At 44.0% G+C, this 288,358-nt stretch overlaps 5 protein-coding genes and 2 pseudogenes across 15 annotated transcripts; 6 read left to right on the top strand and 1 right to left on the bottom strand.

The window, feature by feature from the left end:
• The first annotated feature begins 36,441 nt into the window (after positions 1–36,441).
• LOC114218131 (U4 spliceosomal RNA) lies at positions 36,442–36,524 on the top strand (annotated as a pseudogene).
• A 43,925-nt stretch (positions 36,525–80,449) lies between these two features.
• Positions 80,450–81,421, top strand: LOC114218050 (aldo-keto reductase family 1 member B10 pseudogene; annotated as a pseudogene).
• A 16,839-nt stretch (positions 81,422–98,260) lies between these two features.
• On the top strand, positions 98,261–157,190 carry EGFL6 (EGF like domain multiple 6). Its single transcript, XM_028115106.2, has 12 exons — positions 98,261–98,334; positions 119,303–119,415; positions 123,635–123,727; positions 127,759–127,878; positions 130,509–130,628; positions 132,975–133,109; positions 135,103–135,225; positions 144,011–144,334; positions 145,388–145,468; positions 147,097–147,201; positions 149,813–150,078; positions 157,080–157,190. Exons 1-12 carry the CDS (start codon positions 98,261–98,263, stop codon positions 157,188–157,190), a joined length of 1,665 nt encoding a protein of 554 aa, XP_027970907.1.
• An 8,522-nt stretch (positions 157,191–165,712) lies between these two features.
• Positions 165,713–172,015, top strand: TCEANC (transcription elongation factor A N-terminal and central domain containing). 2 transcript variants are annotated; one of them, XM_088028869.1, is made up of 3 exons: positions 165,719–165,797; positions 167,542–167,661; positions 170,938–172,015. In XM_088028869.1, the coding sequence occupies exons 1-3, from the start codon at positions 165,740–165,742 to the stop codon at positions 171,984–171,986; spliced, it is 1,227 nt and encodes a 408-aa protein (XP_087884995.1). In that variant the 5' UTR covers positions 165,719–165,739; the 3' UTR covers positions 171,987–172,015. The 2 variants fall into 2 exon arrangements, with proteins under 2 accessions (XP_087884996.1, XP_087884995.1); XM_088028870.1 differs by lacking the exon at positions 167,542–167,661 and having other exon boundaries at positions 165,713–165,797.
• Positions 165,715–211,067, top strand: RAB9A (RAB9A, member RAS oncogene family). 7 transcript variants are annotated; one of them, XM_088028874.1, is made up of 5 exons: positions 165,715–165,797; positions 188,670–189,010; positions 202,284–202,386; positions 206,331–206,361; positions 209,952–211,067. In XM_088028874.1, exon 5 carries the CDS (start codon positions 209,982–209,984, stop codon positions 210,585–210,587), a length of 606 nt encoding a protein of 201 aa, XP_087885000.1. In that variant the 5' UTR covers positions 165,715–165,797; positions 188,670–189,010; positions 202,284–202,386; positions 206,331–206,361; positions 209,952–209,981; the 3' UTR covers positions 210,588–211,067. The 7 variants fall into 7 exon arrangements, with proteins under 7 accessions (XP_087885000.1, XP_087884999.1, XP_027970780.1 ...); XM_088028873.1 differs by having other exon boundaries at positions 209,431–211,067; XM_028114979.1 differs by lacking the exon at positions 202,284–202,386.
• A 3,426-nt stretch (positions 211,068–214,493) lies between these two features.
• TRAPPC2 (trafficking protein particle complex subunit 2) lies at positions 214,494–226,277 on the bottom strand. The gene is made up of 5 exons (XM_028114981.2): positions 226,198–226,277; positions 220,030–220,141; positions 217,340–217,484; positions 216,800–216,885; positions 214,494–215,582 (listed from the first exon to the last, which is right to left on the bottom strand). The coding sequence occupies exons 2-5, from the start codon at positions 220,120–220,122 to the stop codon at positions 215,484–215,486; spliced, it is 423 nt and encodes a 140-aa protein (XP_027970782.1). The 5' UTR covers positions 220,123–220,141; positions 226,198–226,277; the 3' UTR covers positions 214,494–215,483.
• A 293-nt stretch (positions 226,278–226,570) lies between these two features.
• OFD1 (OFD1 centriole and centriolar satellite protein) lies at positions 226,571–271,571 on the top strand. Of its 4 annotated transcripts, none has more exons than XM_088028866.1 (23): positions 226,571–226,765; positions 226,943–227,041; positions 230,758–230,958; positions 233,585–233,653; positions 233,740–233,767; positions 244,275–244,382; positions 246,147–246,280; positions 246,605–246,778; positions 249,066–249,172; positions 250,719–250,838; positions 252,528–252,601; positions 253,748–253,839; positions 254,901–255,090; positions 256,081–256,211; positions 256,742–256,853; positions 258,522–259,097; positions 259,576–259,699; positions 263,500–263,600; positions 264,826–264,936; positions 267,715–267,872; positions 270,390–270,542; positions 271,087–271,151; positions 271,433–271,571. In XM_088028866.1, exons 1-23 carry the CDS (start codon positions 226,757–226,759, stop codon positions 271,473–271,475), a joined length of 2,979 nt encoding a protein of 992 aa, XP_087884992.1. In that variant the 5' UTR covers positions 226,571–226,756; the 3' UTR covers positions 271,476–271,571. The 4 variants fall into 4 exon arrangements, with proteins under 4 accessions (XP_087884992.1, XP_087884991.1, XP_087884993.1 ...); XM_088028865.1 differs by having other exon boundaries at positions 246,144–246,280; XM_088028867.1 differs by lacking the exon at positions 230,758–230,958 and having other exon boundaries at positions 246,144–246,280.
• Positions 271,572–288,358: the final 16,787 nt, after the last annotated feature.

Raw genomic sequence — 288,358 nt, 5'->3', positions numbered from 1 at the left:
GCAAGAGAGATCACAGAGGGAGAAGGAGAGCAGACTCGCTGCTAAGTGGAGAGCCCGATGCGGGGCTCGATCCCAGGACCTGAGATCATGACCTGAGCCGAAGGCAGACGCTTAACTGACTGAGCCACCCAGGCACCCCAACAGCAGCATCTTTTAAATGCCAGAAATATTTTCCTCCTTTCCCTTTTTAAATAATGGAATTGTTCGTGCCTTTTTTTCCCCACTTTCTTTTGGACATTCGCAGGGTAAAAGGGAGGAATAATGTTTCTCCTGGACACTTTTTATCTCTCCTTCTCATTTGAATGACATCCTAGCTGGAATAAAGTATTCTTGGCTGCATATTTTTCTCACTTAGCACCCTGAATATATCATGCCAGTCCTTTCTGGCCTGCCAGGTCTCTGGGTATATTTTGGTTTGTTAGAAGAAACTGCATCCTAAAATTGTAAAGAAAGAAAAACTTTACACAAAAATAAAATTAAATACAATGAAAGGACAGACTGTTACTGTAAAAATGAAAATTAAAAAAGATTAAAAAAAAGAGTTGATAAGAGATTGGTTGAAAAAGGGAAGAGAAAAAAATTAAAATTGAAAGACTAAAGAAACATGGGAAAAAAGCCATGGATTCTATCTGCTGTATTCCCCTAGTGCTGGAGTTTGGTTATTTCTCAGTGACTGGTAAACTTGGTCTTGGCTGGGTGTTCTTGCTGATCTTCTGGGGGAGGGGCCTGTTGCATTGATTCTCAAGTGTATTTGCCCCAGGTGGAATTGCACCGCTCTTGCCAGGAGGCCAGGCTAAGTAAGAGCTCTGGATTGTTCTATGTGGCTTTTGTTTCCTGAAGGCACAGCTTTAGAGGATGAGAAAGAACATGGCAGCCTCCCAATCTCCCGCCCTGGAGCTGAAGGCTTGGGGCCTCACTCCTCAGTGCGGCCTCAGAGAAAAGCAGTCAAACACTCCTGTCTCCCTGGTCTCCATCTGCACTCCGTGCTCACCCGGCCTGTGACCCAGCATTTGTATCTCAGGTAGGAGACCCGTTTCGAGGCTCCAAACCCTGCAGACTCCTGTGGTGCACACTCATGATGCTCATCCAGGGGGAGGAAGTGGGGTCTCCCTGATTCTGCCGCTTGCTGGGCCCCTGCTCAGAGCACAGTCACCTGACTGAGCCGTGGTTTGCAGTTTATGGCCACCCCGAGCTGAGAGCCCACGCCTGGGCTTGCTGATTACAGCCGGCTTCCCCGTTCCAATGCGTGGGAACTCAGCCACCCTCAGGCAGCCCTGGTCTTTCTGTGACCCCAAGGATCCTGGGACCACACTGCCCCACCTAGGATTCCACCGTGCTTGGCCACCTGAGCGCCTTTCAGGCAGGGACGTCCCTCACCAGAGCTGACTTCTAAAAGTTCTGATTTTGTGCTCGGCTGCTCTATCACTTTCCGGTGCCGGCTGACGGGGGCTCCCTCCCCCCATGGTGTATCTTCCCATATATCATCTGGGATTCACTTCTCTGCACCTCCTACCTTGCAGAAAGTGGTCGCTTTTCTCTTTGTAGGGTTGCAGCTCTTCTTTTCTTAGATCTCCTGTTGAGTTCACAGGTGTTCAGAATGATTTGATAGCTATGTAGCTGAATTCCTGGGACCAGACGAAACTAAGGTCTCCTACTCCACCATCTTAGACTATTGAGCCAGTTAGGGAGGTTTAATGCCACTTTTTGCTTTCAGACAGAATACTGTCTGTCTGTCTATCCATGTTTCAGATGAGGAAACCATATTGTTCTTCAACAAGAAGTCCAGTTTCCTCCCATGGTCCTTGCTCAGGTGTTAGGGGTTTGGTAGCTGCCACCGTGATGAATATTTGTATGCGCCTCCCCCTTTCCCACGTCCCCTCCCTCTGGTGGAAAGCACCCCAACTCCTGTGTCCATCCACATCACAGCCATTTTCCCACCCCACTCCTAGCTCTGCCATCACTTAGTTTTACCACCAAGAATCAAAGAGCATTTTCTGTCATTACAAGGGCATCAGGGAAAGAGCCAAGCTCTCCCGCCCTGCACTATCCATAGTCTCTCACAACATTAACACAAGGCTGTGTGTGTACTGTCAGCCCTCACTGGACACTAGAAAAATGACAATGTAGAAATAGCTTAAGCTGGGAGTCTATATCACACGGTTCCCAGAGTTTAATAATGCTATAAGGAATACAGTCACACTTTTACCCCACATACCCCTGAGTATGCGAGAGGCAAGCAGCATAGCAGTTATATGTGTGTGTTCTGGTACCGCTGGAATGGCCTAATCCGAATCAAGGCTCTCCCATTCCTATATGACCTTGGGCAAATCACTTACACTCTCAGTGCCTCAGTTTCCCCATCTGTAAATCCAGGGTAATAATAGTACCTTCCCCATAGTAGTGGCAGACAGAAATAAGTATAGAGTACTTAACACAGAGCTTGGCACAGGGTAAGCCCTTAATAAAGGTTAGGGGTTGTTGTTACCACAAGCCAACATTTCAACCTCGCTTCTTTCTCTTCAAGACAGAGCCCATTCTTAACCTTTCCATTCTGTTTAGGGAATGCTCTTTCCTACTGACAATAGTTATGCTCACCCAGGTCCTTTCTCCATCATGGCAACCCTCAGGACATAGTAATTTCCAGAAAAATTCAGAATGGAGAAGCCACAGTCTGGACCACTCTGAAAACTCTTTGAGGTCCCTGCCACTGAGTAAAGAGACTCCCTCATTTTTCCTGCAGACTTCTAGTTTCTTCTGAGTAGCCTCCCCTTGGTAGACATGCATGCGTACACACCCTTCCAAAGGATAAGCAGTAATATCAGGGACTGGAGAGTCTTAATCCACTAAGGGACAGTGAATCTGCCTTGCTTCTCCCATCCACAATAAAAATGGCAACTTATATTATTTTTGTACAGAAGGCCACTTCTCTTTTCTCATCTTCCTGCTTCTAGACCATTACTAAGGACATCTTAGTACCTAGGAAACAGAATCTATAATAGTACCACTTCAAACAGCAGAGCCATTTACCCTTAATTTTCATGTTTAGCTATAAATAGATTTGACTCAAGACTTGAACTGGATGTTCTTCCTTTTTCTTAAAAAAATTTTTTAATTGAGGGGCGCTTGGGTGGCTCAGTTGGTTAAGCAACTGCCTTTGGCTCAGGTCATGGTCCCAGGGTCCTGGGATCGAGCCCCACATCAGGCTCCCTGCTCGGTGGGAAGCCTGCTTCTCCCTCCCCCACGGCCCCTCCTTGTGTTCCCTCTCTCGCTGTCTCTCTCTCTCTCTGTCAATTAAATAAATAAATAAAAATTAAAACAAAATTTTTTTAACTGAAGTATAGTTGACATATAATTGGATAGTTTCGTTTATCTTGGACGAGAACAAATCATTAGGCTGGGGTCCCACCCCTTCTCATTTCCGTAAAGAAAAGGAAAAAGTAGAGATTTATTTTCCCTTTACCCAAAGAGTGAGGGGTAGTTCTTCTAATTATATTCTTTCAGCTCTTGTTAATTGGGCACCTATCATCTGTAGGTGCTGGACATTGAATAAAAATCAGAGAAATATAAATCTGGTCTTTCCTTGAAACAGATTATGATCTAGCCAGAAGCAAAAATGCCGGAGAGGCTCAGAGGAAGAAAAAGTGGTGCCTTGGTCACCACTTTGTATCACCTAATGAGTAATTGGTCCTTGGTAGCAAAGTTTAAAATATGGTTTTAGAAGGAGTTGAAGAAGTTTGGTGCAAGCCTAGCACGCATTAACAATCTGACCAGAGCCCAGAATTCCTTTTGTCTCTGGTTTCCGAAAAAGACCTACTATGTTACAAGATTGTCCTTTGCATAGCACTTCTGTCTGCTTGTACTTTATAGGCTCTACAGTACACACGTGCCTTCTAGATAGTCTGTGCTGCCCCACAATTCCTACCAAGACCCCAATCGACTTGTCAATTGCCATCCAACATCTGAACAAGTTTAGGGCAAGAGTTTTTAGGAAGGCCTAGTGTTTTTAGGAAGGACTAGCATTTTTAGGCAAATATTTTTAAGTGAGAGATTGAATGGATGATGACCCCCACTTAGGACATCACCACCATTCTGGGGCGTGCATCTTTGGTTAGCAGATAATGTCACTGTAAGAAAGAGAACAGCAGGCAGGAAAGAATGCTGACAGAAGATACTCCTCACGTGTTATCTCTTCAAATGAAAGAAAGTGTTCTAAGTGAATGGTGGTAAGTACACACCCTGCTCTGATTGCCAACTTTCACCATAAAACCTCTAAGTTGAAAGGCATGCAAACCAAAATTCACGCACCCCTCAACCTTGAGGGTATGAGTCACTAAAGCAATTCTCACATTTCACCATGCAAAAAGGCAGGAGACTTTCCAAAAAAGGTTGTGGTTTTTCTGTTTCCTTGATTCCCTGACACATAGCCCAGCCATGATCACATGTGGCAACAGGCAGGAAACTGTTGCCTTATTTGGGAATCCTGTCACCCTTTTGGTAGGGGGAGTGACACAGACGGAGAAGTCCAGATCAAAATGGCAGTAGCTCCCCAAAATAAAGAGAATCAGATAAAGGAAGTGAGCATTTCCCCTAGAATAAATATAGAAAACTGTTTGATCCAAAGAATAAATATTTCCAAACCCATTTCTTTGTAAAGGTCTCCTAGGAAAATACTTCGAATCTTCCATTTTCCATAATGATTCCTCCCATTTTCCTTCTAGCCAGATGCTGACTCTCTGCATTTCCCAGCTGTTGCAGGGACAGCTATTCTCTTGGGGGACACGATATGAGTGACATTCACCCGCAGTTCTCCAAACAGATGCTTCTCAAGTATCCCTCATTCTGACCCCAACGCCTGCTGTGCGACATTCATGGTGGCACGCAGACAGAAAGAATGGTGTCCGCCTCCCACAAGGAGATTAGAGAACGAGGGGTGGAGGCCAAGGGGACAAAGGCTCTGGATGTTAGAGCTTTCGGTCTGCTTTCCTGTAGGGTGATATAACTGGGGGGGGGGGGGGGAGGAGTCCCAACACAGATCTCAACGGGACACATAGGCCTCCGTAGCGAAGCGGGACCGCCAGCTCACTCTGGAGCCCTAGAAGCTGTATAGAAAGCAGGTATTGCTCTGTTCAGGTATTTCTGGATCAAGGCTGCTGCCAGCGACCACTCCTTCTTTATTCGGTGTTCCTCCAAGTGTGAGATCACCCGGCTGAGAGAAAAAAAGGACAGTGGGGAAAGAGGGGGGAGGCAGTGAAACAGCAATGGGTGTGTCAACTCCGACTGGAATGTGTGCCCACTGTCAACCCCGAGTAACCCGAGAAGAACAAACACGAGTCCAGAATGTGTTCTCCCGCTCTGTGTCAGTCGCATAGCAGAGCAAGGGCGCCCTCTGCTGTTACCTGCGATTTGTTGTTCATGTCCAATTTCAAGCTCCATGTAAAACACATTTAAGAAACATCCTACGTATGAAATAGGGAAACCAACTTGGGATCTCAGCTGTTGGGACCACGCTGTGTTCTGTGTCGGGGGAGAGAGACTTGAAGCGCTTGAGGCTGCACAGACAGCCGGGAAAATTCCATCCTGGCTTGTGGAGCACGGGGCGGGGAGGGTGGAGGCCCGGGGGCTTTACAGATCCAGGACATTTTGCCCACAAATGAAAGCATTTCTCGGGAGCAGGGCCCTTCTTGGGTGGCAGCACACTCTGAACCATTTGTTTTCCTGTCCTTTCCCAGAAAAACCAGTTTGGGCTTTTTTTTTTTTTTTTTTTTAGTTTCGCCCATTTATTTCTCTACAAAAGAAAAAAAATAACATCCAGTTCTCTCACAAGGAGATGAAACTCAATGGCTTTGCCCACAAATATTACATGAAAGTAAGAATCTAAAATACCCAACTCTGATGAAAGATCCATTGTATAACTCAATGTGTTTTCCTAGGAATATTAACTGAAATATAAAATGGTTGCCTCAGACATTCACCTTAGAGTTAATCCAAATGCAATCTCCCAGAGAAACTTCATCATGGTTATGATTAATATTTTGCATTTGGAAATGACTGCAAATCAAAGGCCATAAACACCGTTAATGGTAATGCTTTGATATTTGCTCTTTTCCTGGTTTTTACTTTCAAAGTTTGGGGTGGGGACGGTGGTGTGTCTTTATTTTAGAAGGCTTCAAAAAATTGTATATCACTGTACACATTTCTTTTACTTGTTAGAGAAAATACAATTACTTGAGGTTCCATAGATGGTCTTCTAATAGGAGGGAGAAAGGGGGGAAAGGAGTGGCAGGGGGGAGGGTGGAGACCAGTGTTTCACCACCATCTTCCATAGCATCTTCACAAATGTCACACTGCGTACTTTATAAGGTGCCTTGCTACATAGCCTCTTTGTTAGCTGCGTTTATCCCCCTACCAAAGGGTCACAGTTGGAGTGTCTACATAGCTAGAGATTTCTGAATGTCTCTGATTTCAAACATATGTATCACTTGAACACTTTGGGACCCAAGAAATGGAATCCAGCTGGCAAAAGGAGACTTTATTGGCTCATGAAAATTAACATTAAGGCCAGAGGTGGGGCTAGATCTCAGAGAGGGCAGGAACCAAGAATCTGAATTGCATCAAAGTTTTCTCCACCTTTCACCAATATTAAGTTCATTCTCTTTTTACTTGAGATTGACTTTTTCCATGAGACAGAAAGCGTTGTTACTGGCCATTCTCTGGTTCACATTTCCCCAGCTCCACACTCCAAGGAAAAGAGGATGCCTTCTATTAAGCCCTATTTGGAAAATCCCAAGGAAAATTTCGGATTGCCCTTCCCTGGGTCATGAGTTCATATATGTGGCTCGGGTGGGTGGGGTTTTAAGACGGACAATAGGAAGGGAGTGAGACTGGGTAGACAAGGTGGTAGATGTAATAGATGTCTGCTACAATCTTCTGAAGAAGGTGGGGGTGGTGGAGCTTTCTTTAATTGAGCTTTTCTTGTGTATCAGGCACTGTGCCAAGCGTTTTCATTTTTCACACATAATTTTCTTTAATTGCCACAAAAACCCTATGACGCAGGTGTTATTATTAGATTCCGGAATTGAGATTTGGCCAGATTTAGCGACTTGTCCAAATTTGCACAGCTAGTAAGTTGTAGAACTAAACCCAGAGCATTTTGATCCCAGAGCCCAAAGTAGTAACCACTATTCTATATTTCTTCTGTTTGTCAGATGATATGTGTTGGTTTCTGTTTCAGAAAAATTAGCCCCTGGAGTTCTGGTCAAGATGACATGCAATCTATTTACACTCAAATTATGAATAGAAAAATTCTTTTTTTGAATCAAGGACAAGTAAACTATGATCCATTCTTTCTTGAATTTTGTTCAGCTTTGTTTTCTTTTTAACATCTTGTCTAATTCCTTGGTCATAGTAGGTGCCAAGTAAAAATGATTTAGAGAATGTAATTAAAGGCTTTCTAACCACGACTCAAAATGTAGATGCAGTAAGAGAAAAGATTGATAAATTTGAGGACATAAAAACAATTTTTTCTTCACAGCAAAAGAAGGTAAGCGAAGTCAAAGGACAAATGGCAAGCTGGGAAAAACTATTTGCAACATATTTCACAGATAAGGAGCTAACATCCCTAATTTGCAAAGAACTTTTTGGTAATTGAGTTTAGAGAGGGCAATAATCCTATTGGGAAAAAAATGTGCAAAAGACATGAACAGACAATTCACAAAAAGAAATGTAAAAGTGGCTCTTAAACTTATGAAAAGATGCTCAGCTTCACTCATAATTTAAAAATGCACGCTGAAACTACACAGAGATACCATTCTCACTCATCAGAGTGGCAACAATTCAAAAAGCTTGACAACACATTCTGTTAGTAAATTGTGGGGCACTCTCATTGCTGGAGGCAATGCAAAATTGTACGACCTCTATGAAGGGGAATTTGGCAATACCTAACAAAACTACATATGCACTTAGCCTTTAACCCACCAATGCTACTTGAAGGAATTTACCCTGAAATACACCTCCAGCAATGTGAAAATACATATGCAAAAGGTTATGCATTGCAACCTTATCTGTCTGAGCAGAGGAGACTGGCTGAATAATCTATGGTACATCCACACAATGGAATACTATGCAGATAAATTAAAATCACCAGTAAAGAACAGATGGACATCATATGCCTCCAGATGTTTTACTCTGAGAAGGACACAGCATCGGCTACATAATATTCTGGCCCAAAACACATAACATCTTCAGATTTGCATACTTAAGAGTACAAGACCTTCTCTTCCCTGTGGATCCCAAAGCAGTTCCTGGAGGGCTTGAGAAGGGGCGTCTTGTTCGTACTCATGTATAAAAGACAACCTATTTTTTCTGGTCTTCCCCCACTTCGGTAAAAGGCAACTCCAAACTTCTACTTTTTCAGACCAAAAGCTTTTATTCCTCAAGAGTCAGTATCCCCTTCTTGATAAACTATAAGAAAAAGATGGAGTTACTTTTTTTTTTCCATCAGCATTTGGTTCAGAGGCCCTCTGCTCAGACCTCAGGTTTGGGAAAAAGAGGAAGAAGATCTGAAGATGGGTAGATGACACCTATCCCAACCCAAATGTTGGGACTTTCTGCATAGTATAGCTGGTACCCCATACCCCATTGTGATATTTTAATAAATTGAGTATTAGTTTAAGGAAATCCCTCATTCATTTCTGGGTCATTGCGATAGAGCCAGAAGCTCATTAGGTGAGGTACAGAACTTCAAAGAGGAGGTAGCACAGTGATAGAGACCACACTTCTCATTTCCATTGGTCAGCACTCAGTCACATGGCCAAACCTAACTGCAAAGGAAGCTGGGAGATGTAGTCTAGCTGTGTGCCCAGGAGGGCAAAGGAAATGGTTTGGTGGACAACTAGCCAGTCTCTGTCACCTTGGTGATAGATTATGAATAATGTCTTCCCTTTCACATTTTAATCCACTAATATGAACCTATCATTTTTAAATATTAAAATATTTATACTTTTTAAATTATGATGATGTGATTTCTTTTTATTAAGTGGATGACCTACATGAAACTCCTGATTGTATAGAAGACCCATTAAGTACATGATGGATGCCAAACCTCACATAACCTTGCCCTCAAGTCATATCAAATCATTTCTCAGAAATGGTCCCTGGTGATGGCAATTGAGAGACTCAAGAATGAAGGCTGGTGCCTCCACAAGAAATAAAATTAAGTGTTGCTTAAGCAATTCTCAAGAGCTAGCTGTTAACCATGGCACACCAGCTGTTCCCATTTCTTCATACTTTTCCATAAAGCCCCAGATTTCAGCTTTTATTTTTTTACCTTTTCCCCTCTATGATGTAATTTGTATATTTAACTTATATGGTGGCTCAGAGTGAGCATAGTAAGAAGAAGGGACACTGAGGTTGGAAAACATAAATGTTAAAAAAAAAATAAGAAAATAGGGGCGCCTGGGTGGCTCAGTCAGTTAAGCGTCTGCCTTCAGCTCAGGTTGTGATCCCGGGGTCCTGGGATTGAGCCCCACATTGGGCTCCCTGCTCAGCGGGAAGCCTGCTTCTCCCTCTCCCTCTGCCTGTTTCTCCCTCTGTTTGTGCTCTCTCTCTCTCTCTGTCAAATAAATAAATAAAATCTTTAAAAAAAAAAAGAAAAAGAAAATAAAAAAATCAAAGGACTTCAGAAGTAACGTGGATTGGAGCTGGGGGTGGGAGTGATAGAACACAGCCTGAGGGTCACATGATTTTGCCATTGCCATTTTCTCTCTCTGATCTTCCACTATGGTCTTTTTCAAATTGCATTCATTTACTCAGCAGGTTCTTGACCCTGCTGGGAAGATTTAAATCAGAGATCCTGATTTAATTGGTCCAGTGGCTGGGGTCTTAGGCTTTGGAACTGTTCAAAAGCTCCCAGGGTGATTCTCATGTACAGGAGAGCTGAGAACCATTGATTTCTTTCTACATTGCTTTTAATTGACTAATTTTGGAGACTTGACCATACTTCTGATGAAATTGACTCATATGAAATTGAAAGTCAGTTCATTTAAAATGTGTGAAGAGGGGCACCTGGGTGGCTCAGTCACTTAAGCCTCCAACTCTTGATTTTGGCTCAGGTCATGATCTCAGGGTCATGAGATTGAGTCCCGCGTTGGGCTCCACGCTCAGTGTGGAGTCTGCTTGAGATTCTCTCTCCCTCTCCTTCTGCCTCTCCCCCTGCTTGCGCTCACATGCTCTCTCTCTCTAAAATAAATAAAGAAAATCTTAAAATGGGTGAAGAAAAATACACCTACGCAGGCATAGTTAAAATTGTGAGCTGGGCTGCAAATGACCTCTGGGCAGCCAAAATAGTGATCACAGGGTTCCTGCACTAGAGTTCATCTCACAGGGAGGGCCAAAGGCCAAGATATTTCTGAATCATGCTCTTTCCTCAGTTATGCCCTTGAACAACTTTGTAGAAAGTTGGGATGCAGCTTATCACCAATTTAAAGACTTGAATATCTGATCAAGTAGGTAATTTGGAGCCCCTCCTGGCCCTGTCAGTGCCAAGTTAGCTGGTTCTTTGCAAATATAAGCAGAATGGGCAGTCACCCCAAGTTGGAATGAGTATTCCACCACCATTCGTGAAGACTGTTTTGTAACTGGAGCCCAGACATGGTGGGTTACACCAAAACTTTCTATCAAGTCCAGTGGAACAGTATTCATGTAGACCAAGTTTTCTTCATGTTGACACTATGACATTTGGAGGTGGATCAGTCTTTGTGGTGGAGCTATTCTGTGCACTGTAGGATGGTCAGCAGCATCCCTAGCCTCTGCCACTACATGCCAGTGGCACCCCCATGCACTGGTTGTGACAATCAAAAATGTCTCCAGAAATTGCCAAATATAACCTGTCAGGTCAAAATTGCTCCTGGTTGAGAACCACTGGTATAAACTCACTCTTAATTTGCCAACTAAAAAAACAAAACACAAATAGCCCTGTTGTTTTGAAATTACTCAGTTTGAGTAATAATTTGAGAAAGGCTTCCTTCCAAAAGTCTTCAACTGTCTCCCTCTAGTCTTTTATGTTCCCACCAGGCCCATGCACACCAGCAGTAAAAAAAATGAGCATTGCTCTGGGACAGTGATTCTCAGTCAAGGGCAATATTGCTCCCTAGGGGACATTTGGCACCGTTTGGAGACATTTTTGTTTGTCAGTACTGGGGAAGAGTGGGGTGCAACTGGTATCTGGTGGCTGAGGCCAGGAATGCTGCCAAACATCCTACAATGCACAGAACGGTTCCCACAATAATTATTGGGACCAAAATAGCAATAGTGCTGAGGCTGAGAAACCTTGATTAACAGCAACCATATCCACAAAGTCCAAAGAAAAGACCCGTTTTGGGGGGCCTTTAATAATATAGATCAGTGGTTCTCAACTGGGGGAAGGGTGACTTTGCCCTCAAGGGACATTTGGCAATGTCTGGTGGAGGCCAGGGATGCTGCCAAACATCCTATAATGCACCACACAGCTCCCAACAACAAAGAATGATCCAGCCCCAAATGCCTATAGTGTCAAAGTAGAGAGATCCTGCCCTAGGATTACCTCTCTTATGGCCGTTAGGCCCAGTGGATTTTTTTTACCCCCTTTTGGTTTTGTGTTTTTGCTCCCCCACTTTGCATCTGCCCTTATATTGTCAATCCAGTTTGGAATGTCTAGACCCAATTCAACTTTGGCATAGCAATAGGGCGGCTAAGAAGGAGGGAGGCTTGGCACAGAACCCAGCTCCTAGAACAGATCCACGCTGGGGAGCAAGCCAGTTAACATCAAAGGTTCAGCCAGGGTTGGGGGAGGCAAGCCACAGTCACAATTCAAGTTGACAGTCGGTACTAATGGCCCTGCAAAAGACACTTTGTCCTGCCAGGTGCGGGGACAGAGTGGCTGGGAATCTGGGGCAGTGGAGACTCTTACTGTAAGATTAGGCTGTTTCCGGGAAGTCAGGCACTAGGTAAGGCAGTCCCAGCCAGCAAGCCGAGGTTTGGGGTCAGGGCTAGATCCTGGAGAGGGGCACCTTGCGAGCGTGAGTCAGGACCCCAGGGAGAGGAGGGAACCTGGATGATTTGCAAGCCAGCTGAAGGAGGATTTGAGAAAAGGACTAATGTACAAATGAAGCAGGGCAGATGGGAGCCTTGGGCTCGGTTTAGAAAATGAGTGATGGATCGTCATTAGCAGAGTGGAAATGCCATGTGGGGGAGGTGGTGACAGGGAGAGCGTTGATTAGCCCAGATGAGCAGTGTGACAGGGCACCTTGGGTCTGAGAAATAGGAAGACTGACTCCATAACAAAAAGCAACTGCCCCTTCTCCCCCAACACCCTCCCCCCCAGGCACCTGTACACACGCACATGCGCATAGGCACCTGCGCACATAGGTGGGCCTTCACCTCTAACACCACCGTAGGGGTCACTGAGACAGTTCCTGCCTGCACATAAGATTGGTCTGGAGAACTGGGAGTCATGTTGGAGCAAAAGTTGCTCAGTGAACAGAGCAGAAGCAAGCAGTTTGAGACCAAAAATGTCATCAAATTTGTTTTTGTTTTTTAGATAACATTGGCTTTATTTTAAAATCATGGATATGAATAACATTTGTGACATTTCTTGGTTTTGTCTGATTATGTCCATGCTTGCTGTAGAAAATTTGAAAAATACAGAAAAGTATAAAATATTTAATCTATAATTCCATAACCCAATGATCATCACTCTCAAGATGTTGGTGTGCTTTTCCTGATCCTCTTTTGTTTTAATGGCACCTTTTATCCTAATGTCATTAACTGATATTCACCTTTATAACTTGTTTGACATGTAATGATAATCTAGTCAAATAGCATCCTTCCAGAATTTTTTTGTGGCTAGGTCCTTGTCTCATTTGAATCCATAAGAAAATGTGATTTTTTTTTTTTTTCTTCAGGTGGACTCTGGATTTATTGAGATTAGATTCCTCCAGCTGATAAAGCACCTACCCCAGAAGTGGTGAATGGGGAAACCTGCCTTTTCCTGGTCATCACTACTTTCGTAGGTCATACTTTTCCTTCTTCTTCTTAATAGAAATGTTCTGCAATATATTAAGTTTGGTGATATGGATAAAACAATTGAAAATACCTATGAATCTGGAGCTAGAATCTCAGGAGAGATTTTGGTGATCATGGTTTTGCATAATACAAACCTTACCTTGTACATGCAAATGGAACACTTTCTTCTTATTATTCATGAATTAGGACAGTGAATCTCCTAAGGCTTATTATTCTGGCTGTTCTGCCCAGGCTGAAAATTTCAGACATGTCCAAACTCCTCACCTGGTAGTTCTAAGTCTTCAGCTCCTCTCCCTGCACTTGACTCTCTTGGCCTCCAAGAAAGACAGAGTCTGCATGATGTAAGTCAGAGAAGATCATCAGCCTTGCTAAAGCTGAGATCACGGGGGGGGGGGGGGGGGGGGGGGCGGGGATAGGGGAGGGACTGGGCAGGTGGGAACACTGAAAATGGGTATTTTATTTAATTAACTTTTTTTTTAAAGATTTATTTATTTGACAGAGAAACACAGAGAGGGAACACAAGCAGGGGGAGTGGGAGAGGGAGAAGCAGGCCTCCCGCTGAGCAGGGAGCCCGATGCGGGGCTCGATCCCAGGACCCTGGGATCATGACCTGAGCCGAAGGCAGACGCTTAATGACTGAGCCACCCAGGTGCCCCGAAAATGGGTATTTTAAAAGCCTCATCTGAGCAGCCAAGTAGTGGCATCTGATGCCAACAGAATACAATGGCACATAACTACCTTTTCAGTACAACCAATCATTTCTAGCTTCTGAAATGCTTGATGCCACCAGATTTCAGGGGAACAAACGAACATGGTATTTAGAACCAACAGTAAAAGAAGGAAAAAGATGTACCTATTTGTTCAATGCTTGAGTATAGGCAAAGCAAAACACACACATACACACTCGAAGTTGTCAAGAAAGAAGACAACAGCCTATCTTTTTTTTAATAACAAAATTAAAAAGACTCTGTTGTGAAATACAAAATATTTGAATACATTCCACATGTATAGTGTAGACTCCTGGCGATACTACGCGAATAACTGACTTTATTTTGTGGATGGTACCTGAGGCCTTGTCTTCGGAGTCTTTCGTTCATCGTATTGTACATGTTTTTGTTTGTTGATTCTTCTCCTTCGGCATCCTGCTTTTCTTTTTTTCACTAAAATTTCTTCCTTCATTAAGAGAGGTATCTGTTTCCAAGTACTCGGCTGCATATTTGTAACTGAGCTTTGTGTTGCATTGTGAAAGCCTTCTGCACTAGCAACAGCAGATCTTTCTTCAAAATAAACATTGCCAGCAGGTGTAAAACAGACATATGCTTCCTATTCAACATTTGCTGATGAGACTGCCAAGTAAACACACGTGTAAGCGTGTAACTGAGGATGGCAAACAGAAGTGTACATCTGTCGAGAGAAGAGACTTTGCTCCTGTCTTCTCCTTCGGATGGCTGACTTCTGAGGGGGCTCTTCTTCCAGCCACTGATGAGTCAAGGTCTATGTCTCTACAGGGATCTGAGAGCAGCTTGTTTTCCATACATTCCCATCAAGGGGACTGGATGCCCCCCCACTGCTTTTTTTAAGATTTTATTTTTAAGTTATCTCTACACCCAATGTGGGACTCGAACTCACGATCCCGAGATCAGGGGTCGCATGCTCCACACACTGAGCCAGCCAGGCATCCCAGCTGGCTCCATTTTAATGATTAAATTGAATGCATTTAATTATATCAGGCTTATTATCATCCCAAGTGGACATTGTAATTGACTGGGCATTGACAGGTCAGGAGACTGGCTCTTTTCACATCAATTTAAGTCCTAGAGACAAAAGATAGCTTATTTGTCTTGTCATGGTTAGTGTTTCTACTGAATACACTATTATGTCTTTGAAAGCCACCTCTAATTCTTTTTCAAATGAGGCGCAATACCAAAACAAAACAAAAGAAAAAGGATAAGATAGAATACCTACCTTCAGGGGCTCTTAACCTAGTTAAGTGAACTGTAATATTCGGAAATATTCAAACCTCATGAAAGAGGTGCAACACAGTAAGGCCAAAGGAAAGAGGGTGCATATTTAGATAGAAATCAGAAAACAGTTCCTAGATGATACGGTGTTTGAGATGGACTCTCACCAGTGGTGAAAGACATTTCTAGGCCCAAGATGGAGCCACTCCTGCCCGGGATGCCACAGCAGCAAACTGAAATTTAGATGACTTTCATGTCCCTGTAAATGTTCCTTGTCCAGGAATGCATTATGTACAGTCAGCCAATCCCCAAACGTCAAGCCCACTCTGGGCCTTCTCACCCCAAGCAAGGCTGACTACATGGCCCCAGCCACACAGACATTTCCTATTTGTCTCTTCCTTGTTCTTTTATTCTTTATCCTATAAAAGCTTCCTGTCTTCTGCCCCATTTTGCAGTTCTCGGAATGAAGACAGTCCACTTCATGAAGTGTTAAGTCAGGTTTGTTTGTATCACCTAAATTGTCTTCTTTTTTATTTGAGGTGTAATTGACATATAACATTATATTAGTTTTGGGGCGCCTGGGTGGCTCAGTCAGTTGGACGTCTGCCTTCAGCTCGGGGCATGATCTCCAAGTCCTGGGATCGAGTCCCACACTGGGCTCCTTGCTCTGCTTTTCTCTTTCCCTCTGCCTCTCCCCCTGTTTGTGCTCTCTCTCTCAAATGAATAATGAATAATAAAATCTTTAAAAAAATTATATTAGTTTCAAATGTAGAACATAATGATTAGATATTTGTATACACTGACAAATGATCACCACAATAAGTGTAGTTTCCATCTGTCACCACATGGAATTACAAAAAAAAATTTTTTTTAAAGATTTTATTTATTAGAGAGAGTGAGAGAGAGAGAGAGAGCACATGAGAGGGGGGAGGGTCAGAGGGAGAAGCAGACTCCCTGCTGAGCAGGAAGCCCTATGCGGGACTCGATCCTGGGACTCCAGGATCATGACCTGAGCCGAAGGCAGTCACCCAACCAACTGAGCCAAAGAAATCTTTTTTCTTGTGATGAAGACTTTTAAGATTTATTCTCTTGGCAATATTCAAATATGCAATACAATATTATTGACTATATTCCCCACATTGTACACTACATCCCCATGAATTATTTATTTTATAACTGGAAGTTTATACCTCTTGATCCCCTTCACCCATTTTGCCCAACTCCAACCCCTCCCCCCAGCAACCACCAATCTGTTCTCTGTATCTATCAGGTTTTTGTTTTTGTTTTGTTTTTTAAGATTTTTACTTATTTGAGAGAGAGAGAGCACAAGCCAGGAAGAAAGGCACAGGGAGAGGGAGAGGCAGACTCCCTGCTGAGCAGGGAGCCCGATGTGGGGCTCGATCCCAGGACCCTGGGGTCATGATCTGAGTCGAAGGCAGATGCTTGACTGACTGAGCCACCCAGTCACCCCTGTATCTATGAGTTTTGTTTTGTTTGTTCATTTGTTTTGTTTTTTAGGTTCCACATATGAGATCGTATGGTATTTGTCTTTCTGTGTCCCCATTACTTAGCATAATGCCCTCAAGGTCTATCCATGTTTTCACAAATGGCAAGATTTCATTCCTTTTTATGGGGCTGAGTACTATTCCATTGTATATGTATATGTACCACATCTTTATCCATTCATCCATTCATGGATGCTTAGGTTTTCATTTTGTAGCTATTGTAAATAATACTGCAGTGGATATAGGGGTGCATATATCTTTTCAAATTAGTGTTTGCATTTTCTTCAGGTACATATCCAGTGGAATTACTGAATCCTATGGTAATTCTATTTTTTTTAAGATTTTATTTATTTATTTGAGAGAGAGAATGAGCTGGGGAGAGGTGCAGAGGGAGAAGGAGAAGGAGACTCCAGGACCCCAAGATCATGACCTGAGCTGAAGTCAGACACTTAAGCAACTGAGCCACCCAGGCACCCCTCTATTTTTAATTTTTTGAGGAACCTCCATACTGTTTTCCATGGTGGCTGCACCAATTTGCACTCCCACCAGCAGTGCATGAGGGTTCCTTTTGCTTCACATCCTCACCAACACTTGTTATTTCTTGTCCTTTTGGTAATAGCCACTCTAATAGCTGTGAGGTCATATCTCCTTGTACTTTTGATTTGCGTTTCCCTGATGACGAGTGATGTTGAGCATCTTTTCATGTGCCTATTAGCCGTCTGAACATCTTCTTTGGAAAAATGTCTCCTCAGATCATCTGCCCATTTTTTAATCACATTGCTTGTTTGTTTTTGTTGAGTTGTATGAGTTCTTTATATTTTTTGGATTTTAACCCCTTAGTGGGTATATGATTTGCCAATATTTTCTCCATTTCGATAGGTTGCTTTTTCATTTTGTTGACAGTTTCCTTTGCTGTGCAGAAACAAGTCCCACTTGTTTATTTTTGCTGTTGTTGTCTTTAAATTGTCTTCTTTAATCATGTTTTTACCACCAGATTGGTATGATCCAGAGAGGTAGAAGGGAGGCAAGGAGACTCATGAGAAGCAGTGAGAAAATGTGGACCATGTTGGAGGAACAAAGCAGACTCTGATATGGCCCATTGCTAAGTTGTAAGAGAGAATAACAGAAACTGCCTCGGTGTGAAGGACCCTGGGGGGTGAGGCTGAAGCATTTGAAGGAACTTGGGAAGATAGTGCACTGAAGACTTTTGAAGAGAATGGAATGTGGGTTTCTATCTCCTACAGGGCTCTTTTACCCTGTCCCTCTTGATGGATTCTGGTAATGTCAGTGGAAAGGGCTGCTCAGAGTAGACACACAGCACTGTAGAGAGAATAACATAAAAATTCAGAGAATCAGGCCACCACAGATTTGCCAATGACTAATTCCTGAGGACCTATGACCACAGTAGGCTTAAGGAGGTTTACAAAGTAACCTGAAGCCCTATTTACCTCTAACGAACTGGTAGAGGGGCGCCTGGGTGGCTCAGTCAGTTAGGCTTCTGCCTTCGGCTCGGGTCGTGATCCTGGGGTCCTGGGATCGAGCCCCGCATCGGGCTCCCTGCTCAGCAGGGAGCCTGCTTCTCCCTCTCCTGCTCCCCCTGCTTGTGCTCTCTTCTGTCAAATAAATGGATAAAATTGAAAAAAAAAAAAAAAAGAACTGGCAGAGAAACAAGAGACAGGTAAATGTATCATATATAAGTAGATACCATCAAATGGACAAATAGCACATAAGTAGGGAAAATTAACCAGCCATGTGGGAGTCCATAAAATACAGAGGCTAAGTCCTATATAAGTGAAGAAAGCACATCGAAATAGAAGAGTATGAAAACAGAGACGTCATTTGTAAAAGTACTATGGACAAAATTGACCTTTGCTGAATTGCGGAATTCACACAAAATATGTACTTTTCTGTAAACCGTGTATGTAGACTTGCACTGTTCAATAGCTGTGGCTACTTGAATTTAGATTTAAATTAGTTAAATTTGAAGCGTGCTTCCTCAGTCACTATAGCCACATCATAATGTTCAATAGCCACATGTGCCTTGTGGCTACCATATTGGCATAGTGGCAGCACAGACACAGAACATTTGTCATCATCATAGAAAGTTCTATGAGTTTGAGAACTAGAGTTGCAGTTCTTAAGTTTGTGGGCTGGCAGAGAGGGTCATAAACTCTGAGAAACTAACAAAAGTTATGGACCCTGTCTTAATAAAATGTGCAAACACATATACATGTGTTCTTTTGTATATAACTTTGGGTTTTTTATGGCTCCCTGAAGCCTATTTATAGACCATTTAAGGATTTATGGACTCCCAAGTTAAGAAAACCCAGAAGGTTTTAAATATTTTGGTTTCTGGGTCATAATCTTTCTCTTCATGCTGAGTCTTATCATATTCCTGGAAGTCTCTAACATTCAAGTGAATGTTGCCTAGAAAATCTTGCCTCTAATTTCCTTATTCTCTACACCAACAATGACCTTCTCTTCTATTCCATATTGGCTGCATGATCTCTTCCTAGAGCTGGTCTTTGGAAGAGCGCTTGCTGTGACCTCTGAAATCACGAACTCAAATATCTGATACTCTGACTCCAAACTCCTTCCTTCCAACTCTCTCTCACCCACTTAATCCCAATATTGCTTCTTCTGCCTCCTCGAGACTGCAACCTATCAGCCCCTAAATGTTCTCCCTACCAATCACCCCCTTCCTTTATTCGCTCCCTTCCCTATCCCGCTCTGATAACTTGTAGCAACATTTCAACCACTCTCCTGCCAAGGTCTTCATTCCTCTTGCTTGTTAATCAGCTCTCAATTCAGCCTGCCAAAACCCCATCCTCAGTGGGTCCAACCATCTGCCTTTCACCAGCTGTACCTGAACTGCTGGTAACATTAGAGAAAAGCAGAGAATTTCCGAGATTTGCACTGCAATACATTTATGGCATCCAAAATCAATTGGGTCGTCAATGTTGCTGCAACTCTCTTTTTAAAAAGATTTTATTTATGTATTTAAGAGAGAGAGACAGTGAGAGAGGGAACACAAGCAGGGGGGGTGGGAGAGGGAGAAGCGGGCTCCCTGCTGAGCAGGGAGCCCGATGTGGGGCTCGATCCCAGGACCCTGGGATCATGACCTGAGCCGAAGGCAGACGCTTAACGACCAAGCCACCCAGGGGCCCCTGTTGCTGCAATTCTATCATTTTTATCTTGTCAGGTCTTTCTCTCATTTTCCAAATCAGCCACTTAGGACATTCTCTCATCTGCATATTTACATAATGACATATGCATATAACAATAAGAAATTGGAAATAAGCCATGTGTATTGTAAAGGGACTAATTAAATAAACTATGATACACTACAAAACAGAACACTATATACCTAGCAATAAAATGGGGAAAATCTTCAGGATATATTGTTTTAAGTAAAATAAAGTCAAAATTCAGTGTAGTATTTGTCATTTCCTTTGTCCCAATGGGTCCATTATATGCACTAACAAATAAACTATGACACCTCAGTAGCTTAACATAATAACAGAATACATATTTATTTCGTGCTCATGGCACAACTCAATGGGAGTAGGGTGACTCAGGGATCTAGATCTTAAACATGACCATCTTAAACATCTGCATCTTAAACATGCGGCCTGCAAAGCCATAACCCAAAAGAGAGAGTGCATGAGCAAGGCTCAGGAAGTTGCATAGGCAGGCCCAGAGGTGATGTAATCACTCCTCCCCATCTTCTATTGGCCAGAACCTAGTCACATGGCCTCAACCTATCAGCAAGGGAGGCTGGGATATAGTCTTCCCGAGTTCCTCAGAAAAGGAAAGAAAGGGGAATTTGGTGACCACCTGACATTGTCTCTGCCACAGTTACAGTTAAGTAAGAAAGAAGATGGAATAGGATATTTATTAAAATGTGCTTGTATTGGCCTTGAAAATGCTTCATACAGCAAGGTTATAAACATGATTACCTCCGTGGGGCAGGGGAGAAGAGGTCGATGGGGCCAGGAGTAGAAGTAAGACTTCTCAGTGTGCATGTAAATGACTGAGCCAGGTGTCTGTGTTAAATATTCAGCAAGATACAATTTAAAAAAATTAAAACAAACTAGCAGATGAGTAGAACGTTGTCCCCTCTCCTCAAACCTGCCACCCATGATGGCCCCCTGCAGGATGACTCTCCTCCTACTTCTCAGAGAAAACGAAAACCATCAGTAGTCACTCCTTGCTGGCCAAGTTCTGCTCATCCCTCTGACTTTCGATCTGACTTGGGTCCTCCTGTCCACTGAGAAGCCCTGACTCACCCAGTCGTGGGTTACACGGCTCTTCCAGGGGGGCTCTTGGCGTACCCTCAAGTTCCGCCATCACTGCGCTGTGTGCGCGTTGTCATGAGTGTTAGTTTATGTCAGTCTCCCCTGCTCCACTTTAAGCTCCTGGAGAACCACAATCCTGCGTACACTACATCCCTAGATCCAATCAGTGCTGGCCACAAAGTCGGCAGCCAGTAAAATGTGTTCGAATGAATAAGTGAATTGGCCCAGCAAAGGTCAGGACGTGTTAATTTCTATGACCCCTTGCAGTGCTTCACTGCTGAAGAATGAGTCTAGTTTATGGCCAAATGAGATACTGTTCCTATTGATAACTTCTTTCTAAGTAGATGCTGGTGATTTTTAAGAGAGTCACGTCCTGGGCCTTAAAGTGATCCCTCTTACTTTCCATATCATAGATCACAAAATGACATCTATACTCTCTTCTTCAAGAGTTCGTGTGTCCTCAGTGGGGCGCCTGGCTGGCAGTGTCAGTTAATCATCTGACTCTTGGTTTCCTCCGCTCAGATGGTGATCTCAGCATCGTGAGATCTAGCCTGAGCCCCACTTCGGGCTCTGCGCTCAGCGTCGAGTGTGGTTAAGACTCTCTCTTCCTCTCCCACTGTCCCTCTCCCCTACACTCTCTCCCTGTCTTTAAGGTAAATGGATAAGTCTTAAAAAAAAAAAAAAAAAAAGAGTTCATGTGTCCTCAGGAAATAATAACAAACCCTCTGATTTTCAATTTGTTTTTAAAATACGCCTAAACCTTCAGTTCTAATTCACTCTCTTCTGCAATTCTTTAGAAGCTTAGAAACAGAGAGGGGGCAGTTTACCTATAGAAACAAGGCAGACAGAGCCAGGGAGGAAGGCAAATTCAGGGTTAAGTTCTTCCTTCAGCCTACTTTTTCCCAACGGAGCCGGCTTGCCTGGGACCTCGGGTCCTCACAGCCCTTAGAAGCACACATTCCCCGTTCTGGCACATTCTCACCCACCCCCTACTGCCAGACTGCTTCCTGATATCAGCAGAAGCTCCTCATTAGGAGAAGAAAGCTTCCTGTCTGACTCAGTGTACCACTGATACATCAGGTCCCAGCCTTTTGTGAGCAGCAGTGGCTGGCCAGAGCCGAAGGCAGTAGGAAAAGCCCAGGCTTTGGAGTAAGAAGAGCTGGCTTGGAATCCTGCTCCATCTCCTCCTGGCTCAGAAAACTCTGGCAAATGATTACATTCTCTGAGCTTCAGCATCCTCAGCTAGAAAAAGGATAATCAGGGGTGCCTCGCTGGCTTAGTCAGTTGAGCATGCGACTCTCCATCTCCAGGTTGTGAGTTTGAGCCCCACACTGGGTGCAGAGTTTACTTAACTAAAATAAATAAAAAGAGGGTGATCATTTTTATAGGGGTGTTGTAAAATTTAAATACAGTAATAAAAGTAAAATGTCTCATACAGTTTCTGTTTATATATAATAGATGCTCAATAAACAAGAGCTATTATTCCTATCATCATCATTAATGATTCTATCTTACTGCAATCTCTACAAGAAGAAGAATCTTAACTCTCCAGGAATAGGTACCACAGCGACCTGCAAAGCTTAAGTAACCACCACACTGCATCCTCTGGCTACTGCCCATAACACTCGAGTAACGATGGCAGGAGCAACCATTTCCGTCTTCCAAATGAGAAAACACAGCTCAGGGAAATCAGGTCACTTGCCCAAGGTCACACGGCTCATAAATTCAGAGCTGGGACCTAGTTCTCTTCCCGCCTCACCAGAATCAACCGATCAAGCATTACCTTATTTCCAGTTGAGGAGAGCACCAGCAATTTTGTGAGCAGATTTGAAGCATCGAATAAGCAAGTTGGGGTTGGGGGGGGAAGAAGGTGGTTTATCGGGGTGGCACTTGGGGATTACAGAGCCGGAGCAGGAGAGCTCCACCATGACTTAGCCCAGGGGTTCTCACGCTGGTGCTGCTGGTGTTTGGGGCCAGATCGGGCTTTGTTGACGACCGCTGACTGCCCTAGGCTTTCTTTGGACCCACAGGGCAATGGGAACTGATGTGGCTCAGGAGGGGTCCAGTGGGTCACAGCAGACTCAAGATCATTTTCTTCTTTTATGATGCTTCTCCAAGACTCCATAAGACATCTCCAATAAATGTGATGAAAAATGGGCAGGAAATGGTAGCTGGCAGGTTATCGCCACATAAAGGGAGAAAGTAGCTGCACCCAAACCAAGTCACGGTAGTGGATGGCTCTCGGTTTAAAGAAGAAAGAAATAGGAAGGAAGAGAGAGAAGTGGGGGAAAAAAAAAACATGAAAAGACTGCTTTTTATTTCATTTTGTTTTGTAAGTGACTTGAGGATGACCAAGCCTTCTATTCTGCTTCACACCGAACTGGAAGTAATCAAAGCAAAACCTATTTAACCTTATAAAAGCATTTAAAGATAAGAAAGGGACGGATCCTTTAAAATCTGCTCTGGAACGGGTTTATAATATGACTAGAATGCAGGAGCAGGAGACCTGCGTTCTCATCTCTGCCACTGACTCTCTGAATGGCGTGGGATCACTTTATGCAAACCCATCCCTGGTTTCTCATGTGTATAATTGGAGGTCTGAGCGGGATGACCTCTGAGGCTCCCATAGCTGTAGAATTCCGTGCAATCTGAGCTTGCCCTCTGGTGGGTGAAAGAAATAGGGCCTATAGCTAAGTTTCATTGAACATGTGTTGGCAGTTCTAGAATTGTCCTTTCTTGACTCTCCCATGCAGATTTTGCAAAGTATTCCAATTTATCTTTAGTGGCACCCGCTGCCTGAAAGGTTTTGAGAGGTGATTTCCCTGCCACGTGTTCTGAAACTATGCCCTGGTTGTGTGATTGCCGCATTATTGTACAGTTTTGTGTTTCCCACTAAGCTGTACCAAAAAATGGCTCAGCTTTGTGTAGAACTTAGGAATTTAGAGATTTCACATCTGAGGTGAAAGGCTATAGAAACTGCCCAATATGCATGTCCACCTTAACACCTTCTAGAGTAACTCCACGTCTAGCAAAGAACAGTTTACTGCCCAGTGACGGGGTCCTACGACTGGCCCCTCACATCTAGACTTCACCCGCCACGCAGCCTCCATCACAAATACTCAGCTCTGCTGTTGTATCCTGAAAGCAGCCAGAGATGATTCATAAATGAATCGGTGAGGCTGAGCTCCCACAAAACTTCATCTCCAAACTCAGGCAGAGGGCTGGATCTGGCCCACTGGCCATAGGTGAGCCCTGAACTACAGAGCTAACTCCTGGCCCCCGGGGGAACTCCAGGCCCCCCAGTCCAGTGCTGTGGCTTTCATCTATTCTGACGGGCTGGTACCCTGACTGCCAGTTGCCACATATTTTGAAAATCACCCTGGCGAGCTTGGGAGGGGAGAGAAGGACACATCCTTTAATCTTGCTGGTTGATGGCGGCTCAGCCTCTTTGGTTTCGTCTCCCGCATGGCTTGTTGTCTTTCCGCTAAGTGCTCTTTCAGATGTCTTCTCTCATCGTGCCTCTTTCTCAAATGGTGGCTGCGTACCTGGTGGCCTGCTTGCACGACCCGTGGCAATGGGGGAAAGGGGACCTCAGATCCATGGGTGTCCTCTGGATGCTGGTTGCCCTCTGGGCAGGAGCAGTCGGTCAGGCCTGGGTTCTAGTCTGGTGGACAGAATATGGTCACGTCTGTTGTCGTGGTTCTTCTGCAGTGGCTTCACGTCTTCAGAGCTCTCTGCTCCCCTTGACCCTGACTGGCATACTCAGGGACGCAGGCCACCTTAGGCTCAGCCATCTGGGGACTTCCTAGGGCTGGCATACCAGCATCCTGAGACTGGGAGACATGGCCACCTGTGGATCTTCTCTTGACACTCGCATTTCCCTCAGCCTATGCGGGAAGTGATTCCACTGGCCCCACCATTGGGTCCTGGGGTCCCCCGTACTCACACATGCTTCCGCAGGACATGCTCCCCCTCCCCAGGTTCACCCAAGGAGCCATGCAACCTCCCTCTCAGCCATACCTCAGTCTCACCTCCTTCCCCAAATCAACCTTGCGAGAGGGAAGGACTGTCTAGTCCTGTCTCCCTCTCTTAAGGACCCCTCCACTTTGTCACCTCCTCTGCTTTCCTGAGCTAATATTTTCCCTGCCCCCTTCCTAGGGTCACAGTAACAGGTAAGACATTGAGAATAAAACTGGCTTACCAATAAATGAACCTAAACCAAGAGGAAGTTCAAAAACATTACATCTGTCCCGTAGATAAAGGTATGCTAGAGGTTTTCCATCTTGCTGTAGTATGATCGTTCAGGAGGACTTTTTACCATTTATCTTTTCTATTTGCTTGTAGATCTCTACAGATATTATTCTTTTAGTGAGCATTCCGGGAAAGGAAATAACTGGGGGCTGAGGTGGGCTTGGCTGTACCTAGTCCTCAGGATGCACCCAGGAGAGAGTGAGACTCATTGATATTTCAAAAATTTCAAAAATACCCACCCCTGCTGATTATGTAAAACCAATTGTTCTCAACCAGGAGTAGGGTGGGGGAGATTTTGCCCCCCCCAAAACATTTGGTAATGTCTAGATACATTTTGGGCTGTCATACTTGCTGGGGTGGGGAGGGCATGGGCTACAGGCCTCTAGTGTGTAGAGCCCGGGGACGCTGCTAAACATCCTACAATGTACAGGACAGCCCCCACCACAAAGAGCCCTTCAGCCCCAAGTGTCACTAGTGCTAAGGTTGAGAAACCCCACTCAAAACCAGTCATATCCACAAAGGGAAGAAGCATGACAAGACAATGAGGAAAGCAATCACTTCTCCACCTGCGTTTCCCAGTGGGCTGATGCCTTGAATGGCGGCAGATTTCTGCAGTGTTTCAGGACCCCTTGGGCTCTCTTTATTCATGATTATGCTTTGATTAAGGCCTCCCAAGAACTTTATTCTTGCCCAAGAAATTAAGAGAGAATGATACAACTCTACATTTCCCCCCAAAGTCCTTCTGCAAGATTAATGTGCAAGCACCCAGAAGTGGAGCAGTGTAAACAGCCTTGATTTTTCAATTGTTGAATTGCGGAGGACTGATCTGTGACCCCATCCAGGAAAAAGACTTAAAAACTCCTCCCATTGGGAAACTAGAGACATTTTGCTGTAGAATAGTGGTTCTCCAAGTGTGATCTGTAGACCAGCAGCATCAGCATCACCTAGAAGCTTGTCAGAAATGCAAACTCTCACTCCAGACCTCTGGCATCCTCGGGAACTCTGGGGGTGGTTCTCAGCCATCTGTGTTTAAACAAGCCCTCCAAGTGATGCTGATGCATATGAGAGTTTAAGAACCACTGATCTAGAAGTACAGGCCCAAGGCCTGTTTTTTGTCAGTAAAGTTTTATTGGCACACAGCCATACCCATTCCTTTACATATTGCCTATGGCTGCTTCCAAGCCACAGTGGCAGAGCTGAGTAGTTAAGATAGTGACTGAATGGCCTTCAAAGCCTAAAATATTTACTATCTAGTCCCTTATAGAGAGTTTGCTGACCTCTTATCTAGAGTGTTGGGAAAAATAAATTACAAGGCTTTTGATCATTATGGAAAGAAATCCTGAAATGTATTAATTCTCAGTTTTCAAACTCCTCCCCCTCTGCCCCCCCAACACACACACACACACACACACACACACACACACACACACACACACACACACACACGTTAGCTAAGAGTATAGCAGGCAACATGCTCCATACATATGGGGTTACTAGTGTCAGCTCTTGAAGTCCCAACAGCCTGGGTCTTCATTTTGACTCCGTTGTTAACTAGCTTTATGACCTTGGGTGAGTTATTCAAGACCTCTGGCCTTCAGTTTCCTTTGCTGCAGAATGGGTATAACAATAGAACCTACCTCATAGGATTGCTGGCTGAGTTCAGTGAGTTGGTACATGCACTGAGCACCTTGTACTAAGCTCTTAAACCAGTGGCTGGCGCATGGCCCCCAGTCTGTGTTAGCGATGCTGCTTTTGGCTTTATGTGAGGGTAGAATAGCTGTGCAATGAATGTTAGCGGCTATGATTACTTAAGATACTCACATCAAGATACTCCAAGGACATTTCAAAAAGAGAGATGGCTTCTCCTCAGACCTCTGCCTTCTCCTTCATCATTCAACAATTGGGGAAGATCTGAAGGTCCAAGGAGTCTTAAAAATTGCAGAGACATCAGAAATGTGTTGCCCATCCAGCCCCTCTCTTCATGGAGCTAAATATAAAGGAACCAGGTAGCCCCCCCTTTCCTGGACCCCCACCCAACTCCTCTACCTCCCCAAACCTCTGCCAGGGAAGAGGAGGATGGGAATGTGTGGTCTGTGTGAAGTCCAAATGTCTAACCCAGCCCCCTCTGACTTGAATTTAAACTACTTGACCTCTTCAGTGGGGCTGAAACACCGTGTGGGAATCATTCATAGGTTCCAAGGTCATTGGGGTCCCCAAATGCTCTACCTGCTGAAGCCGAGAGCTGGGTTCATTCTCATGGCCCCCTTCACCTAAGACCCACTTCAAGGGCATGTGACCAGTGCAGTCCCACATGGCCCACGTTCAGAGGGGCCCCACGCTCAGCTTCATGCTCAGTGGTTGCCGTCCTGAAGTTCTTAATTTGTGAGCAGAGGGCCCCCCACTTTCATTTTACACCAAACCCCACAAATGATGTAGCCAGTGTGGCCTTCATCCTTTGTAGAAACCTGATTCTAACCTAAGCCCCCTGCCCAAGCCTTACTATCTGTGAAGGACTCTGTATGAGCATGAGAACTGATTTTTTAAAGTAAATAACAAATAACAGCAACAAAGATGACTTGATTTTTAAGAAGGGAGACATCTCTGGCAATTTCCAAAACAAAGATGTCTCAGACTGGCCAGCAGATGTCGCTCTTGGTACATGGCAAAAGGGGATTTTTTTAAACAGGCCGGCTCATGATCAAAGATTTTTGAGCCTTTAGGGAGGCAAGGCCTCAAAGGAGCTTGATCTAAGAACTTTTATTGTTACATCTTGCTCTTTTCTGATGAGGATACCACCACAAAGACAGGAAATGTACCATCCACCAAATCTAAATGGAAGAATTGCAAAGATCATGACAAAGTATTTAACTCAGTTAAATAAAAAATAATGTAACCAAAGGCAACTACTTCAGAGAGGTTGAGGTAGTATTTTCAACACTATCTTGTCCTTTCAAACTGATGGTGAACACGGCATACGTGATACTAGGGTTTACAATAAGATATATTTGCAAACAATGAATCATGGAACACTACATCAAAAACTAATGATGTAATGTATGGTGATTAACATAACATAATAAAAAAAAGAAATATATATTTGGTCTACATCCCCATTTCTAGCATGGAGCCCCTAAAACCCTTGGAATTTCCTAAGTGCCGAGAGTGATAAAGTTGTCTTTTGTTATGTTAATGAGATGGCTTTTGGAAAGCACCTAAAGGTGGGGGCTGGTTGCCAACAGAACCGAACCAACCTTGTGATTAGAGGATTGGAACTTTTGGTCCCACTCCCTCCTTCCCCAAACTCTGTGGGGGGGAGAGGAGCTGGAGTTTGAATCCATCACCCAAGGCCGATGATTTAATCAGTAGTGTCCGTGTAATGAAGCCTCCATAAATATCTGAAAGGTCCTGGCAGGTGAACCTGTGGAGGGGCCGGGAAGACAAGCGCACCGGACACCATGGGGGGGCTCCTTGCCCTTCCCCCATACCGTGCCCTCTGCCTCCCTTCCAGCTGGCTGTTCCTGGGTTATATCCTTTTATAATCAACCAGTGATCTACAGAGTAAAATGTTTCTCTGAGTTTTGTGAGCCGATCTAGCAAATTAATTGAGCCCAAGGAGGGGGGTCTTTGGAACCTCTGATCTGTAGGTGGTTAACTGGTCAGTCCAAAGCTAACAACCTGGACTTTCAGCTGGTGTCTGAAGAATTGCTTGTTGAATGCATGGGGAACCCCCCTCCCCACAATGAAACTGGGTCTCGGAATAACAAAAGAGCATAGTAAAGCCATTTTCCTAATGCGTTCCCCGTCACCTTGAAGGGCTGGATTTGTTGCCGCAAAAAAGTGTCAAAGGCTAAAGTCCAGCAAAGAATCAATGCCTTGCATTCCAAGGCTCACAGCAAAAATGGCAGAACAAATCTTGGATGTGTTTCCTAATTTGCTGGAACGTTCCAGCTAAACATTTATTCCCTGTTCTCGAGGTACGTCATCCCATGTAAATAAAGAGTGATGGAGTGAGTGTAAGGATTCAGTTGCTAGAAAACCTGTCAGTGGTTAAGATCACGCTCCATTCTTAGGTAATGGGATCAGTCTGCCCAATATTAAAATGTCACTAACACTAAGGTAACAATTCATCATAGAAAGACATTCATATAGCTCTCACAGTCTCTCTAATGAGTTATTTTATGTGGTGAAAGATTAGAAAGCATTTTTTCAACTTTCACTGGAATTCATTAGTGTGTGCAACACTGCAAGATCTGCAAAAGTGTGGTACATAAAGCAAATACACCCGCAAATGGTAGCACACAAACAAAATGAAAAGAATCCCTGGGTTTCATTAAAGAAAATGGTCTTGGTTAGTCCATCAGGATCCAACAATCCCTAAGCCAGCAACCTGGGAAGCTCACCCTCCAAGTTTCTGGGCCTGGACCGAGATATGCATGCAATGAATATGTAATTCATCATATGTTGTTTTGGCAAAGTGAAACAAGCTAATGATGAAGCAGGAGAAGGAGATTCTTGTCTCACGGAGTCAAAGAATGAATCTCACGGACAAAGGAGAGTGAACAAAGCGATAGAATTTTATTAAGCAAGGATACAGAAAAAGCTCTCAGGAGTGAGAGGGGTCCCAATAGGGTTGCCAACGAGGGCCTCCACTGACAGTCTTTTATTTAGAGCTGACCAGGGAGCTTGTGGCCTTGATGTTCTTGTGACGTCTTGGTTTGAGTAAGGGCTGGTGATAACATCTTTAATGGCTCACTTCTTTGGGGTTTGGTTATTCTTTGTTAGTCACAATGTGATGGCCATAAAAAGACCCACCTCTGACGCCCAGGGCAGGGTGGTCTGGTTTGTTCCCTTATCTCTGGTTTCATTATGCCTCAGCATTTCTGGGATTTCTGTGAGCCTGATCACCTAACCCCCTACCTATCTCTCCCTACCTAGCCCCGCCTGTCCCTTACTCACTGAGACCCTTCGGATGTACACCAGTGGGATGTATACTTGGGAGCTGATTGCCAACATGTATCTTGGGCGGGGGGGGGGGGAGGGTAGAGATAAAGGACATCTCCAAAGGAATTTTTATATGTTAAAGTAGACTTACAGGGTCCTGGGGGTCGGGCTAACGTTGCCTTTTGCCATTAGCAAAGTATTAACATCAAGGCAGCTGGGTTTCCAGAGGCATGTCACTCTGCCGGTTTCAAGGACTTATCAGTGGACTATAGGTAGTCAGGAAATTTAATTTTTCTTTTGTCTTTGTTTCCCACGTCAATTATGCTTAGAAGGCAATGCTCGATACACAGCTATATTACATCAATAAGAGATAGAGGGCTAATGAAAGGAAGAACAGCCTTTAGTAAAGTGGATTGCAGGCACCAGGTTGTACAATCGCAGAGTGGACTGGTGGAGCTGAGCCTCTCCCAAGAATGCCCGTTGATGACCTTCACCTCTACTCTCCATCAGCAGCCCCGTTCCACAGCCCCACTCCGGATCTTGTGCAACCTGTCATTGCTCCGCCCAGTGCCTTAAATCTCAGTATACCTGCAGCCACAGTCTCCTATCCTTGCCTCATCTCCAGCATCCCTTCTCTTCCTGCTTCTGGCCATCCCATTTTCTCCCAGTCCAGCAGTCCACTCCCGGCCTGATTTCTCTGCCAAAGGTAGAGCCCATAGCTGGGAATGAACGAGCTCTCATCGGCACACCCAGCTTCCTCGTACCCCTGTCCTACCACCCCGGGCAGCGGGCAAAACTCCAAATCGGCATGCTCAATCTGCCTTTGCATTTTACCCCTACTATAGGTGAGTCCACTATCCACAGTGGGACAGGTTGGTGCAGTCACAAAATTCTAGACTCCGGCCACGGCTTATCGCTCAGCGCTGATGGAAACCTTCCTCATGACTACAAGATGTTTAATATGCTTCTCGGTCTCCACACCCTGCCACTTTCAGCAGATGGCTCACTTTTCCTATGTCTTTAGGAACAGGTTGGCAAGCTCCAAACACCACAGGCCAAACCCACTTTACCACGTTTTTTATAAATAAAGTTTTATTGAGACACAGCCACACCCATTTCCTTACATATTGTCTATGGTTGGTTTTGCACTACGGTGGTAAGGCTGAGTAGTTGTGACAGAGATGATGTGGCCTGTAAAGCCTTAAATATTTACTATCTGGTCCTTTACTGGAAAACTTTTTACTGACTCTTGTTCCAGAACAATAAAGGTCATCAGGTATTTCTTATCTGCTCCCGTCCAACCTATGAACTAATTAGCATCGGATACTGTTCTTACCGCTTGCCATCAGTCCCCAAGGACGAGGCATCTCTTCTCAAGGCCAACCCCTCAGTCTCTGATTCTGACTCTAACCTCTTTCTTCTCTGGAAACGTCATCCGTCACCCATTCACTTTTCTCTGTCTTCATCCTCTCCCTCTGCACTGTTTGCTTTAGGCCTATGGATCTCTTCTCTTTTCTCCCTTCACTGCCCCCCCTCCACCTGCTCTTAGGTCACTTTACAAGGGGCATGCCCACCTGCTGTTAACTACCTCCTCATCTCCCCTTCTCCCCACAAGCAGTCTGGATTCTGTCCCAATCACTCCACCAAATCTGGTCTGGGAATGGCCCCAAATCACCAATCACCACCACGCTGTGAGAGCCAGCGAACACTTTTTAGTCCATATCTCATCAGACCTCTCTGCCGTATTAAACAACTGTTGGCCAGTTGCTCCTTCTTGGCACTCTAGACTCACGTCATCCCCATGATATTACTCTCACCTACTTTCCCTTCTATCCAATGCTCTGTTTCCTTTATGGCCTCCTACAATCTACTCTACATCTCGGTGTTCATCAGTGTCATCCGTGGCCCACTGCTCTGCTCACTACATACAGTTGTGGCATATTTTTATCTACTCTTATGACTTTCACTGTAGCCTACAAATGATGTGTCTCCAGCCTTAACTATTCTTTCAGATAAACACATCCCACTGTGTGCTTGGAAAGTTCCATGTGAATTTTCTTTGGCCAGCTCAAGCTTAACATGGCCCAAACCAGTCTCCTCAACTCCCCACTAGAACCACTCTTTCCAGTCTCTGTCATTACATCATCCACCAATCCCTAAGCTGGACATTTGAGAGTCATCCCTGACTTTCTTCTCATTGTCAGGTGACACAACCCGTAGACTTCGTTTCCTTAGTTTCCTGCTTAGTATGTATTATGTGTGCCAGTGGTTTTTATGGGTTGCCCCAGCTAATCCCCAGGACACCCATACACCATACGGCATTCTCCCCATTTAACAGGCAAGGCTCAAAGCAGTGGAATAATTTTCTCAAAGTCACATAGCAAATAGGTGATAAAAGCTAAGCCAGTATTAGATCCCAAGACTGCTGTGACCTCAAACCCCGTCCTCTTGCCCTCCACCACTGGCTGTTCTCTCAATAGGAGTTTTGTGGTGGACACCAGGTTACCTACCCAACACCCAACCCTTCCATTCTGCATTCTGTATCAGCCATGCAGTTGCGGGGCGGGGTTGACTCCTCTCACAATCCCGAGTGTGGCTGTAATTGTTATTTGTTTGTATTGAGGCGAAATTCACATAGCATGCAATTAACTATTTTAAAGTGTACAATTCGGCAGCATTGAGTACCTTCACGATGTTGTGCAATCATCACCTCTATTTAGTTCCAAAACATTTTCATCACCCCCTAAGGAGACCCCATATGCATTAAGCACTTATTCCTCATTGCTCCCAGCCTGAATTGTTTTTTTTTTTTTTAAAGATTTTATTTATTTATTCATGACAGACAGGGAGAGAGAGAGAGAGGCAGAGGCAGAGGGAGAAGCAGGCTCCCCGCTGAGCAGGGAACCCGATGCGGGACTCGATCCCAGGACCTCGGGATCATGACCTGAGCCGAAGGCAGACGCTTAACATCTGAGCCACCCAGGCGCCCTGAATTGTTTTAACCTCATCAGGATCACCTCCCTTGGGATTCAACCTCAGCCAAGTTGAGCATGGATGTCCCATGGCTAAAGAGGTTGGTTCTGGGATGGGCGTGGTGGCAGGCCAGAGCCAGGGCCCTGTGCCAAAAACATGAAGAGAGTGTATAAGTAGCTAAGTTATATTAACGTCCGGCAGCAAAAATTTCTTTTCACAGAAATAGGGGTGCTGCCCTGACCTCCAGCCTCACCTGATATGAGAAGGAGAAAATGTACATTTCTGAGCTCCTCTGCCCTGGTGGTCTCTTGCTGGGACCCCCAACTTCAGGCGCATCCCCGTGAGGCAAGCACTGAGAAGTTGCTTCTGCTCAGCCCCCTGGCCCTGTGAATAAGCCTCATCTTGCTTGTTTGCTGGAACTATGGAAAACTAAGCAAAAGTCAAGGAGTCTGAGCAATCATTCTCTCTAATCTGATGACCTTGTGCTAGCCCTGCTGCTTGGTCAACGTGAGCCTCAAACTGAATTCGGTGCAATGAGGTCTGAAGACAGATCTGCTGGGGGCTTCCAGAAAAGTAGGTTTCTCAAGAAAGTATTTTAATCTGTCCACAGTGCCACGAACTGCCCCATGAACCATGAGATTGCCTTGGTGGCTGAACTTTATTAAGCTCTTCTCCTGCCTGTTGGCATCACCTTCACTCCAACAGATCCTAGACACGTTCCGAACAAGTGAGTCGGTAAATCATCAACTTTTAACAGAGCCTGCATGTAGTCTTAGATGTACAAAAACTCCAATATGAGCCAAGTAAAGCCAAGGATCTGCTAAAATAATTCCTTTTTATATTTGCCTAACACGTTTTTCTGAGTTTTCTAATTTTTCTCCAGCGGGTCTGCATTATTCTTCTAATCAGAAAGAAAGAGACTGTGAGAACTAGGTTCGTGTCCACCCATTAGTCCTTCCGCTTTGTGGGCCTTTGCTCCTCGGGGCTCGAAGGAGAGGTCTGGGCTACACGATGGCTAAATCTATTCCAAACCCTGACAACCCAGAATTTGACGAGTCTAATGAAATCAGAGTCAAGATCGAGGAGGGGACCACTAACAAAAACAGTAATAATGTGGCCATAGAAGTTTGCCTCAGCTTGCAAGCTAGCTATTATTTTCTCTGTTTTTGACAGATCCAAGAAGTTAAACAATTTCCTGGAGTCATTCCGCTTCCGAGGCTTGGGGCCTGGATCTGTGTGAGTCGAGAGAACATGTTTGTATTTCCAGTATGTTGGCGTGCAGGCGGAGGTAGGCCACGGGCTCTAGCTGATCCTTTTCCAGAGCGATGAAGACAGCACCTGCTAGTGAGCGGGCCCGGGGAACAGGCGCGCTCAGCAGGCCTCGCGCCTGGTTTGTGGCTGAGCGGCGCCAGAGGCAGCTGCTGCGCATGCTCTCGGCCCTCCTCTGCGCGCGCCGAAGGCTGTTTCCCGTGAACCCTGCGTTTCTCCGCCCAGCGCTGTTTTCCTGGTGGCAGGAGGATGTTTGCTGTGCAGACAAGCCCGAGTGTTGGAAAGGCAACGTTCTGGAAGCAGCAGGCAGCCAGATGACAAATGGGTGGACAGGAACGGCAGCTCCCTTGCCATCCTGGCGAGGCGAACTTGCCAGAATGCCCCCCTCCGGATGGAGCCCCCGCTGCCCACGGCGGTGGCTGAGCCCACGGCCAGCCTTTATTGTCTCCCTCCCCTCCCAGCGGTTCAAGTCCTCCTCCCCTCCTGCGAGCTCTCCTGGGACCACCTCCCGGGCTTGCCCTCACACCCTTGCCTCTGGAAAACCCACAGTCTGACACCGGGAAAGGCACCGTGAGGAGGGAACTCAGGAGAATCAGACCCGTTGTTTTATATCGAACTGAAAACAGTACATCATCACTCATTCTAGTTCGTGTACTGGTTTGATTTCTTATCCACAGACCAGGGTGCTCCTGGATTCCTGCAGGTCATTTTGAGCGCGTGAGCCCAAGAGGCCTGCACCATCCATCGGAAGGCACAAGGACCAGGGAACAGCGCTTGAGCTTTTCTCCGGACCACATAGGGCCTGGCCGCTGCGAACTGCGCGGAGAGCCTCCGTCTGGGATGATGTGTGGGCCCAAGGGCCGCGGGCTATGCGGGGGGTGGGGGGGGCGCACAGAGAAGAGGGGACCGTGCTAGCCTGCGCCCTTGGCCTTGTCCTTCCGCAAGGCCGCGGAGCTTTCCTGCGCACAGATCGCCCCTCTCCCTCCCTCCTTCCCGACCTCCAAAGCCAGAGACCACTCTTCTGCCCACAGCCTTCCTCCCATTCAGGCTGCCCCCAGACCCATCAGCGCATGCTTCGGGTGCCGCCGGAAACCTTGCGGCCTCTTAACAGATTTGGAGAGGGATTCTTTCTGCTGTTCTGCAACCTGTCACCAAATATGCCTGGGAATTGCGTACTCGAAGAACAGAGCAAGCCAGAAAAAGACAAATGCCCAGCCCTCTTGCTCGACTTGCACGGGCCGCAGGCAGGCGTCGGGACCTGCACGTGTGCACACGTGCAAGCGAAGAGCCACGAGGAGACGAGCGTGAGCAAGGTCAGGGGAGGGTGGGGGCGGCTGCCAATCAAGGCGATTGTTTTCACGTGGATGGTCCAGCGTGTGGCCATAAATACTGCTTCTTTCCCATAGTCCCTTGCTCTAGAATTCGGGTGAAATTCGAGTGTGAAAGTGAGACGGAAGGTGGATTTGACAGCCCTTCCTTTAATCCCACTAGCTGTGCTCTCCTGCACTACTGTAAACTGGAATTTTCTACCAGGGCTGCCCCAGCAGCTCCGGCTCATCTCCGTTCAGAGGAATGGAGTCGTTGATTTTTAAGGAGGGCGCCCTCCACTGACGTCACATTTTGCTTCTAGATAGGCTCTTCGGGTCTCAAAGGCTCCAAGACTTTAGGTATTTTTTTTATCTTTTTGGTCACTGTCTCACTTCACGTATCACATCCGTCATTAACGGGGGCATTTGTCCTTTATAGCACCTTTCTAAATCATATTTCCCCTTCCCTTTTTGTTGCCTCTGCCGGGGGCAGGTCCTTGTTAACATGAAGAAGACCCAGGCTTATTATCTAGATTCTTACTCTAGCATCCTAATGGATTCCCTTAGCGTAGTTTGAGCACTTCCTCAAGGGCAGGGTCATTATTAATCTTCAGAAATGCTGATAACGGGCGCCTGGGTGGCTCAGTCGGTTAAGCGACTGCCTTCGGCTCAGGTCATGATCCTAGAGTCCCGGGATCAAGTCCCGCATCGGGCTCCCTGCTTGGCGGGGAGTCTGCTTCTCCCTCTGACCCTCCCTCCTCTCATGTGCTCTCTCTCTCTCATTCTCTCTCTCAAATAAATAAATAAATAAAATCTTTAAAAAAAAAAGCTGATAATGACAGCACAGCAGCAGGAGCGAGACTCTAAAACCTAAGTCACCTTTGCGCAGTGGCAGAATCGTAGCCAATGAGGTTTATCCAAGGCGCGATTATTGCTAATTAAAACATAGGTCAGTTCCCCTCATTCCTCTGCTCAAAACCTTCCAGTGACTCCCCATTTGATTCACAGTATAAAAGTCTCTTTTATATGCAGTTTTTAATTGAGATGTAATTGACATATAACACTATTACTTTCAGGTGCGCAACATAACGATTCAACATTTGTATATATTGGGAAATGATTAGCACAAGTCTGTTAACATCTGTCAGCACGCAGTTACAGTTTTTTTCTTGTGACAAGAACTTTTAAGATTTATTCTCTTCGCACCTTTCAAATATGCCAAACATTATTATTAACTATAGTCACCATCTGTACATTATATGGAAGTTTGTACCTTTTGACCCCCTTTGCCCATTTGCCCCCCCCCCCCTTGCCTTTGGCAACCAGCAATCTGTTCTCTATATCTGAGTTCAGGTTTTGGTTTTGGGGTTTTTTAAGATTCCACATATAAATGAGATCACACAACATGTGTCTTTCATATAGCCCTCAAGGTCCATCCATGTCACAAACAGCAAGATTTCCTTCTTTTTGTTTTTTAAAGATTTATTTATTTGAGAGAGGGTGCAAGAGACAGCGGAGGGGGGGGCAGAGAGAGAGGGAGAAGCAGACTCCCCGCTGAGCAGGGAGCCCAATGAGACGTGGGGCTCAATCCCAGGACCCTGAGATCATGACCTGAGCTGAAGGCAGACGCTTAACCGACTGAGCCACCCAGGCGCCCCAAGATTTCCTTCTTTATTATGGCTGAATAATATTGCATTGCATCTATACAGCTGACCCTTGAATGATGCCAAGGTTAAGGGTGCTGACCCCCCTGCGCAGGCAAAAATCCACATATAATTTTTTACTTCCCCCAAATTTAACTACTAATAGCCCACTGTTGACTAGAAGCCTTACCAATAACACAATTAACATGCGTTTTGTATATTATATATAATATATACTGTGTTCTTGTAATAAGTAAAAGAAAATGTTGAGAAAATCATAAGGAAGAGAAAATACATTTATAGTACTGTTTATCGAAAAAAATCCACAATAAGTGGACCCACGGAGTTCAAACCCATGTTGTTCAAGGGTCAACTGGAGGGGCACCTGGGTGGCTAAGTCCATTAAGTGTCTGCGTTGAGCTCGGGTCGTGATTCCAGGGTCCTGGCATCAAGCCCCGCATCGGGCTCCCTGTCCATAGGGAGCCTGCTTCTCTCTCTTCCTCTGCTGCTCCCTCTGCTTGTGCTCTCTCTCTTTCTGTCAAAAATAAATAAAATCTTTTTTTTTTTTTTTAAGAGGGTCAGCTGTATATACCACATCTTATTCATCCATTCATCCACCATTGGACGCTTAGGTTGCTGCCATGTCTTGGCTATTGGAAATGATGCTGCGGTGAACATGGGGGTGTGTACATGTTTTCAAGTCAGTGTTTTCATTTCCTTTGGATAAATACACAGAAGTGGGGTTGCTGGGTCATATGGTATTTCTATTTTTAATTTTTTGAGGCACATTCATCCTGTTTTCCTTCTTGGGGGCACCAATTTACATTCCCATTAGGGACTGCACGGGGTTCTCTTTTTCTCCACATTCTTACAAACACCTGTTGTTTTTTTTTTTTTTTTTGGTACTGGCCTTTTGACAGGTGTAAGGTGATATAGCTCAGTGTGGTTTTGATTTGCATTTCCCTGACGATGAGTGATGTTAAGCATCTTTCCATATACCTGTCGGCCATCTGAATGTCTTTTTTGAAAAAATGTCTATTCATTTGCTATTGAGCTGTATGAGGTTTTTTTTTTTTTTTATGTATTTTGGGTATTAACCCCTTATCAGCTAGATGATTTGCAATTATTTTCTCCCATTCAGTAAGTTGCCTTTTCATTTTGTTGAGGGTTTCCTTTTTGCTGTGTGAAAGCTTTTTAGTTTGATGCAGTCCCATTTATTTAGTTTTAGTTTTGTTGCCTTTCCTTTTGGTGTCAGATTAAAAAAAAAAAATGTTGTCAAGGCTGATATCAAGGAGTTTACCACCTAAATTTTTTTCTAAGAGTTCTGTTGTTTCAGGTCTTACGCTCAAGTCTTTAATCCATCTTGAGTTAATTTTTGTGTGTGGTTAAAATAGTGGTCCAGTTTCATTCTCTTGCATGAGGCTGTGCAATTTTTCTAGCAATGTTATAAATTCCCATTATATATTCTTGGCTCCAAACATTTATGTGATTATAAATTAATTGACCACATTTGTATGGGTTTATTTCTGGGCTCTCTTATTCTGCTCTGTTGATCTATGTGTCTGTTTTTATGCCAATACCATACTGTCTTAATTCCTATAGCTTTGTAATATAGTTTAAAATCAGAAAGTATAATGCTGCCAGCTCTGTTCTTCTTTCTCAAGATTGTTTTGGCCATTTGGGATCTTTTGTGGTTCCATACAAATTTTAAGATTGTTGTATTTCTGTAAGAAATGCCATTGGAATTTTGATAGGAATTGCATTGAATCTATACATTGCATTAGGTAGTATGAACATTTTAACTATTAATTCTGATCCACAAGCATGGAATATCTTTCCATTTATTTGTGTCTTCTTCAATTTCTTTGTTCAATGTCGTACAGTTTTCAGTGTACAAGTCTTTCACATCCTTGGTTAAATTTATTACTAGGTATGTTATTCTCTTTGAAGCAATTGTGAATGGGATTGTTTTCTTAATTTCTCTTTCTGGTAGCTTGTTATTAATGTATAGTAATGCAACAGATTTTTGTATGTAGATTTTGTGGCCTTCAGCTTTACCAAATGGGTTTATTAGTTCTAACAGGTTGTGGGGTTTTTTGGTTTTGTTTGGTGGAATCTTTAGGGTTCTCTCTATATAATGTCATCTTCAAATAGTGACAGTTTTATTGCTTCCTTTCCAACTCGAATGTCTTTTATTCTTTTTCTTGCCTAATTGTCCTGGCTGGAACTTCTAAAACAATATTGAATACAAGTGGTGAGAGTGGGCATCTTTGTCTTGTTCCTGATCTTAGAGGAAAAACTTTCAGCTTTTTACCATTGACTATGATGTTAGCTGTGGATTTGTCATATATGACCTTTATTATGTTGAGTTACATTCCCTCTATACCCACTTTGTTGAGAGTTATCATTAATGGATGTTGAATTTTGTCAAATGTTTTTTCTGCCTATATTGAGATGATCATCTGACTTTTATCCTTCATTTTGTTAGTGATTGATTTGCATATGTTGAACCATACTTTCATCCCTGGAATAAATCCCATTTGATCACAGTGTTAATCCTTTTAATGAATTGTTGAATTTGGTTTGCTAATATTTTGTTGAGGATTTTTGCATCTGTGTTCATCAGGGATATTGGCCTGTAATTTTCTTGTGATGTCCTTGTCTGGTTTTGATGTCAGTCTCATAAAATGAGTTTGGTCCTTGTCTGGTTTTGATGTCAGTCTCATAAAATGAGTTTGGAAGTATTCCCTCTTCTTTTTTTTGGAAAAGTTTGAGAAGGATTGATGTTAATTCTTCTTTTAAATGTTTGGTAGAATTCACCAATGAAGCCACCTGTCCTGGACTTTTGTTTATTGGGAGGTTTTGATTATTGATTCAATCCTCTGACTAGTAATTGGTCTGTTCAGATTTTCTATTTCTGCATGATTCAATCTTGGTAGGCTATATGTTTCTAGGAATTTGTTCATTTCTTCTAGGTTGTCCAATTTGTTGGCGTATAATTGTTCATAGTAGTCTCATATGATTATGTATTTCTGTGGTATCAGTTGTAACATCTTGTCTTTCATTTTTTAATTTTATTTATTTGGGTCCTCTTTTTTTCTTTTTTTTCCCCTCTTGCTGAGCCCAGCTAAACATTTATCGGTTTTATCTTTTCAAAAAGCCAGCTCTTAGTTTAAAAAAAGCAGCTTCTTAGTTTGATCTTTTCTGTTGCCTTTTTAGTCTCTATTTCATTTATTTTCACTCTGATCTTTGTCATTTCCTTCCTTTTACTAACTTTGGGTTTCATTTGTTCATTTTCTAGTTCCTTAACACGTAAAGTTAAGTTGTTTAAGATCTTTCTTCTTCTTTTTTTTTAAACAGTTTATTCTTTAAGTAAATTCTGTGCCCAACATGGGGCTCAAACTCACAACCCCAAGATCAAGAGTCGCATGCTTTACCGACTGAACCAGCCAGGCGCCCCTTTCTTATTTCCTGAGGTGGGCATTTATTGCTATGAACTTTCCCCTTAGAACTGCTTTTGCTGCAGCCAATAAGTATTGGTATGCTGCATTTCCATTTTCACTTAAGGTATTTTTTATTTCTCTTTTGATTTCTTCTTTGATCTATTGATTGTTCGAGAATATGTTGTTAAATCTCCACATATCTGTGAATTTTCCAGGCTTCTTTTTGTAATTGATTTTAGACCACTGTGGTCAGAAAAGGTCCTTGGTATGATTTCAGTCTTCCTAAATTGGTACTGGAGAATGATCCATGTGCACTTGAGAAGAATGTGTATTCTGTTACTTTTGGTTGGACTGTTCTAAATATGCCTGTTTCCCCCCACCCAGGGTCTTTTTTTTTTTTTTTTAACAATTTTAAAATTTAAATTGAATTAATTAACATATAACGTATTATTAGTTTCAGAGGTAGGGGTCAGTGATTCATCAGTCTTAGACAATACCCAGTGCTCATTACCTCACGTGCCTTCCTTTATATCCATCACCCAGTTACCTCCTTCCCCATACCACCACCCCCCCCTTTCCAGCAACCCTTAGTTTGTTTCCTATGATTAAGAGTCTCTTATGGCTAAATATGCCTGTTAAGTTCAACTGGTCTAATGTGTCATTTAAGGCCAGTGTTTCCTTAATCGATCTGTCTGGATGATCTCTCCACTGACGTAAGTGGGTATTAAAAAGCCTTATCATTATTGCTGTCTATTTCTCCTCTTCGGTCTATTAAACTTTGCTTTATATATTTAGGTGCTTCTATGCTGAGTGCATAAAGATTTACAAATGTTATATCCTCTTGTATTGACCCCTTTATCATTATGTAATGACCTTCTTTGTCTCTTGTTATAGTCTTAAAGTCTATTTTGTCTGATAGAAATTCAGCCACCCCAGCTTTCTTTTGTTTTTCATTTACATGGAATATTTTCCATCCCTTCACTTTTAGTCAAAGTCTTCACGGCAGCCTACAAAGCTCTACATTACCTCTCTGAGCGCCTCGTCTACAGTGCCGCTCCCCCGGCTCAGTCTTCTCCAGCACACCAACTTTGCTGTTCCACATACATTCCCACCATAGAACCTTTGTTTTAGTTGTTTCCTCTTGTTACTTGGAATACTCCCGTGGTAACCATCGTCCAAGATGGCCCCCAGTGAATGTAACCTTCTGGTATTCATGTCCTCGTGTAGTCCCCTTTCATGCTGAATAGAGCCAACCAGTGTAACCAGTAGGATGCTACAGCAATGGTGGCTTGTGACTTCTGAGGCTAGGTCATAAAAAACATTATGACTTCTGTCTTGCTCTTTCTTGGATCACTGGCTCTGGGGGAAAGCCACCCACCCTGTCATGAGGATACTCACGCAGCCCTGTGGAGAGGCCTGTGTGGTGAGGAATGAAGACCACCCACTAACAGACACATTAGCCAGCCGGCCATGTGGGTGAGCCCCCTCAGAAGTAGACCCTCCTTCTCTAGTCACGTCTTCATATGACTGCAGCCCCAGTCAACATCTTGACTAGAGTCTTGGGAGACATTCTGAGTCAATTAAGTTGCTTCTGAATTCCTGGCCCACAGGAATTATGAGATAATAGATCCTTATTATTGTTTAAAACGTCTAAGTGCTGGGGTGATTTGTTTTCCAGCAGTACATAATACAACCCTTCCCCCCCTCCAGATGCTGACTTGGTTAATGCCTTCACCTCCTTCAAATCCTTTCTCAAATCTCACTTGTCCAATGATGTCTACCCTCAGCATTCTTTTTTTTTTTTTAGATTTTCTTTCTTCCTTCCTTCCTTTCTTCCTTTTTTTCCTCTTTTCTTTCTTTTTCTCTCTCTCTCTCTTTCTTTCTTTCTAGAGCACAAGCAGGTGGAGGGGCAGAGAAAGAAGGAGAGGCAGACCCCACTGCTGAGCCGAGAGTCTGATGTGGGGCTCGATCCCAGGACCCCGGGATCATGACCTGAGCTGAAGGCAGACGCTTAACTGACGGAGCCACCCAGGCGCCCCTACCCTCAGCATTCTATTCAATATTGTAATCTGTCCCCACTCTCTTGCCCTGCCCCCAGAACCATGATTCCTTTTTACCCTGCTCTAGTTTTCTTTTTCCCATAGTACTTACCACCTTCCGAAATGATATGTAATTTACATATGTATTCTTATTTGTCGTTTCCCTCTCCTATAATATAACTCACTTGAAAGCAGGGCTCTTTCTGTGTTCTAACCGCTGATGGACCCAAGTACCTAGAAAAGTGTCCAGCGCGTAGTAAAGTGCTTAGGAAATGTTTAATAATCACTCTGATAAAAAATCTTCCGTGCTTTCCAGGGCTGATAGGATAAAGTCAAGGGCACATAATTCTCAGGATCCTTACCAACAAGCCTTCTCTTTCTTCAAACCTATCTCTTGCCTCTTGTTTCCTTCCTGTACATACGCTCCCTTTCGGCCAAAGTCACCTGCCCTAGTAGCTATCACTCCAAATACTTCCATGGCCGTCTTGGCACAAGAGAGTCTGACCTCCCCATTCTACTCTTGCCTCATCCGTGCGGATTTCCTTATCTCCTTTCAGCAAGAAGAGACTTTGTTCTCCCGTGACCTTGCACAGCACCTGGAGACCCCTAACGTTTACACTTGGCTCATGTTCCCTCTGGGATTAATTGTGTGTATGGACTACGAGTGTGTTGACAACGAAGAATCATTCACCAATCTAATTCACAAACGTTCATGGGGCACTTACTAAGGGGCAGTCACCTTGTTAGGAATTGGAATGCAAAGGGAAAAAAAAAAAAGAATGGGGATACAGAAAGAGTAGGGAAAGGCCCCCTATCCTCGGCGTTTTGGGCAGAAGAGAGATGTAGCCATAATGAAAGCAGCAGAGAAGATGATCCTATGAAGGACATGAGAGCAAGGCGCTGAAGGGCAGATGAGCGGCTGGAGGCAGGTGGGGAGCTCCAGAAAGCAGATGAGTCAAGGAAGCAGTCATCAAGGATGAGCGATGCCGCAGGGAGGCCAGGGCAAAGGAGAGCTTAAAAGTAGCCACTGGGTGGCAGCGAGGAGGTCACCACTGTTGATGTGGAAGGTTCCATCCATCCAGATGCTCAGTGGTCCCATTTCCAGGGCACACAAGGGGTCTGCATTCCCAGACTTCCTCGCAGTTCCCTTGAGGCCATGTGACTGATTGCTGACCGCTGGGATGTGGAGGAAGTGAGGTATGCCTAGTCAGGAAACTTTCTACACGATCCTTTACTACTTCTCAGGTTTTTTGGCAGGCGGAATGCAAAGGATCCAGTGTGCAACTTAAAGAGAGCCCCAAGGGAAAGTGGGGCCACAGGCTAGAAGGAGCCTGAGATTCTGAATCACCACAGAGAGGACAGCTCCCCAAGAGAGCTGTGGGGCCTCCGGATAGGATGGGGGCCAGTGGTGTGGGCAGTGAAAGAATTCATCCGAGGCAGAACAAAAGAGATAGAAGTTTATTGGCTACACCACAAGGGAGCGGCAGGCAGGACCACAGAGGAGAGACTGTCTGCCAGGAGGCGGTGGGGAGGGGCCACAGTTATAGGGCAGAGTGAGGGAGTATGGGAACGTATGGACTTTTCCCCTTTTTTAGTAGTCTTAGGAACTCTTCCTGGTTGTAAGTAGCCCATTCGTCAGTTAGGGCTTATGGCTTAATGAGCCTATTCGCTTCAGCTCAGTGGTCACTGTGGCCCTTTTGCCTTGCTCAGGTTTCTAGGGCTCAAGCCTGTTGCCCGAGAGCAGCCTCTGCAAGAGCCACTCAGCGTGCATTGGACTACGGCAGGGCAAGAAATAAATATTCTGTTAAGGCTCTGAGAACTGGAGGTTCTGCAGGTTACTGCCGCTAATGTTAGTTGCCCTAATATGGTGACATGAGGGGAATTTTAACAGGGCAGCGGGCATAGTGACCAGACTGTGGTGGGCTTAGAAGTAAAGGGAGGGGCAGGGGCAAGGGCGCCTGGGTGACTCACTTGGTTACGTGTCTGACTCTTGATTTCAGCTCAGGTTGCAATCTCAAGGTCGTGAGTTCCAGCCCCATGTTGGGCTCCATGCTGGGTGTGGAGCCTAGTTTAAAAAAAAAAAAAAAAGGAAAGGAAAGGAAGTAAAGGGAGGGGCAAGCAAGTGGAGACAATCTGGACAATCTCCAGAGGGGAACTCAGCTATGAAGTGTCATTTGTCAACATTTCCAGTAGCAGGGGGAATGAATGAGGGCTTTGGTTTTGAGGATGTGAAGTGGGGGTTCTGGCCTCGCGTTCTTACCATATCCATATATAAAGAGCTTCCTCATTCTTGTTCACAGATGCATAGCATTCCATTGTGTGAATATACAATACTTTATGAATCACTAGTTAACTAACCACTAATCAACATTTAGATTGTTTTAAATCTTTTGCTATTAAAGGGGTGCAGGATGAGGCACCCCAAAATGTGCCACTTTGACATAAAGATCTTTTTGAATTAAAAGTAGTAAGCAGAAAAGGTGCTCTGCCTCCCCCATGACTGCCTACATTTACATTGGAAAGGAGAGCCTGCAACAGGAGGGGAAGTATGCAGAGGCCCCTTTTAAGACGGAAGGAACTCATCTGCATTATAGAACAATCTTGTTTTTCCAAACATCTCCTTTCACCTCTTGCTAATGAGTTTTCTCCCCTTTGTGTCAGCAAGCCCCTACTTTTCTTTAGCTCATATAAGCTTCTTGGTGACTCACTGTCTTTGGAATTCCATGTCTGTGTGGATTCCTCGCATGTACATCTATTAAATTTGATTTTCTCCTGTTAATCTGTCTCCTGTCAATTTGATTCTAAGTCCAGCTAGAAGGGCCATAGGGCAGAAGATTTTCCTCCTTGACACTATTCTAAACATGTATTACATTTTATGTATGCTATATATGTCTTAGTAGTCTATAATATATGACTTTCAATTTACCAATTTCACATGACTTTATCAATTTTATGGGCCTCGGATTTTACTGTATGCACGTTGATAAAATATTGATGGATTTTAAGTGAAAGAAGAAATCCCATTTATTTTGTCCAATGAGGTCGCCTAGATTGAAAGCAAAGAACCTGAAGACAAGCCAGTGAGAAAGATGGAGAATGACCACAAAAAGGACAAAAAAGATAAAAATTATATTTATTAAGAAATTTGGCTATGCATCAAAACAGAGAAACAGCCTTCCTCACACAATTCTCAATAATCGAGTCTGGTGGGGGGAACGGGGTAACTGGGTGATAGGCATTGAGGAGGGCATGTGATGTAAGGAGCAGTGGGTGTTCTGTGCAACCGATGAGTCCCTGAACTCTACCTCTGAAACTAATAATACACCCTATGTTAACTGAATTTAAATAAAAAAAAAAGTCTGTGTCCTGAAAGAAAACAGTTTTCCTGACACTGTCTGAGCTTCTAGAATTTAGAGCACAAGCTACCTACTGCAACTTGCCTGGGTGGGCCCTGACAAGAGTAAGAAGCCAGTTGTGTCCTTTCATCATGTGGTTTTCATACCAACACTGGTCTATTACTTAGCAAACATAGGGCCAGTCAACCTCTAGAGCCTCAGCTTATCAAAACCCCATTTCTATGAGTTTAAAGACTCAAAGTCCAGATTTTTCCAAGTTCTAAAAGCATTGCCCCCAAGGAGGGCTGGCAGCAGTCCCATGAGAACGATTTACTTAAGTCACTAGAAGAATGTTTAAATTTCTAAATCCTTGCCAGTGTCTATATTCGATTCATGCGGGGCCTACCTAATATTTGATTGAGGCCTGACGCATATTGCCTGGGGAATGCTTTGATAGGAGTGGGAATTGGGGTGCTACAGTAGGGATGTAGTTCTTCATTTCTTTTACCATTGCATAGTTTCATTTTAGAAAAATAGATTTTTGTAACCCATTGACACATCTGTTGGCCACATGAAGGTCAAATCCAGATCTGTACGAATTAGAATAATTCTGCATCTATCTCAGGAAATTAGGCAATTAAAAGAAAGGCAAACCTCAAGAGAAATTTCTCTCTCTTCTTACAGATATGTATTAATTGTAGTGTCTGATTAATGAGCCTCAGATCTGAGTCTGGGGGCCCTGGTGTGTTCTTGACTCTCACCAGCATGCTGCTTCCTGTGGGAAATGCAGAGAGTTCAAATCCCTCATGGTTCAAAATAATCTCACATGTGTTAAAGAATCAAAGCTTTGATTGCTAGCTGCTCACATGGAGACCAGCACATACATGAGAACCGCTGGGGTCCAGCTTTTCAGATAGAGGATTATAATTCTTCAGAGGATGTTTGCATTCATTTTTTTTTCTTGGTTTTATGAAGTTAACATGATACGTGATCTGAAAATTGTTTCTCTAAGCTGTCAGGAGCAGCCACTGTCCTGGCCTGGTTCAGGTGATGCCATCCTCAGGACAGGTAACCAGTGTCCCCTCTTTCAATCAGGTGGACATTTAGGGAGATGGGCTGATTGAGTTCAACTCAGTTGCTTCTCACCATTATAGGCCCTGGAAACAAAGCACGCATTCCCATGCCTTCCATGTCCTGACCCTGATCCTGGACCCAGGTTCAGGATCACCGCCAGTTTAGGACCCCTGGATGATTTGTTTACTCAGAGAACCTTCCAGATTAGGAAAAGAAACTGATGGCCATACTTGCCCTTCAAAACTTTCACAGCAAGACAGAGTGACTCACTTGAATTTTTTTTGATGATGATGATCTATACTGAATCACATTCATAGAACTACTACTGACTGAGCTCCTGTTCTAGAAGCTGCAAACTTGGGGAGAGAAACTGGAAATATGCTTGCATCATAAGCAAAAGAGACCCCATAAATCTTTATGTCCCGCCCCAGGGCCAGAGACATGAAAGAGGGCCTTCCCAGGTCAATGGTACCACTGATATGCCTAGTCACAACTGTAGCCCAAAAAATGCCATCACAGGGGAGCCTGGGGGGCTTGGTTCATTAAGCATCTGCCTTCAGCTCAGATCATGATCCCCCGGGGGCCTGAGATTGAGCCCCCATCAGGCTCCCTTCTCCGTGGGGAGCCTGCTTCTGCCTCTGCCCCCTGCTCATGCTCTCCCTCTCGCTATCTCTCGCTCTCTCGAATAAATAAAATCTTTTTTTTTTTTAAATGTCATTACATTCTGGCCCAAAAATGCAGTCCCCATCCTCCACCCCCTCCACTGCCAAGTAAATAGTGAATGAGCAAAAACTCAACCTATCACTTCAGAAAATTATTAGTCCGTTTTCAGTGATATTTATCTATTATGCCGTCACCTGCGGCTTCATTTGGGGGCAGAAATGGTGACTCTTATTGGTACTGTCGCAGAATTTGGAATGCTCATTAAATATTGCTAAAATAATATGAGCATGTGATAGTGAATCACAGCTGTTAAACCAGTCCAACTTCCTCCCCATCTCCTGATCATTTTGTGTTCTGTAAGGGCAGCCAGCAAGCTGAAATACATACGTCCTTTGTTGTCTGTCTCAAACCATGATTGGGAACACTTCTAACCATGTAATGGCATGATATGATGAGCCTCTGCTACTTTTTCTGCTTTCTCAGTGGCCCTACCCTTACTCTCCTTGAGGCAGGCAGCCTCGGTTCCCTCAGGGGAACTGATGACATAGGCAAAAGCAACTAACCAAGTAGTTAAAAGTCGTGGCTTCCCAAAGCCAAGGCCTGGGCATGACGCGAAGCTCAGAATGCACGGCAGAGAAGGGCCCCATTGCTCCCTGCTCAAGCCTGGAGAAAATGACCTGGGATGCCAGGCAGGAAGAGAGCCAGAAGGCAATTGAGAATTGTTTTGTTGCCAGTGAGTCACTTAGGAGGTCTGTGCCGTTGAGCAGGCTGAGTCAGGGCAAATAGGAGGGAATCACATAAGACCAGCCTGGTTTGGAGATCAGAGTGCAAAGGGTACCTGTGCCCTGTCCATGGTTAAAAATGCAGTGGGCAGGAAGGCTCCAGGGTTCCCTGTTTCAGCTTGCTGAGGAAGCGGAAGAGACATCCATTTGTGGTGTCTATAGGAAGGGTAAGGCAGCCTCCGAGGGTTTCTCAGAGCCCTGAGATGGCCAAGAATCACAGAATGTTCCCCCATGCCAGGGAGGGATATGGTCATGGTACCATTAGCCAGTGAACCTCAAGAAGTCTTTTTTTTTTTTTTTTAAGATTTTATTTATTTGTTTGAGACAAGGAGTGAGAGCGATCATGCGCAGGGGGGAAGGGTAGAGGGAGAAGCAGACTCTCTGCTGAGCCAGGAGCCCAATGTGGGACTCGATCCCAGGACCCTGGGATCATGACCTGAGCCGAAGGCAGACGCTTAAATGACTGAGCCACCCAGGCACCCTAAACCTCCAGAAGTCTTAAAGTTGGAAACATAGGGAGACAGAATGGTGACAGGAATGCCCAGGGACCAAAGAGCGGAGGAGAGTAAGGCCAATCGGTCGGCAGCAGGAAAAAGGGCCCCAGTGATAGCCCGAGATAGCAGACTGATTTTCCATCCTCTAGGAGAAAGGACCCAAAGGAGGTTAGATTCTATTACTTGACATTTTATTCAGGGGCTAGGATTCCCAGCAGAAATCTAGAAATACAGGCATACCTTATTCTATTGTGCTTTGCTATACTGCGCTTCACAGACACTGAGGTTTTGTTTTGACAAAGTGAAGGTCTGTGGCAACCCGGCATAGAGCAATTCTATCGGCGCCCTTTTCCCAACAGCATCTGCTCGCTTCGTGCCTCTGTCACATTTTGGTGATTCTCACAGTATTTCACACTTTTTCTGTATTATTCTATTTGTTGTGGTGATCTGTGACGTGATTATGACTCACTGGAAGCTCAGATGATGGTTAGCATTTTTTTTAGCCAGAAAGTATTTTTTGATTAAGGTATGTATATTAGCTTTTTAAAAAAAAGATTTTATTTATTTATTTGAGAGAGAGAGAATGAGAGATAGAGAGCACGAGAGGGAAGAGGGTCAGAGGGAGAAGCAGACTCCCCGCCGAGCAGGGAGCCCGATGCGGGACTCGATCCCGGGACTCCAGGATCATGACCTGAGCCGAAGGCAGTCACTTAACCAACTGAGCCACCCAGGCGCCCTAAGGTATGTATATTAGCTTTTTTAAGCATAATGCTATGGCACACTTCATCAACTACAGTATGGTGCAAGCAGAACTTTCTATGCCCTGGGAGACCAAAATACTCACTTGATTGGCTTTATTATGATATTCGCCTTATTGTGGTGGTCTGGAATTGAGCCTGCAATATCTCTGAGGTGTGCCTGTCCCTGATTTCCTGGAGAAGACAAACTGGGGCAGACTGAGAGCAAAGTGGACTGTGTTCTCTCCAGCAAGGCCATGAAGTCAGTTCTGAGGATGAACGAGCCATGGCAAGGAACAGCAGAAGGAGAGGAAAGAATAGGCCGTGCAGAAGGAAGAAAGGGACACTGAGGGTGGTGGGTCCTAGACACGGGAGCAAAAAGGCGGTGGAAGAAGAGGAGAGGGAGGAAGCAGGGTCAAGGGCACATGGACCTGCAGGGCCTGATTATTTTGAACTTACCCTTCATTTCCATCATGGAAGAGCTAGATTATATAGATTTCGACGTGCGAGGGAGTGCTGAGCAGAGGAGATACTAGCACATGTGGTTACGTATGGGCCTCTAAGAGTCAGGGAGGGGCCGGCCATCTCGGGCGTGCCTACGTGAGAGCTCATGTTCAAGTGCATGAGCTGGTGCTTGCACTTAGCTCAGGCCCAGAAATCCGCTTATGCATAGTCAGCTCTCAGTAAACATTGTAAACTCCCCAACCAAGCAATTTACTTCGCTCTGGTCATTCTTGTCTAAATTGAGAATTAATTTACCATAGCTTCCTGAGTTTAAGGAAAGTAATTCTCAAAAGCATCCCTGGGGGAAAAAGAAAGGAGTCATCTTATATTTGAGTTTATATGAAGTCTTTCATATCACAAGGTCCTCCCTGAATTATTTTAACAATGAAGTATTTTGAGTGAAAGGCAAATTAGCCTGATATTGTTGCAGGATCGCAAGGTTCTTGTCTCACAGAGTCCAGGAATGACCTCTCAGACACAAAGGGGTGAAGTGAAAGTTTATTAAGTGAAGATGAGAGCAGAAAGGAAAGAAAAAGCTCTCTAGAATGAGAGGGGTCCTGAATGGATTGCCACTGAGGGGTTTTAGGCCGGTCTTTTATTGAAAACTTGACCCAGGGAGCTTGTGGCCTTGAGATTCTTGGGCCATCTTGGTCTGAGCAGGGACTATTGATAACACCCTTAATGACTGACTTCTTTGAGGTTTGGTCAATTTCTGTGATTACACTGTAGCCGCCAAAGAAAAATACTCTCTCACATCTGGGGCCAGGTGGTCTGGTCTACTCCCTTATCTCTTGTTCACTTTTTCAGAGCCTGGTCAATGGCCCCCTGTCACTCCCTGCCCAAACCTTAACCCTCTCCTTACTCAAAATGAGTTCACTCGGTATTAATCTTGGAGACCTATAAAAGTCACTGAAAGAAGTCCCTAGTGGAAAGGAGTAAAACACCTGTTAATACAGATGGGCCATGATTCCTGTGCATATGATAATATCTAACATGTTTTGACTACCAAGCATTGGCTAGGCCTTTTACTCATATCCGCTCATTAATCCTCCCAAAACACTTCTGAGGTCAGTACTAATACCCCCATTTTGCAGAGGAGAAAACTGAGGCCCAGAAAAGCTAAGGACCTTGCCCTAGGTCATAGACACTGGAGCCGGAGAGCCAGGGAAGGGCCACAGGCGGGCTGGCTGTGAGGCCTGTGCTCCAGCCCCTGCACCAGCAGCCTCTTGCAGCCACGGTCAGCGCATGTGAGTGTGAACGAGCCTTTGCAGCAGCTCTTTAAAAGCGATGGAGGGGTGCCTAGGCGGCTCAGTCGGTTAAGCGTCCGAATCTTGATTTCGGCTCAGGTCGTGATCTCGGGGTCTTGGGATCCAGCCCCATGTCGGGCTCCGCGCTCAGTGGGGAGTCTGCTTCTCCCTCTCCCTCCCCCAGCTTGTGCTCTCTCTCTCAAATCAATAAATAAAATCTTAAAAAAAAAAAAATAAAGGGGCACCTAGGTGGCTCAGTTGGTTAAGCATCTGCCTTTGGCTCAGGTCATGATCCCAGGGTCCTGGAATCAATCCCCACCTCAGGCTCCCTGTTTGGTGGGGAGCCGCCTTCTCCCTCTCCCTCTCCCTCTCCCCCTGCTTGTGCTCTCTCTCAGAGAAAATCTTAAATAAATAAAAAATAAAAGCGATGGAATGTATCATTAGGTTTGAAGATCACAAATACCTACACAATGAATGAAAAAACCAGGGCTGAGAATAAAATGTTCAGTGGCCCCAAGATATAAGTGGCTATATCTCAAAACAAGTAAGGTAGAAAGTGAATAGAAATCTGAAAGATTCCTTTAGCCAACTCAAAAAGCGCCTCCCAGAATGACGAAGACCTCACTGTTGGAAGATGCATGTGGAGAATCTGACGAAAATATCTTCTGTAAAATGTGAACAGGACAACATTCTAAAGTCACGTCTTATGTTACACGTGTATTTAAAAAAAGAGTTAGTGGTTCTCAACTCGAAATGCTTTCACTCCCCACAGGACGTTTGGCCATGTCTGGAAACCTTTTTTGCTGTCAGAAGTTCGGAGGGGGTTGCTACTGAAATCGAGCAGGTAGAGGCCAGGATGCTGCTAAATGAGCTTCTGCTCTAATTCTGCATCCCTAGACCCCATAACACTTGGCCTTGAGAATGAACAGTTTACAGGGCTGTGATGTCACTCAGGATCGGACGTAATCCATGACTAATGTAGGAAAATGTCTTTCAAAGCATGTCCAGAAGATCACTAGTTGTGTGAAACACTCCTAAAGAATGGCTTGCGTGGTCTCATGATTTGGGAAAATGCTACATACCGGCTTCTCCCTTGTAACTGGGCAATAGACGGTAGTATGTTCAAGTCTCTTGAGAAGTCCTGGGAGATGCTATACTTTATTTAATCCAGAACTTTCCAAATTTATTTGATCATGGAGGCTTTTTTACAAGGATTTCTGATGAGGAGAGAGCAGCGATGCTTCCAGCATCGTCGTGCTTGGCTGTTTACATGTTGAAATACATTTCATTATGAATTACTCTCATTGCTTTGTGTGTTACTACTAGAGCAGCATGCCATTTGTTGAAGGGAAGAAAAAGGTTTGGGGAGGCAGATTACATTGTCTATGAGTTTCACTGAAGGATAGGAAAGTGGGGGCTGTAAACCATGTGTCCTAAGAGGCTACGGGTCCAATCAGGGGGCGAGCCACTGTGCAGCAGTGCACCTCAGCATAACCGGAGGGTGATGGCCAGAAGAAAGGAGAGGGGATGTGGGCTGTGGGACCCTGCTGAGGTCGCGGGATTGCAGAGCAGAGCTAGAAGCCACCTTGACTCATTTAACCCCACCTCCCACTGTACCGATGAGGGAACAGAGACTCCGCCAGGGTCCTCGCAGTCACCACAGCGTGCAAAAGGCCTTCTAGTGTGGCCTCCTCAAACTGCACTCCTGGAGGGAGTGAACAGAAAGTTCTGGAAGCAGAAATTGTACCAGAATATTGTTTCCTAAGAAGTTACCCTTTTGGTTCACATTCACCAATCTCTGAAGGGCAATGGAGTGATGATATCAGACGTGTTTCTTGTGAACCCTCCTTGCCCTTGAAGTGCCGGGACACAACCCCACAGCACAAAGTTTAAATGGTCCCCCCGGAGACAATAGGATATTTTGGAAGGAGAATTGGCCAAAGAGGCAGAAAACATCAGGCTTATTCTTAAGGATAAGACCTTTTACATTTCTTGAAACACAAAAAGTTTTACTCATCTTCTTTGCCAGACTTTGTTGAAACAAAACGCGACTCTTTCAAAGAATCAAATCAACCCCAAAACGATCAACATTTGCCACAAAAGAGAGAAGCATTTTCGATAGTGAGAAGTTAAGCGGGCTTGGAGGCATGGCTTTTGCCCTGGCTAGTGAGGCATGCTAGGTGTGCTTGAGACTGTCAACTCACCCTCCTGTTTTCCCCATCTGTAAAAGAGGGATGAAAGTGTGTTTTCAGTTGTTCTCAGGGTTGCTTTGAGGGTAAAATAATGCAAGGTATAGGAAAGCTTTTTTCAAGATGTATGCAAGTTCACAAATATAAGGGAGAGCAGCTGTGAAATGTGCACACATCTTTTCCAACTTGAGGTGAATGTGAATATTTCTGTGTTGGGTTTCAGACTAATTCAGATTCCTCAATTTGGTCATTGCCCACTGGTCTCGGTGACTTGCCGATTACACCAAAACAGGATAGTTCTGGAATTTACATCCAGATGTGTTCATCATGCCTTCCAATTTACACTTCACTACAGTGGTATTTCTCCATTTCCCAAATGAACCAGGAACTAGAAATGTTTCCACGTATAGCACTGTATACTTAGCCACAGCAAACGTGAACCTCAACTTGAAGAGGTTTCTGGATGCTTGGAACATTCTTTTCCAGACAGACCAGGAGTGTTACCTCTGAGCATTTTTTTCCCCCTTTCTTTGTTTCTTTGCCTTGTCCAAAGACTTCCTGGCAAAGACCAGGAGGGACACCTGTGGTTGACGTGAACTTGGTTGGACATGTTGGGGTTATTGCGCTTTACCACAAGAGAGAGTGCACACCCTGGGGAGCCACTGGGCATCTCATGAAGAGGTCTTCAGGAAGGACTTACTTGAGGATTTGGGCTTGTGTTAAGCGACTTGGTGGAGAGTTTCAAAAAGGGGGGTCTTGCTTTAGAATAGATGCTATGAAGAAGTGGGGGCAATTTTATGATTAGGTATCTTAGATCCGATCTTATTTATAAAGCAGGACTAAATTGAAGCCAAAGCTATACTTGGTAGAAGCAGCAGTCACTCATATTTGCTGGGAGAGGGACATGTGTGGTCATTTTGGGGACCTTACAAGGGTCATGTTTTGCCTTTTGTATTCACACATTGACTGTGGGGCGGTCTTATTTTCGTTTGGCTCCATCGTGGTCACAGAGTGGACTCGTGTGACGTTGGTGCTCCGTAACATATTTGTGTTGAACAGGACCGTGTCAAGACCCAGCTGTGAGTACCAGGCTAAGTACTGGCAACATCAAAGCCTCGCTGACAGCGTCAGGCTCTCAGGGGCTACTTTGCTTTTTCCCGATCTTTATCGTGTGTGAAATAGAGGGCAAATACAAATGCCTACACACAACAGAAGCAGGGCTTGATGAGATGGAGCTGTTGACCAGCATGGTGGTTACAAAGGTATTTCCCTCATAAAAATTCATTAAGCCCTGGTCTCAGTCACAGCCCCAAAAGGAGCCACCTGATTTTCACAGCAGTCACCTCCCGGTGTATCTTAATCATTCTGTCATGCAGTGTCTGTCTCTAGGCATTGTAGGTTGGTCTTACTCATTTTAAAAAAAACCTGATATATCTTTTGAATCTTTAAAAAAAATTTTTTTTTTAAAGTAGGCTCCATGCCCAACATGGGGCTTAAACTCATGACCCCAAGATCAAGAGTCACATGCTCTACCAACTGAGCCAGCCGGGGGCCCCAAAAACTTGATATATCTTTTGAATCTTTTTGAATCCATAGGTTTCCTCTCTGTCCCTTTCTTTTCTTATGATTTATCTATTGAAGCATTAAGACCATTCGACCTATAACATTTCCCACTGTCAGGATTCTGCTATTTTCTATTTTGGGGCAGTTTGACCCTGACCTCTCTGTCTTCTTTATTTCCTTCCACTCTCATCTGGATCCAGAGGACTGAATGGACTCAAGTTCAATGTCTTTGGCAAGTCCACAGGCAGTGTTGTATTCTTTCCTCAGGAGGCATGTTTCATCTCATTGTCCCTTGAGTTATTTTTATAAGAAAAATGTATGCTGTCTGTCGTCAGGTGTGAGATACTGACTTAGACAGCCATCCCCCAGCCCCCAAGGAGGCCAGCTGTGCTTCAGTAATCCTGCCCAGAGGAAACCCGGAGAACATTGCCAAGGAAGGCTCTGTGGAGCAGAGGGTCAGAAGCAGGGCCTGGGATTGTACTAAATGTCTCCTTCCCTTACATTTCTGTGAATAATTCCCCTTCTCACCAGTAGTACATGTAATGTGGAAATGCCTGTCATTCAGAAAACCTGAAAATAGAGCGTGGTGACATCTGGCACAGATCACACTTCCTCATGATATGATGACAAATGTCTGGCTATTGTAAGTTGAGACGTAGGCATCGGAACTACTGTAACTAGAACATAGGATTCTGTGCTTCCGTCCCACATCCTGGAGATAGTGCCTGCTGGAAGCAGCGCCTCCCCCAGGGCTTGCTGGGAAGAGATTGAGGTTATCTGAACATGCAAGATTGTAGGAGGGTCCCCGTGGGACTGCCACCCAGCTTGCTAAGTGGGGTGCCGATCCAATCTCAGGGCTCCGATGTGGCTGAGCAGGTTGTGGTAAGGCTGGTCTTCTGATGTAGGGAAAAAGCTGGAACTAGAGCCAGCTGCTAGGCCCAAGGGGAGGGACCGTTCCTGGGGGAGACGCTCACAGAAACCACAGTAAACAAGGAGCACAGCCTTCTCCCTCCTCCGGTGTCCCTCCCGTGTCCCCCTCACGGAAGAGCCCAGCAGGGGGGAACTGGCAAAGCGGAAATGTGGAGGTGTGAGTTTGTGAGTTCGGGGTGTAGAGACAACAGCTTCCTAATCAGCACACTTGCCTTTGTTCTTCTCAGCTAGATGTCTCTGATTGCCCTTGTTCTGGGTGTAGAGTATCAGCTTAGTCTTTTGAAGCTTGTTTATGAATCCGAAGTCTTTTTCACACAGGGGGTTGGGAGCTGTGATGCATATTTCGGCTATGCGCCGCTCTAAAAGACCACTCCTACTTTCCATGTGTCAAGGAACTGGGGCGTGGGATTTCCCAGTCCCTGGCCTGTGAGCATTCTCCTCTTCCTTTGGAAAAAAGTTCTTATAAATGCCATTGTCTTGGTTGAAATTCTTGAGCCTGTGGTCTGTCTGCCATACCACCATGGATTGGTTCCTGAGGCCTTTTGAGCCCAGCCTCAGCTCTCTAATAGCTTACGAGCACTGGCCATACCGTTAGTGAGGCCTTTCCCCAAAGACACAAGTCCTCATCTATCCCTTTCCTTTCTGTGTTGAAGGCTGAAATGAGGCTTCTGCTTTGAATCACGAGCTTGGCTCCTAAACTTGGCCAGATCTTTCAGAGTACGGGGTGATTAAAGAATCCTGGGCACTTTGCAAGGCACCCCATTATTGAGCAGAGTGTCTGGAGTAATTCGTTTGGGAAGAATTAATAAGTACAGGTAAACATAGTGCTCTCATTCAACACAGACCGCCTGGGATACAGGAGATACTCAGTGACTGCCTGTTGATTCATTCACGAATTTAGTTAAGTGTTTCTTGAATAGCCAAGCACTGTGTTCAACCCTGATGGTACAGCACTGACAGACAGATGACATCCTGCCCTCGTGGGGTTTGCCTTCTAGTGGAAGAAACTTACAACAGACAAGTAACTATGGAAAATACCAGACTGTGATGGGCGCTATGCAAAAACGTAAAGCAGATGCAGGGGGAGCAAGTGACATAGGGGGGCTGTTTTAGAGAGGGGACATCTAGGCAGACACCTGCTTGGAGATGGTGCTGTCAAGAGGCAGTTCTCTTGCATTTCTGCCCATCTTTTGAGCAAAGGCATGGACAAAAGCCTTTGTTCTGGATTATCTTTCTTCCCAGGATGTTTGTATAGGACCCAGCCTTGGAATCCAGAGACACTGTCTCCCTCTGAGGCAAAGGGCGGATTTACTTCCTGACCAGGATGATGAAGATAATGGGTCCCTCCAGGGCAAAGGTGGGCAGGTTTGCTTGCTGCCCCCTTGGCCCATTAGGGGGTTCCAAATCTTGGCGCCCGTCAGCTTTGACACAGAGCCTCAGCATGCACAGCGTGCATGCGGGGCCCCCCTGCACATCAGACAAGCCCGACTTGGGGGCTTGTGCTGCCTGCTGTGCTTGGCTCTGTCCTGGGAGTCTCTGTATTCTGTCTGTATTCTGCAGGGAATTGTGGCAGGCCAAGTTGGTGGCTGTTAAATAGGGTACATCTCAGTCCATTCGTCTCAGCCACTTTTGACAATTGGCTGGGTCTTCAAGACAGAAGGAGGAGGCCTTTGGTTATCAGGAGCACCTACAAAACCATAATTGCAGTAAGGGCTCAAGATTGCCCTCTTGATGAGATTAACATCAAGAATGTTTTGAAACAGGAACGGCTAAGTCAAAGAATTCTTCCGGCTATTGCTAAATATTTCAGATCACTAAGGAAGGATAAGCTTTAAGCATCATCTGAACGTCTGCTGGATTGAATTAAGTCCCACAGAAGGCTTAAAACTACTTCTCTTATCTAACACTTTCATTTGCCATGCTGGATTGAATTAAGTCCCACAGAAGGCTTAAAACTACTTATCTTATCTAACACTTTCATTTGCCACGAGAGGGGTTCTGGCAGCATTCTGTACTAGCAGCAAGCCGTGCTAACTTTTTAAGACATCTCTTTATTTTTATGTGCCGTACAATTATACAGAATAATAGGAAATCGGTTTGGCAGCCCAGCCCCTTGATAAATCACATCAAGGTAAAGAAGAACAAAATTGTTTCTATAGATCGGATTTAGTCTCCAAGCAACAGTTTTTAACAACATTGGAACAATATAGCAGGATTTGGCCGTCAGAATTTCCCCCAAGTCTTTCTAAATTTGTAACAAGGGCGGAGGCGGGGAGGGGGGTGGCGTGGGCACCTGGGTGGTTCAGTCGGTTGAGCGTCCGACTCTTGGCTTCGGCTCAGGTCATGATCTCAGTCAGGGTCCTGGGGTCGAGCCCCAGCCCTGCAGTCAGGCTCCGTGCTCAGCCTGCTTGAGGATTCTCTCTCTGTGTCTCTCTCTGTCTCTGTCTCTCGCGCCCTCTGCCCTTCCCCTTGCTCACATGCTCTCTCTCTCAAGTAAATCTTTTAATAGATTATTAATTAATTAACTCCCAGTAGGTTCAGTTGTACCTACCTAGCAAACCTCCAAAAGGGAAAAGGAGGATTAAGACAACTGTGCATATCAGATCCGTCACGGCTCTGTGTAGGTATACCGTGTTATCTCTCCAGGAATGCCCAGCGTTTCCCTGCAGTTTTAAACTCACAAATCCAGCCCCAGTAATGATGGATACACACCATGATACACTTGTCCAAACCCATAGAATGTAGCACACCAAGAGCGAACCCTGCTGTAACCTGTGGACTCTGGTGGTGGTGATGTTACAGTAACAAATGTGCCCTCCGCTGGGGACGTGGCCAGTGGGAGAGGCCGCGTGTGGGGGTGGGGCGGGGGGTCTATGGGAAACCTCTCTACCCTCCTCTCGGTTTTGCTATGAACCTAAAATCTCTCTGAAAAATGTGAAAAAAAAAAAACAAAAAACAACTCTCCAGCCCCACAGGGAGAAGGGTCGAGTAAGTGGGCAGTTATCTGTCCAACTCTTAATGTAAGACTCAAAGAGAACCCAGATCAGCTTGCAACTGCCAGAATGACTTTGATTTTCCAGTCTTCATCTTATTGCTCCAGTAAGCTGATAACAACAATTATGGTAGTACCAAGGTACTGGAGATTCACAAACATTAAAGCGGCATCAGAGACGTGGCTCCCACCCCCACTCGTTCCCCAGAATACCCCGGGTCGCTTTGCATTTACTCTGTCCATTTCACAAACTAAAGGTGGTGATCAAAGAACAAAAGTCACCGTGATGCTGCTGATGGTTGAGTGTGGCAATGTGAACTTTTAGCAGCTTTGTTGACGTACAATTTTGTATCATAAAATGATCCCACTTGAAATGTATAGTGCAATGCTTTTCAGTAACTCTACTGAGTTGTGCCACCATCCCCACAATCCAGTTGAAGAACGTTTCTGTCATTTCCAAAAGATCCCTACTACCCATATTCAGTCACCCCCCAACACCTGCCCCTGGCCCTGGAAACCACTGATCTACTTGCCGTCTCTCTAGATTGGCCTTTTCTGGACAGTTCACATAAATGGAATTGTGCAGTATGTGGTCTTTGTATCTGGCTTCTTTGAGCATAATGATTTTAAGGTTCACCCATGGCAATGCAACATTTTGCTGCAGGGAATTTTATATGTAATCAATAGGGTTCTTTTTTTTTTTTTTTTTAAGGATTTTATTTATTTGACAGAGAGTGAGTGAGCACAAGCCGGAAGGAGGAGCGGCAGGCAGAGGGAGAGGGAGAAGCCTGACTCAGGGCTTGATCCCAGGACTCTGGGATCATGACCTGAGCCAAAGGCAGATGCTTAACCGAGTGAGCCACCCAGGTGCCCCTAGTTTATTTTATTTTTTAAAGAACTTTCCTTTAAGGGGCGCCTGGGTGGCTCAGTCGGTTAAGCATCTGCCTTCGGCTCAGGTCATGATCCCAGGGTCCTGGAATTGAGCCCCGCATCGCGCTCCCCGCTCCGCGGGAGGTCTGCTTCTCCCTCTACCACTCCCCCTGCTTGTGTTCCTGCTCTCGCTGTGTCTCTCTCTGTCAAATAAATAAATAAAATCTTTTAATAAAACTTTCCTTTAAAATTAAAATCCTTCTTAAATAGCTATACATTTTATACACCAGCTAAGTGGCGGATCTGGGTAATTCTTAGTGTATCCAGATCCAGCTTTTTTGCAGCTTCTCACTACTTAAATAAACAGAATGTTGAGAAAGTGTGCATCAGCCTGGCTCTATTGAAGCCCTTGACTGTCTGAGAGGGAAACTACCCAAGAACCTACTTAGAACCTACTTCAGTCTAAGTAGTACCAAGAAAAGGAATTGGTTACCCATGTGTTACCCCGCGGGTAGGGCCACCCGCCAGCCAGTCTATGTAAATCACAATCAGGAAAACAGTAAGTCCTTTTACTGTCTCAGGAATAGTTCTCTGAGCTTCCTGTTGGCGCAGGTTCGCTTAGAGAGGGTAGAGATGGCCAGCTTGCAATGATGACAGGAGGTACGATTTACACCCCAGTGTGGACATGTGTCTGCGAATGAATTCGGGAGCCACCAAGAGGCACAGAGAGGTGACATAACTTGCCCAAGGTCGTACAACTGCTTGGGATTTGAACCCACAGTGGCAGCGACATAGGTCATATGCTCCAAGACTGCTGTGCTGTTTCTGCATAGCTGAAGGGGTGAGGTTAAGGCCAGAGGGACAGAAGCCACCAAGAAGGACCCGCAGAGGGCCAGGGCTCAGAGTGGCAATTTTGAGGATTACTGGGGATGATGTGGAGGGGGTCGGGAAGAGGATAAAGGGCCCCTAGCTAGAGCCAGAAGAAAATGGCACAACGCACAGTGCAGAAACGGGCCGATTTCTGTCTGCGGAGATTTCAAAAGCCAGGGCCTGTGAGCAGCGGGAGGGGAGTGGGGAGGCGGGGCTGAGCTCATGGGCTAGCACTTGGGTTTCTCCCGGGGATCCGGATTGTGTTGACGGGGCTGGAGCTTCTCAAACTGCCCTGTGCCCCTGAGTTGGGTTGGGGTCTTCAGTGCAGATTCTGATCCAGCAGGACCTGAGCTTCTGCATTTCTAACAAGCTCCCAGGCACCCCTCACATTTCTAAAAGCTGTCCCACGCATCCCACTTGGAGTAGCAGGAGACCAGACATAGGAGCACCACAGATTTAAGATGGCATCTTCTGGCTTCCAAGGCAGTGCTCCTAGGGGAAGTCCCTCCGGGGTTCAAATGGGGAATAGCCTTCAACGAGATGAAATTCTTATGTGAGAGGTTCTAAAAACAACCTTCCAGCAAAAGCATGACCCTCGGGGGCCTCAAAGCTCTATGCCCAAGACTGCGTACCAACAAGAAAGCCCTCAAACTTGCCGTCAGAGCTTGCTCTGATGATTTCCAGGTATGGAAATGGAAGGAGACATCGAGAAGGACGTGGACAGATTTATGTCTGGGGGAGAATGAGGGAGCCTGCCTCTGGATCTTGTGCCGTTCACACGTGCACACAGGGTTGGCATTTATTGAACTAACTTTATTGAGTAGTTACTATGTGCAAAGCACTATTTTTCAAAGCTCTGTGTACAGTTGATATAGATACATCACAAAGTTCATGGCAGGGGGTTCATTTGACTTTCTACTTTTGCCAGTTCTGTGTGGTCTGAATCATTATAATATGTATTGTTTACATACTGAGGGGCAGAATATAGCATCTCCCCTCCTCCAAAAACACCAAGCTTCTCCTCCTTCTGGGCCTTGGGACAGATGCCTCTGTCCACAGTGTTCTGGCACACTTGGCAAGTTCCTACTGTGCTTTCAGGTCCGGTTCCCATGCCACCTTCTCCAGGAAGCCCCCTTGGTGAAGTCCTCGGCTGAATCTGGGCTCTTCGATGTACGATCACAGTCTCCCATCCACTCTTTTATGAGAGTCCTTACCACAGCCTATCACAGTGTCTGGGTCTTTCCTGCTATTCCTGCCGCTCGCCGGTGAGCAACTAGAAGGTAGAGAGTTGGTTTCCTTCTCTTCTGTCTTTCCAGCTCCCAGTTTGAGGCCCAGCATTTACTAATCACTAACCCATGTTTTGTTTTGTTTTTTAAGATTTTATTTATTTATGTGACAGAGAGACACAGCGAGAGAGGGAACACAGGCAGAGGGAGTGGGAGAGGGAGAAGCAGGCTCCCCGCTGAGCAGGGAGCCCGGTGTGGGGCTCAATCCCAGGACCAGGCTCCCCGCTGAGCAGGGAGCCCGGTGCGGGGCTCAATCCCAGGACCCTGGGATCATGACCTGAGCCAAAGGCAGACGCTTAACAACTGAGCTACGCAGGCGCCCCACTAACCCATGTTTTTAAAATTAGTTGTTGTACTGATAGATACACTACTGTCTTTCATGTGTTTTGGGGCCAGTTTTTAGTTGCTATCATCAGATTTGGGGATTTGGGGGCTTGGGGGCCCCCGCAGTGATCCCGATGAAGACTGTACAATGTGGTCAGGATGCTTGACTACAGCTTGTATTCTGGGCGACGTTCCTGATTGGGCTTAAGACCCCCGGACTTACCGCTTGTGGGAGATGAGCATGTGACTTGGTGAGCAAACCCCAATTCAGGGCCCTGTATTGATTTTCAGCCCCCAGGCAGCCCCTGCTCAAGTTAAACTAGAAGTAGCTGTTGTCAAGCTCACAGTTTGTTCAGGCTCTTGCCTTGTCCTTGACCTACATTCCTCATCAATTTAAATTCACCTGGCATTTTGTTTAAAGAAGGGAGCGGTGTCATGTCAAGGCAGAAGGCCCCAGCCCTCTGCTGGAGAGATCTGTCTCAGCAAATCCTCCCCGAGGGACTAGCTCTCATCCTCTTGAGTTAAGGCACGGGGTAGAGCGCTGGCAGGCAGCCCTGTCCTCTGGCTCTCTGTGCAAGAAGCAGGTTAGGAAGAAAGAAAGCACATTTATTTGCAAAGGAGGAACCCATTGAAAAGATGACAGAGACGGACAAGCTGGGGCGCAGACATGCTTATTTTGAGTGATGCAAATCCTCAGGGACCACAGCCTTAGAAATGTAGAAGGAAGCTAAGAAATAACTTACGGAGCAGGCCTCGCATTGAGCATGTCTGCAAGCCAAATTATCCTCATGAAATTGTCCAAGGCTTTGCCGGCCAATGCAGTAGCCACTACCCACAGGTAGTGATTTAAGTTTAAAGTAATTACAATGAAATGAAATAAAACACTCCGTTCCCGGGTTGCACTAGCCACACCTCCAGTGCTCAGCAGCTACCCGTGGCTAGTGGCGACCCTGTGGGACAGCACAGATAAAAACCATTTGCATCCTTGCTGAATTCTCTTGTCCAGCGTGCGTCTAAGGGTGCCACAAAGCCGTGTGCTTTTCTCTTCACAAGATGTGCCCTAGAGCCTCCTTTCTTGTCCTTTACCAAAACTTCTGAGGGCACCTTGCCTTTATTAAGGCCAGATCTCTGAATGAGCTGCAGGGGAACCAGGAACCACTAGGCAAGCAAACCCTGCCAAGTACAAGTTCATCACTTTCAAGTTCCATGATTTCCAGCCGACACCCTCTGCCCTTTGGCACCCACTCACAGGGTCTAAGCAGCCCCCAACCAGCTCCGCACATGCTGTTTCCACCAGGACACATTGCACACAAATGAAAGCAGATTTCCAGAGTGAAGGAAAACTGAACACTCTGGGATGGGATTTTAATGGCTTCCTCCACAGATGTGAGGCCTAGACCATTCTGCTGGGACCAGTCTCACATGGTGTGGTTTCCAGCATTTTGAAGGTGCCTTTGAATACCTCTGGAGATTTTATAGGCTGAGGAAATTGGAGCCTCATTTTATAGCATATTATAAAGGATCTCACCAGCATGGGGAAGAAAATAAGTCCAGATTCAAAGCAGATATTCATGGAATGCAATTCTCTTATTTTTAAAGAAAATGCAAACACCGTATAAAGTACATCCCACCATAGTCAGGAAATAGGAGTAAGAAGGAATAGAAGAATTGATAAAGAGGAATGGCTTCTTTTTAAATGTCTTTTTTTCTGAAAATACAGTTTCTACATTGTGCGTGTGTGTGTGTGCGCGCGCGCGCACTCATGTGTATGCCAAAATGGAAAGTTTTTTTTCTGGGTTCCCTGTTAATACCAAGAAGATACTAGGGACACTGATGAATTAGACATCAGCGAGAACAAGAATCTAGGAAGGATCATCAGTTTGGATGCAGGTCATCAGACAGACACGATTTACTCCAGACCTAAAAGTCATTAAGATGCCTCAGCTTCCCCAAGTGATCCTCTTTTGGAAGGCCCTATATGAGAACCATTTAGAAAAGCCACTGACTAAAATGAACACTCACTGGACCCCATCCCCCACAGTAGTCCACTACATTGTTTCTAAATCACCAGGCATTTCATCAGTACCTCTACAAAGCAAGTGTATATCCGTTGTTTTTTATCTGTTTTTTTTTAATACCAGGCTATCTTCCAAGAATGGATTTGACACAAATATAAAATGTTGCATACTTTTTAAACTCATCAGTTGTGCCTGGGTGGCTCAATCGGTTGGGCGTCTGCCTTTGGCTCAGGTCATGATCCCAGAGTCCTGGGATCGAGCCCCACATCGGGCTCCCTGTTCGGTGGGGAGTCTGCTTCTCCTTCTCCCTCCGCCTGCTGCTCCCCCTGCTTGTGCTATCTCTCCCGCTGTGAAATAAATAAATGAAATCTTTAAAAAATAATTAAACTCATCAGTTGTTACAAATTTATCAGTCATTTACAAGTATTTCAACTGCTACATGTATACTTATACATTGTGTCAAATGTACTGATTATATTTCAAATGTATCAACTGGAACACGTTTAAACAGAGATGAGGTTAATTTTAAAAATAAGCGAAGAAATTAGGCAAAAGAAAACAGAGTGAACTGCTCAGCGTCCATGCTGTGGCCACAAATTTGGTTCTGAGCTTTCAAACAGCCAAGCCAAAGAGAGAAACAGACAATTACATGATCCAGCGTCCATACAGCATAAACTAATTCTTAGGAAGAGGTTCCATTCTCCCTCAGTCCTAGCAAAAGGAACAGTATAAAATTGAGCAAGGACCTCATCAGTGACCCTGTGACAAATAGACAAGTTTGATATATATGTTCTTCTAGTAAGGCCAATGGAAATGTGCAACTCTGAGAGTTTCCAAAAGCAATTCTTAAACAAGGGCTTGGGATCAAAATGTATTTGCCCAGTTAAACTGCCTTCAGATATATTGTTTCATCCACGGATAAACTGTAGAGCTGTGATTCTTGGTGTAAGTGGGAAAATGAAGAGTCCTATTTGAATCAACTGGGGAGATTTTTCAAACTGACATCTGACATCTAACGTTCCTCTGTTGCCATCCTCCCTCAGGATTTGATGGGACTTTAGAATGTTTGTCCCCAAATGTATTAAGAGTGAGCCTGCAGGGACTCCCTCATGTGTGTTAGGGTGGGAAGCAGGTGGAGAAAGGAGGCTGTGGTGAGAGGGTAAGCAGGTGTAGGCATAAAGACGACCTAGGGAGCTTTCACCATGATCTGCCTAGACCTCCCTAGACCTAAGAATCAAGGAGTCTTGGCTGGAGCCATGTGTGTGTATTCTTAACTCCCTTACCACATGCTTCTGGTGCAAAACTCCTTTGAGAAGTGCTAACTAGATTGATGGACGGAACACGTACCGTTTGGGTGAGTTTTCCTAAATATTTTTAAAGAAAATTTTTCAAAAGGGGTGAATTCCAAAGTCTATTCCCCAGTGAACACAACTGGAGCACCACTCCTCTGTCGTTCTAGTTGATCAGTCCTATGATGAATTTACCAGTTAATCTCACCCCGCCACGGCACAGGCGACTGCTGATGAGAGCGGGGGAAACTGACAAGGAGACGGTCTCCCTCCTGTGCCTACTTGTATGTCTCTGGACACAGATAGCATACTCTATTGGTCAGAGTCCAAACTTTGTTTCCTTAAATCCTTGGCCTTATGAGGTGCCCTGTGGTTTGAGAATCTGCTTTTGTACATCTAAGCCCTGCTCTAAAGGCCACTGATAGAAAAATATCATATTGGTGTGATATATTTGATGCTTAAAAATTTCTAACACTGCATATTCTCAGTGTTTACCGAATTGATTTGAATTAAGTTCATATATAATAATGATGGTGATATGAATGACACTTCCTCTCATTAAACAATATAGACAGAGAAACTACCCACCTGGCCCAGGTTAATTTGGCATGCCTCAAGATTCCTGAACCAACCTGAAATCATAAAATTTAATTTCTAAAATACAAAAAAAAAGAAAATGAGAAGAGGAAGAAAAGGAAAGGAAAAAAAAAAGGCGGAGCCCTAGGTTGTTGTGAAGGCAATACACAGGCTTGGACTACTCCTGACAGACGCATGTCAGGAAAGAAATTTCCTCTACTTTAAACTCTGGCCTAGCCTCCAAGTATTCCAAAGACACTTTCATTGGGGTTCTTCTTCTCTTGTTGCCTACCTTTGTAAAAGATTATTCCTGGGGCACCTGGGTGGCTCAGTCGGTTAAGTGTCTGACTCTTGATTTTGGCTCAGCTCATGAGCTCAGGGTCATGAGATCGAGCCCTGCACTGGGCTCAATGCTCAGTGCAGAGTCTGCTTGAGAGTCTCTCTCCCTCTCCCTCTGCCCCTCACCGCTCTGCCCACGCTTGCTCTCTCTCAAAATAAATTTAATTTAAAAAGTAAAAGATTGGGGCACCTGGGTGGCTCAGTCGTTAAGCATCTGCCTTCGGCTCGGGTCATGGTCCCAGGGTCCTGGGATTGAGCCTTGCATCGGACTCCCTGCTCCGCTGGAAGTGTGCTTCTCCCTCTCCCGCTCCCCTGGCTTGTGTTCCCTCTCTCGCTGTGTCTCCCTCTCTGTCAAATAAATAAATAAAATCTAAAAAAATAAATAAAAATAAAAAGTAAAAGATTATTCCTGGAAATGAGAGTGAGGCATAACAGAAAAATAAGCACACAAGAGAATTCACCTGAATTTAGGGGATTGGTTGAAGGGAAGATCAGGAACTGGTTTCTCTCCACCAAAAATGAGTGGCCCCCAACTTGTAACAGCTTTTAGAAAATTCAAAGATACCCATGGGACCTATTCACTCAGCCACCTACCAGTAAAAATAACCCTGATTTCTAGTGCAAAACAGTTTTCACTTAAGAAAAAAGATGATTTTTTGATTTGCTTTGCTTTTCTGTTTTAGCTGCATAGCTAAGAAATTGCTTGGGATTAGGGCGGTGTGTTTTCTTTTTTCTTCTAGGGCTTTGTGAGGAAACATGAGAACTATATCTTTTGCTGGGAGGTTATCTCTGTTAATATTTGGGATAACTTAAGCTTATTGACAGAGGAGGTAAGAAGAAGTGGCCTTCATTCTTTCATTCAAAAGGCACTCCTGGGACACTGGTGCTACTTGCAATAAAAATTCCTTTCATGAAAGGTGGGTGGAAGGACATTCCATCACATTCAATTTCCTATTTCCATTCCAAAGACAATAACCTGGACTTGAGGAAAGAGAGAGTATTTGTGTCTCTACAGTGCATGAGACGTCATTTGAAATTCCTTATTTTTACTACCTTGAAGAGGAGTGGGAGAAAAAAACAGTAGGAATGTTGTAAACATGTTGGCATTCTTGCATTTCATTTCATTTTGTACTTTTGAAAAAGGTCTTTAAAAAGACCTATGTTCTGGCCTCCTAATTTATAGTGTTCAAAGGAACTGTGACTTCTGCACAAAAGTCCAACCAATATCCTCAGGAGGATTTAACATTGTACCTCACAGCTAAGATTTCTAATTTTTTCTTAAGTATTTTCATTGTAAAAAGAAATAGATACAGGAAATCTCATAAAGTGAACACATGCCTTAGTGAAGGATTCGAAGTTAAGCACCCTCGTAACCATCACCAGGTCAAGAAAGAATGTTGCTAGCCACCCGAAGCCCCTTCTACGTACCCATTTCCAGTCCCTTCCCTCCCTTTCCCCGTACATAGGTAACCATCCACTTCGGCTTTTCTGGTAATCACTTCCTTGCAGGTTTTAATATTATTACCCAGGCACGGTACCTGGATAGGACATATAGTCTTGCCCATATTTTAAAATTTGATATGTCTTTTAAGTCTCTTTCAAACTGTAGGCTCCTTGCCCATTCCGTTCTTTTGCTTACAATCTATCTAATGAAGAACCTAGACTGGGGCGCCTGGGTGGGTCCGTCGGTTAAGCGTCTGCCTTTGGCTCAGGTCACAATCCCAGGGTCCTGGGATTGATTGAGTCTTGTGTCGGGTTCCCTGCTCATCAGGGAACCTGCTTATCCCTCTCCCTCTGCCCACCCCCAACTTGCACTCTCTCTCTCGCTCTCTCTGAAATAAATAAAATCTTGAAAGAAAAAAAAGAACCTAGACTATTTAAAGAGTCATGTTTTCACAGCGTGGAGTTCACTGCATACTTGTGGCTCCAGCTTTCAGGATGGGTGCCGGTGAGCCTCACTCCACACACTTTAGCTCCCCTCACCTACAACCTGGTATCAGAGTTGGCCTGTGTGACCAACAGAATACAGGCAAAGTGATAGCATGTGCTTTCTGAGGCTTTATCATAAAAGATGTACTGCTTCTGGTTTGCTCTCTTGGATTACTCAGCAGGAAAGCCAGCCACTACCTCACAAGGATATTGAAGCAACCTGAGAGAGGCCCTTGTGAGGGGGAACTGAGGCTTCCCACCGAAGGCCAGCATGCACTTGACAGCCCCGTGGGGAGGCCACCTTGGAAATAGGTGCTCTAGCCCCATTCAAGTCTTCACATAACTTCAGCCCCAGAGAACATCTTGTCTGTGACTTCACGTGTGAGCTGTTGCCAGAACCACCCTGTTAAACCATTCTTGAATTCCAGAGACTATGAGGATGATAAGTGTGAATTATTGCCTAAAGCCGCTAAGTTTTGGGGTAACTTGTTATGCAGCAGTAGATAACTAACACAACACTCTTGACGCAGTTCGCTGTGTTTCTTTGTCCTCCATATTTCCTGCAATTCAGCAATGGGATCCTGAGACTTGTCAGACTCAGGTCAGATCTCTCTGGCAAGACCACAGGATGGTGATGGAAGCTCATAATGTCTGGTTGTCTCTGTTTTGATGATGTTACCACCCACTGATGCTTAATACATATCTATATATCTTTATCAGGGGTTGCAAAAGGGTTCTTTTCTAATTTTACCATTTCTAGGGACTTCCACTCATTTACTACTTGTTGAAGTGTTATAGTTCGTAGAGGAGGGTGGGATAAATCTTTGATTTGCCTCCTTTATTTATTAATTTTCAAGACAGCACATTGGTTTCCTGTCCTATAGAGGTGACATCATCATCACTCTAAATATTATTTTAAATTCATATATTTGAACATTTGAGGATTTCAATCCATTGCAGTTATTAATTATCATGATTAAAGCTCAAGTTGTACCATATTGGGCTAGTGGGAGCCTCATCAAGTTGGTTCCTGAGTCTTTTGACATGATCCTAATTGCCTTTGAAAGTGTCCTTACTATCTGGTGTTATAAGATGTTTCAGGCTCTATTGTGTCTTCTCAGCCTACTGACAGTGGTGCTCTTGGCTAGGGATGCCCAGGGCACTCACCTGGGCCCACATTACCCGTGAGCCACCACGGGCACTTCCATGACCAGAGCCAATGTTGTGGTGGGACGAGTCCGTGTGGTTCTTACTACGATTGCAGGACACAGTTTAGCAAAAACCTCGGGGGACTTTGAAGAACAAGCTACATCACAAGACCTAGAAGGTACACGGCATGCCCAAGGGCCACACAGTGAGGTCGCGGGTAAAGCGAGAGGGAGCGTCACCAGCTGGATCCCGAGACCTGACCTTTAGTGCCTACCTGCTTGTACTCACCCACCTTTGTCTTATATTTTTCTTTAAGCTCTTCTTGCTGGTCTACCTCTGGACTCAGACAGATGAAACCTGAAACCACCCCAGAGGTGATGTCTACCCTGACAAGACCTGCAGCAGGGCCCAGACCCACCCAGACCTTTTCAGCTAAACCGCCGGCTTACACCTGTGCAGATGGACCCTGGAGTGACCTCTGGAATGACCTACAGTCACCTTTACCTCATAATAATACTAAAATCTCCACCCAGGGAGGAGCCTCAGCCTCATTTACATAACATACAAGGTACAGGAAAGCATGTTTCCTTAAGGTGCATGTGTGACATGATGCCCCATCCGGCCGACCCCACGGCTTCCCTGTCTAAATATTCATCCTGGGGCACTGGGTGGCTCAGTTGTTCAGCATCTGCCTTCGGCTCGGGTCCTGATCCCAGGGACCTGGGATCGAGCCCATGTTGAGTCCCTGTCGAGCCCCTGTAAGGCTCCCTCTCCCGCTCCCCCTGCTCGTGTCCCCTCTCTCACTGTCTCTCAAATAAATAAATAAAATCTTAAAAAAAAAAAAATCCTAACCCTAAACAAAAGGAACCATTCCCCTCTCTTGAGAAGTCATGGCTTTGCAAGCCATTCCCCATGATCTCCTTATTTGTTGCAAATAAAAGTTTTCTTGGTGCAACAATTCCACCTGGTGCAGTTTCAGACTCACCAAGGAGTGAACTCATGTTGGTTCAGTTACAAAACCTTGAGGGAAGGGGGCCTTGAAACAATCCGGAGGTAAGCATTCTTCCGGACAATGAGGTGCTATTTGGGGCCTGATCCGGATCAGATACCTCAAGGCAAGTGTTACGGTCAGGTCGTCAGGTCCCGTTAGGTGTCTACATTCAGTGGGGAAAGGAGGAGGAGTCAAAAAGGCAAAGTTCATGACTGGCCAAGCATGAGGTTAAGAGGTGCCTAAAACAAAAACCAAAAACAAAGAAAAAGAGAGGTGCCTAAAACCTAAGTAAGTGGGGAACAAAACAACCCTAATTAAAAAATAGGTCCAGGAACTAAAGTGTCTGGCCTCACTACCACCAATGATAATTGAAATACTTGAAAGATGATAAATGCCTTCCCCGTTCTTTTAATTTCCCCAGTAAAGAATAGTTGAACTACCTACTATATACTCTCCTCCATCCTGTTAGCCCTCATTGGGTCTGCTTTGTTTAATATGGTGATCACTAACTACACATGCCAATTAAACACCAGAAATGTGAGACTAAGGAATGTTATTTTAATTTTAAATAACCATTTGCCTTTGAGCACTTGAAACAGCTAGTGTAACTGAACTGAATTTTTTTATTTTAATTTAAGTTTTAATTGCCATGTGGGGCTAGTAGCTACCATATCGTGCAGCACAGATGGAGAGAGAGACAGATGAACAAATCCACAAGGGTGGCCAAATAAAAATTAAAGACAAATCAGTTCGTCCCAAAGAACTCGCGCAGGTGAGTTCGAGTTGGAGGGTTAGAAGGCTTGAAGACAGTCGTGCTCAACTCTGAAACAGTTGATCACTTGAGGTGGCCTGCCCCCACCACCAGGTATTTTGATTTAATTGGCCCAGTGGGAGCCTCCAAGCACCAGTATTGTTAACGGTCGCCACCCGGTGGTTCCAATATGCATTCCAGCTTAAGCATATAAATGTGTGATCCATTCATTCTTTCAACACATATATACGGAGATCTTAGAAGATGTCAGATGCTCTGCTGGCCACTCCTGACTTTATCCCAGAGATTCTTCTTCCCTAGCTCAGGGCAGTGGGTCCAGGAATCTATTTACAAAAAACTCAACTTGGCAGAAGAGGATGGAAAACCATTTCAAGTTTCCAGGATAGTAGTAACAGGATTTAGGCTGTATTTTCAGAAAAATTCTGCCTGACTGTGATATTGTGATTTATAATAAGAAATATATATTTGGTCTAGGGCCTCATTTCCTGGCACAGAGCTCCTAAGACCCTTGGAATTGGCTGAGGAGAGCAGCAAAGGTGCATTTTGTTACGTTAATGGGGTACTTTTGGAAAGCACCTAAGGATGGGGGCTGGTTGCCAATGATTCACCAATGGCCAATGATTTACTCAATCATGCTTAGGTAATGAAGTCTCCATAAAAACCCAGAAGGATGGGGGTCACCCGGTGGCGAATGCGTGGAGGTGCAGAGGAGCTGGGTGCGTGCCCGGCGAGGACTTGGAAGCAACGCGCCCTAACCCCGTGTGTCTCTCCCATCGGGCCCATTCCTGAGTTATGGAAGGTGAAAGTTTGCCGTTGGAATCTAGAGACGGATCCAAATGCTGGGGAGTTGGTTCACTGGATGCATAAGGAAATACAGGCTACTAAGAAAAAGGCAAATTTTTTGAACCTTGGGTTATTATCTGTAATAGGTAAAATGAAATTAAAAGAGTGTTGGGTCAGGCTTCAATGCTAGACCAAACTTAAATTTCAGTGAGTCTGAGCTTTGGCTACTAGCCTCTAAGCCACCTAGGAAGGGGAAGGATCTGCAGGGACAACACGAAGTCTAAGATCCGTGGTCACCAAGAAGGTAGTCACTGTGATAGAAGGGCAAAGCTAAGAAACTGTTGAAACCAGGGGGTATAGTATGAAGTTGTTCGTAGTTTGTGAACTGGTATCATCGCTTTGTGGATCAGTTTCCTAAGCAGCCTTTGCTGACATGGATTATGAAAGCAACTAATTAGGAGTGTCTTTGGTTTTGCATGCTGCAGAGTGGAAGAGCAGGTTTCGAGTTGGTACAGAACGCACAGCTCCCCATGGAACGATCAGAGATGGCTTTGTGTGACCCAGACACATAGGAGGTCCTTCCTGAAGGAACAGCGAGCCGAGTGGACTGGATAAAAGCCACTAGAAGATCTGTTAACCCTGAGAAGGGGGACTGCTCACCTCGCTTTATGAATACCAAGTGGAATGCTCCAGATAAAGCAGCTCAGAAGTTTCTCTGCTAAGCCATGTGGGACCAGCTTTATGATGACCAAGATAGTCACTCACCAAGTATGCTTGTTACCCAAGTCGTGGTAACTGCTGCGGTTAAGGGGGCTCCCTTCACAGGGGCACCCCATTTAACCTAATAGCAGCAAATTGGCTGTCTCTGCTTCCCCTCCTCTGTCTTACAAATGCTAATAAGAACGTTAGGTTAACTAATGAGAATAGGAACAGGCTGAGGGGAGTCTCGGGACTCTTGCCTATAAGGTAGAAACTTTGAAACTTACTAAGAGATCGGAAGAGAAATATGATAGGGAAACAGAGGAGAGTCTCGGGGTCGCCCCCCCCGCCCCCCCAGCAGGGTGGCAGTCTCAAGGTGGCTATTAAGAAATGGGATGCATTAAATGGACACAGATGGGGTTAAAACGAAAGATTCAGTAGGGTAAAGGAACTCCCTGTTGGTCCCCAACATTAAATGGCCCCTGCTTTATTTGCTCCAGTTTGAGGGTGTTAAAGTCAGAAGTTAAATAAGAACCCTTAAATTATCACTGTTGTGCTCCATTCTACTTTTTCACTTTCAAAGAGGCAGATAATGATAAAACAGGTCATTTGTAACTTCTAATTTCTAAGGTAATTGCTTTGTACCTTGTAATCACCTGGGGAGCTTTAAAAAAATCCCCCCATTCTGATTTCGTTAGGCTGGTGTGGTGCGGGCATCAGAATGCTTGAACTCTTCCCCAGGGGATTCTAATAAGTGGCCTGGGGTGAGCGCCGCTGCTCTCGGGCAGCTTCTCAAACCTGAATGTGCTTGCACATCACCTGGGGCTTCGGTGAAAGACAAGCTGACTTAGTAAATCTGGGTTGGGGTCCAAGATTCTGCATTTTTAAAAAGATCTTTATTTGAGAGAGTGAGCACAAGCACGAGTGGGGGGGAGAGAAGCAGGCTCCCCACTGAGCAGGGAGCCCGATGCCATGCAGGGCTCGGTCCCAGGACCCTGGGTTCACGACCTGAGCCAAAGGCAGATGCTTAACTGACTGAGTCACCCAGATGCTCCCAAGATTCTGCATTTTTTTAAAGAAACATTGGCCAGTGGGAGTGTGAATCGGTACAGCATCTTAGAACAATCCAGCACTATCAACCAAAATGAAAAATACCTGTGTACTGTGACCCAGAATTCCCCAACTAGGTATTCTCTTTAGGGACATGGGCACCTAGGTGCAAGATGACAAACATATGCAAAATTCCTCACATTAGAGTTTGTGCGACAGCCTAAATTTCCATCAATGGGGGACTGTGTAGATAAAAGGGTGTCCACAAAAGGCCTTAGAAGACTCTAGCTGAAGACACAATGAGGCCATCCACGTATGCTAACAGGGAATAATCTGTAACGTACACTGTTCTATGGAAATAAGATGGTAGAAATGATGAGAATGTTTACAAACCTAGTCTGTGTATTCACAGAAATATCTAGGGAAGGATGTGTAAGAAGCCAGGGACAGGGGCTGCCTTCGGGGGAGAAGTGGGGGTTGGAGGTCAAACAAAAAACCCAGATTTGATAAAGACCTTATTAAAAAGGATTCTTGCAAGAAGGGTTTCTCCGGAGGCCAGCCTGTCCCAAGGAGGGCATTCTTCGGGCTCGGGCTCGGGCTCGGGCTGAGGGTGAACCAAAGTTCCAGATCTGGAGGAAGGCAAGGTACTTAGTGAAACTTCTGTTAACCAGCATTTTGTTCCAATGGATTGGTGGGGGCAGAACAATTGAGCTAATCACTTTTAAGGCAAAAAATGGCAGTTAGGAGGGTCTGCGTCTGGCTTTGAGGTAAACACAGGGTTTCTCCACAGCTCTTCTCGAAGTCCTATGGAGAAAGGTGGTTCTTAGCAATAAGCGGCTTCCTGAAACACAAGAGCCTGGGGAGATTTCTTTCTGCTGTCTTCCAGGAGCAGGGGGCTCAGGTAGAGTTCAGTACTGTTGTTGGAGAGAAGGGGCAGGATATATTTTTTCCTGGCAAATCCTTTTGTACTTTTGAATTATACCCCAAAATAAATAGAAAGTTTTTAGGGGCGCCTGGGTGGCTCAGTCGGCTAAGCGTTGGACCCTTGGTTTCTGCTCAGGTCCTGATCTCAGGGTGGTAAGATCTAGCCCCACATCGGGCTCCACGCTCAGCAGGGAGTCTGCTTGAGATTCCCTCTCTCCCTCTCCCCCTCCCATTTGTGTGCCCTCTCTTTCTCTCTCTTTAAAAATCTTCATGTAAAATTTAAAAATCTTCAAATAGAAGACCATGAATTCCGGAAACCCCTTTTCAGAGTTCTTCCGAAATGGTTCTGGATGTAGAAGGAGGTCTTGGGCTGTGTTTGCAGAAGCTTGGGTGGAAGTGCCGTGAGGCCAGCAATGTCGCCAGGGTTTTGATGACTGGGTTCCGAGTTTCGCTCGTGCAGACAGGCAGGGAACCGTGTGGGTCCGGCCAACCACCCTGCAGAACCCGCCTCTACCTCTCTGGCTTTCAGTGCCCAGGCAGACCTTATGTTCCGTTCCCACAGATATGCTGCTCCTGAACCCCCCCCACCCCCCCGCTTCGACAAACTCGAACAGATCATGAAATGGGAGATGGACTGTAGCCCAAGTATATGTGAAAATGGGGCGGGGCGGGGAGTGGCATTCATATTCTCAAGGGATTTTGTGAGGCGCTGTGGCCTCTGTCACACGGAGCCCTTGTGAAGGGCTGACAGGATGAGGTGGCGGAGTTGGGGGATTTTCTCCACCACCGGGGCCTGCTTTTGTCTAGTAGACCTTTTCGGCTTCAGCCAGGACCTTCTGCTCCGTCTTACTCCGGCTGAGGCCTTGGCTGTCCTCGGGCCTCAGGCGGTGGTCCCGCATCCCGAAGTGCAGGCCCGAGCAGGACTCCTGTCGCACGGAGTGCACGTTAGCTTGACCTGCCTCTTCTGAGTGCCAGCAACCTGAGGGCCGTTGCCACGTTCACCCGTTCAATTCTCTTCCTAGCTAACAGGGTTCTTTTATTGAAGAGAAACTGACCACAGAAAAGTTAGGCAACGTGAAATCCTCTCAGGAAATGAACTATATGTAGCCTCCTAAATAGTTCACTGCAGTAAATGGGGGTTGATCAGGACGGGGCTGGAGGGGACTGCTGGTGACCTCCACTCCCGACTCTACCTCAGATGGACATGGTGGATTCTTGAACAGAAAGGCCTGAGAGAAACCCCAGCCTTGGCTTAGGCCAGCCATCTGCATATCCCCTTCAGGCCTTCAGCTGTACGGTGGAGACACCCCCCCCCCCTCACTGCCACCGCCCCGGGGACCTGGGGCCTAGCATGTGTCCTCTGAAATCCATCACTGCGCTGGTGCTGAGGCCATCCCTCCTTTGTGGTAGCACCTGCCAATTACCCAAGTTCAGGGGGGAAACCGAGGCCGCCTGTGGCTGGGAGACACAACTTTCCTCTACTGGTGGACTTAGGCTCCAACACTTCCCAGCACCTTGGCCAAAACTTCTTTAGTCTGCACAGTAGCTAGGATCCTTCTGCCATCATACCTTCCTGCTCTCCTTTGCTGGGGTCAGACATGCAGCAAGGGCTGATGCTACAGCCTTCCCCTAGCATCAACCCTATTTCTCCTGTAGGATTTCCCTTGGTCAGATCCTTGCACATCTGACCTCCTCTTGGTAGATGGCCTGTGGAGGACCTACACTAACCCATGGTTCTCTCCAGATTCCTGCTTCTTCTGTTGGCTAGCTTGATTGTTGACCTTGGGCCTCCTTGTCTCATGGCCCGGGACCCTGCTGGACATTTCCTGCCAGCCTTATTAGGAAGGTTACTTTGTCCTATTCAGGTGATCTCTCGTTCCCGATTATAGTAAGTCTTACTTACTCCTGTGATGTCTGTCTGTGGAGTACACAGCCTTTGATGACTGTGTCAAGATTCAGATTCGGACGTCCCTAATTGTGACAACACACATTTAAGAAATTCCAGCAAATTGCATTTCTCCTTTGCTAGTCTGGAATCCCTGGTGGACCTGGGCATGTCTTTTGTCTCTGAACTGCAGAATTTAGGGACATTCTGGCCTTTGTCCCTCTAAGTTGCACTGAAGTTGAGGGTTAAAGCCCCAGGGCTGTTGGTACAGGAGAGCAACTTCTAGATTAAAAATGACCCAAAAAGTTTCCCCAGGCACAGAAGTCACTGACTCCATGATAATTCAGGTGTCTTTCATTCAAATATACCCACAGACTCTTACTAAATCTCTTAGCACTCCTTGTGGGGCTACACAATCACGGGTCCTATCATTTCAGTTCATGGCAGATTGTTCTGTTGGAATGGAATTTTGCCACATCAAATATTGAATAATATTAGTGGAAAACACTTTGAGCTCAACACTGGTGTTTATTTTGGGAAAATGAATCCTCTCTATCTAGGAAATGGTAACAGTATTATCTCCAGGGAGGGTTTTTGAGGGACTGGAGGCCGGGGGCCACGGGGAGGCTGAGTTCTCACTTAATGTTCATGAATGTTTTCAATTACTTTGTACTGAGGAAGTAATACACTGTTTCTAAGTTTTAAAACAACAAACAATGAACTCCGAGAAACCCACTAAACCACGAAAACGGTACTCCTTGGACTGCATAGATACTTAGCATTTAATCAACGAGGTAACACTCTGGTTGGCCTGCTGCCATCAAAGCCGGATGGCGATGGTCCGGACGGCTCGTCTCCTCCAATGACATTCTTTTTGTAACGTAGAGTCTGATTCTCATTTTGCCTTCACTCGCTCATTTGCTCCTGGGAGGAGGGATTACTTGGACACCCGCCCCCGCTTGGTTACCAATGATGGTCAGCTTTCAGTTTTTTTTTTGTTTTTTTTAAGATCTATTTGAGAGAAACAGCAGGGGCAGTGGGAGAGGGACAAGCGGACTCGGCAGCCCAACGCAGGGCTCGATCCCAGGAACCTGAGACCATGACCTGAGCCAAAATCAGGAGTCGAACTTTTAACACACTGAGCCACGCAGACGCCCCAAAGATAGTCTTTAAAGCGTTCCTATGTATGTATAGGCACAGAAGTACCTCAAAGAGAAAGTAACTCTAACATTACAGTGTTCTTCCTACTTAAAAACATGAGGAATATTTTGCCTTTTTAGAGCTGATGGCTTTTTAAGGCTGGGCGGCGGGGGCGGGGGGGGGGAGCTGCTAACAGAGGTACAACATTTCCAAATCAACATATGGAAAATATTATAGACCAAGAAGTGAAAGAGTCCTGAATTACATCCAGAAGATCTCCCTGGTTGTAATTACAAACACTTAGGAAATCTCTGATGTATAAATGCAGTAAGATGAAGCCCTCAGCTCTTGGCCAGAAGCGAGCAAAGATTTTTTTTAAATTCTGAAGCCAATGATTTATATTTATAACACTTCCAAGCCGAAACTAGCATTCTCATTACATTTATTCATGAAAATGATAAATGGGCCATTTCCTGATGAATGAGCAGATTTCCTACCATTCATTGGAAAAATCAGTACAAAAGGGGGAAAATGTCACTTAGCAAGGCATCTATATTCCTTTTCTTTCTGGACAACTGAAAATGACATGAGAAATGAGTGTCTTGTGACTGTTTAAGTTAGACCTCTCAGGGCCCCCAAAAGGAGGGGCTGAGATAAGGCAAAGCCTAGAAGCACTAAATTACTGTTGAACTTTCTGAACTGAGGCGCAGAGCAAGTCCTGTGAGGTTGGCATGGAGCTGGTCTGGAACACTAACCTAGCCCTTGGAACAATGGAAGCAGGGCCGAGGAGGTTGCCAGTCCATGGTAATGTGATAGGAACTGCTGCTGTCAGACACAAGGCTTCAGCAGAGTTAAAAACAGCAGCTGTCCAAGTTGCAAGCTGAATTACACTCGGTCCTGGTAAAATGAGTCCCCTTTGCAAACCTGCCATTCCTCACTGTTTTACAGTGCTGCTCTTGTATTTCAGCTTTCGCACTGCCCTGTCTCTCAGAACTCATTCTTTCCCACAATTCTCCGTCTCAGATTCTCTTCTCACAATTCATCCTCTCCCACAATGCCTTGCTCTCCCGTGATTCCCAGGCTCTCCTACAGTTTGTTTTCCTTTACAATTCTGTTCTCATTTTCTCCCCCAATTCTCATCAACTACCCCAATTTTTATTCCCCCAGGAATTTTTTCACTAAGTTTCTATTCTCTCAGTTCTTCCCACAGGTCTCCCTGCCACTCCCACAATTTTCAACATTCTAATTTCCATCTGCCTCATTATTATACCTGCTGACAATTTATGCTAAAATAATTTTATATTCTCTTTAGCAATTCTTTCATATTCCACAGCTCCCACAAGCCTCCTGTAACTATATGCATCTCCTATAATTCTCTATTCTCTTCCACAATTTTTGGTATTATAATTGTCATCTCCCTCACAATTCTCCATGGTCTGTCAATTTTCTTTTCTTTCTTTCTTTCTTTTTTTTTTTAAGATTTTATTTATTTGAGACAGAGAGAATGAGAGAGAGAGAGAGAGAGAGCCCATGAGAGGGGGGAGGGTCAGAGGGAGAAGCAGACTCCCTGCCGAGCAGGGAGCCCAACGTGGGACTCGATCCAGGGACTCCAGGATCATGACCTGAGCCGAAGCGAGTTGCTTAACCAACTGAGCCACCCAGGTGCCCAATTTTATTTTCTTTCTGATAATTTACCACTTTTACATTTCTTTTACACACAGCTCCCCTCGCCTCCCATAATGCCCCCCACCAGACACGCTGCTGAGCCTAGAGCCCGACATTGGGTGCCATCCCATGACCCTGAGATCTTGACTTGAGCCAGAATTGGGAGTCAGATGCTTAACTGACTGAGCCACCCAGGCGCTCCTGAAGTTGGAGTATATATCTTACTAAGCTACTTGCCTCTGTATCAGTGCTAGGAACAATGCCGCCTACACACAGTTGCCAGCTCACACTGTTCTGTGATGAGAAAAGGAGCCTGTGCCAAAAGGGAAAGCAATTTTCTTCATCAAGAAAGTTGCTATGAAAAAGAAGTTCATACTAACTAAATACTGCTGAGTAACATCAGATTTACATTCTAGTACAAGCTTCTTAACCCACTTTGGCGTGGCAGTTGAGTGCCTCTGCCCTTCACTTACAATCTAGACCCTGTTGTATAAAGAAGCAGTTGCTGAGTCAGTAAGCAGGTACTGAAGAGTTACAGGAATGAATGAATTTTGGAAAACACCCTTCATTTAACAGTACTGCCAGAGCATCTGTAACATGCCAGGTCCTGTGTTAAGTGTTGGGAATAGAAAAGTGAAAACCCTGGACAAAGTCCCTGCTTGAGGGCCAGTGCCCTTAACCACGGCCCGGTATGTCTACCGGCTTGCTCAGAAATGTTTCCGCAACAGCCACGGCCACCCTGGTGGAGCCCGATACCAAAGCTGAGATGTCTATTGTGGGCCTGGGCACCTGGAAGTCTCCTCCAGGCAAAGTCAAGGAGCCTGTGAAGGTGGCCATTGAGGCAGGATATCATCACATTGTGCCTATGTCTATCAAGGATTAAGAATGAGGTGGGAAAAGCCATCCAAGAGAAGGTCGTGAAGCAGGAGGACCTCTTCATCGTTAGCAAGTTAGGACCCACCTTTGAGAGAATCTTAGTGAAGGAAGCCGATCCGAAGACTGCCAAGAATCTGAAACAGGACTATGTGGACATCTATCTTATTCACTGGTCACAGGGATTACAACCTGCGAAGGAATTTTCCCCCCGAAGATCATAAAGGCAATGACCTCACCAGTAAACTAACATTCTTGGGTGCCTGGGAGGCCACGGAGGAGCTGGTGGGTGAGGGGCTGGTGAGAGCCTTGGCAGTCTTCCACCACTTCCAGATCAAAAAGCTCTTGAACAAACCTAGGTTGAAATGCAAACAAGTGACTGACCAGATCGAGTGTCCGCCTTGCCTCACAGGAAAAAATGGATCCAGGACACCCATTTCAAGGGCATCGCTGTCACAACTTAAAGCCTTCTGGGCTCTGCCCGAAAGACTTTGGACCAAGCCAGAGGATCTTCACCTCTGGAGGATCCCAAAATTCAGGTGATAGGTATGAAGTACAAAAAACCCACAGCCCAGGGTCTGATCCAATTCCATATCCAGAGGACTAGAGTTGCGATCCTCAGGTTTGTCACTGATATGCATTGTTGAGAACTTTGAGGCCTTTGACTTTAAATGGATTAATGATGAGGCGTTGGTGACCATACTTAGTTAGCTTCAACAGGAACTGGAGGGCCTGGACTGTGGATTGTGTGTCTCATTTGGAGGATTATCCCTTTAATGCAGGTTACTGAGGCTGAATCTCCTGACAAGATTACCTGACACATTCTCGCTTCACTTTACTGTGGTGTAACTCTCTACCAGAGTCCTGTTTCAGCCAAGTTAATCTGCAATCAGGGAGCCTGTCCCTGCTGTAGGCCCGAATCTAGGCAGCTTTGTATCTCGATCAGTGTGCTCAACTACGAGCCGATTATCACAGGGGGATATGACTGTGGTGTTTTTTGCCTTTTTTTGTTTTTTGTTTTTTGGTTTTTGTTTTTGTTTTTGTAATAATTATTTGATCTGATCACCAGGGAACTCTGCTAATGAAGATTAAAAAGAAGTAAAAGACTAATAGTGCAAAAAAATTAGTCCCTCCTCTTGTGGAATTTACCTTCTAGTAAATCAAACAACCAATGAACGATCCAGTACACAAACATAATTTCAAAGTGTGAGACACCCCATGAAGAAAGAGAAATAGGTGCTGTGACAGAGATTGAGGGGTAGGGCCGCCTCTCGGGGTGTGGTGTGGGGAGAGGCAGGTTTGCATCTCTTGGGAGTTTGTTAGAAATGCAGAATCTCAGGGATGCCTGGGTGGCTCAGTCGGTTAAGCGTCTGCCTTCCACTCAGGTCATGATCCCAGGGTCCTGGGATCGAGCCCCGCATCGGGCTCCTTGCTCGGCGGGGAACCTGCTTCTCCCTCTGCCTGCCACGCCCCCTGCTTGTGTGCACTTGCTCTCTTTCTCTCTCTCCCCCTCTCTCTGACAAATAAAATCTTAAAAAAAAAATAATAATCTCAGCCTCACACCACTGTCCCCCGCTCCCTTCCTGAACCCACTGAGTCCAAGTCTGCTTTGTAACAGATCTGTGTGCACAGTACAAATTGAGAGCTTTGGAGACAGCCTCAGATGTGGTTGTCAGGAAAGACCTCTCCGAGGAGGTGACGTTTGAGCTGAGACCTGAATGGTGAGAGGGACCCAGCCTTGTAAAGTTCAGGACAAAGAGTGGTCCTGACGGTGGGAACAGCAGAGGAAATCTTTCTGCGATCGGAATGAACAGGAAGACCAGCGGGGCCTGCAGAGTGTAGCCTGAATGGATGAAGCACTTTCCTAAGACACAGCCAGGCCCCACTGCCCCCACACCCCCCTGCTTATGGTTCCGGGTTCCTTGTTCATCAGGGCCCACCTTCTGTCCTCAGAGGCACCATGTGTCTATATCATGTCTGTATCAAGGGCCAGGGCTGCCTCACTCATTGATATAAATGCTATAAATTATGTATTGCCAGAGGTTATTCTGTTTAATAGTTTCACTTGATCTTAGCCAAAAGGCCGAGAAGCGATCTGTTTAATAGTTTCAATAGTATAACAACTTCAGGGGGTCTACTATTGCTAGTCAATAAATTGTATATTTTTTGTTTGTTTTTTAATGATAATTTGAGTCTTTTCTCAAACTCCTAAAAAGAAAATTAATTTTGACTCATGTTACCATTCAAAGAATGCCCTAAAATTGTGGATAACTACCTTTTAATTTGGATCAGCCCCAACTTATTATCTGAACCCCAGTTCTATGCTTCCAGATGTACACAGGACATCACCCATTGAATGTTTCTCTGACTTACAGCTGATACTATTTAAGACTAGACTCTGTATTTCTCTTATAGATGTGATGCCTTTTTTTTTAACTGCTTGATTTTCTGTGGAAGGTTCCCAAATGAAAACCTTAGAATGATCGTTGCCTCTTAGACTTCAGCGTGAGAAGTGTTTTGTGTTTCTCCAGAAGTAAAATGCAGCCAAGGGGCCTGGCTCAGTCAGCAGAGGATGTGACTGTTGATCTTGGGGTTGTGATTTCAAGCCCCACATGGGGTGTAGAGATTATAAATAAATAAAAACTTTCATAAAAAATGCAGAAAAAATTCAACAGGTCTAAACTCAGGATGACATCTTTACAACACAGAAAGTGTGGGTTGCTGTCAAAACCCATACTTTATTTCAAACACCAGTCCAACCTCCATCAGCTCCAATCTCCACCCGGCAAAAACAAAACAAAACAAAACAAAACAAAACACAAAACAAACTGGGGATTCTGGAGAGGAGGGGGGTGGGGGATGGGTTAGCCTGGTGATGGGTACTAAAGAGGGCACGTTCTGCGTGGAGCACTGGGTGTTATGCACAAACAATGAATCGTGGAACACTACATCAAAAACTAGTGATGTAATGTATGGTGATTAACATAACAATAAAAATTTAAAGAAAAAACAAAACCAAAAAACAAAAAAAACCTTTAAACTCCCTAAAGTCTAGCACTATAACCTTCCTGCCGCTAGGTTTCCCTCCAAATAAAGCTTCTTTCTGGAAATTTAAATGCCAAAGGCTCCTATTAGCTGCTGAGAGCCGCTTAACTGATTGAGTTTTGAATGTCAACATGTATAATGCTCAGAGGCCCATATTTGAAAAACCTTTATATTCTTTGTTTCCTATACAACTGACCAGAACACTTGAGTCATTTTAATAGGACTTTCCTTTTTCTTCTATATTAAGGACAGAGTGTTTACTAAAAATGACCATCCTCTATTCTAGCTGAACAGTGGGAAATGCATTTTGACAGAAAATAAAACGTTGTGATCCCTGAGGAGGCCCTCACACCCAAAATGTTTATCACCCAGTTACAAGTTTGGAACTTTCACTTTGGATCAGCTACTGTGTTCTGGGTTTGAGGACTTTCCACAGATAAGTGGTTTTGGTGTTTCCCATAACTTAATTCCCCCAAAACTCAGACCAAATGCCATGCTTATTCAGTTAAGCTTCAGTTCCCGGAATATTTTTGTGTTCTGTTTCAAGTTGAGAAAAACATGTATGTGTATTTAGAATGGCTTCCTTAAATCTTTGGAAAGCCCTTCCAGTTTGCAGTTTAATATTTAAAAGTTTCAAATTTCACCAAACAGTGACGAATTTGGCCCCATAACTTCACTTTGCAGGGGACTTAGGTCTCTCCCAACTCTTATTTCAAGAGAGAGAGACTTGTCATAGCTGTGGACAAAATAGTTTTCTGATTGCACATCAACGTTGGTCTGCTAAGACATGGATGTCTATTGGATGTCTATTGGATGTCCAATGTGTGCTTGCTTTGGCAGCACATATACTAAAATTGGAAAGACATGGACGTGTGATGGCAGAAATAAAAGCATGTATAAATATGACTGGGTGGGGTCACCGGGTGATCTTCCTTCGACAGCAGGGATCAGAAAACTATGGTCCATGGTCCACATCCTGCCCACAGTCTGTTTTTGTACATTCTGGGAACTAAGAATGGTTTTTACATTTTTTTTTAAGATTATTTTATTTGAGAAAGCATGAGCAGGGTGAGGGGAAGAAGGAGAAGCAGACTCCCCGCTGAGCAGGGAGCCCGATGCAGGGCTCAATCCTGGGACTCCGGGATCATGACCTGAGCCGAAGGCAGATGCTCAACCAACTGAGTCACCCAGGTGCCCTGGTTTTCACATTTTTAAATGGTTGAAAAACAAAAGAATATTTCTCAATACCTAAAAATTACATAAAACTGAAATTTCAAGGTCCATAAATAAAGTTTTATTGGCATAGGGCCACATTCATTCATTCACTTATGTATCCCCTAGGGTTGCTTTTGTTCTACAACTGCAGAGTTGAGTAGTTACGACAAAGACCATGTGAACTGCAAAGCCTAAATTATTTATTCTTTGGTCCTTTGCCACAAGTTTGCCAACCCCTACTCCACAGGATCATCTTTCCATTACTCTTCTCTGTCTTTGGACTTCTGTGGCCAGGGCCCTGGGTTGTCTCCCTCTCAGAAGGTAGAAGCAGCACGGCCCTCTTGGAGGTTAAGTTGTATAGGTCTGCAGTAGCCTAGATCTTGAGCAAAAAAGAGTTCCTGGGGATTATATATATCTTAGGCCAGAGTAGGAGTAGTACTAGCCAGTGGTGAGGAGACAGAGCACAGATATTTGCCTGAGAGGCTTAGAGTACCCCATTTCTCTCCAGACACTTGCCGGGGTGAGGGATTGGGGTGGGGTGGGGCAGTCAAGGGAGGTAGAGGTTTGGAGATTTGTGATGCTGTTCATCTTTGTGGAGCACAATCAGCCTAGCTGAGCCCATGGGTGATGATAAACAGAACCTCTCTGGACCAATCTATATCATCAGGGTGGGTTTAGCCACCCTGTCATGGAAAGCCCACATGAGCTGAAGGCTGTGCAGCAGACCCCTTCAGCTTTGTGGTGTTGGGCAATACTGTGGAATATGGAGTGGGCGGTGAGACAGGAGGATGTGCAGAATCTATTTCTCTAGCCCAGATGCGTCTAGATTCTCCAGCTTTCAGAGAGAACACTTTCCAAGTGACCAAAGCCCTCCGCCTCCTCGAATGATAGCGTCCTGTCTTCCCAGATCCCTTCCCAGTGCGTTGGAGTTTGGGAGTCGTGAAAGATCTGTGCCGGCCATGTCTCCAGAACTGGCATTGAGTTTCCAGAAGAGTGGTTTCCACTCTGAAGACCATCACACTTGCTCACAGATACTGTTTGGGGGTGGGAGGAAGAAGGTGCAGAGGAAAATATGGCTGTTGGACATGGAAGTATAATCGATAGGATTAAAAATAAATTAATCTGTAAAGAGGAAATTAATACGAGTTACGCTGGAAAGTAAACTGGTGGTAGAAAAGTCTCCCCTCCTGACCATTAATATGCCCCCCCCGATAACCTGAAAATAACTTTATTTGTATTTACCAGGCTGCCAGGAGTTGATCCTGATTTCTTTGCTTAACCACAAGGTGATTTGTGCAAGGTTCTGGATCTCTTCAGACCTCAGTTTCCTGATGAGGACAGTGAGGATAAGAGTCCTTATGTCACCGGCCCTTCTGATGGTCACAACGCACAAGTGTACGCCAAGGGCTTAGAGAGAGTCTGGCGCATGGTGGGAGCTCATATGGTTGCTGTTGTTATTCCTCAATTGTCTTTCTCCTTCCTTTAAACCCATTTCCAGACTTACTTGCCGTCTTACCCTCACTCCTTCTGAAGCCATTGCCCTTATTTAACCAAGTGGTACGTTAATACAGTGAATCACCCCGGGGGCTTTTCAAGAAACACCAATACCAGGAAGCCAGCGATCCACCTCCAGCCAACTTAATCAGAATCTCTAGAGATAAGTCCTAGGGCCTAACTCCTACTTTTGGTGGAGTTTGCCAGACGGTTCTAATGGACAGGCACCTGCTGTAACTATAAGCTGGATTCCTCTCCCTGAGCCCCCTGGAAATGCACTGGAAAGCCTTCAGGGGCCTGCCTGCCCAGCCCCATGGCCTTTTTCCCATCATCCTTGATCTCGAATTTGTCGACATAACGGAATGCTTTCTTGAAAGTTTCCCTTTCATTTTGATGTTCTTTCCTTCCCTGGTCTTTCCTGTTCCACCTTCTTCAGTACTCCCCTTCCTCTGCTGCCCTCCTAGATGTGGCTGTTCTGGGAAAGACACTCTGGCATCGTGAGCCCTAGTTCTGACCTCTCTTGTAAGCCTGTGACTTGCACCTCTAGCCACCCGTTAGATGCCCTAGCGGTCCCTCCAAATTTAACCCGGCCCGTCTCATGATCAGAACCTTGGTTCTGCCATTTATTGATCACGTATCCTCTCTCTGCCTCAGATTCTCTACCTGTAAAATGGAGCTAACAGCAGGGCTTACTTCTTAGGGTTGCTGTGAGGAATGAAGATTACATTCGCTAATTCAGGGAAAAGGTTTAGACGTGTCCCTGGCCCATAGGACTCCGCAAATGGGAGCTGCTGTTGCTGTTTGTTGTGCTGTTAATGTGATGCCATTAACCCTGTCACAGTGCCCTGCACGTCCCGCCTCAGCACCACCAGCCCTATCTGTGAGCCCCGCACATGGCCAGCTTGCTGTGCATGAAAGTCATTGGAGTCCATGCCTTAAGTTCATGTAATGTTATCCTCATTAACCTGGGCACCAGAGAGGTTGAGTGATTTGGCCAAGGCTACACAGCTGGTAAGATGCATGGCCAAAATTTGAGCCCAAGTTAGATTTCAAAGCCCATACTTTTTCTACTATAATATGAAGATGATGGAAAACTTAATATGATGGGGGCACCTGGGTAGCTCAGTCTGCTGAGCACCTGCCTTTGGCTCAGGTCATGATCCCGGGGTCCTGGGATCTAGCCCTGTGTCAGGCTCCCTGCTCCGTGGAGAGCCTGCTTCTCCCTCTCCCTCTGCCCCTCCCCTCCACTTGTGCTCTCTCTCTTACACACTCTTTCTCAAATAAGCAAGTAAAATCTTTTAAAAGATTAATATAATTCAATATAGTTAGCTTTTTTTGGTAACTCAAACCTAAGGGGGACCGACCATCCCAGTTTGCCCTGAACTGAGGGTTTTCCTAGGACGGGGGATTTTCAGCGCTAAACCAAGAAGTCCCAGGCAAACAGACAAATTGGTCACTCCATATAATCAAACCCAAGCCTTCCCCACACACCTCCAAAGAAAGTAACCTTGGTCTAAATCACCTACAAAATGCCTTGACTTTGTCCACAAAGATAAAATGGTAGTGGGTTATTGTGATTCACAATAAGAAATATACATTTGGTCTTCCATCCCAGTTCCTGGCACAGAGCTCCGAAGACCTTTAGAATTTCCTTTGTGATGAGAGCAATAAAAAGTGTCTTTTGTTATGTTAATGAAGTGACTTTGGGAAAACTTTTAAGGATGGGGGCTGGTTGCCAGGGGAACCAAGCAAGTGAGGAGAGGATTGGAACTTTCAGTCCCACCCCCTGATCTCTGGGGAGGGGAGAGAGGCCGGAGATTGAGTTCAGTCAGCAATGGTCAATGATTTCATCAATTGAGACTACGTAGCAGAGCCTCCATAAAAACCCAAGAGGACAGGGGTTGGAGAGCTTCTGGGTTGGTGAGCACATCTGGTTGCATGAGTGACACACTCAGCATAGAAGCTCCATACCCTTTCCCCATGCCTTGTCCTGTGCATCTCTTCCATCTGGCTGGTCCATGGTTATATCCTTTTCTCATGCAGTGGTGATCTAGTAAGGAAACTATTTCTGAGCTCTGTGGGCGGCTCTAGCAAGTTAAACCCAAGGGAAGGGATCATCGAAACCTCCAATCTATAGCTTGTTGGTCAGAAGCACAGGTGATAACCTGGACTTGGGACTGGGGCCTGACGTTGGTGGGGGTCTTGTAAGACTGAGCCCTTAACCTGTGTAACCGGATGTTATCTCTGGGTAGATAGTGTCAGAGTCGAATGGAATTTGTGGGACACTTTGGTCAGTGTCCTTGGAGAACTGAGTGAAGGGTTTGGCCATATTGGAAAAAAACACATGGGATGTAGTTAGAATAACAGCTAGCCCTATGTTGTTAGTCATTTTTAGCTTCTCTGGTGAGAAATCAGTCTTCTCCTGTCTTGCCATTTAATTTTTTAATAGCCCTTCCCATTCAACATAGATGGTCCCAATATATTCATTTTTTAATTAAAATTTATTTTTTTAAAAGATTTTATTTATTTGACAGAGAGAGAGGGAACACAAGCAGGGGGAGTTGGGGAGGGAGACGCAGGCTTCCCACGGAGCCGGGAGCCCGATGTGGGGCTCGATCCCAGGACCCTGGGATGATGACCTGAGCCAAAGGCAGATGCCTAATGACTGAGCCACACAGGTGCCCCTAAAATTTATTTTTTTAAAGATTTTATTTTTAAGTAAACTCTATACCCAACGTAGGGCGCAAACTCACAATGCTGAGATCAAGAGTCCTATGCTTCACAGACTGGGCCAGCCAGGTGCTCCTTAAATTTATTTCTATTTGAGTGAATTTGGGTGGGGGAGATACTTTGTTTTGTTCAAATTTAAGAACTCCTTTGGAGATAAATGGAAATAAATTGTGATTTAAAAAAAAAACAAAAAACATGGGCGCCTGGGTGGCTCAGTCGGTTAAGCGACTGCCTTCGGCTCAGGTCATGATCCCGGAGTCCCGGGATCGAGTCCCGCATCGGGCTCCCTGCTCAGGGGGGAGTCTGCTTCTCCCTCTGACCCTCTTCCCTCTCGTGCTTTCTATCTCTCATTCTCTCTCTCTCAAATAAATAAATAAAATCTTTAAAAAAAATAATTAAAAAAAAAACAAAAAACAAACTGGTTTGGAAATCCCAGTTGATGAAAGTAATGAAGACTAGAGCAACAGCAACTGGGAATGTTCTAGTTATCAAACCAGTGCCCCACAAATAAAGAGAACCAATATTTTATTTTATTTATTTTATTTATTTTAAGATTTTATTTATTTATTTGAGAGAGAGAATGAGATAGAGAGAGAGAGCATGAGAGGGGGGAGGGTCCGAGAGAGAAGCAGACTCCCTGCTGAGCAGGGAGCCCGATGCGGGACTCGATCCTGGGACTCCAGGATCATGACCTGAGCCGAAGGCAGTTGCTCAACCAACTGAGCCACCCAGGTGCCCGAGAACCAATATTTTAAACGTATTTTTTCTATATATGTTCATATTAGTTTTCAAATATTTAAGCTCTATTATCATTTAACTCTGATTTGAGATTAAGATTAATTGAAGGAAAATTTTCAAAAAAGGTAAAACCACAACTCTGATAAAAATGTAAGATGAACACATGACTACATGATTAAAGATTTGATTTAACTCATCCCTGTGGGAACTAGTACGATACTACAGTTAGTTCGAAGGAGAAACCAAAGAACAGACATACATAGCTCAGGAAGGTTGAAATGAACTTGTAGATGGAGGCAAACTGGCCTCTTCCACCATGGGGGAGGGGAGTCTCTTGACCCTCCGGGGCACAGGATGTACACATCTATAGATATAAATGATTTTGCAGGGGCGCCTGGGTGGCTCAGTCCTTAAGCAGTTGCCTTCAGCTCAGGTCATGATCCCAGGGTCCTGGGATCGAGCCCCGCATCGGGCTCCCTGCTCAGTACGAAGCCTGCTTCTCCCTCTCCCGCTCGTGCTCTCTCAAATAAATAAACAAAATCTTAAAAAAAAGAAGTAGGTGCAGTTTAAATAAATGCTATGTGGAGCTAAACATGGACCATGGACTTCACTAAAATCTCCATTTTTGCTTTTCTGTGATTATAAAGCCAAATTAGAAAAAGGGCCTATGTATGTAACAGGATGTTCAACTTAAAAAGAAAAAACTACAACAAAAAGCAAAAGTTACATCTACTTACTTGTTCATTATTTATTTTCCCTCATAAGGAAGTTCTGAGAGCAGGAATTTTCTCTTGTTCTCCCTCTTTTTTTTTTTTTTTAAGATTTTATTTATTTACTTGTCAGAGAGCGTGCACACAAGCAGGGGAAGCGAAGCTGCAGGCAGAGGAAGAGGGAGAAGCAGAGTCCCTGCTGAGCAAGGAGCCCAACGAGGGGCTCGATCCCAGGACCCTGGGATCATGACCTGAGCTGAAGGCAGACACTTAACCGACTGAGCCACCCAGGCATCCCATCTCTGCTCTGTTCTATAGATAGGTGCTGGGGAAACCTTTTGAATGAAAGAGCAAAGAAAATCAACTTTTTAAAAAGTAAGCTTCAAGCACAAACATTTCCATCAGACCCATGTTGTACTTTTAATTCCTGAATATATACAATCATCTACAATGTTTTAGTAATTAGCTTAATAGAGCCTGGTAGCAACCATGGGGTATCTTTCATAATATGAAGATTATTTAACATCAATAAAATTTTAATACATATTTTTCTGTTTAGCAAAGGTATCTATGAAATATATCGTAATTATCATACTGCATTTCTAACATAAGCACAGTTATATATGTCTCTGGCATCCAAGCAGTATCAGGAATTTGACAAAAGAAGGAATACTAGGATTTATATACATCATAAATCTGTCATTTAGGGAATTTATAGTGCACTTTGTTATAGTGAGAACAAATTTTAAAAGATGCATTTTCTTTATTTTCACACCATACAAATATTATACCACACCAAAAACACCACGTTTGTAAGTTCAGTAAAATGAAGGGAATGGGGCCACGCAATGAATTTAGGGTTAGATTTATGGGTTTTATCCCCTTGGTTATAGTCAGATGAGGATAAAAAGAATTGTACCAAAATGGCCACTTACCATCTAAAGGACACCAAAGTACCTCACTGTTTTGAAATTGGCCATGGAGAACCTCAGAGCTCATATATATACTATAGAATTTATGTTAAATGGACTTCAAAGGAGATCCCCAAAGTTCAGATGGAAATTGTTTCTACTAGAACGAACATAGGTGTCGTGTTGGGGGTTTCCCCAGAGGCAAGGCGGTGAATGCATGTAGGTTATTTGGAAGGTGATCCCAGGAAATATTAGCAAGGGAATGGGGAAGTGAGATGGGGAGGAGAAGGAAGCCAGTAAAGAGTAAATAATCAAGCCAGTTTCCATGCTAGGCATGTGGAGCTCCATCCCCCTGGGGAGCACGGGGAGACCGTGTAGAGTTCTCCCTAGCAAGAGATGAGGTAGCTGGGGTGTTGAGCCACCAAATCCCTGTCCATCACTAGTTGAGCGGTCCTCAGTGACTGAAAAGCTCTCCGATGAAGAGTGGCAGGTGTTCAAGGTAAGCAGCCTTTGGCGATCAGTGGAGAGGGCCAGAAAGCTAGGGGTGACTTCCTGGTAGCATCTGTTACAATAGATTTTGAAAGTTCAACTGATGAAATTGTGTCTTTCCGTTCTTGGTGCATTTCCTTTTCCCGATGAAAATCAACTGGGGTAGCCGACTCCAGGCTGGAACTCCCTGTCCGTGTTTTCTTGTCTGTAAAGCGGGAGGCCTGGACCACATGATCTCGAGCACTTCTTCTATCTTAAGGTTCTATGTCTGGTGCAAATGGACCTCTTCTTTTCTTTGCTTGAAAGGGTCAGTGCGGGCTGGCCAGACTGAGCAAAAGGTAGGAGGTGGAATGTAATACTGTTTTAGTCAGGACTTCTCTGCATACAAGAGATAAAAACTATCTCAAGTGCCAAGAAAGTATATTAGAAGGATCCAGGGACTCCTAGAGATGGGGAGCAGCAGGTAGATCCAGGTCTTAAAGGAACAGAAGAATCTTCAAACTAGAGTTATAGAGGGATATTGATGTGATACAGACAGGGATAAAGAAACAGACATATAGATGATATAGTTGTAGTTATAGAAATAGAGATGTAAATATATAGAGATATTGTGATAGATCTAGGGACACAGATAACTATAGACACAGAGATCTAATTATACATACAGTGATAGAGGTATAGTAATAGAGTTCCAGACACGTAGATACAGTATTAGATAGTTGTGGAAATAGAGAGAGAAATAACTAACCCTACACAGATGCAGAGTGATAGGCATATACCTAGAGATGGAGAGACATAGGCAGGCATGGATATAGTTACAGTTGTAGAGATGTACTGGGATATAGGGTCATAGATGTGTAGCTGTCTAGCTGCGATATAGATTGTGTATTGATACAGACGTGGGTATGGGGATGTGGGGATGTGGATATGGGTACACATATAAGATGCCGATAAAGATTGATAGGGGACCAGCTGGTCCCTGAGCTTCTGCTCCCTTTGCACTCAGTAGTCTTGTTGCTCCTTCTCCTGCTTCCCCGCCAGTCCCCTGCCCTAACTTCAGCTTGGACACGGCTTGTCCCACTGCCACTCTCCAGCCTCTACTGCTGACTAACGACCTTAGTGTCCCAGTTCCACAGTCCTGGGGAGGAAAAGCATGGCTTTGATATCCACCCTGGTCCAATCAGCTATGGCCAAGTACTGGTGAGTCACAGGGCACAAACTTGACTACTAAGCCTACCACGTTAGTCGGATTGTAGCATCTAGTTTTAAAATTTGGGGAGGGTGGGGCGCCTGGGTGGCTCAGTCAGTTAAGCGTGTGACTCTTGATTTTGGCTCAGGTCATGATCTCAGGGTCGTGAGATGGAGCTCCACGTTGGGCTCCACACTCAGCACGGAGTCTGCTTGAGATTCTCTCCCTCTGCCCCTCCCCCTGCTGGCTCGCTGTCTCTAAAATAAAAAGAATAAAATCTTTTAAAAAATAAAAGTTGCGGAGGGAATCATAAGATGTCCAAGCACCCTAAAATATGCCTACTTATTACTCCTAAGGAGTGCTAGCGGCATAGTTCTGTACTTAGCATGAGGACGCTTGGACGGCCAATGAGTCAAAGAAAGTGGTATCACACACAGTGTGATATTAGTTTCAGGTGTACAAGATAGTGATTGACCAATCCTATACATTACTCCGTGCTCCAGGCAAAGACAATTTTCAACATTTCCTCTTTTGTAAAAATCTTGCCATCTCAAAATTGTTTTAGAAAACAGTTTATGGGGGCACCTGGGTGGCTCAGTCGGTTAAGCGTCTGCCTTCGGCTCAGGTCATGATCCCAGGGTCTTGGGATCGAGCCCCGCATCGGGCTCCCTGCTCCGCGGGAAGCCTGCTTCTCCCTCTCCCACTCCCCCTGCTTGTGTTCCCTCTCTCGCTGTGTCTCTCTCTTCCAAATAAATAAATAGAATCTTAAAAAAAAAAAAAGGAAAACAGTTCATGAAAGTAGGGGATAATCCAGGAGCAGCATTTATATGTATAGAACCCAAAGAATTTAATCTTCTTCCTTGTTTCCACAGCACCCCAAAATACTTCTGTTAAGACTTAAACCATTAATTCTAATATATTTACATGTCTGTCACCCAGGGCAAGGGATTATCTCTTGTTCGTCTTTACATCCCAACTGGACACCGTGTCCAGCCCATGATTGGCAAGAGGACAATCAATGTTTGTTAAGGGAATAAGTCTGTAAACGATATGAGAACTTTTTGCAAATAGGGCGAGAGAAAAGAGGAAGAGAAAGAAAAGCAGTATTTGTTTTAGGAAATTTTGCTACTTTTATTCTCAAAAAAAAAAAACAATCACAAATATAGTTCCAGTTTTACAGTCCACAGCACATTTCTCAACCAAGCTTTCCCAAGTCAAGTTGGAGTGACTTTGAGTAAGTGTCTGTTCTTTTAAGGCCCACGTAAATGGAGGTGCCTGACTTTCGCTCTCAGAAGTCACTGTATAGCATTTCTTTCTTTTTTTTTAAACTTTTTTTTTTTTTTTTTTTTGACAGAGAGAGACACAGCAAGAGAGGGAACACAAGCAGGGGGAGTGGGAGAGGGAGAAGCAGGCTTCCCGCCGAGCAGGGAGCCCGATGTGGGGCTCGATTCCAGGACCTTGGGATCACGACCTGAGCCGAAGGCAGGCGCTTAACGACTGAGCCACCCAGGCGCCCCTGTATGCCATTTCTTTAGGACAAAACAAATAGACAAGCCTTGCAGGGGTATGTCAAGTTATTACATTCAATTGTGAACAGGAAAATAGCAAAGGATATTTACACATGGAACAGGAAGGAAGTATACAGGGTGGACTCCAGCTGTATCTACCCCCAAGAAAGACAAAAAGAAAAGCCCTCGATGACTGAGTGCCTTAAGTTGCAAACATGTATTTAGTCAAAGTCAAGGGCGCTAACATTCACACAGTGAAATTTCATTCCCAGGCAAGGATATTTTTCTATGTAGTAGTGACATTTATTATTTTTTTTAAAGATTTTTATTTATTTATCAGAGAGAGAGCGCGAGCACACAAGCAGGGGAAGCGGCAGGTAGAGGCAGAAGCAAGTTCCCCGCTGAGCAGGGAGCCCGATGCGGGGCTCGATCCCAGGACCCTGGGATCATGACCTGAGCCGAAGGCAGACGCTTAACCGACTGGGCCACCCAGGCGTCCCGTAGCAGTGACATTTAAAGGGTTACAGATCATAGATTCAGTCACTTAAAAATCAGACGAAAGCCATGCTCATCCTCACTGACATATTTAAAATATTCATTGTTTCTGGTGGTGAACTGACCTTACCCCACCCCCACCAGGCCAGGAATCCCCGCTATGAAGAGTGAAGTCTGGCAGCCAAATTAACCACCAATGAATTCTGACTCCCAAATCCATGTTCTTTCCATTCCATGGATAGATGACCATAGATGAGGCGTAACTGCTCTAAACTTCACATGCCTCATCTGTAAAATGGCACGATAAGATCTACCTTGTTGTCGAGAGTCAGTAATTCCTCTTATATAATAATCACTCCACAAATAGCAATTTCTCTTCACTTACCAAGTCGGAGGTCCTACGAGCTGGCAAAATTTGAGGGAAAATGAATCTGTTATTTTTTTTCTCTTTTAATCTCACCTTCACTTTTTTCTCCTCAAGAGGTGTGGTCCATTATGTTGAAGGTCAGACGTTCTAAGAACCACGTGTTAGCTGGCCAGCCCAGGTCTCCAGGGAGGAAAAAGCTAGCGACTGTCCCGTGGACACGTTTCTACCATGTGGGCCGCACAGGGCCTGGCACTTCGTAGGTTCCAGATAAACATTTGAGCAAAAATGGAGGGACAGGCCAAAGAAGGAAGGAAGGAGAGGTGGGGCAAAGGAAGGGAAGGAAGACTGAAAGTGGTTGGGATTTTTCTTCTACCATCGAGCTCCAAGGACAGGGTCCTCAACAGGCACAGGATGAAGAAAAGCAGTGTATACCCAAAGACACACCTTCCCATACAGAATGTAGCCGTGTCTGCATTGAGAATCTTACATGTCTTCGTTGACTTCTTTCATGGAATAAGAAATGGAAAGAAAAACAGACTGGGAAAACCCATTCACTTCTAGAACACGTTGCTACAATTAGAAGATGAATTAAGAAGTGCCATCTTCCTCTTCAGTAGGAATGGTGATCAAGAAAACGTGAAGTTTGGGGCACCTGGGTGGCACAGTCAGTTAAGTGGCCAACTCTTGATTGATTTCTGCTCAGGTCATGATCTCAGGGTTCTGGGATCGAGCCCTGTGGTGGGGTGGCCTCTGCACTCAGTGGGGAGTCTGCTTGAGGTCTGCCCCTCCCCCCATTCATGCATGCTCCTGCTCTCTAAGATAAATCTTCAAAAAAAAAAAAAGAAAATGTGAAGTTTGAGGGGAGGGCCATGTGATGGAAACAGACATGAACTCATCCTGTATGTGGCCTTGGGCAAGGCACTTCACACACTGGAGCTGTTTTTCCATTTGTAAAATGTTGGAGTCGGTCCCAATCAATGGTTCTCAATCTTGGTTTGCCATTAGAACCACCAGGGAAGTTTCTACGTGTCCTCATGCTCAAGCCATTGTTCATACATTGGAAACTCTGGAGGTGGGCTTGGGGCACCAGTAGTTTCAAAACTTCCCAGATGATCTCAATGTGCAGCTGAACTTGAGAACTACTCGTCCAGGTGATCTCGAGTCTCTCACTACCCTAAGAGGTTCTCAGACAAGCAGCATAGGCATCACCTGGGATCTTGTTTGTAATCAGGACTCAGGCCTTACTCCAGAGCTCCACAATCAGAATCTGCATTTTAACAAGATGTCCAGCTAATTTGTGCTGACCTTAAAGTCTGAAAAGTCTGGCTTAGCCACTCTTGCAGCCAGCTCTTTCATCTAATGATGCTTTGCTTCTGGTGCTGCTATTTCAATATAATTTTGGATCTCAGAGCCAGGCACAATGTAAGTACTGAAAGTTCTATACGTGTGTTACGGGTATATATTCCGAAGGCACAAAAATATCCCGTCACACCTGTACCACGCGGGGGGGGGGGGGAGGGGGGCTCTGTGAAAATAGATTGAAAACAAAAGTAGCGCCATGAAAGGTGTGGATGATTTTATGAGATTCTGATCAAAGATTGCTTTTTCCTTTGTAGAATGCAGTGAGGCCCCCTAAAGAGCCCTGCTCTTCAAAGTCAGCAACACCAGTGTGATTATTAAAAACACCTGCCTCTGCATGGCCGTTTGGATCCAGTGTCTTCTCACCTGGCCACACATCACTTCCAGGCTCCTCCTCTGTTCCCCATGCGACCTGACGGCACCTTTGTCCACAGCTCCCCTCAGGAGATATTAAGTGGTTAGGCCGAGGAGAATTTGACCACTCTGGAAGTTTCCTGTTGTAACGCTCATCCCCTCCGTTAAGCCTACAGAAGAGAAGTCCGCTCTGATAAAAGCAAAAAACAGAAACCTCATCGACTTGATAACTCAGGGCTAAGAAGGCAGGATGGCCCCCACGTGTTAGGCTACTCATGTTTTATTAGGACTTTTTGGAGTAATGGTTTATCTGGAGGAGGGAGTCATTTGGATCAGCATGTTTAGGGAGGAAAAACTCCTACCTGCTGATTTAATTCCGTTTCTAGACATGAGGTAGCCACCAACGTGGTGCCCTGCCCAAACTCCCTTGGGCCTTCCCATTCTAGTGGGACTTCAACAGTCAGCATCTACAAGGTTGCCCAGGACTTGGTGACCTTCCAGCTCTAGCAGCCCGTGATTTGCAGTTTGTGGAAGAACACCTAGCAGAGTATGATGAGAACCTAAACAAAAGTGGTATAGAAGTGTTCTGAACCAGCATTCTTGGTTCCTGCTTTGACTTAACCAGATTCTGAAATCCGAGCGCAGGTATCACCGAAACTTGTCGCAAAACAGCAGTCTGAAACAGATGGCGCGACGTGGTGACTCTGACCAGAGTGAAGTGCACTGAGTCTGGGGGAAGTTTCTCTGGTGAGCCGAGAGCGCGGAGGAGGATGCGCGGGTCGTGCCGGAGGCGGGTCCCAGCCAGATGTGCGCCGTCCGCCCCGCCCTCCCCTCGCGCGCCGGGCCCCGCCGCACCGGGAGAGGCGCCCCCGCCGCCCGCTGGGACAGCGCCCGGGAGGAGCGGAGGCCCCGAGCAGCCGAGGAGAGCGGAGGCGGCCGGCCCGCAGCGCCCCGGGGCCCGCGCCCTCCCGACAGGGGGCTCAGGAGGAGCAGCGGGAAGCGGCGGAGGGAGGCCCCGCGCGAAGATGCGGCCGCGCTGGGCCCTGGCGCTCCCGCTGCTGTTCCCCTGGGTGGCAGGTGGATTAGGGAACGCGGCCAGGTGAGTGTCTGCTCCTCGCCCGGCCTGAGCTCCTCCTCGCGGCCGCTTCTGTCCTTGGTCCCTCCAGGCACCCCGCGAGGGTGTGCGCGCGTGTGGTTGTGCGCGCTGAGACGGGCTTTCCCCAGGTGCCAGGCCCGGGGCGCGCACCGGCTTTCCTCCCCGCGCCCCTTTGGCGAGACTTGTTCCCAGACTCTCTGCACCCAGCGGGCCCCACGGAGGAGGGAGTCTCTGCGCGCACCCGGGTGGGTGCGTTCTGGCTTGGTGGTCGGCGCGCATCTACTGTGCCCGCGGCGGTGCGAGTGGCGGTGGGCGGGTGGATTCTGGGCCTGTGTAGTTTTGTGTTTGCCGTTCTATCTGAAGGGCACCAACTGATTTGTCAGTCGCTGGTTTTGCAGAAACAGGACAACAGAGTAAGCGTTTGCTGTGCTTGGGCTGAGCCCGCTGGGAAGGGGGCTCCTCTACTCCGTGCCTTTCTGATTAAGGTTAATGAACTGGAAAGAAAGGATGTGGTTGTCGGATGAAATCAACTCCTTTTTCTTGCTCTGGCAATTTAGAATCTGAAGCCGTTTCTCTACTGTTGGTAAACTTGTCGAAGCCCTGAAACGTATTTTTCCTGAGATCAGCAAAGCCACTTAGTAAGTGCCCGCGTACATGGTGCTGTTGGCTTGGCACTGTTCTGAACACTCTAGGACTATTAACCCATTTGAGAGCCCGTGTGGCAGAGAAGAAAAATGAGGCATGGAGAAGTTGAATGACTTGCCCAAGGAGGCTCAGCCAGTAATAAGTGATGGAGTGGGCATTCAAACCCAGGTGGTCTGGCTCGGGTGCCTGCTCTTCTCTAGGGCACTGGGGCAGCCTTTTAGGAATCACTCGCTGAAAAAGCTTTCCTGGTTCTCTGGCTGTGATATCTTGCCTTCTGAGGTTTCTCCCCAGAGCACTAAAGCAGCGTTTCTCCTCTGGGGCACTGTTGACCTTTTGCGTTGGGCCGGATAGTTCTCGGTTAGGGATGGTCCGAAAGCTGTCCTGTGCATTGTAGGATTTTGACCGGTATCCGTGGCCTCCACCCACTAGATGCCAGTAGCACCCTCTCCACCAAAAATGTCTCCAGTCTGCCCAAGGTGGAGATGGGGGGCAGTGGCTTGCAGAATCACTGCCTTGCGGAGATTTTTTTAGTCAAACAATTCCTGGGGAGAGCAGGCTGAGAGGCTTGGTTTGGAACAGGCTTCTGAAAGGTGAGCCTGACTATCTTTGTTTGACTTACAGGAAAAAAAATCTTTCATCAGTCAGCCGCAGTATTAAGGGATTTTGAAGTTCAAACAGAACAAACCTCAAACCAGGTTCTCAGAATGTAGGATTGTAAGTTTCAATTTCCTTTCCACAATAAAAATGTAAGCAGATGCAATTTGCTCATAATCACATTCTCCTTGAACGTTGGAGGTTCTTGTATTGTTAGAAAGCCCACTTAAGAAAGACCAACTGCTTTTGGGAGATGAGATTAGCAGTTCCTTAGCAGCCTGCAAACGGGACCTCCAAGAGCTTCACTTTCAAAGCGCCACCAAATTAAATGAAAGGCTGAGAAGCCCCCCAATAAACCAAGGAATATTAAAATGAAGAATCCATGTTCGGATTCTGCAATTCTGTGGTTTTCAGTTTGTGAAATGTGCTTTCTTTACACAGTATCAGGTTCCCAAGCTGGTGTGTTTATTATCTGCTCAACAGGCTTCGAAATGTAAAGTGGTCAGCTCTTCGGGAGCTGCCCATACACCGTGTTCCATCAACTCCAGCCTCCACATGAGGGGTGATACCTTTACAGAAAAGGCAAGGCACCCACTCCTTGCTTCCTGGGGCTTCACAGCTTACAGTAAAAACTGTGACTGCTCTGTAGAAATTTCTAATATAAGCACTGGGTTTTTATTTTTTTATTTTTTTATTTAAAAATTTTTTAAGATTTTTAAAAATTTATTTGTGAGAACGAGAGCAAGCGAGCACACAAGCAGGGGGGAGCGGCAGGCAGAGGGAGAGGCAGGTTCCCCGCTGAGCATGGAGCCTGATGTGGGACTCGATCCCAGGACCCTGGGATCATGACCTGAGCTGAAGGCAGACACTTAACCGACTGAGGCGTCCCGTGGGTTTTTTTTTTTTTTTAAATAGAAATACTGCACCATAATTTTAGTGATCTAGAAAATTGCATGCCACCTAAGTGATGCTTAGTGCATAGTAGACAGTTAACACTCATCAAATGAATAAATCATCATCATGCATTTTCCTGGTCATAAGCATCAGAATTTGGCTTGAGCCCTATACTTTTTGTTTTTATTTCTGTTTATTTTATTTTATTTTTTTTTTACTAGGCAAGGGACTTTATTAACCTTGTTTCAAACTTTATTCCTAGGCTTTTTCAGCTTAATTAGCTGCAAAGAATGAATTGTGTCTAAGCAAAAGCTGAAAGGAGCTATAGTATCCAAGGGGCTTGGGCTTAAAAATACTAGAGATCTAGATTTTATCAGATCCACAAACAAAATTTTAAAACACAGTCATAATATAAAATAGCAGCTCCCAGTAACTTCTTCAAGTTTCGTCTTCTTCAGAAGGTAACTCAATTCCATTTGCTTCATTCTTGGAAGCTTCATCAAAATTCTCCCCAAGATCTGGAACTTCGCCATCATCCTGGTCTCCGGTAGCAAGTGGTGCTTTTCCACCCACAGATCGTGCGGGCAGAGCTTCAGCTAGTCTTAAATGAGTCAGACGGTCTGCACCAAGTTGGTGTCAGATGCCAGGTAGCATAGTGTTCCTGTCCGCTGCCTGCCGCGGGGCTCGATCCCAGGACCCTGTGATCATGAGCTGAGCTGAAGGCAGACGCTTCACTGACTGAGCCACCCAGCTGCCCCAGAACTGAAGTTTATTTTTATCATGGACTGTAGCCCTTCTCTGAACCACCTTCTTTCTGTGAGCGGTTTCTTTCCCACCAGTGCGCCCTTGTGCTTGCAGTTTGGCGAGTTTCTCCTGGTCTGTGATAGTTTCTTTCGTCTTGTTGGAGCAGAAATGTGACTGCGAGGGGGACTAGGGTTGGCGCTCAGGGGGTGTCGGGTGAACCAGCTGAGATTCAGTCGAACCCTAGATTTTTTAAATGCCCTTTGGGCATGGGGACCATTTGCCAGTCTAGCACATTTATTGAACTGAATTCCCTCTCCACAGGGTTCTAGGACCTAACACTGGCATCTTTTGGCCTTGAGCACATAAGATGAATATTAATTTTGCTATTCTTTTCATGTTTGGAGCAACTCCCTATTTATAGTGTATTTCTGTTACACATTTTTTTTCTCTCTTGAATTCAAATAAAAATAACGTGAGATGAAGGAATGACTGGGTTCATGCTGAGGGTCTACACTCGGGGAGAGATGCCTGCTTTCTGTAAATCACACCTACGTTGAGAACTGATTCCTCTCAGAGCCCCGCTAAGGAAGTGCCATTGTAATAACTTTCCGCAAACTTTGTGGCTTAAAAAAAACACAGATTTATTCTCTTAGAGTTCTGGAGATCACAAATCTAAAGTGGGTCTTAAGGGGCTAAAATTAAGGTGTTGGCAGGGCTGTTCCCTCTGGAGGCTCCAGGGGAGACTCTGTTCCTTGTCTCATAGCTTCTAGAGGCTTCCAACATTCCTAGGCTTGTGGCCACATCACTTCAATCTCTTCTTCGTCACCTTGCTTTTTTTTCTCTTAGCCTCCTTCCTCCCTTATCCCTTACCTGTGATTATACCAGGCCCACCCAGATAATCCAGGACGGTCTCTTTATCATAAGATCCTTAATTTGATCACATCCGCAAACTCCCTTTTGCCATATAAGATAACATTTACAGGTTCTAAGGATTAGGTAGGACGTGGACATCTTTGGGGAGGCCATTATTCAGCCTTGCAGAGGAAGTGTGAACTGCGAGTCGGTTGTTCTTGGTTTCTCATTTTGAAACATTTTAGTGATTTGTGAGTGGTTGAGGTATCATTCATCTCTTATTCTTAAAACTAGAATTTGTGGGAATATCCCCAAAACTCAAGAGCTGAGTTTTTTTGGGGTGCCTGGGCGGCTCAGTTGTTAAGCGTCTGCCTTCAGCTCGGGTCACGAGCCCAGGGTCCTGGGATCGAGCCCCGCATCGGGCTCCCTGCTCGGCAAGAAGCCTGCTTCTCCCTCTCCCACTCCCCCTGCTTGTGTTTCCTCTCTCACTGTGTCTCTCTTTGTCAAATAAATAAAATCTTAAAAAAAAAAACTGAGTTTTTCTAGGAAATAGTGACCATGAAATGTTTGATTACAACATAGAAATCACTTCTGAGCAACCTATTTCAATAGTTTCATTGGTTTAGAAGATATTACAGTCCTATTTATATGTGACTTATGTGCATAAGCCAAGGTTGCGTAAACATTAAAATGAAAATAAGTCTGTTATCTAGTCTTCATAAATCCGATTGGCATTCAACAAATACTGGTGAGACTCTACTCTGTGTCAACACTTTTCAGTGTGATTTCAATCATTTCTCTCATCAACCCTAAGAAATAGATAATTGTGCCTATTTGACAGACATTGGGATGGAGAAACTTGAAGAAATTCGATGAATTTCCAAGAACTTTATTTGATATGATTTTCTGCTTTAAGAGCAGTGCCATTCCAATGTTCCACATTTATTTCTCCAAAAATATTGGATACATAAAAGCTGACATTTTTGCAAAATACGTTCTCATACGTTATCGCCAATGATCTTGTTTAGCTTGACTCCTGCCCAGTATGACCCAGGGATGTGTGTAGAATAAGTGAGGGATTTCTGAGTCTCCACCCTCTCCAGTACACTTCCTTCCTCTAAGTTTACATTCTCTCAGAAGCAGACTCTGAGATCAGGATTTGAGTGTACGTGGTTCATTTGTGAGGTGACCCCAGAAAGTTCTAGTAGGGAAAGAAATGTTATGGAAATAAGTTACCACTGTGATTCAATCCTGCTGGGGAATTCTAGAAGACAGTAGGACACAAGCCTCAGAGCTAACGCCCCTGAAGGCAAGGGAGCTGGGGTATTTATACTCCCAACAGTCATGGGTTGAGGGCTTCTGAGGAGGGGCCATTTAAAAGGGGAGAACAGATATTGAGGTACCATTTGCAATGTCAGCCATGTGTAAATTAGGGATCATATCCCATTTACAGATGAATAAACTGAGTTTCTAAAGATTAAGCAATTAAGTGATTTGCCTAAAATATCACAGTGAACAGGTGGCAGATTGAAAGCCATGGCTATCTCCCAAGGATAATTAGATCATTTTCCACGGGGTGCTTTGTCCAGAGTAATCAGCAGTACTTCTGGTTTCATCAGTTAACTTGCTGGGTTTCAACGTAGTGGTTATTCCAATAACCTGTTTTAAGTCTGAAGGTCATGCTTATGAAAACAAACAAAAGGCAAAAGACCAATACTCTAAAAGTAGCTAAAATTAATTCACTTCAGGTTCAACATGAATCGAACAAATGACATACTCAAAACATCCTCCTGAATGTCAGAGATACATATCTATCTGCCGCCCCCCTCCCCCTGAACAACTTGGGAGGGCAGGCAACATATCTGTCTTTTTTGGTGAGTGGGGTGCAGGGTGAGGGTTGTTACCTCTAGCTCCTAGCCCAGTTCCTGGCACATAGTAGGTGTTGAATAAAAAAATTGATGCGTTAATGACCACAGGACTCTGGTGGAGAGGCAAATAGTGTTACATATAAATAACGTGTGTTTATACTTCTATATATAAGCATTCAAAAGAATGAATATGTATATTTATGTTTTTACATATTACACTTGACCTGTAACACAGGTTTGAACTACATGGGTCCACTTATTCGTGGATTTTTTCCAGTACAGTGCTGTGAATGTATTTTCTCTTCCTTATGATTTCCTTAATAACATTTTCTTTTCTCTAGCTTACTTTATTGGAAGAATACCATATATAATACATATACCAAATATGTGTGAATCAACTGTTTTCTGTTATTGGTAAGGCTTCCAGTCCACAGTAAGCTTTTGGTAGTTACATTTGGGGGGAGTCAAAAGTTATACAAGGATCTTTGTGCCAGGGGTCAGCACCCCTAACTCCCATGTTCACCGATCAACTGTGTATGTTTACGTGAATATGTATGCATGTAAAATTATGTGTGTGTGTGTGTGTGTGTATAGAGAGAACATATAGAACATATGAACCATTCCATAGAAATCAGATAAGAGAAATTGAGTCCACGAGTCAGTCAGGGAAAGTGGAGGACAGAGGATGACATTGAAACTGTCCTTGTGGAATGAACGTGAGCCCACCTGGTCTAAAACAGGGGAGAAGGCAAGTCTGCAGTACTTACTTCCCAGTAGGTATTGCATAGGAATAAATAAATGGCTGGCTGGATCGATACATAGCTGCAAAAAGCATATAAAAGGAAGGCTTTGGCCCCAGATAGGAAGTGCACTGGCCAGCATCTGGGGGCACGAGCCTGGTGACAGCCAAGAAGGCAAGCTGGAAACAGGCCACGAAGAGCCCTGTATTTTGAGCCAAGGAGCTTGGGCTTTGTTGTGAGAGCAGAGAGCAAAGCAGGGCATTGCAGGCTGTGTTCTGTAAAGATACCCCATCGTGACCAATTCACGCTCAGAACGATCCCACAGTCGCACAGAATTATCTTCAAGGTAATGCACTGTAGTTTAGTGAAATTGGCAGCCTTTTTCCTTTCCAAATGTACATGCTATCAGTGTGTTTATAATCCGTGGTAGCTCAGATTGGATGAACACAAATGCAAAATTAAAACTCAACATACCAAAGCAGCAACCATCTTTACAAAGATCACGTTTGCTCTTCAAGTATTGCTCTGTTTCTGGGCACGACGTGTAGGAGTTATCTGTTGCTATTCAACAAAATACTCCAAAGCTCAGAGATTTAAAACAACATTTATTTATTACCCCTCACCGTTTCTGTGAGCCGGGAATTCAGGAGCACTTTAGCTGGATGGGGCTTGGGGTTTTTCACGAGGTTGCAGCCAAGTTGTTGGCCGAGGCTGTAGTCCTCAGAAGGCCTGACTCCAGCGGGGGGCCTGCCTGCAAGGTGGTGCGCTCACCACCTCAGACAGGGCACCTCGGTGATTCACTGGTTGCGGCCAGGAAGCCTCAGTTCCTCGCCTGGTGGAGCTCCCTCTGGGGCTGCTTGAGTGTCCTCATTGGCCCAGCAGCCGACTTCCACATGGCAAGGACTCAGAGAGAGAAGGCGAAAGTAGCTCTGCCTTGTGTGCCCTGACCTTGGAAGTTACCCTCCATCCACTCCCACCGCGACCTCTTCGAGTGAAGCCAGGCACTAAGTCCAGTCCTACATAAGGGGGGCGGGGGATTAGGCTTCACCTCCTGGAAGGTGGACTATCAGAGAATTTGTGGGCATATTTTAAAACCACATCACACCTTCTGGTTTTCCTTCTCAGCCTCTTTTACCAGCCTTGGTTTCCACAGAGCTCTGCTTCCTATATAGATGTAGATGACTTCGAAATGTGAATCTCAAGCCCCAGCCTCTCTCTGCTGCATTCTTCACCTAGCCATTGGGATGTCCCGTGGAGCTTCGGACATCCCAAACTGAGCTCTGGGTCAGCTCTCCAGAGCTCACTGTCCCCCATCTCACCCATTGTCCCTATTCCAGGACAAACAGTATCCAAACTGGTCCAACCAAAAACCTGGGCATCGTTTCTGACAACTCTTCTCCCCACTTGTATTCACTCTGGTGCTAAATCCTATCACAGACGGAGCCTCAAGCCCATCTGCTTCTCTCTCTCCTGCCCACCGCCACCCAGCCACGCACTGTCATTTCTCACCTGAACCCCAACAATAGCTGCCCTTTGCTGCTGCTTTTGCCCCCTCTAGTTCACATTCCAGAGGGTTCCTCTTAAAACTTAAATCACATCATGTTAGCCATCTCCTTAAAGCCTTTCAGTGACTTTGCATTGGATTCAGAATAAGATCTGTTCTATTTAAGATGGCATAAAAGGCCCTGTGGGTCTTGCCCGTTTCTCTAACTCCCCATTTTCTGTCATTCCCCACCGTGCTCTCTGTGGATGGAAACTAAAGGAGCTGCCTGATGACACTTGCTTTATTGACTACCTTCTCTTCCTTGTCTCACTTCCCCACTCCCCTACCCCCGTGCCTTTACCTCGTAGACAAAGCACTTGCGCTCACATCCTTGTATCAGTCGGCTTCTGGGGGAGCCCACACTAAGACACTCCCCATGCCCGATTCCCACCCAAGTCCCGAGCGTGGAAGGTTAAATGAGAGAAATAGAGGAAGCGAGGGAAGGTGCTGAGTTTTGATCTACCGTCGATGACATGGGAAATTTGAAGATGGAGAACACATGCCGGTACGCACTTGATAGCCAGCCGTTTGTTGACGAGTCTCCTTGACGCCCACACCTCCAGGCGGCTGAGACGCTTTGGGGTATCCCTGGGCCTGGTGGACCTGGACTCTGTATGTTGAAGATGGGTGGAAGCCAGAATTAATCTTAACCTGTACGGTACAATGGACTTGCTGTACTGGGAACGCTGATGAAAACAAAAGGAAACAAAACAAAGAACCCCCTCATGGCTGGACCTTATGGTCCCTATTTAGAAAAAAATTTATTTCGGGCGCCTGGGTGGCTCAGTCATTAAGCGTCTGCCTTTGGCTCAGGTCATGATCCCAGGGTCCTGGGATCGAGTGCCGCATCGGGCTCCCTGCTCGGCGGGAAGCCTGCTTCTCCCTCCCCCACTCCCCCTGCTTGTGTTCCTGCTCTCACTGTCTCTCTCTGTCAAATAAATAAATAAAATCTTTAAAAAAAAAAAAAGAAAAGAAAAAAATTTATTTCATTCGTTGGGCCACATTTAAACATCAGCAAAAAGAAGTTTTACCTTCTCAATTTGTCTTGGAGAAAGACTATCATAAAATTTCCTGGAACCTGACCATAAACAAGCACACTAAGAATTCTGGCACGGTATATTTTCACAGAAAATAAGGAATCCCAGGAAGAAACACTACACTACTTACACAATCCCTGGAATGTTTTTAAATTAACCTCAGCTGTGGAGACAGCGTTCGTGATTAATTTGATCAGTGTAGACAGCAGGCTGTGTAATGCATTAAAGGAACTGGGACAATTGAGCATTCAGTTCAGACTCCCACAGCTCAGGGCCTCCTCTCCACAGAGACTCGCTCATCTGCACGGACACTTCCCTGCCTTGGGACCAGGCTCCCTGGGCCTTCCGTATGCCAACTGGGGTTCAGCAAGAGAGATCTGAGGGAGAGAGAGCGCTGCTGGCCGGCCCGGCCAGACCTCCTGAGATGGCAGAGGATGTTGCTGGGGTCATTTCGATCCAAGATCAGGAGTTCTCTTTCTAGGTTCCTAAATTCCTTTTGATTGATTACCCCATGTTTATCGGGTCCCGTGAGGTTGGGTCAATCCAGCCAAATGCATACCAGCTCATTATACTCAGACATGTATTACATTCCAGTGATTGGTACCCTGCCAGAACCGTGCCTCCTTGGTAGCTTGGAATGCGCTGCTCCAATTTTATACATTTAAAAAAAATATATGTGCTTCACTAGATATGGAACTAAATGCAATTTATATGGATCGTTTTGTAAGATTTTTTTTTTTAAGAGAGGTAGAGAAGGGGGAGTGGGGAGGGGGAGAGGCAGAATCCTGAGCAGGCTCCATGCCCGATGCGGGGCTTGATCTCACAACCCCACGATCATGACCTGAGCCAAAATCAAGAGTCGGACGCCTAACTGACTGAGCCACCCAAGTGCCCCTTGTAAGATTTTTTTTTTGTATGACTAGATTCACATATGAGGAAAAAGATGTGCCCTAGACTTTAGGAAAAGAAATGATTCTTGAAATACTACTCTGTTGATCAGGGTAGGCTCATTTCTACATCAAAACGGTCTCAAAATGGCAGTGGCTGAACACAGTAAAGTTTATTTCTTTGTCTGCCTTGAAGTCCCCGACATGTTGGAGAGACTCTGCTTGTGTGCTTTTACGTAAGACCAGGCTCCATCCATCTTGAAGGGCCATTTCCTCCAGGCCAGCAGAGTCCTTTTTATTCAGCAGGCTGATAGAAAAGGAGCATGTCCAGGATCCCGTGGGAGGCTTTGTGAACAGGCTTGGAGGTGGTCTGCCCACGTTCCGTTGGCCTAAACCAGTCATGTGGCCCCACCTAACCCGCAGGCTGGCTGGGGAGCATAGTGTAGCTTTGTGCCCGAGAGAGAGAAATAGGTTTGCTGAGCCCTGAAACTTCTCTTCCATGATCATTAAATTGTAACATGAAATTACAGATATTTGGCCATTTTTAACTTATAGAAGTTTCATGTAGTTTAACCTAATCGTTTATGTCCCTTATCCAGAATACTCACAACCAGATATTAAAATAAAAGAATAATTGAATTGATGATGGGAGAGTTAGTGATTGGGCAGGAATTAGAGCAAAGCACAGGTAGAAGGAGAGGATGCTGGGGAAGTAATCTGAATAATTTGTTAATATTAACTTAAGGCCATGCAAGAACTCTGTATGCAACTATAGATTAAAGCTTTTTGAGAAGTTTTTAAAAAGGTTTATGAGATAGAGTGCCCTATTATTGTCAATGTCATGCTTGCGTGTGCTGGATTCCTTTCTTCCCCCCAATAATATTGTCTCAGCTTAAACAGAAATATTTTAGTATTTACTTTTCTTTTTTATCCATAATTTTAAATGACTGCGTATGTGCATTTAAAAAAAAAAAACGTGGCAGGCTTAGAATGCAGAGCTGGATGCTTGGTGTAATAAATCAATTTCCTTTGGCACCTACAAATCAGCAAGTGATTATTAGCCATTTTATCCACCAGAGATTCCCCCCCCTTTAAACTGTTTTTCCATTTTCATGACCAGATGTAGAATTTGATGATTAAACCACTAAAATCCCATTTGTGGCTGTCCCTTTGAGGTATCTCTCAAAACTGGGTAAATACAGGGATGGCACGTCCATCAATTAAAAAGCATGTTGCTCATTTATGGACTTGCGTGGTTCTCTGATGGTTTTTCCTACGATGTTGTTGCAAGCTACTTGGTCTTCTCTAGGAAATACGCACAGAACGTGTCGCTGCATCTACAGAGCAGCTGTGGGCCGAACTGTTGTTTTCTGGTTTGTGTAATTGCCCAAACATCAGAATCTACTTTATAGTTCTCAGTCATGAGTTGATTCTTAATGATTGTTTCTTTAAAAAAAAAAAAACAACAAAAAAAAAACAAGTGAAAATAAGGCTAGATTCAATAACAAATTTGTTATCTTCTAACAAAGCTGTAATCCTAAAATGCATTTGTGACTGAAGAAGGAATTTTTTCCAGTGGATAAGAAACCTTACTTGATTAACAAGTTTTTGGTGGCCCAAGTGTTAGTCATTAACATTTTGGAGAGCTTTACAAGTGATAGTTTGTACAATGTCAAAAATGATGACTTGGGAGAAATTGATACACCTCAGATTTCTCAGCTTCACCTTTTCACCTAAAGACAAGCATGTGAAAGCAATAAAATTCGAGAAAGAGGATTTCTCTGGAGAGTTGTGGTAATGTGCAAACAGTATATGAATTTCATCTTCTGGTAACTTTCTCCTTTTAGTTAACCCCAGCCAGTGTTCTTTACAATCAAAAGTAAATCACTTTGACCAATACATATGAAATGGTTTGCCCACCTGTACAGAGGACCCTGGACTCTTTCACTAAAGTTTTTAATTAGGCTTTTAAAAAAATATATTTCAACCAGATTCAATTTTTTTTGGTCTGATTTCACATCTAACAGCTTCAATAATCTTTTTTTTGAGGTGTAACTGACATGTAACATTATATTAGTTACAGGTATACAATATAATGATTCAATATTTGTATATATTGCAAAATGATCACAATAGGTCAACTTACTGTCTGTCACCATACATAGTTATAAATTTTTTTCTTGTAATGAGAACTTTTGAGATTTATTCTCTTAGCAACTTTCAAATATGCAAATAGGACTGTTAACTATAGTCACCATCTGTACATTACATCCCTATGACTTATTTTATAACTGGAAGTTTATACCTTTTGACCCCCTTTACCCATTTCGCCCCACCCCTCACCTCCCTGCTCTGGCAACCACTAGTCTGTTCTTTGTATGTATGAGCTTGTTTTTTATTTATTTATTTATTTATTTTAAAGATTTTATTCATTTGACACAGAGAGACACAGCGACAGAGGGAACACAAGCAGGGGGAGTGGGAGAGGGAGGAGCAGGCTCCCCGCCGAGCAGGGAGCCCGATGTGGGGCTCGATCCCAGGACCCTGGGATCACGACCTGAGCTGAAGGCAGACGCTTAACGACTGAGCCACCCAGGCGCCCCTGTTCTTTGTTTTTTAGATTCCACATATAAGTGAGCTCATGTGGTATTTGTCTTTCTCTGACTTATTTCACTTAGCATAATGCCTTCAAAGTCCATCAGTGTTTTCCCAAATAGCAGGTTTTCACTCTTTTTTTTTAATGACTGAATAGTATTCCATTGTGTATGTATACCGCATTTTCTTTATCCATTCGTCCGTCATTGGACCCTTAGGTTGTTTCCAGATCGTGGCTATTCTATATAATGTTGCAGTGAACATGGGACATGCATGTATTTTTTCAAGTTAGTGGCTTCATTTTCTTTGGATAAATACCCAGAAGTGAGATTGCTGGCAAAATGTAATTTTGTGAGGAACCTCCATACTGTTTTCCACAGAGGCTGCACCAATTTACATTCCCATCAGCAGTGCACGAGGTTCCCTTTTCTCCACATCCTCACCAACACTTGTTATTTCTTGTCTTTTTGATAATAGCCATTCTGCCCAATGTGAAGTGATATCTCATTGTGGCTTTGATTTGCATTTCCCTGATGTTGAGTGATGTTGAGCGTCTTCTCATGTGTCTGTTGGCCATCTGGATGAATTTGGGGAAATGTTTATTCAGATCCTCTTCCTGTTTTTTAATCAGATTGGTCTTTTTGTTATTGAGTTGTATGAGTTCTTTCTATATTTGGGGTATTAACCTCTTGCCGGATATATGGCTAGCAAATATTTTCTCCCATTCAGTAGTTTACCTTTCCATTCTGTTGAGTTTCCTTTGCTGTACAGACGTTTTTTTAGTTTGATATTCCACTTGTCAATTTTTGCTTTTGCTTTTGGTGTCAAGTTTCAGTAATATTGTTGCTTATTGAGTTCCCTCTACTCTTATGGAGGCTGCTTTGTTTTGCAAAATCCCTGATATTTCCAACTGCTTGAAATCCTTCTATACCTCCCCAGAGCCTTCAGAGTGGACAAGTGTTTTGCATGGTCACAGGCCTTTTCTTTGCGGCCCCTGCTTCTCTCCCTGCTACCTTCTCCTCCCCTCTATTCTCTCTGCTCCCCTCCCCACTCCCCTCCCCACTCCCCTCCCCATTCCCCTCCCCACTCCCCTCCCCACTCCCCTCCCCACTCCCCTCCCCACTCCCCTCCCCACTCCCCTGCTCTAAACACACACCACTTTCTAGACCCTAGTTTACAGGCCACCAACTCCTCAGGTTTTTGGTGGCTCCCTCCTTGACACAGGCTGTTTTCTCTGCCTGGAACACCTTCCCTACCCAACAGCCTCCTTCCGTTTTACCCAGGTAAGTCCGCCAGTCTCCAGGATTCATATCAGGCCCCATTTCCCCCAGAAAACCCCTCACCCACCCACCCCTAACCTAACGACTCCTACATCTTGCCCTAGCTCCGAGAACTTACTCCTTTTGTGAGATTTGTCAAATCATAGTATAATAATCTGTTCACTTGCCCAGCTGCATCCTTGGACTGTAAGTTCTTTGTGGGCAGGGGCTGTTCTCATATATGTCTAGAGCCTCAGTGCCTGACATATGTAGTTACCTAATACATTTTAGGTGAAAAAAAATGGATAGATGGATGAATGAATAGTGCAGGGGAGGAAAGATAATTTTCCCTCTACCCTTCTAGGTTCTTGGCTGAGATCCCCCTGTAATAAAAGACAGATTAATAGGAGAAAACCAGACAGAAGTAAATAACTTATATACCTGCTGTACACCTGGGAGATACCCAGGAAAACTGAGTAACTCAAAATGGCACAAGCCACCACCTTAATACCCAGCTAAAGATAAAAGTTGTTGTTGGAGTTTGGGGGAGCAGGTTATGGGAGGTGACCAGGCAAAGCACAGTAAGTAAGGATAAGGTTGTTACACAGATTTAAGTCCTGGCCTTCTCCATTGATAACAGCTTCTTCTTCTTCTTCCTTCTTCTTCCTTCTTCTTCCTTCTTCTTTCTTCTTTCTTCTTCTTCTTTTTCTTCTTCTTTTTTTTTTAAAGATTTTATTTGAGAGCGAGAGAAAGCACAAGTAGTGGGGAGGGGCTGAGTGAGAAGCAGGCTGCCTGCTGAGCAGGGAGCCCGATGTGGGGCTCGATCCCAGGACCCTGGGATCATGAGCTGAGCCGAGAGCAGATGCTTAACCGACTGAGCCACCCAGGCACCCCTGATAACAGCTTCTTGAGATTTAGAGATGGAGACAGCCTCATATATGAAGATTTCCCTTGTAAATATAAATATCTCTTACATAAGGGTAACTTCTTTTTTTAAAAAAGATTTTATTTACTTACTTGAGAGAGAGTGTGCACACACGTGCGTGACAACAGAGGGAAAGGGAGAGGCAGACCCCCGCTTAGCAGGGACCTGACTTGGGGCTCAGTCCCAGGACCCTGAGATCATGACCTGAGCCAAAGGCAGATGCCTAACTGACTAAGCCACCCAGGCGCCCCACAAGAGTAACTTCTACTCAGGTTTTCAGAGCTTCTCCTGTGTCTGCTGTTTCTTAAAAATAATCAGCCCAAAATAATCCTTATGCCAAAGAAGCATGTTTTGGGGTGGCAAATCCTGTTCCCCTTCCATACTTTGGTCAGCTGTATTCCTGCCTGACTTCTAATACGAATGTAAAGTCACCTGGTCTTTTTTGTGACCCTGGTTTCTTCATGTGTAAAATGATAGGTTAGAACTGGCTGATGTCTGAGGTCACTTTCTTTAAGGTGAAATTCTACAGTGAGCTCCCCTTGCAGTGAAAACTGACTCCTATATACATTAAAAAGTAAAGTCACATGGAAACTGTGGCAGCCATGAGAATGTGCCTTGCAGACTGCCAGCTGCTGAGAGTGCGATTGACCCAGGGCCCGCACTACTCTGCTCTTGGAAAGCCATCACCACGGTTGAGCAACGCCATGCCTCCCACGGGCTGCTCCTGCCAGGCCACCTTCCAGAAGGAGCATGGCAGGGATACCACGGCAAGACCGTTTGTGGGAAATACCACTCTCCTCTGAAGGTCAGTTTTGGCTCCCAGACTCCCCCTCAGTTTTGCCAAACCCTCCTTAGACTTACCCAGCAGCCTTGGATGCCTGCATCCGACCTTTGTTCCGTCTTTGCTTTGCTCGGGGTCAGCCTCGCATGGCGGTCCGATGGCCCTCCCAGCCTTCCCCAGCTCTCGCGCCATGTTCTCTCACAGGTGTTTCCTGTAATAACATCCTTGCACGTTTATTCCCCTCATGGCTTCTGCTTCTCAGAGGACTCAAACTAAAGCAGAAACCTAGTTCAAACTGCGATTCATTTCATTGATTATGAGTCCATGGCAGTTTTAAACTTTATACCTTATTCAACACATCTAGTAGCAATCTTAATCGTACTGCTAGTACTGCTAAGAGTGGTGAGTTAGGGAACATTTCCTGTGTTACTCACTGCTCCAAGCCCTTTATATATATTGCGTCATTCCATTGTCACAAAATCCCTTAAAGTAAATCCCCTTTTTATCCCCATTTCACAAATGAGATAGTTGAGGCATAGAAAGGCAAAGTAACTTGCTGAAAGTCACAGGTTCATGTACAGTAGAGCCATGATTCAAACTCAAGAAGGAGACCGTCGGCCTGACCATCGTATTTTGCGGCCTGCTCAACATCAGAGCTGATCCTGCTTTTTCTAGAAACACTCTGTGTTTGGCTTAACCTGGTGTTCCTTTTACCTTTCTGAGCATTGCTTGAGTCTCTGGACGTTTCTCCTCCACGGCCCACCTCTTACATGCTAGTTTCCTTGGGGCTGTGCCCTAAGCCGCCTTTTCTTCTTACACTACATACATTCCCGTAGATTCAGTAACCAACTGCCTGCAGATGACGCCCCACTCTGTCATGCTTCCTGGACTTTTGGCCCAAATAGCCAACTTCCTATTCAACATCTCTTGGTTGTCTGTCTAATGAGCCCTCAAAATTAGCATGTCCCTAAGAGAACTCCTCATTTATCCTGTTCCTCAACATGGTCCTCCATCCATATTCCCCATTCCAGAAATAACAGCACTGCTGTCTACCTGATTTTACATCCATCTCACACTCCAGATCCAATTGACCGGAATATGACCTCCATGAGGGCAGAGATCTTACGTTCCTCGTGGTTGCTGCTGACCCTCTGGAGATGAACCCAATGCCTGATATGTTGTAGGTTTTCAGTAAATAATGAATGAATGCTCTAATCCATTACCAAGTCTTTTGGTTCCACCTTGAATCTATCCATTTTTCCTCGCTGTCTCTGCTACTGCTCTAGTCCAAAAGACCAGAATCTTCCAAGCCAACTGGTATCCCTGCTTCCATCTGTCTCCATCTCATCCATTTTCCAGACTGCTGCCATGATAATATTTTTCCCTAAGGGAAAATGTTATCAGATAAACTCCCTACTCAAAATCCCTCTGTGCTGCCCTATTGCCATTCAACTATCAGGCTTCATAGCCCGAGCTTGACTAACATGACGCTCTGTGCTGTAACCCGCTCATCTCCCTCCCTTTGCTCCACTCCTGTGGTCTTCTATCAGTTCCTCGAGCACAAGCATCGTGTCTCTTACCCTGCACTCATTCTGTGACTTCTGCTTGTAATATGCTTTCCCTCATCTTATGTGGTTGACTTCTCTTTATCTTCCATTTCACTTAAAGGTGCACCCTCAGAGAGAACATCTTGGATCCATTCAACCAGAGTGTGTTTCTTTGCTTTAAGCTTCTGTAGCTGACCGAATATGTTTAGTGCCTCTGTTACCCTCACCCTCTTGTCTAAAAGCTTGTAGTCAGGGACCCTATCCACCATGTTTATCTCTGTATTTCCGGTACCTATCCCAGTGCTCAATACATATTCATGTTCTATTGAATAAGCTGGGGCTTGGGGCATCAGGAAAATAAGTAAGGTCCTCCCTTGCAAACCTATAGTCAAGAAGTTGGCAGGTCATCTCCAAAGTATTGATAGATTGAAATCTAATTAAATGAATCCCCCATTCCTTATAAAAATATAGAATTAAGGGGGCACCTGCATGGCTCAGTCGGTGAAGCATCTGCCTTCGGCTCAGGTCATGATCTCCAGGGTCCTGGGATGGGGCCTGCATCGGGCTCCCTGCTCAGCAGGGAGTCTGCTTCTCTCTCTCTCTCCCCCTCTGCCCCTCCCCCCGACTCACGTTCACTGGCTCTCTCTCTCTCTCCAGTAAATAAGATTTTATTTATTTATTGGAGAGAGAGAACAAGCGGTGGGGAGGGGCAGAGGGAGAGAAAGAGAGAAGCAGACTCCCTGCTGAGCAGCGAGCCCGATGCAGGCCCCATCCCAGGACCCTGGAGATCATGACCTGAGCCGAAGGCAGATGCTTCACCGACTGAGCCACCCAGGCGCCCCCGTAAATAAAGTCTTAAAAAAAACTGCAGTAAGATACCACTTCCCACCAACTAGAATGGCTGTAATAAAAAAAAAAAAAGGACAATAACAAGTGCTGGTAAGGATGGAGAAATTGGAACCCTTATACACTGCTCATGGGAATGGAAAATGGAGTAGCCATCTTGGAAAAGAGTCTGGCAGTTCCTCAAAAAGTTAAACATGGTTACCATATGACCTAGCAATTCCACTCCTAGGTATATACCAGAGAGAAATGAAAACATATGTCCGTACAAAAACTTGTACACCAGTGTTCGTAGCAGCATTATTCGTTAGAGCCAAAACATGGAAACCACCCAAATGTCCATCAACTGATGACTGGATAAACAAATGTGGTCCATCCATACAATGGAAGGTTATTCAGCCATAGAAAGGAATGGAGTACTATTACATGCCACAGCATGGACGAACCTTGAAAGCATATTAAGTGAAAGAAGCTGGACATAAAAGATCACATAGTGTACGATTACATTTCTGTGAAATGTCCAGAAAAGGCAAATCCAGAGACAAAGAGTAGATTTGTGGTGACCAGGGGTTGGAGGATTGGGGGGCGGGGAATTGGGACTAACTGCTAATGGGGATGGTGTTTCTTTTTGGAGGGAGGGAAATGTTCTGGAATTAGATAGTGGTGATGGTTGCATAACATAGTGAATGTACTAAAAATTACTGCATTTTATTATGTGAGTTATATCCATTTTAAAAATGCTACACAAAGATTCTTAAGTACATCATTTTGTGTGGACTAGCACTTATTTACTCGACACACTTTATGTTCAGTAGTCTGCAGTTTCTTGTTTGGGAATTGTTAGTTATGTGCAGATGGGGTCAAGATTGCGGTATCTCCTGCAGAATTGTTAGTAATGTCCAGATTCGATTATGTAAGGTGACTGTATTATTATAATACTTACCATGCTGTCCTCTACTGCAGTGTATCTGTTTATAATGGTTTGGGAATTTAAGAGAGTAAAGATTGGGTCTTTATCATCACTTTACGGGCCTAAGACAGTACTTGGAATATCGCAAGTACTGAATAAATGTTTCACTTGCAGTAGAACTTAACAAGGGACAGTTGGCAGTGCCTAGAGACATTTTTGCCTGCCACAGCTGGAGAGTGGGTGCTTCTGCCATCTGTAGGTAGAGGCCAGGGATGCTGGTACATCAACCCTGGCTGAGATGCACAGGACAGCCCCCAACAGCAAAGATTTCTCTGGCCCAAATGTCAGTTGTATAGAGGTTGAAAAACCCTGTTCTAAATTGTTGAGCCGGGCGCCTGGGTGGCTCAGTCGGCGAAGCGTCTGTCTTCGGCTCAGGTCATGATCCCGGGGTCCTGGGATCGAGCCCCACATCGGGCTCCCTGCTCAGCAGGGAGCCTCCTTCTCCCTCTGCCACTCCCTTTGCTTGTGCTCTCTCTCTCAAATAAATAAATAAAATTTAAAAAAAAATAAATGGTTGAGCAAATGACTTACAAATCCCCCAAATTAGTTTCATCAGAAGATGAAAAAAAAAAGGTCCCTTTAAGGAAAATTAAATCATAAAATCATCCTTGCATTTGGTGTTCGCAGTTAATGAAATGTCCCAGACCATATCTTTGTGGCTCTTAACTGAAGAACCACGTGGGTGGGAGAGGCAGAGCGCAGGGGGGACCTGCAAGGCTGTGGCACTTCCCAACGTTGACCAAGGATTATTAACTTGCAGAGAATTCAGTCCTGCAGCAGAAAGCACATGGTCAAATGTGCACTCCTTGTCTGTTAAAGAGCCCAGGAACCATTTTACATTGAATTTAATCTGCCCAAGGAAACAATCCCAGCCCTCCACAAAATACACAACTCAAGTCTTTTCTTCTGGAAGCTGGTGGCAGCCCTGCCCACTACTAACTAGGTCAGTAGGTACGTAACTGTGCAGTGAGGTCCAGTCGTGGCCCAGAATGCTGAGGGGCACTTGGTGGCCAGGCTCACTCCTTCGGGTCTCTGGATCAGGGGTCAGCAAGCTAAGGCCTGCAGGCCAAGGCTGGTGGCCCTCTGTTTCTACATGACCTGTGAGCTAAGCCTGGTTTTACCCTTTTTTTTTTTTTTTTTAAGATTCTATCCATTTATTTGACAGAGAGAGAGCACAAGCAGGGGGAGCGGCAGGCAGAGGGAGAGGGAGAAGCAGGCTCCCCGCTGAGCAGGGAGCCCGATGTGGGGCTCGATCCCGGGACCCCGGGATCATGACCCGAGCCGAAGGCAGATGCTTAACTGACTGAGCCACCCAGGCGCCCCTGGTTTTACCTTTTCAACTGGTTAAAGCTAAACCAAAGGAAGAATGATATTACATGACCCGTGGAAAGTATATTAAATTCAAATTTCGGTGTCCATAAATAAAAGTTTTATTGAACCCAGTTATGCCCATCTGTTTGCTGTTGGCCACTGTTGCCCGTCTAGCTGCTCTTGGGCATGGACAGAGACCGCTCGACCCTCCTGATGGCAAAGCCTACAGTATTTACCATCTGACCCTTTCTGAAAAGCATTTGCCAACCCCTGCTCTACGGTTAAAGAGTTTAGCAAATGGTGTTCCTAGGAGGCAGTGAGGAATGAGAAACCACCCTGGGCTGGAGTCCCTGACATGTGGCTCTGCTGGGGACGTGGCTGTACCCCACTGGGCTGGCGCTTCCTCATCTGGGCACGAGAGGGCTTTGCTGGAGGCTCTCTGGAGCCCTTCCAGCTCTGAACTGTCTGGGGTGTGTGGAGAGTCCGGTCTGTATGGTGGTTCCCAGGTGACCGATGAGGTAAACGCACAGCACTCTTGTCAGGGCCAGAGCCACGGGGCCAGAGCGTCACATTACCACACTCGGCGCTGGAGCAGACACAGACCTGGACCGCCCCTGTGTCTGTTCAGAGCAGACTGGAAAATTGGCACTGGACAGGGTTTGGAGACAAGCTCTTGGCCACTTTCATGCGCCCTGGTTTTATAGATTATGTAACCGGATTCTTTTAACCCCGGGGAAGAGAGAAATGGACAACACTAAAGATTGGAGAAGGCTGGCAACCCCAAATTCAGGCTTTCAGGATCTAATTGAGCCCTTAGGTCAGGTTTATTGAATTTCACCAGGTAATTGTCATCTCTCCTGTTCATTTACTGGCAGGAAAGAGTCTCTGTCACCCTTTTTGTGTTCTCCATATTAACATGCGACTCTTTACCCACAGCCCAAAGGATCATGGGCTGTCCACGTCCGCGCTGCAGCTCGGGGTCTGTCGCTATGGGACTAAGCTGGCCTGCTGCTATGGCTGGAGAAGGAACAGCAAGGGAGTCTGTGAAGGTAATTGTGTGAAAACTTAGACCACTCTGGGATGGAGTCGTAGGCCAGTGTCCTTGGGTTTTTATCCGGGACACCATAAGCTGTCACCAAATTGTCCACCCATTGTCACCAAATCCCTTAATCTGTTAAATAGGATAAACGCACAACCACATGTCCCATACACTTTAGGTGCTACTGTGGATCATGCTGGATTATACTCGATAAAGCACAGAAATGTTAGCTTGTTTTGGTAAGAATAACAGTACTACCTTCTTTCTGTCTCTGCCCCAAACTCCTCCTCTCTAGCTGGTTCAAAAATATCTGGATAGACCACAGGTGAAGACAGAACTCGATAATATCCAGAATCTCTAAACCATTGAAAAGCACTGATAAGGCTCCTACGGGCTCAGTATCATGCAAAATCTTCCACCAGCAGTTACCTGGTGACAAGATGACAAGAGTATCAAGATACTAGAAAAAATATTTGAAGAGCATTATTGCCTCCCCAGATAAAGAAAGTTAGAACACCCCCCCGGGGCTTTGTCAATTCAAAAAGAGGGTGGGTCCTCACACTGACTGGGTCTATAGTGTCATGATCAAGGGCATTGTCTTGGGGATGTCAGAATGATGTGGGTGACCTTGGGTGTGGTATGTAAGCCGGCTGAGGCTCCACTTTGTCAGCAACATGGAGAGATTAATCCCTAGTTCAGAGGGGAAGGAGTGTAAGCATTAAAGGGTATGCTCATTACCTGGCATGCATAGAAAATATCTCCTAAATCACCCTTGACTCAGAAAGGACCAGTGACTCTCCTGTCCCTTCAAAGCACATGTGGTGCAGGCATTACATGTTGCTGTATTCTTTTTCTAGGCACAGCACATTTTTATGGGAAGGCAGTCAGGTGGAAAGGGGCAAAAACCACGTGGACCGCATGATTTGGAGTCTTAGAGTTACACGAGCCTCAACACCTCCTGCCATAAAACTTACATGTCTCTGGTGAATAAATGAGGGTGAGCTTTGGCTTTCTGTAAGGTCTACTTTGTAACTAAATCAAAGCAATTTGGCCACGCCGCAGACAGCCGGTCACATTCTTGATGTTTTTGTGGACAGTGTAATACCATAGGCGGGAAAGAATTTAAAGCGAGCTGTTTAAAAGAGCACGTGCCGAGGGTTCAAGCACAATGCTCAGTAGGCACGTTTGGCAAGCCCAAGAGCTCATCAGCACCCCCGCCGCCCTGGTGAAATGTTCAGGTATTAAATTGCAATGATGTTTGTATCTAAAATCTGTTGTTGTATTATATCCAATTTGTATGGTCCTTCTTGACGGTAAAGTCATCTGCTCCTTGAAGCACCAAGTAACGGGGAGATGAGCCCCTGATTGCCAGATCTCGGATTCCTAAGCCAGAGCGTGGGCTGTGTGGTAATGAGATGAGAACCCATGCCCACTTGCCCGAACAGGCAGAGTTGCACCCCAGCCTGGGAGACCCCAGTCCTCCCGGACTCCTCTTCCATCCGTCTGTTCACCCTTCGTTCCTCCAGAGGCCCTGACTCCATGCTGGAGCTTTCTAGATCTTGGCTCCTGTCCTGCCTAAGTCTACTCCCAGGGCGGGATGGCTCAGCTCTGTATCATTAACCTTCAAATGTATGTCACTTAGCAAGATGTGGTAAGAGTCGTCCCTGAACAAATCTCAATGAACAGCTGCAGATGGAGGAGTTGGAGGGAGGACTGAACAAGAACTCTAGCTAAAGTACACGTAAATCTCAGGCCATTTTAGACATAAACTAAATTTCCCTGTGCTGTAGACTGGCTGTTCAAGTCACAGATCCAAGGTCGCTGGAAATTGAAAACATCTTGCTGGAGCTTTGACCTTATAGCAGCAAGGGTATTATTCGCCATTTCTCTTATGTTCTATTTGGCGTTGATCCTGGCTTTCCTATCTGGCCCACATTGGAAATAACTTTCCAGGGAGCAATCAGAGGTATTCAAGGCTTAAAAAAGTAAAAAAAATTATTTTTCTAACATCTAAACCTAAAGCTGCATCTCCAAGAGCATATCCATAACAAAATAGACACTGGAAAGCAAAATTCTTTTTTGTCTCCAGGAGGGAAAGAATTTTGCCGAGAAGCATTTATTCCTTACCTTCTCACTTATGGTTTATTCAGAGCCATAAAATGTTTCCCTGTTGAAAGGTCTATACGGATTACTTTATTTACTGTTTGAAACTATTTGAGTGTCTAACATATCCACAGCACTATTAAATGCAGCAGGAGAAACAAAGATGAATGTTTAAGTCCCCGTTCTGAAGGGGATGGGAACCAGGTAGTAGATAGAAGTGAAGGATAGAAGCCAAATATATGTCTGATTATTTCGTAAGATGGAGCCTGATCAATTTCATGGGCGAGGCCTGCCCCAGTTTTGTGGAAATCTCAAAGTTGAGTGGAATTCTAATATGGCCAGAGAAATCACTGCAGGCTTCTGGAAGACGGGCTCATGCAAGGTAGCTGTTGAAGGATCAGGAGGATATTAAGCACTGGAGGGTGGGGATGGGGTGCCCCAAGGCGGGGCTAACAAGACAGGAAGGGGCAGAAAGTGTCCAGTTTGGAGAACAGCAGACAATCTAGTTTGACCACAGTGTTGCCTACATGTAGGGAGCAGAGTAGGCCAAAGGTACAAACTAACATGGAAGCTGGGTCATGGTGATGATACCTGTACGATATTCCAAGGGCAATAAAGATTATTTGGCGACTTCTGTGCAAGGCATGGCATGACTGGAGTCGCGCTCTTGGAATATCAGTTTAATGTCGTATCTGACATCAGATTTCCTAGGAGCAGAGCCTGTAAAGGGGATTCTTGTATCAAACATCTGTTGCAGGGTGCTCTGCAGAGAAATCTGTAAGGGAGTGAGGGAATAGGGGAAGGAGCCAGGCAAAGACGTGGTTTCAAGAGAGGTCTAGCTTCAGCCTGATCCCACAGGGAGTTCTACACCACAGACTTTGTCCTGCCCCGAAAGTGGGGGCTAGGCTGTTAGACCCCATATCAGTTAAGCACCAGGTCACAGGCTGTGGTGGGGAGAAGCAGGGGCAGGGAGGGGGCGGGGTGCGGGGGGGGGGGCAGGTGCAGTGTAATATCCCAGGTATCTGTGGGCAGCATGATTCCCATTAGCTAGATGAGTGTCTGTTCAATGAATGACTTGGGTGGTAGAAGCAGGGATAGGATGTTGTCACTGATGAGTTTGGGGACAAGAGAAGATAGAGATGAATGGGATTTTGAGTCCAGGTGACTGGGAGATAAATGTGAACATTAACAAAGAATAGGGTTTGGGGTCAAGGGGGAGATGCTGGGGTTGAGCCAGGGACTCAACAGGAAGGGAAGTAGACAGCATTGCTGGCTGAGTCATTGCTGAGTCATCTTTTCAGGCGCTGGGTCATTGCTGAGTCATCTTTTCAGGCGCTGGCCAGTTCCTGAGCTCCTACTAGATCCAGAAGCTGCTCAGGGCTCCTGACTCCCTCTAGACTCCTCTCTCATTCATTTTTCTTTTGTCTGCTCCCCTCCTTCTCTTTGGCTTTTCCCCTATTCCTTTCGTCCTATCCACCGTCTCTTCGCCCTACCTCCCCCCTTTGGGCCAGACTCAAACATTCCATCACCTTTGACTCTTTCTTCTTGCCCCCAACCCCCTCAAACTTGCTATTCTCGGTGTCTCTCCCATCCCTTCTTTCACCCAACAGATATTTATGGAGTGCCCGATTTGTGTCAGGCGTCTGGATACAGAAGTGAAAAAAAACCCACAACAGCCCAGAAGAAACACATCATGCCGCCATCCTCTGCCTCCTCATGATGCTTCTAGTTCCCATCCTTAGGGCTGGAAGTTGCACCTCCCTGCCTGCCCTCTGTGGCTCCATCATTTTGACTGATCACACACAGCTTTAAAAATAGAGTTTGATCATTCAAAAGCGAACTAGGAGAGAAAATATGGAAGACAAAAAAGAGGCCAGTGACAGAAAGAAGGAGGACCTTGGCGCTTGACCCAGGATGGCTCTGGAGTCCCTTCCAGCTCCCACATTGCACTTGTTTTATTAAATGTTTTTGTGTTTATATGCAAAACTAGCTGACTGTGGTCTGGGAGGCTTTGTTTTCCTTTGAATGTCACTTGGAGGCATGGCAGTGCTAAGCAAAGTTATGATAAACTTGGATAAGCTCGTACTCCTGTTCTTTTACCGTCAAAACACCTTTCCCTTCCACAGCTACGTGTGAACCTGGATGCAAGTTTGGTGCGTGTGTGGGACCAAACAAATGTAGATGCTTTCCAGGATACACCGGGAAAACCTGCAGTCAAGGTCAGTACTACACGCTGGGGTCCAAATACAAACGTACCCCAGAGCTCTCAGAAGCTATGCAATCATTGCAGCAGCGTTTGTGACAAACACTCCCGTGCCTGCCATTTTGTAGGTTGTAAGTCGAATCTTCAGATAAAAGGGTTTCAGACCTAGGTCTCTCAATCAGTCTCTTCTAGAAAAATATAAAAGTCATTCCAATATTGTTGTTAAGATGCCAGATCAAAGGCCTTTTTTTTCTCCTGTCAAATAACTTTTTTTTCTAAAATGATTTTCATCGTGTTTTTCCACTACCAAAGTAATGCATAGTTTTTACTGAAAAAAAACCCCCAAAGATGCAAAAGGATATAAATTAAAAAGTGGGAGTTTCCGCCCCCTCCTCCCCCCCGGTCCCTCCTTGAACTAGTGTGAACACTTTGTCCTCAATCCCTGAAGGGCCCTTCTCTGGGTCGGTCCGTTCTTACTGCATGTGTGGGTCAGCACATACAGAGTTAGCTCGTGCTTCTTAAGGCTGTATCCTCAGCCCCGATGCAAACGCTTTTATCGTTTGTGTAAAAAATACTTCGTTTAACCACTCTCGCCTACCTTGTCTCCAATTTCTCGCCATTACAAGCTGTGCTAAGTCAGACATCATTCTACACATATTCTTGCACCTTTGAGTATTTTTATAGGATAAACGTCTGAAAATAGAATTGTTGGGTTGAATGACATGCATGTTTTTATTATAATTGACATATTTTAAAACGTACTTTAGGACTTATCATAAGCTGTTTATCCGAAGATATTGAAGAGTGTATTTATACTGTTGAGCACAGTGGTTCTCAACTTGGGCAATTTTATTCCCCAGAAAGAGTTGCCAGATAAAATATAGATCTCAAGTTCTGATTTAAATTGCAGAGAAACAGCAGATAATTTTATAGAGTGCGTAGGTCTTAAATATTGCACGAGACACACGTCTACTAAAAAAGTATCAGTTAATTATCTAAAATTCAAATTTAACTGGGCATCCCGTATTTCTGTTTGCTCAATCTGGGAACCTTACCCCAGGGGACATCTGGCAAGGTCTGAAGACGTTTGGGGGTGCTCCTGGCATCCGGTGGGTGGAGCCCAGGGAGGCTGCTCAGCCTCCTACAGTGCGCAGGGCGGCCCCCACCGCAGAGAATGGTCTGACTCTTGGCTGAGGCCAAGAGACCCGGGCATGAAGAAGCCTGCTGTAATTAAGTGTCCACAGTCCGATAATGCAGTTGAGCTGAGAGCAGCCCATCAAGTTCAGCTGTCCTTGGGGCTGCCGGGCTTCTGGAGGGAAGGATGGAGTCCCAGAGATGGGCAGGCAGCCACTCCACTGTGCCACCCCCAGGCCTCACTGCCAAGCCCCGAGGTTGGCCGCATACACTGAAATAGCTACCAGCCCTGCAGCTCAGAGGCGACTCTCTGAGTCTCTGCTGTCCCACCACCAGAAGAGGCCAGCACCCTAGGGTGCTTCTGAGAACCTCACCCACCTGCTTGACTGAGGTGCATCAAGGATTGTGCTCTCGTAAGTAATGACCCAGCACGTCCCTTACCAGAGGGGATTCACACCAGAAAACCTGTTTCTCTGTATCGTCCTGGATTCTGTACCAACATATCTTCTGCAGAGGTTTGGAAGAGAGAAGATATTTTTCATGCTGGTTTTCAATTCCCGGTAAAATATTAGTGTCGAGGGAGTGGTCTAGTTGGCTCAGTTTCGGGACTTTCTGTTCCCTCCCGCAGCTTTCCTGGCCCCTGGGTGGCATGAGCAAAGTCCTTATCCATTAATGGTGACAGGCCTCAGCCCTCCCCTGTGCTGTCTTTCCCCCCAAATCCTTCTTCCACATGACGAATGAGTCACCTCTGAGTTAGGGCCAAGGGATGGGGTATTCCTGGATTTCCCATTAATGTCCAATTCGCTTTTTCCGGTTCCCCCTTTTGAAGGGGTTAGAACCCATGCAGGAGAAGGTAGAGTAGAGGGGATAAGCAATGGACGAAGAGCTTTCAAATGTCCCACTAAGACGTCAGAAAATTCCTGTACAAGGTCCTTGTCAGAGGCGAAAGCAGCCACTCCTCTATTTTCAAGGGTACGCTTGGCCTGTTTCCCTGCTGAATTTTGGTCTTACACAGAATTTGACTCTTTTCTCCTTTCTGTATCTTCCTCGAAGGAGTTAAGCCATGAGGTACCCACACTGACCACATTTCCAAAGATAAGCTCCTCTACCCATGATCGCTTTTTTTTTTAAAGATTTTATTTATTTGGGCACCTGGGTGGCTCAGTCAGTTGGGCGTCTGCCTTCGGCTCAGATCAAGATCCCAGGGTCCTGGGATTGAGTCCCTTGTTGGGCTCCCCTGTCTCAGCAGGGAGCCTGCTTCTCCCTCTGCCTCTGTCCCTCCCCCGTTTGTATGCGCTCTCCCTCTGTCAAATAAATGAAGAAAATTAAATTTAAAAAAATATATTTTTATTTATTTGAGAGAGATAGAGAGCACATGAGTGGGTGGGCAGGGGCAGAGGGAGAAGCCGACTCAGCCTGAGCGGGAGCCCCACGTGGGGCTTGATCCCAGAACCCTGAGATCATGACCTGAACCGAAGGCAGACGCCCAACTGACTGAGCCATGCAGGTGCCCCAAAAAGTCATTCATTCTTAGTATTTAGATTCTTTTTAGGAAACAGACACACAGAGAAGAAAGTCACCCCCAGTCTTAGCCCCTGGAGATAACCATTATTGGCATTGAGAGTGTAGCCTCCCAGGCTTAAATGGTGTCCTACAGCCTCACCGCCGATAGCTGCCTGTCAGGGCTCCCTCTGGAAGGGTGTGAGCCAACACAAGTTAGTCGGTGTGGGGCTGCCCAAAACAGGAACAACTGAAAGGAGGCATCGCTGTGGGCACCTGTCATAGGCAGCCTGGGACAGTACTAAAGGCTAAAGTATCTAAATTGTGTTTCTAGCCTTTTATTCTAGTATTATACACACAGAATTGTGCACATATCAACAGTGTACTGCTCAATGAATTTTCAAATCCATCCACACATAACCAAGAAACAGAAACTCAGTAGCCTTCCTGGAGACCCCTCCTGCTCCCCTCCAGTGACTTGCCCCCCACCCCCAAGGAGCTCTATCTTGACCTTTTACACCACAAATTAGTTGTGCCTGACTTTTTTTTTTTAAGATTTAATTTATTTATTTGAGAGAGCATGAATGGGGAGAGGGGCAGGGGGAGAAGCAGACTCCCCGACATGGGGCTCCATCCCAGGACCCTGGGATCATGACCTGAGCGGAAGGCAGACACTTAACTGACCGAACCGCCCAGGTGCCCCTGTGCCTGGCTTTTTTTTTTTTTTTTTTTTAAGATTTTATTTTTAAGTAATCCGTACACCCAATGTGGGGCTCAAACTCACAACCCCGAGATCGAGAGTTGCATGCTCCACTGACTGAGCCAGCCAGGCGCCCCTTGCCTGATTTTTAACGTACTCCTTTGTCTCCAGCTTCTTCCGCTCACTCTCGTGGTTGTGAGCTTCATCCGTTGTGCCTTGGAGCTATAGTGTGTTCAGCCTCATTGCTGTGTAGTATTCCTTTGCACGAGTATACAAGTCATCCCTCCTGCCCTCTGTTGGGAGATGTTTGGGTTCTTTCCAGCTTGGGGCTGTTAAGAATACTGCTACTGTGATCATTTTAGTACGTGTTTTCTTGGTGGGCGCACATCCACGTTGCCGTTGGGGATCTAGTCAGGAGTGGAATTGCTAGGTCATGGGTATCCATGTCTCTAGCTACAGTAGATTCTGCCAAAGAGTTTTCCAAAGTGGTTGTGCCCATTTGCCTCCCCTCCGCCGGTGCATGATTGTCCTGTTTGCCCCCACATCGTCATTACTCCTTCAGAATGGGGTTTTACTGATGACTGGAGAAGAGGTGAGTCATTGCCCTGTGTACCCACCCCCATCGGTGGGATCCAGGGAAGCCAATGCAACTCTCCATCTTGATGTTTCCTGATCCAGTTAGCCTCTCTTCATGTTCTGCCTGCCCCCTGCAGATGTAAACGAGTGTGGAGTAAAACCCCGGCCGTGCCAACACCGGTGTGTGAATACGCACGGGAGCTACAAGTGCTTTTGCCTCGGCGGCCACATGCTCATGCCAGATGCCACATGTGCAAGTAAGTTCCAATGGCCAGGCTGCTCATGCTCATCCTTTGAGACTAGATGTTTGCCGTAGACTAGATGTTTGTCATAGACTAGATTTTTTTTTTTTAAATCATGGTAAAATAAATATAACATGAAATTCACCATTTTCAACCGTACAATTCAGTGGCATTTAGTACACTTACAATGCTGTACAACTGTCACGACTGTCTAATTCTAGAACATCGTCATCACCCCAAAAGAAAACCCTGTGCCCATTACCAATCACTCCCCATTCTTCCTCGCCAGCCCCCCCCCCACCTCACCCACTAATCTGCTTTCTGTCTCTCTGGATTTGCCTATTCTGGATAGCTGCTTTTTAAAGAAAGAGGCTAATTGGGGAGAAAAATAAATTCTATCTCTCTATATATGCAGCGCGTATGGGGTTTCTTCATGAAAATAAGCATGTTGTTTTAGGGAGGTGATAACGTTTAAATTCCATCTTGGGACATCAGTTCTTCCCACCAGCTGCCTTTCTCACGCCCCTTGCCCCATGCTCAAAGATTAGTGACTCTCGTTGGAAATAACATTCCGATTCACGTTCCCGAAAAAGAAAAGCCCTTCTGTGATAAAGAGAAACCTATGTCCCGTGGGAGGTAAGAGTATACCCACTCATTTATCCAGAGCAAATCAGGTTTAATATTGCAGCTGAAAGGCAAACCCACCCTCCCTGCCTGTCTCCCTTCCTCCCCTCTTCCCCCCTCCCATCTCTCTTTCCTTTGTACCGTAGCCCCCACCAAACCTGGAAGCTTATGGCTGCTGCTAGCTTCCTAGGGTTACAGAGTTATGGACTCCCTAGCCCATCTGGGACTTTGCGACAGTTACACAGTCTTGGCTAGTGCATGGTTTGCTGCTCCCCTGACTTGTCCTTGTGTTTTCCGTCCTTGGCAAAGGGCCCCAACACCACCAGTCACCTAGATCCTCTGTTGGCAAGAAGGCTTAAGAGATAAAGCAGACACTCGAAATCTTTTTAAAAAATCCTGATTGTTATAAATTAAGAGACAAATATGTATATAATATATATGATGTTATATATAACATAATATGTAGTTGAATGAATTCTTATAAGGCGAGCACCCATGTAACCACTACCAAGGGGAATTTTACCAGAACCCGCCCCTCCATACCCCATCACGGGAACCACTATCTAGGCTTTTATACTGATCGCTTAACATTTTTAAAAAGATCTATGCTAATGGATGTTTTGAAACATTCCATGAAAGCCCAGTCAGTGCCAAAAAAGGTATGTTTTCCCAAATGGAAGGACAGGATTAGGGAAATGTTGAAGACTAATTTTAAAAGAAGGCAACTAAAGAGAAAAGAGAATAAAGGGGAAATGTTATCACTGGTAGGTGTTTGTTATATTACCTTGATGTCTGTATCTATTACCTTGATGTGTGTACCTTCTTTGTCTATTTCTGTACGTGAAAGGGTTGCTCGGGCCTCCCTGTTTAGAGCTCAAAGCATCCAGGGAGCCCCGGACCCCTCTCCTGATTTTATTTCACTTGGTTCCTGGCAGTTTCTTTTGTCCCGCTGGGTGATCGGCATATTATGGATGGCACTGGATAAAGGGAGAGCGTATTCACTGCACTTCCCTGTTGGAGACACCTGTGATCCATATATAGTAGACTCCTGCTAAGGAAATGCATTTTTGTGAGATAAGTTGTGTTTAGCAACAAGTGACAGAAAAATCCACCTAAATTATCTCATTTACCTAAAAAGCTGGAGGCAGGCAGTTCCAGAACAGCTCAGTAAGGACTCACTCTCTGCCATTTTCAGGGTACTGATTTTATGCTCATGCTTGTGACCTCGTAGTCACAAGATGGCTGCCCCAGCTCCAGACATCACACATACATTTAAGGGAGGCCTGACAAAGGGGAGAGGAGTGATGCCAGTGAATGAATGACTCTTTCACTCTTGTCCCTTTCATCATGCAGCAGCATCTTTTCCAGAAGCCCCGCTCCCTCCAGCAGACTTATCTTTATATCTCTTTGGCCACAGCTGGGTCCTATGGCCACCCATCGTTGCTGCAAGGGAAGCTGGGATGAAGACAAGTAACTGGCTTTCCAGCCTCAGTGATGGGAGTGGCGAGAGGAAAAGGGGTCCAGGATGGCTTTGGGGTAGCCAGTCAGTCATATTTGCCACGTTTTAATACAGGCATGGAAATGACCAGGTCTCGCGACTTGAGTGGCTCTCGTTGAGGCTGGGTATGTATGGAGAGATCTGTAGAATGGATTTTGTCCCCCTGACGACTCAGATTGATGATCTCCATCAGAGGTTGCATTTCCGCCTAGAGAGGCCAGCCGGGTGACATAAAGGCGTGATGAGAGAATGTACAAGAGGAGAGAGGATGCAGCCTTTGGTAACCAAGGGGTGCCTGCCCGACCTAAAGACAGGCAAATTTAACACACTGGCCCACAGAAGAGACCGTGGCGCCACCAAGACACCACCCTTGCCCAGACCCATTTGGGCCTCAGACAGTGATGCTCATCCTGTAATACATCCCATATATGACACCGAATGTCCTAGAACGCAGAGATCCTTTCTCACTGAGGGCTTTTTATCGGCTCGGGAGGAGAAGGCTAACGCTTGCGTACGTTTTCAGACTCCAGGACGTGTGCCGTGACGAGCTGCCAGTACGCCTGCGAAGACACGGAGGAGGGGCCGCGCTGTCTGTGTCCGTCCTCGGGCTTGCGCCTGGCCCCCAATGGGAGAGTCTGTATAGGTAGGGCAGCCCGGCTCGCCTCCATTCCTCCTTCCCCCTCTACTGATTTCCTTCTCTGTCATTCAGCACAATCTGCTTGTTGACTAGACTGAAAGTAGAGATTTCTGCCCATTTCTGAGCCGACTGGCCACATAGACTCTAGACACACTTTGGGATGCTAGAAAGAACACTTCTCTGTTACTTTGGGATTGTCTAATGCCCTAGTACACTTCTCTGTTACTTTGGGATTGTCTAATGCCCTAGTGGAAAAAGGATAAAGGTAATTTTATTTTAGTATATTTACCCTGCATGTTTCACTTCAATTACCATAGAAACCTGCTACTTACTGTCATTCAGTGAATGAAACCCCAAGGGCCATTGGGCTCCATTTTGGGTTCCAGCTAATATTTTCCTACAAAAATGTATTTATGTATTTTTCGTTTTTAGATCTAAGACTATTGAGAATAATATATCCTTTTGACGTTGTTTAAGGTAGCAAGTAACCAGCTTCCCATTGTCTTTAAAGGTTGCTCTAAAGTATTCCAAAACATTTCAGTTTGAGATAGAGCCCTCATTTATAGCTTTGAATTTAATCAAATCAATGGATTAGAGCTTTGCCTCTTGCTCTCCCCTGTCTTATTTTGTGTCTTAGTTTTGGGCCCCGCAGAAGCTAACCCTGAGCAAGTAGTTGATTTGGGAGGTGATCCCAGGGAACACTGGTTGAGGAGGAGGTGAGGGAAGGCCCCAGCTCAGGCTGAGTTCAAGGAGCAGGTTAAGCATCTGTGCCCCTCTAGGAGACAGGGGAAGCTGCTTCCAAGTTTTCCTCCTGGGTCAAGGGTGCTGGGGATTTAAGCACCAACTCCTGTTCTTTACTGACTGGGGGAGGGACACTGCTCTGGAACCTTGACTCCCCGGCACAGCCAGCCCAGCCTGGGTGAGGGTCACTGCAGGATGCCACAGGGTGCAGCCTTAGGCAGGTACGGACACACTGAATGCCAAGGGCGATGGGTGGGGCACCCCACAGGGCGCCCTCAGTGACTGATGCAACACTTTCGGCTTTAGTTCCCTTGTGGATTGGAATTATGTTCAGTAACCAAACTGTATATACTCATCCTTCTGTACTTACATGCAAGTGAGCACATAGCATTAATAAGGGATATCAAACCAAATCAGAATGTTGAACGAGTTGTTGATCTTTTTTATTTAAGCAAATATCTGTGCAATTTAATATTCTTACCCGTTTACTGAAGTAGAAACATTTCTCAGCGCTGGACGCTTATTTATCCCAAATGTTCATACCTTGATAAGCTGCATTTAGAAAGTTCAGCCAAATAGGTCCTAAATCAGTGAAATACTTTTAAAAAAAAATCCCTGTACAATTAAAATTTTGGCCCTGCTCTTTGAGAGTAATCAGATTTAATTAGATTCACAGGGTTTAGCATTCCTCGGTGAAATTAGATTTATATGACAAGGCTCGTTCTTGACCAAACTGAAGTCAATTTTTACCCAGCTCTGATTTGAAGGGAAAGATGATCTACATGAAAGTGGTCCCTGAAAAATTATTTTGGTCAACCCAACACGTATTTAGTATTTTAAGAATGCAAAGAGAACAATAAGAACAGCACCAACTTGCATGTTTAACCACAGGTCCAAATTAACAACATAAAACATGTATTTGATTTATCATTTTAAAGTAAAAGCAAAGCCCGAGTCTGGGTATTTGGGTCAGCATAGCTGCCAGCCCCTCAGTAACCTGACTCTCAAGGAAAGCAGGGAAGCCTCTTGTCTGCCCAAGTTGCATCACAGCATCATTACACTTGACCCACAATCTGTGTTTAAGTGCAGTTGTAGGAAACCATGTCTCTGGTATTTGGGTCAGTATCGTGGGAGCCGTGGGGGAGCTGACCGATGAAATAATTCTTCTGTAGAAGACAACATCGAAAGTGTGTATCCGGTTTGCTTAACACGTAGTTACCTGACTCGGTTTTCAAAAGTTGTATACGCCATACAATACACATAGCCAGAGAAATATTAATTCCATCAACAACAGCATGTCATGTCTTTGTGCCAAGTGCCAGACATCCACTTCCTGCCCCAGGAGAGATGGGGATGTGAGTAGCGACAAGACAGTGAGTTGATGTCTCGAAAATGATATGTACAACGTGACGGAAACACATAAAGGAGGAGCTGTGAGTGTGCTGAGGGCATCTAGAACACTTCCCGGGGGGTGTGATGTAGGCAGCAGAATAATCAGAGTTTTCCACCAGAGAAACTGTGTACGTGGGTGTGCGCATGTGCATGTGTGTGTGTTTTGGAGGGAGAGCGCTTCTCTTGCTATCACTGACACCTTCTGGTTCTACCTCCCAGACATCGATGAATGTGCCTCCGGTAAAGCTGTCTGCCCTTATAATCGAAGATGTGTGAACACGTTTGGCAGCTACTACTGCAAATGTCATGTTGGTTTCGAACTGAAATATGTCAGGGGCCGATATGACTGCGTAGGTAAGAGTCGGTGGCACATTTTCCTTTTGCCCTCTCCCTGCCAAACCTGTAGGCTTTGTCTACAGGTATTTGGATGTCAATTCAGTCTAGTAGTTGAACAGTCTACTGTACTGACCACTTGGACAATACAGAAGAGGTCACTTTTTTGTTTGTTTGTTTGTTTGTTTGTTTGTTTCTGGCTTTTAGGGAACTCTGGTGAGAGGAATTAGGTGAAGCCGGGTCAGTAAAAGTCTAAAGTAAGGGGCTGTCGGAGATATAGTTCTGCTTTGTGGAAATACCTCAAATATCTAGAGATGATTTTTGTGGATTTGTTGAAAATTCGGTTGGTTTTCTTTTTAATGTTTGATTCCCCGGATACATATCTAAAAATGGGAACAATAAAGCACAAAAGGAAGAATAAAAAGGTTTGTTTGATCTTGATCTCAGTGATCTGTTCATAACAGTGTCCTTCGGGGCAGGCTTTAGAAAAATGTGTGAGGGAGATGAAGGTGCGTGCTCTTTCCTCGTTCGGCCCTGTCATGGTTCAAGGTCCAAATCCCCTAAAATATGCCCTTTCCGGGTCACCGAAGCTACTCTGATAAGATTCTGTGCCTCAGTGTGAAATAAAATATTTTGGTCTTCAGTGAAGGGATTCCAAGACTGAATGAGCAAGTGAAGGGGGGTGTTTGGGAGCCCTGGGACGCACTCACATTGCCCTTGATGTAACGCAGGACGGGGCCTGCCCTACCGTGAAGGGAGATGCAGGCTCCCTGTAGATGCCTCTTCATGTAAAATGTGGAGCAAACGTGTGTACGACGGGGAACGCTAATGGGCTGGGGGGAAAGTAGGATTTCTCTCAACCCTCCATCCAGAGTATCCCAGGACATGTCCTGTGAAACCATGTTGTGGCAACGGTTGGTTCCAGGGTTTTGAACCATCTCGTGAAGCCTCCACAGCTCTTCACTCAGATCTTTTTAAACGCAAAGGCTGGCCTACACAGGCTCATAAAATCCATGTTTCTTGTGGGCTCGGCCCCCAGGCCCTGCTGCAGACCCATCCGGGAGAAGAAGCCTGTTCGCTGATACCTAGGATGTTCCACTGGACAGGGAGGGATGCACATGGAGAGCTTCCAAGAGAAACACATCTGGTGATTCTAAGTGATTAAGATCAGCATCTGAGCTCCTTTGGTGGCTAAATTAAAAACAATGGACTATTTTGTGTGCGTACGTCTCCCAAAGCGTGGAGAGCGGGTGAGACGGAGAAGAGCTTCTGGCTAATGAACTTCTCACTCGGGTAGGATTCGGCAAACTTTCCTGGTCTCCATCCAGCAGACGAGCTCAGACCAGCCTGACCCTGCTCCTGGCAGCCTTTGAACAAAATGCTGATGAATTCAGATGATGTCAATGGTTCATAGCCCACCTTATCCTTTTTTTTTTTAAGATTTTTATTTATTTCAGAGAGAAAGAGCACAAGCTGGGGAGACAGGCAGAGGAGAGGGAGAAGCAGAGTCCCCACTGAGCAGAAAGCCCGACGTCGGGCTCAATCCCAGGACCCTGAGACCATGACCCGAGCCAAAGGCAGACGCTTCACCCACTGAGCCACCCAGGCGCCCCCTTATCTTTTGTTGGTTAGGAGTCCCAAGCCCTTCCACGTGTAGAATTTATTTTCTGGTACTGTTATTTAATTCTGAATTAGACGGATGAAAAAATTAAAAAACCCGAACGTCTTACAGATTTCGGTAGTGTTGATGAGTAGTCGAGATGCCGTGGGGGCGGCGGGCTGCAGGGAGCCCCCCAGCTCTGCATGTGCTGGTGTCAGGCAAAGGCCGGGCTCTGGGCCAAGGCGTCGGGCGTTTTGAACACCTCTCACTTCTCAGGCCCCACTCGGTTGGTTTGGCAGTGTTGAGTGGTTGGCCCTGGATTTGCTCAAGTGGTAGTCTTACGGTAAGTAAGGGATAGTCTTTTAGCAAGCCCTGCTGCCACAAAGTTGTTCACGGGAACGTTCACATTTTTAGATATAAACGAATGTGCCATGAATACCCATACGTGCAGCCTCTACGCCAATTGCCTCAATACCCAAGGATCCTTCGAGTGTAAATGCAAGCAGGGATATAAAGGCAATGGACTTCAGTGTTCCGGTAAGTGGCGTTTGCTCATGGCGTCTTAGCTATTCTCGCTAAAGCGTTCTCTACATATCTCCTTCCTTCCTCCCTCATTTCTCTCCCTGTGTCTGTCTGTCTGTCTGCATGCACGGGTGATAGTGTGTGCATGCAGTGTTCGAAAGTTTCACTCTGCCTCAGTCTTGTCTTCTCTGCTAATCGGACCACATCTTCATTACTCACTGAAGTTGTGGGCACTAAGCTTAAAGACCAGCAAAGGTTCTGGATATTTCTCTGGTCACAACTTACTTTCAAATACTGAAAATAAGCTTTAAGGACAAATGGCGCTCTGCAGATGTTATCTGTCAGGATGGGGTAGGTTATGGTGGCAGTGACAAGCAATCCTAAAGCGTCAGTGCCTTAGAACCACAAACTTTTTAACCACATGAATCCAAACTTCCTCCAGAATACACAACCGGAGGAAAGTGTGATGAAGCTAATGTCACTTTATCTGTCATCCTCAAACCTAGATTCACATTTTTTTAAAGATTTTATTTATTTATTTGAGAGAGAGAGCACGAGCAGGGGGAGGGGCAGAGGCAGAGGGAGAAGCCGGCTTCCCGCTAAGCGAGGAGCCCGACGCGGGGCTCCACCCCAGGACCCCGGGATCATGACCCGAGCAGGTTTATCTGGCTGCTCTTGTCCCTTTTATTTATTTATTTTTTAAGATTTTATTTATTTATTTGACAGAGACACAGCGAGAGAGGGAACACAAGCAGGGGGAGTGGGAGAGGGAGAAGCAGGCTTCCCGCCGAGCAGGGAGCCCGATGCGGGGCTCGATCCCAGGACCCCGGGATCGTGATCCGAGCTGAAGGCAGATGCTTAACGACTGAGCCACCCAGGCGCCCCTGCTCTTGTCCCTTTTAGCACTGGCTCATCGTGTGCCTGGATTTGTTCACTGCCCCGACTCCACTCTCCTGTGGACCCCTTAGCAGAGTCCCCACGTCTTCCAACACGTATGGCTGCAGGTTGTGCCTTGACCTGTCCTGTGCCCTCAGGCAGCCAGTGCTCCTGAGGACACAGCAGAGCAAAAACAGGGTGTCTGCACCATGACAGACATTGAGCAGCAGAGGCGTAAAGGTTCACAGTACCCCGTGGGCTGTGGTTGAGTGCCACTGGACGAGAGTGTGTAGGGAAGGAAGAGGAATCAGGAGATCACATTCTCTGAGGAATGCTAGAAGAACTGGGCAGCATTTCGTCTGGAAGAAACAGTGTGGAAAAGTATAAATGGTGCCTGTAGATCTTTGAAGGACTGTGAAATAAAAGTGACTTCCCAGGGGTGCCTCGGTGGCTCAGTCGGTTAAGCCTGCCTTCGGCTCAGGTCATGGTCCCAGGGTCCTGGGATCGAGCCCCGCCTTGGGCTCCCTGCTCCACGGGAAGCCCGCTTCTCCCTCTCCTGCTCCCCCTGCTTGTGTTCCCTCTCTCGCTGTGTCTCTCTCTGTCAAATAAATTAATAAAATCTTAAAAAAAAAAAAAAAACGACTTCCCAAAGTGGACTAGGAGCAATGTGGAGACGAGGAGCAAGGTGGAGGCTACATTCTCTCTTACGAATGACGGCCAGGTATCTGAGAGTGGACCCTGGAGCCCTGCCAAGGGGCACGTTCCACCACACAGCCTTCCAGGCCCGGCTCTTTGCTCTTGGCCCTTGGCAGGATTCCTGCCTTGGGCTAGAGGTGGGATTACAGAGCCGCTCAGCCTCCAGCAACTCGATGCTGTGGTGTCTATCCCTCTGTGCACTGTGTGCTCATGATCTCCTTCTGGAACTTTATTCAAAGACAGAGAGAGATTGGCTGACTGTGCAGGGCTGTGCATGGGTGGATCGGGAGGAGGGATGCGTAATGTGGAGAGGCCCCCAGAGAGGAAACTGAGTAAATCATCGTTCTCTGTTGGATGATGGTCAAGGGCTCCTTCATGCCACCAAATGTGAACATGTATATTCCAGCCTCACTTGTCTTGGGCCGTTTGGGGTAATGGTCAACAGCTGAGGCTCAGGACCTAGGAAAGCCTGAATTTAAATCTGAACTCTGCCCTCTCCTGGCTGTGACCTTTAGTAAGTTGTCTTAACCTCTCCAAACTCAATTTCCTCCTGTGCAGCTTGTGACGAGCCAGGCCCCAGTCTCTGGACGCTCCCTAGTTTCAGCAAGGCAGAGTGGACAGTTCCATGCGGATCCTTAGCCCCAGTGCCGCGGGCTCCCTGCCCGTGGCCCTGCGCTTTCTCTAGAGTACTGCTCAGCCCCTTTGCAAGGGCAGCCTTCAACCAGTGGGCACCAGGGGTCTGGATAAATACCCCAGATGGTCGCAGGATGGGACGGTTCTGAGCTGTGTTCTACATTGGCCCCCAGATGTCCCCAGCAGGACTGAGCCCCTCACTGACGGTGACTTCCTGCCCAGTGAGGCACCATCTTTAGCTTTTTCCCCCTCCCTGTCTTGCTCTCCTGCTTCCCCCACGCCTGCTTCCTGGGATAACCTCCCAAATAAACCCCCTGCACCCAAGCCCTTGGTTCAGGTTCTCCTTGGGGGAACACTCATTAGGACAGGTACCTCGCAAGTGCATTGCGAGATTCGAATTGAGATAATATAGTTAGAGACCTTAGTTCACCTGAGCGCATAGTAGATGATCAATAAAGTTAGTTATGGTTATTGATATTCGAGCCATTTCAAAGAGCTGTGTGCTAAGGGCCAGCTACTCTTTAATCTGAAATTCTGTGAAGGTAGATGCACAAATGCTGTGCGTACAAAAGAGATGCCTCAGGAAAACACTTGTCTCAGAAAGTGAGCAACTCACCTCTGCATACCCACCCCTGGCCCCAGGCCTAAGAATCAAAGCAAGAACTGCCCAGAGTAAACCTGGAATCATCTTCCTTCCTGATCATTGAACCTCCTTGAAACCACAATGTGTTTTTTTTTTTAAGATTTTATTTATTTATTTATTTATTTATTTTAGAGAGCATGTGAGCTGGCTGAGGGAGAGGGAGAGAGAGAGACTCTCAAGCAGACTCCCCCGCTAAGCGTGGAGCCCAACGTGGGGCTCAGTCTCCTGACGCTGAGCTCATGACCTGAGCCAAAATCAAGAGTCAGAGGCTTAACTGACTGAGCCACCCAGGCACCCCCACAATGTGTTATTCATGTCCAAATGAAGGCAACGTCCCTAAGCATGCAGCACGATAGCTCTTCGCAGCCCACATTTTCTATATTGTCCCGCAGCATTTTGAAATTATAAATCTCACCTCAACACAAACATTTCTTATGTCAAGAAGACTTCTGTTTTTCTTTGACCCTCCAGCTTTAGGCATATTCTTGGGTAAAACAAATTTTTCCTTATTCTTTGAAACCTCAAATTCCTCACAATGTTCTCTTTGATACCTTGAAACCATTCATTTTGTTACTACCCATTCTTATGTCAAGAAGACTTCTGTTTTTCTTTGACCCTCCAGCTTTAGGCATATTCTTGGGTAAAACAAATTTTTCTTTATTCTTTGAAACCTCAAATTCCTCCCAATGTTCTGTTTGATACCTTGAAACCATTCATTTTGTTACTACCCATTCTGCAGCTGAATTTTTTTCTTTCATCTCTCACCAGGGTGTTTATTTAAAAGAGAAAACTGTCTTTGGGTCGTTCACTGTATTATTTGTCCAGCCCTTTCCATTCTGCTTTGATTCTTTGTAAAATAGATAGCCATGTCTCTGTTGAAAATTGATCTTAACAGGTTCTTAACCACACTGCTTAAAGGACGGCCCCAAATTCATTCTTAAGTGCATAGGAAAGTCATGCAAACAAAATTGAGAATCCCATCCAATTAGCATGCAGCATTTTAAAATGTTATATTGTAAAATACATTTGTATGCACATGAATTGCTGTTACATAATATACAGCACTGATATAGCAACTTTTATTATGAGTTCATTGTTTTTGCAAAAGTCCAGACTCTCTGTTGCAATACAGAAGAGGAGTTAGGGGACGCCTGAATGGCTCAGTCTGTTAAGCGTCTGATTCTTGATTTCATGATCTCAGATTCTCCTCAGATTCTCTCTCTCCCTCTCTTCCTCCCCCGTCCCCAAGGAAAAAAAAGAGGAGTTAGTAGATTATCCTTATGCTCATATGTACCCAGAGGAAGGAGTACCCTAAATGTAGACATGTATGTTTTTTTCCTGGTCTAATATATGTGAGTATTGGTAATACACTGTTAGATAATTTGGTCTTAATTTGACAGTAGCTCTACTCATTCTAACCAAATCAAAACTTCAGTATTACCCAACTTGGGCAGTAAGTCAATTTAGGAATGGAAACGATGTCATTTTGTTACCAGGAGCATGGCTTCTGGAATCACATTACCTTGGCTTGACTATTGGCTCCCTGGCCTGCTACCCGTGGGCTGTAAACAAACTCGATTTAACCTTTAGTGCTTCAGTTTTCACATCTGCAAAATAAAGATAATGGTATCTGGCCCTTAATATTCTTTTGATATTTACATGAAATGATCCCAACAAAATAAATAAATGTCCACATAAAGGGTTTAGTTCCAGCCAAGATTATATTAAATGCTCAATAATCGTGCACTAGTACTAGGAGTGGTAGTGGCAATGGCTTCTTTACCAGAATTCAACAATTGTTCCCATTAAAAGCAGTTTCCTCGGTCATTAGAAATGTGCTTCTGATTTAATTCCATTTATAGACCACATATTCAAGATCACAGGTGTTGCTACAATGGGCCATTCCAACTTGCTTCTTCGATTATAGTATAAATGTTAGAAGCTTGGAGGTATGGCCTGGAAAAAATATCTTTTTAACTCAGTAAAAGATTTTAAACGTTCTGGTGGTGAATTTTAAAAATAATAGCAAACAGGGGCGCCTGGGTGGCTCAGTTGGTTAAACGTCTGACTCTTGGTTTCGGTTCAGGTCATGAACTCAGGGCTGTGGGATCGAGTCCCTCATTGGGTTCTGTGCTCAGCACGGAGTCTGCCTCAGATTCTCTCTCCCTCTCCCTCCCTCCCTCTCTCCAATAAATAAATAAATAAAATACTTTTAAAAATAAACAATAAATAAAATACCTTTAAAAATAAATAAATAAATAAATGCAAATAGGCCAAATATATGTCAGGCACTAATCTTAGTAATTGACATGTATTTGCTCATTTAAACCTCATAAAAACCGTATTCTTGTCCCAACTTTTACAAATGGGCAAACTGAGGCAAAGAGGGGTTAAATATTGGTTTGAGGACAAATGCCCAGAGAAGGCAAGAGCTAGGAGTCAAAACAAGGGAACTGGGCTCCGGGGATGTGTGCTTAAACACAGGCTAGGTGTGTCCATGACTGTGGCTACTCCTCAGAGATGGAGACCTCTTGTGGGCCCTTTCGCAACAACCAGCCGTGGCTCAGCCTTTCGCCATCCTAGCCCCGCCCTGTTTCCTGGGTCCCATGCTACAGTACCTTCCTCACCCATGATTAAGCCTCTCCTCCCAGCACTGTGTGCAAAGTTCGGATGAGAAGAACGTTTCTCCTGCCAGGTTATTAGAGATCATCTGATGAACCAAGCCCAGGTGAATGAAATGTCAGAGTCCTGTTCGTCTTGGGAAAGATGTTCTCACATCATAGTGATCTTCTCTAAAGTTAAGATTTTCAGGTAGGTAGAAGTTTTGACAGAGTGGATATTTGGAGAACTCTCAAATCTCTCCCAAGAGAAATTGTCAACTTCATTTACAGGAGACTGGCCTGTGAGTCTGAAAACTCTGGAATTCCCCGTTTTTAGGTCCGCAATCCCCAAAGGTGCCAATGACCCTCCTACTGTAACTACGCCCACGTGTTTATATTCTCACAAAGATGATGCATTAATCAAGAAATGTTTAAGAGGAACAATCACCCGTTAAGTTTGACACAGCAATATCTAGATAAAGCCACATCTATCCATTCACAGTCATGTACATGCCTAGCTTTTATCCCTTGCCCCAGCTCTTTTTACATCCTAAAGCAGTGGAATTGTTGACACCACAGAGGTTGTGATGGTTTGATTTTTTTTTTTTTTTCAATTGGAAAAAATGGAAACTTCAAAGCAGAAACTGAAAGCAGATGTTTAGGTTTGCCTGATGTGGGTTGAAACTCTCTTCCCATTATTTAGTAAAGGTCCTTAGTTTTAGGTTACTGATTGCATGAAGGAAATTTCCAGAGAATGGGTGTTTCCTGTTAATTTTTCATGTGAGGTCTTGGGAAAAGACTCAGGGAACCGTCAACAAAATTACACAGTGGGACCTCCAGAGGAAGGTCCATATGATCAGCACCTTACAATCAAAACTTAACATGCAGCCTCTTGCAAAGAAGCTAAAGCAGGCCATCGGAAGGTCAGGAAAATGAGTAATGATGCATTACTTGTATTACTAGTAGTTGGTTTCCAACCCATGACTACAGACTGTCACACTGATAAACAGCTAGAACATTTTGTTGAAAAAGGAAATGCAGTTCTTGCCATAACAGCTTTAGATTGATTTCAAAGTAAAAGCAATGTGTTAATTAAGAGCATATATATTTTCAAAGCGTTGTTCCTTCTTCTTTTGATTATCCCAAATATTGGAGACTTCTTCTCGTTTATTTTTCTACCACTTTGGTACAGACTGAATCGGCCAAATGATGGAGAAGGAACTGAGTGGGAGAAGAGATTAGAAGATTGCCAAGAAAAATATTCTAATAAAATCCCAATCCGGTTTATTTTTCTAGCATTGTTTATAGGCACTGAACTTAATGTCTACTCCCTTATTTCATTTTCCTGTAAACTATGTCCAAGTAGTAGAATTGAGTGAATTGGTTCAGGTGTTATTAGACCATTTCTTGCCTAGTCTTAGACTGGCACATGCCTAGATATTTTATAAAAAGACAATATATCTGATTTTAAAGATCAGTCTGTTCAATTCTTTGAAAATTACCTTTTACGGGCACCTGGGTGGCTCTGTTGGTTAAGTGTCTGCCTTCAGCTCAGGTCATGATCCCAGGGTCCTGGGATCAAGCCCCACATGGGGCTCCTTGCTCAGCGGGTAGCTTGCTTCTTCCTCTGCCTGCCACTCCCCCCTGCTTGTGCTCTCTCCCTCTGTCAAAGAAATAAATAAATAAAATCTTTTAAAAAAATAAAATAAAAATTACTTTTAAAAAAAATATTTCATTCATTTATTTACTTGAGAGAGAGAATGAGATAGAGCATGCGAGGGGGGGAGGGTCAGAGGGAGAAGCAGACTCCCCGCCGAGCAGGGAGCCCAATGCGGGACTCGATCCCGGGACTCCAGGATCATGACCTGAGCCGAAGGCAGTCGCTTAACCAACTGAGCCACCCAGGCGCCCAAAAATTACTTTTTTTTTTTATATCAGTTGGATATTCTTAATTATCATGAGTAGATCCCTGGAAAAAGGGCATGTATCTTTGGACTCTAGATCTCAAGGAATTTGAACCAGTCTGTAGAAAAGTAACCCTTAACCCTAAAGCAGGAATAAACCTGCCATGGAAATAGGACTGGAAAAGGAGTCGTTCATCTTCTTACCCTCAAATTCTAACCTTGCCCCTCGTCGCTGAGTGACTTTAGGCAAGTGACCCAACATTACCCAGTTGTCTCATCTACAAAACAAAGGTGTTAGGCTAAATGACCATTCTTCTACTTCTTGCATTCTTCCACACAAACATTCTGCCCCCCGCCCTCTGCCCCGGGACATTGGTCCATGCGGGGTAAGAGGAATCAACCTGGAAGTGTGTTATTTTATTATATATATATATACACACACACACACACACACACATATATATTTTATTAGAAGATTTTATTTATTTGAGAGTGAGAGAACACGAGCAGGTGAGAGGGGCCGAGGGAGAGGGAGAAGCCGACTCCCCGCTGAGCAGAGGGCCCGACGCGGGGCTCAATCCCAGGACCCCGGGTTCATGACCTGAGCCGAAGGCAGATGCTTAACAGGCTGAGCCACCCAGGCGCCCTATTTTATATTTTTTAGAACTGCATTTCTAAAAGCAATTTAATTTAGCGGTGAGAAATAAAAAATGAGTATAAGATAGTAAATACAGAAGCCTCTCTAAATATTCAATAAGTAAAATCATTTGGTTTTAGATAGTCGATTGAGGTGAAGAGATTCAAAGGGGAGAGAGAACAGGGAAGAAAAATTGGGTCTGTATAGATTGAACCATAAATCACCATTTTTGTAGGTTCTAAGTGACCCATTTATTGGCAATTTATATGGTTCAACCTATCGCTATGGTTGTAATCTTAGAACGTCAAACTTGGACAAATCGGTAGGTTGCCCGGACAGCACCAGCTTTGAAGAACACCAGTATGAATGCAGAAAGAGTAGAGGACCCTGGAAAATCCATCACTATGGGATCTGTAGCCCACCTTGGGAGGAGCAGCTATTTATTTCATTGTAGTAATTTCTGAAGCAAAGCAAAAGTGTGTCCTCTAACGAAAGGTAGCTAAGATACTACCATAACATTGGAACTGCTTTAAATGGATGCAAATACAGTTCTTCCTAAAATACCAAGTGGTAGTGGGGCGTTTGGCTGGCTCAGTTGGTAAAACATGCGGCTCTTGATCTCAGGGTTGTGAGTTCAAGCCCCACGTTGGGTGTGGAGCCTACTTCAAAAACAATTAAAATATCGGGTGGTAGAGCCTCATGTGGGTTGATTCTGGAAGCATTTGTTTACTGCACTTTAAATGCTCCATTTTTCACAAGTGACCTAATTAACGGCCACTGGGAAACATCCCACCTTTATTGTTTATTTTAGTTATCCCTGAAAATTCTGTGAAGGAAGTCCTCAGAGCACGTGGTGTCATCAAAGACAGAATCAAGAAGTTGCTGGCTCACAAAAACATGAAAAAGAAGGTAAAAATTAAAAATGTCATCACAGAACCTTCTGGAACTCCTGCCCCTAAGGTTAACTTGTGGCCCCTCAACTCTGAAGAGACTGTTTCCAGAGCTAGGAACTCTAATGGAGGAAAAAAACAGAATGAAGAGAGAAAGAAAGAGGGCCTGGAGGAAGAGAAAAAAAATGAGAAAGCCCTGAAAAACCACGTGGAGCGGGAGGAAAGCCTTCGAGGAGATGTGTTCTGTGAGTAACACTTTTGTTAGTTTACACATTTTATGAAAAATGAATTGTGACTTCTCCTGGCAAGTGAAAGAAGACAGCTTCGTGCCTGAAGCAAAATTAGGTTCGGTGCTGATCCTTAAGAAGCTGGGCTGTCTGTAAGGTGTGGAAATCAACATCTTCTGCAGATCCCAAATCAAATTTGCTGCTGTGGGAAACAAGGAGGATAAGTCCTTTCCCCTTCCCCCCGGGGGGCTGTTCCTGTTTGATGCAGACCCTCTTTCTGCTCCCCACCAAGCACACTTGCTTGCCCTACAAGCATAGTTGTCTGGCTGCCTGGCTGTCCACGCAGCGCGCCCCAAAACCAGAGAGCCCCCGGATCCAGGTGGATCTGCCAGCTGCTGCGTATTTACTTCCTAAAGGCACTTTTGACAGGCCCACTCATTGCAAGGGGGATTTCATAGTTCTGTGGCTACAATTTAAAAAGCCCAAATGACAGTTGTAGGGAGGAACATTCTATAGAAGAGCTTAAGTTTTCTCCATGTACTGGAGGTTATATGCCCTTCTCACTGGTCACTCTGTGGAACCCCACCATAAGTCTCAGCCCCTCCAGGGCGGTTTCCTTATTAATCCCCCCACATCCCCACGCTGAGACTTCGTATTTCTTTCTTGCTAGGCATTTGTTGCTGCCTCCGTTTTTGGCCTTGTCTGTCCTTGGTTCCATGGCTGTTAGATCTAACCAAATGAAAAGTACACCCAAGCCCACCTATCCAAGAACTACCATATCAATGACATTGTGTCCTCTAATAGTGAAAATCTCAAGAAAGTATATTTCAAAAGCCTGGTGAGAAGGGACAGGTTACTAGCGTAGATGCTTGGGACATCTTTGGAAAACAATGCTCTAGACGAGGAAAGTGGAACCAACGTGAATGGTTTGGGAACGTTAAGGAAACTGTGCTCTAACATATTCTATGATTAGAATACATGATAAAACTCTTTGTTCAGTCAGTCATTCATTTCCTTCCTGGCATGTGAAGGTTCAGGGTTTTTCTTAACTGATCAAGTGCTCTTTATTAGCCCCTAAGGTGAATGAAGCAGGTGAATTGGGTCTGGTTCTGGTCCACGGAAAACCTGGAACATCCAGATTAGAACACAAAGGTAAGTAATACTTTCTCTCAAGCGTATGCTCTTCGACAACGTCCCATATCATTTTAATGTCTTCGTACGATGAGATGATTGTTTATGAATCACGGCTTCATTCCTAAACACCCAAGGGAAGAATCCGAACATCTTGACCCACAGTGTCAGTATGACAGTAGGCCTTTATGTGATTAGCACCCGTGGTAACAATTTAGGAAGGCTGTCTTCTCTCCATTACTCCTGCCTGACACCTGGAGTGATGGGTCGAGGCAGATAGTATTTATTTGAAGATGGGAGAAAATGACACAGTTGCTTCAGCTGCAACACCTGAGGGCCCACAACATGAAAATTACCACGTACTAAATTCCGGACCCGAGTTCCAGTGTCCATCACCCATTGCCACAATAGTGCTGCGTAATAAAAAACCGCACACCCTCAGTGGCCTACAGCAATAAATATTTATTTTTGCTTATGAGTCTGGACCAGCTGGGTAGTGCCGACCGGGCTGGTCTGGGTGGGGCTTACCCATGTGCCTGTAGTCAGCCGTGGGCCGCCTCCGTGACGTGGCTGATCTTACGTGTGTTCTCTCACGTACCTGAGGCCTCAACTGAGACAACAGGGCTGACTCCGCTCCGCTCCAGGTGGTGTCTCACCCTCCAGCAGGCCAGCCAAGCTTGTTGTCATGAAGCAGTGGCAGGGTTCCAAGGAATCGAGTGGAAGCACACAGGCCTTTTGAGGTCTAGGCTCAGGACTGGCTCAGCTCACTTCTGTATTCTGTTGTCCGAGGAAAGTCACGAGGCCGGGCCAGACTTAAGTGCTGGGATGGTGCTACAAAGTTATATTGTGAAGAGCATGGATACAGGAAGTCGTTTTTTAAAGATCATAACAGAATTTGTCCAGAAGGACTTCACAGATTTAAATTGAAACAGAGTATCTGGTTTGACACTGTCCTTAAGGCCATTCCCTTTGGCATGATCTGTACTCCACACAGTTGTTCTGACTTTGTTAAATTAATATTTGCTAAGTGGAGCCCCCCAGTGCCAGATGGTTCAACAAGAGACCACAAGGGAAATTGAAATGGAGAAGTTTATTACTCACAGGTCCTGGAGGATCATGGCGCACGTCAAGGGCCACACGGGGAAGTCGAGGCAGGGTGCTTAAAGAGAGAGAGACAGGACCTGGGGCACATGCCCTTATTAGTGTTCGTGTGCAGAGTACTTTGGGGTTCCCCGGGCTGAAGCTGGATCGGTCAACTCAAACCAGAAAGGTCAGGATGTTGTTGAGCTCCAAGGGAGTCTTATCTAAGGAGTGCACCCTTAGGGTCCCCTAAAGGGATGGCCCTGGGAGACAGGGGGGACTGTTGATCACAAGAGCTGTTGGCAAGTCCTGTCAAGAACTTACATTTCCCTGTGACTCGGCGGGCTGCTCTAGATCTAGGGCTGGCCCTCGCATGAGGGACAAAGGTCACTTTTAGGCTCCTGTAGGCTGTTTGGCCAAACAAAATGGTGGCCGAGGCAGCGACACCTTGGAGTAGCTTCGCTCAGTGCTCGACAGCAACTGAAAACATGGCGTGGCCTTCCAAAGCTCCAAATGTTAGACATGTTTCTAATACTCTTAATGATTATGAAATGTACCCTTTTTCTTAGCAGATTTAAATATCTCAGTTGACTGCAGCTTTGACCATGGGGTCTGTGACTGGAAACAGGATATAGAGGATGGCTTTGACTGGAATCCCGCGGACCGAGATAATGGTATTTAGATTTTACTCTTTTGTGTTCTGTGGTGTGACACAGGTAAAGAAGGCCCTCCAGTGAGGTGGGGTTGTTATTCTTCTCTCTTGTTAGGCCAGGGTTGTTTGTTGTGTTTGGAAACTTGCAGACCTTCCTGAAATCTCCCCTGATGAACGGCTAAGTTGGTTCCGCATCCATGCTCCGCCTTATCCCTCCTACCCCCACCCACCCACACCCGGGGTGTTCCTGCAGAACCCTTCCATAGTCGTTGCTGCGGCTGAGAGACAGATGTTGGAATTCATGTACATTTTTTTTTTAAAGACTTTTAAAGGAAAACTTTTTTTAAGGTAATCTCCATGCCCAGCGTAGGGCTCGAACTCATGACCCCAAGGCCCAGAGTTGCGTGCTCTACCAACTGAGCCAGCCAGGCGCCCCAGAATTCGTGTGCATTTTAAGAGTACTGGGGGAAAGGCAGAAAGAAATTGTTCCTTTTCCCCAGTTGGCCAGCTAATGGGGTACTTTGTAGCTTCTGTTTTGCCTTTTGTGGGAAAAATAAATCTGGAAAGGAAATATGACCTCTACCTCCACCTGAAGGTTTAGCAAAGTCACCCCTCAAAGGATCAACACCATAAGGAGCCATCAGGTCAGCAACCTGAACTTTCCCCTCTATTGCTTGCAGATTTCTTTCTGGCCACTGAAACTTGGACTTTTCTCAACTTCAGCTCTGAGCTGTGGCAGTCCAGCCCTCTCCACTTCTTGCTGAAACACTACTGATGGGCCCTGTCTTTTCCCTTGGGTAGAGCATTTCGCTGGCAGCTCCCATTTGGAGCATAAATCAAATCCCTGTCTCCTGAGGCTGACTGTGTAGTTAGAGACAACTTTGGGGACTCAAGTTCCTTACCAGTCCATTTATTAATTTGGGGACCTACAAGTTTAGCTCTCCGTTACCAGATCCTTCTTCATCCTTCCTCCAGATTAATTCCGCCCTTAGATCTTTCCTTTCGAGCCTTCACGTGCAACCAGGAAACCTGGATAGCCCCTAACAAAAATTCCTCGTGAAACTCGAGATTCAGGGGGCGGGGATACATGCAGCACAGCAAATCGCGTGAGTGGGACTATCGCCAAAGACTCAGGGCAAACACAGGGCAAGTTTAATCAGTCTGGAGACAGTACATCTTCGGAGAGCCTGTCTTGTCGATAGCTAACTTGAGTTTCTCCTTTCTTGCATCATGGCATCTGCAAGTTTATGTCTGCCAGAGCTATAGCACATGGGGAGCCTGTAAGTTATTCCAGGATCTTGACAGCTCACATGGTCAGCAGTGTCTTAAGTTGGGTTTTCCAATAATGGGAAGTCCCCTGTTTACAAACACGATTCGCAAACGGCCCCAGGGTTCTCAGCCTTTGTGTCCCCCAAAGCGTACTTTCTTCCCTCCTGAACCCCCTTCAGACTTCTTGGTGGGCTTGTCTTTCCCTACAGAGTTAAATATAAGAAAGAAACACAGGATGAATCAGCATTTTTAGAAGGATAAAGTCTCAAGGACAGATCGAAATCGGCTTTAGCTGAGAGAGAAGGAGAAATTGGCCACAGTGGGTCACAGAAGAGAGGGTGTCACTGGTAGAGTGGCTAGATAAATGTAGGATGCCTACATTTCAGATAAGCAGCGAATATTTTTTAGTGTATCTCAGACATGCTCCTTATCTGAAATGCAAACTCTCCTGAGCATCCCGTATCTTTAGCTGCTGAATCTGCAACGTTACCAGCTGGGGAAGAAGACCAGACAGTCTCTGAGTCCAGTGAAAACTAAGGCAATGTCAGCCTGGCTCCTGCAGATGTCTCCAGGAAGGTACCAGCAGAAGACTCCAGCCCCCACTCCCTGTCCCCAGTGTAATCCTCCTGGCTTCCACAGGAATTGCTTCCTTTCAGTCAGACTCCACTCTATGAGACCCCATTCTATGAGAATTTTTGCCCAGGTTTATCAAAGCCACAACCAGAGGTTTGGAGATGAGCAATGTCCACTACCGCTGGTTAAAAGATACTTAGGAGATGGATCTTAGAAAATAGCTGTGTCCCTGTCATCCTAAATCGGAACTCAGAGTGATACGTTGCAAGTGGTGGTTGGGCTCCGTGAAACTGCTCGGACAAATTCATGTATGTTGTGGATTAAATGCCACAAGCTGGCCATCATACGTATCATTGACTCTGCGGGAAAATGCATTCCAGCAACCAAGGTGGAAAGTTCTGGAACACAAGTTCTCCAACAGCGGCAAATTACCTGCAGTGCTAAAAGACTATTTCATTAGATTCTTAACGCATATCTGCTACCACCACGCTTTGTGAATGTGGACAAATTCCTCAGTTTCTCTGACCCTCAGTTTCCTTTTCTGTACCATAAAGGATTTCATCTTTGTGATCCCTAAAAGCCATTTTAGCATGTAAGTTTTGTTCCTGTGTTGAAAATGAAGAGGCCTTCATTTCCTTCACTATAGGAGACTATCATTCATGTTCTTTTTTTTTTAATGGTTTTTAAAAATTTTTAATTCCAGTTATCATTCATTTTCTATCCTATTTTAGACACTGTAGCCAGACCCTATACAATGGCTTCATTAACTGGGTGTTTTTCTTCTCTTGCAGCTGTTGGCTACTATATGGCAGTTCCGGCCCTGGTGGGCCGTAAGAAGGACGTTGGCCGGTTGAAACTCCTCCTCCCTGACCTGCAACCGCAAAGCAATTTCTGTTTGCTTTTTGATTACCGGCTGGCCGGAGACAAAGTAGGGAAGCTTCGAGTGTTTGTGAAAAACAGTAACAATGCCCAGGCCTGGGAGGAGACCAGAAGTGAGGATGAGAGGTGGAAGACTGGGAAAATTCAGTTCCATCAAGGGATCGGCACTACCAAAAGTGTAAGTGGATAGCCAGTGTTAAATGAGATCCTGACATTCTTTTTCAGTGATTCAGCACATAAAACAAAACACTCAAGGACCTAGGCACTGGGGCCACAAAGATGAGTAATTATGACTTTCTCCCTACAGTTAGAGAGTTTATATTCTGGAGCAAAATAGGCAAGGCGATGGATCAGCACCACTGGGGTTGTCAAGTGCGTGCGCATCACATGCTATAGAAACGATCTGTCTGCGTGTCAGGCTCCTCCCCAGCAGCCTCTCACACCAGACTGTAAAATCCTTAGTATGTACAAGAATGTCTTGCTCATTCATTCTGTGCCCAGTACTTACCACAATGAATGGAAGCTAGAAGGCCAATTTTTAAAAAGATTTTATTTATTTATCTGAGAGAGAGAGAGCACGAGCGCTGGAGTAGGGGATAGAGGCAGAGGCAGAGGGAGAGGCAGAAGCACACTCCCCGCTGAGCAGGGAGCCCGACGCGGGGCTCGATCCCAGGACCCCAAGACCATGACCTGAGCTGAAGGCAGACGCTTAACCGACTGAGCCACCCAGGCGCCCTAGGAGGTCATTTTTTTTTTTTTAATGTTTTTAAAATTAAACTGAGATTGTGGCTGTTGTCTGGGGTCTCAAGACCATTCAGGTTCTGTGGTTCCTTAGAAGGACTCACAGAATTCAGAGAAGCTGTTCTATTCATGAATATAGTTTATTACAGTGAAAGGGTGGTGAATAAGGTCAGCAGAGGGAAAAGGTGCATAAGGCAGAGTCCAGGAGAGAGTGGGCACAAGCTTGTGGTATTCCTCCGCCAGTAGTATCATAGGTACAGCTCTTCATTCTCTCAGCAATGACGTGTGACAACACTCACCAAATGTTACTCACCCTCGAAGCTCACCCAGGCCTTGGTGTTCTGGGCTTTTGTTGGGGTTCAGTCTGCCCATGTGACTGCCTGCATAGCTGACCTTAGTTACTCAGTCTCCAGACTCTCCAGAGGTCAGACTGTTTCTTTGTGGCTCAGGGCCCCCACTATAAATCACATTGTTAGCATCGATTATCTGGCATGGGCGAAGGCACTCTTAAGAGGCAAGATATTCCAAGGACTTAGAGGTTATCTCCCAGGAACCAGTCAAGAGCCAAACCTTTCTTTCGAATGTTCAGGGTTTGGACAACCCAGACCTCCTGGATCAATCCTTTACTGTATAGTGGGTTTAATAAAGGACAAGGGAACAACATCTAAGAGGAAGCTGGTCAATGAGATGAAATGCTCAGAAAGAATGAATAGGATAAAAATGACCAAGAGTCTATCAAGTTTGACCATCAGGAGGTGGCTGGTGCCCCTTGCGGGGGTTGTTTCTCTGGAGGGGAGGGGGAAGGCCAGCCTAGAGAGAGATGAGGAGGGAAGGGAGCAGAGCCTGGGAGGCAGCCACTATGGACCCTTGTGTAAAGCTTGGTTGGGGTGGGGAGAGAAGAGGTAGGGTGGAAGCTAGAAGGAGATACATGAAAACCTGAGTACCAACTAATGGTTTCAAGAGGAAGAGCAATTAGTAAATCCATAAATTGGGATTCCATTTACACTTGGCTTGTGAAAGATAATGATTCATGAACGTAAGGAAAATCCTGTTTTTTGATAATAGGCAGTAATAGAAAGCCTGGGGTCTGGTGTCGGACGTTATATTCAATATCTTTTTATTTACTTGTCCCACTTAAGCAGAGCATCTTATTCAAAATACATCCTACGATATGACTATAGATAAAATACACGTTGGGCTATAGTTGAATTTTCTCACCATTCTTTCCCTCTGGCCCATGCTTGTTTAGTGCTGGCGAACACATTGATTCTAGTTGATGCTGATTGCAGCATATCTGCATCGATACAAATCCAATCCACATATTTACATCGTTGTGTTTGTAGCATGGTTTGGGGACCGTGACCACTGAGCTGTGCTATGTATAGTTGACATCCTGTTGGAGAATTGAAATATGCCTCTGCACAGCATTCATAATTACCTCCATGACTGAATTTATATACTGAGAAATACATTATATAACATGGTAGCTTGGGGGTGGGTAACAGCATGTGCCATCAAAGCAATAATTTTTTTTTAATACACATTTTTGCAAATATGCCTCCAAAGAGCCTGGCCAGCAGTGGCACTATAACACAACACAGCTCTGTCAAGAGGGATGCTCAGGCCCAGCCAGGCCCTGACGCAGGCACCTATGCCCTGAACTTTTTCAGTATGAGGGGAACCCTTACTGGGGCTTACTGGAGTGTGAGGATGCTGAGTAATCTAGACTAAAGCATGCATACCATAAAGTTTGTCAAGGTCGCATTGGCCGTGGATATTTGTAGCAGATGCAACTCTTCTTCCATAAACACAGGCATACAAGGTGAGGCACATTGCTTTCTCTGAATCAAATATCTGAATCTAAAGCTGCATCCTTCATGTGGCAGGGGGATGGGGTGGGATTCAATCTCGGCTATTCGCTCATGCACGATTGAGGGAGGGTGCCCCTCGCTAGGGTGGCCTGCGCTTCTGAAGGGCTAAAAGCAGCACAGGTATTAAGAGATGGCAGCACATTTTTACTTCATCATGGGGGCTGTGGATATTCTATGTACCCATGTTGCATGTAAAGTCACTCACTCATTTCTTCAACTTCCATGCATGGCCAGGACACACAAATCTTTACTGAGGCTGGAGTCTTGTTGGCTAAGAATCTAGCCTCAATAGAAACCTCAGACAACCATTTGAACAAACTGATTACCAGTGATGAAATTGAATCAGTAATCAAAAATCTCTCAAGAAACAAATCCAGGATCAGACAGCTCCACAGGTGAATTCTACCAAACATTTAAAGAAGAGTTAATACCTCTTCTTCTCAAACTATTTCAAAGACTAGAAGAGGAAGGGAAGCTTCCAAATTCATTCCATGAGGCCAGCATTGCCCTGATACCAAAACCAGATAAAGAAACCACAAAAAGAAAGAGAACTACAGCCCAATATCTCTGATGAACATAGATGCCAAAATCCTCAACAAAGTATTAGCAAACCAAATCAAATCAAACCAAACCAATACATTTAAAAAAGTCATTTACCATGATCAAGTGGGATTTATGCCTGGGATCCAAGAGTGGTTCAATATTCACAAATCAATGTGATCCACCACATCAATAAAAGAAGGGATAAAAATCATACAATCATTTCAATAGATACAGAAAAAGCATTTCACAAAGTACAACATCCGTTTATGATAAAAACCCTCAACAAAGTAGGTTTAGAGGGAACATACCGGAACATAGTAAAGGCCATACATGAAAAACACCCAGCTAACATCATAATGGTGAAAAACCGAGAGCTTTTCCCCTAAGATCAGGAACAAGACAAAGATGTCCACTCTCACCACTTTTATTCAACACGGTACTGGAAGTCCTAGCCACAGCAATCAGACAAGAAAAATAAAAGGCATTCAGATTGGTAAGGAAGAAGTTAAACTTTCAGTATTGGCAGATGACATGGTACGACATGTAGAAAACCCTAAAGACTCCACCAAAAAACTACTAGAACTGACAAATGAACTCAGTGAGTTCACAGGATACAAAATCAATGTGCAGAAGTCTGTTGCATTTCTATACACTAATAACGAAGAAGCAGAGAAATTAAGAAAGCTGACCTATGTATAATTGCACTCAAAATAATAAAATACGTAGAAAAAAACTTAACCAAAGCGGTGAAAGAACTGTACTCTGAAAACTATAAAACATCGATGAAAGAAATGGAAGATGACATAAACAGATGGAAAGATATTCCATTCTCATGGATTTGGAATACAGATATTGTTAAAATGTTCATACTACCCAAAGCAATCTACAGATTTAGTGCAATCCCTACCGACATACCAACAACATTTTTCACAGAACTAGAATAATCTTACAATTTGTATGGAACCACAGAAGACCCCAAATAGCCAAAGCCATCTTGAGAAAAAAGAACAAAGCTGGAGGTATTATAATCCCAGATTTCAAGATACACTACAAAGCTGTAGTAATCAAAACAGTATGGTACTGGCCCCAAAATAGACACACAGAGCAGTGGAACAGAATAGAGAGCCCAGATATGGTCAATTAATCTACAACAAAGGAGGCAAAACTACACAATGGGGAAAGGACAGTCTCTTCAACAAATGGTGTTGGGCAAACTGGACAGCTACATGTAAAAATTAAACTGGACCACTTTCTTACACCATACCCAAAAATAAACTCAAAATGGATTAAAGACCTAAATGTGAGACCTGAAACCATAAAAATCCTAGAAGAGAGCAAAGCAGTAATTTCTCTGACTGCAGTCACAACATTTTCCTAGATGTCTCCTAAGGCAAAGGAAACTATTGGGGCTACATCAAAATAAAAAGCTTCTTTCTGCACAGCAAAGGAAACAATTAACAAAAAGTTAAAAGACAGCCTACTCAATGGGAGAAAATATTTGCAAATGACATCCGATAAAGTGTTAGTATCCAAAATAAATAAAGAACTTATGCAACTCAACACCAAAAAAACCAAATAATCCAATTAAAAAAATGGATAGGGGCACCTGGGTGGCTCGGTCATTTGAGCGTCCAACTCTTTTTTTTTTTTTTTTTAAAGATTTATTTATTTATTTGAGAGAGCGAGAATGAGAGAGAGAGAGAGAGTACATGAGAGGGGGGAGGGTTAGAGGGAGAAGCAGGCTCCTCGCTGAGCAGGGAGCCCGATGCGGGACTCGATCCCGGGACTCCGGGATCATGACCTGAGCTGAAGACAGTCGCTTAACCAACTGAGCCACCCAGGCGCCCTGAGCGTCCAACTCTTGATTTCAGCTCAGGTCGTGATCTCAGGGTCATGAGATCAAGTCCCGAGTCAGGCTCCAAGCTCAGCACAGAGTCCGCTTGGGATTCTCTCTCTGCCCCTCCTCCCCAGTTCGAGTGCTCTCTCTCTAAAACAAACAAACAAACAAACAAACAGAAAAAAAGGGGTAGAAGATACTTCTCCAAAGAAGACACAGTGACGGCCAACAGACACATGAAAAGATGCTCAACATCACTCATCATCAGGGAAATGCAAATCAAAACCACAATGAGATATCAACTCACACCTGTCAGAATGGTTAAAATCAAAAACACAAGGAACAACAGGTGTTGGTGAGGATGTAGAGAAAGGGGAACCCTGTTGCACTGTTGGAGGGGAATGCAAACTGGTGCACCCACTGTGGAAAATAGTATGGAGGTTCCTCAAATGATTAAAGACAGAGTTACAGGGCGCCTTGGTGGCTCAGTCAGTTAAGTGTCTGCCTTCAGCTCAGGTCATGGTCCCAGGGTCTTGGGATTGAGCCCCACATCGGGCTCCCTGCTCGGCAGGGAGCCTGCTTCTCCCTCTCCCTCTGCTGCTCCCCCTGCTTGTGCTCTCTCTCTCTGTCAAATAATTAAATAAAACCTTTAAAAAAATTAAAGACAGTATTACCGTATGATCCAGTAATTCTACTACTGGGTATTTACCCAAAGAAAACAAAAATACTAAATTGAAAAGATATGCACACCCCCATGTTTATTGCAGCAGTATTTATGATAACCAAGATATGGAAGTGCCCCAAGTGTTCATCAGTAGCCAAATGGGTAAAAAAGATGTGGTATATATACACAATGGAATATTACTCAGCCATATAAAAGAATGAAATCTTGCCATTTGCAGCAACATGGATGGAACTAGAGGAGATAACGCTAAGTGAAATCAGTCAGTCAGAGAAAGGCAAGTACCATATGATTTCACTTGTATGTGGAATTTAAGAACCAAAACAAATGACCCCCCACCCAAAAAAGAGAGAGACACACACAAACCAAAAACACCTAACTCTAGAGAACAAACTGATGGTTACCAGAGGGGAGGTGGTGGGGGGGGATGCAGGAAATAGGTGAAGGGGAGGCAGAGCACACTTATCATGATGAGCACCGAGTACCGAATTGTTGAATCACTGTATTGTGCATTTGAAGCTAACATAACACTGTATGTTAACTATACTGGAACTAAAATTTTTTAAAAAGTTGTAGTAATGGGAAAAAGAAAAACATCATTCAGCTGTTATTTTAATATTTCTTGTAAACATTTTTGGATGAATGAATATAAAATAGTAACTGTATATCTTTAATTTTGTTAAATGAGTCATTCCTGTCATTTTGTGTCCAATTTCAAGATACATATTTAGTATTCATCCTCTCTCTGTTCTCTATACATTAGATATTTCTAAAATATAAAGAAGTTTGCTGCTCTTTTGATTATTAATAGGGAATAGATATTTTATTTGATCTATTTTATCATGGATAAAAATGATCATAGCCTATTCGGTAACACTTTTCAACACGTAAAACCACTGACATTCCCAATAATTTCCAATATTAAAGCCAATACTTTAAGAAAAATAACTATATTACTACAAACTGACAAAAGCTGAATATATCAAAATAATTCCCTTTCAACCATATAGTTTTATGTTAGATGTTCACCAGGAGTGTTAAATTTCTTCTAGCCTGCTTTTTGAAAAGAAAACCACATCGTTTATTTTTTCTTTTCTTTTCTTTAAATGGGAATTCCAAAATTTCCTCTTCAGCCGTACCTTTGTCAGCTTTTCAGGCTGTGCAGATACTTTTAGGAGTTGCAGTGACCCTGTTTTCTCTGAATATTATCCACTCAGTGCAAGATACTGGCATCTGGAAAATACATTACTATATATGCAATGTCAACGTCTGTTCGTTTTTGCAGTAGGGGCTGATGAGTTCGGTCCTTTTTTTTTTTTTTAAGTAATATTTATGCACAGAGTGGGGCTTGAACTCATGACCCAAGATCAAGAGTCTCACGCTCCACTGACTGAGTCGGCCAGGCGCCCCGAGTTCAGTCCTCTTTAATCACTATTAAATAGTTTGTTTCTGTCATTGACTTGAATAGTTTGAAGTAATATTTTTTTTATCTTCTTCATTATTAGATCATTTTTGAAGCAGAACGTGGCAAGGGCAAAAGCGGAGAAATTGCAGTGGACGGCGTCTTGCTGCTCTCGGGCTTGTGTCCAGATGGCCTTTTATCTGCGAATGGCTGAATGTTACTAGGGTCTTTTGTGCCTTTATATTTGGCTTCTTATGTCAGTTCCCTATTTTCTGATATTACATCATAGATCGCCCCACTTTAGAAATACAAACTGAAAAACCATAACATACCAACAGAAACATTATTGTAAGGTGCCTTTCTTGTATAAGATGTGCCAATATTTGCTTTCAATATAGTACCACTCATTCATTTCTGAATTTATAAAATGTGGAAATGTGGGAAAAGCTCAGCTTTCCACCCCGCCCCCACCTCCAGTGTATCTGATTTGTCTCCGTGTGTTGATGAGCCTTTATATAACATTTTTAGAATTATAAAAAAACAAATAACAACAACAAAAACCCCACAGGGAATTGTTTCTCTATTTGACTGTTCTGGCACTTCTTGGAAACTGACATCACAGGTAGATTTTTATCTAAGTGGCTTAGCCTGATCTTTTATAGCCAAGCTTGTATATTTAAATTCTTTGTAATAATATTCAAATAATCACCTTGTGTCATGGTTTAAGTTTTTCTAAGTAAGAAAATGTGTTGTTAATGCTCTGTTTCATTATGTGTATAATTATTTGTTTTACTGGAACATGGGTTTTCTTCTTTTTCCTTGGAAATACTCTATATTCTTAAAAATTCATGAAATTCCTTTTATGGGAGCACACGTGACTGCTTTATTAGGCCTCATAAGTGTGATACAAATTAGCTTAAGTTGTTGAATTTAAGGCCTAAGAGAAATACCTAAAACTAAATCACACAAGTGTCGGGATTCAGAGGAAAGACCAATGTCTTCTTTTCTCTGTTTCTCTTTTCTTCCAAATTCAACAACAGCTTTGTGTGGTAATGAATCTTGAGTATATTCCCTGAGGATGAACATATATTATGTTTTAAGATTCTGGATCATAAACAGAAGGTTCTCCAGATATTTGCCTGTTATCCCCTAAAGCAATGAAGGCCTTCAGCTGCAGGAGAAAGGAAAGAGAGAAGGTAGTCCACTTACTAATCTTTAATATTTGTAGCCTCACTCAAAGTTTTTTTTTTTAAACTGAAACTCTTAGTAATCCTTTTTTTTTTTTTAATTTAGTAACCTTTTTTTCAACAGTGTTCTCTTTAATACAACGAACACATACAACCTTTTAAGATTGTAGGGGAAAAACATTGTTTTCCTTTAGTGTGAAGTAATTTTGGCCTACAAAGTCTTGTCTTCAACAGCTGTAATTGTATCTGTTAGGATAACTGCTAGTTATAGAAACCCAAAAAATAGTGTTTCTAGTGAGACCAGATGAAGAGGTGCCTAGCTAAGTCAAATCAGCCTGCAAAATTGTGAGAGATAATAAAATGGTCGTTTGAAGACACTAAGATTTGAAGTGGTTTGTTACGCAGCAAGAGCTAACTGATACAGGTGGTTTCTAATACTGTGATAGAACGTGAAGAAGAACCCTCTATTTCTTCAGTGACCAAGGAGATTCGAGAGCACAGTTATGGCTTAGAATAAAGGAAGATAGAAGGGAGAACTTGCAATGAAGGATCAGTGCCCCAGTGATCCAGGTTAGAGGAAGAGATGTTGAACCAGAAATGAAATAGGGAAGCCTGGGAATCATGTTAAAAATGGGTAGAAAATCATTGCACAGGGCTGAGTCAAGTTGAACTGAATAATAGTATTTCATTTTCTCTAATATCTGTAGCAGAGATTTCTAGTTGTCTACCCAATATCCATTCTTGAATTTTTTCCTTACTAGTATAACCCTATAAATGTCTGTGTGTTTTCTTTTTTCTTTTCCTTCTTTCTTTCTTTTTTTTTCTTCTTTTTTTTGGTGGGTGGGGAGGGGAATGTGCTGAATTAGAAGGAGTAGGAGAGCACTTCCCGACCTTTCTTTCAGATGGAGAGCCTACTGAAGTCATTGGTGGGGCTTCCGGGAAGGCTCATTAAAGAGAGTTGTCAGTTGTCAGCCTCTCTTGCCGTTTCTTTTCCTCCTCCTTCCTTCCTGCAGTGTGGTTGGTTGTGGAGGCGGGAGCTCTTTGAACTACCTTGTGATCATGAAGTCAAAGACCGTACCTTACGGAGGAGTGCATGGCTGGAAGAAGCCTGGGTCCCTGATGACACTGTGGCATCACGATCCCTGTCCCAAACCGGTCACTGTTCAACATTTTATTAAGTGAGAGAAAAATGAACCCTCTCTGGGCCTATCTAGGATTTCAAACAAAGCACAATCCAGACTCCGGTGATGACCACTCTTCCCTGACCCCTGGGGGCTGCCCCTGCCATTTCCACCACATGACCATAGTCTTCGGGGACTAACTCTTTGGACCCTTAAATACCAACATATTGTTTTGAATTCCAGTCAACGGGCTATTGTGTCATGGAACTCTAGCCTGCACTAGCACCGAGTCATACTTGGGTTCCTTTGGGGAACCTAAAGTCAGATAATTTAGCCAGCATGCATATCTGTTGTCCCTGGCCACCACTCAACATGAAACCCCCTTGTCATCCACCCTTTCCTACTCTCCTCCCCACATTGTTATGGGCTCATTCCTCTGGATACTAACTTCCACTCTTTCTGCCCTCTCCCCCATCACATACACTGCATTGTCTGGTAAACAAACTCCCCTCCATCTTAACTCTGCCAACGACCTCTTCCTCAGCTGAGCTCTCTCCTGGGCGACCTCTCCCCTTGCAGCCTTAGCAAATGAAATCTGCTCATCCTTCCATGCTGCACACATGCAGGGTCCGGTTGAAGGTGGCAACCTGGTTGCTCCACTCTTGTTCACAATCTATTTCTCTATTTCCATGTAAAAGCCACTGTTCCTTGAGGGTGCAGTTAAACAGTTCTACAGGCCTCTCGGCCCTTCGTTGCCATTGTCATCGACCAATGTGGTGACATCTATGCAAATGACCCATCTGATGTCCTAGCCCCACGGTTCTTTGACCTCTATTCCAGTTACCATCATCTCTCTGGTCACTGCACCATGGCCACCACCTTGGACTTGAACTCCAACATCAAACTGTCTAGTTTATCTGGCTTTCTCCTAATCTCCTCACATTTCTCCTTTGGACTTTTTGAAAGCTCTGTTCCCTTGACATTTTCATTTTCTTCCCATCTCTTGGCTTCCTGTCTTGACTCTCTAATAAAACATAACCTAGATTCTAAGGCCCGCCGTCCCTTCAAAGACACTCTTGCCATTGCCCCCCCCAAGACCCATGCTCTTGTGTTCTTCCACCACGGCCACCGTACAGAGCCCCAATCTTGATCACCCCACTGCTTTCTTTTCTCTATCCCATCACCAGACTGCTGAGCAGTGTTACACAAAATGACACATTGTGCAGATTGATTCTTCAACAAAACCATGATCTTCAACCTTGCACAGACCCCGAATGCTGCCCAAATTACCACTGAGTGGTGCTTGCCTATTCGCTGGCAGAGACTAGGTAACAGTCACAGGACGTCCCGCGTCTTCCGGCCTCATGGGTTTATATTAACACATTGAAATAACAATGGCACAATTTTTGCCCCCCATTTTTGCCTCCTCTCTGGGGCTGAATGTCAGTGGCTGACTAAAGCACCAAGTTGATTTTGAAAACACATCTGGGCCTTTGTCATAAGCAGGGAGGGGTACTGAATGACACTGGAGTCCTCTGCTCTAGGGGTTGGGAAAAGCCTCCTTGTGGCCAGGGAAGTCTCTCCTGTCCCTCCCTTACAGACTTCAAGAGACTTCAGGTAGAAAAATCATGCAAGAGACTTTGTATCAACAACTTAAGGTCATGTGTCATTTATGGCCCCAAACAGTATTACCAACCCAGAATTCCACTCCTAGGTATACACTCAATAGAACTGCACAGAAGCACTACTTGTAATGGTCACAGTGGGACCACTCAGATATCCATAATGTCCCTTGTGGGTAGGATGGAAAAATAAACTGTGGTATAGTCATCCAGTGAAATACTATCAGTGAGCATGAAGAAACTAATGCTGCCCACAGCAAGACAGATGAATTTTAAAAGATGACATTGATCAAAAGAAACCAGAAAGGACATACTGTGTGGCTCCGGTTACGTAAGTTTCAAGATGAGGCAGGATTAATCTATGCTGGAGAAGTTGGGGTTGTGGTTACCCTCTGGGGGGGTTGCTAGGAGGAAGCACGAGGGGGTGGTGTCTGGGGGCCTGGTCATGCTGTTTCTTGATGCTTTTTGGATGGACATGTTCACTTTGTGAAAATCATTGAGCAGTACACTTAGGATTTACGCACCAGCATTTCTACATATGGGTTATACTTGAATGAAAATTTACTTTAGAAAGTGAAAGTATTAGCCCGCCCCCTCCCCCCCGCAACTGAGCCTCATCTATCTGACTGTGCCAGTTGACTTGGGACCCCTCGAGTGAATTCAGCCCTCGATACCAGGCAGGCTGTAACTGAAGTTCCACAGACTCATGTATAATCCAGCCACCAATGACTCTGACACTGGGGATGTCCCCTGGCTTGCTCTCCAGGATACCAATGGACTCTGGACATCAAGCGGGTTGCGGGAGGTCAACGGCATTGGAATTTTGAGGGGGCTGAGGCCTGAGGAAATGTGCCTGATGCTCAGAAAGCCTGAACCCTCTCCTTCCACACATCTATTGGTCTTCCTGGACACCCATAAAATTTCTACAGCCCCCTTTCTTGTCCCTGTGACTGTCCCTTTAGAAATCTTTTTCCTCATGGGTCCAAGCTGCAGTCACACAGCTCTCCTCCTGAAGGTGAGGCACTGGGTGCTCGCATTCAGTTTTTGGACCCTTCTCAGAGCTCTGGCAGTGCCCTCTTGTGACGGCCTACGTGCCCGTGTGTGGCTGCCACCTGGCAAACAGCAGAGAGGGCTGTCTGCAGCATCTCCCGCTCCTGCTTTGCTCCATTTCTTCCCTCCCCCGTGTCCTGTGAACTCATGCCTCTTTCTGGATACCTAGAACCTTCCAATTCAGTGACTCCGGAGATCTCAAAGAATCCAATCTTGCGGCCCTTTCATTCTTTCCCATTTACCCGGGTCAACATTTACTTGTCCTCTGTCCCATTCTGCTGGTCTCTGACAGGTGAAGAGAGGCGACCCTTCTAAGATAACTCAGGTGTAGGGAATAAAGAGCGGCAAGTGTAACCTTTCTGATATTTGTTCTTTTAGATTTGCAGCTTCCAGTGCTTTAATATGAAGGAACAAGTAAGAAGGCAGTTTCAGCACCATCAACGATCAGGGATTCTCTTTGGATGGCCCTCAAATCACACAGATACATTAAGATGGGGGCTGTGTCAGTTAGTGTTTGCTGGTAGCAAGCAACAGAACCAGACTTCAGCTAACTTATGGCAAAGGGAAGTTATGGTAAGGAAACAGGAGTGTTCAGGTGCATGGGAAGACCAGCAATCCAGCCTTGGAAACGGGCTCCAGGGCTGGAAGCAGAGCTGTGGAAAGAAGCCATTGCTGATCAGCATGCCAACGTTGCTGGAATGATCTCTCACCATACTAGTCTCCACATTACTCTGCTCAAAATTCACAGTCTAGGGAGGGGTGTGCAATGGGCCCAGCTTGTTCCTGTGGCTGGCCCCTGGCTAGGGCAGATGGCGGCACCCAATCGGCTGTTCAGAAGGTGGGCTGAAAGCTGAGTGGCCCAAACCCACCAAAGTCCACCACCTGGACCCCATTACATAAAAGCTGGCATCGGGTACATGTAATTGCCCCAGCCAGCCTACCAATTCAAGAGATTTACTTTTTTTTTTTCAAAGATTTTATTAAGAGAGGGAGAGAATGAGCAGTGGGGAGGGGCAGAGGGAGAGAGAGAAACAGACTCCCTGCTGAGCAGGAAGCCTGACCAGGGGCTTGATCCCAGGACCCCGAAATCAGGATCCCAGCCCAAAGCAGACACTTAACTGACTGAGGCCACCCAGGCGCCCCCAAGAGCCTGTTCAATAAATTAGATTTATAGGTGTCGCACTTTGTTCTTGTGATAGAAACAATCTTAAAGCAATAGCCTTTTGAAAATAGTCTCTAGCTTTACCATCACTTTGATTTTATTGGACCCTTGCAGGGAAACAATGTGTACAGGTGAGAAGTGCAGGACTCACACGGCCGCTTAATGTTTGCTACTTTCACATCAACTGCTGTGTGCTAGGGGTGCAATAAATACCTTGTCGAGTTAATGACTACATTCGGTATATCGCATTTCTGGCCAAAGTTTTGTCAACATTTCGCTGAGCAACGTCTTGAATGAGAGCAGAAAGCGTACGCCGTAGAGTAGTTCAACAAACTTTGCAGCTGAAAAGCTTTTAGTTTCTTTGAATTCAGGCCCTGCCGCCAGATCGTCAGCCCGGCCAGGGGTCGCCCTGCAACCAGCGGCGGAGGCGGATCCGCCGCCGCTAGTCGCTCTGCGCAGACGCCATTTACCTAGCACGCATGCGCTGGGGCCAGGCTCGCGCTCTCTACTCTGCGGGCTTGGATTGGTTGAGCCTCGGTGGTCCCGCCCCGCGTACCGGAAACTCTCTCTTGACGCGGAGGTCTCCCGAGATTCCGCGGCTCCTGCGCTTCTCGGTGAGCGACGCCCTGGGCTGGGTTCTCCGGTGTCTCTGCGCACCGGTGCTCCGAAAAGCCCACCACTGCCCCGGGGGGTGCCCTCGGTGCGTCCTGGGTCGGGTAGGCCCGATCGTGCCCTCGCTCCTCTTCTCCACCCGAAGTCGCCGGGGTGGGCCGATCTCTCGGGACCGCCGCCGCTTCTGGGCTGGGTGGCGGGCTGGCACACGGGGACGGCTTGCAGCAGCCTTCGCTTGTCGCCCCGCCCCACCCTGCGGAACCCGAACCCGGGCCTGAGCGGGCCCTTGGGCTGGTCCCTTCCACTCGCTGCACCTGTGCTAGGGATCGTCCTAACATGAAAGGGCCCTAGCGCCGTGTTGAGGGGCTGTTGAGAAACGGCGGCGCCCAACAGGTGGTATCAGTTCTCTCCATAGAGGAAGGGCCTCCCTGTGTAGCTGGAGAAGTGTATGTGGCTTATGACCAGAAACAGAATTTCTCTTTGATCTCCCTTCTCCCCGGGGTTTAAGCCAGATGTGGGCAGATGTGTGCAACCTGCCCATATTAGTTAATATTTACGAGCTTTTATATGCATTCAGTCAACAGATATATAGGACCGGCTCTTGCCGGCCCGGTATAAACTCTTTGTGATATGTATTCAGAAGCTAGGGCTATAGGTGTGTGTGTAAGCATTACCCATTTTAGCATCTGCTCTAGAACTGTGTTGTCCAATAGGTAGCCACTAGCTACACAGGCTAATGAACACTTGAAATGTTCCTAGTCCTAACTGAGATATATCAAACAGTGAATTCTGGAGAATTAGAATGAAAAAGAGAATGTAAAATATCACTAATTTGTTTTTATCGATTACCTGTTGAAATGGCAGTATTTTGGATACACTGGTTAGGTAAAATGTCATTAATTTCACCTGTTCATTTTTTAACGTGGTTACTAGAAAATTTTAAGTTATGCATTATATTTCTGTTGGATAGCACTGCTTTAGAAAGGGGTCAGCAGACTAGGGCCTGCAGCCAAATGCAGCCAAATCCAGCCTGCCTGTCTTTGAAAAAGGATTGATTGGAGGAAAGCCATACTCATTCTTTCATGGATTGTCTATGGCTGCCGTGTCTGCCACAAGAGCAGCGGAGTTGAGTAGTCCATACAGAGATCGGATGGCCTGCACAGCTGAAAATATTTACTATCTGCCCTTTTACAGGAAAAGTTTGCCGACCCCTTGCTCTAGAACAGCGCCTGGTATGGTAAATACATGTCATGTAAATCTTTTCATTACAGCCCTGTATAATTGTCATTCAGGCTTACTGTGTGACAGGCCTGGTTCTAAGGAGTTTATAAGGACTATCTCATTTATTTCCCGCATTAATCCTAGGATGTGGAATTTCCCCGATTTTGTAGATGAGGAAATCGAGGCCCAGAACGGGCAAGAAACTTACCAGACATGCTCAACACCCCTCACTTCTGTGAACTATACCTTCTTGACCCTCCTTATCCCCACACGTTTGATTCCTGGAGTCTGCTTGATTAGCCCACAGTGGGCACCATGCTGCTGCCTTTATTAAATTATTTTTTAATTTTAAATGACTTTTCGAACTAGAATTGAGATGAGGTCGGCTCCCGTGGAAGAAGCTGAGGGGCACTGGGCTTCGGTGCCGTGGGTGCAAGCAAGCTGGTCTGTAGTGACAAGAATGAAGCGCACGAGCAGAGAGGAGAGGGAGCGCTCTGGGTGCTCTTTTCTCATTTAACATAGAAACACTTGTTGAGTGATAGTAAGCACTGGCCAGGTGTTTGCCAGGCATGTCTCAGTGAATGAAACAGACGTCATTCTTTTACGGTCTTGTGGGGAAGGCAGACAATAAAACAATTTTTAATGTGATACACACCATGAAAAAAAACCACTGCAACTATTGGATGGTTTTTTGTTTTGTTTTCTTTTGTTTTTAACAGGTTTCCTCATCTGTAAGATGGAGATAAGCCATATACCTGACTCGGGCTCATTGTGAGGATGGAGATGACATGAATGTGTATGGCACATGGACTTCAATAAATGTACATTGCCTTCTGCTGTTAAGAGGTAAGGAAGGGAATGAGTCCAGGGCATTGGGTGCATCGTGACACTTAACACACTGCAACCACCAGTTGTCACTGTAGAGAACGTTCTCAGGTGAGCGGTACATGGCAGGTGTTTTTAATATTTCCCAATGGGACTCATCCAGCTGAATCCGAAAGCAGAGAGGTTCTATGTATTTGGTCTAGGAGCAGGTCCGGGGCTGTCTTCAGGGGGATGGCAGCGTAACTGAGACGGTCCTGCCGCGGGAGGGCCTCTTGCCCGTGCGCACAGGGCAGTGGTGGCAGCTCTGGTTTAAATCAGAGTCACTGGGATAGCTGGGAGGATACCCAGGCCTACCCTCAGGGGTTCTGATCGCTTCTGCCTGGGACGAGGCCCTGGCGTTGTTTTTGTTTTTGCTGTTTGATTTCTCCAGCCGATGCAGGTTTATAGTCAGGACGGACAGCCACCCATGGTGAGAATTAGGCTGGGCCCAGGGAGCTACTGACACAAAGGCACAGAGCTGTGAAATGGGCAGAGCCTGTCGGTGTCAAGCGAGGTCATGGAGGAGGATCACGGAGGAGGCTGGCAGGGGGGCCTTTTATCACCTGGCCAAGGGCCTTGGGGCTCCATCCTGAGAGCACAGGGGCACCTCTGAAGGGCTTTAAGTGGGAAGTTGAGGGGATATCTTGGTGAGCTCTGTAGTAGAGGATGATCCCTCTGACAAAGTGCCGTGAATCAGAAGGGACGCAGTGAAGAAGCAGTTAGAACCTGCCAGATGGTAGGAAGCCCAGATTGGGCTCCAGCATTCCTCCTGGGAGTGTCCTCTAGCAGCCGTGTCTATCCTTTGCAGACACCCTGTGTTGAAAGTGGCCAGTTTCTTGTCCGTATTCCTTCCACTGGGCTGTCAGCTCCCTCAAGGCAGAGAGGATCTCTTTAGGCTCAGCAGCTAATGGGTCCTTAGATGTGTAATAAATATTTATTGAATGAGCTCTGTAGAGCTGTAAACTGGATACACAGCTTTCCTTGTCTTCTTATGGCAGTACTCAAAAGTCTCTATCTCCGTTGCTTTCACAGCATACCCTCCTAGGGCAGTAAATGCTTTATATCCACGTCATTGTCCCACAGGGGGAGCAGAAGGTTTGGCAGGATTTAAATGCTGTTAGACATGAGGAGGAGGGTGGAGAGCAGTATGGTGGTTCCTCGGAAAATTGCAAATAGCATGACCATATGACCCAGCAATCCCACTTCTGGATATTTACCCAAAAGCATTGAGGGCAGGGTCCCGAAGAGAGATTTGTATGTCCGTGTTCATAGCAGCGTTTATTCACAACGGCGAAAAGGTGGAAGCAACGCAAATGTTTATGATGAATGGATAAGGACCACGTGGTCTATACATACAGTGGAATATTAATAGTCCAGGACACAGGCTACAACACAGGTGAACTTTGAGGACATTATGCCGAGTGAAATGAGACAGACACAAAAGGCCAGATACTGTATGATTGCACTTAACGTGCAGCACGTAGTCAAATTCATCGAGACAGAAAGTAGAATGATGGTTGCCAGGGGCTGTGGGGGAGAAAGGCACAGGGAGCTGTTGTTTAATGGGTACAAAGTTTGGTTTGCAAGAGGAAAAGCGTTCTGGGAGTTGGTTGCACAACAACGTGAATGTACTTAACACTACTGAATACTGCTTTAAAATGTTTAAGATGGGAAAAAAATGTTTGAGATGATAAGTCTTACGGTGTGTGTATTTTACCACAATTAGAAATGAAAAAGAAATACAGAGGAGAGGTAAACAAAAGGACATACGAAATAAAGAGCAGAGTACTTACGTGTGAATACATTAACGTCTGTGGATTTACAGAAGTGAAGAAAAGTTCTGCTGGTAAGACAGACTGCTGTTCTCATCATTCTGAAGCTCCGAAGCTATAAAGTTCCCTTCAGACTCTCCTTGAGACTCTGACCGTTCGTTGAGAAATTCTGACCTGAGTTAAATATTGCCCAGCCTCCCTGTGGGCACTCTAGACCTGTCTCTTATTAACCACCTTGCCAACATCTGGCAAACTTCCATCCTGATCTCTTCAGTAGCAGTGCCTCTAGAATGAATACGGAATGCAAGCAAGATGACTATTTCTTCTTTGTTAGGAAACTTCCCAACAAGTTGGGGAGGGTTCAAGTATCTTAAGCAGCTTGAAACCTTATCACGGTGACTTGGCTGCGTGACTTCCTCCAGATGCCAGGATGTCAGGCAGACAATTCTGAGAGAAAGTTCAGCAATGGAGGCCATGTATTTTTAATTTTTCTGCATTTTTACCTTGCCTGTTCTTTGTTTACTGAGCCTCTGATCCTTAGGAAGACCTCCTTCACTGTTTTCACTCTGGAATTGTAAAACAGGTAAAACAATGATCTTGAAGTACTGATTCTTGATAATGATAAAAAATAGCCTCTTAAGGGCGCCTGTGCGGCTCAGTCCGTTCAGCATCTGCCTTCGGCTCAGGTCGTGATCTCATTGTCCTGGGATCGAGCCCCGCATCGGGCTCCCTGCTCGGCAGGGAGTCTGCTTCTCCCTCTGCCCCTCACCCTGTTCTCGTGCTCTCTCTCACTTTCTCTCTCTCTCTCTCAAATAAATAAAATCTTAAAAAAAAAAAAAAAAGCCTCTTAAGATCCTGAGTTGCTGCCTCACAAGGGACTGCCCTGGTTGTCCACATACCAGCTCCCTCTGGTGGCAAAACTGCCAGACTCGCAATCTCTGTCATCCTTGAGCTGGCCCAGCAGGGAAACACCCGTAGGAACCTCACAGTTGTGACCCAGGGTACTTATTCTTCCTGCTTGAGAGGAGATGCAACTGGTTTAGACCCAGCAGTAGACTTCTTAGGAAATTGTGAATGCTAATCTGAAGGCAAAGCCACACGTCGCTTAGCACCTTCATGATATTCTGATTCTAGAGGGAAGGTAGAAGACTGATCCATTTACCGTGCCATTTTCAAATAGGCAAACATTGTAAATACGTGGAGTTTATCATGAAATGATATTGGACGAGTCACTTTTCCGGTTATGAAAATAATACATACTCATACAAAATACGGGAAGGAATAAAAGAACGAACAAAAAATCATCTAAAATCTTGCCATTCAGAAAACGTCACTGTCTAAAGTTTTGTGTATTTGTTTTTGACCATTTCTCTTCACATGTGATTCTTAAATAAAATTTGGATCAGACTCTATATGCTGTTTTTAAATAACAACTTTATTCAGATATTTATATACCATACAGTTCACCTCCTCAAAGTGTACACTTCAGTGATTTTTAATATATTTACAGTTGTGCAGTTCATCACCACAGTCAACTTTAGAGAAGTTTGTTCACTTTCCCCAAGAAAAACTGTACCCGTTGGCAGCCACCCCCCTTTCATTCCACCGCACTGGTTCCCTGCAGCCCTCTGCTCCAGCCCTAGTCAACCACCAAATAGATTTGCCTGTTCCGGACATTTCATATAAATGGAATCATACAATATGGGGTCTTCTGTGTTTTTTAACTTAGCATAGTGTTTTCAAAGCTCGTCCATGTTGCAGTATATATCAGAATTTCATGGTTTTGTTTTGTTTTGTTTTGCCAAATACCATTCCATTGGATGGATAGGCTACATGTTGTTTCTCCTGTTGACGGGCATTTGGGTTGTTTCCACTTTTTGGCTATTAAGAGTAATGCTGCTGTGAACATGTGTTTGCAAGTTTAACCATTTGGGACCTTACAGTTTCTTCAGAGTTGGAAGAAAATTCTTACATGGACAGCTTCCACGTCTCTTGCTTCCCTAAAGTAATTTTGTAGAAATGGAATCACTGACCAAAAGAAAAAGACATTGCATTTCACAGAACTTGTCAGATGGTTTCTAAGAAGACGGCATTGATCCTCTCTGTGCTCGCTTCAGTGTTATTAGACTATGTGCTTAGTGATGAGCATTTTTTTAAAGATTTTTTTATTTATTTAGAGTGTGTGAGAGCAGGGGGAGGGGCAGAGGGGGGAGGGAGAGGGAGAGAATCTCCAGCAGACTCCCTGCTGAGTGCAGAGCCCGACATGGGGCTCGATCCCATGACCCCGAGATCATGACCTGAGCCAAAACCAAGAATCAGATGCTCAACCTACTGAGCCACCCAGGCGCCCCAGTAATGGGCATTTAATATAAAGTGCTATGGAACAGAAGCCCATGAGTTTTTGAAAAGACAAGGTCCCTGCTATCAAGATGCATAAGTCCATATTTAGACCAGATGGGCAGATGCAGATCCAGGGGTATTAGGTAGCAAGGTTATGTGCATTATGTGGAGAGAAAAATAGACTGGTTAGATAAAGTAAATATTTACCTGCCCAGGATGAGATAATCATCAAGCAACTTTTTGCACCTCAAAGTTAAACAGAAAAGTTAACGGAACCAAAGTGGCCTAGGGACTAGCTGGTCCAAAGTCATAAATGGTCCAGATCGCTTCGTGTGAACCCTTACCCTGCTTTTCAGAAGACTCGGATGTCAGCACAGTGCCCGTTGACTCTTGGGGCCCATCGGATCTGGTTCCGGCTGCCTTGCAGCCGATACTGTCTTATGATTTCTTCAGATTCCTTGGGACATCTAAACAGCATCCCCCTATTGCCCTGTTTCTCATTCTGTTATTCAGAAAAATACCACTTAAATATGATAAAATCAGCAAGTAGTTCAGCTATATAGCTGAATATGGGGGTAAACAATCCAGTCTTGCTCAGACTTACCCTGTTCATGCTGACACTGGCATGATTCCATGCCCAACATGACCACCAAATTCCATCCAAAGCAATTGACCGATCTGGATCTGGAAAGAGCATTGATTTGGAAAATTTGATTGGCAAAAGTTTTAGAGCTCTTCTAGTAAGCTTCTTTTAAGCAACCGTTAATGTGGAAGCTGGTTGCAGTGCTGCTTCCCCCCCCCCCCAACTACCCAGACTCAGCCTTTTGCAACTGAACCATACCACATTGCAGATTCCATTTTCTAACAGGTCACGCCCACTTCTGTTACATAACTCTTTCAGAAAACGCCGCGTAGGTAACTGGCAGAAAGCACTCTGCTACTATCAGGAAGCTGCAACTGGTAAGCCCAAGCTTAAAAAAACAGAAACCTCTTTTCTCTTTTCTTTGCAGCCGTAAAGATGTCTGACCAGAAGCAGGTAGCTGCCAAAGCCTTCCTTATTGAGCAACTGATGTCTAAAAGGAATTTTGAGGATCTTGGCAACCACCTTACTGAGCTGGAGACTCTTCATGTGACTAAAGAGCATCTCCAGGAGACTGTTGTGGTGAGGGCGGTGTACAGAGTCCTCAAAAACTGCCCTACGGTGGCTTTGAAAAAGAAAGCCAAGCATTTGCTGTCAGAATGGAAAGCTCTTTATAAGGATCTCCACTTCAAACCAAGGGACAGCCCTAAATCACTCCCTACCGGCAGAAACTCCAGACTTTCTCATGACCCAAGTCAGGATGAGATATCAGGCGGCTCCAGGTCTAATTCATCACCCCACGATGTTGCAGGAGCTATTGAAACACTTGTGCCTGAAAATAGCACGAGTCAGATGGAGCCCGGGGAGGAGCATTTCAGGGGTGGTGACCCAAAATCCACTGACCAGAGATCCAGTGAGTTGCTGGATCCCACAGTACCTGTGAGAGCTAAATGCACAGAGCTTCTTTATGAAGCTTTAACAAGTTCTTGCACAGATCAGCCCAAAGCTGATTTGTGGCAAAACTTTGCAAGAGAAATTGAAGGGCACATTTTTACCCTTCATTCGAAGAACCTCAAAAAGTACAAAACTTGTGTTAGAAGCAAAGTTGCCAACCTGAAGAACCCCAAAAATTCTCACTTACAACAGAACTTGCTCTCTGGGACCACGTCTCCGAGAGAATTCGCTGAAATGACGGTGATGGAGATGGCAAGCAAGGAACTGAAGCAGTTGAGAGCCTCCTACACAGAATCTTGCATACAGGAGCATCACCTTCCCCACGCCACTGAGGGCATGCAGACAAAGAAAATAAAATGCAGACGCTGTGAGAAGTTCAATTGCAAGGTCACCGTAATCGCCAGAGGAACACTTTTCCTGCCAAGTTGGGTGCGGAATTCAAATCCAGATGAAGAGATGATGACCTATGTGATCTGTAACGAATGTGGGGAGCAGTGGTATCATAGCAAGTGGGTCTGCCTATGATGGTAAATAAACGTTCTCTTAACCAAGAACTGGAGTGATACCGTTTTTTTGGTGCCACCCTTTTGTGCTTGGTTTTAAAATCTTACATGCACTATATTCTTTTTTTTCCCCAAGATTTTATTTTAGGGGCACCTGGGTGGCTCAGTTGGTTAGGCGACTGCCTTCGGCTCAGGTCCGTGGTCCCAGAGTCCTGGGATTGAGCCCCGCATGGGGCTCCCTGCTCAGCAGTGAGCCTGCTTCTTCCTTTCCCTTTGTATGCTCGGTCACTCTCGCTCTCTCTCCAATAAATAAAATAAAAATCTTATTTTATTTATTGGAGAGAGAGGGAGATAGCGAGAGAGAGCACAAGCAGAAGGCGGGGAGAGGGAGAAGCAGGCTCCCCACGGAGCAGGGAGCCCGATGCGGGGCTCGATCCCAGGACCCTGGGACCATGACCTGAGCCGAAGGCAGACGCTTAACGACTGAGCCCCCCAGGTACCCCCCCCCCAACAATATTCTTAATCCTAAGAGGAAGGAAAGTCAGTCATTCATTGAAGTTCACGCCACGATCACTAAAAGTTGACCGTTTGGGGAGAGAGTGGATGACTGTCTGCTTTGTGCTTTGTGCTTTGTGGCCACTTAGTCCTTTGCTGTACTCAGAGTGTGGTTGAGAGCAGCTCAGCAGGCCCTAGAGCTTGTTAGAAATGCAGAGTCCCAGGCCTCATGCTCCTGGATCCCCTGGTGATCCTGTTTAAGGCAGTTTAGTGCTGCTTTCTCAGTAGGCCAGGAGTCCGTAACAGTGGCTGCGTATGAGGATCATCTGGGGAGATTGACAACCCACTGATGCCCGGGGAGGGCAGGGGGGGCTCCCCAGAACAATTGAATCTGAATGCATGGGATGCAGCCCGGGCTCTTTTAATTCCTCAAGTTATTTTGAGACAGAGTTGAGAACTACTCCCACACAGGCTCTCACTTGATGGTCTCGCAGCTCTAAGAAAAGAATGTCACTGTACACTTTACACCTGAGGAAACAGGCCCCCAGGGGTGCTGTGACTTAGCTAGCCCAGCTGGAACTGCTCCCACACTGTCTTCCTCCAAATTCACCATCCAAGACCGCTTCAAATTTGACTTCTGAGAAAGGTGTTCCTGGCAATGTGGGACAAGATGAACAGTGTCTTTAGGCTCCAACATTGGATAACTAGGGCTTTGTTACTTTCCCCTCTCTTGTCTCACTTGTCTCTCCCTTGAACCATGAAAATTATCCTCTAATCCCACAGGTAGAATTTTGTTTCGAGTCCTTTTGCCTAGTCAGAGGAGTTGCGTATTTATTTGTTTGGGTTTTTTTGTTTTTTCTGCACAAGTCCTCCAGAGTATATAAAGTGTTTATGCAATTTGGTTTCTGATGTTAGGGAGCCTTCATGTTCTCAAGGGCATGTGAGTTTAGATCCGTAGGGGAGGACAGAAGCTCTCCTAGGCTCTGTGGCTGGGACCCCGCAAATTAGACGGACAAAAGACAGACTAACAAGAGAAAAACCGTTCATTAACACGCCGGGCATGAAACATACGGGAGAAACTCAGTGATGAAGAATTCAAACGGGTGGTTGGAACTTGGGCTTGTGTAATAGCATCTTAGCAAAGAATGATACATTTGTAGAGAAATAACAAGAAGAAAGGGGCTTTAGGCTTTTAGGGCCCGCAAACTGGGAGGGTAAATATATGGCGGGACTGATGAACATAATGGTCATTTAGTAAGGTTTGTTTGTGTAGACTCTCCTCGCTGCCAGCCTGAGGATGTTCCCTTCTTCCTGGTACAGAATTCCTGAGGGGAATTTACATTCTGCTTTCAGGCAGAGAGCTCCTTCCGTGTCTGCCTTTTCTCATTTGCGTTCAGCCCAGAATGATCCTCATGCCAAGATGGCATATTGGGGGTCCCATACTCTGGACCCTTTTAGGTCTGAAGTTCCAATTGTGCTAATGTAAAAACAGGCCTTGATCTGTCAGAGGTCGTCCGTTGCCTCAGCCTTTGAATCTACCAACATTTCTCTAATGAATGAATTGAAGAGGAAATTCCTTCTTTAAGGCTTTTGCAGTGTTGAACCAACCTGTGCGATTATTTAAGCACAACACACCTCTGTGATTATGGCTGATTTTGTTCTCTTTTGAGAACTTGTCGAATGTTGATGGTTACAGTTTTGATAAGCTTACTTCAGAGTTATACACATTTTCACCAGTTCTTTTCTCCCACCGTTCCTAACTTCCTGTGTCAGAGCTCTGAAGGCCTAACCAGATACACAGTTTACCTGCCTCCTGACACAATTCCCCAAATGGTGCCTAAAACTAGAATATGTTCGCGTGTTCAAATGGGTTTGAAGTAATCGGAGGCCCTCGAGTGTGAATTCTATTTTGATATCTTTTCCCCTGGTGGCTTCCCGGGGCTGCCTATTTTGATGTAACATGCTAGTCTTAAAGAGAAACTTGCAGAGTCACCTAAAACTTGAAGTTTCACAAACTGGTTTCATGTGACTTAGGATGATCTTAAAAACTATTCAGTGGTTCTAAAAGGGCACATCACATGAAAACCAAGTGTTCGTGTCATTGTTTGTTTTTTGTGTGTGGTGGGGTTTTAAAAAAGTTTTTATGCTGGAATTGTGCAAACTTCATTTGCAGACAAATAAAGGCATTTGAAATGGAAATTCCTTCACTCTCCAAAATGTAAAAATCTGGGTAGTCCTTTTCATTTCCTTTCGACTTGTCAGTGACTTTTGGAACCAGAGATAGGCAAATAGCAGTGTGGGTTTTTTTTTTTCTTTTAGCCAATGAGACAGCATTACATTTTTAAGTATAATCATCCTTTCACATTCTGTGTCTCACCCACTAAAAAGAAAGTGTTTTCCTTTAAAATTGCTTCTGGGGGAAAGGAGCTTTCATTTAATTTACAATCACGGTTACAGAAATGGCAAGTACAATGGCCCCAAGGTCCGGGGCGGGGCGGGGCACGACAGGAGCTGACCAGAGCTGAGGTGAAGTCACAGGAGCCACTGGGTTCATTAGGGCCCTTGTCAATCATCATAAGGACTTTGGGTTTTTTCCAAGCCCGATGGGAAGCCATTGAAGGGAGGGAGTTGGTAGTGAGACAACTTCAGTGGCCTTTAGGAAAGTTCCCTCTGGCTGCTTTGTTAAATTAGTTGGGGAGGGAAGGCAGGATGGATGCAGAGACATCCAGTCAGGTGGCCATAGCAATGGTCTCGTTGTCATGTGACTGGTTCCAAACAAGAGTACACCAGATGGTCTCCCTGCATGTTTACAGTTGACAGAGTCCTTGGCGATGGTGTTCGGGAAATGCTACTCCAAAATCTGGTACCTTCTCATACAGAAGAAACTGAAGGAATCCAAGTAAGGGCCTGTAGGTGGAGGACTCTTTGGCCTCCCCCTCCTCCCCTGAGGCAGGTCCTAAGCCCCTCCACTGAGAGGTGCCCTCCTCCTACCCGAGGAAAGGAGCATCCCTGATCTCTGCAAAGGCAGGCACACAGGGGAATCTGAGCAAAGAGGACTTTCTAGGTTTTCCCCTTGGCTCATACCCTTCGGTCCTATCACATTCCTCCCTGACCTTCCACAAAAGCACACCGGTTTAACTCTCTTTGGGGCTTCGTTTCCTTATGAAGTCTCCTGTGTCATGTAGAATTTATGTTACATAAATGGGAATGCTTTCCTTTTGTTAATCTGTCTTTTGTTACAGAGCCCCAGCCAAGAACCTAGACAGGATAGAGGAAAAAAAATTTTTTTTTCCCATCCTTATATAGGCAGTTTTGCAAATGGGTGTTTCATCAAATCCAACAACCGCAAATTCCCTACCTGTGACCCATAATAAAAATGAACTAACAGCACAGAAATTCAGTACAAGTATGGCCCGGATCTTGGTTGCCCTGGTTACGAGGAGTAGCTGCATAGGGCATAAGCATCAGCTGTTATACCTCAATCTAGAAGGGCTCTTCATGCCTTTTCCCACATCACCCTCCTTTTGTCCATGTTACTTTTTTTAGATAAAAAGTTGGATACAATTGCAGCTCTGTCTCTTCCCCAGCACTTCCTGGGTTGAGAGGCTCCTTTCATTCCCTATTTCCATTTCTAAGCACCAGGCAGGGAGCCTGCAGCTGGCCACGCTCCACTGCCTTTGCGAGGGTGGGGTCTTCGGCTTTCTGGTCAGATTGCTTTATTTATAACTTCCCAGTAAATGCAAAATATTTTACACAAGCATTTTTATATCTCTCAGAGGTATTTACTGTAAGTGCCTAGATTATAGAAGGCGTCCTCTTGCTTTCAGAAGAGCCCACAGTCCAAAAGGAGAAAGGATGATGACTTCATATGATTCCATTTGCATTACGATTCAAAATGAGGTTTGCAGAGACGTTGCCGCGCATTAGCAGAAATGCCGTGCCGTGCGGTAGCAAGTGCCCATTGCTCTATTGCTTGGCGCTCGGCGCTCAGGGCAATGAGGTGATCGAGAGCCATTCCAGGCCTCCGGACCCGCAAAATGCAGGGGAAGCACCAATGACGTGGCCAGCTATCATTTTACATTTTAAGAGCTATGAGAGAAACACCGACTGACTGACTGATGAGGCAGGGGTGCAGGGTACCCGGGAGGATCAGGGAGGGCTTCACGGAGTCTGTGACGCTCAGGGTAAATGTTGAGATGAAGTTAGCCAGGCAGAGGAAGGGGGAGGGATATTCCATCACTGCATTTGCTAGATTCCTGGCACTTCATCTACAGTATCTCACGTAACCTTCACAACTACCCTGCCAGCATTTTAGAGGTGAGGAATCTGAGGCTGAGAGAGATTAAGTTAGTTATGCGGGGCTACACAGAGCCAGATTCCATTTATCTATTTGACAGAGAGCTCATGACCCGAGCTGAAGGCAGACAGTTAACCAACTGAGCCACCCAGGCGCCCCTACAGTTTTGTTTTCATGCAACAGATGTACACATATCCCCCAGCTTTGTGAAATCTCACAAGTTGCTGAGCAGGAAGTTTGCAGACATTTTAGTGGATTTCAATGCCATTGGAAAATGAGGTGGTGGCTAAAGGGGCTGAAGGTTCCTTTTGGGGGTGATGAAAACGTTCAGAAATCAATTGTGGCGATGGTGACCCTACTCCGTGAATGTGCTAAACACCATCAAATCATACATTTGGAATGGGGGAATTGTGTGGTCTGTAAATTAGATCCCAATAAATAAAGCTGTTATTTAAAAAATCAAATGAACTGAGGGAGGGAATTAGAAATAGAAATACTCTATTGGGTATTTATGTCAGCGAATCATTCTGAACCTTTAGTATATTCATACATGTAATGGAGAGAGAATGGCAGTCTTTCTCAAAGGGGCCTTGCAAGGAGCCTCCCCTGCCAGCTCACACTGACCCAGAGAGAGGCCGCATCTGCACCCCGCGGCCTCCGTCCAGGCAGTTTGCTGGGCCCCAGCCTTTGTATTTCTGCCTAGAAGGCCCCTCCCTCTTTCAGTCCACAGAACAAACAGGGCTAAAGCTTCCTCCCACAATGATCGCTCCTTGTGTTTCTAACCCGTTTCTCAAGCCACAGACTTGAGCTGTACTATGAATGACATCAAGCCCCCTAGAGCATAGAAAATCTTCTCGAGTCAACCCAGAGCAGTTGCCATTTACATCCCTGGTTAGATCTGTACTTTGAAAAGAAACTGCAGATAAATTCACTACCTCAGAATGAGGCCCTGACATCAGCGGCATGAGCCAGACCTGGGAGCGAATACAAAAATGCACCCCCCGCCCCGCCCCATCTCAGACCGGTTGAATCTGAATGTATGTTTTCACAAAGCCCTCAGTGATTCCTCACAACGCATATTACAGTTTGTGAATGCCCTCTTGTCCACAGCAACCAGGCCTGTGAACTCTGCCTTCCCTCTTATGCTTTTGGATGAAATGCCTGAGTTTCTAGCTAACAGGGATCTCTCCACTTGTCTTGGTCACCAACCACCTCCACTCTCCACACTACTAAATCCAAGGGACAGTTCTCAGCCCTGAAACCTGTCAGCAGCATTTGACACGCTGGCCTCCTTGGGAACACTCTTCATGTGGTTTGCAGTCGATTGTACTCTCTCTGGTTTTCCCTCTTACTGGCCACTCTGTCTCAATATTATTGCTGCTTCCTCATTATTTTCCTGACCTCTTAACTTTGGAGTGTCCAGAATTTAGTCCTCGGACACCTTCTGTATCTACACTCACTCCTTTGTTGGTGTATCTAGTTCCATGGCTTTCTATACCATCTATATGCTGATGACTCCCCCTCTTTATCTTCAGGCTTGCATCTCTCCTCTGAATTCCAGGCCCCGAAATCTAACAGCCTGCTTGAGAACTCTACTTGAATGTCTGACAAGCATGTCAAACTTCGTATGTTTAAAATCAAGCTTCTGATCTTCTCTCCAACGCTACTTCTCCACTTAATAGCAACTCCATAGTTGGATAACTTAAGCTAAAAACCTTGGAGGTATGATCAAGTCCTTTTTTTCCCTTCCTTCAAACTTCCAATCAATCAACAAATCCTGTTGGCTCTATTTCAAAGATTAAGAAGCCCAACTTAAAAATGGACAGAAGATTGGGGCACCTGGGTGGCCCAGTCAGTTAGGCGTCTGACTCTTGATTTTGGCCCAGGTCATGATCTCAGAGTTGTGAGGGAGAGCCTGGTGTAGGGCTTCATGCTGGGCGTGGAGCCTACTTAAGATTTTCTCTTTCCCTCTACCCCTCCCTCTCTCTCTTAAAAAAAAAAAAAAAGGTCAGGTCATGATCCCTGGGTCCTAGGATTGAGCCCCACATTGGGTTCCCTGCTCAGCAGGGAGTCTACTTTGCCCTCTGGCCCTCCCCCGCTCATGCTCTCTCTCCCTTTCTCTCTCTCAAATAAAATCCTTAAGAATAAATAAATAAATAAAATTCTATCTGTTCATTGTTTTACTTTCCAGAAGGCCCTATAAATCTTAGGTAAGGAACATAGTTGAAAGAGTTGTTTGGTGATGTTGCTGCTGTTGAGTTTTTCTATGTATTACATATTGTGCTTGGCTGTATGTCAGTAATTCTAAAAGTGCCTCTTTGAAAATAATCATCCCCAAATCACATATATAAACATTATTTGCAACTTATGAGGTTTTTTTTTTTAAGTGGTTTTTAGTATATTCACCAAGTTGTACAACCATCACCATCATCTAATTCCAGAACATTTCCATCACCACCCCCCAAAAACACCATTAGCAGTCACTTCCCATTCTTCCCTCCCTGGAGTCCCTGGGAACCACTAACCTGTTTTCTGTCTCTAGGGATTTGCCTACCCTGGACATTTCATATCAATGGAATCATGTAATATGTGGCCTTTCGTGTCTGGCTGCTTTCACATGGGTTTTTTTTTTTTTTTTTAACTTGAGAAGTAAAGCATATTTTACTAACCAAAGGGACTGTACTGGCCTTTATTTAAAGTGCAGCTTTAATTGAATTCACATAAATAATTTAACATTTACATCTGTCATAATTGCACTTCTTCAAATTTTTATGTCAATAATTTTTAGTAATCACATGTTAAAACTTGACATTTTGAAAGACAAACCCCCACTCATCTACAAAATAAAGGTCACAAATTTTTTTCTTTAAGAAAAGGGAAATATGGATATTTCCCCCTACTTATTTTAGTTGGCTAAGTAGAGTTCAATCAGATTTCATCACTATAACCACTGTTTCAGTAAAGACTTGTAGCCATTATTTAGTAAGGACCAAAGTCAGAAATTCTTAGCAACACGTTGGCTCGGTTTTTCCTCCCCTGCATGTCTTCTTCCAAACACACAATACAGTGTGGTATAAAATTATTGTGCCTTTGAATTATATGGCTTGGAAAAAAAAAAAGAATTATATGGCTTGTTTTAAAGTAGTCAGTTCCTCACATAATTCCATTTTATCTCTAGGCTGAGAGATTTCACACTTAGCTCATCCTATGAATTTTCTCCGTTCTGTCTCTCCTCTATTTTATCACTGCTTCATGTTATTTGTGGACATGTTTCTTCCCTTTAATTGTCCATTAAGTTCCCTGTGCACATCTTAGTTATGTTTGTATCCCTCAAAACCCCAAGATTAACTCTGGGCATGGTAGATGCTTAATGCAATTTTGTAAAATAGGTTTTTACTTAGAGTGGAATTTCAATGAGTTCATATGTGTTTCTGTTCTACATCTGCCACCCCATACTTTGGAAACACTGCATCTAACTTTAATAAAACTGGATCAAATATTATGATTGTTAATGTTTCAAACCCACTCCCCCCAAAAAGTAATTTATTCAAAATAAGTTTATTTCATTCATGTTATGGCATTTGAAACTTACCAAATTAATGAAAGAGAGCCCTGAGTCATAAGGGTTGTGTTAGATTGTATTATTGCTCAAGTATTTGATGACCTTCCCAGTGAGACAATTCTAGAATACCATACCACTTAGATCAGCTTTGCCATGTGACTTGCACTGCCCCTCCCTTTAGAAGGATTGCACATCCTAATGTGTAACTCGCTTTGGCCAAGGACATATGGGTAGAAATGATGCATGTCACTTCCAGGTAGAAGCTTTAAAAGCCAACCAACCAATGAGAACTGCAGCATATCAGACGGGCTTCTCCATTAGCTCAGGTTCATCAGCTTGGGCCCAGAGGGAACGTGACATGGAATGGAACCACAGCTGACCTGTGATAGACATTAAGATGAGAAACAAATCTTTGTTTTTATAAGCTGCTGAGATTTGGCGGGGGTTTGGGGCGGGGGTCATTTTTTTCTTTTTTCTTTTTTTTTTTTACCACAGCATGGCTAAGCCTAGACTGATTGATAAAAAAGTGTTAAGAGAGGTATAATTCCAATTAACCTGAATTTATATTATGAATCACAATAAGTTTGCACTAGATGATCTATATGATATATTCTAACTTTGTACCATTCCAGAGTTTGTACAGTTGACCCTTGAACAACACAGGTTTGAACTGCCCAGGTCCATTTATACATGGATTTTTTTTTTTTTTATAAATACAGTACAGTATTGTAAATATATTCTCTTATGATTTTCTTAACATTTTCTTTTCTCTAGCTTTATGGTAAGAATACAGTATATAATACATATAACATACAAAATATGTGTTAATCAACTGTTTATATTATTGGTAAGGCCTCTCTGGTCAACAGTAGGCTATTAGTAGTTAAGTTTTGGGGGAGTCAAAAGCGACATGCGGATTTTTGACTGTATGGGAGTCAGTGCCTGTAACCCCCACTTTGTTCAAGTATCAACTGTAGTTTCAAATAAAGACATCAACTCCTTCTAACTTAGAGAAGGCATTTCTTAGGGAGATGTTGAGTAGTTCTTGGAGGCAAGGCTGGAGTATTGAGTTTGGACAGTGGACAGGAACAATGAGAATCCACACCATGAATGGCCTGATTAAGATGCTGTCACTGCTAGGCACTAGGTACTGCCACTGGCATCGTGACCACTGGCACTGTCTGTGGTCTCTGGACACCAGAGGCCACCACTACACATGCCAGAATGAACTTTGAACTATTCCAGCATCTCTGTGGCCTGATTAAGATGCTGTCACTGCTAGGCACTAGGTACTGCCACTGGCATCGTGACCACTGGCACTGTCTGTGGTCTCTGGACACCAGAGGCCACCACTACACATGCCAGAATGAACTTTGAACTATTCCAGCATCTCTGTGTTCCTTGCCTAAGGTTCAGATCTTCAGAGAGGGTATCTGATTGGCCATTCTTGGGTCTCATGCCCTGTATCCTTGTTGTGGGGGTTCTGGAAGAGCAAGTATCTAAGTAGCTGGCCTTTAGAGCTGTTATAATGAAAAGACTCACAAAATAGTTGGCTCCCTAACAGAAGGGCCTTCAGGTGCTAAGCAAAACCCCTTCTCCCCAACCCCCCGAAACTCTCAGAAGGTAAGAAAACTTTACAACTCCTAATGTGTATTTCTTACTAAGTCAGGCTTCCCTTTATGGGGGTATAACATAAGCAGTGCGGTATAAATGACTATACTGTAACTGAAAATTTATGAGGCGAATGGACATATTCTAGTCCAGTTCAGTAGAATTTTCTGTGTTGGTGGAAATATTCTATCTACACTGTCCAGTGGGCTGGCCACTCACCACATGTGGCTATTGAGTCCTGGAAATGAGGTAATATGACTAAGGAACTGAATATTGAATGACATTTAATTTTAATTGATTTATATTTCAATGTAAGTAACGCCTATAGCTAGTGGCTAGACAGCATATTTCTAGTACCTTTAGGCACCACACCTACTTTTCTCCACTAAGTTCTTCACGTTTTCTGTTATATTTATTTCTAAATGTTTTATAATTTTGCTCCTGAAATTGGTATCTTTTTTAAATTTATATTTCCCGTGTTTGTCGGTTATATAAATGGAATTTATTTTTGTTAAACATTTTTTATCTAGCCACTATCTTGGTCCATTTGGGCTGCTATTACAAAATACCATCGACTGGGTGGCTTATCAACCACAGAAATATATTTCTCACAGTTCTGGAGGCTGGAAGACCAAGATCTTCCAGCAGACTCGGTGTCTGTTGAGAGCCCACTTTCAGGTTCATCAATGGCCCTATTTTCACAGTGTCCTCAGATGGTGGAAGGGATGAGGCAGCTCTGTGGGGTGTTTTTTTATAAGGGCACTGATCTCATGGTGAAAGCCCCACCCTCATGACCTAATCACCTCCCAAAGGGCCCACCTCCTGATACCATTACATTGGGGGTTAGGATTTCAACCCCTGGATTTTGAGGGGACACAAACATCTAGTCTACAGTAAGCTGCCTTGTTGAACTCTTTCAATAATAAGTTTTCTATAGAGTCCTTTTGAATTTCCAAGCATATTGTCTGTGCTGAATATAGTTTTGTTGCTCCCTTTGCAATCCTCATATTTGTTCTTTCTTTTATTTCTGTGTGCTGTGACCTCGAGTGCAATGATAAATAGAGTGCTTGCTGCAGACACACTTCTCTTTTTCTTGTTTTAAAGGGCACACTTTATAGGGCACCTGGGTCACTCAGCCAGTTAAGCATCTGAGTCTTGATTTTGGCTCAGGTCATGATCTTGGGGTTGTGAGACTGAGCCCCACAACGGGCTCCAGGCTGAGCGTGGAGCCCACTTGGGATTCTCTCTCTCTCTCCCTCTGCCCCTCCCCGTCTCTAGAAGAAAGGGGGGGGGCATACTTACAGATTTTAACTATTAAGAATGATATTTGGTGTGGGTTTTTAGCAGATACTCTTTGTGAGGTTAAGGAATTTCCCTTCTATTCCTGGTTTGCTGAAATTATTCATCACGAACGGGTGTTGAATTTTGTTGAATGCATTCTTTTCTTCACCTATGGAGTTGATTGTATGTTTTCTTTTCCCTTTAAGCTATTAATATTTTTGTTTTGAGAGAGAGCGCACACGCATGCACGAGCAGGGGTGGGGTGGGGCAGAGGGAGAGGAGAGAGAGAATCTTAAGCAGGCTCCACACCCAGTACAGAACTGAAGCAGGGCTCAGTCTCACAGCCATGAGGTCAGGATCTGCACCGAAGTCAAGAGTCAGACCCTTAACCGAGCCACCCAGGTGCCCCTGAGCTGTTAATGTTAAACTATCCTTGCATCCCTGAGATACACCCACATTGTCAAGACATTAAATTATATTGTCTTCTTTTCTCTTGATTATTATTCACTTTTTGCTGCCTCTTTGCATGTCAGTATTTTTTGTTGAATGCCGGACATTGTGTGTAAATGCAACATAAATGCTCTAGATGATATCTTCCACCACTGAGGGTTCCCTCTGTCCTCTATTAGGCAGATAGGGTGAGAGATCTATCACTTTAATCCAGTCAGAGATTGGGTTTAGGCTGAGCCTGGCTACAGCAATGGCCAGGAGCTCGCACAAGCTTGGATTATTGTGGCTACTGGGATGGCCATGGGGAGAGGAGATGAGAGAATGAGAAGTTGGTGATGTGAGGGCAATAGTGGTCTCAGGTTTTAAACCAAAAGGGTCAAGAAAGCTGCTGGTGGGCATTGGGTACTGAGACATATGGCATTGGGGGGGTGGGAAGAGGGGCACTAACATTCCTGTCCTGAGTTCTAAGAGCAATATGAAGTTCTGGATGTGTCTGTGGATTTCGGAGGGCTTCTGTTTAAAGGAAAAAGTGGCTAAGATAACTGAATTTTTGTCTTCCCTAACTACTATAGCCTAAGGCAAAGATGACATTTGGATGCCATAGAAAGTAGGGTGCTTAAAATTCCTTTGTTAAAAAATTTCTACTTATTGCTCAAAAAAAATACTATAACATGGAATTCAAATTTTAAATAAAAATTCCCCAGAATCCTGCTGCCCTAACAATTCAACTATTTTGATTTTCCTTGCTGCTTTCCATTCTTTTTTATTTTATTTTTTTAAGGATTTTATTTATTTATTTGAGAGAGAGAGAATGAGAGAGAGAGAGCACGAGAGGGAAGAGGGTCAGAGGGAGAAGCAGACTCCCTGCTGAGCAGGGAGCCCGACGCGGGACTCGATCCCGGGACTCCAGGATCATGACCTGAGCCGAAGGCAGTTGCTTAACCAACTGAGCCACCCAGGCGCCCCTCCATTCTTTTTTAAATAAAAACTCTTATGCAGAAACACCCACAAACACACACACACACGCACACACAAATATACTTTTTCTATAATGTAACCATGGTGTGCCTGGAATTTTCCTTCTACTGCCTCTAAAGGTGAAGTTCAGTTTATGACTCACATTCATTAGGAAGTCAGCAAAGGGATCAGATTCCTCACTTCATTCCTGAATTGTAATGCCTGTTCCGTTCTGCCATCTGTAATTACCTGAGTTAAGCTATGTTTAGAGTGTGGTAGGGAAAGAGCATCACTCTTCAAAATGCACTTAATATTTTTAAGAGAATACATTAGAGCTAGTTATGGCTGAAGAAACAATCATAATTTTGGTTTTTCCATCAATTATGAAGATTTTCTAAATCTTTCTAAAAGTTTGCATCTTTATTTAGAATTTTTTTGAGTGCTACTATGTGCTAGGTTCTTAGTGAACTGCTCTTTTCTCAACTGGTACCGCCCCCCCCCGCCCCTTCCACAGCTCTTCCCACTGCTGCTTGCTCATCTTGAGGGCTCAGCATAAGTCCCCTGATTCATGCCTACTGTGGTACCATCCCCCTGTACTCCCACAGACTGCACCTTGTTTATTTCCTTCAAGGCCCTTAATCCAATTGGTAACTGCACTGTGTGTTTAGTTGCTTACTGAATGTCTCCCTCACTCTTCTGGGCCGTCCTGAGAAAGGGATTGAATCTATTTTATTCACCAAGGTAAGATCATATGATATAAACACAGTTGGTAGATGGGAGCAAAAATTCAGGGAGGGTGCTTGGGGACACCCCTTGAATTTCTCCTGCATCTTGTCTACCACTGTATTCGCAGTACCTGGCACAGTGTGGGCACTCACTATATATTTGTTGAATAAATACTAACATGAAATGACTTTTCATTTCCTGAAAAATCTTAAAACCACCCAAGGGAAGAGGGTAGATGTGTTTCTATACTACAGGCATTGGAAGGGTTTGGGCTGGTGTGGTGGTTACCCGCAAACTTGGGAAGTGCCAGTTGCAGTGGCTTCTGACTCCCATGCCCCCTCTCTTCTGACAGTGGGCAGGCTGGTGGAGGAAGCGTGTCGGTGGCTTTTGATTCCCAGGTAGCCATTCAACATCAGCCACTGTACAGAGCTCATGGGACCCATGAAAGAATATATGTTCTATCATGGTGGCAAGTCAGACTTTCCATTTGATTGTATCAACCTGAAGATCGCAAATCCTGAAATTTTCTTACTGGCGATATATAGATTAAGGATGATGCTCCTATTCATTTTTTGATTCACTACTCCTTTTTAAGCTAAGGAGTGAAGAAATCAGATTTCTGATATTTTCTCATATTGAAATTTTATCTGACTTCAGGATCAGGATAAAAAGTTAGTATTAGTGTAGGAAACATGCTGAATTTAGTTTCTAGCCAAACTGGAAGGGTGTGACATTGTTTGAAATACTGAAAATGTATATATTATATAAATATATGAATATATAAAGGAATATATGAATTAAATAAATGAATAAATATATACTATAGATAAATATAGATAAATATTAATATTTATTGAAATATTTCTATATTTATTGAATATTTATTTATTCAATATTGAAAATTATTCAGTATTTATTTATATAAGAAATGTTTCTGGGGCGCCTGGGTGGCTCAGTCAGTTAAGCGTCTGCCTTCAGCTCAGGTCATGATCCCAGGGTCCTGGGATTGAGTCCTGCATCAAGCTCCCTGCTCAGCAGGGAATCGGCTTCTCCCTCTTCCTCTGCCCCTCCCCCTCAGATCCCGCTCTCTCTCTCTCTCTCTCACCTGCTCTCTCTCAAATACATAAAATCTTAGAAAAAAAGGTTTCCTCCACCGAACTGGGATTTTTTGCCTTCATACACTATTGATAACGTTCTTTTTCACTTATTGTATGTTGTTACATATTTTCACTCTGACTTTAAAGCCAAATATAATGGATTTCGAATTACTTTTTATGCTTTTCTCCCTCAGTACAGCTATGCGAGTACATCTATGTAATATTGAGAACAAATCTCTTATTTTGGTCAATGATTTAGGGAAATTATCAAATTTCTGATTATTTAGATATGTCATTTAATGGTCAAGTTGCCTACCATTGAGTTCTATGTTTTTCCTTGTATGTGAAAAGTATAATCAATTTAACTAGATCAGTATTTATGATACCTGAGTCTGGGGCCCACTTATTTGTAATTTTTCATCAGAGATACCAGAGATGATATCTTTCAGACTCCAGCTGGAAATGGGGTATTAACTCCCAGGGCTCACAGTAATAAGTAGGTGTCATTTAATGAAAGAAAACATTAATGCTTAGCAACCTTGACCTCTTTTTCCTCCATGAGTGATGCAATGGATGTTTACAGAATATAAAGACAAAAGTCTTAATTAGATGAAGTGAGTCAAATGAGGTCAATTTTTAAATGTTTGTCGTCAGTAAGCAAGATCATGGAGCAAGAGAGACAAGAGACCATCTAACTTGTGTCAGCTTGCCAACCACACACATCCGACAACAAAAATCCCCCAAACTTGCCCTTCAGGGAAAATTTTTTGACCCACTCTATTCTTGCACTGTCAAATCAGTTAGGCAAAGAAAGGAATGTATACCTGAATATATGAATATTCTTAAGTGTCAGTTGTATAGTGTCTCAGTAATAGTTATTTCAGAAAAAGTAACTCCTTATTCTTTTTCAGGTGCTGACGATAATCTATACTCAGATGTTTATATGCCTCGCTTACATTTTGGAACAGCCTAAGAATCACTTGTAGGACCTTCTTAGAACCCTTTTTTGGAAAACTCTTGGATTTCCCAAGGCTTACTTTAAGATTTTTTTTTTTTTTTTTTTAATTTGACAGAGAGAGCAGAGCCAGGGAGAAAGAACACGAGTCAGGCGGAGGGGCAGACGGAGAGGGAGAAGCAGGCTCCCTGCTCGGGATCATGACCTGAGCCAAAGGCAGATGCTTAACCGACTGAGCCACCCAGGTGCCCCTTTAAAATTTTTTTTAATTATTTATTGTTTTTTTATTTTTATTTTTTTCTCAAGGCTTACTTTAAATCAAGATACAATAATTCCGTAGGAGCTCTTGTTAATAGCTGCTTGGTATTAGCAGTTGCGGAAGATAAAGTGCATCACTCTCTGACTATGATTATGATATACAGTTTTCAGGCAGCCTTTCCTTAGTGATCCTGTGGGTTGCTTGTTGCAGCTTAGTTCACCGTACATGACACTATATAGTTCTTCTTTGGGAAAATTAATTCTAATGTTCTTATATGTTTTATTGTGTGGTTTTAATTATTTTGTATTTTAAAATAAGATAATATCTTTCCCCTCCCTATTTGCAATAGATTTATATTTTATAAACCTTTACTCATATTTCCTTGGGGGGAAATACCCTACATGGATAAAAAATAGATTTCTTTATAAAAGAAAAATTCATTTAAGCTCAAACTAGAACTCAGTCTTTATTACAGGCCTCATTGTCATAAGTATTCTAAAATTGTCTTTAATACTTGTGAGAAACTCTACTAAAATACACTTTTTCTAGTGCTGAATGAAAAGACTACATTAGATTCTTTACCTGAAAATGACTCCCTAAAGAGCCGGAGGTTATTTAATGATTGTGAGCCCAGCAAATCATAAAAGTGAGGTCCTCCTCTTGCAATACAAACAAACTAAATCTACCCCACAAAATATAGTGAGAGGTCAGTCAAAGTCCCTCCAGGAACCTGTGTCGTAAGAACCATGCGCTCAACTCCATATATTGAAGTGAGGAATTAAGAAGAGGTTTTCCAGTAGTCTTTCTCCACTACTGCTTTATATTTAGAGATAACAGAGGCGGTATTTTAACAAGATGACGGAAAAGGTTTCCATTTACTTTTATAAAAATTCCTGTTAATGCCACAATATCACAGCTGTTTGCATTTTTCATCTACCATTTGCATATTCGTTTTCTTATGGAAATCACAAAAACCTGTGATTGTGCTGATGCGATCTGTTTATTTCCACTTTAGGTGAACTTTTAAAGATAACTATTATTTCGTGCTCCCTCTCGCCGGAACGCAGCTGAGGACACGAGGAGTAGCCGACCCCGGGAAAAACGGCGATCTAGCGAGAGGACAGGCGTCCGGGAGAGAAGGTGAGGGCGGGCCGTACCGCGGCCTCGAGGCCCCGCCTCCGCGGGCCCCGCCCCGGCCCGCCGCCATGTTGTTCCCTGGGCGCTGGACGTGAGTAGCTGGAGCTGGACCCCCGCAGCGCTACGCGCTCCTGCCCGCGGCGCCCCGACCTACTCTCCTCGGAGAGGAGCTGGACCGGCCAGCCGCGAGCTCCCGGGCGTCCTCTGTGTGGCCACGAGGTGAGTGGAGCGCGGACGCCCCTCGGGGCCGGGCGCGCCAGCGTCAGGGTCTGGGGGGGCTCGTGGGCCCCGAGTGCGGCCTGGCCCTGCGGCGGCCGGGGCGGGGGCTGCGCGGGGCCGCGGGGCAATCGTCCGTCTCGGGACGGGGGACGGCTTGTTGCCTCCTGACTCCTGCTGACTGACGCAGGAGAAAAGACGAGTTCCCACAGCCACATAACCCGAGGAGAGGGACACACACCCAGACACGCGGGGACACATGGAGGGACGCCAGACATCTGGAAGACACACGCAGACACCCGGGGAAAGAGAGACCCGCAAACACCTGGGGCGCACACGGACTCAAGCGCCGGGGGAGAGCGACACGTACGTGCGTTCTCGGGGAGTGGGGCGGGGGGGGGGGCACAACCCCGCGGGAAACACACGCACACAAAGACACGCAGTCCGTCGGGGACACACAGGTACAACACCCTTTACCCCCAACCATTCGGGGACACACACACATCCACACGCCCCAGCCCGCCCGGACCAAACCATACCCCCGAATGATTAACGGAGAGGAAGCAAAGGCGGTCACAGGGTTTGATTTTGGCGACCTCTGTCAGGCTGCCCGGGTGAACGTTTGCCAACGTGTTAATGACCACTCGGTTAAGGAGTTTGGAGTGTGGAGCCAATTCTAGGGGCTGGCGGCAGTTTGGGGCATTATCTGAGTGAGACTGTGGCTAAGGTTTCAGAATCGTGTTCCTTTCTTCCAACTTAGTTTGTCAAGAGGCAAGGTGAGAGTTTAAAGTGCTGACCAAATAGCTGTGGCGGTGTTAGTTGTCTTTTTGTTGTTGTTTTTCTTTTTAAGTGATGATACATCCCGTGACCGTGGTTCTTTTGAGGAATGACTTTTCTGCTGGTTTCCAAAATGTCATGTCATCACAGTCTTTTTATAAGATTTCAGCAACCTGATAAAACCAGTAGAATTTGATTGCTTTTTTAAAATTAAAGAAAAATTTTTACATGTTTGTCTTTCTGATACCACTGTACTGGAAAATCCCTAAACTGCCTGTAATCTCAGAAACTGGTTCGTGGAGCAAAACTAGAGAGATGAAGGAAACCCAGAACTCTTCGGTTTTTTTTTTCCCCAGCCTTTTAGGAAGGCTGTGCTTAGTTTCTCTTTCAGGAGCTTATGTCGAAATTATAAGCACTACTTGTCCATAACTCTCAGTATCTTACTTAGATCCCCAAATCTAAGACGATGGTGTGATCCGGGTGCTTTCAGTATTTTTGTGTAGTCGTTGTAGTTAAATTCCTCTTGCTTATACTAAAAAGTTTCTGGTTTGGTGACTTATTTTGGAGAGTTTTCTGATTTGGGGATGTTTTTGGTTTATCGTTTGTGAGGTTATATAGTAGACCAACGAAAACTAAGAACATCATTGGCCTTGTTGACTGTCTTGGAGGTTGGGGAAATACCTTAGTGCTCTTCCTCCTTTCCATCCTCTCGTGTCTTTTCGTTTCTTCCTGTCCTTACCACTCCTTCCGTGTAGACTACAGTACTCTGGAGGCCTGAAGCTAAGTTCCTTTGGTTCTAGAAGTTAATTTTTAGCCTCCCCTCATTTCTTACCAGTTCTTGGGCAGTCACTCTGGCACTGGATGTTATGTGCATATAAATCCTGTTCGTACATCATTTCATTTGATTCTCACAACAGTTCTCTGGTATTAGCTCCATTTTACTCGTGAGGAATTTGCTGGGGACATAGGAAGGTTAGGTCTGTTTCCCAGGTCACAAGTAGGGAAGAGGGCAGAGGCAGGATTCGGGGCAAGCCTTTGTGAGTTTTGCTTTCTTTTCTTTTCTTTTTAAGATTTTTAAATGTATTTATTTGAGATGGAGTGAGAGTGAGAGCGATCATAGAGGGAGAGGGAGAAGCAGACTCACCGCTGAGCAGGGAGCCTGATGCGCGTCACCATCCAAGGGCCCCGAGATTATGACCTGAGCCGAAGGCAGACGCTTAACCAACGGAGCCACCCAGGTGCCCCCTTTTGTAAGTTTAGAGCGGTAGTTCTTACCGTGGGGACATTTGACAATGCCTGCAGGTGATTTTGGTTCTCACCTGAGAGGGAGGGCTGCTGGCTGGCATCTAGTGGGTGGAGGCTGTGGATGCTGCCCAGCATCCTACGGTGCACAGCATAGCCCTCCACAACAAAGAGTTGTCTGGCCCAAAATGTCACTAGTGCCAGGGTTGAGAAACCCTGCTTTATAGCAGTCTAACTCAGAGGCTCACGTTTCAGCGCTTCTGTAGTTCTTCAAATGCAATGTCATTTTCCTATTTAGGATACCTCTTAATCATTTTAAGAAAGAACAGTGGGGAAAGTTTGAGAACTTAAAGAGATTTCCCTTGACCAAGAGGCATATTCATTCATTTGAAAGACTAAGGAGTGAGGAAATAATTTCTGATAACAGAATCTTTTTTTTTTTTTAAAGATTATTTATTTTGGAGAGTGTGCATGTACGTGAACAAGGGAAGGGGTGGAAGGAGAGGGAGAGAAAATCCTCAAGCAGATTCCCCACTGAGTGGGGGAGCCTCATGCAGGGCTCGATCCCAGGACCCTGAGATTATGACCTGAGCTGAAATCAAGAGTCGGACACTCAACTGACTGGAGCCATCCAGGTGCCCCCAGAATCTTTTATTTATTTTTTTTTTTTTAAGATTTTTTCTTTCATTTTAGAGAGAGAGCATGCAAGCAGGGGAAGGGCAGAGGGAGAGGGAGAGAGAAGCCCAAGCAGACTGCGCTGAGCACAGAGCCGGCCGCCGGGCTTGATCCCACAACCATGAGATCATGACCTGAGCTGAAACCAAGAGTCAGATGCTCAACTGACTGAGCTACCCAGGCGCCCCCAGAATCTTTTTTTTTTTTTTTTAAGGCAAAAGTGTCAAAAAGAACTTGAGAGCCATTCAGAGCTGTTGAAATAGACTTAGGGGTTTGGTTTCTGTATTATTCCAGTTGTCAATAAACACTGGGCAGTCAGTTAGGCACTGATATGAAAGTGCTGGTGATATGAAGGGCAATAGGGAGTTGCCAGCTCTGCGAAGCTTATAGTCTGTCTAATCATAATCGTAAGATCAGATTCTGACTCTGTCCTGGAACAAAATTATTGCCTGGGCTACTCAAGGTCAGGGGCTAGGTGTCATTAAGAAACAAAATAGCTGTTATACCCACACACAGGTACCTGTAAGGGCGTTTACTATGGGTGGACTTAGGTGAAATGGGGAACAGTTGATGTGTTTTGTTTTGTTTTTTTAAGATTTTATTTATTTACTTGATAGAGATCACGAGTAGGCAGAGAGGCAGGGAGAGGGAGAAGCAGACTCCCCGCTGAGCAAGGAGTCCGATGCAGGGCTCAATCCCAGGACCCTGAGATCATGACTGAGCCACCCAGGCGCCCCTGATGTGTTTCTGATAGCTTTTTAGGTTGACCACATCTGAATATTTACAAGAATCAATATTTACAAGGAGCCATTCTTGTTGAGCATAAAATTTTCCTTACATTTAGCCTCAGTAGGCAGTAGTTATGCATGCATTTTACCGTGGAAATCAAGAAATAAATGGTGAAATTTTTAAAAATGACTTTTGTATCATTTTCTTTTCTTTCTGTTGTTTTGCAGCCATTTTCCCCATACCTGTCTAAGACTAGGCCCTTCAGTATATGTACTACTTCATTGTGGTGGTGGATGTAACTATTAGGCGAACTTTGGGGGTCAGTGATTGAGAGGAGGAGTCAGAAAGGTTTGGCTATCTGTTTAGGAATCACTGTGAAAGTGTTATTCATGCAGCTGGGATGGCTCTTTCGTGGGTAGCTTTGCTTTTGACTTACGCTGATGGACAGCATGTTCTTTGTTACTTACAGATTTCTCTGTCTCTTATCAGGAGTTATCTCCTGTGGGGTAAAGGGGATGCTAAATTGTACACCCAGAAATGATTGCTATCATATGGGATCTAGCAAAGGGATATATATGTTCTTTCCTGATTCGAAGGGTTTCATTCTGGGAAGGGTCAAGAGGAATTGGTGCAGGAAGAACATGCACTGGCCTCAGAGGAGTCTTGCTCGATGTATAGTTGGCTTGCTGCTCTGGCCAAGTTAGGTCACCACATTTCTTTCTTTGTAAAATGAGATGGTTGTACCTTACAATCTCTATGAGAGTATATGACACCAAGTAGAGACATCATATTATTGGCTTCCAAGTAGTTACGCTCCAGGCAACATGCTGGTTAAGCAGCAGGAGGGAATAAGTCAGATAGAAGTGTGCCTGTGTGTTTGAGAAACGCGTCTCACTTGAAAGCTAGCTAGGTAATAAATTTGTTGGTCAAAGCCAGGGACCAGAAAACAGGGCTTGTGACTAAGTAGGTCATCAACAGAGAACATTTATTAAGGATTGGGCGGGGGGGGGGGGCGGCGATGAACTCATAAAATGCCTCACAGAGTTGGGAAAGCTGTGATGCAGAGGCACATTCTGGATACCTGAGGGAGGAGGCCTGGGGGACCCCGGTGTATAAGCAGGTGGAGGAGGCCTGGCCTCTCCTTGTGTTGAGGAGGTAAGGCTGGAGGTAGTCCTAGGCCTGTGCTTGCCAGGGAGCCTGGGGTGTCTAGGCTTGTTAGATACCTTGGAGGAGAAATCTCTATTTTCCAGAGTGAATCTTGATATTGTACATGTTGTGAAAGTGGAGCTCTGCGTATTTCCACATTCTGTATTCTTCCATTACTTTTTGTTAATTTTTGACGAAGGTGGATACAGGGTTTAGAATGCTGTTGCTTATCATGAACACAGAGAGGACAGCTAGAAGTAAATGAATGAAAGTAAGCTGACCGCTGGATCAGCACAGGGTAGGGAAAACGGGTATGTATTTTGAAAGAAATACAGAAATGAAGCAGGCAGTCAGGCTTTACATTCTGCCCTCACTGAACCCAGCTCACTTCATGGTGGGAAATCTGGACACAGACTGTCCAGACAGACATACTTCTGTCCAAGGTCTGATGCCTTACACATCTATGCTATTGTTTGATAAGGGGACGGAGAAACAGTATGGAGCAACTGGATATACTCATTCCGTGGCCACATTCATTATCCAAGTGTGAAGGCTAGCAGAGCAGTGTAAACTAACAAACTGAACTGTTAGTTCAATGTAAACTGAACTATTTTATTTTTTATTTTATTTTATTTTTTTAAAGATTTTATTCATTTGACAGAGAAACAGAGCGAGAGAGGGAACACAGGCAGGGGCAGAGGGAGAGGGAGAAGCAGGCTCCCCACTGAGCAGGGAGCCCGATGCGGGGCTCGATCCCAGGACCCTGGGATCATGACCTGAGCCGAAGGCAGACGCTTAATGACTGAGCCACCCAGGCGCCCCTAAACTGAACTATTTTAATTCCAAGTTCTTGTGAATTGGACTAGGTTTTTGGGTACAGAGGCCAAGGTAGTTTTTCATATGAGTGGTTGCGTTGCCAGTGTTAGAGAAGCCTGAAAAAAGCCTTACAGATTTCTTTTCTAGAACTTGCTATGTAGAACTCACTTAGAGGAGTGTTTATTTATTAAGGTGTTGTTTTTTTTTTTTTTTTTGAGAGAGAGAGCGAGCGAGCAAGAACAGGGGGAGGAGCAGAGGGAGAGGGAGAAGCAGACTCCTCGCTGAGCAGGGAGCCCCACGCGGCACTCGATCCCAGGACCCTGGGATCATGACCTGAGCCAAAGGCAGAAGCTTAACCGACTGAGCCACCCAGGTGCCCTCAGAGGAGTGTTTTGATTTAACAGGTTCAGAAAGTTAGAAGTCACTTGGCTATGGTGTGTAGCTAGGCACCTGCTCTAGTTGGTGCAGTTTCTCACTTGTGTATTTAATCAGAGCAGTGATTAGATAAACATACCTGAAAATACATACATGGTTTAGTTGGAAGTCAGAACAGAACAACAGAAGAACTGCTTGAGGACCACACGTTGGTGAATGCAGAACATTCTCTGAAGGAGTTCCAGTATTTTTTTTTTTTTCAGATTTTATTTATTTATTTATTTGAGAGAGAGCGTGCGCACAGAGGAAGAGGGAGAAGCAGACTCCCCACTGAGCAGGGAGCCCAATGTGGGGCTCTGTCCCAGGATCCCGAGATCATGACCAGAGCCGAAGGCAGACAACTGACTGAGCCTCCCAGGCACCCTGAGTTCCTCTAATCTTAAATTTCATAAATAGTTGTTTTGGAGCAAACAGCTGCTACCCTCATATCCTGTTCCTCATTAACATTTGTGTAGTACTTGATTTTTATCACACCAGCCCTGGAAAACCTAGCTTTGCGAAGATAACAATGTCATGGAAAGGAATGTGGTACAATCTCATGTTGAAACCATGAACTCCCTTGAGCGCCAGCTTGCATGGTGTCTTACAGATGTCTGCTACCTCTGTGGCTCCCTCAGAAATTTAGAAGAGTCTGCCCTGCCTCTGTTGCCTGTGCAGACTGACCCTTGATCCTCTCTCCCTTGTTTTCCGTAGGGTTTCATCCCCATTTTCTGCTCTACACACTTCTTTAGGGAGTAGATTTGCCGGTGGCGAAAGGGGCCTCTAGGTGCAGAGGGGATGGTCATGGGGTCTATGGCCTTTCAGGAGAAACCCTTGTGCTTTCAGCCTGGCCAGCCTGTCTCAAGAAGTGTCAAGAAGTGCCAGTGTGCCTCTTCAGGTCTGCCCTGGGAATCAGCTTTCTCATTGTTAGCTGCTTCTCCCCGGGTTAGCGGTCCTCATCTCTGCCGTTTGTCATGACGAGGACATTTGCTGTCCATCTCAGTTTCATTGCTGTCTCTTATCTACAGTTCCCTCTTCTTGTCCTTTCTGGGTTTGTGTGTGTGTGTGTGTGTGTGTGTCTGTGTGTGTATATATGTATATTTTTATATTTAAAGATTTTATTTATTTGACAGAGAGAGACACAGCGAGAGAGGGAACACAAGCAGGGGGAGTGGGAGAGGGAGAAGCAGGCTTCCCTCAGAGCAGGGAGTCCGATGCAGGGCTCGATCCCAGGACCCTGAGATCCTGACCTGAGCTGAAGGCAGACGCTTAACGACTGAGCCACCCAGGCGCCCCTATATGTATATTTTTAAAGATTTTTATTTATTTGACAGAGAGAGACAAAGTGAGAGGGGGAACACAAGCAGGGGGAGTGGGAGAGGGAGAAGCAGGCTTCCCACTGAGCGGGGAGCCCGATGCGGGGCTCGATCCCCAAACCCTGGGATCATGACCTGAGCTGAAGGCAGATGCTTAACCGACTGAGCCACCCAGGTGCCCCAGCTAAGGGGAGTTTTAAGGACCATTAAATAGAAAGCATTTTCAAGGTCACTGCCAGGCTGTTTAGACCTAATAGAGACAGTAATGATGGCTGGGTCCCGGCTCACACTTAGAGGTCCCACCGATGCCTCCAGCTAGAGATACAATATTTCATAAGATCCTTTCCCAGTTGGGCCTCCATTCCTTTTATTTGTTTAAGAAAAATGCCTTGAGTACCCTTTGAGTTTTTATGTCATGTACATCCAGACAAATGGCTACATCTGAGAGAATTCACTGTACCAGGTGGTCAACTGTGGAGCTGTTTTCTGGAAGCAGACACAGCGGAAGTCCTAAGAGAAGCATTTTTCTCTTTATTTGCTTTAGGGCTTTGTGTCCCTTAGGGCATTTAGATGAGGACTGAGGAGAAGCCCCTGGATTGGCCTTTAGGAGCTCTCTGGTGACTTGGGAAGCTTTTTGTAAGCAAAATCAGCTCCAGTACCTTGGTTGGAGCAAACTGGGCATCGTTGATGGAGAAGTGGGATGAAGTGAACTTTCCTGTAAGCCAGCTGCAGTGCTCTTCTGTGTCTTCTCATTTTGACCTGGTAGCAACTTCCCTGCAGAATGGGCTCCTCTAATCCACTTGAGTCCTAGATGCTAGACATAATAGCTGTCCTCTTGCAGTACATCTTGGGAAATCCCCACTCCTCTTACTTAATTTCTTAACAGCCAAGAAGTTCTACTTTGCTGTGGCTTCATGCCTTAGGGGTCGTGTTTGTGTACTAACTCCTCCCTGGGTTTTTATGGAAGTTCTCCAGACGTTACCCTTTTCTGCTCCAAATTAAAGACACCTGGTTTCTTACCTGACTTGAGTCAGAATCAATGTTCCCTTAAGTCACAGCAGATCATTTTAGATCATATTTAATTTGTGTTTTGCTGCTTTAATGCATTTTTTAACATGCATATTTAAATTCATTTCTTTCACAATGCAGTCTTCTTCCTGAAACCTAGCCGGAATTTCCAATAGTCCTATCTTGTGACCTTTATCCATTTCTTTGTCTTTGAATTGTGTCGCTCACAGTGCAACCTTAAAGTATCTTAAACAACCTTAAACTAAAAAAAACCTCTTTATTGTTAAGCAGTTTAAGTGTCTTTTGCAGGTAAATGTCTTATAGGTAGATTTATGGGTGTTCTTTTAAGGACCTCATTAAACAGAATAAAATGTTATCCTCACTTCCAGGATTAGCAGTTTCTCATGAGTAAGTCTGTTCACTGACCTGTCACAGTTCATGGTCAAAATGTAATATTAATAAAGTCTCACAGGTGAGGGAGAGAATGGGGAAATAGTGATGCCAAGTAAAGATGAAAGTCTGGAGGGTATTATGAGTAACACAAATGGATCACACATCATATACAAATGATGTAGGGGCGCCTGGCTGGCTCAGTCCGGTAGAGCAGGCGACTCGATCTCGGAGTTGTGAGTTTGAGCCTCATGTTGGGGGTAGAGTTTACCTTAAAAAAATGTATACGTACACACACAAATGATGTGGACATGTATTGATCATTACAGATCCTTTTAAGAATCAGATGAAACCCTTTGTACTCTTTCCGGAGAAAAGCTGAAGCACACACTTGCATCTGTACATTCATCCTTGTTTCACCTGTCATTCTAGGAGGTGTGTTTTCCCCCTGCAGCTCCTTCATGGACTCCCCAATTAAGCACACTCTCTACCCAAACTGTCCAGTACTCATGTAGCAATTTAAATTTAAACTAATTAAAATTAAATAAAATTAAAAGTTCAGTTCCTCAGATCAGTCACATTTCAAGTGCTCAAAGCCATGTGTGCTTAATGACACCGTACTAGATAGTGTGGGAGTAGAATATTTCCATTATTGCAGAAGGTTCTGTCTGATCATGGTGCTCTGTATTTTCAAGATGGTTTAGGAAGACTTAGTTCCTTAACCTCTCTTTTCCTTCCACTCTCTCCACCACTGTTAATGATTAGTTCGTATACCTAACTACAGAGGTGCCTTGTGTTTTAAGCAAAATTGTGAGTATGTATTTCTTAAAAGTTTAATTAGGTGACTTATCTTCAAAAAAGAGTACTTATTGGGTCCCTTGGGTGGCTCATTCAGTTAAGATTGGTTTTTGCTCAGGTCATGGTCTCAGGGTCGTGAGATCGAGCCCCATATCAGGCTTCACTCTCAGCACAGCGTCTGCTTGAGATTTTTTCCCCCTCCGTCCTCCCCCTAGGCTCCCCCCCAACTCATGCTCTCTCTCTCTAAAATAAATAAATAAAATCTTAAAGTTTTGAAATGAGTTCTTCAAATAGGGTGTTCTGCTCTTGCATTGTGATAGTGTAGTTTGATTTACAGTTTTTCCCTTCTCTTGCTATCTCTGTGAGGTAATGTTCAGTGGTCGACTAGATGATTTATTTCATCTGGTAAGTTGTGCCTCTAAAAAAAAAAGTTGTGGCTTCAAGTTGGTCTCTTCCTATGGTATTTTGCTTAAGTCTTTGTGTGTGTGTGTGTGTGTTGTGTGTTGTGTGTTGTGTGTTGTGTGTGTTGACCTCTTGCTGTAGAGATAAAGCACCCATTAGACTTGGTGACTTCTTGACTTGCTTCTTGCTCATGCATTTCAGCAAGACAATCAAGAAGACTGGAAACAGAGTGGAACTAATTAGGCTGTTAAGTGAGAGACACTGATACTAAGATTCAAGGAATGAATCCAGCTCTAAGCGAAAATAGAAATAATTCAGAGATTATCGTGTTTCGTCCCTTGGTTAGTTTCTTTGAACCTCAGAATAAGTGGTATGCCTCTAAACTAGGACATTCAGGGTAAATGCAAAAGGAATGTGTGATTTTGAGAAAAAAAATCTGTTCCTAAATTTAAAACAAGAGTGATAAATTCAATTTAAGTGTTTGGAAGTAAGGACTAGTCAAGGGGTTACAGAATGTGTGTTTCAAATCTGAAATTTTGAGCAGAGCAGTTTACAAACCCAGCCTACTCTCCCTTCAGCAGCTTATTAGAGGAATATTGTCGTTTTTAATGTTCACCAGCTCTCTGTTGGAGCCAGTAGTACTTAAAAGTGGCGTTTTCATTAGACTTGCAAGAAAGAATCAGTTTTTTTGTCCCTTCCCACACATTTTAATAGACTTCAAAAATAGAATGGGGGAAGAACTGATTGAACAAAGAATTGTAAGCACGGAAAGTACAATAGAAAAATAAGAATAGAATAAAGGAGAAAGTTATTTACTCTTTGTTCTTAATTTTGCATTTATTTGATACCTCGCAGAACCAAAAAGACAAATGAATGGATAGAATTAGGTGTGGTGTGTCCCTCTTCGGGAGTTGACCTTGTAATTAGGAAGAGACGTGTACACAACTGACAATGGTTGGAGCACGAGTGAGTGAGAGCTGTAATCAGGTGGAAATGATGATGAGAGCAAAGAAAAGAGGACGATTAGGTTTCTGGGGGTGGCCATGGCAAGCTTCTTGGATGAGGTGAGGCCTTTGAATGACTAGGATTTTCCTAGCTGTCTAGGTGTTGGGAGGGAAATCCCAGTCCAAGATAAGGGCCTGAACAAAGACTGGGCTGTAAATTCCTGTGATAGGTGTGGGGACGGTGAGTTGTAGTGTTATAATTGGGACAGGTTTGTGAGGTTGGATGGCCCTTGGAATGCCGTGCTCTAAACCTTTATATATAATGAAAATAATGAAGAAATAAATGGGGTTAGTTATCTGTTAAGAATGGAGGCAGTTGGATCTATAAATAAAAAATGTCTGCCTTTAATCCCTACAAACATTCCTATTAGAGATTTATATTTTTTCTGCTTGGATCTGACTCCCTCTTGGTTTACTGTAGTATAATGGCTTTGGAAACCAGCAAGGGGTTGGGGAAAGCCAGAGAAAAGGGTACTGCTAATAAACTATCTGTAAACAATTGATAGTTAAGATAAAAGTATACAATAGAAAAGTTGGAAAAATAGTGTTGTAAAAAGTAAAGGGTGGACATGCAGTGCTTTTTGTCTTCAGTTTTGAGGTATGTGCTGAAAACGTAGTTCATTTTCTTTGCTGCCCGTGACCTACTTATCCATTTTCCCATGCAGATTAGTGTGTGCTGTAGACAGCATGTGGTGGTGCCAGCACGTGTATTGTAATCCTAAGCTATCTACTGTGTGTGTCACAGTTCATTCAAAAGGACACTGATGAAGCGACAAGGAGATCATTCGTGCTTTGCATAAATCTAATTTTAGGGTCGTCTTTGACAATTCTTAGGCCGCGTACATATTTGTGTGAATGTGTGCATCTATAAATGTACATCTGTATTCTTTAGATATAACTCACATACCATAAGATTCACCGTTAATGTATACAATTCATTGGCTTTTAGTATATTCGCAGAGTTGTGCAGCCATCACCCACTATCTAATTCCAGAATATTTTCATCACCCCCCCCACACACACACAAAGAATCCCTGTACCCATTAGCAATCACTCCCCATTTACCTTTCCCCACCCGTTTTCCTGGTACCACGAATCTACTTTCTATCTATGGGTTTGCCTATTCTGAACATTACATATAAATGGGAGGCCACATGTAATATTATTAACAATTCAGTTGTTGGGACATTTGAGTGGTTTCCACTTTTTGGCTATTATGAATAATGCTGTTACGAACATTCACATACAATTTTTGTATGGAGTATGTTTTCATTTCTCTTAAGAGAAGAATTGCTGGGTCATATGGAAGGTTTATGTTTAACTTTTTGGGGAATCACCAGGCTATTTTCCACTATCCCTGCACCATTTTACATTCCCACTAGCAGTGTATGAGAGTTCCAGTTTCTCCATATCTTCATCAACACTTGTTTATTGTCTTGTCTTTTTTGATTCTAGCCATCCTAGTGATATGAAGTGGTATCTCATTGTAGTTTTGATTTACATTTCCCTAATGATGTTGACCATTTATGCCCGTTTTTAAATTGGGTTACTTGTTTTTTTTTTTTTTTGTAAGATTTATTTATTTAGGGGCACTTGGGTGGCTCAGTCAGTTAAGTGTCTGCCTTTGGCTCAGGTCATGATCTCAGGGTCCTGGGATTGAGCCCTTTGTCGGGCTCCCTGCTCAGCAAGGAGTCTGCTTCTCCCTCTGCCCCTACCCCCACTTGTGCTCTCTATCTTGCTCTCTGTCTCTCTCAAATAAATAATAAAAAAATAAATCTTTTTTTTTAAAGACTTTATTTGAGAGAGACAGAGTGCACAAGTGGGAGGGGCAGAGGGAGAGGGAGAGAAAATCTGAAACAGACTCCACACTGAGCTTGGAGCCTGGCATGGGTCTCAATCTCATAACCCTGAGATCATGACCTGAGCTGAAACCAAGAGTCTGACGCTCACCCTGCTGAGCCACCCTGGTGCCCCTCTTGCAGGCTTTAATATAAACCTGTAAGGTTTCCTGTGCTGTGATCACGGTATGCATGTAGTTTTATCATTCAGCAACAGCATATTTCTACAGTCCCACCTTTCCATGTTTCCTGAGGGAGTGCAAAACATCCCCAGTTAGGCATTTAGGGCATTTGCATTTGCCCTACTGTTGACATTTTTGCAAAATTTCTTTTTTTTTCTTTTTGAGATGATTTTAGAATAGTATGGGGATGTATTTTTTGTTATACTTTATTTATTTATTTTTTTAAAGATTTTATTTATTCATTTGAGACAGAGAGATAGAGAGCATGAGCAGGGGAGAGGCAGAGGGAGAGGGAGAAGCAGGCTCCCAGCCAAGCCAGGAACCAGACGTGGGGCTCGATCCCAGAACCCTGGGATCATGACCTGAGCCGAAGGCAGACGCTTAACCATATGAGCCACCCAGGCGCCCCTGCTATACTTTAGAAAATTGGTAACTCGGGGAAAAGTGTGGGCATTTTTTAATGGTATAATGTGTTTCCATGAAACAATCTTTTTAGAGAGCTTTTTTTTTTTTTAAACATTTTATTTTGTTTTTCTAAGTAATGGGGCTCGAACCAACACCGAGATCAAGAGTTGTTGCATCCTCTACCAACTGAGCCAGCCAGATGCCCCAGGCATGTTTCATTTTTATTAGACATAGTAGGTATGCCAATTTCATTATTATTACGTCTGCACTTAGAGGCATGTTCAGGGTGCATTAGGAATGGGGGGGGAGGGACTTCAGTGGGAGATGAGGTCTAGCTGCATCTACAGGGGTGAGCAGGAGTTAGCAAGGGGTGGCAAGAGGAAAAGATGAAAGGGAGGTGAGGTATAAAGCCACAGAGTGAACATCTTACTGCAGGATCCACCTACAAGGCAGAAAACCCACCATTTTCAATCCCAAAGCCAGCTGATGCCATTGGTAGTTAAAAGGGATCATAAGGGCATCCACTGAAGCTCTACCCGAGGCCCTCCTCTTTCCCTCACCTCAGCCAGTTACCTTTCTGGATTCCACATCTGATCAGGTTGCCTGCTGCTGAAGCTCTTAAAGTGCTCTCATCATTTCAGGGGTGTAGATGGAAATCCTTCCCACGTGTCTCAGGCCCTGCCTGTTTCAGTCCCCTGTGTATAGCACTCTCCTCTCTCTCTGGGCTCCAGGTGCTCAGGCCTATCTTGGGTTCTTCCTCTGCCTTGGCCTCTTCCTTCGCCACTTCCTCACTCCGGCTCCCTCTGCTTTTCTTGGGGTTTTCTCCTCCCCCTATTGCTGAGCTTCCTGCTACTGGGCTTAGCCTGTGATCAGACCCACTTACCCTGGGTCAAATCCCCCTACAGTGGAATCAGACCTTAATGAGGCTGCTCTCTATGGACGGCATGCAGCTAAAATGATCATTGAGGCATTGCTTTGGAAGAGCCCGCACTGGAAACTGGTGTGTAGTCTTTCACTAACACACTTGAACACAGCCCAGTTTCCCTCTGGCCTTGGAAGTTACCACCTTTTTAACTGAGCAGCCCGTGAAGTAGCTGGCTGAGTTACAGGGTCGTAGTGTATGAAAATTAAGTCCCCCTGAGGTCTGGAATCACAGTTGACTCCATGAAATACTCACATGTGGGGCCTGGGTGTGACTGAGAGAGCCACAGGTTTACACACTGCATCTCTCACTCACCGAGGGAGATGTTGGGCAGAATCCCCTGCGCTATTTAAGTTGTTTGGTTTCTGGTTCAGCATGAATACTTGCACTCTCTATCAAGTGCCTCATTTGTAGGTCTTGCCGTAGTTGTAACGCACATGGGTTTGTGTGCAGATTGTCACTTAACCCAACTACAAGCTGCATGTGGCAGGGACCGGGTGGGTGTGGCTGCATCCACAGTGTCTGGCACACAGGAGGCTGCACTAAGCACTTGTTTAAAAACTGCTTTGCCACCTACTCCGTGGAACACTAGGCCTCTGGGGGAGATGCTTCAGAGTTCTGCCAATATTTGATGCACATTTCATTTAAAACATGTTTAGGGGCACCTGGGTGGCTCAGTTGGGTAAGCGTCTCTTGATTTCAGTTCAGGTCATGATCTCAGGGTTGTGAGATCGAGCCGCACGTCAGGCTCCATGCTCAGCATGGAATCTGCTCATCCCTCTCCCTCTGCTCCTCCTCCCTTTTGCGTGCGCTCCCTCCCTCTCTTTCTCTCCCTGTAAAATAAATAAAATCTTAAAAAAGAATGTTTAAACTATTGAAATTCTATTAAAACTTTGGCACTTGGGGCACCTGGGTGGCTCAGTTGGTTAAGTGACTGCCTTCGGTTCAGGTTGTGATCCCAGGATCCTGGGATCAAGACCTGCGTTGGGCTCTGCACTCTGCAGGGAGTCTGCTCCCCCCTCCCCCCCCCCACCCCGGTCTCAAATAAATCTTAAAAAAAAAAAAAAAAAAAAAAAACTTATCACCGTTACGTGTGCTTTATTTTTTTTTTAAGATTTTATTTATTTATTTGACAGAGAGAGACAGTGAGAGATGGAACACAAGCAGGGGAAGCAGGAGAGGGGGAAGCAGGCTCCCCTCTGAGCAGGGAGCCCGATGTGGGGCTCGATCCCAGGACCCTGGGATTATGACCTGAGCCGAAGGCAGACGCTTAACGACTGAGCCACCCAGGTGCCCCTAGATGTACTTTATTTATAGTACATGTCAGTGGATTGAACACTACTAGTTCTGTCAGGTTACCTTGTTCTTGTACAGTTCTTGAAATAAAGCCCGCAGTTGAAAGACTCTGAGCATTGCAGCTGCTTATGTTCATTCAGCAGTCAACAGGAAAACCCTCAGAAATAAATGCAAAGGCAGCTGAGCCTAATAGGTTAAGTGGCAGGCCTTGGAACAGTCAGCTGCCCTGAGATCTCCCTCTCTCCATCTTTTCCTAGCTGTGTGACCTCAAGTAAGGTAGTAGACCTCTCTGAGTCAGGATCCTCATCTGTAGTGGAGGGATAGGGACACAGTTGAGAGGAGTGGATGCATTGAAGCAGAGGAAAGGGCTTATAGGGCTTAGTCAGTGTTCACTGTTAACAGCTGTTGTTACTGTTGCTATTTCATCTTTAACCCCAAATGTCAAAATTTTGAAGAGTCTTCATTTATTCGTTGATTGAATTTATAAGTTAAGGGCTGCCGTATGTAAGTTTCACAAAAATGCCCTTTGCTTAAAAAAGGTGTGTGTCGGGGATAAAACCTTCGGTTTAGACTAAGAGAGCGCTAGTGCTTCAGTCCCAGCTTCCCGCATAATACGTCACTCAGAAACCTTCGCATTGAATTCGGTCTCTAGGGTTAGGATCCTCTGGCTTCCTCATGTCTGCCTGCATAATCCTCTTCTCTGTTCTGCCCAGGACTCTTACTGAAATTTGACTTAAGAAATGGTCATGAAAGAAACCTTTCCTTAAAACTGCCAGTAAAGACTTCTTCACGTGTTCATCCCACAGAAACTTCTTGCACTCCTATAATGAGCCTGGCACTGTGGTGAAATGCTTTTACCTGCTGTCCGTGACCCAGTGAATCTTCCCAGGGGCCCTAGGAGGTAGGATGTCAGGTAGCTCGCCCAGGGGTGTGTGCTCTTGGCCTTTGGCACCAAGAACCCTTCTCCTTTCTGATAATGGGCTACTGTTCTGTCACAAGAAAGTTTTCATCTCTGCCTTGGCTGCCCAGAAGCTTCCTGACATAGCGCTGCCTTAGCCTTAGCCTTAGCCCAGCGTTTCCTTTGTTGCGTTGGTGCCCCTCCCTCTCTTGTGACTCTTCCTTTTTCTTGTTTGCGTTAGCTTTATTTAATTCTTTGGAATAGGATTATTCTCAGCCACTCAAAATTTGGGCAAATTTTGAAGAATGACGTATTTTACGTTTTTAAAAAATTATATTGAGAGCGAGAGAGGGCGAGAGAGAGAGGGCAAGAGAGCACAAGCAGGGGGGAGCAGGCTCCCTGCTGAGCAGGGAACCCAACGCAGGGCTCAATCCCAGGACCTGAGATCATGACCTGAGCCGAAGGCAGACGCTTAACCGACTCAGCCACCCAGGCGCCCCCATAGTTTACATTTTTATCCTAAAAATATCTTGCACTTGTTTGAGTGTGAAACTTAGAAAAGAAGGGTGGGCAGGCAAAAACCTTCTTGAAAAAGCAGTGATTGAAGTGTAGTATTTGGGGGCGCCTGGCTGGCTCAGTTGGTTAAGCGTCTGCCTTCGGCTCAGGTCATGATTCCGGGTTCCTGGGATCAAGTCCTGCATCGGGCTCCCTGCTCCATGGGAAGTCTGCTTCTCCCTCTGCCTGCCGCTCCCCCTACTTGTGCACTTGCATGTGCGCGTGTGCGCTCTCTTTCTGACAAATAAATAAATAAAAATCTTTAAAAAAAAAGTGTAGTATTTGATTCTAGGATTTCTTTTTGGCTGAGAAAGGTCATGGACAGCTTTCAGGTATGGTTTTCCATTTATTTTTATTATTATTTTTTCTGGTTTTCCTTTTAAATTAAGAATCCAGATGCTCATAGACGTCATATTTATTCACATTTTAATTTTTGTTTTTACTCTTAAAACTATGAAAACAAATTAAATGTACATTGCTAAGATGAACTTTCTAATTTTTTCTTTGCAGATAATGATGCTGCTTGAGCTGAACAATTAAGGTAACATTTATGACCTATGTAATATGCTTTTCTTATTCAGGATTCTTTATCAAATTTAGCTGAATTGTTAAAGTCATGTTTTAACCTTGGTGAGGTTGCTTGTGGGCAATCGTTCTGAACTGTGGAGTAAAAAAGACTTCACATTATATTTTAAGGTAAGTTCTGAAAATAACAGGATACCTTTATTCATTCATCTTATGCTGAAGTTTCAAAGGGTTTTACTATTTTTAGAAAAGAAAAAGGGAGTATTTTTAATGTTTCCAAGCCAGTTATGGTTATGTTAATGTATAGATTGCCTGAAGCTAGCTTTTGTTGGATTCAGTGGGAAATAAGATGGTTTATATCATTATCTGTATCGCCATGTATGTTTATATACAACTCTACAGTAAGAATCAAAGAAATGTTTGTTTATATATTGTTTTAGCAAATGGTAGCATCCTTGCAAAGAGGGTATCTGCAAGGCCCCAAATTATAGATAGGAATTGTAAAAAATCATACCCCACTTCCTGGTGTATGGGTCTAGCATACCCCAGATTTGTTTAATCAGAATAATGGCACCAACTAGGAAATCCTACATCATTATGAAAAAAGAAAAGGACTGTGTCAAAGTGTCCTGATAAAATTATAAATGACAAATCTCAAGGAATGTCTAAGACTGAATTTGGTAGATACATGCAACCAGTCATCTGGGGGGAGGTTATTAGATTGCATAATCTGGTTTATAATTTGATGTGAAGATCCTAACAATTCAGTGCTGTGCAGTAAAACTTTGTGTCTGGTAAGGTAATTGGAGACTTACTCAAACACTGAGATAAATGATATACTAGACTCACACACATCTCTTACATCCTTAGAACACAGAAGGGAACTCTTGAGTTCATGTATCTTGAAAATCTTGTGAAAGGAACAGTCTTGGAATGGGGGCTGCTGGGGAAGGTGTTGGTGATGACCATGCTGAGTGGTTCCAAGGGCTCAGCTGTTAGTTAGGTGAAGTGGGGTAGGATCACCAGCAGAGGAAGCAGCCTGTGCCAGGGCCCAGGCAAGGGAGAGCAAAGGAGCTGAGCAAGTGGAATTGAATTTCAGTTCCATCTGACTGTGCATTTGTCAATGACTGAAGCCAGAAATGGGGAGCAGGGCTAGGTGTCTTGTCTTAGAAGTTGGACTTAGATCTGAAAATCTGGAGAACCACTGAAGAGTGTTAAGGATAGGCCCTTAGACCAGTGCTTTTTCCTCATCTCGTAATAGCTGGTATGCAATTTTGGTTTTTGTTATTCTTTTTTTCTATAAATTGAAATAGTTTAAGCAAGATTGCAAAGTTAAACAAAGGAACAGATTTACCAAGTTGTTACCTATGTCAGGAGATTAAGGGGTTTGGGATTGTTTCGATTTCCTCTCTGACATGAATGTAGTTTGGGCATTGAGCAGAGCAATCCACTGAAGTCAAAAACGTCTCCAAGAGGTAAGTACTTTGATTGCCTCACAGTTTTGTTGGCCACTTTAAATTGTATCAGTTATAGTAGTAATCATTGTAGTAGTAACTTAAGAGAGCCAATAAGAGTTACGGACAAGTTCTACAGGTTTTACCAGAATAGTGTATCATGTAGTTGGAAATGCAGAATTCTTACACATGACAGGAAATATTTAATTCCATTATACTGGGTCACATTTGCTTAAAACCAGGAGAGAGCCAGATACTGTTTACTGCAGTGAATTTCCGAATCCATCCTAGTCGATTAACAATTATTGTTCATGTCTTCATTACCTTCCCATTGATGGATTCACAATATATCCAGTTTCATGTTAAAGTTAAGAACCATTTTTGCTCTAGAACTGTGCTGGCCACTACAGCTATTGCCTCTTTAAATGTGGCCATTCAAATTAGTTATGATTAAATAAAATTTAAAATTCAGTTCCTCATTCCCTCCAGCCACATGTCAGATGCTCAGTAGTCATGTGGCAAGTGGCTGCCATATTGGAGAGTGCAGATGGGGGACATTTCCATCATTACAGAAAATTTTGTTAGTGCTATTCCAAAGATTGTCTCCTTTTACAAATTTTAATGGACTTAAAAGCCATGTAATAGTGAAATATTTACAGATTAAATGATATAATTTGATTCAAAATAACTGGGGAGAATGGGGAGTTGTTACGGAAGAAACAGGATTTGCCATAAGTTGATAATTGGTGAAGCTAGCTTAGGGATCCATGGGGGTTTCATTATATTATTCTCATTATTCAGAAATTTTGTGTATGTTTGAAATTTTCCATGGTAAAGAATAAAAACAGAAACCTTAAATAGGAACAGTGCTCCTGTTGGCACTTAAAAGTAGCCATCTGGGGACTCTGAGCCCAGGGTCCTGGGATCGAGTCCCGCATCGGGCTCCCTGCTCAGCAAGGAGCCTGCTTCTCCCTCTGCCTGCCGCCCCCCTGCTTGTACTCGTGCACTCTCTCTCTCTCTCTCTCTCTCTCTCTCTCTCTCTCTCTGGTAAATAAATAAATAAAATCTTAAAAGAAAAAAAAAGTAGCCATTTGTAAATGGGCATCTGAAATTCTGCCCCACACAGGCTGGTGCCTGGGGTGTAGGGAAATGTTTAATCCTGCCCCGGGGCTTCCCCAAAAGGGTACATAGAGTACCGCATTCTTTTTTTTAAGGTTTTATTTATTTATTTGAGAGAGAGCACAAGCAGGGGGTAGTGGCAGAAGGAGAGGGAGAAGCAGGTTCCCTGCTGAGTGGGGAGCCCGATGTGGGGCTCCGTCCCAGGACCCTGGGATCATGACCTGAGCTGAAGGCAGACGCCTAACCAACTGAGCCACCCAGGCGCCCCTAGAGTACCACATTTTTAAGGTTTGTCTCATTCCTTCTGAAAACACACAAGTTGACAGCCCAGGTTCATATTTATTAAGAGTTTGAACTGCCCAAATGAGTCTTGTGGGCAGAATGTGCTAGATTATGATATTTTGTTAAAAAATTCCATTGCTGCTGACATTAATTTTAGGCAAGTCCAAATCGTGTTCCTAATGAAGAGAATGGAGTCCATTTACTCAGTCATTGCTTATTTTTGTTCACAGCCAAATCAGTCAGCTTCTGTCTCTGGTTTCCTGGTTACCAGCTCCTATGGTCATAGCGTTGGAAGAGAGAAAGGGGAGGTCATTGAGAAAACCCTTGGCACAAGACGAAAGCCATCGGTAAAACTGTCACTGTGCCACCAAAGGGTTGTTTGAAGTTGTTACAAACAACCTGCCTACTTTGGTCTCCTACTGCATGTCTAACAAATGGGGGCAGGGCTTATTGTGCGTAGAGAGGAATGGTTGAGAGCAAGGTGTTTGGGGTGAGACTTGGCTTTGAGCGCCTGCTTCAGTCAGCTTGGGGGAAGAGCGAGCCCTGACTGGCTGTGTCACGGAGTACCAGTAGGGTTGTGTCTGCTGTGTGGTCGAGCGCTCAGCATGTGACAGCTCTTGCATTAGGCATTTTCTGTACAGAAAGGACTGGGGACTCTGTGCTTTATTTCCCTTACGTACTGATATTCATAGAATCATGTAGAGAAATGTACAGGTCTAAAGCAATGTAATGGTACCTCTTTATTTTACAGGGTTCTAAAGTCAAAATCGTGAGATTAATAATGGCAGGAAAATCTTCACTTTTTAAAGTAATTCTCCTTGGAGATGGTGGAGTTGGGAAGAGCTCTCTAATGAACAGATATGTGACCAATAAGTTTGATACCCAGCTCTTCCATACAATAGGTGTGGAATTTTTAAATAAAGATTTGGAGGTGGATGGACATTTTGTTACCATGCAGATTTGGGACACGGCCGGTCAAGAGCGATTCAGAAGCCTGAGGACGCCATTTTACAGAGGTTCTGACTGTTGCCTGCTCACTTTTAGTGTCGATGATTCTCAGAGCTTCCAGAACTTGAGTAACTGGAAGAAAGAATTCATATATTACGCAGATGTGAAAGAGCCTGAAAGTTTTCCTTTCGTGATTTTGGGCAACAAGATTGACATAAGTGAACGTCAGGTGTCTACAGAAGAAGCCCAAGCCTGGTGCAGGGACAACGGCGACTATCCTTACTTTGAAACAAGTGCAAAAGATGCCACAAATGTCGCAGCGGCCTTCGAGGAAGCAGTTCGAAGAGTGCTTGCTACTGAGGATAGGTCAGATCACCTGATTCAGACAGACACGGTCAGTCTGCACCGAAAGCCCAAGCCTAGCTCATCTTGCTGTTGATCGTCAGAGAGGTTGCCTGTGCGATCTAACCAACTTACACACATTCACAGAAACAAAACACGGTGGAGAAGAGAATTAGCATTTGCAGCAATGGACCATCTACTCATAAAATTAAACTAACCATATTGCTGCTTTGTTAGTGGGTGGGAGAAGGGACACATCCACTCATGGAAGAATCAATTTACTCAGTAGTGGCACCTTACATTTATAAATTGTAATGGTTGTCTAATAACATTTAATTTAAATATGTACGTTACAAAGCTAATAAATGAGATGATCAATACTTTAATTATAATTAAAACAAAACACTTGAATATTCTGGAAGTTATTGTTTGTTTTTCCTGGGAAAATGGAGAACTACTTTTTATATCTGTATATTTTTATGTAATTAGCATTCAGTTCCTGGTTGAGGGGGAAAAAAATTCCCTAAAGCAATAATGTTAAATAATAAAGATTAAAACCTAATGCATTTGCTTTGCAGTTATTTGATTACTTCTTCATTCTCTTTAAAATTATTTAAGTGGTCACATTTTCATTCTCCGTATCAGAATTGCTCTCACTAGTAATCACTCACCTGTGTGCCCCCACCTGCAAAACAGAAGCCAACTTTATCACTCTTGGAGGAAATACTAAGGATTGTACTTTGTGTGAGGGTAAACGACATCTTTGTTCGGTCACATGTGTAATGCCTTCTTTGTCATTGAACACTGTTTAGTGATTTGCTCTCAAGGAGATTTGATAAAGCGAATTGTAGTCTTTTGCGGGTAAAGTTCATATGCTCTGCCGTGTGTGCCTATCCCATCCTACAGAGGCAGACCAACCCACTGTGGGTTACCAGAACATGCTGGGGCAGGGTTATCATGCCCTGCTCAGTGGGAGCCGCTGAAAAAGAATAGCAGTATCATTCAGTAAGCTAAGCTTTTGAGAACAGAATCTAACAGAACAGACCATTTGGCTATATGAGGAACATTTTAACACTTTGAATTTGGGGAAATTAAATCTCTTCATATTCTCAGGTTAGAGACAGTTTTTGTTTTTATTATTTATTATCAGTCCTCCCTCCCAAAACTGTAATCCTCCATCAAAAAAACAAAATAGGAATCCATTAACAAATTGGTGTATATTACATATTCTTCCTTTTTTCTCTAGGGGATTTGCTTTTTTTTTTTTCCTCAAAAGTGTCCCCATTGTTTTGTGACTTGTTTCCTCTTAATATATGTGGACATACTTCCATTTTGGTATATCTACCTCATTTATCAGCTGTACGGATGTTTACCAGTTTATTCAAACCGTTCTCTAGTGACACATCGAGCAGCAATATCTGAAAGTGCCAGTTTCCCACACCTTGTTCAACAGTGGGTATTAGGAGTAAATTTTTTGTTCATTTTTTAAATAGATGAGTCACGTTTCAAAATCATAAGACTTAAGAGGCAGATATCTATACCCTTGCCACCCAGTTCCTGTCCGTGGAGGCAGCATGTGTCAGTTTCTTGGGTATCAAGCTAGATACTTAGTATGTAAGGGAAGCATATTAGTTTGCTAGGGCTGCCACAACAAAATGCAGACTGGGTGGCTTAAACAGTGGGAATTTTTCTCACAGTTCTGGGGCTGTATGTCCAAGATCAAGGTGTTGGTAGGTTTAGTTTCTCCTAAGGTCTCTCTGTGACTTGCAGATGACCTTTCCTGTGTGCAGCACCACCCCCCCCACCATGCCACCATGTCTCTGCGTCCAAATTTCTTCCTCTCATAAGGACACCAGTCAGATTGGATTAGGGCCCACCCTAGTGGGCTCGTTTTGACTTAATCACCTCTTTAAAGGCCCTGTCTCCAAATACAGTCACATTCTGAGGGACTGGGGGCTAGGGCTGCAACATAATGGATTTTGGGGGGACACAATTCAGCCCATAATACATATGTACATGTGTAGGTATTTACCTAATGTGTAATTTTGATTCCTGTATAGATTTAACTAATACTTTGCTGGTTTTTAAAAAAAACTTATAAGCAGCTTTTCAGTAACCTTTTTTTCAGCTAAATATTCAAGAGGTCTAGAGCTGGGAAGCAAAAAATGGTCAAGGGAACAGATCTTCATGTGTGTAAAGACAGGCTGGTGGGAAAGGAGAGTAATCCAGTTTAACACCGTTGACTCAAAGGGATCCAGTGAACAGGGGCTAGCTGACCAAACACAGTACTGAAATGTGACCACTAAGGAGGAACAAAACCTGGCAGTAGCTCTGGCCCCCAAAGAGACTACAACAAACCGATGGGAAAAGCTCTTCAACAAGCAGCAAAAGGTAGCTGCAGGTCTGACACTTGTTTTTAGGGAGTAAAAGGCCTTTTGATTGGCTGGTGTTACCTAAACAAAGATGAGAAATCTTGAAAAAACAAGAGTTGGGGAAGAAAGCAGTTGGCGCCCGAGGCGGCCGGGGTTGGTGGAAGGAAGTAGCTGCGGAGCCCCCAGGAAGCTGGCAGAAGGGAGGAACGGTGTGCATGCCCCCCAGTCTGGGGAGGAGAGGCCCCAGGGTTCCAGTGCTGGTGCTCGCCACAGGGCGTCGGGCCAGCTCTGACAACGTGAGCTTCTGTGGTCTACTCGCGCAGGGTCGTCGAGACAGCTCAGTGGTAAGAACAAGGCAAACGACTGAACTTGGAGAGCGGACAGATGTACGTTTGCAGCCCATGTAGCAAATAGTGTGCAGTGTGGAAGATGGAAAAGTACAATTCCATCAGTGGGGTAATGTCTTTGTCACCTTGTGAAACATTCCCTAGTTGAAGTGAAAACATCCTAGATGTCCCTTAAGAGAAAACCTTGAGTTTTACATTCCTGTAAAAACGTGTGTAAGCTTTCCCTTGAGTATCATGACACCGTGGACACCGGTGGCTTGTGGGGCAGTGGAGTAGAAAAGTGGACCTGTGTACTGTCCGTGGATTCTGAGAAGCCACCACTGTGGACTGGCAACCAGAAAGGGCTGACATGACTGAAAAGTGAAAGAACACGGGTGGAGCGCGGGCAGAGCAGAAATCCACTCTCTCTCTACATACATGGGAAACGTGGGCACCAGTGAAGCATCTGGGGAACGAAAGAGGACAGTATCAGAACTGTGCATTTTCTTTGGGTCCCTTTGGGCGTGCTAACGTAGAGTAGCACTGACCTAGCGCTGACACACGTACACTCAGTGGGGCCTCAGCCCAGGGTGCTAATGATGTCATCCTGTTGCTATTGTGTTCCTGAACCTTGTATGACAATCACCTACTACCAGATCTAAGATTTGCCGGCTCTTGAGCTTGCTTAACTGCCAGCCCCTGGTTTTTCCCTTTACACCAGCTCTGGTTGTCCTAGCCACATGCCTGGTGCTGCTCTTCTCCACACCTTCGTGGCCCACATGCTCTTGCAGTGCAGCTCACGCCTGACGTCCCATCCACCCCCACGCTTCTCAGCGGACTTGCTTCAGGCTCCTTCAGAGACGCAGTCACACACACAGTTTGTCCTGAACTACAGTAACACACATAGGGCTTGTGTCGCTTGTTGCCGTCTCACCCTCACGAGCCTAGAGGAAAGGATCATGGTTTGCGAGGCACGCTCCCACGTCCTGCTGCAGACAGCCTGCTGCCCCTGGCGGCCCGCGTCACACCTCTGTGCACCGTGTGTTTACTGGGGGCAAAGCAAACGGTCTACGGCAAGTGCACACCGGCGTCTCTCCAGTGAGCATGGCTAAAGCCACTCCCAGACGTCTAGCGGACTGTCTCTCTGCTCCCAAAGCTCTGGCACCTAGCTTGAGGTGATCTGAGTTCTAGAAAATGGGTTAAGATAATAGTTTGTAGACTCTCTACAGGGGAAATAGGACTGAGACAGTAGCGGTAGCAGCGTGAGCACAACACTTCAAAAATTCGATTAAACTTCCACAATCTTGGACAAACATCTTTATTTAAGAAATCCAATAAATAGATGGGGTTAAAAAATTATGGTAGCAACTTCACACAAGGGTATGAGACCAAACTTAGAACTACTTGCTCAAGTTATTCAGGACAGAACAAAATTAAATGCTCACAATTAGCACAGAAAATATCTGGTTATAGTACTTGTTTTTAAACAGACATTTACTAGTTTACAGTAAGATCCCACTTGTTACAGACCACTCCCCACCCCCTTGGTGTACAGCCTAAAAAAGCTAAGAATGCAAATGCTAATGTAATATAAACTTTTCTTTGTTTACAATTCCAGAATTACAACTTTTTACTGGTATAACTACCAGCAGGTTCACTTACTTTAGTTTACTGTCAGAGGGAAAGGCAATATAAGAACATAACCTGTCACTTTGGTCCCAGCCTCCCATTTTACAAACATGGATCCAGGATTCTGGATTTATAGCGGCATCACTTTGACAGAGGCAGGCCTGTGGCATTTGGCACTGCAAACGCTGTTTGCTCCGGCTTCTTGGGGAGTGCTGTGTATACTGCCTATATGGTTTTATAACAATATCTCTAGATGTGCAGAAGCCCATGTACATGCTATCAACTTCAGTCCATACTGCAGAAACTTCCAGTTTTCAATCTGTCTACCAAAATCTTGACAATGACATTTGGTTCTGAATTGTGACAACAAGATCAAGCTATCTGAATGAGTAAAGTCAAAAGCTCATTCTTAAATTTTGAGAAGAAAGATATTTCCAAGGTTAGAGAGTTTATAAATAACACTGTTCACAAGCAAATATTGATCTGTTGATAATCATAAGAAACTCAATATACTGTTTTGAAATAATAAGGAATTTCATTAGGTTTAGATAAATTTAGACTACAAGTAAAACTTTTCCAGGCTATTTAGTCAAGTTACTTACAACATACACATTCCTGAGAATACCCCATTGTAGTGACATTGTTTATTTCCAAATTTTTCCACATTCAACTTAAAAGGTGTTTCTTCCCAAGAAACTGAACTTTTCTGTCAAATGCGCTTGATCGAATAGGAGAATTGGGTTCATAAAATGGATTCATTGCAAACTAGGAAAGAAGAAGGTATTAGTAAGCTTGTCAAAGTACAAAGACTGACAAATCATAGATCTCTAGAAGGAAATTATTTTAAAGTTCTAAAAATCATCAAAGACATCTAAAAAAGTCTGAAGACCACATTTTTAAGTTTCAACAAAAATGTTCCACTGTTAAATAGTAATGACCCCTTGAGATTTTTGTCTTAGTGTTTTAGTTTTGAGAACTACCTGTGGCAAAACGAATGGTGGTATGATAAGTGTTGCTTATGTAAGCTAAATGAACTTTCAGGATTCACCCTTTATGTGAAATACTAATCTACTCACGCTAATTATAAATGTATGGAGTAATCTGTAAGGCCCTTTGGCTAAAACTAAAAATCCACCATATGCTCGTAAAGTTATACCCCGTTGCTGCTATATTAAATGACCCTTATGTAGTAATTTTTTTGACAGTCAGGTTTTTAATACTGTCCTTTAACAACACAGGCTGAGTGATCAGGTTCTTAAATAGTAAAATGAGTGTATCATAACATATGTGAGAAAACTGTCAGATTGAATCACTAATAAGAAAAAGGAGTTAACCAGTTTTTAAACCTTAATTTACTTGATGTTGTCTATCTTAAAAAGACATAATATTTTTATTTGCTAATTCTGACCAGGAATATGAACCGTGCTGATATGGACAAAAAATCTTGTCTAAATACAGAACATTTAAAATTAATTAAGAACATACTGTTAGCACTGCAGTTTAACCACAGACATCCTATGTCTAGTTTATTTTTTCTAAATATCAAGAAATGTGAGTGGCACCATTCTCCTTGAGGGACCATTTGGTAAACTTCCTGACAGTTTATGATCTATAATCATTGCACTGTAACTGGTAAAGGAGATGGAGCATATTTTAGATTAAAATTATGAAGCAATTTCCCTTATGTAGCCTGCTTCCTTCTCTTTTTAGGGTTCCCTAATAAAATCAACGATATGTGCGCCAAAAGGGGGAAACTGAAACCAGTTTAAAAACAACTACCATGAGTTCTGTCCTAAATACATGTTAGCCTGGCAGTGAAGACTTGCCTGATGAGGGAGTTTCCAGGGATCGGTCTGACTGGGGAGGGCCTGGTCTAAGATGAAAACTGCAGTACAAGGGAGTTACTGCAACAGGCCAATTTCCTGTCAAAGTCGGAATCCCTTTTTACAGTCAGATTTAAAAAGTTATGGAACATACCATACCTTTATGTATAAATCATAGACATCAGTAAAGAAGTTCTTTATTCCATCTTCTTGCCTTATGTCATGAAGCATAATAAATCTCATATGTGAAAGAATTAAGGTATAATCTTAATAGAAATGAAAAATGAAAAGTAGGTGATATGATATCCTTCAAATGAGTCACATGCATTATATTTTGTGATGGAAAAGCTGCATACATAAACTGGGTTTGAAGTTAGGTAACTTTTATCTTAAAGAGGACATAATCATTCTAAAGTTAGAAAGTTACTACAAAATAAAGTGAAATCAACCTAATGGTTCAGATTAAACTTAGTTTTATTTGAGACTTGGTTCTAAAAGTATCTGTTAAACAAAATTATCTGTTAAGCAAAATAAACAAAATTTTTTCCCCTAAAAAAAAAATGAAAGTAGCCTTGTAAATGGCAATTTTTACCTGACACATTGAAGTCCACAGACTCAGTCTGGCATGTATGTCCCATGTTGTTCTAGTCTGTTACCCCAACTTTTAGTTAGAGATCTTTATTTAAAAGATAAGGATATGACCTGCAGTAACAAACGCTGAAACAAACCACTCATTGAACTTGTCCACAGTTTTCAAGTACATGTTGTTGGACAGCCACATGTTCTCATCTACGAGGTCAAGAGCGGCATGAGCTATGAACTGGTTCAGATGACGATGATCATCCTAGATGACAATGTGAGTAGCACCAGATTAACATTTCTGGACAGCATCAAGAACACCAACATTTCATTCTGGAAATTCTATATGTAGTGTTCTTGGGGGTTGGGGGGGCATCTTCTGCTTTTACTTCATTTATTACTGTCATGGGACTTAGGAAAGATCTTAAGTGTTTTCACATCATATTTTCAATTTGCTATCTAAAACAAATAGAAGCAGCCAATTAATAAGTGAAATGTGTTCAAGAAACTATATAGATTATTTAATTTTGCAAGAAGGAAGTTACCAACCATTTAAGCGTGTGAAGAAAGAACAGTAGGTAGAAAAAGATTCTGCTTTAAAGACACTCATATCTTTTTAGAGGAGGACATGAAAAAATACGTTAAGTGGTTATGGCTAATGGATAGCACTTCAGGTAGGCTGGAGAGCGACACAGAAGTGACGTTGGCATGGGTCTCAGGGTCAGCAGGGGAAAAGGGCAGGGAAGGCCGTGGGGCACAGTGACACTTGGTGAGCAGTGGAGACAGCTGAGAAGGTGGCACTCTTCTGGCACTCACTCTGGCCTGGCGTAGGCCTCTTTCAGGTGAATGGAGTTTACGTGACAGGGGGACCTGGGAGTGGCAGGCCATACTCAGCCCCAGCTGTGAGTAGTCACCTGTCTCAGCAGCAGGAGACAGTCCTGTCAGAGCTGAGTGTCTGTTTCGTGGGCTTAACCGGAGGTGGGACTGTCCCACCATAACGTGGAGAGGGAATTCATAACCTGGAACAGTCTTCCTCCTGTAGAATTCTTTATTTCAAAATAAACTTTTCAAAGAACACTTCTGTTACAGGTTCAACTGAATTCTTGGTGTTGAGGTCCTAACCACCCCCGACCCTGCCCAGGACCTCCAAATGTGGCCTTCTTTGGAAAGAGGGTCGTTGCAGCTGTCGTTAGCACGCTAGAGGAGGATGGCCCCTAATCCAGTATCACTGGTGTATGTATAAAAGAGGGGAATTTAGAGACAGACACACACACGGCGAGAATGCCACATGAAGACTGGAGTTCTGCTGCCACAAGCCAGGGAACTACCAGAAGCTAGGAGAGAGGCCTGGAACAGATTTTCCCCTAGCACCTTCACAGGGGGCCTGGCCCTGCTGACATGTTGTTCTTGGACTTCTGGCCTCCAGGCCGGTGAGACAATGAGCTGCTTTTACTCTAAGCCACCTGGTTTGTGGTGCTCTGTTATGACAGCCCTGGGAAAGGCAACTTAATATGACCTCCTTGCTGTGGAGGCTATTCCTGTGACAGGGCTGGAGGAAGGCTGCCAGTGGCCTTGCACAGCTCAAGCATGTTTACTCCACTCACATCATCATGACGAAGCTAATTTAATCCCTAGCGAAATCGATGTGTTTTGTGTCTGGCTTACAGCAGTGTTTTCCATCACTTCACATGGATGATCAATCATGAGATTAGAAGAAAAATGTAGAAATGCTTTAAGGTGAGTGGTAGCAGCAGAAAGAACTAAGGTCAAGTCACGCCACAAAGTGTTTTTATGTGCACAGCTTTGCCTACCACAAGTCCACAGGAACTATGTAAGTAGCCCTGTACCACAAAGCAACCACTGCTACGGAGATGGCTCGGTACAAAGTTTTAATGAGCAGCGGGCTCATAGGAATGTGGGAAAATAATGTAGTAACCACCACCTGATAGATAATACCTTAACCACATTTCTATCTTATTTTCGTGGCAAGATTTAAATAGTTGAAAAGCATCACACACTGGACATTATGCGCTACAATTAATTTCAAAAATCAATTCTTAAGGGACATTAAAGCTTATTTTGGAGTTAGGAGAAACACAGCATAACTTTTTATTAGCAACATGGACCAGTACAGAAAGATGGAAGGGCCCCAGGTATTCTCATCTCAAGACTATATGTTTACTCTGAGTGGCATGTTCTTGAACCAAGCTTGTTTTTCTGGAACCATTACTGGCAACAAGGAAGTTGGGTGGTGTCACTGGGGAGAACAGCATGAGGGCACCGCCCAGCTGGTAGGTGGTGCAGAAGGTCACTGAAAACTGCTACAGTCTCAGGGGCAGTGGGACACGGAAGCAAGGGTCTCTTTTAACCCTCCCAGGTGTAAATGGCCCTACTATGTATGGCCTGATGAAAAATGTAATTCCCTTGGACAGAATGGGCTCTCATGGCATCTCCAGCCAGTAACAACTGTTCTTCCGGTCCCACAACAGGTAGACTATGTTTCTATGTGCTCAGGGAGCAGCTTTTCAGAATGGGTGACACAGTGAACTACGTATCAGAGAAGAGACCCAGAGCATCCTGCTAGTATGTGCCAAGTGTGAGCTGAATCAAAGGATGAGTCAACAACTCAGAGGATGTTCCCTGGCTGGCTTCTATCAACCTGTGGGACTGCAGAGCAAGCCTCGTTTAATTGCAGTGGATTCCAGTTACCTCATCTGTCCAGATCTCTTCCAGCTGTAAAATCATGCCACACCATTATCATTACAACAGCATAACAATTCTTACAGAATTTTTTAAGGTTCCATACGCACTTTGGATTCTGCTTTCCCAGCTGGCAAAAATTCCATTTCAAAAACTGGATTATCATGGTGGCCCACAATTACAAAGTAGAAGCTTCCAGACATTGTCTTCAATATATAGCTCCTAATTAAATGAAAATAACATATTTTTAGCACACCATACTGAAAATGAGAAATGGTTAACAAGAAGTCTAGAATTCATTTTTTTACTTAAACCTGACATTGCAGAAGGAGACCATTAAGCTTGTCATGTTTTCCAGTACACTGCCATAGACAAACGGCTTTGGGACTATACAGATTATGTCTGTGATATGTCCTGTGGAATCCAGTACTTTATTTTCATAGGGAAACTGGAAGACCTCTAATACAAAATCATTAAAACAACATTCTCATGACCTGAAAATTTGGAACATTCAGAGTAAGCTGGGCCAAACTTGGACTGGGCCAGTTAGCATTATTAGCACTAACACTGGGAAAAATTAATAAAGGGTGCTGATTTTGTCTTCTTCCTACCGGAACAATGTATGCTATAAATCTCAGTCTCTGCAAACGCAAGAGCCTATGACATGCCTCCTCAAACAACATTCATAAGGAAGACATGGGGCTCCTGGCTGGCTCAGTCGGTGGCGTGTGTGACTCTTGATGTTGGGATTGTGAGTTCAAGCCCCATGTTGGATATAGAGATTACTTAAAACAGTAAAATCTTAAAAAATAAGGAAGACACAATTTTGTATTCTAGAAAAGATGGAAGAAATCATAATCCAAAAAGAAAGACATTTGAGGCGTTAAGAAGTCTTAGAACTGGTGTTCATAGGTTTGCTAAGGAAATGAAAGTGTTGGGGTGGGAGGGCTTGGGGCAGGGGATCAGGGGTTCTGTGGCTTTTAGCACAGATGGGTGGAAGGATTTATGTATGTATGTATGTACTTTTAGCACAGGGTCTTTGGAATCAGACAAAGCTAGGCTCAGGTCTAGCCCCGCCACTTACTAGTAACCTGATCACAGGCACCGTCCTTAAACTCCCAATGTCAGTTTCCTCCTCGGTGAAATCGAGGTAGCCATCACAGATCCCTTATGGGGACCTTGAGGATTATACAACCTAATGCATGGGAAGCACCAGGCACAGTACCTGGCTCAGAGGAGGTGCTCAGCACACGTTCTCTCGAACAACACGGAGGAGCATACGCACACGGAGATGTGCTGACTCTTAAGGCCTCCACATGGGGCAGCCTCCTGGTTCACTGAGACTATACCATCTCAGGGAAGGTGTAGTGAGGTGTGTCAGAGCCCAGGGCTCATCAAGCCTCACTGGGACTTCTGCTGAATCACACTGAACATCAGAAAATCCGAAATTGTTTCCTAATGAATACAACCTTCGTTGTTAAGGAAATCAAGGCACTGCTGGCATTTTGAACTCTGGAACTGGGAGGCCCATGACTGGAAAAAAGGCAAATAGGACGTTCTTCTGGCATGATGAGGTAAATAGAATTTAAAATGTTCTTCGGGGCAGGCGTTGGCACACTGCAGCCTGCAGGCCAGATCTGGCCTTGTCCATCCTTGTATTGTTGCTGAAGGCTGCCTTTGCCCGACACCAAAATGACAGTTGGGCAGCTGTGACAGAGACCATCTGATCCTTTACAGGAAAGTCTTAGGGGAAAGATGGGGGAAAAGGCCCAAATACTAAAACTGGGTAACAAGACAGGCAGGAATGTTATGAAAGCTCTGCAAAACTAGGAGATTTAGCAACAATTCTCAAGATTGAAAGAAATTTTCAAGGGGCAGAGGGATGGGAACTTTAAATTTGAACAAAGTCGACAATGACGTCATTAATTGGAATAGGAGTTTGTAGCTGGAGTTTGCCAAGGGAAGGGTTTAACTTCTTCAGCACAAAACATTTAAGAAGCAGCAGAAAACAATACACATCTAAGGAAGATAACCCTCATTCCGGTGCCTGCATAGTGTCAGTACAGGGTGAGGATAAACAGAAAGGGAACCAAGGAAACACCACATAAAGGTTAGGTCACAGATGCTACAGCTGGACAGAACTTGAACTGCCAGTAATTTGATTTCACAGCAGCTGAAGGAGTAATTCTACTATTCGATTCTACAGGCAAAACTGGAAGGTGAAGTGGAAGAAATGGAAATCTTGGGAGAATACAACCACATGGTCTCAGGAAGGGAATGTCTACAATCATTTAATATTTGAGGTTTATTATGCCAAGGTGGTTGGCAAAGATGAGACACACTTTAGAATTCTGTGCTGTCTGGGGGCACCTGGGTGGCTCAGTCGGTTAAGCGTCTGCCTTCCGCTCGGGTCATGATCCCAGGGTGCTGGGATCGAGCCCTGCATGGGGCTCCCTGCTCAGCGGGAAGCCTGCTTCTCCCTCTCCCACGCCCCTGCTTGTGTTTCCTCTCCCGCTGTGTCTCTGTCAAATGAATAAATAAAATCTTTCAAAAAAGGGGGGGTGGCATTAAGCATCTGCCTTCGGCTCAGGTTGTGATCCCAGGGCCCTGGGATCGAGGCCCGCATCGGGCTCCCTGCTTCGCGGGAGGCCTGCTTCTCCCTCCCCCACTCCCCCTGTTTGTGTTCCCTCTCTCACTGTGTCTCTCCCTGTCAAATAAATAAATAAAATCTTAAAAAAAAAAATTCTGTGCTGTCTGATACACTCAACTTTCCGTGGGGAGGGAAACGTTCTATATCTGCACTGTCCAATGTAGTAGCCACTGGTGGCTATTGTGCCCGCAGAACTGAATTTTTAACTTTATTTTCGTTAAATTTACATAGCCAGATGTGCTTAGTGGCTACTGTATTGGAGAGTACTGTATTGGACAGTGGCTACTGTATTGGCTCTGTAACAATGATTTGAAACTTTTTAAGTTCTGCAACCTCTTCTACCTTCCCTGTATCCACAAAGCCAGTGTTACTTAGTACTCCGGTCTGTGATGCAAATGAAGCAACCGTGGTGTTTGTGTGAGCTTGAGCATGTGTGTGTGTCTGCTCAATTTCCCCATTACCTAAAATAGGGGTCCTTCAAGCATCTCCTAAGAAGACTAGGTCTCCAGGTGTGGAGGAGATGGCTACACGGAACTTGGCAATGGATTAAACTGGGGAGCTGAGGAAGAGGGAAGAATCAAGGATGCTTCCAAATGCCTGACTGAGGTGATCAAGCAGAATATCAAGATGAGTCTATTCACCAAGAAAGGAAATAAGGGGAAAAAGAGGGATGAAATGAACACGTCAATTTTGAACATGTGGTGGTAGCCAGAATTGCACGCCCCGCCCTGTCCACGTCCTGATCTCGAAAACCTGTGAATGTTAATTTCCTGGCTGAGGGGAATTAAAGCTGCAGATGGAACTGAGGTTTCTCACCAGCTGACCTTACGACAGGGAGAGAAGCCTGGACTAGCCAGGTGGGCCCAATATAATTACAAAGGTCTTTAAAAGTGGAAGAGCGAGGCCCCCAAGAAAGGTCAGAAGGAAGTGCAACGACAGAAGGGGGTGGGGGCGTCACGGAGATGCAGCTCGGCCAGTGTTGAAAAGGGAAGGACGGACCAGAAGCCGAGTGGCCTCTAGAAGCTGGAAAGTACAAAGAAACTGATTCTTCCTGACAACCTCCAGAAGGGAACACAGCCCTGCTGGTACCTGGATTCTGGCCCAGTGAGACCCGTGACAATGTCTATGCCACAGACGTGTAAGGTAATACGTTTGTGTTGTTTAAGCCCCTCAACTTTGTTAGAGCAGCAGACAACACACACGTCAGAGCTGAAAAAGCTGCAGGAGTGAGAAAAAAGGAAACACTCAGAGTGCTCACAGAAGGTAGGTGCATTCTGGAGGCAGACTGAGGACAAGAGGAGTGCACTTACCACGGGACAAGTTTCAGAGCACTGTAGAAGGCCGGAAGGAGGGGAAGGGGGACGCTACCTGCGGGTAATCGTTTTTCTTTCCCAGCATGCCTCCCTAAGGCCCAGTACAGAATAAGTGCTCCACGCCTGGGGAATGGAACTGTGGGGGGGGGGGGCGGGGGGCAATAGCTGGGACAGGGTCGGGTGCAGCTGGAACACAGGAATGAGAGGCATGCTGGGATTAGCCTCAACACAGAAAAGAACCTTCTGAAGGTTCTAGTGCTGAGGCCCTCACGGTCTCTGAGGCCTGACTGATGAAGTCTGTGAGCAAACGATTAACAGCACCTTTGTGAGAAGGTGGAGTTTAGGTGCTTATGAAGAAACTCCACAAGAAGAGACTGGAATTGTTGACTGAAGGGAGGGGAGCCAGGACTCTCACCTGGGATGAAAACAGCTGCTGTCCCTGATGGCTAGGTGATTTGAGCTGCTTGAGAGAGAAGGCGAGCGACCACTAAAGAAATCAACGGGTGATACAGGAGCTCTGGACTACCTTGAACTGAAAGAGGGCACTAACTAGTAATGAACACAAAAATGAGACCACATCTCTGTGAGGCTGGCATGAGAAGGGCAAAAGCACAAAATTAATGGAAATGTGTGAAATTAAGTTAAAAGCCTTCTTAGACTACAATCCAAGAAAAAGGGGAGAAAGGTCACCTGGTACATAAGAGGATGCAGATCTGCTGAACTTCAGTTTTCTCAGCATGATTTTTCTAATAGGAAGTGTGACAAAATTAGGTGGGCTGTGAACCTCAAGACAGGTATATTAAAAAAACATCTCAATAAATACAGGCCTTCAAGCCTTAGCAAATTTATATCTTCAATTAACAAATGTGATTGTATACTATTCAGTGACATGGGAAATCTCAGGAACAAGAGTCAAACCATCTGAGATAGGTAAGTGTTAATATTTTCAGAAACAAAGGCTTATCTTCTGTAACTGGGTACTTTTGGAATAGACTAAAACACTCGTTTTGTTGAGTGAGGGACCACGCCTACCTGACTTGAATGTCAATACCCCAAGAACTTAAAGTTCTACAAGTCAGTTGACAGCATGGGGTCTTTAGGGAACCGCTGAGCGTGACCTTAACCTAGTCCAGCTCAACATTTTGAATGCTTAGGAGCGGGACAATTTATCACATTCAAGGATAACATGCTCAGGCAGCTAATAAACTGGAAGGCAACACTAAGGATTCAAAAACCCCCTCCAGGTTAAGAGAATTGAAGTGAAATGACAATTTAAGAGCGTGCAAAAAAAAAATCCCGTACTTAAAAACCAAACAACTGTACAATAGGAGAGAAACCTAGGTTAAGAGCAGTTCATCTACAAGGACCCAAAAGTTTACATTTATTGCAACAAGCTCAATTAGGGGCAGTAGTCTGATACAGTAATCCAAAAAGCTAATGCCAATTTTAGGCTGCATTAAGACCATGTCCTTTTAACTAATTACATCTCCAGGGAACATACTTCTGGGAATCTCATTTTAAAAGGATCAATAACTCGGAACTGTGTGTGTGTAAGGAATGCTCTGGAAAGAAGAGCTACTGAAGGAACGGAGGATGTTTAAACTGGGGAAGACCTTTCTGGGGGTGGGGAGTGAGATACAGCAGGATCTTACCTTCAAATATAATGTATGCTGTCTAATGGAAAAGGGATTTGACTAGGGATGGCAAATGGGTTATCGCTGGTGAGCCAGTTCTAAACAGCGGTAGTGACTGCCAGGACCTGGTGCTGATAAAGGCTGAGACAAGAAAGATCTGTAGCAGGAAAGATGGCTGTGATCGAAGGGCAGTACCTACGTGGGTCCCAAATATTTAACTCTGGGCTAGACAGACTTATTCCAAGCCGCCCAGAGGACAAGCTTAGGGCTGCTCCTTTGAGGTTACATGGAAACTTATTCGAGACAATGTTACCAAGCACTTTGTTACAAACTATCAGGCTGCCTGTGAGAGGACTAATCCCCTCCCCTCACAGGACAGGGCCCACGAAGAATTACCCAGCTCCAAATGACAACAGCACGGCCCTTTAAAAAAACCCCGAGTTACCCGAATGGCCTATGAAAGGCAAAATGAAGCAAAGGTCCTGAGCTGACCGACGTCTGCAGGATGAAACGCGATGGGCACTGGCCGAGTGGCCTGGGATGAGATCAGCCGAACAGGGACTGGCCAGGTCCGATCCGGCTGCCCCCGGGCCGGCTGGAGAGACTGGGCCAAAACCCGCGTCACGCGGGGCCCGGAACGTCCCCTGGAGTTCCCGCCCCCCTACTCACTCCATCTCCTACCTGCAGGGAGCGGCCGACAGTGGGAACAGCCAGTCACTTCCCCCCACAGACCCGCGCTTGGCAGCCTCTGTCAGAACTCCCCGAGCAATCCTCGCGAGAATCCGCCGTTGAGATCACGCGAGAGCTGGGAGGAGCTTCCGGCCAGAGGACTGCGCAGCCAAGCGCGTGCGCCCTGGTACTCCCGAGCAGGGCGGTTAGGTTTGGCGGGCGGGGAAGGGCGGGATCAACGCTCAGCCCGGCGAATTCCCGGTCGTACCTCGTTTTCTCTTGTTGCCTCACTACCGGTCCCCGCCCTCCAGCCGCGTGGGAAAGTCGCGTGTGGACCACGACCCCGCCTACCCATCAGAACCGTTGAGAAAGGCAATGCGAGTCTGCTAGAGTTCCTAGTTGAGAAGCAGTGTTCAGCTCTCTTGTTCTTCCCGACTGGCCCCCAGGCAGAGACGGGGCTCTGAAGGCCGGGATTCCCCTTTGTCCTGAGCCTGTAGCTCGGGCTGGGTGTTAACTCGGGCCAAGGCAGGACCGGCTGGGCGAAGTCGGCGGCAGGGGAAGCTGACAGCCGATGGCTCAGGTAGATACACTGGCCCCTCCTCAGGGACCCGTGGAAACGTAACCTCTTGTTTGTTTTCGTTATAGTTTCTTTAACCCTGCCCAGCCTCTTCGGGTTTCCCTGGAGGCCACTGGTCTGTTTTCAGAAATTCATGGTCCATGTGCCCGCCGGGTAACCCGTAACCATTTTTTCTTCCAGTCCACTATGCCCCCCAAATCTGACGTGTTGAGTCAAGATGAACTGCGAAAAAAGCTATACCAGACGTTTAAGGATCGGGGTATACTGGACACGCTCAAGGTATCCGTTTTAGCCATATCTTTTACATAACTTTTACAAGTTAACCTGTAACGGGCAGTCCATATTTAAATACACCCAGGTCTTGGCTTTTAAAAAACAGTATGACGTAGATTGTGTTGGTAAGTTACATTTTTATGTTCCTGTGTAACTCTTTGTAATGGAATACGGAAGACTTAAATGGTTTGGAGTTTGGTCTTAAAAGAGCATATTCAAATAATAGGTTTATTGGACTGATACTAAGGTAGTGGTGGGTAGCTCTATAAAGTGAACACATTCTAATAAAGTTGGACTTGGTTTATAAATCTGGCTTGCAAGTCCTGAATTAGTAAGTGGTTTCGTAATAGTACGTGCTTTTGGAATGAAAGGAATTGACACCATATAGAAAACATTAGGTGTACTGCTTACCATAGAATAACTTGGGGAATGCGAAATTTCTTCCTTAAAACGTATTGAAGTGTATAAATATTTGGGCAGCAAATATTAGTACATATTATATGAAGGAGTAGGATTAGCTCACATGTTTTCATTACTGTATACATTTCAAAAGTCTATTTTATATTTAAAATGTTACATTAAGGGGGCACCTGGGTGGCTCAGTCCCTTGAGCCTCCAATTATTGGTTTCAGCTCAGGTCATGATCAGGGTTGCGGGCTCAGCCCTTGACCAGCTGGGGGTGGGGCCTACTTAAGATTCTGTCTTTCCTTCTCCCTCTTCCTCCCTCTCCCATTGTTTTGGTAACTTAAACCTTGAGATTAATCTGAAAAATCTAGAAAAACATGGAGAAACATCGCCAATACAGCCACTAATTGGCATAAGTGTATTTTTTTTTTTTTTTTTTAAAGTTATCTCCATACCCATTGCAGGGCTTGAACCCACAACGTGGAGACCCGGAGTCCCACACTCCACTGACTGAGCCAGCCAGACACCCTTCCTTTTTAATCTGATATTATGTGGTCAGCATTTTCCTGTGTCCTTTAAAGTTCCTTGAAATCCTCGTTTTCAATGGCACCGGGCTTGTCTTTGAATGTATGGGTAATTTTATGTAGCAGTCCCCTGTTGAAGATTCAGATTATACCCAGGTCTACACATTCCTTCAATTGCATCTCTCACTTTTTGCCTGGGATGGGTTAAGTGACATTACTGAACCAAAAGCCTGAGCTTTTATTCCTTAAAGATTTTATTAGAGAGAGCACGAGCAGGGGGAGGGGCAGAGGGGGTGGGAGAAGCACTCTCCCCGCTGAGCTTGGAGCCCTATTGGGCTCCATCCCAGGAACCTGAGATCCTGACCCAGGCTGAAGTCACATGCTTAACTGACTGAGCCACCCAAGGCCTAAGCTTCAAGGCTCTCAGTATATGGGTCTTGTTCTAGCAAGATTGTAATAGTGTATATTCCACCAGCAATTTGATAATACTTATCTCTCCAATGATATTATCATGACATTTTTTAAAACATGGGAAAACCCTTTACTATTCCTTTGATTATTAATGGGGTTGTACATATTTTCTGGCCATTTGTATGTTTTCTGTGGATTGGCAGTTTATGTTCTTTGCCCATTTCCCCCTCCCACCCAGCAGTGTTTTATTAATGTATGAGATTTCTTTTAATAGAAACTTAATTTCTTTTCCAATTTTGCAGCCATACTTTATCTTGGTGTTCAGTTTTAATTTGGTTCTAAAAATACTGCTCTACATTTTTAATAGGGTCAAATCTCTTGGTGATTTTTTTGCTAATTATTCTCAGTTCTTTAAGAGAACAAGTATTCACTTTTTGTGTTTTAAAAAGGCCTTATTTTTTTACAGTTAACTCTTTAACCCGCTTGGAATTAATTGTAGTGTATAATGCATTAATATGCTTTCTAATGTGGAATGGTCCTTGGATTCCTGGCCATGGCGTATTTTCTTTTACTGTCTTCTGAATTAGATTTGAGAGTGTTTCATTTGTAGTCACAAATGATACTGATGTATCCTTATCCTTCTTAAGCTGCCCTTGTTTGGGTTTGGTATCAGGATTATGCTAGCTTTGTTCACTTTACAAATGTGTATCTTCTAGAGAAATATTGGTTCCTTTTGCGGCTGGCTCTTCAATTCTGTTATTCCAGCCTTAAGTGGCAAGACAGATTTTTACTTACTAAGTCGGAGATAATTTTTGTTTTCTCAGTTCAGTGACGATGGCCTGAGTGAGTTTTAATTTTTAAAATTCATTGACTTTTTTAATGGCCTAATTAACATTCTATTTGGGTGTTTGAAAAGAATTTCTGGTGAAGTACAAAGTCCGGTATCTATTAAATGGAGTTTATCAAGTCTTTTTCCTTATTTTGAGTCTACTCTTAATGTCTGAGAGAGTTGTGCTTTGGATGCACAAGTCTCTTCTCTCCCAGTTCCCCTCCCCACCCACAATAATTGTACTTATTTCTGTTTTAGGAACATTAATTCTGAATGGATTTCCCTTATTTTTTTACATTGGCTGCTGCAGAGCCCCCAGCCAGTTGTGGCATTCCTTCCAGCAAGTGCTGGATGGCTTGGTTTTTGTGTTTGTCGAGCTGGGGATTCATCTGTAAGGTCCTTTGCTTTTTTTTCTACCTTTATTTTCCTTCCTGCTTCTGTCACTCCTCTAAATCTTATCCTGTTTCAGTATTTGTTTGCAAGACACCCTAAGGCATTTTATTAAGCTGGATTTAAATATATTCTTTAGTAGTTACAAATTTAATTAAATCACCTCTAAATTTTACTGGTGGAGAATGCTGTAATTTCTCTTGTTTTATTTCAGTTACTGAACTGTACTAGATGAGGCAGGACATGCGTATTCTGTTTGTAAATGTTTTTTTTTTTTTTTTTTTTTTAAACTGTGGGACTTTAGACATATACTAAGGCCTGGTCTATACTGGTAATTATACTGTTCTACTGTTGAGCTAAAGGATAGAAGAAAGAAGTATAACAAGAACTCCATTTGTTTCTCTTGCTTGTATTCTATTAGTATGAATTCATTAGATATCATTTACTGCTGAACCCCATGAATCTAGGCAGTGCAGTCTTAAGCTCAGCCCAGTTGTATGTTTCCAGATGGTATGCAAAATAGACTAGAACAAATACCCGGTAGTCTGAGTAATTTAGGGAATTTTGTTAAGACCCAGATGAATAATGCTAGTGTTATAACCTTGAGAAAATGACCCACTTTGAACTGTAATTTCTCACTTATAAAATGTGAGAAAATTATTATACTTCAATGTCTTGAGATGTAAATACTGTATGCAAAAGTACATCTTAATATGTTTTTGGGTTTAGCGATTTCTCTCTTGCATATGTGATTTCCCTTTTGGGAACCCAATTTTGTTTTGATCAATATGTCCAATATTTTCATATCCTTCAATAGTCCACAGAGAGGTGAGCAGGGGGCAGAATTGTCTCCTGCACTCAATACCCTGGTGAAAAGCTGCTGAAGGGCTCCTGGGGAAGTGAAGTTAAAGTATACATGCATTCTGGCTATCCACAAGTTAACTTGGAAGTTGGTGAAAATGAGTTTCTTTTTCCAAAACTCAGTAGGCTACTTGTGTCACAGGGTTATCTAGGGAATGGTTCCTAACTTTTGGTCACGGATCCAGAACCATTCTGGAAATAAGGATGCTAATTCATGTGACAAATCTGTATATCTCCAGTGAAACAATCCTGCTGAAAATTTTTTTCTTTCTTGGTTATTTTTGTTTGTGTTTTTGAGCTAGACACAGCTCCGAAACCAGCTGATTCACGAATTGATGCACCCTGTGTTGAGTGGAGAACTGCAGCCCCGGTCCATTTCAGTGGAAGGGAGTGCCCTCTTAATAGGCGCTTCTAACTCTCTAGTGGCAGATCACTTACAAAGATGTGGCTACGAGTATTCACTCTCTGTTTTCTTTCCAGAAAGTGGTTTGGCCAAAGAAAAGGTAAAGTCTTTCCTTTTCTCTTTTTGAATTTTCTATTAATAGCTTTTTTCTGAGATAACAGTAAGTGCTGCATAATAGTGGAGTATTCCTTGGCTAGCGAGGTCCGTTTCTCATTCATCTTTGAATTCACATCATATGTTCTATCACGTAACGAAGGGGAAGTACTGAAGTTGATTGTTTATTGTTATCAATTCCTTGGACTCTCGATTAGTTTTTGGTAAAATTGTGATGTGTAGAATCACTGTTTTGGAGCTAGAATTATCCTCCCATTCTGTGTAGTCTGCTAAGACTCACAGTTGCCTTTTATGTTGAATGTCTATTGTAAGATTGTCACTGTATTAGGCACACTGCAGATGATGAGGAACCAGTCTCTGGAGAGGTGAAGTACTTTGCTCAAGGTCACATGATTTGTAAATATCGGTGCAGGGCGGTAAATCTAGATCTCTAAAATATGTTCTTACCATGTTAAAGTCTCTTCAGAGATTTCTTTAGGATTACACAAGAGAAGTGAGGGATACAATAGTTTTTAAAAGTCTATGACATTCTCAAATACTAAAACACCTGTTTTTACCAATTTTCTAATTTATGTTTAACAGTAATGTTGGAGAAATCTAGTCACACTTGATTATTTTAAAGACTGATACAGCAGACTTTGCCTATTTTTTTTAATAGACTTAATTTTTTAGAGCAGTTGAGGTTCAGATCAAAATTGAGCAGAAAGGAGGATATCCCATATGCTCCCTGCTCCCACACATGCACAGCCTCCCCTCCTAGCAACATTTTTTGTTACGTACGTGACTTTTTTTTTTTTTTTTTGAAAGAGGGAGGCGGGGAGGGGCAGAAAGAGGAAAAGAGAGAATCTTTAGCAGGCTCCGTGCCCATTGTGGAGCCCACAGTAGGACTCGATATCACGGCCCTGGGAGCCAAAATCAAGAGTCAGACACTTAACTGACTGAGCCACCCAGGTGCCCCTATTATATACATTTTTGCCATAGAATCTACATTGTCCCATCTTATCACCTGAAGTCCGTGGTTTATTTTTATTTATTTTTTAAAAGATTTATTTGAGAGCGAGAGAGAGCAGGAACAGGGAAAGGGGCAGGGGGAGAAGCAGACTCCCTGCTCAGCAGAGAGCCCGAAATGGGGCTCGATCCCAGGCCCCCAGGACCATGACCTGAGCTGAAGGCAGATGCTTAACCACCTGAGCCACCCAGGTGCCCCTAAAGTCCATAGTTTAACTCTTGGTGTTGTCTCTCTATTTTTATTTTTTTATTTTTTTTAAAGATTTTATTTATTTATTTGACAGAGAGAGGCAGTGAGAGAGGGAACACAACAGGGGGAGTGGGAAAGGGAGAAGCAGGCTTCCCGCTGAGCAGGGAGCCCCATGCAGGGCTCGATCCCAGGACCCTGAGATCATGACCTGAGCCGAAGGCAGTTGTTTAACCAATTGAGCCACCCAGGCGCCCCTCTCTATTTTTATTCTTTATCTTGTCTATAATTGACTAAAAGTTTCATACTTGGATGTTTTAAGAAAATAAGAACAATGTTAGTATTTGAAAAATTCAAATATGCTGTATTTATTAACAACCAAATTTTATTTATCAACATTAGGAGTTCTTGTTTGGTCCGTCACTCTTTAAATTTTGCTGCTGTTGTTTGTTTGTTTAAAGTAAGCTCTAAGCCCAACGTGGGCTTGAACTCATGACCTCAAGATCAAGAGTCACGTGTTCTACCGACTGAGCCAGCCAGATACCCTGAAGTTTCCAATCATGTTTCATAATGTAACTTTTTGGATGAGTAACAGTCAATAACATAGTGGTTGAAGCAGTAGTTAATACAGTTCACATACTTAAAGGTTTCTACTCTAAAGTGCTGTACAGAATATTTTCTATAAAGGAAAACCACTTGAAAGCCTATCCACGTTCTCAGGGTAGGTCTAGTAAATGACAAATATTGTCGTAGAAATAAGAATAGCCGCCCACGGGGCGCCTGGGTGGCTCAGTTGGTTAGGCATCTGCCTTCGGCTCAGCTCATGATTCTGGAGTCCCGGGATTCCCCCTCACCCCACTCGGGCTCCCTGCTCAGTGGGAGTCTGCTTCTCCCTCTGCCCCTTTCCCTGCTTGCTCTCTCTAATAAATAGATAAAATCTTAAAAAAAAAAAAAAAGGCCACCGAAAATGTTTAAGACTATTTTAGGTATGATTTAGTTATTCGTTGTGGTAAAGGCAGTAAACCTTCAGTTCATTTATATTTTGAAGCAATAGTACTTTAAAAACTATTGCAGTTGAAAGACTCTGGAATTCAGACATGTCTTCACTGGTTCATCAGCTATTTGAGTGTTTGTAATCTATAAGGCATTAACCATTTAGACCTATTAGACCAATTATCTTCATTGTGAAATATTTGGAGGTTAATTATGTGATCAAGAAAAATACTTTATCCTTGTGACTTTAATATGTTTGTTATCAATAGTATAAGAAAGTGCTTCAATTTTATATTAGCATGGTTATAATAGTTTGTAATTTAATCTGAAGCGTGACTCTTAGTCTTCAGAAATGTCCTTTAGCTTTAAACATTGATGTAAAAAATATGTCTCATTTTTTTTTTTAACTTTTCTTTTCCTTAAGGTATTTACTATGCAAGATCTATTACAACTCATTAAAATCAACCCTGAATCCAGTCTCTACAAATCACTGGTAGGATTGTTTAGTTTTTATAACCTGCTTTGGTCTGTTAATTGTAACTGAACAGTTGAATAAAGATAAATATTTTCTTTTAACAGATTTCAGGATTTGATAAAGAAAACAAAGGTAGGAGCCTTCATCTTTGTAGAAAATAGCAACATTTTTGTCATGTACTTTTTCCTGTAAAACTATGAAAGTAATAATACTGAGGGGTATGAGTAGGGAATTTAATATGAATTTGAGTTTCCATGCTGTGACAGTACCTTACCTTTTTATCTAATTTTTTAAGAAGCTTTTACTTAAGTAATCTCTACACCCAACGTGGAGCTTGAAGTCGTGATCCTGAGATCTAGGAGTCACATGCTCCACTGACTGAGCCAGCCAGGCGCCCCAATACCTTACCTTTGAATAAACGGAATAATTCATCCATTTTGACAAATGTAGATCACTTCCCCAAATTTCAGTCTTTCTTAATTGCTCTTAGATACTCAAAAAGCTATAGACAGAAGTTGATAGAACCCTAGAAATGATGTGAAAGCTACATTTTGTTCCCACTGTTGAGACCATTTCCGCACACACAAACTAACAATTTTAAGGCTAGGTTTCTTTGTAGCCTAGCTCTCCCCCTCAAGTACAGTTTATAGATCATTAATATTTGCTTAAAAAATTGAAGTATCTGGTCAGTAATAAGTGCTGCATATGTATTTTTTTATTAAGTGTTTATATGAGCCTGATAAATTGCTTTCGTCTTGGCTTTGATAATAACCTTCATAGAGTCCATAACATGCCAGACCATGGGCTAGACTTGACGATGGACCTTGTAGCATGAACTTCAGCTGGTAACTTGCCTGTAATGCACATTCTTTGGGTCTGTTTTAAGTAATCTGTAACATTATGTAGTGGCCCTTTTGTGTTGGTGTGCTCCTGGATTTTGTTTGTTGCCAGTATTGCTGCCATCCCCAGTAGGGCATTCATTTAGAACTTAGCATTCAGCAGACATTTGAGTACTTAGTTTCTGCCAACCATTAGTCTGTGACTTAATTGCCTAGTTTCTTGGGAGTAATATTAGCAGAGGATGAGTAAATCAGATCACAAGACATTCTGGAGTGCCTGTAAAGTGGGTCATCCATACTGAACTTCAGTATGGTAAGTGATCCTATATTCAGTATTCCAAGACGGTACTGTCTAATGTAAATTTCCCGTAATGATGGGGATGTCTGTGTCTGTGCTATCGGGTATGGTATCTACTAGCCATGTGTGGCTATTAAACATTTGAAATGTGGCTAGTGTGACTGAACTGACTCTTAAATTTAAATAGCCATACGTGAATAGTGGTTATGACATTGGACAGGGCACAGATCTAAGGTATATAGTGGATATCTGTAGCTTAACTATTCTTTCAGAAGGAAACTTGGGGCCTAAAGGGATATTAAGAAATAATCCACTTATTAGAGGTATTTCACATTATCTTTAAAAATAGTTTTTCACCTTTACACACTGTTTAAATGCTTCTGGTTCAGAAAGACATGTGGTTAACAGCTCTTACCAGCTTCACCCAGCATCCTAGTGTAAGTTCTGAAATTCAGAAAAACTATGCATAGCAGACATGTCAGGCATCCTCATGACAAAATTTGGGTAGAACTCTTGGCTGACACTAAAACAGCTATTGTTAAAATGAAATAATTTGAAAAAATTCGTGTCTTCCAATTGAGAACATCAGAAAACATGTAGGAAGATATTTTGTGCCCGTTTATGCCCTAACAGAGACCTATAGTTTTACCTTACTCTTTCTGTATTTGAGGGTTCTGGGTTGTTGAATGGCCATAGTACTTTTCTCCTAGATTACACTTACCCATCCTTTCCGCCCCTAACTTTTCAGAGATGATAATGCCGAGAAAAAAAAGCTGTGCAGAGCATTTGGATGAGGGCAGAAAGTTTGGACATTGGCTCTTTGTTTTCTGGAGCTTAAAACCCTTACCTGTGATGGGTAAAAGAATAGCTACATATACCAGTGGGATAGAACAGCAAGCCCAGAAATCAGTCTACACAAATACAGTTGGCCCTTGGACACCACGGGGGCTAGGGGCTCCGACCCTCCCCACCGGGGCCGCCGCACAGTCCCAGTCCACATAGAGTTGTTGACTGCCCCAAAACTAACAGCCAGCTGCTGACTGGAAGCCTTACTGATAACATAAACTGTCAACACATATTTTGTGTGTTAAGTGTATTATATACTGTACTCTCAAAGTAAGCTAGAGAAGAGTGTGTTGTCAAGAATCAAAACAAAGAGAAAATACGTTAACAGTACTGCCCTATATGGATTGAAAAAAATCCCCCATATAAAGGCCCTGTTGTTCAAGGGTCAACTGTGTAGTCAACTGATTTTTGATAAAGGGTGAAGGTAGTTCAAGGGAGGAAGGATGGTCTTTTCCACATGTGGTACTGGAACAATTGGATACTCATACACAAAAATGAACCTAGCCACAGACCTTATACCTTACATAAGAATTAAAATAAACTGTAGATCTAATTTTAAATATGAAACTATAAAACTTATGTAAGAAAACATTAAAACATGTATGTGACCTTCGGTTTGGTGAGGAGCTAAAACACTAAAAGCATATAATATGAAAGAAAAAAATTGACCAGTTAGACTTCATTAAAATCAAAAACATCTGCTCTGAAAGACATTGAGAATGAAAAGACGAGCCCCAGACTGGGAGAAAATATTTGCAAAGGCACATCTCCTAAAAGACTTGTATCAAAAATACACAAAGAACTCTTAAAGAGACAACCCAGTTAAAAAATGGGTAAAGGATCTGAACAGACATGTCACCAAAGAAGATACAGAGATGGCAAATAAGCTACAAAAAGATGTTCAATGGCAGTTGTTATTAGGGCAAGGCGAATAAAACAACAAAGATCTCCCCATACCCCTGTTAAAATGGTAGAAATCCAGACTACTTACAACCCCAAATGTTGGTGAGGATGTGGAGCAACAGGAACTCCCATTCACTGATAGTGTGAATGCAAAATGGTATAGCCACTTGGGGAGATGGCTGGCTTCTCACAAAGCTAAACATAGTCTTACCATACCATCTGACAGTGATGCTCCTATTTACCCAGCTGATTAGAAAACTTTCATCCACATATAGCAACTCTATCATAATTGCCAGAAATTGGGAGCAACCAAAATGTCCTGGAGTAGGTGAATGGATAAACAAGCTGTGGTACAGCCAGACAGTGGAATACTATTAGGCTGAAAGTAATGAATTGTGAATCCATGCAAAAATAAAATCTGGGGCGCCTGGGTGGTGCAGTTGGTTAAGCGTCCAACTCTTGGTTTTGGCTCAGGTCATGATGTCAGGGTTGTGGGATCAAGCCCTGCATCAGGCTCCCTGCTCAGTAGGGAGTCTGTTTCTCCCTCTCCCTCTGCTCCTCCCCTCTGTGCTCTCTCTCTATGAAAGTCTTAAAAAAAAAAAAAATTGCAAAAAAAAGAAAAAGGCAAAACTATAGAGCTGGTAAGTGGATTGGTGGTTGCCAGGGATTTGGAGGGAAGGGGTGTAGGAGGTTGAATAGGTGAAGCATAAGGAATTCTTCAGGGTCATGAAGGTATTTTGTACGATACTGTAATGGTAGGATATATAGCACTAGATATTGGTCAAAGCCTGTAGAACTTTATAGTACAAAGGGTGAACCTTAATGTAAGCAAATTTAGGAGGTCAGGTGATCCCAGGATGGACTGCAGTATGTGACAAAACCATCTAATAACCTCACTGGAGGGGATGGGGAAAAAAGATAACTGAGCTTGACCAACTTTGGAAATGAATACTGTGAGGCTAAAAGCAAATGAAACTGTATATAGGCACCATATTCGGAGTGACAGTTACTTCTCATGGAGGTATTGGTTAACAATTTGGAAACCATTGTACATGTATGATGGAACTGAACAGTTAACTAAATGGATAGTAGAGGGTGAAAGCTGGGTTTCTCACTGTTAGAGTGCAATTTCACAGATCAGTAAGATGATGAGGCTAGAATGATCCATGTGGTAATGGATTTGTTGGAGCCCTCAGTATAAGCTCAAGTGTTGCTTAATACAGATGCAGAGGATGTATAGAAGTATTTATAGATATGTCTCTACACAGGTTAGTGGAACATTCAAATTTCCTTGTTCTGCAGGCTGAGAGAGCCTAGAAGCAATGACCCCCCAATAGCCATGAGCACACCTAGTGCCCACTTTGGAACACTTAAGATTTGGTTTCCAATACCATTCCATAATAATAGGAACCAAGGCTGCCTGGAGCAATGGCTGATTCCAGGACTGGGGCAGAGAATGTACAAGATGAGCCTGGAGTCTTTTACAGTGCCAGATGAAAGGAAATCCTTAATTAAAAAAAAAAAAAAATCCACTGTGAAAGAGCTTCCAAAGGCCAAAGCTAGAACACATGGAGCAACAAAATAAAATATTGGATTATATAAAATACTACATAATCACATAGGAATTGAAATAGAATGTATAAAATACCCATGAGTCTGTACCAGTATAAATAAATGCTTGAATAAATGAGACTAGAGAATCCCTTCTTAGAGGGGTGTATATATGGGGAGGGGAGAGGGGAGTAGTGAACTAATGAGGGGCCTGTGAATAGTACTACAGAACTGGGAAAAGGTGACCATTCTTCACCTAGAATGAGTGAGGGGAAGAGCACATCTCGAAAGATTATCTACTGCAGCATCTTGAAGAAAATTTCTGCAGTAGGTCTACCTTTTCTGTAAAGGCAAAGCAGACACACCTGAGCATAACAGTGGCAGGAAGTTGTGAGGAGAGAACAGGAGCCCTGGGGGGAGAGAAGGTCAAGAGAAGATCAGTGGATGAGCCAAAGAGGAACTGCAAGCCATGGATATGAAAGAACAGAGTGTAGGTCACGTTAGAGGAAGTGAGAAACAGTAGATTTTAAAATACTCAGAAAACGGAAAAAAGAAACAGGCCTTTAACTTGGCTGGTGCAGAAGCTAAATCCTTCCAACTGGTTTTTTTTTTTTTTTTTTTTTTAAGATTTTTATTTATTTGACAGAAACACAGCAAAAGCGGGAACACAAGCAGGGGGAGTGGGAGAGGGAGAAGCAGGCTTCCTGCCGAGCAGGGAGCCCGATGCGGGGCTCGATCCCAGGACCCTGGGATCATGCCCTGAGCCGAAGGCAGATGCTTAACTGACTGAGCTACTCAGGCGCCCTGGAGTGACTTCAATTTTGAAAGAGGTTCTATTTTGAGTAAATCATGTGCTACAGAGAACTTGTGAAAGGAAGGGTGAGTGGCTGACTTCATTGTTGTCCTGCTGTTGGCCACAGCCACCCCACCTCCACCAACCACCACCCTGATCAGTTATCAGCCATCAACACCAAGGCAAGACCCTCCCCCAGCAAGAGTATGACTGGTTGAAAGCCCAAATGATGGCTAGCATTTTTATTTTTATTTTTTATTATTTTTTAAAGATTTTATTGACAGCGGTACAGCAAGAGGAGGAACATAAGCAGGGGAAGTGGGAGAGGGAGAAGCAGGCTTCCTGCAGAGCAGGGAGCTCGATGCGGGGCTCGATCCCAGGACCCTGGGACCATGACCTGAGCCTGAAGGCAGATGCTTAATGACTGAGCCACCCAGGCGCCCCAATTTTTAGCAATATTTTTAAATTAAGATATGTACATTGCTGTTTTAGACATAGTGAATGTTATTGCACACTTAGGCTCGAGTATAGTGGAAACATGACTTTTATATGTACTGGGAAACATTTATTAGACTTGATTTATTGTGATGCTGTATTGCACTGGTCTGGAACTGAAATTGCAGGATCACTAAGGTATTTCTGTATTTTTTTTTAACGGATGTGTCCCGATTAACTTAATGCCATAACTGATGAATCCAGTAGCATTATGGACAATGCAGTCATGAACATTATATATATATATGTATGTATACCTATTTTTCAATCAAAATATTTGTATAATAATACAAAATGCAGAAATTATAAATATAGCTTGGTGAAACCATCAAAAAATAAATGTAGCCAGGAAATACCTCCCACCACAAGAAATAGAACAATGCCAGCATCCCAGAAGCCTCCCTTGTATCCTTCCCAATCACTATGCTTTCCCTATTACCCAGTCTTAACTGCTGTTCTGATATCTAGCACCATAGATTATTAATGCCTGTTTTTACACTTTATATGCATGTAGTCCTGCAATATATCTTTTTTTTTAACTTTATTTATTTGAGAGAGGGACAGAGAAAGAGAGAGAGCACAGGTGGGGTGAGGGGCAGAGGGAAAAGCAGACTCCCCGCCGAGCAGGGAACCCGATGCGGGGCTCGATCCCAGGACCCTGGGACCATGACCTGAGCCGAAGGCAGACGCTTAACGACTGAGCCACCCAGGCACCCCCCTACAATATATCTTGAGTGTGGCTTCTTTCTCTCAGCATTATGACATTGATTGATACTATTTTAGCATTGGTTTGTTCATATTAATTGCTATGTATTCCATTGTGTGAGTATATGGTTATTTTTTACTCAAGTATAATATAGTGTTATATTAGTTTCAGGTGTACAGTATAATGATTCAACAATTCTATATATTTCTCGGTACTAATCGTAACAAGTATACTCTTAATCCTCTATCTATTTCACTCATAGCCCCACCTACCTCCCCTCTGGCAACTATCAATTCTATGGATTTTAAGAGTCTGTCTCTTTTTCCTTTGTTTCTCCATGTATTTGTACTTTCCAGATTTTTTTCTTACGGTTGATTTCTAGTTGCATACTGTTGTGGTTGGAAAAGATACATGATATGACTTCAGTCTTGTTGAATTTGAGACTTGTTGGCCTAACATGTGATCTGTTTTGGAGAATGTTTAATGTGCACTTGAAAAGAATGTGTATTCTGCTGTTTTAAGATGGAACCTTCTGAATATATCTGTTAGCCCCATCTGGTCCAGCATGTCCTTCAAAGCCACTATTTCCTTATTGATTTTCTGTCTGTCTGATCTGTCCATTGATGTAAGCAGAGTGTTATACTCCCTTACTATTATATTATATCAATTACTTCCTTTGCGTTTATTATTAGCTGTTTTATATATTTGGGTGCTATTGTGTTGGGTGCATAAGTATTTACATTGTTTTTTTTTTTTTTTTTTTTAAGATTTTATTTTTAAGTAATCTCTACACCCAGCGTGGAGCTTGAACTCACAACCCAGGGATCAAGAGTTGCATGCTCCACCATTTGCCAGATAAATGTTTTTTCATCCCTTCACTTTCAGTCTACATGTATGTTTAGGTCTGAAGTGATTCTCCTTTAGGCAGCATATAGATGGGTCTTGCTTTTTTTTTTTTATTAAGATTTATTTATTTAGAGAGCAAGAGAGAGCCACATACGAATGGAGGGAAGGGCAGAATGAGCCATCTTCAAGCAGACTCCCTGTTGAGCAAGGAGCCTGGTGAGGGGCCCGATCCCATAATGCGTGAAATCATGACCTGAGCCAAAACCAAGAGTCAGACACTTAACCAGCTGAGCCACTCAGGTGCCCCATAGATGGATCTTATTTTTTGTCCATTCAGTCACCCTACGTTTTTTGAGTGGAGCATTTAGTCCATTTACATTGAAAGTAATTATTGATAGGTGTGTACTTATTGCCATTTTGTTACATGTTGTATGTTCTCTGTTCCTTTCTTGCTCTCTATGATCACAGTTTGCTGGCTTTCTTTAGTGATGTACTTAGATTTCTTTCTCCTTATTTTTGGTGTATCAGTGGTTTTGATTTGTTATATTTAGGCTTATATTAACATCTTATGCATACATCTGTGTATGCATATGTTGATGGTTGCTTAAATTTGAACCCATTCTAAAAGCACTAAATTTTTACTCATCTCCCCCCATTCATTTTATGTATTATGATGTCATACTTTACATCCTTTTATTTTGTGAATCTCCTGACTGATTTTTACAGATATAATTGATTTTACTGCTTTACTTTAATCTCCATGCTGGTTTTATAAGTGATTAATCTACTTTTATTATGTTTGTATATAACTGTGAAATTTTTTCCTATCCTAACTTTCTTATTCCTGATTATGGCCTTTTCTTAAAATTCAGAGAACTCCCATTAACATTTCTTGTAGGGCTGGTTTAGTGGTAATGAACTCCTTTAACTTTTGTCTGGGAAACTCTTCACTTCTCCTATTCTGAATGATAGCCTTGCTGGGTAGAGTATGCTTGGTTGCAGATTTTTTTTTTCCTTTCAGCACTTTGAATGTATGTCGCCATGCCCTTGTGGCCTGCAGAATTTCTGAAAAATCAGCTTCTAGCCTTTTGGGGTTTCCTTTGTGTATAACTGTTTGCTGCTTTTAAAATTCTCTATCACCACTTTTTGCCATGTTAATTATGTGTTTTGGTGTGGACCTCCTTAGGTTGATTTTGTTGCGGTCTCTCTGTGCCTCCTGCATCTGGATTTCTGTTTCCCTCCCCAGGTGGAGGATGTTTTCAGCTATTATGTCTTCAAATAAATTTTTTGTCCCCTTTTTTCTCTCTTCTCCTTCTGGGATCCCTATGATGCAAATGTTATTATGCTTGATGGTGTTGCTGAGTTCCCTTAACCTATTCTCATGATTTATTATTCTTTTTTCTTTTTGGTGTTCATCTTGGGAACTTTCCATTACTCTGGCTTCCAGCTCACCGATCCGTTCTTCTGTCTCCTCTAATCTGCTATTGATTTCCCTCTAGTGTATTTTTAATTTCAGTTGTTGAGTCTTTCATCTGTGATTGGTTCTTTTTTATATTTTCTCTCTCTTTGATGATGGTCTCACTGAGATCCTGCACTCTTCTCAAGTCCATCAAGTATCTTTATTACCATTACTTTGAATTCTTTTTTTTTTTTTTTTTTTAAGTAGGCTCCATGCCTAGCATGGACCCTAACGCAGGGCCTCAACTCACGACGCTGAGATCAAGACCTGACCTGAGATCAGGAGTCAGACACTTAACCAACTGAGCCACGCAGGTGTCCCCATTACTTTGAATTCTTTATCAGGCATATTGCTTTTCTCCATTTCATTTAGCTGTTTAAAGGGCCAGTCTGGAGTTGCCATGGGATTGTAGTTGGGTGTTGTCAGCAGTCAGACCAGATCCCTGCTCTTAGCCTGTTTCCTGGGGCTGAGAGGTGGTTGGCGGGTGGGGCTGGCAGATCAGATGTCTGCCCTGAGTCCATTTGCTGGGGCTGTAGTTGAGCGGGTGTGTGTGGTTATCCTGTCCTATCTCCAGGGCAGGTGTCACTCTGTAGTGGTGGCTTATGGGGTGTATCGTGGCAGGAGCTGCTTTGGAGGGACTCCTGCCACTTGGGCATTGGATGGGCCAGATCCGCAGGAGAACATGGGAGCTGGGTGGTGGTAGTAAGGTAGGTGGTGGTGGGGGGTGGTGTTCATGCTGTTCCCAGAAGTGTCTGGCTATCTAGACTTGGGGGTGTGGGGAGAAATGGCTCCTGACAGCTCTTTTGTTTTTGGAGATGTCTCCTGAAGATCTCTGCCCCTCCAGCACAGGTTCGAAGATTAGTAAATAAATCTCCTTCCAGGTATACCCCAAGAGCTTTTCAAATTGCTGCTTCTTTGCTGTTTCTATGTGGGGTTGTTATGCTGGCTCTTTAAGAGTGGACACTCCGTTTCCTTTTGCCCTCCAGCTCTCCCAGAGCTAAGCGCAATGATTATTAAGGTACCTGGAGGGAAGCCCTGCTGACTGTAAAAACTCACAAAGTTAAGCCCCCCCGGTTTTTAAAGCCAAATGATATGGGGACTCGTCTTTTCAGTGCAGGTCACCCCTGTCTGGGGTGCCTGGTGTGGCTGGGTTCTGCTCTTCTCCCTTCTCTGTGCTTGTGGTGTCCCTCCAATTGGTGGTTAGTTTGGTTCTCAACTGTGTCTCTGCCCCTCCTACCCTTTTCAGTGTGGCCTCCCCTCTGCGATTAACTGTGGGATGTCTGTTCCGCCAGTCTTTGGGTTTGTTTTCTGGGTTAGTTGCTCTGCTGTGGCTGTTACCTAGGTATGTCCGTGGGAGGAGGTAAGTTTAGAATCTTCCTATTCTGCCATCTTCCCAGAAGTCCCATATGCCTGTGTTTTTAATCTTAGCAATCTTACTGGAAAAATACAGTCTCTCTGTTGTATTATTTTGCATTTGTTTATACTTTTGTTCACGTTTGACAGTTAAACTTTTTTTGTGTAAATTTTGTCCGTGTCTTGTTCCATTTTTCCATTTTTTTCTTACTGAATTGTAAGAGTTCTTTGATATTAATCAAAATTAGTCCTCTGTTTCCATATTACTGCAGATATTTTTTTTCCAGTGTATCACTTGTCTTTTGACTTCATTTCATGCCATATAGGTTTCTGATTTTTATATTGTTAGAGTGATAAATATTTATCCTTATTGCTTCTAGGTTTTGTGTCATGTTTGCAAAGGCCTTTCCTTAGATATTATTCTTAAAAGATCTAGAATGTAAAAAAAGATAATGTTTTAAAACCAAGATTATATGAACAGTGACTGAGCGATGGTTAAATGAAAGAAATTTGTGCAGTGAAACTGTATTATACACTTTGTGTCTTTTAGGTTTTCTCATGCAGTTTTTAAGAGAATTGGCAGAATATCATCAGTCCAAAATGAGCTGTGATATGGAAACTCAGACAAGTTCAGCGTTTCCTAGCAAAGACTCTCTTGGTAACTGTAGCCTTTTTTCAGAATTTTAATTGTTGTTTTCAAATGACAGAAATGACCTGATTTACTATATTACATGCTTGTTCTTGACTGGGAGGGATGCAGCCTGCAGGTGGCGGAGGTGCTCATTTCCTCTGGAATCACTGTGGGAAGGGACCAGAACTGCTCTCCAGTACTGCTCCCTCCCCTCGTGACGGCTAAGGCTGCACTTTCCAAATCTTGGGGGAATCCAAAGGCCCACGTTCTTCCTTGTGTGTTGCATTCAACCTCTCTTAACCGGCAAGTTCTTCCCTATGTCTCATCTAACTTTATTTTACAGCCACTAAGTGAGAAAATCCTAGATGAGTTGCACTGCAGAGAACTAGACAAGTCAGTGGTGTATCATTTCAGTTTATAGTTGAGGAATTGGGGGTCCCCAGAGGAAGAGCAACTTGGAAACATTCTGGGGCAGAACTGATAGTAGAGTCCAAGTTTTCTAAAATTATGTGATTAATCGGTTTTGTGGCCCTTCCCAAGTCTTTAGGAGTAATGGTGCTTTTAACCTTTAAGATGAGCCTATAATTGGTAAAAGCTACACTGTATAACTAGGCCTTTAATTTATTTTGGCATAGGTTTTATTCCATTGGGAACATGGTACATGCTTATTCTAGAACAGTGCTGTCCAATAATATGCGCCACATACGTAATTTTTAACTGCCTAGTGGCCATAGTAAAAAAACAACAAAAAACCCACAGGTGAATTTGTTTTAATATATTTTATTTAACCCAATATGACCAAAATATTCCAACATGTAATCTGTATAAAAAACATGAATGAGATTATTTTAGATAAAATTTCTGTGTTCAGTCCTTGAAATCTGGTGTGTCTTTTACACTTAGAGCACATTCAATTCAGATGATCACATTTCATCTACTCAGTGGCCGCATGCGGCTAGAGAGTCCTGTATTGAACAGCACAATTACAGAGCATTTGGAAAATACAGAAAAGTGAATGGAAAATATGTCTAAAATTTTCTAAAGAGATGAACACTGCCAGTACTTCTGCCAGCCTTTTTTCATGTGCATTCTTTTTGGTGGGTGTTGGTGTTCTCCGTGGCTGAGATTGTCCTCTAGGTACACATTTGCATGTTGCTGCATGGTTGATTCTGATCCACAGTTGGTTTGAGGGCTGTGGGTCTACTGGAGACAGCACTAGAATGCGAGATAGTCAGTGGACCTGGTCTCAGTCCCAGTTACACCATTACATAGTTGCTTAGCCCTCGAGGACTCAAACTGTAGGGGCCACTTTCCTTCCCTGTAAAGCAGAGGAGTTGAAATACATGATCTTTGGTTTATTTTAAAGTCAGTGTTTTGAACGTGTGAGTCACCGGTAACCAAAGGCCACTTCGTTCTGCCTTGGCATCTAGGGACTAGAAAGAGATGCCAGTGTTTTCTGACTTCTGTTGTACGCTTTGCTTTCTTTGCCCCTGACATTTGAGGATGAAAATTTTCTAACATACAAAAAGGTTGAAACAGTTGTACACTGAACACTTGTATACCTAGATACTCCCAGCAAATTTGTGTGATACTTGCTCAAGCACTTGTCTGTCCCATCCATTAATCCGTCTTAATTTTTTGATGTTTCAAAGTCAATTGCAGAGATCCCTACACTTTCCCCTAAGTATACTCTTTGCTTTTGAACAGACCTCTAGCCTCTTGCTCACCTGACCGCATTTCTCTGTTCTAACTTCCTGTGTTGTTGTTTTTTTTTTTTTTTTTAAACAGCAGAAAAGCTTCAGCTCATTGATGATCAGTTTGCGGATGCTTACCCTCAGCGTCCCAAGTTAGAATCTTTAGAAATAAAGTTAAATGAATATAAGAGAGAAATAGAACAGCAGCTTCGGGCAGAAATGTGTCAAAAGGTAAGTTGTATCTTGTTGCTGTTAGCAAGAGTGATATTGGTGCTTATCTTTTGATGCCTTAATGTTAGGTATAAGGGGAAAAAATGGAGACACTTTATTAATGAATGTGATAAACTATTGCACATGTGATTTTTCTTTCTAATTGATGTCATTTTTTGTGCCTTTTGAATGAATGCTACAGGTACAGTGAATGAGATGAAACTAAAGATGAGTTAAACTAAATATATTTAAGTAGAGCATTAGTGTTAAACCTAGCCATCAAGAGAGAAGTTATTTCTTTAGTATAGTTATTGGTATTTATAGTTATTTGTACTCAATTGGCAGTTGAAGTATTTTAAAGATACCGAAATAGCAAAAGTTAAAATGGAAGAGAAGAGAAAGGCTGAGAGGGAGTTAGCTGAGTTCCGGAACGAATTGGAGCGAGCTCGTCAAGCAAAATCTGAAGCCCTCATTTCTCGGGAAAAGATGGCTCTTGAGAGAATTCAAAAGCACCAAGAGGTAACATTTTACAGTTATTTACCGGGTGTCTGTTTCCTGCAGCTCTTAGTAGATTGGCTCAAGGTCTGAGACTGGGTTGGGACAGTTGGCTAGACACGACAGAGCGCTGCAGGAGCGCTAGGGACTGGGGTCAAGAGCGCAAATGGAAGCATCGGCCTTGAAAAGGATACGCAGGCTTCATTCCTCCGAAACGGCTGGAAGGAAAGAGCTGTGAGTGCGAACGTCCGTGTGGGGATTGTGAGAAACTCACGCTGAATAAGCTCCATCCTCTTGGGCAGATTTGAGGTTCAGGGGGGTAGCTTCTAGAAGAGGATCAGCAGTTGGGGAACGGTTGCGTGGGGGGAGAGGCAGAGCAGTGAACGCTCTGAGACAGACAGGACTGATGGCACTGTGTCGAGGGCCCAGCTGAGACGGGCAGCTTGTGACGGGTGTAGACCAGACCAGGTGCTTGGAGGCGATTGTTCTGTTCCAGTTCTTGGGAAGCTTTGTAAGGTTAGCCAGGGCAGAAGGAGGCACCTGGGGAGCGGAGCTTTCTAGAGCTGACTTGGCTTGAGAAAAGCAGCCTGTTTAATTGAAGACACTGGGGCTCGGTGGGGTGGTGAAGGAAGCCAGAGGGCAAGACGGGTGGCTACTAGCCCAGGGGAGAAGGGAAGGCCCTGTGGCAGAGTCCGAGGCCTCGAGGACTAGGTCTGGGGCTACCGACAGGTGGAAGGGTAAGCATGGGCCAACGGGATAGGGTTGCAGGCGGAGGTGTCACGTGAAGACCGGCAACAAAACGCAGTGTGCTGCCATTGTGTCAAGTTCAAGGTACCCGGAGGAGCGGAGTCCAGGCCTGCAGAAGTCAGTCAGGTGGCCATCTGATCTTCTCTCACGGAGGGTGACTGGACGGGAGGTGGAAAGGTTGAGGCGTGGCAGGAGGCGTGGGGTCCACTCTTGTAGGAGAATCCAGTTCCTTTCCCAAGGGGCTATCTTTGACCGGCCTGGATTGGGACCACTGTTCCCCGTGTCCGGCCAGAGCTGCTGCCGTCGGGAGCTCTTGCTCAGGACTTCTCGGTCAGACCCAGTCGTTTCATGCTGGTTGCGTCCCCTGTACGGTTTTGTTTACCATTTCTGGTGATTGGGCTCCTGTAAAAATAAATGTGGGAAGCACTGTCTTTGAGATGATTGGATTATGTTTAGATGAACAACTGCATCCTCAAGATCGGTGACTAATTCAGACCAATCAGTTACCAGACCAGAATACTCATTCATTCATTCATTCATTCCTTTATTTTAAAGATTTTATTTATTTATTTGACATAGAGAGACAGAGTGAGCACAAGCAGGGGGAGTGGCAGGCAGAGGCAGAGGGAGAAGCAGGCTCCCCACAGAGCAGGGGGAGCCCGATGTGGGACTCAATCCCAGGACTCCAGGATCATGACCTGAGCCGAAGGCAGTCGCTTAACCAACTGAGCCACCCAGGTGCCCCCAGAATACTCATTTAGTTAACTGATTCTCTGAAGGCTCTGGACAAGAGGGCCCTCCTCATGCAAAGCATCGTGTCTTTCTTCCACCACCTGGAATGCCCTTCTCCTTCCGTCCCTGATGAAACTCGCTTGGCCTTCAAAATCCAGCTGGAATCTCACCTCCTTGTGATACCTTCCCTGGGCTCCTACTGACAGACTGATTCGCCTGTCGCTCCTGCCACGGAGTCTTTCTGTATTTTGGTTATAAAATCCTCACATCGTAGTCTGATTATTTCTCTCTCCCTGACTGAACTGCAAATTTTGTAAAGGTGAGACCTGTATCTGCATCCTTCTCTGTCCAGCTCCGAGTGTGCTGTTTGACATAGGCTAGGCATTCCATGAAGCCTTGCTCGGCAGACACACAAATGGAGGTGTGGCCCATTCAGCTTGCCGCTGCTGAGCCAGAACGGGAACTGAAACTTGCCGGCAGCAACAGCAGCAGGGGAATTCTATTCTTTTGACGTTTTATTGCTAAACACCCATTTTGTCATTTTTTTCTTGCTGAAGCACTCATCCAAATTTTAAGCGTCTGAGAGGTGTTACGTAGAATAGATAGACCAGGGATGTTAGGAATACTCCTTCACAGTCATTGAAGGAGGGAACATGTGTTTGGGTAAGGAATTAGGCAAAAAAGCATACCTCGAATTGAAACCTCTTAAGAGAAAGGGAAATTGTAACCCTAAGTGTCTGGAGTTTGTTTTCCGGAATTTAGGAAGCAGTATGTTCAGATCCGTTTTATTTTCTTTAGCTTGCTTACTAAAAATTAAAGCTTTCATACACAGATGGAAACCAAAGAAATTTATGCTCAGAGGCAGCTTCTACTAAAAGATATAGATTTGCTAAGAGGCAGAGAAGCCGAGCTGAAGCAACGGATCGAAGCTTTTGAATTGTGAGTAATGTGTATTCGTTTCGGATATTCAGAATGAATGAGATTTAAAAGAACTAAATAGGTGTCTTAATAGTCTGATGCTAATTGCCAAGTAGAGTTTTTAGTTGTTAAAGTGACAACACCTGGTTTTAAAAGGCACAGATTAAGAGAAACAAAGACTAGGGTTTCATTTATGAAATACTAGACATTAGGGTGAAAAGCAGAATGAGACACCATCATTGGGCTATAGTAAGACCAGATAGATGATTTGAAGAAGCTAATAATGCTTTGACAAATCCTGTGTTTCTCATTTACGTTCCGTTCAGATCTAATAGTTTCACATGCACATAGCAACTGAACTCCAGATACCCAGACCTTCCATGTTTACTTGCTCTACTGTAAAAAAAAAAAAAAAAAAAAAAAAAGGAAATATGGTGGCTCTGACTTGACTTGTACTGGGTGAAACTATTTCTCTTGGTGTGTGTGTTACTTTTTCTAAGTGCTCACAGATGTATCAACCTTCAAATCTTACCTGGGATTAATACCAAGCTCACCAGTCTGTAGTTGGTGGAATAAGCTTTCTTTCCCATTTGGGATCTTGACATTCATAGATACTCCAGGAATCCGATTTTATTTAAGAGTTTGTCTCCGTCTTCATTAATGTTTTTTCATTTTCGTAGGCTCTATTCATTTGATTTCTTCTCTCTGCCTACTTTACTCTCCTTTTGGTGATACTGAAGTGGCACATTGATAGAGAAAAGTAAAGGGGCAAAATTTGGGCAGATTCTCGGTTACATAATCATGATTATATAATCACTTCCTTACCTCCACGTCCCGGACTCCTCCCGTCTAACTATATTAAACTAAAATAAATGGATTTAATGCTCCTTTGCTTTACAGATTAGCCAGCAGAGGGAGCTCTAACACAAAGCGTTTATCCTTTGCTTGAAACAGACCATGTTCATAGCACTCCTCACTGCGGTTTGGTCTAAGTACTTGTGAACCTGACTCCCGGCTCCAGAATTGGTTTTGTGGGTGATTGGGGGGGGGGGTGTCTCTCCATGAAAAGCACTCCATTCTCCGGATTTGGAGGTTCTGAAGGACCATCTATCGTTTGCTCTCTCTCGTCACTCTTTTCAACATGCATTCAATGGATTATTAAATGCCAAAAATGAATCTTCTACCTGTAATTCTTATGGGCTCATCAGTTAAGTCTCACAATTAGAAGTAATACTCTAGAAGAAACAAGCATTTAAGTGCACTAGAGTTTGGTTTGTAGCTTTGTAACTAAAAACATCACTTTTTCATCCCTAAATTGATGATAGCCATTGATCCCCTGTAACCCTTTTTTGAGTGTGGATCCTCTTCTGTAAGAGACCACTTTGGTCTTGGTACATTCACACTCCCCTTAGGTGCCACCGGATAATTCCATCTGCTAGTTGATGAACTAAGTCAGCTCATAAAATAGATGGAAGAACTAAAACACGGGCTATTTTTTACCCCCTACATTTGTTACTTCAGATGTTGTGGTTTTCTTATTTGCTTTCTCTCTTTTTGCTAATTTCAGGACTCAGAGGCTGCAAGAGGAAAAAAATAAAAGCCTAACTGACACACTGAGGAAGCGGGAATTGAATATAAAGAGCATTGAGGAGAGCTATGACCAGAAGCTCAAGAATGAACTTCTCAAGTAATTGCATGGCATTGCTAAAGGAATCCCGTGTTTCATTAAGTTGCTAGAAGCACAGCAACACTGATGAAATAGATAAGACGGACAGTTTTTTTTGGGGGGGGGGAGATAAGATGGACAATTTATGGCAAAATTTGGTGTTTAAAAAAAATACAGGTTTTCATTGGTAGTCAAGGCTTTCCCATGAATATTTAAGATGGGTTTAAAAAGATGCAGAGAATAGCATCCTCTGCTCATTCTTACTCATAGCTTCTCTGACACTGAGAGCTTATGGTTTGCTTCAGTTTTTAGGGCACCTTAGGACTTGCTCAGTTTGCACAGCTGAGCAGCTGAAAAGTCAGAAGTACAACCACTTTCCTCCCTTCTCTCCTCATACTGGCATGAAGATGGGGATAGGCCACAGTTTCTCCAGTGGTGGTCTTATCGGTGACAGGGTTCGTCACTGAACGTGTGCCCTGGTATTCCTTCAAGGTTCTGCCAAGCCCGAATCCAGAAAAAGGATTAGCTATAGGAAGCAAAACACAGCATAGGAGAGGAGAATATGGATAAAGTGTGGTCCCTGGGGCTTTCCTATAGCCTGAGTTTTGTATCTTGGTGAATAATCTCTTCGTGCAAAGACATTAAGCCCATATGGTAACTCCCTCCCATGCGTGGCACGCCATCTGGCACATAGCAAGTGCTCAGTTAATACTGACTAAGTGCATGTGTAGTGAAGCGATGACTCCGCTCAGCTCCTCTGGGCAGGTCTTAGTCATTGGCCTCATTTTTATTGCCTTGCTCATAATTTGTCATTGGTATTCCATTACATAGTACGCACTGAGGTTTCTGGAAGTTATTCTTTAAAAGAATTCTGTCAAAAAAGGTAGCATCTTTTCATTGTATCAGTTTTGAAATGATGGATTTGATCTACCTATTTTATGTCTGCTCCTCTACCATACTAGCGAACACTGAAGTAACCCTAGTTGTTAAACACGTTTTTCTTCCTTTATTCCTCACAGCTTGTTAACTTCACCTAGCCATGGATATAGTGAACTGTTTGGTATCATTTGTCCGGCTTTGGGTGTCCTTCTGTGTCTTTAGCCAAGTGTTGAAGTTGGGAGGATATCACAGGATTGCTTCTCCTTCCTTTTTCTGGCCTCTGAACCAGAAAGTCAGCTGGTAGCAGCTGGTGGAGATGGCTGAAGCCCCGAGAGATGTGCCTTTGGGTATTGCTAATTCAGGTCTAATGCTCGTGGCAGTTGGCTCTCAATGCCGTGCTCAGCCTTTAAGGGCAAAAGTTCTTATCTTGGGGAGGGGAGACGGATAGGTGAATTGCAAGTGACTGACTTGGTTATCATTTGGGATTTAGAGTCTGTCACGCACACTGTAAGTTGGCCTTAATTTACTACCTTGTGTCAGTCGAGACCAACTGAGAAATAATTGTTCTCTCTAACCTCACAACAACAACAGGACCCTTGATCTTGTGTGACTGAGTTTTGGGACCAAATTGACAGGATCACAGTAGGGTGTTATGGACCTTTTATGTTCAGAATTCATATCCCTGGCTTTTGTCTTGAGAGAGCTTGAGGCTTACATGTTGTCACTTTCAGTGCCCTTAGGTGCCCCAGCGCCACAGATAAGCTCATGTATTGATGGTAATCTGTCCAGGAAAGCGACAAGGAGCTCATTTTTGGTTCTTCTGATTGGCAGGTATCAACTTGAACTAAAGGATGACTATATCACCAGAACGAACAGGCTGATTGAAGATGAAAGGAAGAATAAAGGTGACTCTGGGGGCAAGCTGTGTTTTTCAGCACTGATGTAGGCTGTTAGCTTCCTAGTTGGGCCTGTTCTGTGTTCTAAAAAAGACATAGCATACACATCCTTGTTACTACGAAAATTACATGTTTTTTGTTATTTTAATTTTACAAAATAAAAAAATACTGTCTTACTACATTTTTGTGAACCTTAGTGTTTAACCTTTTGTATATTCACAAGGGTTAGTGATTTATCAGCAGGATTTTTATCCAACTTTATTTCAATGTATTTTGATAAATGTGATTGTCAAGAAGGTGGCAGCAACTTATTGCCATCCCGTAAATATCACTCTTAACTGTGAGAGACTTCATTTTTTCCTAATGAAAATTTTAACTTCTCCGTCCCTGTGATCTAGTTTCTTATTTCTTTTACTTCTAATGTATTTTTATGCTTCATGCTATTTCCCCTTGACCTATAACCTCTTAAATTCTTGTATACATTAGCCAGAAACTAGGAAAGTTGGATAATTTTTCATTCTTTGAGATATTTTACATTTTAATATATGTCTAGGAACTTGTCGATGACAAGAAGTTAAACTTTTAGTGGCCATTTTAAATGGACTCTTAGGAGGACACCAGGGCTAGGTACTTGATACCGCCCAGCCAGGTCGCCCATCGTGGGCCTGCTCCTTCGCAACTGTCTTGTGAAGGCGAATGCTTATATAGGTATCCGTACCATCGTGGATTCAGCAAAGTATCCACGATGAGGTATATATGGTGAGGTATCTATATAGACTTGTGTTAGATGAAGTAAAAATGATAAAATAATAACTACAGAATCACAACAGACAACTAAATCTCTGCATTCGAGGAAATTCAGACCTGTTGGCATGAGGGCCCTGTGCTCTGAGCAGATGGTGTAAGTGGTAAAGATGTGTGTAGCAGGAGGAAGTTCGCCACATATTTAACCCTTAAAACTAACATCCCGTCCGTCACCTGTTGTGTAACAGGGCTCATTTTGTACTTGCCTGCTGATTTTTTTTGACTCTGACATCTGCTGTTTAGATAATGAAATAATAGTCATTAGGGCTGATCTACGCCCATAAATTATTAAATGATTTTGTATCCACTAGGAAAACATGATGATGATAATTGGTTGGCTCTTTCTTTCAGAAAAAGCTATACATTTGCAAGAGGAGCTCACAGCTATTAATTCAAAAAAGGAAGAATTTAATCATTCAGTAAATCGTGTCAAAGAGCTTGAGGTAATTGTTAAGCCTGTTGTTTTGAAACAGACGTTAAGACGATATATGAAACTTCGTTTTAGTCATATGTAATTTATCTTCAGTTATCCTCTTGATGTGTTTGTTTATTCCATGACTAAGAAGGTGATGGCTGCACTTTGTTCATTCGCTAGTTCTTCACTTCAATCTTAGTCTCCTAGGGAAGCATAAAAGGATGTCTTTTGGGGCCCAGAGTCCTGCCTGAATCCTGTCTTTCTCCCTTTCTGCTTATGTGCCTTTGGGCAAGTTTTCTGACCTCAGATTCCTTACCTGTAGACTTTGGGATGTTGCCTACATTTCATGATTGTGCAGGGAATTCAGTGAGCGGATTGATGTGCGTAGCACGCAGCTGACACAGACTAGCTTCTACCTCAGCCTCCTCTCCCTTCCCATCAGCAGCAGGTAAAAATTCCTGTCATGATGTCGGGATCTTACAGCTTAAAACAAAATGAGATGCATTTTTCGTGTGCCACTGTTAACTTTATTTCTATTACTTTGTGTGTTTGCTATCTGAAGGACAGAACTGGAACTTTAGGTACTTAAAATAAATTTTATACACAGAACATATTTTTGTAGCTGTAAGGACTTGAGAGCTTTGCAGGCTGCAAACTTGAGCTCTGTTATACTAAGAAAAAGAAATCACCCCACAGCATGTTAGGATATCTTACCTTTTTATTACAAAAAAAAAAAAAAGTGTGTGTAGATCTATCTATATATATGTATTTATATATTGCCACCATCTGTGGTTACATTGTTGGGCCCTTAGTTGCATCCAGAAAATGGGGTGATTGTCAGAAGCACTAGCTTTGCAGGACAGGGTTGTACACAGTAGCAGTTGGATGAACTTGCCCCTGCCCCAAATCAAGGGCAAAAGATGACTTGTACTGCGGGAGTTAGGGTCTCGTTGCAGAGAACCAGACTTCTGTCATGGGGCCTTAATTCAGTCATGATGTCCAGCTCGGGGCGTGAAAGCCTGACAGCTTTCACTTAAGCAGTCCTGTAAAGTCACTGTTCAAATACAAGTTTTTCTGTTTCAATTGCAGCTTGAGTTAGAATCTGTCAGAGCCCAGTCTTTGGCAATAACAAAGCAAAACCATCTGCTGAATGAAAAGGTGAAAGAGATGAGTGACTATTCGCTACTGAAAGAAGGGAAACTGGAGCTTCAGGCACAAAATAAATTACTTAACCAACAACTGGAAGAGACTAGAAATGAAAACTTGCGTCTCCTAAACCGTAGGTGTTTTTTTCTGATTGGCATGGCTTTGTAACTGCTATTAGCTTAGTACTCTGAAACTGCTTTGTCCTATAAGGGAAGCTTCAATCGGGAAGATTTTATAAAATTAAGATTCTTGAATCAAAGGTACTTTGTTTTTGCTTCCTGCTGCGTAATTGTGTCACTAAGGAGAAAACTTTATTAACTGGATAAATCTGTCCCTCTGGATGGTACCTGGCTCCCCTTGCCCTCTGACTCCTCTGGCCTGGTGGTGCTTGGCCCGTGGGGACCCGCTCAAGCGCTTGGAGGGAGGGAAGAGTGAGGTCGAGGTGATTGTGATCCCTTCTCCATCTCCTCCTTGCGGAGTAGCCCTGGGCTGGCCCTGGGCCTCAGGAAAGCAAGATCCCAGTACCTGGGGGCTGGCGCCTCATCAGCGCCCTGTGCCTGCTCGCTCTCCCCAACTCTGGGAATGCCTCCCTTCCTGACCCTCCAGGCGTGAGGACTGGTAACAGCTTGGCCCCAGTACTAGCCCAGGGAACTATACCGTCCTTTGCGGTACCCTGTGTAAGTCTCTCTTTATTAAAGGGTCTTCTGATGACCCAAAATGGGGACACCATCTGCTTGCTTTCTGGACCCTGCGTGCCGCTGACAGATTCACAGGTCGGATTGGACCTAGGGGCAGTCCCTGGCAGGCTTTGACAGAGCATTCTTTCTGTGCCTCTGTGCGTAGTAGAGGAGAGGCGGGCATTCACGTTAATTTGAGGATTTGAAAGAATTCTACTGGGAGTAGAACTCTGAAGAGTGGTAAAGTTTGCAATTATGTGCATTAAATTCTTTTGTTCTGAAATTGGTGATTCAGGACTGCTCTTAGTCCATTCAATAAAACTGATATTAATTGCGTGCATACAAAGAAAGGGAAGAACCATCTAAAGCCTCTTTAGAAACTGTTTTTGTTAAGTAAAATGAGAAAACTTGAGGTTGGTAATGACCAGGCTTTTTTACCTTCATAGATATAGCTCAGCCATCTCCTGAGCTGGTGGTTTTTCAGAAAGAACTAAAGAAAGCCGAACATGCCATCGCATTTGAGCATAAGGAGTTCGAAAGCCACAGGCAGGCTCTGCAAAAACAGCTGCAAAGTGAAGTGAGTATTGCTCTTGGCTCATCCAAGTGTTAGGGCAGTGCACTTTGTGGGTGTGTAAAATTGGCATGTGTCATACCAGCATAAATCAGATCTATTTTAACATCAGAAATTCCCCCATATGCTAATTACTTTCCCAGTATTCTTTCTCATCTGAGAAAATTCTCGAGTGATTGTGACATTATATTCATGATAGTAAGAAAATCAAGAGGAAAGTAAACTCTCTTAAACACCCAGTTTTCCAAGTCTTGATGGTGCCCACTGTTAAAAGTATCTCTTGATTCTCACCCCGCAACTTAACGGTATTGATGCTCTCTTTCTCATGTGAACCTCCCGTCCTGGAGTAGCTGCTGTATGAAAGGAGTAAAGAAGGAGCTGGAGAACTTGTTAGTGTGTTCTGTTGTTTCATAGGTATAAAGCTGCTCAGAATTGGCAAAAAAGAGAAAGAGAATAAGCCAGGTGAGAGAATTGTTCTTTTGAAATAAACTGATTTGTTTTACTTTCATTTCTTTTCCTTCCCTAAATCTTTTCAGATTGAACATTCTGCACAGCTGAAGGCCCAGATACTTGATTACGATAACTCTATAAAGAGGTTAACTCTACAGGTTGCCGATTTGAAATTGCAACTGAAACAAACCCAGACAGGTCGGAGACGTTTTTAATGTGTGTGTGTGTGTGTGTGTGTGTGTGTGTGTGTGTGTGTGTGTGTGAGATTGTGAAAATGTAATGATTACTCAGTGAGTTTTAGTAATTCTCATAGTAGGGGAGGAGCTATAGAAATATGTGTCACCTGAGAAGTATAACTTCTATTTCAGGACTACCCACCAGGTCATCCTCTAAAGTGACTTGCTTTCACAGATGACCCATGGCTCAGGAGAGGTGTGGTAGTGACACAGAAGTCCCCAAATTCATCCGGAACCTAGGCTTTGCTTTTTTGTTTGTTATCCCGCCGCTAAGACCGGTTGACTGTTCAGTGGTTTTACATGTCCCTGGACAGACGTGTACATGTGTGCGAGAAGCAGGGCGGCCAGCAAAATGAGCCCTGCTGCTAGCGGAGTCTGGAAACACTCTTTGTTTCGGGTCCCAGTTGTGAAGTTCGTTGTTTGCCTTGGGCACGCTCCGTTGAACTTCCTTGGGCCTCAGGGTCCGCACTGTAATAGGGCTAGGAGTGGCGCTGGGCCACATGGATGAAGATGAAGCAAGACAGATAGCGGTACGGTGCCTGGGACACACACAACACGAGGAGGTGGTTTCTGCTGTCGTTTTTGTACTCTTTTCATTGCCAAGCCGACGTCTGCCCCTTCCTACTTCATAACAAGGACGCTGAAGGTTCCATACCTTCTTTAGCTGCTTGTAGGCACAAAGCAAGTTCCTCCGTGTTAACAGTTGACATGCTTTCTCACTTCTTGGTTCTGAACCCTCCTCAGGCCCAGTTATACTCTGCCCTGGTCAGGCCCTTGTTCGCATCTCCCCACACGAGTTTTCCCTTTACTCATTTCTACTCTTGTTTGCTCTTCACTTTCTCTAAATAAATCTGTTTGCCAGACTGCCCACAGCTGAAATTCTGGTGACCTCATATCATGAACAGTAGTTCAAGAAGGTGGAACCTTTTGAACCCCTGCTTTGCACATGGCGAGCCTCTGTCCGGCAGCGCCATCAGGTGAGGTAGTGGTCCCAGGTACTGGCTTTGCCCTAGGACATGCCAGTGGCGCTCCCATCGTGCTCACTGCGTGAGCCAGCCTCAGTAATCTCAGCACCCCCATCTGTAAAATGGGAGCAGTGCGCGTTCTTAGCCCACAGTGTTGTGACTGCGTGTCTTCTTCCCTTATCGGAAACTCAGGCCCTGTGCTGTGGTTTGTGGATTTTGCCACAGCCCTGGAGGTTCTGGGCAGCATCCTGCAGTGAAACAAATTAATTTTTTTGTAATCAAATGGATGAATATTCATGCTAGGTGGAATAAGTAAAGATTGTAAATGGGTTTCCATTGGTTCGGGTCAAACTTTTCAACCAAGTGAGTTGAGGTCTGGTTGGGCTTTGCCACCAAATAAATTAGGAATATATTTTCGGTTTTCAGAGCTTTTTAGATTGTACAACTGTGCATAATGGATTGTGAAATAATATGCGTTATGAAAGGTACATATAACCTCTTGATAAATGTTAATAATTACCGTCATGACTGCAGCTTCAAAAACTAATGTGCAAGTTTGGCCTTAATATTTCCTTTTATTTTTGAAAAATTGTGATCTCGATCTATTTTAACTCTCTTCTCCACCTTTTCCGTCATTTCTCACGTGGTCTTCTTGTAACCTGCAGCGCTCGAGAATGAAGTGTACCGCAACCTGAAGCAGTCTCTGATCGATTGTTCCATCAGTGGACTGCTGAATGGCAAGACGGTGGTGCCTCATAATGGGGATATAAGCGGGGATTTCTTGAAAAATCCTCTCGACCAGGAAAGGCTGATGGCGGTTATACCAAGGATCATAAATTATCCAAATGCAAGCACGGAGAGTAGTTCCCCCGATTCTGACCTTGAGTTTGTAGCCAATACCAAAGCAAGGGTGAGAGAGCTAGAGCAAGAGGCCGAACGTTTGGAGAAAGCTTTCCGAAATTACCATCAAAGAGTTAGTCAGCTCCCCGCTAAACGCCCCTTAGCAGCCAACAGCCAGCCACCCCTGCACTTGCTAGGGACGCTCAAAAGCATCACTTCGAGTTCGCCCCAAAGACGCACTTGTGCCGAGGACAGAGTTGTCTCTGAGCCTCTGGTGGGCACCCCCGAAGAGGACAAGAGCAGCGCCTCGCGGCCACGCAGGAGCACCACCTCCAGACGCCTCTCCTCCACTCCTGTTCCCAAAGCAAAAAGGAGCTTCAACCGTGAAATGTATCTGGAAGGTGAGCTCCTGCCGAGAGGGTTGCAGGACGCTCTGGATTGGAAGGGTCTGGTCCTGGGAGGGCCTCTTCCCCGAGTAAGAGTGCAGCCCTGGACGGCAGGAAGGAGCGGGAACTGAGCCCGGAAACGCCTGAGCCCAGGCACTTGGGTCCTCTCTCTCGATCTGCCCTTCCCGGTTAACCGTGGCGTCTCCCCCATGTTGAGGGGGTGGGGTAGTGTCCTGTTCTAGCAACTTCCTAGGCACGCAGACAGGTGCAGAGTGACAGTGGTTTTCCCTTTACTGCTGGTCAGTTGTATATGTTTGATTGTTACCACTGCAGTTTCATTGAGGGGCTTGAATCGTTTTGTAGATCATTTATGCATCATACTCAGCTGTTTACAGGGATAATAGAATTCATTGTCAGAGTAATAGAACTGTTTAGAAACCATGTTGCTGTCTTCTCCTTGCCATTTTTAATAGTCAGGCCTTCTGCCCCTTAGGTCTGGACCGATCCCACGCTGCTGGCCCCAGTCCTTGTCCCGACAGAACACCCCGGCCTTCACCCGCTGAGTCCAGGCACAGCCCTTCCGTCCACCCGCTGCCCAGCTCTCCAGAGCAGGCCAGGTAACACCGCCTTCCGCTCGGCCTCAGCCCAGTCCGCTGAGCTGCATGGGGTCTCAGCCCGGACTCGTTTGGGGTTTCTGTGGCAGTATAGAGTTGGTAATCAGATGGTAAGATGATGTGTGATCTTTGAGAATCATCTAAATTACCTGGAGCGGGGGTGGGGAGGAACATTCCTTTTAGCAAAGTAGTTTCTACTTCTTTGCTAAACTTGGTGTGTAGAATCTACACTGTGGTATCAGTAAACATCTTCGTACTTCAAAAATAGACTCGGTTAACGAAGGTAAAACAAATTGTCCAAAATCTGGGAAAACAAATTCAGTTTGAGCTTAAGACAATTTCACACATCACTAAAAAGTCATATAAAAATATTTTGGCATTTAAATATAAACAAACAGGTTCCAGCTTTTTTTTGTACTTGAGTATAGTTGATACACGATGTTAGATTAGTTTCATGTACACAGCGTAGTGATTTGACTCCATACGTCATGCTGTGCTCCCCACAACTGTAGCCCCCATCTGTCACCGTACAACCCTGTCGTACAGCCATTGACTGTAGTCCCTATGCTGTACCTTTTATTCCCATGGCTAAGTGGAAACCTATACCTCCCCCTCCCCTTTACCCATTTTGCTCATCCCTCGGCCCCCTTCCCTCTGGCCACCATCACTTTGTTCTTTTTGTATTGATAGGTCTGATTCTGCTTTTTCTTTGTTTATTCATTTGTTGTTTTTTTTTTAAGATTTTATTTATTTCAGAGACAGTGCACACGAGTGGGGGAGGGGCAGAGGGCGAGAGAATCCCAAGCAGACTCTGCGCTGAGTGCGGAGCCCGACGCAGGCCTCCATCTCACAACTGTGAGATCATGGCCTGAGCCGAAATCAAGAGTTGGATGCTTAACTGACTGAGCCATCCAGGGGCCTCTGTTTGTTCATTTGTTTTTTAGACTCCACATGTGAATGAAATTACATGGTATTTGTCTTTCTCAGTCTGATTTATTTCATTTCGCATAATACTCTCTAGGTCCCTCCCTGTTGTTGCAAGTGGCAAAAATCTCATCCTTTTTTATGGCTGAGTAATATCCCGTTATGTATAGATGTATATGCGCCACATTTTCTTTATCCATTTACCAATTGATGGGCATTTGGGTTGCTTCCATATCTAGGCTATTTTAAATAATGTTGCTGTAAACATAAGGGTGCATGTATCTTTTTTTAAATTAGTGTTTTTTTTTTTAAAGATTTTATTTATTTGAGAGAGAGAGAATGAGAGAGAGCATGAGAGGGAAGAGGTTCAGAGGGAGAAGGCTCATTGTGGCTTTAATTTGCATTTCCCTTATGAGTGATGTTGAGCCTCTTTTCATGTGTCTTTTGGTCATCTGTAGGTCTTTGGAAAAATGTCTATTCAGGTTCTCTGGCCATTTTATTAATTTTTTTAAAGATTGTATTTATTTGACAGAGAGAGATAGTAAGAGAGAGAGCACAAGCAGGGGGAGCAGCAGAGGGAGAGGGAGAAGCAGGCTTCCCATGGAAGCAGGGAGCCCGACGTGGGGCTCGATCCCAGGACCCTGGGATCATGACCTGAGCTGAAGGCAGACGCTTAACCGACTGAGCCACCCAGGCACCCCCCTCTGGCCATTTTAATCAGATTATTTATATTATTGGTGTTGAGTTGTATAAATTCTTTGCATATTTTAGATTTTAACCTCTTACGGGATATATCATTTACAAATATCTTCTCCCATTCAGTAGGGTGCCTTTTCATTTTGTGATGGTTTCTTTTTGCTGTGCAAAAGCTTTTTATTTTGATGTAGTCCCAATAGTTTAATTTTGTTTTGTTTCTCTTGCATCAGGAGACCTATCTAGGAAAATGTTGCCAAGGCTGATGTAAGAGAAATTACTGCCTGTGCTCTCTTCTAGGATTTCTGTGCGTTCAGGTCTCACATTTAGGTCTTTAACCCTTTTGAGTTTATTCTTGTGTATGGTGTAAGGAAGTGGTCTAGTTTCATTGTTTTGTATGTAGCTGTCCAGTTTTCCCAAGACCATTTGTTGAAGAGACTGTCCTTTCCCCAGGGTATATTCTTGCCTCCTTTGTTGTAGATTAATTGACCATATCAGTGTGGGTTTCTTTCTGGCTCTCAGTTCTGTTCCACTGATCTTTATGTCTGGTTTTGTGCCAGTACCATTGTGCCAATACCATACCGTTTTGATTTCTATAGCCTTGCCGTATATCTTGAAATCTGGAATTGTGCTACTTCAGCTTTGTTCTTCTTCCTCAAGATTGCTTTGGCTATTTGGGGGTCTTTTGTGGTTCCACACACGTTTTAAGTATTACTTGTTCTGTGAAAAATGCTGTTGGTATTTTGATGGGGATTGCATTGAATCTGTCAACTGCTTTGGGTAGCAGGGACATATTAATATTATTTCTTCCAATCCATGAGCATGGAATATCTTGCCATTTGTGTCATCTTCAGTTTCTTTCATCAGTGTTTTTGTAGTTCTCAGAGTACAGGTCTTGTAGCTCCTTAGTTAAATTTATTTCTAGGTATCATTTTTGGTGCAACTGTAAATGGAATTGTTTTCTTAATTTCTCTTTCTGCTACTTCATTATTAGTGTGTAGAAACGCAACTGATTTCTGGGTATGAATTTTCTATCCTGCGACTTCCCTGAATCCATTTATTCTAGTAGTTTTTTGGTGGAGTCTCTAGGATTTTTTATGTATAGGATCATGTCATCTGCAGATAGGGAGAGTTTACTTCTTCTTTTCCAATATGGATGCCTTTTATTTCTTGTCTGATTGCTGTGGCTAAGACTTCCAGTACTATGTTGAATAAAAGTGGCAAGAGTGGACATCCTTGTCTTGTTCCCGATCTTATAAGGTTCCAATTTGTAGATCATTGAAATAAATTCTAAATTGGTAGTGGGTCCTGGGATATGATTGCTAAAGCAGGAGGGAGTGGATGTGTTGAGGAGCTCAGTGGGTTGCCCAGTCTGGGATTTGAGTCACATGTGGGACCACTGTTTGTACCTGGTCCCCATGGCTGGAGACTCTGACCCCTTAGTTCTGCATGTTGATTCCATTATGCTATACAGAGTTGAAAACTGCCACATGTGCCTGTTACGATCCTAAAGACTGTAATGGTTTTTTTATATCATTCTTTGTTGTAATAAAGCCAGGAAGAAAGATAAGACGCATGTGCTGAGTTAGGGCCCTTTGATGCACATGGGGCTTGTAGTATAACCTCTCCTGCTGACAGTGTGCTGAGGGGTGTGCGGAATTCGTTTTTTTCTTTTCTTTTTTTTTTTTTAAAGATTTTATTTATTTATTTGACAGACACAGCGAGAGAGGGAACACAAGCAAGGGGAGTGGGAGAGGGAGAAGCAGGCTTCCCATGGAGCAGGGAGCCCGATGCAGGGCTCAATCCCAGGACCCTGGGATCGTGACCTGAGCCAAAGGCAGACGCTTAATGACTGAGCCACCCAGGCACCCCCAGAATTCGGTTTTTTCAAAAATGTTTTCTGGTTCTTGAAAAAGTCAGCTCCTCCTAGGAACAATGTGGGAATGATGGTAGTAGCTATCTCACAGCATGTGGTGGTATGAGGAGTCACCCCCCCCCAACAGCTTAGAGGGATGCCTGGTGCATGGAAAGTGCCCCCTACAGTGTAGCTCTTATTCTTCGTGAGCCCAAGAGAAACTGCTTTTCGAAAGCATTTTCTTGAGTCCCAAAAGATTTTCATCGCCCTGTGCTCTTGGGTTTTACATTCCTACAACTTGACATTCTTGAATTTTATTCTTCCAATCCAGTCTTTATCAAAGACAAATGGAGCTTCAGGAAAAAAGTGAATTTGCAAATCCAGGCAAGCTACCTTTTAAGGACAATGAGGAATTTGAATCATCTTTTGAATGTAAGTTCAAATATGAATACTGGTTTTTATAAGCTCAAAATGTAGAAAGCTTAGTTTTGGTGAAACATATTGTCATGAAAAGCAAAGAAGTTACAGATTAGGACATTTTTATTTTGTTTCTTTTGTTGTTGTTTTTAAAAGATTTTATTTATTTGACAGAGACACAGTGAGAGAGGGAACACAAGCAGGGGGAGTGGGAGAGGGAGAAGCAGGCTTCCCGCCGAGCAGGGAGCCCGATGCGGGGCTCGATCCCAGGACCCTGGGACCATGACCTGAGCCGAAGGTAGACGCTTAACGACTGAGACACCCAGGGGCCCCAGGACATTTTTATTTTGTGATAGAAGCACAAATACAGATACATTGCCTCATTTTTATATCACGAAGATTTTCAGGGGTGTGTTCTGAGTTCCATTTATTAAGCATTTGAGGATAGCTCACAATTTCAAACTTGGAGCTGAGCCTATAAGTGAATCCTTAACTCGGTTTACCAAGTTTGGGATTGCCTCAGATTTAAAATAAGTGATTTTTAAAAATTCTCTTTTCCCTTTTACGGAACAGGAGTATGCTATTATTTTTATTTGAAGTATACTGATTCCGTTGACTGCCTAAGATTTAGAAAGCCCATTTTTTAAGTTAAAAAATGGAGGTAAAAAAGTAGAAGCTTGTGAGTCTAGGATTGGTGTCCAGCTGTGGCCCTGCCTAGAGCCCACTGCTTAAGTACAAGATAGAGCTGTAGCGAGGGTCATCCCCGCAGCCCTTTCCACCTTGGAGGTCTTCATATTTGCACGTAACCTGCCATTTTGCTTCGTGAGCTTCATGGCGAGTGTGAAAGCATCATGTTTTGAACATTTCACTGATAAGGGTTAGTAAATCTTTCAAAATCCTTTTGACTAAGTTTGTTAAATCATTGATTTCAAATAGAATTCAAGTGATTATCAGCAAGCCAGGTGAATTCTTTCACTCGATTGATTTTTCCCTTTGGGTAACCAATGAGATTTTGTAAAGGCATCTAATTCTCGAAAGCAGAAGAACACTGGGAGAAGTGAATACCGTGGTCAGGCGGCTCCGATGCAGACTTCTAGAGTCCTCGAGACAAAGAGCTGGCCCAGTTGCTTTGGCCAAAATGCGTGTGCTTCACCATGAGTTCTCCCGACACTGCGCTGCACTCCCTTCTCTTGCCCGCATTCCTGAGGACTCACAGGACACTTCTTTGCCCCTCGTGTAGATGCAGGGAGCGCAGCGAGGCAGTTTGAAGCGCACGGCCTCCATCCTGCCGGCGACATGCCTCACGTGGATGCTGCTGCGGCTGCCAGACCTATGTCCTATCACTACCCGAGTAAGTTTTCCTGTGTTTTAGTAAACAAAATAGATTAACGAATTAGTAATATTGAATCTTATTTCGTTTTCTATTTGCTTCCTCCATGCCTTAAGAAAGTAAGATAAGCAAAACCTTTATATATTTCAGTCTTCAGAAAAGCTGGTGACATTGCAGGAAAACTGGTCATGACACCTGTCTTGCGGGCTCACCTTGTCTTTCCTTTGCTTCCTCCAGATGACCCACTTCCCTCCCCCAGGTGGAAGAAAGGTGTAGCGGGGACATTGGAGCTTTGCCCCAGGGCTCAGCCAACAGCCAGGTCCTTTTCTTCTTGGACCTAAGTGTTGAAGCCTCAAAGTTGAAAGGAAATGCTTCAAGTAAAACCAGCTATTAGTCCTGTCCAAACATTGGGAGAACATCATCCCTAAAAGCTACGCAAAGCCTCTTAGAAACAGTTTCTTGGTTTAAGGCACAGTTGGGAATATGAGCAATCCCTGAAAGAAGCAGGAGAATTTGAGAGGGTTGATTTTTGCTGATTCCAAAGTAAATCGTTCTGGAAAGCACTCCTTCATTGAGGCCTGATCAAGAGCCTTTTCTCTGCTGGGCACTTTCCTCGTGGCTGGGCATACAGCAGTGTACCAACCCAGGCCCCTGCTTCATGGAGCTTCTAGTAGGAGAATTGGACAGTCGGCAGGCTGTCATCAAGGACCTCCAGTGGGATAGATACCGATAGGGACCGTGGTGTCCGAGAGCAGATCTGATGGGCAGCCGTTCGGCAGAGAGCTGAGTGAGCAGGGAAGGAAAATAACGTAATAGAATAAGGGAAAGCAACTGAGCAGACAGGTGTTCTGTTTCTGACACGTAACATAGATTATGGTAAATGGCCTTTTAAATGAGTCTTAAATAGTGTGGTTACCTTTTGGTCCTTGAGAAAGTCTCTTACATTTGTTGTTTCAGCTCTGCATCTGGGTGCAAAGGGAAATGAAAAAGTCCAGGCTTGATGCCTTTGTGCCAGTGGAAACACTTCTTTTCTTTGTTCTTAATGTCCAAGGCGGTTTCGGTATGCCTCTCTGCCGAGTACACTAGACTCGGCTACAGAGTACACCTCCCAGGGAAGAAGCAGCCCTTTTCATGTGTTTAAATTCGCTCCCAAACTGCATTCTTACTGTGAGGTTGCTCCTCCGTGGGAGAGCCTGATAGACCGAGGAGTAAGCCTCCTTGCCCCAGCAGGCAGGACGCTGCGTCGCTGCCTGTGGATATGGTCAGCGCCTCCTGTGGTATTAGAATTTTCTGGCCAGGATTAAGAGAAGACTGTTGCTCCTGTCCCGTCAGTAAAGCTAACTTTTTGCTAGTGACTTAGGACAGGGCACGGCAACGAGCTTTGAAATCCCGTGGTGAACCTGTGAATTTGTTGTTTCTTAGCATTGCTGGGGAAAGTTGAGGTTATAGGCCAGGGCTGGAGGAGAAAAAGGTCAGCACAGTCATCTGTGGAATTGAGATTGAATTCAGCATGTGAGGCGTGGGGACCTGTGTTGCAAGCTTAGGGAACAAACGATTAAAACATGGTCCTTAGCCGGAAGGAACACAGGTAGGGAGACAGATGCCTATGGGTTGTGACAAGGCAGGTACAAAGTACTGTGTGAAGAAGGTGCTGGAATGGCCAGTTGTCACTTTAGGAATAAGGAGGACCTCACAGAGGAGGTGGCTTTTAAGTGAGGGCTTGCATAGGTGGTAAAGTTGTGGGGGAAGAAGGGAGCATGTCAGGTTAAGGAGGCCGTGAAAGCAAGGGTGTGGCGCAAGGCCGATGCGGCTGTGCTCAGCTAACAGCGGGTTGCTCTATAGACGGAATGTTTCGAATGTGAAAGTTACGGTGATAGAGGAGGTCAGTCTGGAAAGAAAAAGGCACATTGTCAGCCTAAACCACTGTGGGTTAGGAGTCCCCCAGAGCAGAGAGTGTGCAGAGCAGATCCAGGAAGTGACTGGTGCTCACGGGGGTGAAGGTGGGTTGCTTGAAGGCAGAGAGGAGTGTCCTGGAGCACACTGACTAGATGCTTGCAGCCACCCAGGTAAATGGTGATAAGGACCCTCAGTGCAGCAGGAGGAAGAAGAACCTCTAAGCCCTGGTGGCCGAGTGGACATAGCATGGAAAGAGCATGATTAAAGGGACAGGAATGAGGAGTTCAGGTATGAAGCCAGGGCTCTGGGGTCTCCATGTGTTGATGGCAGGAAGCCTGTTAGAAACCAGGGAGTGAGGAAACAGGGAGAGAGGTCGGGCGTGGAGAAGGAGGTATGGGAAGGCTCGGGGATCAGCCTGGAGGAGGTGGGCAGCAGCAGCGAGCTGGCTAGAGCTGGGGCAGGGGGCGCGTCCTCTCTGGGGCAGGAGAGACTGGGGCGCCTGCACAGGAGCAAGGGGAAGAGCTGGGAGAGTGCTGTGTAAATGAAGACGGACTGACGGTTCAGTCTGAGTCCTAAAGCCAGGGGCAGCCTCCTAACCAAATGCAGAGTTTGCCTTGGGAAGGGCGGAGGTGAGCCAAGAGCGTAAGAAGCTGTGACGGGGGGGTCGTGAGAGGCAGTTAAAGTCATCGTATTAAGGGTGACTTGTCTTCATCTTAGCAAAGTAAAAGGCAGGGCGCAGGGCTAGGAGTGGGTTTGGGGGCTTGAAGATGGAGCAGGTCAAGAGTCCTCTAAGAACCAAGCAGTCTTCCTGAGTCTTGGCAAGGGCCCCTGCAAAGCACTCATGCATATATTTGAAAAATCCGATGCTGGAAACTACGTGCCTTTTCTTTTCTGTCCCATTAGGCGTAGATCAGAAACAAATGGGAGAACAGAAGGAAGAAGAAGAAATATGGGAAGAGCACATGAAAGAACGCAGGCAGAGAGAAGAAAGAAGGCAGAATGAGCGGCAAGAGGCTTTAGAAAGGGAACGAAGAGACCTAGAAAAATTGGATCAGGAGCAGGTAATGCTAAGTACACGCAAATTCCCTATGCTGCTTTCCCCTTGGTACACCTGCTGTAAGTACCTTGTTCTCAGGGACATGAGTCCTGACTGTGTCCTGAAGTCATAGGAGTGACAGATAACTTTGGTTTTGTTTTTTGTTTTTTGTTTTTTTTTACCATACAACATTATTACAGTCTTATTGACTATATTCCCTATGCAGTACTTCAAATTGCTGTAACTTACTTATTTTATGACTGGAACTTTGTACCTTTTAATCCCCTTTATCTCTTCCCCTGTCTCCCTACCCACCTCCTCCCTGGCAACCACCAGTTTGTTCTCCATATTTGAGTCTGGGTGTTTCGGGTTTGTTGTTTCTTTGTTCATTTGTTTTGTTCTCTAGATTCCACATGTAAGTGAAATCATGTGGTATTTGTCTTTGACTTATTTCACTTAGCATAGTATCCTCTAGGTCCATCGTGTTGTCACAGATGGCAAGATCTCATCCTTCTTATGGCTGCGTAATAGTCCGTTGCGTATATACACCACCTCTTCTTTATCCATTCGTCTGTGGATGGACACTTGGGCTGCTTCCTATCTTGGCTATTGTAAATAATGCAGTAAACATAGGGGGGTGTGTATCTTTTCAAATTAGTGTTTTTGTGTTCTTTGGGTAAATACCCAGTAGTGGAATTACTGGATCATATGGTAATTCTATTTTTAATTTTTTGAGGAACCTCCATGCTGTTCTCCAGAATGGTTGCACCAGTTTGCATTTCCACCAGCAGTGCACAGGGTTCCTTTTTCTCCACATCCTCGCCAACACTTGTTGTTGATTATCTTTTTGATTTTAGCCGTTCTGACAGGTGTGAAGTGATAGCTCATTGTAGTTTTGATTTGTATTTCCCCGATGGTGAGTGATGATGAGCATCTTTTCATGTGTCAGTTAGCCATCTAAATGTCTTTGGAGAACTCTCTATTCAGGTCCTCTGCCCATTTTTAATTGGATTGTTTGGGTTTTTTGGTGTTGTGTAAGTTCTTTATATGTTTGAATATTAACCCCTCATTGCATATATCATTTGCAAATATCTTCTCCCATTCAACATGTTGTTTTTTTGTTTTGTTGATGGTTTCCTTCACTGTGCTGAAGCTTTTTATCTTGATGGAGTCCCAATAGGTTTTGGGTTTTTTTGTTTGTTTTTTGTTGTTGTTCTTTGCTTTTGTTGCCCTTGTCTCAGAAGACATATCTAGAAAAATGTTGCTAAGGCAGATGTCAGAGAAGTGACTGTGCTCTCTGCTAGGATTCCTGTGGTTTCAGGTTGCACATTTAGGTCTTGAATCCATTTTGAGCTTGTTTTTGTTTAAGAAAGTGGCCCAGTTTCCCCAGCACCACTTATTGAAGAGACTGTCTGTTCCCTGTTGTATATTCTTGCCTCCTTTGTCGTAGATCAGTTGACCATATAAACATGGGTTTACTTCTGGGCTCTCCATTCTGTTCCATTGATCTGTGTGTCTTTTTTTGTGCCAGTACCATGCTGTTTCGATTATTATAGCTTTGTAGTATATCTTGAAATCTGGCATTGTGATACCTTCAGCTTTGTTCTTCTTTTTCAAGATTGTTTTGGCTCTTTGGGTCTTTTGAGGTCCCATACACATTTTAGTATTACTGAGTTTAGCATTAAAAACCTGCTGTAGGCATCCCAGTCTTCTTTGCTTAAGAGCCCTGAGAAAGGCTATGTAGAACATATACCTTAGGAGTTTAGCAGCAAAGGGGAGCTTTTGCAAGCTCATTTGTGTTCTCATCTGGTCCTGGAAACAAGCTGTAAAGGAGGTGGGCTTTGCTTTGCTATAGGTCTTCCCTTTTTAAATGGGGTTCTTTTTCTTTTTATTAGGATTTTATTTATTTTTTGACAGAGACACAGCCAGAGAGGGAACACAAGGGGAGTGGGAGAGGGAGAAGCAGGCTTCCCGTGGAGCAGGGAGCCCGCTGCGGGGCTCGATCCCAGGACCCTGGGGATCATGACGTGTGCCGAAGGCAGACGCTTAACGACTGAGCCACCCAGGCGCCCTTTTAAATGGGCTTTAAAGAAGACTTCCAAGGTCAGCTAGCAGGGACTAGAGTAACCCTGGGGAAGTGACTGCTGGTCAGCAGTGGCTTCCAGGGCCTCCCCTGCCCTCCTTCCTCTGGTTCTCTTTTGGCCTTCTAGGTCCTGATTCTGGTCCTAGGCTCATGGGTTACTCTGGCCACTTCACGGACCCGCTGAGTCTTACCGAAATTCATCTTCCATATGGATGTTCCTTGGACTCCTGGTTAATTTGGTTTAAAGCACAGGCCCCTTGGGGCAAATTAATTCCTTCCTTCATTGAGATGACCTGTTTGTCTCCCTTTGGTAGCAATGACTTCAATTAATGAAACAGTTCTTTGGCATGCAGGTTGTACTTAAAGGACCAGGATTATGTTACTATGCTTTTTTAAACACTTACAAGTTGTTTTAATGTATCTGTATGTTTCCTATTTTGGCACCTGTCTATTCCACAGAGGATGATTGAAGAATCATTGAAGATTGAAATGGAAAAAGAATTAGAAATGAGTGTTGAAGAAATGAAAGACAAATCTGTTTGTGGTGAAAATCCTTTAGAGAAATACATGAAAATTATTCAGCAGAATCAAGACCAGGAGGCGGCAGATAAGGTGCTGATGCTGTGGACCGGCCTTTTGTGGAGGGGGTTGCCGAGGGATGCTTTGGTTTGTTAGAAGGCTGTAGGACCCAAGTCTGCCTTCCTCATTGGAGACAAAAAGGTAGAAGCATAGAAAATCCACAATTCAGATAGAGCCCTGAGTCTTTTTGATACATGACACTCTTGACAAAATTTCATCGCTTTGCTTGGGGAAAGATTGAAGAGGTTTTGATTTGTCAAATTTTATAAAAATTAGGATGTCTCTCATTTTAAGAACAAGAAAGAAATGTAATGAAAGGTCTGTTCATGAATAATGAATGCATTAGTACCGTCTGAAACATCGATGTTTTACTTCAGTCTCACACACTGTGGGTGTTGAGAATGGGTACCAGATAGTTTATTTTGATGGGCTTGCTGAATTTCATGTTGAAAAGTCACCTCTTTTTTAGACTCTTAAGTTGCATATGTATCTCAAATTAGTCCTTAGAGAAATCAAAGTGTTGAATAAAATTGATACATAATGTAATTTCAAGATTCTTTTTCCCTCTTTGTATCAGAGTTCAAAGGTTGGCAGAGAAGCCTCAGAAGTGGACACAGTGCCATCGAGCGACAAAGACGAAAGGTATGGTTTCCTCAATATGGTGTTCCTACACAGACCATTAAGTTGCTGGTGTGTTAGCCAAGGGAAACGGTCAGATATTTGAGTCTCCCTGTAAGAAATTAGTGAAACAGTCAAAATTAGGGACTTCAAAAAAAGAATCTGTTGCATTTTTTAATTTGTAAAATTGCTTAAGCAAGGGCAGAAACCCCACAGAGAAAGAATGTGAACATCATAAAGATCCCTGAATAAACTTGACAAGTATTTAATAAATTAAAATTGTTTTTTATCTTTCCCTAATTTAGTTTCACGGGCTTTTCTCATGAAGAAACAGATGACTTTTGGTAACCATGTTTGCTGTCCAGCATCTTACCCATATAATGTAACTGAAGGCCTATGAATTCTCTGTAACGACAAAATTCTCAATAAAAATTTTATGTGTAATCCCATGCGATTTTGTTTTTCATAATTTTATTTGGTATCATAGTATATAAACCAAAAATCATCTAGTGAAGTAACACCTCTTTAGAATTTCTCCTTTTCAGGCTTTGCGTGACACTAGAATGAGTTTTGTTCCTCCCCATTTTTGTCAGAGGTTATATTTATTCGAAAACTTCTTGGTCAGTTGAGTTCCAGGCCTCCGTATTGGAAGTTTCAGCTATGGTCCTTTCCTCTCCAGAGCTGGGCTACCCCCTGTCAGATAGGAGGCCATCTTCCCCGACACTCGCTGTCTGACCTGTCCCTGAAAATAAGGACATAGGTCTTTCCATCCCAGGTGTTAGAAATAATACAGTATCCCCTCTGGTCTTTACTTTTCACATCTTTTTCTTGAGAATGAACAGAACCCCTTCTTAGATGGTGATAAAAAGAGAAGGTAACATTTACTAAGCACTTTCTGTGTACCAGGTACAATTTTAAACCTTTATGTGTATGAACTCACTTAATTCTTATATCATCCATATGAAGCGTGTGTACTATGACTGTCCACATTTTACAGATGAGGAAGTGCGAGGCACAGAGAGGTTGGTGACTTGATCAGGGTCTCATAGCCATCAAGTTGCAGAGCCAGGATGTACATACCCTGGCGGGAGACCAGTGCTGCCTCCAAGCTGGGCTGTTCTGGAGCTGCTCCTGTGGAAGACATCCCACAACTTGCAGTGGGTCGCCCATTGCATATCCCTTTCCAGAGTGACCTTTAGAAACCACACAGCGAAAAAATAGGATAATTGCACTCCAGTGCAGCACCCGCAGAACTTCCAGAAAGGGAGGAAGAAACCCATTTGCTGTTGTTCCCCTTTCTTTATCTTTGCACACCTGTACCTCACAGTCCAGCGTCTTGTGTGTAGGAGCATCTTGGAAAAGTTCTTTAATGACACTGCCAGTATGGTCACCGAAAAGTGCACATAGAACGGCCCTGAGGGTGACCACCCACCCAGTATGCCCGGAAAGTGCTAACCCATGGTCCCCCAGCTCCTAACATGGGATGAGTTTGTCTGGTCTGTCTGTTCAGTGAGGTCCCAGAGATCATTTCCCCGTACAAATATAGACTGGGTTGAATTGGTTTTGCCAGTGATACTAGGTCACTGAATTCTAACAAAGTGGGAAGGCGATTTTTTTGTATTTGTTACTGCTTAGGCTTCTAAGGAGTTTCTCATTGAAGTATACCTTTGAAAGTCATTGAAGAAATAAATTGTCTAGGCATCATCATTATCACACCATATCAAACATCAAGTCCTTTTGCCACCAAGAACTTGGCATCTTCTATTTCAACACCACCTCATAACGTCTTTTTTTTTTCTTCCAGTTTTCAGATAAAATTGACATATAACATTGTGTGCATTTAAGGTATAGAACGTGTTGATGTGGTGGACTTACATGTTGCAAAATGATGACCACCACAGCATTAGCAAACACCCGCATCATGTCACATAATCACCATTTATGGGTAAGAACCTAGCAACTTTCAAGTATATGATACAATATTATTCACTGTAATCACTATGCTGTACATGAGATTTTCTGAATTTACTTCTCTTGTGACTGGAAGTGTGTGCTTTTTGACCAACACCTCTTCCCCACTCCCCAGCTCCTGGTAACCACCAGTTTAGTCTGTTTCTAGGAGTTCACCCTTTTAAGATTCCCCATGTAAGTGAGAACATACAGTATTTGTATTTCTCTGCCTTATTTCACTTAGCATTATGCCCTCAAAGTATTGTTGCAAAGAGGAGGATGCCTTCTTTCTCATGGCTCAATAATACTCCATCGTGTAGATGGTGTGTATGTATATACATGTATATATACTGTATACACCACGTCATCTTTACTAATCCATCCCTCCTTGATGGTCACTTAAGTTTCCAGAGCTTGACTATAGTGAATAATACTGCAGTGAACATGGCAGTCCAGATAATTCTTCAAGAACCTGTTTTCATTTCCTTTGGATAAGTACCCAGAAGTGGGATTTCTGGATCATAGGGTACTTCTGTTTTTTAATTTTTTGAGGAACCTCCATACTATTAACCACAGTGGCTGCACCAATTTATATTCCCACCAACAGTGCACAACCTCACCAACACTTGTTATCTCTTTTCTTTTTGATGGTTACCATCCTAACTGGTGTGACATGTCTCATTGTGGTTTTGATTTGCATTTCCCTGATGATTAGTGAGGTTGAGCACCTTTTCATGTACCTGTATGTTGTCTTTGGAAAAATGTCTGTTCAGGGGTGCCTGGCTAGCTCAGTCGGTGGAGCGTGTGACTCTTGATCTCAGAGTTTTAAGTTCGAGCCCCAGATTGGGTGTTAGAGATTACTTAAATAAGTAAAATCTTAAAAAAAAAAAAGTTCAGTTCCTCTGCCCATTTTTCAAATTGGATTGTTTTTTGCTATTCAGTCATATGAGTTCTTTATATATTTTGGATATTAACCCTTTATCAGATACATGGTTTGCAAATACTTTCTTCCACTTGGACAGGTTGCCTTTTCATTTTTTTTTTTTTAAAGATTTTATTTATTTGACAGAGACACAGCAAGAGAGGGAACACAAGCAGGGGGAGCAGGAGAGGGAGAAGCAGGCGTGTCAAGTGTCAAGAGTAAGCATTCTTGGGGCGCCTGGGTGGCTCAGTCATTAAGCGTCTGCCTTTGGCTCAGGTCATGATCCCAGGGTCCTGGGATAGAGCCCCATGTCAGGTTCCCACTCCGCAGGAAGCCTGTTTCTCCCTCTCCCACTCCCCATGCTTGTGTTCCTGCTCTCTCTGTGTGTCTCTCTGTCAAATAAATAAAATCTTTAAAAAAAAAAAAAAAGAGTAAGCATTCTTGTCTTGTTCCTGATCTTAAAGGAGAAACTTTCAGCTTTCCATTGTTGAGTATATTAGCTGTGGGCTTGTTGTATATGGCCTTTATTGTGTTGAGGCATGTTCCCTCTATACTCAGTTTGTTGAGAGTTTTTATCATGAAAGGATGTTGAATTTGTGAAATGCTTTTTCTGCATCTAATGGAATGATTATATGATTTTTATCCTTCATTTTGTTAATGTGTTGTAGAACATGGGTTGACTTCCAGATCCTTGAATCCTTAGAATAAATTCCACTTGATCATGGTGTGTAATCCTTCTAATGTACTGTTGAATTCAGTTTGCTAATATTTGGTTGAGGATTTTTTGCATCTATGTTCATTAGGGATGTTGACCTGTAATTTTATTTTCTTTTAAAGTCCTTACCTAATTTTGTATCAGGTTAATGCTGCCTTTGTAAAATGAGTTTGGAAGTGTTCCCACTTTTTTTTTTTTTTGAAGAGTTTGAGAAGAATTGGAATTAATTCTTTAGGAAATGTTTAGTAGAGGGGCGCCTGGGTGGCTCAGTCGTTGGGCGTCTGCCTTCAGCTCAGGTCATGATCCCAGGGTCCTGGGATCAAGCCCCGCATTGGGCTCCTTGCTCAGCCGGGAGCCTGCTTCTCCCTCTCCCACTCCCCCTGCTTGTGTTCCCTCTCTAGCTGTCTCTCTTTCTCAAATAGATAAAATCTTTAAAAAAAAAAAAAAAAAAAGAAATGTTCAGTAGAATTCACCAGTGAAGCCATCTGGTCCTGGCCTTTTTTATGTGGAGAAAGTTTTGATTACTGATTTCATCTCCTTACTAGTAATTGGCCTCTTCAGGTTTTCTTTTCTTCTTTTTTTTTTTTTTTAAGCTTTTATTCGTCTGAGAGAGAGAGAGCACACACTATCTCGAGGCGGGGTGGGGGGGTGTGGAAAGAGGGAGAAGTAGACTTCTCACTGAGTAGGGAGCCAGATGTGGGACTCGATCCCAGGACCCCAGGATCATGACCTGAGCTGAAGGCAGACGCTTAACAGACTGAGCCACCCAGGCGCCCCAGTCTCTTCAGATTTTTCTATTCATGGTTCAGTTTTGGTAGGTTGTAGGTTTGTAGGAATTTATCCATTTCTTCTAGGTCGTCCAGTTTGTTGGGGTATAATTGCTCATAATAATACTTGTGTGGTATCAGTTGTGTGTCTCTTTTATTTATACTTTTATTTGAGTCTTTTTTTTTTTCTTGGTTAATCTAGCCAAGGGTTTTGCTTATCTTTTCAGAAAACCCAGCTCTTAGTTGCATTGATCTTTCTATTGTCTTTTTAGTCTCTAGTTCATTTATTTCTGCTCTAATCTTTGTATTTCCTTCCTTCTGCTAGTTTTGGGCTTAGTTTTTCTTTTTGTAGTTCCTTGAGATGTAAAGGTAGGTTTTGTATTTGAGCTCTTTCTTGTTTCTTAATGTAGACATTTACTGCTATAAACTTCCCTCTTAGAAGAGCGTTTGCTGCATCCCGAAAGTGTTGGTATGTTTCCTTTTTCGTTTGTCTCAAGATGTTTTTCTATTTCCCTTTGACCCATTTGTTGGTCAAGAACATGTTGTTTAGGGGCACCTGGGTGGCTCAGTTGTTAATCCTCTGCCTTCAGCTCAGGTCATGATCCCGGGTCCTGGGATCGAGCCCCGCATCGGGTTCTTTGCTCCGCGGGAAACCTGCTTCTCCCTCTCCCACTCCCCCAGCTTGTGTTCCCTCTCTCACTGTGTCTCTCTGTCAGATAAATAAATAAAATCATTAAAAAAAAAGAACATGTTTAATTTCTATGTATTTGTGTATTTTCCAGCTTTATTCTTAAAATTGATTTCTAGTTTTATACCATTGTGGTTGATATGATTTCAGTCTTCTTAAATTTCTTGACTTGTTTTGTGGCCTAACATATCCTGGAGAATGTTCTGTGTATGCTTGAGAAGAATGTGTATTCTGTTCCTGTTGGATGTGTGAAAATTAATAAAGGGAAATTTTATTTAGAATAGAGTTGGGAAGCCCTGTAGGGGGGAGCGCTCCCACACATGAATTTTCCATCACAGCTTACTTCATTCCTATGCCAGAAAAAGTTCACTTTATTGCTCCAGCAGGAGGAAGATTTTCTAGCTCAGCAACAGCCTAGCCAATGAGAAACTGCCACAGTTCAGCCAGTAAGTAACCATCACCACCCTAAATTCTTGTTTTTCTCCAATAGACCTTTGTTCAAAGCAGCCCCTCCCAACTTCCTCCTTTCTCTCTATAAAGGAACATTCCTCTCCCTTGTTCTGCAGACTTTGCCTATGGTTTGCTATAGCTTTCATGTTCTGAATTGCCATTCCTCTGCTATTCCTGAATAAACTCATTTTGCTGGTAAAATAACTTGCTGTTTTATTTTTAAAGTTTAATTACTTGGTGATCAGAAGTGGGATCTGAAGGAGATGAACCCCTGAGGACCTAACAACCCTCAGAACCATGTGCAGTACCCACTTGAGCCCTGTGCTCTGCACTTCCCTGACTTGTCTTTTTTTCTTCCGTTTCTTTTTAATTTGGTAAATCTCTCCGATTCGAGCTCCCTCCCTTGGTTGAGTTCTCTGACTTTATTTGATGTCTGTTTTTGTTTTTATGAAGTGATAAGCACTCTTTGGTTTTTGTTTGTCCTGTTTCTGTTTGCTGCACCTTCCTGGTAAGTGACCTATCCTGTTCAAAAAGGGGGAAACACATGATTCCCGGTGTTTCAGAACAGCTGTTAGAAAATAGGGTCCCTTGTAGTTAAGACACTTTAGGGAATCTAAAGGCAAGATGGGTTCGCCCTAGTCCTTGGACCAGTTTCTTGGCCTTTGTGAGAAAATAGGCAAACTTACGGATAATTTGGAATTGTAATGGCCATTCTGGGGAAATTAGGAATTGTAATGGCCATTCTGGGGAAACTTTGATTTAAATAAATCCACCTTAAGGGACGCCCTTAAAAAGAGAGGATCCCAACACTCTCAGAGACAATGGAGTGCATTCTTTGGTAGGCAGAAGTTTCTAAAGGACAAAATGATTTAAAAATAGCTCTAAAAAGGATCCTTAACTGCATGCAAGTAAAAATCTTTCCTTAAAAAACAAAACAAACATTGGCCATCAGGTAACCTTAACTTAATCTGTCTTCCAGAAACATAGTTTGGATCCAGTTACTCTTTTGAGTTTTGTACTTGAAACATGGCTAAAGTTTTTTGTTTTTGTTTTATTTTTTAAGTTTTATTTTTAAGATTTTATTTATTTGACAGAGCATAAGCAGGGGGAGCAGGAGAGGGAGAAGCAGACTCCCCGCTGAGCAGGGAGCCTGATGTGGGGCTTGATCCCGGGATTCTGGGATCATGACCGGAGCCAAAGACAGACACCCAACCAACTGAGCCACCCAGGTACCCTGTTGTTTTGTTTTGTTTTGTTTTGTTTTAACAAAAGCTCTTAAGAGCTCTGTGTTTGTTTATGTATGTCTACGTATGTCTGTATTTTTCTACTTACAGGTAGTATTGCCAAAATTAATTTGTAAAGAGCTCTGTTTAATTGGCTTAAAGAAAAATAAGTACACATATAAATTAAGTAAACTAACCCAGATGTTTTTTGGGTTCACATGTTCTGGGATAATCAATAAAAGCTAGTTTGTTGGTTTAATTAAAACAGACATGTCTTAGAATTATCAACATTTGACTATAATGCAAACATACAACTTTGATTCTACCTGGGTTTATTAGTCAAAGTTTATGCTGTTTCTATTGCAAAATCCGTCAGCAAGAAAATTTGCTTAAGATGATGGCTGGCATTGTCTAATGTCTCATGAAGTTTTTGTGAGTGATCTAAACATGATTGGTGGGAACAAGATGACTAGATAAACAAAAATGGGATAAGAGTTTTTAAGTGCAGTAATTATGTTTTTATGGCATGTGTGGTTAAAAATAGCTTCCCCAGATCTTTTTTGGTAACTCCAAACTTGAGAGTTTTGCTGAGTTAAATTAAATGATGGAATTTCATTGAATATCTGGATAATTTTTTAAACAAGATAAAATCCTAAAACATTACTGAACATAGATTTATCCAGTTTTGGCTTCTTATTACAGAGAAACTAAAGGTACTTGGGTCTATTAGTGAACACACTTCATGCCATGCTGATAAAATGTTCTATGAGAAAAGCACATGGTTCTAGAAATGATAAAATTTTCTCATAATTATATTTCTCTAGAAATAATAAAATGTGCTCATAAATTTGCCAGTCCACAGTTGCTTACATTTTAGTTTTTGCTGGGAATTAAGGATTCTAAGGATTAAGAATTCTAAATACATGTAAGAATACAACTGTTAGAAACAATAAGCATGAAAGAAAACAACTATAAATGAAAAGTGTGCAAAGAAAGGATGTGGGATTTTGGTAAAAGAAGGTATGAGGAACGGACATGTATTTTGTTGAGGAAAATGAAGTGATTTTTTTTTTTTTAATTCAAAGCTTTTATTTATTTACTTGACAGAGACACAGCAAGAGAGGGAACACAAGCAGGGGGAGTGGGGGAGAGAGAAGCAGGCCTCCCGCGGAGCAGGGAGCGCAATGTGGGGCTCGATCCCAGGACCCTGAGATCATGACCTGAGCCGAAGGCAGACGCTTAATGACTGAGCCACCCAGGCGCCCTGAAAGTGATTTTTATCCTAAAGGAAAGCTGGCTGTTTTGGAAAGGGAAAGAGCAAAGGGCAAACTGAAGTGGACAAAGAAAGTTGTAGAAGGTTTGTGGAAACGGGATCTTGGGAAAGGTATTTTATATGTAGTCAAGCTGGCTAAGATTAAAATGAATTCATTTAAAAATGAGTTTTAATAAATCAAAAGTATCCTGGGATGCCCTGGTGGCCCAGTCCGTTACGCGTCCAACTCTTGGTTTTGGCTCAGGTCCTGATCTCATGCCTCATGAGATCAAGCCCCACGTTGGGCTCCACGCTCATTGGGAGTCTGCTTGGATATTCTCTCCCTTTGCCCCTTCCCTTGCTCACTATTTCTCTCTCTCTCTCTCTCAAATAAATAAATAAATCTTTAAAAAAAAATAAAGTATCCTGGTACAAAACTAAAATTTGTGGTTTTTTGTCTCTGTTAAAAGGAAAAGGTTTATTACATTATTGGTCTGTTCCTTTTTTTTTTTTTTTAATTCAAGTTAGTTAACATAAAGTATAGTATTGGTTTCAGGAGTAGAATTTAGTGATTCATCACTTACATACAACACCCAGTGCTCATCCCAGCCAGTGCCTCCTTAATGCCCATTACCCATTTAACCTGTCCCTCCCACCCACCTGCCCTCCAGCAACCCTCAGTTTGTTCTCTACAATTAAGAATCTCTTATGGTTTGCCTCCTTCTCTGTTTTTATCTTATTTTTCCTTCCTTTCCCCTATGTTCATCTGTTTTGTTTCTTAAATTCCACATAGGAGTGAAATCATATGATATTTGTCTTTCTCTGATTGACTTATTTTACTTAGCATAATACGCTCTAGTTCCATCCTTGTACTTGCAAATGGCAAGATTTCATTCTTTTTGATGGCTGAGTAATATTCCATTGTATATATACCACAATTTATTTAAGATAGAGGCGGGTGGGATTGGGGCAAAGGGCAAGAAAGAGAGAGACTCTTAAGCAGGCTCCATACCCAGCATGGAGCCCAACACGGGTCTCCATCTCATGACCCTGAGATCATGACCTGAGCCAAAATCAAGAGGAAATCAAGAGCTGGACTCTTAGCCAGCTGAGCCACCCCGGTGCCCCCGTATACCACATCTTTTTTGTCCATTCTTCAGTCAGTGGACATTTGGGCCCTTTCCGTAATTTGGCTATTGTTGATAGTGCTGTTATAAACATTGGGGTGCATGTGCTCCTTCGAATCAGAATTTTTGTATCCTTTGGATAAATACCTTGTGGTGTGATTGCTGAGTCATAGGGTAGTTCTACTTTTAACTTTTTGAAGACACTCAATACTGTTTTCCAGAGTGGCTACAGCAGTTTGCATTCCAACCAACAGTGCAAAAGTGTTCCACATCCCCGCTAACATCTGTTTCCTGAGTTGTTAATTTTAGACATTCTGACAGGTGTGAGGTAGTATCTCATTGTGGTTTTGATTTGTATTTCCCTGATGCTGAGTGATGTTGAGCATCTTTTCATGTGTCTTAGCCATTTGTATATCTTTTTTGGAGAAATGTTCATGTCTTCTGCCCATTTTTTAACTGGATTATTTTTTGGGTGTTAATTCTGATGAGTTCTTTATAATTCTGGACACTAGCCCTTTATCCAATATGTCATTTGCAAATACTTTCTCCCATTCTTTCAGTTGCCTTTTATTGTTGTTGATTGTTTTCTTCACCATGACCTCTTGATGAGGTCCCAGTAGTTCATTTTTGCTTTTGTTTCCCTTGCCTTCAGAGATGTGTCTACTAAGAAGTTGCTGCAGCCGAGGTCAAAGAGGTTGCTGCCTGTTTTCTCCTCGAGGATTTTGATGATTTCCTTTCTCACATTTAGGTCTTTCTGAATTTGTTTGTGTATGATGTAAGAAAATGGTCCAGTTTCATTCTTCATGTTGCTGTCCAGTTTTCCCAACACTGTTTACTGAAGAGGCTGGCTTTTTTCCACTGGATATTCTTTCCTGCTTTGTCAAAGATTAGTTGACCATATAGTTGTGGGTCCGTTTCTGGGTTCTCTATTCTGTTCCATGGATCTGTGTCTGCTTTTGTGCCAGTACCATACTGTCTTGATGATTACAGCTTTGTAATAGAGCTTGAAGTCTGTGATCGTGATGCCTCCCACTTTGCTTTTCTTTTTCAACCTTAGTTGGCTCTTCAGGGTCTGTTCTGGTTCCATACAAATTTTAGGATTGTTTGTTGTAGGTCTGTGAAAAACACTGGTATTATTTTATCAGGATTGCATTGAATGTGTAGATTGCTTTGGGTAGTATAGACTTTTTAGCAGTATTTGTTCTTCTAATCCATGAGCATGGAATGCTTTTCATCTCTTTGTATCATCTTCAATTTCTTTCATCAGTGTTCTATAGTTTTCAGTGTACAGATCTTTCACCTCTTTGGTTAGGTTTGTTCCTAGGTATCTCACGGTTTTTGGTGCAATTATAAATGGGATCGATTCCTTGATTTCTCTTTCTGCTCCTTCATTATTAGTGTATAGAAATGCAATCGATTTCTGTACATTGATTTTATATCCTGTGACTTTGCTGAATTCATGTATGAGTTCTATTTTTTCGTGGAGTCTTTGGGGCTTTCTATATAGAATATCATGTCATCTGCAAAGAGTGAAAGTTTGCCTTCTTCCTTGCCCATTTGGATGCCTTTTATTTCTTTTTGTTTTCTGATTGCTGAGACTAGGACTTCCAGTACCATGTTGAATAACGGTGATACATTATTGGTCTGTTCTTAATAAGAAATTGTAAACAAAGTTTCTTTACTTTTAATGTAATCTGCCTAGGAAACAAAGATTCTGTGTTTTTGTTTTTTTTTCTTTGTGGAAATCACTTGAGTTTTTTACTTTTATTTTTTATTATTTTTGGCATTTTTTTCCCCAAATTTTTATTTAAATTCTAGTTAGTTAACATATAGTGTGATATTGGTTTCAGGAGTACAATTCAGTGATTCATCACTTAATATATTCATAGCCAGTGCTCATCATCATAAATGCATGGGAAGCATTGTCCAATTAGGAATACTAAGCCTTCTTTATTTTGTGTTTCTATAGGTGTATGTTAATATGCGTGTTCTAAAAATTACACGAAAATTTAAAAAATTCTGATGTGTCCTGGTACAGTGTTATCAGTCATAATTTTAAAATGTATGTCACGGATAAAGAAGATGTGGTTATGTGTATATATATGTGTGTGTGTATATATATGTATATGTACAGTGGAATATTAGTCATCAAAAAATGAAATCTTGCCATTTACAATGACGTGGATAAAACAAGAGGGTATTATGCTAAGTGAAATAAGTCAATCAGAGAAAGACAATTATCATATGATTTCACTCATGTGGAATTCAAGAAACAAAACAGAGGAGCATAGAGGAAGGGAGGGAAAAATAAAACAAGACATAGTCAGACAAGGGAGACAAATCATAAGAGACTCTCAACCATAGGAAGCAAACTGAGGGTTGCTGGAGGGGAGAGGTGCGGGAAGATGGGGTAACGGGGGTGGGCATTAAGGAGGACACTTGGTGTAATGAGCACTGGGTGTTCTATATGACTGATGAATCACTGACCTCTACCTCTGAAACTAATACACTGTATGTTAATTAATTGAATTTAAAAAAATAATTTGTCAAATGCATTAATAACTAGTATGTCAAATGCATTAATACTAGCATTAATAGTAACTCATTTCTCAGATGCATTAATAACTAGTTAAAATAAATGTATGTCACAAAATGAAGCAAATTTACTTGTCAATTGCATCACTGGTCTCTTTGGTAAGTGTCTGTGAACTCTTATCAGGTCTTTAATTGTGGCCATTTTTAAGTCGTTTGTCCTTTACGGTTATTGTTTTACTCTGATGACTTTACGACAAATGTTTCTACAAAAGTGTTTCTTCTTCTAAGAGATTCATGAAAAGGGAATTTGACAGGTGCTCTAGAATACAGGTTTTCGATTACTTTAAGATCATAACACTGAACTGGGTAGGAATTTCTCAAACTCTAATGGAAAACTGATTGCTTTAATGCTTTGTTTTCCAGATTCAAAGGACCCTCCCCCCTTTTCCCCTTCTCCTTTTAAGCTGTCTGTAACTTAATTTGGTACCAATGATTGAAGCATTTATCTTTTTTTCTTTACCTGATCCCCCCGGAATTCTGAGACTCTTATTAGTCTTCTTTTTCATGACAATATATTTGCATAAGTTCAGTGAGAATCTGTTCTTTTTTGTATCAGGGTGTCCAGTACACCTAGCCCCCTGTGTCCTTTGATCCACAGTTGGTAAAAAGGGATCTACTTCAGTTTTGCAAAAGCCCCATCAAATCCGTAGGGAATAAGCACACTTGGGTAGGACGGTCTTCCACAGTGTGCTTTTGGGAGATGAAAGCATCGTCGTAATCTGCAGCCTGGAGATTTTACCATTGGGAAAGATATCTCCAGAAGGACACTTCAACCCCATGGAAAGGCCCTATCAGGGACTGTTAACCAACCCTTGTGCTGCCAGACTTCAAGGAATATGCTCTTGGATCCAGGTATCACATCTAAGCAAGTGCCAAACCCTGACTGGATACACACCATCTGGTGACCTGAAAGTAAAGATTCCGGAAGTTGAAACAGATGACGCTAAAGGAGACTGCTTTCCCAAGGTGACCAGACCAGGCCTGTATGCCTTTTTCTTGCTGCTGCTTATTTAATTTCTTCCTCTCTTGTTCAGGAGGACAGCGTTCTGATCCATATTTCCCAATCTATTGCAAAAAGGGGAAACCTCTCTGTCGAATCTGTCCAGAAACTGAAAGGTTCATTACGTCAGAGATCCCTTGGTCTTGTGTGTCACCGGTTGTCTCAGTCCCAAATGCCACTGTGGATTCTGCCTGCCAAGTCTGTGGGTGTTACCTATCGGATTAGGCTATTTACAGCCAGGTGTTCTCACACCTTGTTTCAAACTTCCTCCAGCCATAATCGTACTAGGTCAGCCTGACACCTGCATCACTGCCAATCGTATGACATTTGCACCCCCCACATTCTTTTCCCTATCTAAATACAGACCATTCCCCTGCAAGGGAGATACAGATGGGCCAGTTGCTCTTTGGAAGGCTTTCAGAAAAGACCCTTTCAGGATGGGATGGTACCTCACAGAATGTCATGCCAATTACTCTGATTCCTGCTTTGAAAAGCTCAATCAGGGGCGCCTGGATAGCTCAGTCAGTTAAGTGTCTGCCTTCAGCTCAGGTCATGATCCCAGGGTCCTGGGATTGAGTCCCATATTGGGCTCCCTGCTCAATGGGGAGTCTACTTCTCCCTCTCCCTCTGCCTCTTCCCCCCCCCCACCCTGCTCATGTTCGCTCTCTCTCTCTCTCTCTCTCTCTCATGCTCTCTCTTTCAAATAAATAAATAAAATCTTTAAAAGGAAAAAAGGTCAATCAGGGAATGCCAGCTAATGGGTCTATTACTAAGCAGACCTTAGCTGGGGACCTCTGCACCCCACCTGGTTTCATTTTTGTCTGCAGTGGATGGTATTTCCCATGGGCATATGAATGTTTAGATAGCTGGCGAGTTGGAGGTCAGTCCTTAATGGGATGTTTAACTGTCCCTGTCAACATCCATAATAAATCAGAAGCCTCCCGGTAGTCTACCCCATTAAAGCTCCATAGCCACCTGAAACGGGAACTTCCAGGAGGTATGCATGCCTGATTATTGCAGGTAGGCCTCCATTGGAAGAGCTAGTCTGCTCCACAGCCAAAGCAGCAGCTGTCCAGCAATGATCACTTGACTCATTGGCTGAAGTAGTTTTGGACAGTCACATGCCCTTAATTACCTACTTGGTACACAAGGAGGTGTTTGTGCAATTGCGGATACTCCCTGTTGTATGGAACTTCAAAAGACCCAAATAGCCAAAGCAATCTTGAAAAAGAAGAACAAAGAGAGAGAGATTCTCAAGCAGACTCTGTGCTGAACGTGGAGCCCAGTATGGGTCTCAGTCTCACACCCCTGAGATCATGACCTGAGCCGAAATCAAGACTTGGACACTTAACTGACTGAGCCACCCAGGCGCCCCTGTCCTGCTACTTTTAATTCTACTCTGTAATTTTAAGTTTTGTACTTGTGGCCTGTCAAACCTTTGTAGAAATGATGTACCCTATAAGGTGACACTGGCTCAGTGCTTCGAGTTGATCTCGTGTGTACAGCCTTGACAAGATATAGCCTTTGGATGGGAAATGCCTGAGAGTTCTCCCTCCTAACCTTCTTGTTACTCAATGGGGCCTTATTGGTTTGTAACTGCTATGTATTTTCCCTCCGATGTGGGATGTGATAACCGGGAAAGGTCCTTCATGGCACCAAGGGACAAAAACAGTTAATACAGAGGACTCAACTCTTGATCAGTTATGCTTTTGGAGAAAGATCTTGATCAAAAGGGGGAAATGTGAAAATAAAGGGGAACTTGATTTAGAATGGAATCCGAAAGCCCTGGAGGGGAAGCTCTCACACACACGAACTTTCTATCACAGCTTACTTCATATTTCCAGGCAGGAAGAAGTTCACTTTACTGCCTCAGCAGGAGGAAGGTTTTCTCCTTGCCCAGCAGTTGCCTAGCCAATGAGAAACCTGTCACCACCCTGAACTCTGGCTTTCCTCCAAGAGACTTTTGTTCAAAGCATTCCCTCCTTTCTTCCTCCTTTTTCCTCTGTAAGCTTCCTCTCCTTTGTTCTCCAGACTCTGCCTGGGGTTTGCTATAGCTTGCATGACTCAAATTGCAATTCCTCTGCTATTCCTGAATAAACTCATTTTACTGGTAAAATAACTGGCTGTTTTATTTTTAAGATTAACAGATGGAATGTTCTGTAAATGTCGGTTAAGTCCATCTGGTCCAATGTGTTGTTGAAGTCCAGTGTTTCCTTATTGATTGATTTTCTGTCTGGATGATCTCCATTTTTGAAAATGGGGTATTAAAGTCCCCTGTTGTGATTGTACTGCTGTCTAATTCTCCCTTTTGAGGTCTGTTAATATTTGCTTTATACGTTTATGTGCTCTGATGTTGGGTGCATCAATATTTACAAATGCTCTATTTTTTGATGAATTTACTTTTTAGTATCATATGATGAACTTCTTTGTCTCTTGTTAGTTTTTGGCTTAAAGTCTATTTTGTCTGATGTATGTATAGCTACCCCTACTTTGTTTTGGTTGTTTGCATGGAATATCTTTTTCCATCCCTTCACTTTCAGTCTGGTGTGTCCTTAAAGCTAAAGTGAGTGTTTTGTAGGTAGCATATTTATGGATCTTGGTTTTTCATCCATTCAGCCACTGTGTCTTTTGATTGGGGGAATTGAGTCCATTTATATTTAAAGTAATTATTGATAGGTACAGAATTACTTCCACCATGTTGTTTTCTGGTTGTTTTTGCAATTCCTTTGTTTCTTTCTCTTACTCTCTTCCTTTGTATTTTGATGATTTTCAGTAGTGGTATCATTGGGTTTCTTTTTTTTTTCAAGATTTTATTTATTTGACAGAGAGTATGAGCAGGGGGAGGGGCAGGTAGAGGGAGAGGGAGAAGCAGGCTCCCCATTGAGCAGGGAGCCCAATGTGGGGCTCAATCTGAGGACCCTGGGATCATGACCTGAGCTAAAGGCAGACACCTAACCAACTGAGCCACCCAGGCGCCCCTGGGTTTTATCTTTTGTGTATCTACTGCAGGCTTTTGCTTTGTGGTTACCATGGAGCTTACAAACAAGGTATGTATAACAGTCTATTTTTTTTTTTTAAACTTATTTATTTGAGAGAGAATGGGCAAGCAGGGCAGTGGGCAGAGGGAGAGGGAGAGAATCTCAAGCAGACTCCCTGCTGAACGTGGAGCCCAATGCGAGGTTCAAACCCACAACTCTGAGATCATGACATGAGCTGAAATAGTCAGATGTTTTAACTGACTGAGCCACCCAGGCGCCCCTATAGTAGTCTATTTTAAGCTCATAACAACTTATGTTTCAATATATACAGAAGCTCTACATTTATACATTGCCTCCACATTTTGTTTTTGATATTCATTTGCAAACTATATAGTTATTTTTAGTACTTTTGTTTCTTAATCTTTTTTTTTTTTTAAGATTTTTATTTGGGGCGCCTGGGTGGCTCAGATGGTTAAGCGTCTGCCTTCGGTTCAGGTTGTGATCCCAGGGTCCTGGGATCGAGCCCCACATTAGGTTCCCTGCTCGGCGGGAAGCCTGCTTCTCCCTCTCCCTCTCCCCCTGCTTGTGTTCCTGCTCTTGCTGTCTGTGAAATAAATAAAATCTTTAAAAAACCAAAACAAAAAAACCAAAAAACATGTAAGGCTGGTCTGGTGGTAATGAACTCCTTTAGCTCTTGCCTGTCTGGTAAACTCTATCTCTCCTTCAGTTCTGAAGGACAACTTTGTGGGGATGGTATTCCTGGTTGGCAGTTTTTTCTTACCAATTGAAATAGACCATACCACTCCCTTCTGACCTGCAAAGTTTTTGCTAACAAATCTGTTCGTAGTCTTATGGGGTTTCCTTTGTATGTTACAAGGTTTTCTTTTCCTGCTTTAAGAGTCTTTAACATTGGACACTTCAATTATACCGTGTCTCAGTGTGCATTTCTTTAGATTGATACTTTTTGGAACTCTTCAGGCTTCCGGGCTCTCTGACAGGATGAATTCCACTGGCCTGTTTTCCAAGTTTGCTGATGCTTTCTTCTGTTTGATCTAGTCTGTTGTTGACCCCTCTACTGAATTTTTCAGTTGTTATTGTGTTCTTCAGCTGTATGATTTGATACTTATTTTCTCTTTGTTGAAATTTTCAGTTTGTTCATGTGTTGTTCTGACCCCCGTGAGCATCTGTATAACTGTTAATTTGAACTCTTAGGTAAGTCACTTATTTCTATTTCATTAAGGTCTGTTTCTGGAGTTCTGTTCTTTTGTTTAGAACACACTCCACCATCTCTTCATTCTCCTTCATTGTGTGTTGGTTTCTACCCTTTTAAACAGCCACCTATCCCAGTCTAGAGTGGTCTTGTGGAGGTGAACCTCCTCAGTTGGGCTGGCCCAAGCCCTTGGTTGCTTCTTAAATTTTTGTGATTGTCTAAGACAACTTTTTTTGTTCTTGGTGCTTCCTACTAGTTGAGTGTTTGTCAAGACTGCTTAGCGTTCCAGTGGGTAAGATCACAGCACATAGATGCAGTTTGATTAGAAGCCAGATTCTCAGATAGCAGCTGGGA

Source organism: Eumetopias jubatus, unplaced genomic scaffold, assembly GCF_037043125.1.
Source record: "Eumetopias jubatus isolate StellerSeaLion01/CBP00866 unplaced genomic scaffold, mEumJub1_p1.0 scaffold_11, whole genome shotgun sequence".
NCBI classification, from domain to species: domain Eukaryota; kingdom Metazoa; phylum Chordata; class Mammalia; order Carnivora; family Otariidae; genus Eumetopias; species Eumetopias jubatus.
Note: the sequence above shows the minus strand (reverse complement) of the source record. Positions and strands in the feature narration are given on the sequence as shown.

Excerpts from the sequence above, each read along its gene's own strand:
- EGFL6 (XM_028115106.2), top strand. The coding sequence starts at position 98,261 with ATGCGGCCGCGCTGGGCCCTGGCGCTCCCGCTGCTGTTCCCCTGGGTG. Across the intron at positions 127,879-130,508 it reads GCCAGATGCCACATGTGCAA|ACTCCAGGACGTGTGCCGTG; the intron begins GTAAGTTCCAAT and ends GTACGTTTTCAG. Across the intron at positions 147,202-149,812 it reads TCCCGCGGACCGAGATAATG|CTGTTGGCTACTATATGGCA; the intron begins GTATTTAGATTT and ends CTTCTCTTGCAG.
- TCEANC (XM_088028869.1), top strand. The coding sequence starts at position 165,740 with ATGAATGTGTATGGCACATGGACTTCAATAAATGTACATTGCCTTCTG. Across the intron at positions 165,798-167,541 it reads TTGCCTTCTGCTGTTAAGAG|AAATGAAAAAGAAATACAGA; the intron begins GTAAGGAAGGGA and ends TACCACAATTAG. Across the intron at positions 167,662-170,937 it reads AGTGAAGAAAAGTTCTGCTG|CCGTAAAGATGTCTGACCAG; the intron begins GTAAGACAGACT and ends TTTTCTTTGCAG.
- RAB9A (XM_088028871.1), top strand. The coding sequence starts at position 209,380 with ATGAAGAGAATGGAGTCCATTTACTCAGTCATTGCTTATTTTTGTTCA. Across the intron at positions 209,548-209,951 it reads GCACAAGACGAAAGCCATCG|GGTTCTAAAGTCAAAATCGT; the intron begins GTAAAACTGTCA and ends TTTATTTTACAG.
- TRAPPC2 (XM_028114981.2), bottom strand. The coding sequence starts at position 220,122 with ATGTCTGGAAGCTTCTACTTTGTAATTGTGGGCCACCATGATAATCCA. Across the intron at positions 217,485-220,029 it reads CTGGGAAAGCAGAATCCAAA|GATGATCATCGTCATCTGAA; the intron begins GTGCGTATGGAA and ends ATTGTCATCTAG. Across the intron at positions 216,886-217,339 it reads AGCGTTTGTTACTGCAGGTC|ATATGAGATTTATTATGCTT; the intron begins ATATCCTTATCT and ends TAATTCTTTCAC.
- OFD1 (XM_088028865.1), top strand. Across the intron at positions 259,098-259,575 it reads CCGTGAAATGTATCTGGAAG|GTCTGGACCGATCCCACGCT; the intron begins GTGAGCTCCTGC and ends TCTGCCCCTTAG. Across the intron at positions 259,700-263,499 it reads AGCTCTCCAGAGCAGGCCAG|TCTTTATCAAAGACAAATGG; the intron begins GTAACACCGCCT and ends CTTCCAATCCAG.